We start from the raw sequence: 288,358 nt of genomic DNA on the forward strand, positions 1-288,358 counted from the left end.
ACTCTGCTGTCCCGAAAGAAATCTTAATCTGATTGTCAAGGTTCTGCAGTTTAATCCCATCTTCTTCCTCTGTCTTACTCTCCTCTCCTCCCTGGTGGAAATCATTCCAGTCCAGTCTGATTGAACGAAATGGTAGCCAGTGGAAGCCACTGACATTCATGAGAAGAATCTGGCCGTCTTGACCATCCTGCTTTCTAGGCTCATCTCCTTCACTCTTGACTCCCCTTCCCTAGAAAACAGTCTTCATTCCCCCACGCTTTCGTTTTTTCTTCTTATTTTTACCCCCACCTTCAACTCCACCCTAACACTTATTTACAGAATCTCTCAGCTACTGATTGTTGACAGAGTGAGCGGGGATTTTGTCCTGAAGGGGACAAGCATGTGTGAAAAAACCAGGTACAACCGAGTGGAGTTTTAAAATGAATGCTATGGATGGAGTTCCCATTGTGGCTCAGTGGTTAATGAAGCCGACTAGGAACCATGAGGTTGCAGGTTCAATCCCTGGCCTTGCTCAGTGGGTTAAGGATCTGGCATTGCTGTGAGCTGTGGTGTAGGTCTCAGACGTGGCTCGGATCCCGACTTGTGTGGCTCTGGCTAGGCCAGTGGCTACAACTCCGATTCGACCCCTAGCCTGGGAAGCTCCATATACCACAGGAGCGGACCAAGAAATGGCAAAAAGACAAAATAAATAAATAAATAAATAAAATGAATGCTATGGAGTTCCCATTGTGGCGCAGCAGAAACAAATCTGACTAGGAACCATGAAGTCTCAGGTTCAATCCCTGGCCTCACTCAGTGGATTAAGTATCCAGCATTGCTGTGAGCTGTGGTGTAGGTCGCAGATGTGGCTCGGGTCTGACATTGCTGTGGCTGTGGTGTAGACTGGCAGCTGTAGCTCCGATTAGACCTGTAGCGTGGGAACCTCCATATGCTTCAGGTGCGGCCCTGAAAAGCAATTAATAAAAATAAAATAAAATAAAATAAAATAAAATAAAATAAAATAAAATAAAATAAAGGCTAAAGGAGTTCCCGTTGTGGGTTAAGGCCCCAACGTTTTCTCTGTGAGGATGCAGTTTTGATCCCTGGCCTCGCTCAGTGGGTTGAAGATCCCAACAGCACTGTGGGATCCGAGCTACTTCTGTGACCTACACCGCAGCTCAGGGCAATGCTGGGTCCTTTAACCCACTGAGTGAGGCCATGGATAGAACCTGCATCCACATGGATACTAGTTGGATTCTTAACCCACTGAGCCACACGGGAACTCCACATCTTAACCATTTTTAAGTGTATAGCTCTGTGACATTAAATACAGTCATAATATTGTGCTACCATCACTACTATCTGTCTCTAGAACTGTTTTCATCCTTGCAACTGAAACTCCGTACTCATTAGGCAATAACTCCTCATTCCCTCAACCCCCAGCTCCTGGCAACCATTGTTCTACTTACTGTCTCTAGGATTTTGACCACTCTAGGTGCTGCATATACAGGGAATCAGACAGGATTTGTCCTCTTGTCATTGGCTGATTTCCCTTAGCATCATCTCCTTAGGGTTCAGGCCCATCACAGCATGCTTCAGAATTTTGTTTCGAGTTTAAGGCTGAATGTATAGACCTCATTTTGCGTATCCATTCATCTGCCATGGCCACTGGGTGACTTCCATCTTTTGGTTATTGCGAATTAGCTGCAACAAACATGGGAGAACAAATATATCTTTGACTACTTTCAATTTTGGGGGGTATACCCAGAAGGGGAAGGTCTGGATCATATGGAAACTCTATTTTAAGTTTGTTTTCCGTACTGCCTGCATCATTTTACATTCCAACTAACAATGTACAAGGGTTCCAATTTCTCCGCATATTCTCCGACACTTGCTGTTTTCTGGCGTGTGTGTGTCTGTATTTTTTTTTTTAAGCCACATTTTTTTCCCCCCCTGGCTTGTTCTCCCCTGGGCTTTCCCTTGCCTCTCTTGAGCTATGGGGATGGGCCATTTTCCCAGGCACAGTACCTCTGCCTGGGGAAACCGTGAGAACGGATGAATGTTTTTTGCAAGAGGCATTTGCTTTTGCAATGGAAGAAACTTGGTGGGTGAGGAGCGTGGGAAGATTTCCTCTGGCTGGCCAGGGAATGAAGCTGTCCTGTAAACAGGCTAATAGACCTGAGGAAAGGGACAGTCCTTCTGGCTGGTGGGGCCTCTCTGCTTCTGGCTGCAGAACCTTGAGGATGGAAATGTACCATGATAAGAGCTGTTGGGAACTAAGCAGCTGTGAGATTGAGGATTCCTTTTTTTCCTCATGGTCCAGTGATGGAGCTGGTGGAGAAATGCTGGCATTTGCCTCAACCAAGCATGCCTGCCCACCCCCCCACCAGAAAGTTTTGTCTTACATCAGAAGGTCAATATAAGAGTTTATTTCTCAACATTAACAATTTCCTTGTGTAATTTCGTGAACTTCCTTTCTCTTCTGAAGCCAGTGGTAGAAACTAGTTATGTTTCCAGGATGTTGCTGCTTAGGATAAATTTCTTTCTAAGAAATGTAAGAGATGTTGCTGTGACAAGCATGGGAGCCTTGGGATACAGACCAATGGAGACCTGTCCTGAGAGTCTTGTGGGGGACGCAGGTGGGGAGAGAATGGGGGGCACCAAAGGGATGGAGGGATGCAAACTGCCGCCAAAATAAATACCAAAGAAAGCTCCCAGCCTCCTTGCTGTGTAGAATTTCCTTTGAGCTCTGCAAGAAAGGCCCAGTGACAACCATCCATCCGTCTGTAACTCGTGGAAATGAATCATATAAAAAGCCCAGACAGGAGTTCCCACTGTGGCACAGGGGTTAAGAATCTGATTACAGTGGCTCAGGTCACTTCAGAGGTGCAGGTTTGATCCCTGGCCCAGCACAGAGGGTTAAAGGATCCAGCATTGCTGGCAGCTGTGGTGTAGGTCACAGCTACAGCTCGGATTCAATCCTTGGCCTGGGAACTTCCATGTGCCGTGGGTGTGGCCATTACAAAAAAAAAAAAAAAAAAAGCCTAGATAGATTTTTCTCTGAATTTAGAACTGGAATTAGAGTGTAGATTAAGAAATATTGCCCTTACCATGTAAATAGCTTTTGAGGGAATTGTGCCTCCACTGTGTGGAGATGCCGTGGCTCCTGACCATGGCAGTGGATGGTCTTACTTGCCCTTCTTGGTGGAGAAGAGATCAGAGGGGAGCATGGAGCCCTTGCCTGACGGCCCCCACCCCCCTGCATCCTCTCCTGCCATGTTCACCTCTCCCCAGGGCCACCCAGCAACCAGCATACTTTCTATCTCTATTTCACAAAGTCCTTGGCCCCTGACCCTTCTAATACAAAAGTGGAATTTGACAGACAATCATGTGCTGGCACAAAGCTTTGACATAGACTTGATTTAGACTTAAAGCACACTCTGGGGAGTTCCCATTATGGCTCAGTGGTTAACGAACCTGACTAGAAACCATGAGGACTCGGGTTCGATCCCTGGCCTCACTCAGTGGGTTAAGGATGCAGCACTGCTGTGAGCTGTGGTGTAGGTTGCAGACATGGCTCAGATCCCGCGTTGCTGTGGCTGTGGTGTAGGCCAGTGGCTGTAGCTCCAATTCTACACCTAGCCTGAGAACCTCCATGTGCGGCAGGTGCGGCCCTAAAAAGACAAAAAAAAAAAAAAAGGAAAAAAATTATTGTTTGCTGCAGACAATACACTCTTTATTTTTCTCTCTCTTCATCCCTTTCCTTTTTTTTCCCTTCTCTTTCTTCCTTCCTTCCTTTTTTTTATTGTGATAAGAACGTTTATCATGCTATATACTCTCTTGAAATTAAAAACAGCACTACCATATCATCTAGCAATCCCACTTTTGGGTACTTATCCAAAATAAGGAAAATCAGAATCTCAGAAAGATATCAACACTCCTCTGTATGCTGCACCATTATCCACAATAGCCAAACTGTAGAGATAAGCTAAATGTCCACTGACAAATGAAAGGATAAAGAAAATGTTGTCTGTACCTGCAATGGAATGTTATTCAGCTTTAAAAAGAAGGAAATCCTGTCATTTGGGACAAAGCAATGCAGAATTGTTTGAGGAGGAATGATTCTGTGCCTCACTGCAAATCAGGCACACTCTTTTATTTGAAACAAAGGGACAGCAGATATGGGGTCAGGCAACCAGGAGTTGCTGCCATGACCATAATTTAAGGATAATGTAAGTATTTGGTAGAACATTCCTGGATCTCCAGATGAGGTATGGAAATCTCTTGGTAGTGTCCCAGTAGCCCATAAACATAATAAAGCAATAAGATAGAGGAGCTGCTTCCCATAGCCCAGTCTCCCCCAGTGGAATAGGGGCCAGACAATGACAACAGCACTGTCATTCCAGGACGGGGTGATGGGAGACCCTCAGGGGCTCCTAGTCGAGAAATTCTGAAGACTTCTAGGCAGACAGAGTGAGACCTCTGCCCTGAGGGGCAGGGTCCCACCATCCCTGGGCTCATCTCTGGGGGGCCTCCCTGTCCATTGTTCTCTGGGGTCCATGGCTTGTGCCTGGAGGCACTTCTCTCCCATTACTCCTGGTGGGTTTATATCATATGGGTTGGAAACCTGCCTTTGGTGGCAGCTACACAATATTTCCAGGCAACTTCCTCTTGCGGACAGGTTAGAGTTCCGCAGTTGAATAGTAAATGCTCTTTTTTTGAAATTGAAGTGAAATCCACATAACACACAACTAGTCAAAAATAAATAATTCAGTGGCTTTTAGTACAATCACAGCATTGTGCCACCATCATTTCTAGTTCCAAAACATTGTCATCCCCCCAAAAGCAAATGCCCAATCCATCCAGGACCTGCTTCCTATGCTTGCCTCCTGCCAGCCCCCGGCAACCACTGAGCTACTTTCTATCTCTGTGGATCTTTCACATAAATGGAATCATATAGAATGTGATCTTTTATGTCTGGCTTCTTTCACTTAGCATCATGTCCTCAAGTTTCATCCATGGTGAGATATATATCAGTAATCAGTTCCTTTTTTATGGTTGAGCAATATTCCATCATATCAAATGACTTTTTTTTTTTTAATTTTACGGTCACACTTGTGGCATATGGAATTTCCCAGGCTAGGGATCAGCTAGGGATCAGCTGAAGCCGTAGCTGCACAGGATCCAATCTGCATCTATCACCTACGCCGGAACTTGCGGCAACATGGGATCCTTAACCCACTGAGCGAGGCCAGGGATTGAACCTCACGTCAGGTTCTTAACTTGCTGAGCCACAGTAAGAACTCCTCAAATGCCTTTTTTTTTTTTTTTTTAAAGTTCCTGGTTTCTTTGACAATTCAGTTTCAGACCAACAAACAGTAAACCCAAACACAGTCAACTTCAGATCTATTTGCTTCTAGTCAGTTCCACATGGCTACGATCATACCCTGAGTTCTTGCCATGACATTGGTCTCAGACCTGCTTTATTTCCTTCCTTTCTTGCCTCTTACTTCTCTCTCTTTTGACTGAAAGCTGGCTACCTTGAATCTTCCTGAAACACGGTGTGGGGAAAGCCATGCCTTTCTCTTCCTCTCTTTCTGAGCCACTTCCTGCCTTGGCCACTCAATGGCTACCCCTACCTCAGCTCTTGATATTTGGCATCTGTAAGCAAATGACTTTGTATGACTTTGCAAGGCCCTGAATCTCTAAACTCTCTCTATTCCTTTCCCAAGAATAATAATTCCATTGACTCTCAGACAACCTTGATTGTAAAACAGAGCATGATCTTATACACCACCAAGGGGGAGAATAATCCTCTGATCATTAAATCATGACATATCATGCAGTGTAAATGTTGCTACAAATTTCACACACACAAAGAAACACATCTCAGAGTCACTGCCTGCTGTAATAATAATAACATGAATGACCAATATCAACTGAGGTCTTACTAGGTGCTAGGCAGTGTGGATTTTCCCCGGGGAGAGGTTTCTTTTTTCTTTTTAGGGCTGCACCTTTGGCATATGGAGGTTCCCAGCTGGGGGGTCCAATCAGAGCTACAGCTGCCAGCCTATACCACAGCCACAGTCAGAGCCAAAGCCACAGTCGGAGCCACAGGCACAGGCACAGCAACGCCAGATCTGAGCCGCATCTGCAATCTACATCAGAGCTCATGGCAATGCCAGATCCTTAACCCACTGAGTGGGGCCAGGGATCAAACCTGCAACCTCATGGTTCCTAGTCCGATGTGCTTCTGCTGTGCCACGATGGAAACTCCTGAGGTTTCTTTATTATTATCTCTTTAATACATTGGAGCAATGGGAGCAGAGGGAGTCAAACTCAGCAGCCTACCTCCACAGCCCTCATCCTGTTGGAATATATTTTACCTTTGCCAAACCTGGTACACCGGCTGTTCCTTCGATCACCCAGTGACCAGCACTGTTGGTCACCTGCTGGAGGGTTTAAGTGGGTGGGAGGGGATTTTCCCTCTACGACCTTTTGATCTAGAGAGAGGGATAAAGGATTACAGTAAAACAGGGAAAGGAGAAGGGGGAGAGGATATGGGTTGGCTGCTTCATTCCAGTGCACGCTTCGTTCCTGCCCTGGCTCTCATTTCTCTCTGTGCTGAGTGTCACCCCTGTGTGGGGCTGTGCCCCTCCAGCCTGTGGTCCACAGGAATGGGGATCCCCTCTCTCTTACTGTCATAGACCAGATCCCACAGCAGGGGACTGATGGCTCAGCCTGGCCCCATGCCATGGCAGGTACTACTAGTTGACAACTGATATCCCTTCTCCCCTTCTCGCTGAATTAAAAAACACATTATACTCCAGGTGGCAATGTGTCCAGTGAAAAGCCTGGATTTCCAAGACTGGCTTGCAACTGGGAGAGGCCCCGTGATTTAGTTCTCTATGTGGAACTGTTGCTTAGAACTTTCAGTAAGACTCCACAATGAAAATGCTGGGGTAGGCATTAACAGTTTTTCTGTCCTTCCTCACTTCCCCCAACTGTTAATATGGAGAAGATGGATTTGCTGGCTGGAACTACAGCAGCTATCTTGGGCTATGATGTATTTTGAGGTTGAAAGCCATGCTCAAGGGTGGTATAACAGAAAGACAGGAGTCCAGGGTCCTAGTGATATTTAGGGGCTCCCACATCAGGCCCTGCTATCTATGCCAGGCTTCTGTTACATGAGTGGGAAATAAAAATCCTAATTTAAGCCCTTGTTTCTTTTTTTTTCTAGTAATATGCTGCCAGACTGAATACCTGCCCAGTGTCTGGTAGGTGGTTTAGGGTGGGAGGGACACTAGGATGATAGAACCGCCAGGACCATGTACAGTGGGTAGAGGAGGGTCCGCCAGGCAAGAGTGCTGTTAGACAAAATGACAGCCTACCCACTGCAAAGACCTGCCACTTGCTGATGCTGAGTAAGGGCTCAGCCCTCTGTCAGATGCTACACCTGCAGGATTATTTAATTCACCCTAAAATGCTGTGGCAAGACTATCCTATGACCAGGGTTATTCTCAGGGTACACATGAGGGAACCAAGACTCAGGATGGTTGCTTTACAAGGCCACTGAGTTGGGAGCCAGTTTCCCAAACTGGATCTGATTGATTCAGGGACAGATCCTTAAACCCTACACAGACCCCCAAAAGCTGTGTAGATGTGAAAGTAAGAGAGGCTTCATCAGATCTGTGGCTTTGTCTCATCCCAGAAGTGAAAGAAGCAGTTCAGAGAAGGGAGTGGTGCCCCGGTAACCGGGGAGGCAGGAAGGCACACAGGCGGAGGCTGCAATGCCTTGGGCTAAATGGAGACCCCTGAGGTTGGGCTGAGTGTGCCCCACCTCCACTCCTCCCACCCCTCCCCACCTACTCAACAGGAGTGCTGTCCCAAGTGACTCCTTCTCAAGCCCTTGGAGGGAGGGTTCATCCCTCATTAGATCTGATTTAACACATAAGTTTCCATTAAGAGATGCTATAGATGAATGTGTTATCTTAAGTTCGTGGTTTTTTAAAAAAATTGTATTGAAACGTAGTTGATGTTCAATGTTGTGTCAGAGTTTCAAGTGTAAAGTGATTCAGTTATACATACATTTACAAATATGTATTCTTTTTTTACATTCTCTTCCATTATAGGTTATTACAAGGTATTGAGTACAGTAAGGCCTTGTTGGTTATCTATTTTATATGTAGTAGTGTGTATATTTTAATCTGAATCTCCTAATTTATCCCTAAAAACCCATCACTGGACATCAGGAAGTGTGCTGATATTTTGCAATACAGTTAATTTTTTTTTTTTCTTTTTACGGCCGCACCTGTGGCCTATGGAAATTCCCAGGCTAAGGGTCAAATCAGAGCTGGAGCTGCGGGTCTACACCACAGCCACAGCAATGCTGGATCTGAGCTGCCTCTTGTGGCAATGCTGGATCCTCAACCCACTGAGGGAGGCCAGGGATGGAATAGGCATCCTCATGGATACTAGTTGGGTTCTTAGCCTGCTGAGCCACAATAGGAACTACAATACAGTTAAGTTTCTAATTATGAGTTTTCAAGGGGCAAACTCAGATTGCTTGGCGGGGGGGGGGGGGCTGTGTGTCCATGAAATGAAGTGAAAATCAAGAAGTCATGTCACTTGGTTCCAAATCAAGATGGTACATCAGAGATACAGGCTCCATTTGATCTCTTGGCAGTTTGCATCAGAGGACTATTTAGACATTAAGGGTTTTGTTTTACCAGTTATCAAGCTTAAGAAACTTCCAATTTACACCAAATCCTGTAAAGTGAAGAAAAGCATCGCTTGCTGCTATTTACAATGGAAAGAAACCATTCACAAGTTCTTCCTGTTTGCCAAGAATGGAGAATTTTCACTGTCTTGGCTCTTACTAATAGTTTTGCTTTATGTTTTTCTTGTTAACATTTCAAAAGCACAGTCCATCTTCAGCAGTTCAGAGACAGATGATACAAACAGAAACCGATAATAAAGTGTTTGCCAGGATTGCATGATATCATGGTATGTTGGATACTTACTTAGGAATTATATATAGTTCACTAGCATCCATGAGCCCACTGCTGTAATGCCTTCTCTATCCAAGTGCTGTTTGTCTTGGTTTTCCTCCAACCTCACTGGCCCAGGGTGCCAGCCTCCCTTCCTGTCTTTACACATCTTCTATCTCTGTCATCCAGACCAGATCTTTAATTCCATCTCTAGGACATTCACTTTCAAACCTGCTTCCAACGTTAAGCTTTCCTCAGAGTTCCAGATCTGCTAACATGACCTGCACATGGATGGCATGGGCATGTATAGATTAAGATGGCCAAAGCAGGAGTTCCTGTTGTGGTTCAGCAGGTTAAGAACTCAACTAGTACCCATGAGGATGCCAGTTCCATCCCTGGCCTTGCTCTGTGGGTTAAGGATCCGGTATTGCTGTGAGCTGTGGTGTAGGTCGAAGATGTAGCTCAGATCCTGCATTGCTGTGGCTGTGATACAGGCTGGCAGCTATAGCTTGGATTTGACCCCTAGCCTGGGAACTTCCATATGCCACTGGTGCAGTCCTAAAAAGCAAAGCAAAGCAAAACAAACAAACAAAAAAACAAGATATCCAAAGCAGAAACAAAATTTCTCCTGGCTCCACATAACTTTCTATCTCAACCTTCACATCTTAGCAAAGGGTACCGCTCAGTGGTTCAAGCCAAAATTCCAAGGGTTATGTTTGATGCATCTCTCTCCACACTGCCCCCGAATCCAGTCCATTCATCGACTTTCCCTCCAAAACATTAACTCCAGTAGGTCCTCATCCTCCATCAGACTCTCAATAGGATGCACTGGACATCCTATTTCCACTTGGTTCTATGTGGTGTTTTACCCTTAGCAGTAAGAGTTAGCCTCAGAAAATTCAAATCAGACCTTGTCATTCTTCTGTTTAAACCCTCCAGTGCCTCCTTGCTGCATAGCATAAAATCTGAACTGCTTCTTTGCCCTCTTCCTCTGCCCAGTTTTCTTTCCCTGTTGTTTACCAAGCATCAGCCTGGCCTTGCTCCATGGGTTAAGGGTCTGATGTTGCCACAAGATGTGGTGTAGGTCACAGATTCGGCTCAGATCTGGTGTTGCTGTGCTTGTGGTATAAGGCCGGCAGCTGCAGCTCCAATTCAACCCCTGGCCCAGGAACTTCCATATGCTGCAGGTGCAGTCTTGAAAGTAAGAAGAAGAAAAAAAACAAGAGTAGAGACTTTTGTGTCCTTGTCCCTGCCATGTCCTCAGGACTTGCATCAGTACTTGGCCTGTGGCAACCACTCATTGAATATTTGTTGGATGGTTGAGTTCCAGACTTCTTGTGTTTTGTTCCACATAGCCTTACATCTTCTTTATTAGAGTCTACTTGGTTAAGTAATGTTTTGTAGTCATGCAGCTCATTCATAGGTACTGAGTTTTCAAAGATGTTGCATATTTAGTATGTGATTCATTCATTAAAAATTCTAGACTTTTGACTGTATCCTGTGACTCAAACACTGTACTGATGGGAACACTTTCAAGTAATCAACCGTTTTATCAAGTCAATGGCACTTATGACTCATAGCCAGTACTTAGAGATAGTCCTTATTATTCCATGCACTTTACATATATTAACTTTTAACTGTCACATAACCTTATGAGGTTGGAACTATTACTATTTCCATTTTGCCAATAGGCTGAGTGTATTAGTTTTCTAGTCCTGTGTCACATATTACCACCTACTGAGTGGAATACCCTGGTGGCCTAGGATTTAATGAATCAGTGTTGCTGCTGTGGCTCAGGTTCGATCCCTGGCCAGGGAACTTTTACATGCTGCCGGTGTGGCCAAAACAACAACAACAACAACAACACAAAAAACAAGCAAACAAACAAGAAAACCAAAAAAACAACTCCCATTATTTATGAGTTCATGGTTCTATTGGTCAGAAGTTTGGGTGGAGTTTAAAGGTTCTCTGAGCAGGGTCTTAGCCACGGAGGTCAGGGTGTTGGCTGGGCTGGGCTCTTATCTGGAGCCTTTAGAGAAAATCTACTTCCAAGTTCATTTGGTTTGGTGGCTGAGTCCAGTCCACATGGCTGTAGATCCAAGGTCCCTGTTTCCTGGCAGGCTCTCAGCTCCTAAAGGCCAGCCTCCTTCCTGAGCACACAACCTCCTTGTGCTCTGATCTCTGACTTACTCTTCTGCTTGCAGCCAGGGGACACTCTCACCTACCAGGGCTGGTCCACACGCATATTCCCTTATATCATGGTCAGTGCACTTGGCTTTCATTACACCTGCCAAATACCTTCCCCAATGTACTTAGTTTAGTGTTTGATTGAATACCTACAAATGAGACTAACATTATTGTGCAAACAGTAGTTAGGCCCCAATTGTCAACCACACTCACAAATGATTTATATATATATATATATATATATATATATATATATATATATATATATATATATATGTATTTTTTAAATTTAGGGCCGTACCTGTGGCATATGCAAGTTCCTAGGCTAAGGGTCAAGTGGGAACTGTAGCTGCCAGCCCACACCACAGCCACAGCCACGCCACATCTGAGCCACATCTGTGACTTACACCACAGCTCATGGCAATGCCAGATCCTTAACCCACTGAGAGAAGCCAGGGATTGAACCTGCATCCTCATGGATACTAGTTGGGTTTGTTTCCACTGAGCCACAACGGGAACTCCTCACAATTGATTTTTATGAGAAAAACTTCTAGACAGTTACGCCGAGTATTTAGTTTTTCTTTTTCTTTTTCTTTTTACCACTTGACAGTGATGGGGACACAACAGCATGGAGGTTGTCAGTTTAAGCCCAGTGTGGTGTTTTGGGGGGTAAAAGATGGGGTGCCTGGATTGACCTGGAGCAGTTGTAAAACATGGCTCCGGGCTCTGCTCTCCCCCAGATGTGCTGGCAGGAGCTTGTCTTGTTCCAAGTGAATGAGTCAGAGAGATGGGAATGTGAGCTATTTGAGTGGGTGTTTCCAAGAGATGAGTGTTGGTGCCATTCTGAAGAGGACAGCTGCTTCTCTGTGCACTTTTGTCTTCTTGGAAAGTTCCTGTGTGCCTGTGCTCCGTGCGATAGAGATCAGACCAGCCACACCTCCTCACAACCTGGGCTCCTACCTGGCACTTAGGAACCACCCTGCCCTCACCCCAACCCGCTGCACTTGGGTGGCTCTTTCCTAAAGAGATGGCACTTGCAAGGGTGCTGGCCCTTGTCATCAACCACAGCATCCTCAGTCTTGAGGTTCCTTTGTGTTTGAATGCATAGGAGGGATAGATGTCAACTTGAGAATCCAGGTTCTTTTTGCACCTGTTACTCCCTCAATTGTCAGGGAAAAAAAAAAAAAAAACAAACCACAGACTGGAGCAAATATTTGCATATCCAATTTTAAAAGTTGCATCCAGAACATAAAAAGGAAGCTCAAACTGAACAGTAAGAAAATCATTCAATTAAAAAAGCATGCGGGAGTTCCCGTCATGGCACAGTGGAAATGAATCCGACTAGGAACCATGAAGTCGCGAGTTTGATCCCTGGCCTTGCTCGGTGGGTTGAGGATCCTGGCGTTGCTGTGGCTGTGGCATAGGCTGGCAGCTACAGCTCTGATTAGACCCACAGCCTGGGAATCTCCATATGCCGTGGGTACAGTCCTAAAAGGACAGAAAAGACAAAAAAAAAAAAAAGCATGCAAAAGATTTGAGCAGACATTTCATCAAAAAAGATACACAGATGACAAGAGAGCACATGAAACGTGATTCAACAGCATTAGTCATTATGGGAATGTAAATTAAAGTCACTAGGAGATACCATTACACACCCACTAGAACAACTAAAATGAAAAATAGTGACTATAGCAGCGCTGACAAGCATGCAGGACAACTGGTCCCTGATATACGAATTAATGGGGAAGCAAAATGCATGGCATGGGCACTCCAGAAGACAATATGGTAGGTTTTTTGTTTTTTGTTTTTTGTCCTTTTAGGGCCCGCACCCTCGGCATATGGAGGTTCCAAGGCTACGGGTGTAATTAGAGCTGTTGCTGTCGGGCTACACCACAGCCACAGCAACACCAGATCCAAGCCACGTCTGTGACCTACACCATGGCTCATGTCAATGCCAGATCCTCAACCCACTGAGCAAGGCCAGGGATAGAACCTGCAACCTCATGGTTCCTAGTTGGATTCATTTCCGCTGCACCAAGATGGGAACTCTGTGTATACACACACACACATGAAAAAAAAAAAAAAAATATATATATATATATATGTATATATGTATATATACATACATACATATATGAAATAGGTATCCCACTGTTGGGTATTTACTAGAGAGAAATGAAAACTCATGTCCCTGCAAAAACCTGTACATGAATGTTCACAGCAGCTTTCTTTGTCATAATGAATTATGGCCCTCAATGGGAGAAGGGATAAAGGACTTGTGGTATATCTATGTGTTGGAATAACACTTAGAAATAAAAAGGAATAAATATTGATAGACTGTTTTGGTTGCCGAGTAGTACTTCTGCATCCCCAGTCCTGTCCCAGCAGAGCCCAGGAAGTGCTTGCCCAGCCCTCCGCATGGCTGGCCTGCCCAGCAATTTGCAGATAGTGGATCATCCCCTGGAGTGCAGCCTCGCAGAAAGCGTGCTTCATCTCACTGGTATTTTCCCAGCAACTTTCCTTTTGGGGCACAGGGCTTGATCCACCATCCAACCATTGACATTTCTCTCTAGTCATTTCCTTCCCTTTCTTCTACATCCCCAAATCCTGCCTCTCCGTCCCTTGAAGGCATCACACTACCTTAGTGATAAATGTCACCTCCATATCAAAAGAGACATTAGTCTTGGCACTAATATTTATTTATTTTTTGGCCACAGGTGCAGGATGGCAGTATCCTGTTCCAGGGATTGAACCCACACCATAGCGCTAAACTGAACCCCAGCAGTGACAATGCCCGATCCTACCTGGGAAATCCTTGGCAGTACTATTTTAAGGTTTGTAATAGAAAAACTAGAATTGTGTAATACTTGTCACTGAATTTTAAAAATTGATGTCACTTTTCTTTTACGACAAATGATGAAACATTTGGGTGTGGAAGAGGCACATGTGGGCTCTCCCCTCTGCTGGTCAAGGTCATCTGCTGTCTATGCCAGGCCAAACCCTCCCCTTGAGGGGAAGATTTGGTCCTGCCTCCTACTCCAGTAAGTTCTTTTCCCTCTGGTTCTCTCCTGCATCATCAGTTTTTTCCCTTCTAGTAAATCATTTCTTTCAGTGAATATATAGATGAGCTATTATTTCTTTCATCTTAGCAGAAAAGGAAATTTATCTTGACCTTATTTCCCTTCCTTTTTTTTTTTTTTTTTGGCTATACCCATGGCTTGTGAAAGTTCTGGGGGTTGAAACCAAATATGGGCCAGGGATTAAACCCAAGTCACAGCAGTGACAATGCCAAGTCCTTCACCGCTAAGCCACCAGGGAACTCCCTCCCTTCCAGTTTTAGCTTCATCTCTGGAAAGCGGTGTCTCTTCTCACTGTCTTCTGCCTCTCTCACTATTTTCTCTGATTCCACCCAGACCTTCACCTCCTTCCTCCCCAAGAAGACCTCCCCTTGTGGAATCCATGATGCTTTCTGGCCCCCACCTGATGAGACCTCTCAGCAGTGATTCTACCAGTGATCATTCTCTCCTCCTACAGCCCCTTCTCCATTTGCCTTCCCTCCCACCTCGCTGGCCCGTACTCCCCTAAGGCCCCCTCCATCCCCACCACCCCTCCATCCCCTTTGCTGGCTCCTGTCACCCTGACCTCCTAAGTCTGCAGGGTCCCCAAGCTCAGCTTTTGCTTTCTTTGTCTACACTCTTTCCTCTTGGAATGCATCCAGCCTCCTGGTGTTATAGACTAAATTGCATCTAGCTGAAGATGCTCTCTGAGTGGGCCACTGAGCTCAAGTGCCATTGAGGAGGGAAAAACCACTGCCAATTAAACTCTAACCTCCCATTATTGTGACTGCAGATGTCGTTTTGTTCACAGAGTCCCTGAGCTGCTCTGGGGTGAGTGGTGCTGCTTCTCTGCCCCAAGCCCGCAATAGGGGGCAGGGTTCACATCCTTCTCTCTGTTCCTTCCTCCCAGCTCTCTTCATCACCCAGCCTGTGGGATCCTTAGGTGGTCGTAGTACTATGACCAGTCCTTTCACATGTGGCTGTGCAGTCATGACCTGCGAGAACTTACTCCCGGGGGTTGTGCAGTGTACAGCTTGAACAGCTGTATTGTTGCCTGGCTTCACTCACTCCTCCAAGTCTTCTTTCTCTATATATAATCCCCTGTCTTAGACTTTTGAAACTTAAAAAGCAAGAGTGAGATTCCTTAGTTCTGTGCATTCTTCCCTGTCATCCTTGAAGCAGTGGCCATGCCCCTGAGCCCATTGCTGTGGCTGGGAGGATCCATGTCTTAACTGACATGGGCCTGGAGGCCAGTCCTGGAAACAGTCACAAGGCATTTCCTTGTTTTTCATTGCTCAATCAAAATCCTCCTCTGGGTAAGGGGTGGAGACAATTCTAACGGAACGTCAAGGCCGCTACCAGGAGGAGAGGGATGGGATGAATGTGGGGATAACTACGGTGTCTTTTTCATGGAGTCAAAGGCAGGGGAGATGTTTTGCAATCGGAGGGGATGTGAGCCCATGTTTAGGCTCCTGGACAGGAATAGGTTAAGGGTGTTAGAGTGGGAAGGACTATGTTTGGTTGGAGCAAAATCCTAGCCAAGAAGAGAGGTGGGGAGAGGGGAGGGGCCAGATTTGAAATGAGGGACTGGATCTTCTCCCAGGAAGGAGGGTGGTGGTAAGACCTGTTAGTCAGGTGAAGGAAGGACCACTGAGGCTATTTTCTGACCCCTCGTGTCCTGTGCCTGAGGAGCACTGTGTTGGTGGGTGTGGCTTCATGGGACTCTTTGGGAAATGCCAGTAGGTAATTCTACCCCATGCTTGCCATTAATGAGGACCGCTGTCATCTTAAGGGGTGGGTCACTTCAAGGCTAGATTTTTATTTACTTCCCAAATGAATAGAAAGTACCTCTACCTCACACATATCTGCAGAAATGTGGAGAACACATCACCAGGTAAGCAGATGGGTGTGCAAAGATTTTTTTAAAAAGTCCTTTGTAGGAATCCAGGTGGCCTGGTGATTAGGGTGAGGCCTCTGACATCAGATGGCTTGGGCTCACATCTGGGCTCTGCAACCTTGGGCCATCTCCTGACCCTCTCTGTGCCTCAGTTTCCTTGTGAGAAAGTGGGGGTGATGTCACTCCTGTCCTCAATAGGGCTATTTTGAGAACCAGAGATCATAATACCTGTGTGTTTAGGCACGTATGAAATACTCTTAAATGTCAACCATCGGTATTGTTAGAATCCTGAGATAAGCTCGTATGCATTGTCTTCAGACTGTGCTCTGTCTTTAGGATTGAAACTTTTTTTCCGAATTCATGGAAACCTCCATTTTTCCAGTGCTATTGTCATTGGGAAAATAGCATGCAGGTGTTTAAAAAGGGTTTCCATGTAGCCACATTTAAAAGGTCACCATGGGCTCCTTTCTGGTGGACTATGCAGGTGTGAGCCACTTGAAAGAGGACCTATTCTAGAACATTCCACATTAACAATCAGGGGGTGGAGGCGTCGATGTCTTAGAGAATGCTTTATTTATGAATACACTGGGAATGGCCAGCCCCCTCACACGGGATTCCTGTCCCACTTCCTGGCCCAGATGGAAAGACCTTTGGAAGGAGGGTCAGTCTGGATTAAGACACAGAATTCCCGGGCTTATCCAACACCATGAGGAGGACACAGTTCCACCGTCCTTCCACGGTGGCTCAAATTGCTGTCTTGAGCAATTGAAGCAATTGGAGGAGGCCGTGCCGGGGAATACTCTAGAAGTCTCCTTGAAACCTTGTTGCTGAGGAAGAAACAGCTGCTAAAGGAATGAGGCCTCTGGCAGGCCACTTCCGGCAGGAGGGTGTGGCTACCACTTGGAACATACGTTTCCCAACTATTTCACATTTCTTTTATTTGTTCCTGGTGTTGTTTTTCATTTAATATTTTTTTCAGTTCCCCCAGGGATTAATGGGCTGACTTAACACAAGTCTTCATAAGTAAAAGCTGGCTTCCTACATACAGGACAAAAATAACACCTCACAACCCCTGCTTCAACAGCCCCCACAGCTCTTGGCATCAACAGGTGCTTCTCATGAGGCTGCTGGTCCCTCACGGCCTCAGATGTGTCCCTTAGGGACAGGTTGCTCCATCCCCCCTCCCCATTCTCCCCCTAAAGAACATACTGGGAGTTCCAGTCATGGCTCAGTGGGTCAAAAACCTGACTAGTGTCCGTGAGGATGAGGGTTCAATCCCTGGCCTTGCTCAGTGGATCTGGTGTTGCCGTAACTTGTGGTGTAGGTTGCAGATGTGACTCACATCTGGCATTGCTATGGCTGTGGCATAGACTCTCAGCCGCAGCTCTGATTCAACCCCTAGCCTGGGAACATTCACATGTCACCTCAGGTGCGGCCCTAAAAAGAAGGGGGGAAAAAAAAGAAAAAAAAAGGAAAGAAAGAAAGAAAATGCACTGCAATGAACTGCACGTCAAAGCTGTTCTGAAATTCCAGAAAAACCAACAGGCTTTCCACTCTCTTGGGGAAAAAACAAACAAACAAACAAAAAACAAACCCACAACAAAAAACTGTGAGAAATAAGAACATTTGGCCAATTGACTAATAAACTACAGCTTTCCTGGGGACCTGAAAGACTTGATGTTGTCTGACAGAAAATGCTCCTGTTGCCCTGTTGTTAGAACTGAGATCTAGAATAATGAACAGGTATTGTTTTTATCCCCCCTCATAGTATGAATCCAGCTGTAAATGGAGCTTGGTCTCCCGACCCTCCAAGGTGAAGACCCCTGCACCCAGATGCAGCCTGCCTGGGTCTTCCGTCCTCCTCCAGACTGTCATTACTTCATTTGCTCTCTACTTTCGGGCTCTCCCAGCATGGCCCGCACAGTGGCAGGTGCTAGGTCAGAAAAGGTGATGGCACCAGGGCTCATCACTGGTCTTGCGTGGGTCACCCTCCAGAATCCAGGATGGGTCTGATACAACCACAGCCACCCTTCTCAGCTGGCGCACAGGCAGCTCAAGATCACATGGCTTCTGCTCTTCCGTTGCTTCTCATAATTTAAAAACGTGGGAAGCTGCGGAAGGCTGCCCCCCCCACCCCCCCCGCCCTGGGATCATTCCAAAGAAAACTGGGAGGCAAAGGCTCCTCAGTTCTGGAACGGAAACATCCATCAACGGTTTTATTATTATTTTTTAATTTCCAGTGTTATACTTTCATTTCATTCCTTGAGACTTGAATGTTCCAATCTGGCCTACGCTTGAAGTCTGAAAGGTGGAGAGAAGAGATTTTGTAACTCACTCTATCCCAAAGGCAGGACACACACCTTCCAACAGCTTCAAAGAGGTCATGACTTTAGATTGTGCAATTTATTATTATATCAGAGGTAGAAGAAAAAGTGCACTGAAATAAGTATGACCAGGGCAAAGTCACTCCAACCTCCCCACCCTGAAATGCCCTGAAAAGAACCAGAGTTTCCTGCAGGGACTCTGCCATCGGTTACAAAATTTCAACGCACAGTTGGAGATTCAAATGCACATGAGATGCATGCATTTTCTTTCTCTGGCTATTCTCCGATCTCCTAAATAAAGCTTTTCCCGGGGGGGGGGGGCTGCATGAGAGCAGTGGCTGGGTCTGCTTGCTGGGGGTCAGAAAAGCTGTTCTTCCAGGAAAGGCTGCAGAGACCCTGGGAACAGGACCAGCCCAGCTCACAAGTATGAAGAGAATGTCGGGAGAGGAAGTGGTGGCTCTGAGTCAGCATGAGTCATCTCGTTCCAATGAGAATGAAGATTGAGGTGTGCGCCTTTCTCTCTCTCTCTCTCTCTCTCTCTTTTTTTTTTTTTTGAGTCTCAATCGTGTGGACATCACTGGGAATGGAGGGAAATAACTGACTGTATGATCGTTGCTTTTTAAGTTTCAAACTGACATTCCAGGCGGGCTGTGCCTGAGTGAGCATCTGTCTTCAGAATTTCACAGTGGGTTCCTGGGAAGGTGGAAGCCTCTCCCTGGTGAGTATATTTCTGTCAATTTCATGTTCATTTCTGCAGTTTGCCTCAGAGACTTAGCTCTTTGAAAGCTGTGGGGTCTTGGAGCAAACAAGGTGTTGGGCTCAGATTTGGAGGCTGATTTTAGCAAGGTGTCTCAGTCGGCCCCCACCCCCACTAGCTACTGTCTGTGAGCCTGATCGTCTGGAGAACTTTCTGAGTGGTTAATTGTTAAGAATGCTGCTGGTATAGTACGTTGTCTTGGAGGAGACAATGATGCTTGGCTGGTTTAAGCTGTTTGAGACTCCTCTCAGGAGCCAAAGGGAAGTTCAGAGATGGAGGTGGGTGATTTTGTGCTAACCCAGGGGTGCTGAGGTTGGGCTAGCTTCCGCTTCTCAGAGGTGGAGGAAGGACAGCTTCTGAGCAATTTCTAGCCGCGTGGTCTGAGCTGCCCACTTTTTAGTGCAAGAAATACAAGAGAGAGACAGATTTTTGGCTTCTCTCTCAAAGCATGTGAATGATTCCAGGAACTTAATTGATTTTTTTTTTTTTTGCCTTTCCTTAACACTGAAGGTCGAAAACTGTAGTAAAATCAGAAAGAAAATATGCTGGGGGAGGGGGTGGTTTTGGGGGTAGGGGCGAGGATGGGGTAGTTGAATCCCTAAGGCTTGACTTGACCTTGATGTGTTTCTCAAGCCATGACTATTCTGATGAAGCTTAGCTTTACTGTCAAGTAAAATACAGGAAACTTTTTTTTTTTAAATGTCATCTGGTTACTGTAAGTGAAACGGTTAAAATGTCATAAATACCTTATGATAAACATTTTTCAAATTTGCTTAAAAATCTGCACATCAGTAAGCAGGGTATGACAGAGGGCTTTTTCAGTACAGTCATTTGAGAGCGTGGGCTTCCTGGGTTAATAATGAGTCAGCACCTGATTTCTAAAATTGGAGCTGCTAAGAGAACATTCGATCTGCCCCCAATGCAGTGCAGTGGCTGCCAGGCCCCTCTAGGAGAATCTGGCTGTTGGGTGTTCAGTTAAAACCAACCTGTTCTGGGGAGCCCTCCAGCTTCTGTCTCAGCTCTGCTGTATGTGGCTGGGAGGCCCCTATGCTGAGGGGTCCCTCTGTGCCAGGCCCACCTTCTTTGGCTGATGTGGATGAATTTAGGTTGTGCCGTGATGGAATTGGTTGAGCCTATGGTTGTTGCAATGAGAAACCCAGAGTTTATAAAGGGTTAAGGGGACGCGGGGCTGAAGTTGGTGCGTCTAGTGTCCCGTGACGTTCCACTGGCTGAGGGACCCAGCAAGAGTGGTGGTCATGGTCACAGCAGGAGCTTTGAAGCCTGCATTCTGCAGGTGACCCATAGCATGGGAAAACAGTCAGCTTAAAAGCAGAGAGCAGGATTCCGAGGAAGCAATCTTCCCTCAAATGTGACTCTTCTCATGTAAAATGAGAAAAATATTAAGAAGATTTAAAAAAAAAAAGAAAAAAGAGAGAGAAGCTGGGGTTGCAGACTAACAGCTCAAGGGCCAAATGCGGACCTGTTTACCTGTTTGAATCCATCCTCCCACTAAATTCTGCTGGCCTGGGCTGCATTGCTTTTGTGTGTTCTGATGACTGTGAGTGGAGGGTCCCGTTTTCTTTGGCACGCAGATCCTGATGAACCCTTGTGTCCCAAGGCTCCAATAGCCTTGGGCTTCCGGACCCTGACACTGCCCACCTCAGAGGGCAGCTAGGAGGACTCAGGAGCCAGCACTTGCCAAGCATCCAAGTGTGTAGACCAGGCTGTGGACACCAAAGGGACCCCCTCAGTAGCTCTACTCGTTTCTCTTCTTACCTGCTCTCTGAAGGTCTCTGGACTGGCTTGTGGCCCCTGAATCAGTGCCTTGACTTTCTGAAGCAAGATCTTGTGATTCCAATGGGATCAGAGCAGTGTCCCAAGGCTGAGTCACAGCCGTATGCGTGTCGATTTGGGGCCTCAGCCGGGCAGACACCAGGGGTTGCCAGGGTGGGGGAGCTGCCCAGTCTATCTCTCTTAGGGAGTAGTCTTCATAAGTGCTCAGAGAAATTGCCATCTTCCCAGAATGAAGAGCCCCATAAGAGGAGAAATGCCTTAGGCGCTACCTCTGTGCTCTGTGTGCACCCGCCTCTTCTCCTGCATCTCTGAGAACATGCCAGGTACCTGACGTGTGTTTACAACCGGGTGCCGTGTCGTGAAATCCTCCTGGATAAGCACGGTTAGGGGAGTGGCTTTGAGGAGGCTGATTTTATCCCAGACACTGATTGTGTTCTTTCACGTAGGATTCAGTCAGGCAGTTGTGTGGCTGCTGAAGGTCCATTCAGCTCTTACCCGTGAGACATAAGCCTGGGGCGAACTGCCGTTTGGTAATCAGGAGAGTCATCTTAAGAGGTCAGAGATAAGGCCACTGAATACGTCTGAAAAGAGAGCATTTATTAATATGATTTGCTGCTTGGCCATATTTTTTTAACTACCCAGAGATGCTGATTCTAGGCATGGATGCAGGCAGGGAGTCACGAGGAGACATTCTATGGGAGACACTGAGCAGAGACGTTTGAAAAGGACATCTAGGGCCAAAAGAGAATGCTGACAGTTGGATGACATTTGAAAGCTGCCTGGTGCCCTATTGTCACAGCGCCCTCAGCCTGGGGACTGGCCCTTGGCTTGCTGGCCTTGTCCCCCACTCTCCACTCCTCATCAACAGCTGCACTTGGGCTGAGCGGTTTCCATGGGACCCGACAGGTGCCCCCACCTCTGCTTGCTGTTTGGCCATTTGGGCAAGTTTCTCCACTTCTTGGTGCCCTACCTCCTCTTCTGGAAATGGGAATATGAGAGCACAACTCCCTGGGTCCTTATAGAGATTGGTGATGATCAGCACACGGTTACAAGGAGACTCAGTAACTGTTAAGTACACATTCACTGATTCAATAGACCTAAACACCTTCCCATCTCTACCTGGGCCCTGAGCCCCGTGGGTGTCTATAACAAATTGGCTCTCATGCCCATGAAGTGAGATCCTGTCTGTGTCATCGGCTACATGTCATGTTCTGCATCTGCAGGACATTTATTGATTAGGTAAAAGGGAAGGCCTTCTTGGTTCTCTCCAGGAACACCTGGGTTTTTAGATGTCATTACCACCATTATCACCATCATCGTTGTCTTCCTTGTCCTTAATATCATCACAGCAAGAACAGCTCCCGATTCATTCACTCTCAACCACATGGTAGTAACTTTCTGTCCAATACCTTTAACCCCCTCCCCCCAACACACACACACACACATACATACATACATACATACATACATACATACATACCCACCCCGGAAAGTAGGAAGGATGACCGGTTACTCAGCTCCCCGGAGGAACAGGATTCCCAGGCAGGTGTATCAGGCAGAGCAGTTGCTTTAAGGAGTGCATCGGTGATGGGAGAGCTCTTTCCTCCCATCAAGAGGAGAGTCAGGAAGAGCAGGGGGCCAGGAGGTTTCCATGCATAAGCCAGCAACCTGAGGCCACAAGCCAGAAAATACAGGACCACTGAACACAGACCGGCCCCTAGGGTGGAAGCAGCTGGATTCTGTACCCATGCTTCCTGTCTAAAGCCAGCTACAGTCAACTTCTGGTTATTTGAAAATCATCATAATATATGGAGGTGACTCATATTGAAAATATTAAGTAAGATACACTTAAAACAAAAACCCCGGGGGAACATAACATGGCCTTTCCTGGTTGATTCCGGAGATATTTAAGATCATGCAGTGCCTCAAAAGCCAAACCTTCTGCAGGGGGTCCAAGAGAAGTACCCAGTGTGTCCCTTTGCTCTGCCTGCCTTCTCTAGCCCCGCCCCATCCAGGAAAGGCCCCCAGTGCTTTGTGCATCTCCTTTCTGAGTTTAGGCTTGCAGGCTAAGGGCTGGCTCCGTTGTGGCAGTCAGTCAGTCAAAATGGTGCCACTTTGTGGGGAAGTGTTTTCCTGCAGCTGCCTCTTGTACCCTAATCCAGAGGACCCTCTGTCCAGTACTGGGTGAGGCCCTGAGATGTTGGGTAGGGTTTGGGCTCCTACAGGGTGCAAGAGGGTTCTGTTTAGACCACAGAGCACAGGCAAGGAGAAACCATCAACAGATCAGAAGGAAGTTGAGGCTACAGGAAGGAGAGGTGGGTGGGGAGACTGGGCTGGTCTCAGAGGATTCCTCCGATTAAAAAAAAAAAGCACAGAAAACCTGGTTGTATTGCACTATGTATAATCCAAAAAGCTAATGGTGTTGACCATTCTCATCCATTATGGTTTTCTTGCCTGTCTTTTGCTTTCAGGATTGACTATCCTGCAAGCGAAGTCTTCTGCTGCTTGGGCTTTTCACCTTTCCATCTACCCCATCCTTTTGAAAACTGATCATATTTAAAATATTAGAATGTTTAATGATGGCAGAAAAAAATGTATCATTTTAGCTATTCTCACTGGACAAATCATTTACAGAGTAAGAGAGGGATTGAGGGGTTTCTAATAGTTTAGCCAGATATAAAGGGAAACTTTACAAAGTAGTAGTGCATCCAGCAAGTGTTAGATGTAGTTGCTCTCAGACAGAAAAAGACAGAGCAGGCTGTCCAGGACAAAGGGCAAAGGGCAGTCTGTTCATTCATGTGTCTTCTCTGCCATCCTTAACATTAGCTTCCTTCCTTGGGTCTTATGAAGGCTGCTGGAGATCCAGCCATCACTTCTGCATTCCACACATGAGGAAGGAGGGGAGTGGGGGGCAAAAGGCTAAGCGTCCTAGATGTCTGTCTCCTTTAAAGAGCCTTCCTAGCACCCCCAACTGACCCTTTCTGCCTATGTCTTGCCTTGGCCATGGTCTCTGAAGAGGATCCTGGGAAATGGTTTTTGACCAACAGGAAATGGGGTTGTTGACCAACAGGAGGTGGAGGAGAAAGGATATGAGATGGGCAACCAGCAGATGTGAGATAACCATGTTCCTCTCCCTGGAAGTATCAGGAGGGTTACATGGCTTCATGGGCTGGAAACAACTTGGAGGGGGGCACGCAAAGGGACAGAAAGCACTTGTTTGATTTTTTTTTTTATTATGTCTAAATAGAATCATGCAGCTATTTCTCATTTACCCAGTAACACAATGAGGACCCTTTGTTTATGGAGTGCTGACTTGTTGCCACGCAGGGCTCTGCATGATCTCACTTAGTGTTCAGAGAACTCTGTGCAGCAGATTCCGTCAATTATTGTGCCCTCCCTGCCCCCTCCCCATCCAGACGAGGAACTTGGGACACAGAGGGATTTAGGGAGATGCCTAAGTCCACACTGTTAGCGAGAAGAGGAGCTTGGCTTTGAACTCCATCGTCTGGTTTTGGACCCAGTGATGCGGGGTGAACTGGAAGACAAGGTCTCCCTTATTCGCAGCTTTCTGGTGAAATAGACATAAACCTGATAAGGTCAGACCATGGTGGATGCTCCAGGAGACTGGCCCAGGGAGGTGGGGCACTCACCTCCAGCAGCATCTCCTGCCTAGAGAAGACACACTGTAGAATGGGTCCAAGCTGAGCGCTCTTCCTCTGCCGGGACACACCAGGAATCTCAGCTATGTCTGAGCTCATGACTCACCCCTTTCCTCCAAGCCAGCTCTTCCAGAGAACTCAGTCGGTTGGGCTTCCGAGTCTGGACCACACCCTTCCTGTCCTGGCCGCAGCCAAGGAAACTGCCCAGACCTGGCTTCCGAGGCTGGGCGAGGAGGTTCCAGCAAAGAGCAGGATGGCTCAAAGCGAAGAGGTTGGGCTCCAAGGACCTGTAATTTATTCGCATCATTCAATCTGATCCCAGCCTGGAGAGGGTGAAACTACATTCTCCCCTTCACACAAATGCCTGTTATCTAGTGACACCATCAGGGCCAGGAGGATGTAGGAAGACAGGAGGGGTTTGGAGGAGGGGGAGTGTTTGCTATTACTCTACCTTTGACCTAAGTCCCCTCCTGTGCCTTCTTGCCCTGCACCATCTCAGGGCCTTCCTCCTCCAGCCTCCTGAACAAATAAGGTGGCCAGTGGAAGGCATAGTCAGTAACGGGTAATTGGGTACATTAGGAAAGTTCCTTAAAGGACCTTGATATCCAAGAGGCTTAACCATTATCCCCTACTTCCCTCCTTCCTCCTGTGTGGAATGCACAGGTGATGGCTGGAGATCCAGCAGCCTCCCTGAAGCCATAAGGCAACTTAGAGGAAGGAAGCCAGTGCTGAGGCTGGCAGAGCAGGCAGATCGAGCAGGTTTGGGAGGCCAGGAGCTTTGCCTGGGGATGTGACTATATTTGGAGTGAGTTTACCTGCATGATAGAGGGAGGTGGGAGAAATCACTGCTGAAATTCAATCTGTAGCTCAACTAGGAGGGTCTGTCAGGATGTCAGAGTCCCTTCTGCATGGAGCTGCCTTTTGTGTTTCAGGTTTAGCAGTCAGAGGCTCAGGGCTGCAGAGTAACTTCATGAACCTCATGTGCTCTGTTCTCATGGCCCCTTCCTGAGGACAAAAACCATTCCCCCCCAAAACATACAATGACTGTCTTGGTACAAAGATGCATGTTACCCAGACTGGGTTTATTAGTATATATTTATTTTCAATATACTCAGCTTCTTCTTTTAATTTGAAAATAAACTAAAACATTTTAAGAGTATTATGGGCCCCAGACCTTGTCTCTCATGTATACGATGCCCAAGTAGACCCTGGGAGGGCCTCGGCATGGTGACCTCCTGCCCTGGACTGTGGGTGATCCTCTGGTCTCTGGCTGATCCCCTGGACTGTGGCTGATCCCCTGGACTGTGGGTGACCCACAGCAGTGCCTCTGAGGATGGCAGGCAGGTCTGGCCTATTGTGTGTTGCTGGTGAGCCTCCAGTCAGGTTTGGAGATGATGGTGTAGGTTTTCAGAGAAGGACTCTCAGAGTGGATCCAGCTACTCTCCTCTCCTCCTCCTCCTGTAATGGCTCTACTTGCTCAGTTGATTTGTTCAGTGGGCATGGGTTTCGGTCTACAAAGCTAAGGTATCAAAACTAGAACACTCCTTTATTCCCTAAATCTCTAAATTATATAAAATCTGTTCCAGGCTCACCCTGTCTCTGCTTTGGCCCCTCAGCCCAGCAGCTGGGGAATTCAAGTTCAGTCATTATTAGGGATCCTTGTCGGTCCTGGTATCATCAAACAATCTCGGGGGTGACATGGTGCCAGAAAACCAGGGAGGCCACTGCCTCAGGTGGCTGCCACCACTGCTGCTTCAGCTCTGGAAACTTGGCAGAGGCAAGGCCCCAAAGCTCCTTAGGGCCCTGCTCCAGCCCATTGTCACCCACACGAACCAGGGGTCAGTCCCCTGACCACGGCTTCCTACTAGAGATGTGCCACTCTTCCTGCGGCCTTGGTGTGAGTGCCCAGCCTCTGCAGCTGCCCTCAGCAGTGTCCAGAGGGGCCCCTCTGTGCCCTGTCCTGCCTGCTGCCGGCTGCTGGGCCTCTTCTAACCTGCACTTCTGTCTGGGCCTGGGGGGCCAGAAAGAGCTGTGATACCAGAGGAAGCAGAACATGCCTGGGGGGCAGGAGGGACCTGTGGAAGTCACACAGTGTCTTCTGTGGCATCCTTAGCCCTCCAACTACATTGTCCAACAGGGAGCCACACCCACACATGGCTAGTGTGACTCAGGGTCCAAATTAAACAATTTTTTTTTTTCATTTCAGTGAATTTAAATGTAAGTGCACAAAGCCACATGTGGCTCGTGGTTACTCTGTTGGATGGCACAGACTTAGAGCTTGTTTTCCTAATCTGGGCGGTTTTGACAGTCAGGCCATCACCACGAAGAGGGATGTGGCTCTGGGGTGCAGGTGGTGGGTTGGACAGTGTGTGCCCTCTCAGCTGGTCCCCAGAGGGTGGGTGGCCCTATCAGGTGGAGAACCCCTTAGCCAGGGGCTGTGGGCTGGGCAGATGGGGGTCCCAGGCCTCTACTACTAGTGGCCACAAGCGCAAGCCTCAGTGTCCCCATCTCTGGGGGATAAAACCCCAAGTGACTCTCAGGGCCTCAAGGGTGCGGGGTGAGGGTCTTGACCGGGAGGATGGGTGCCTGACATCTGCAGCTTTTTGGAGGGGTGGGGCCTCAGCTGAGAAGCACACAGCCAATTCTATGCTTATGGAATCTGATGATGAACTTGGGGGTAGGCATCCTTAGTTTTGTTTGTGTAAAGCCATTTCAGGGACTAACCAGATTGGCCTAAGGAAACCTCAGGCGTGGCTCCTATCACTGTCCTTCTACAAATTCCCCAAGAGTGTTTTAACTTTTTTTTTTTTTTTTTCCCCTTAGGGCCCAACCTGCAGCATATGGAAGTTCCCAGACGAGGGGTTGAAATCAGAGCTGCAGCTGCAGGCCTACATCACAGCCACAGCCACAGCCACAGCCACACAGCCATGTCTGTGACCTACACCGCCACTTGCTGCAACGCTGGATGCTTATAACCCACTGATCAAGGCCAGGTCTCAAACCTGCATCCTCATAGGTATCAGTCAAGTTTTTAACCTGCTGAGCCACAATGGGAATGCCTGACCCTTTTGACTTTTTTGAGAGAAGCAGTCAATGGTGTCCAGCCATCACTGACAAGAAACATACAAGCAGTGGGGAGAGGAGCTGAGTGGGAGGAAGAGGCTAAGCCATGCCCTGGCCCTGCAGCTCTCAGCCAGGCACAAGCCCATTGGGGCACAGATGATGTCCTTGAGCACGTGTGGCCATAATTTAACACATTCATTAGCATCCACTGAGCCATTATTTGGTCCTCTAAACTGCTGAATTATGACATGAGCCCCAGCTTCTTTCATGCCAGAGCCCTTCCAACTGTATGGGTGTAACCACGTGGGTTCAAGCTCTTCCTTCTCTGCACAGTTCCTTAAAGATTCATCGTGAAGTGAGGGGTTCAGTGACATTGACCCTGTGCTGCCCTCTTTGGCACAGACTGCAATTTTCTTTTTTCTTTTTTTTTTAGGGTGGCATCCACGGCATATGGAGGTTCCCAGGCTAGGGGTCAAGTCAGAGCTACAGCTGCCAGCCTACAACATAGGCACAGCAACGCAGGATACGAGCCACGTCTGTGAGCTACACCACAGCTAACGGCAATGCTGGATTCTTAACCCACTGAACGAGGCCAGGGATCGAACCCTCATCCTCATGGATCCTAGTCAGGTTCCTTGTGGCTGAGCCACGACGGGAACTCTGGGACTGCAATTTTCTGATGTCCCTCTTCACTAGAGCACCACACCCTCCCTTCTAAGGGATGCTAGGCTGTTTTTGGCCAGCACACCCGTCTGTTGGACCCACAGTTGGCTGTCTCCCCTGCATCCATGTGGGGACATGTTTAAAGGCACAGCTCTGTCATTTTGACTTGCTAATTTATTTTTGATTTTTTTTTTAAACAGAAGTAAAATTATGCATTCTCTTTAGTTTGATCTTCTAGAGGTGGCCCATATATTAGCTAAATAAAATGTGAAGCTTGACATCATCTGCCAGTTGCAGAGATAGTCCCTTTATATCTCCCCTGGAAGACCTCTTGTATCAGTGTAGACCAAGAGCAGAGACCTGTGGCACTCCACTAGTGACTGACTTCAAAGTTGCCAGCACCTCACCAAATAGAAGCAGCTGACCTTGCTGCACAGGTTTCAATGATGTGGATGAAAGGATGATGAACATATAGTCAAATATGCAATGTGATCCCATAGACACGGAGGCAGGTAGTGATAATGTAGCTACTCAGACTTCTGATGGCTCTCCTTCTCTCCCTTTCTCTCTTTTCCTCATCCCCAGGCAGGGGGAACTTTTGGCAATGCAAGCTAACCCTTGGGTATCTGTGTAACAATTAGATACTAGGAGCAAGTTGCCTTAAACTTCTAGAACATTTGAATGCTCAGCTGTCAGTCATCGCTGTTTTAGTCGCTTCATACAGCGACATCCTCAGAGTTTGTGGGTTGGATGCATTCGATTTGCTTCAGATTTGCCTTTCAAGCTGGAGCCCCTGAGCCCAGCCTGACAGACGGGTGGCTGACTGTGCGCGGTCCCTTTGAAGTCCCCAGAAGTGCCTGCTCTGGGGTAAGCTCTGCGGAGGGAGAGGTGAGACTCAGAATGAGTGCAGACTGCCACCCAGCAGCACAGGAGGTGACTGCAAACCACGAGGTTCTGCAGGAGAAAGCGGGTCTCCCAGGTTCTAACTTCTGGTCCAAAGTGGGCATCACCTGCGTATGTGTTTACCAGCTGAGTCGATCACCGCAGGCACCTGAACAGAATAGAAATGGCCACTAAAGAGGGGGGATTCTTTTTCCAAAACCATATCCAGATGAAAGCCATTTAGGAGCATCCGAGTACATTATTTCTGAGGGGAGACAACTTTTTCTGTAACTTCTTTGCAAGTGGCTCTCTGATGGCTGCAGGGAGTCTCACCGGAAGCCCTCCTGTTGGTCAGCAATGGGGAGGATCCTCCCGCCATGGGCACCTCTCAGGTGGCACCTGGAAAGGGGCGCATGGGGGCACTGACCTTCAGCTGATGCTTCTCAGCATCTCTTGAGATGACCATACAGAATGTCTCTTTCGATCTGCACATGTAGTGACTACAGAATAGGGTTCCCAGCTTTAATTTGTTTGTAGAAGTCTCGAAAATAAAACTATGAAAAGATGTCCAGTGAAAAACACATTCCCACCAGTCTCCCCTCTGGTTCCTACTGGTCCCTCCACCCCCCATCATCCTATTCTTAGTTTCTTATGTATCCGTCCAGAGTTTCTATATGCAAATATAAGCACGTAGTTGAATGAGCCTTTTTCTTTTCTTTCCTATTTTCCGCAAAAACTGTCACAGTCATTTTTGAAACCACTTTTGTGTGTGGAGAGAATGGGCTTGCGGACTCCAAGCTCAGCGGCTCTTGTTTGGGGCTGCCAGGTCTCGGGGTTCAAGTGGGGCTTGCCGAATGTCCCCTTCTCCCATGTCCTGCGGGTGGGGCCCTGAGCTTGTCCAGGCGACAGGTGGGCAGACCCTCCCGTGCTGGGAAGTCATACATGTGTGGGCTGTGGTGCCCAGTGAAGCCTCAGGGGACCCCAGGGGGCAGTTGTCATCATTGGAGTCAGGCTGTTCTAAACCACGTTCCCTGGGGCTGCGTCTCCACTCCCGAGGTGCCGTCTGGGAACCGGGTGGGGGCTAGACAAAAAGAGTAGGAACTCCGATTCCCTGTCCTTCCTGAGGGTCCAGGACCCCCAGTCACCGTGACCCCCGACTGTATTTACAAAACAGACAGATGGGGAAATGGAGACTGAGGATTCAGAAGAATTCATCTCAGGATTCTTCTGAGAAAACCACCCCCAACCAGTGAAAGTCAGGGCTCCTGCGGTGGGAGAAGGGGCCACAAGCAGCCACGCTTGGCTTTTCATGAGCACTGACTTGGGGCCAGCGTCTCACATGCTGTAACTCACTGAACAACCCTAAATCATGGTCCCCATTTCTCTGAGAGGAAACAGTGCCTGAGTCACCCAGCTGACATGGGGGGGAGCCAGAGTCCAGGCCAGCCAGTTCCCCAAGGCCATGGCCACACCGGCTTCTCAATGGACAGTGTCTTCGCTGCAGCCCTGGACCTGGATTTTACCCATGGGGTTAGGGGATAGAAGGCAACAGGAGGTTCAGGGTGGCCGACAGCTTTGCCGAGGGACAATGGCCTGGCCCTTCTGTCCATCCCTGTCCCTTCCAGATGCCTGGCTGGCCAGCAGCCTTGCTCAGGACCGTTTTCACCAGCAGCAGAATTTTGAGTGGCCGGGATCCCACACTTTTAAGACCTTTCGTTTGACTCCTTCTCAGTGTAGACATTGACACCTGATGACGACGGAAGAGAAAGCAGACTGCAGGTGTTTATGAAGACGGGAACTTATTTTCAGGGGAATGAGTTTTGGGGGAGAGATGGGCAGAATACAGGGACAGGGAAAGTGAGTAGGAGTCCGACTTTGTGAGTCACCATGGAGGCCTCTGGGCGGGTTATGGGTTGAGCGGTGTCTCCCTCAAATTCACATGTTGATGTCCGACCCCCTCCCCCCACCCAGTAACCCAGAACGAGACCTTATTTGGAAAGCCTGTCATCGTAGGTGTAGTGAGTTAAGATGAGATCATCCTAGAGTGGCATGGGCCCCTCATCCATGATGGCTGGTGTCCTACAGGAGGGGGACATGTGAGGGGCACGCACACGGGGAAAAGACCATGTGAAGGTGGATGTGATGTTGCCACAAGCCAGGAAGTACCGGGAGCAAGGGGGGAAGGCTTGGAACCGATTCGTCCCTGCAGCTTTCAGAGGGAGCACGGCCTTGGAGCACCTTGATGGCATACTTCCAGCCTTTAGAACCATGAGGTGATATGTTTCTGTGGTTTGAGTCCCCGCGTACGGCAATTTGTGATGATGGCAGCTCTAGGAAATGAACACACGCACGTCCTTAAAGATGCTGAAAGCTGCTGCTCCAACCAGGTCCTCATCTGGGTCCAGCTCAGCACAGATCAACCTCAAGAAGCACCTGCTGACAGTGGATGAGTGGATGATGGATGCAGTAATCATGTCTTATTTAGCAAATAAGATGTTTGCACTTTGTTCTAACTTTTCCAGATCTGCCGAGACACAGAGACTGAAAAATGGAATTTGGTCTTTCTGTTTGCTTTGAAAAACTTTTTTTTTTTTTTTTTTTAGGGCCACACCCTCTGCATATGGAGGTTCCCAGGCTAGGAGTTGAATTGGAGCTACCGCTGCCAGTCTACACCACAGCCACAGCAGTGCTGGATCCAAGCACTTCTGTGACCTACACCACAGCTCATGGTAATGCCAGATCCCCAACCCACTGAGTGAGGCCAGGGATCAAACCCGCAACCTCATGGTTCCTAGTTGGATTTGCTTCCACTGCGCCATGAAGGGAACTCCTAAAATTTTTTTTGAAAAGGAAAGAAAATGAAAGACATGCTTCATCTTTATGTGTAATGGGATCAATGCTCTGTCCACTGAGGCAGCTATGGTGTGCGTCCCCCCTAGGGACAGCCCGAGACTGAGCCACGGTCTCCACGTGAGCAGAGAGCACCATCGAACCTCACACCCGAGAGCCTCCCCGACAGTAAAAACTTTCACCCACATTGTCCTTTTCTGTCGCCTTTCTCTTCCGCCAGCATTCGCATGCCATCACGCCACAGTCACAGGCCGAGGGCAGGGGCTCCTAGTGGCTGGGAAGTCACATTTTCTGTGGGGACTTTTTGCCACATTTCCTAGTTATTGAATAAGGGTGTCTGTGAGCCTCCCATAAACATGGGTTTGACAAGCAGTTCAGAAAAACAGGAACCATCAATTCATGAGAACTTCAAGAAAAAAATAGTTTAAAGAACTGAGAAGTTGCCACCTTATAGTGAAAGAATGTCAGGTTTGGGAAATGACAAAAGTGAGCAATTTTCACCTCGAAAACCCAGTGGAATCAGTTACACAAGTCGTAACCACACACAAACACAGGCATTTCTTATAATTTCAGAGCATTTACAGTCAAGAAGCTTCTTTCAGAGTATTTCATGGAAAGTTATTTTAGTAGCAAGGGGAGACTTCAGCCGTGATTATTCGTCAAAAGAGTGAAACCTTGACTTCAAAGTCAGGAGACAGAGGAGCCCAGACTCAGAACAGAAGGTGACCGGCAGGGTGGGTGCCCACGTGCCCAGCCCCAGCCTTGGGCATCCTGCCAGCCCCCAGGATGAATCTTTGTCTGGGCAGGGCCCCTTCCCTACTCCCAGGGCCCCCTGGCTGCCACAGTGTGTTATGAGTGCCAGCTTTCAAAGTTTTATTTTATTTAAATTAAAAAAATTACAGTTGATTTACAATCTTGTGCCAATTTCTGCTGTATAGCAAAGTGACTCAGTCATACAATGTATATACATACATTCTTTTTTAATATTCGTCTCCATCATGGTCTGTCCCGGGAGACTGGTTATAGCTCCCTGTCCCAATACGACCTCATTGCCTATCGATTCTAAATGCAATAGTTTATGTCTATGAACACCAAACTCTAAGTCCATCCCACTCCCTCCCCCCTCCTCCTCGGCAACCACAGGCTGTTCTGATTGTCTGTGAGTCTATTTTGTAGACAGGTTCATTTGTGCCACATTTCAGATTCCACATATAAGTGATGTCATATGGTATTTGTTTTTCTCTTCAGAGTTGTACATAATTCTTCCAATATAAAATTGAGGGCTTGATTTGAAGCAAAGCAAAAACTTTATGTCAACGATGTTATGTCTGTCGGATGTAAATAGCTTGTTACCTTAAGGTACTCTGAAGAAAATAGAACTGTACCAGGTAAAGGGGGCCTGAGGATAGATGTTCTGTGTGACTGTCCCAGGACAGAGAAGGAGCTCTACTTGGGGACCCTGTGGCAGCACCCACCTGCTGGCCCTGAAGCCAGGAACAGGCTTTAGAAGAAATGTTTAGGGAGAAAGTTATGCCCATCCATATCGTTACTGCTAGAGCTTTCTCTTGTTCCTGTTCAACCATATTTCCTTCCAGTCTTTCCCTCTGTATATATTTAATAATTGCATAAGTTATCTATAACAGAATTAATCTTCTTTAAAATATAGATTAGTGTAATTCACAGAGCACCCTGGCCCTCATTTTTTGTGATCAGCTTACCTTGCCATCATGTACAACTGGTCTCTCATCAGAGGGCTCCGCATTTAGGGATGTCTCTAAAATTTGCCCTCCCTTCTGGAGAATTTTATGGCATAAATCTGATAACATTGTAGCTATCTTTTGAAAAGGGAAAGGTTTAAACCAGCCTCCACAAATGTTGATTTTAAAAACAATGTATAAACTAGCCCTTCTAGGGAGAGTTGGTTTAAAAGAGAGGGCTATAGTTTACTAACTGTTCTTTTTAAAATTGCCTGCTCCTGTTCTTCTCTTTCATTTCCTTCTCTCTTTCTCTCCTGTATCCCTTCCTTTTCCTTCCTTTCTCCCTTCCTTCCTTCCTTTCTTTCATTCATTCTTTTTTTCTTTCTTTCCCTAGTTTCTTTTCCTTCCTTCCTTGCTCCTCCTCCCTGTTTTCCTTGTGGTTTTGTAAGAGCTCTGAGTTTGAAACCTTTCATGTATGACCTGCGAATATTTTCTCCCAGTCTGTGTTGCTTGACATTGCTTGAAGTATTCTGAGTTTGAAACCTTTTCTATATAACTTGTAAATATTTTCTCCCAGTCTACATTGCCTGACTTTGTTTCTTTTTGACGTTTTAAACTTTGTTTCTTGTGTCATATCTTTTACAGAAATACGTCATTTTTCTGTAGTCCAGTCAATCACCATTTTCTGGACCCCCCCCCCGCCCCGTTTTAGCCTGCTTAGAAAGTCTGCTCCCATCTCTAAATTACAAAAATATTCTTTCATATTTTTTCTTCTGGTATTTTGTAATGTCATATTTGAGGTTTGAAATATCAAGTCCATGGGGATTTATTTTTGGGTTTTGTTTTTCTGTTTTTTTTTTTTTTTTTTTTTTTTTTTTTTTGCTTTTTAGGGCGGCACTGCAACATATGGAGTTGCCAGGCTGGGGGTCAAATCGGAGCTGCAGTTGCCCGCCTATGCCACGGCCACAGCAACGCCAGATCTGAGCCAGATTCTTAACCCACTGAGCAAGGCCAGGGATCAAACCTGAATCCTCGTGGATATTAGTCAGGTTTGTAACTTGCTGAGCCACAATAGGAACTCCGATTTATTTTTGTTTTTGATCTAGGTAGGAGGAGGAGTCTAATTTGTCTCTAAATGGCCAGCAGTTTTTCCTAGCACCATTTATTAAGCAGTTCACTTTTTCCTGTTGAAAATACATTTTCAGTTTAATATGTTTTAGGCTGGGCAGCTGGAGGAGGTGACATAGGCGATTTTGGATGGAATATGGGATGCAGGATGCAGGGCATTGATACAATGCCTTTGCCTTTCAAACATCCTGTGACTTTAGAACTCAGGCACAGAGGGATGGGGAGCTTTTAGAGACTGTGAAATAGAGGGATCGGGGCAGCTAACTAGGGACAGATGGACAGTGAACACAGTGGAGGGATAGAAGAGCCTCAGCAGAGGAGAGAAGAAGTCAGTTCTAAAGAGAAAGTCAGTCTAAGGGGAAGTTCGGAATAAACGGGTCCAGCAGGCAGCCAGCTCACAGAAACACAGATGCTCGTGATAGACGCAGGCCTGGCTGTGCCGGTCTCTCCTGGGGGAGACACTTGGGCACTGGGAGAAGCAGGTTCTGACAGATATCTGTGTAGAGAAAATTTATTTTGTTTTGTTTTGTTTTTAGGGCCTCACCTGAGGCATATGGAGGTTCCCAGGCTAGGGGTCAAATAGGAGCTAGAGCTGCCAGCCCACGCCAGATCCAAGCCGCATCTTTGACCTGCACCATAGCTCACGGCAATGCCAGATCCTTAACCCACGGAGTGAGGCCAGGGATGGAACCCATAACCTCATGCTTCCGAGTCGAATTTGTTTCTGCTGCGCAACGTTGGGAACTCCCTATGTGTGGAGAAAATTTGACCTGAACTTGGGAAAGTAGATGTGGTCGCCAGGTAGGAAGGAAGCCTGATTTTTCTGGACCCAAAAAGAAACAGATCAATGAAAAATAACCTCAAGATCGGGGATGGATACGATATAGAAGAAAGAGCCCGACCCCACCAGCATGTGGAGGTTAAGTCAACCCAGATGATTAGAGGGGCCATCCAGGGCTGTAAGGGTTCTTTGAGTGGATGGAAATCTGGAGAGGTCACTCAGAGGGGCTGCCAGAGGGCCCCCTTTCAAGGAAGTCTTTCCAGGAGGCTGGGACAGCTGTCTTGTGACCATGAAGACTTAGGGTGAGACCATTAAGCCCCCAGGGTCCTTAGGAGAGATCAGCTGGACCAACCTGGCGGGCATAAGACCTGCGCAGTTGCACAGGGCCCTGTGCTCAGAAGGTCGATACCTGATTTAATGCGCTGCTGTCACCATCCTGGAATTCTTAAAAGTGTTGGAACCATGGGCCTTGCATGTTCTGAATAGGGGCCTGGACGCAGGTGACAGCTCTCAGCACCTGTGCTGGGAGCCCAGTGCCACCCTGCACACAGTGCTTGGCAAGAAGGAAGGTGGGGTCTATGACAGGTGAGACTCGTCCTTGACCACCTGGACTCTTCACTGCTGCCTTACGTAGCAGCAGGTCCTGAATGATAAAATGTGGCTTCACAGCAACTTATGGAAACAAAGGGGGATGAGGTGGGGAGAGATTTTTGTGGTGAAATTCTGCCTCCATTAAAGACTCTCCAGCCATAGGAGGTGCTGTACTTGGCCACATTCTCTGAGTAGGAAGGACCCACAGAGAAAGGAAGCGGGCAGCAGGAGGCCCAGGCATCCTTCTGAACAGATGGCTCGGCCATACATTTCCCCTAAATGGCTGTCCTTCTAGCACTCAGAGGTCCAGGGGCCAAGGACTATTGTAGGAGACCTCTGTCCCTATTGAGATTGAAGTCATACTCCAGGGGGTGGAGCTGTTGGACAACATTTCCAGTTGATCCCTGGGGTGCCCTCCAGACTGAGAGAATGATGTTTTCTGTTTAGGGTTCTCTCAGCACCTAACAGTGTTCTGCCACTGAGTGGCTGGTCCTCTGTGTGCAAGAGGCACCACCGTGGCCTCAGCATCCAGGACTGAGAGCATACCAGAGGGATGTTTCTGGACTCTACGTGGACCTTTGGCTCAGACACCCCTACTTGGGGGGAAAGTTGCTGTCAACTTCTCAAGAAAGCAACAAGGGGGCCTGATGCCAACCCACATCCCCACCCCAATTCTCCTAAACCAATGGCTCTCAGATGAGTTCTCCTCCCAGATTTCATGGCTGTGACCACTGAGCGCCCACTGAGTGCAGCCCTCTGCAGGGTCCTTGGAATCTGGTAGCTAAATCAGCACGGTGGCTTCTGAAATGAAACAGAACATCTGGCTGCATTTGTGCCTGGAGGAACAGAGGCTTAAAAAAACAAACAAAAAAAAACCCTCTGCTGTTTTCATGTTCAGGCCACCTGTGAGTCAGGTAGTTCTTACTGTGGCAGTGCAGGTCAGGGTGCAGACCACAAATAAATGGTATGCCCCAAAGAGCCTACAGTCAAAGAGAGAATGGGAAAATTCAGGTTGATCCTAGATAATTTTTTTTTTTTTACTGCAGGATTTCTCAGTGCCATTGGTGATGCTTTGTAAATACCCAAAATGGCATAAAGGAAGCAGTGTATATGAAATGTAGATGGTGGAATCCTCCCTTCTTTTATTTCTTGGAACCAGAGTTCCAAAGAATGCAATCTGGGCTAAAACATTTCAGTGTTATAGAAGATTGGAAGGAATATACTAGTGTGGAAGGAATATACTACTGAAAGATAGCTGATGTTGGATTGACATTGAGAAAATGGAGAGTTCTTGTTGTGGTGCAGCGGAAACAAATCTGACTAGTATCCATGAGGATGTGGGTTCGATCCCTGGCCTCACTTAGTGGGTGGGGGATCCAGCATTGCCTTGAGCTGTGATGTAGGTCACAGACGTGACTGTGATCCTGAGTTGCTGTAGCTGCGGTGTAGACCAGCAGCTGCAGCTCCAATTCAACCCCAGCCTGGGAACTTCCATTTGGTCTTGGTGTGGCCCTAAAAGGTGGAAACAAAAATTTGAAAAGATGGAGTTCCTGTCCTGGCGCAGTGGTTAATGAATCCGACTAGGAACCATGAGGTTGAGGGTTCATCCCTGGCCTTGCTCAGTGGGTTAAGGATCCCGTGTTGCCGTGAGCTGTGGTGTAGGTCACAGACGCAGCTCGGATCCAGCGCTGCTGTGGCTCTGGTGTAGACTGGTGGCTACACCTCTGATTAGACCCCTAGCCTGGGAACCTCCATATGCCGTGGGAGCGGCCCTAGAAAAGGCAAAAAAAGACCAAAAAAAAATTTTTTTTTTTTTTGAAAAGATGGGGAAAGATCCTCATTTGGGAGGAGTGGTGTGGTCAGAGCCAGGGTACAGTGCCAGGGGGCCTCCAGGGCTGACGGCCAGAGGAGGAACCTCTATTAAGGGCTAGACGGCCAGATCCCGAGGCAGGGCCTTTCACCTGCTGGCGGCGCATGCGTGTATGCACACCTCCGCATGCGTGGTGGTATTTAAAAGTTTCGCGTAGAAGCAGGGTGACCCGGACCATGGTGGGGAATAAGATGCACACACGAGAGCCGTGATCAAGGTGGAAGTGGCAGCAAGGGAGTTCCCTGGTGCCTCAGTGGGTTAAGGCTCCGGCGCGGTCGCTGCTGTGGCACAGGTTTGATCCCAGGCCTTGGAACTTCTGTATGCTGCAGGTGGCCAGTAAATGAATAAAAAGAGCAGCAGGAACAACTGGCTAAATGAATTATGAAACTCCAGGCTACCCATATCACCACTGACTTTGGAGAACTTAACAGATAGTACCACCAAGGCTCACCTGTATAGACTGTGACCATGTGAGGGTGGGGACTGGGGTAGTTTCTCTCACCCAAGCATTGGGATTATAGAGGGAGTCCATCTTTCCCTCATGTGCATTGGTGCTGAGCAGTACCAACCACAGATGGGAACATCTGGGTGCCAGGTGCCCATCGTAGCAGCTGCCCTGAGGGCCACTGCAGCATGGCCAGCTCCTTCGGCCAGTTGTCTGCGTGGAGACAGCATGGTGATGGGGAGAGGTGGGGAGGGACAGACAGGCGAAATCAGTGTGATGGACGGCTCAGCACTGCTGGTCAGTAACTGCAGAGCCAGGCTTGCACTTCACAAGGCTGATTCCAGTTGGATCCGGTTCTTTTAAACCAAAGGAATTTCTTGCTGTTTGGAACCAGCAAAATCTGCTGCTCCCTGAGCTGCCCGTCCTGGGATCTCACAAATTCACACTTTGACATTCTTAGTAAAGGACTAAGTAGATAGTTCAAACAAGCCCTGTGGTTTGGAAGTCACAGGGTCTGGGGCTTGATGCTTATGCAGGAGACAACATCTCTTAGACCCAGGCTTTATGTTGGGATCAAATGCAGCAGCTCGGAGTTCCTGTCGTGGCTCAGTGGTTAATGAATCCAACTAGGAACCTTGAGGTTGCAGGTTCGATCCCTGGTCTTACTCAGTGGGTTAAGGATCCAGTGTTGCCGTGAGCTGTGGTGTAGGTTGCAGATGTGGCTCGGATCCTGCGTTGCTGTGGCTCTGGTGTAGGCCGGCAGCTACAGCTCCAATTAGACCCCTAGCCTCGGAACCTCCATATGCCACAGGTTTGGCCTTAGAAAAGACAAAAAAAGACAAAAAAAGACGCACACACAAAAAAAGCAGCAGCTCCAGACAGGCTCCCAAAGAAATTCACACGAACTCTGTTCTCTGTCCTCTGTCCATTCCCATCTATTGCCCCGTCCCGGTGCACACATTTATATCTGGGAGCATTTCTGTCTGAATATGCTCTGATGTGCCCTTATGTGCAGATGTTGAGACCGTGACATCCTTTTTTTTTTCGGCTGCATCCATGGCATGTGGAAGTTCTCTGGCCAGGGATCACACCAGAGCCACAGTGGTGACCTAGACCTTGGCTGCTGTGGTGACGATGCTGGATCCTTAACTTGCCACACCGCATGGGAACTCTGAGACTGTGACATTTTAATCCCTTCTCAGTTAAGGCATATAACCAGGACAGACTTATGGAAGATTTTTAGTGCTTAGAAGGGCAGACGTGATCATCATTGTAGATTATAAAGAACATCAAAATACACTATGGGAAGTATTTTTACACGGCAACAAAGAAGTAATGGGATTTGAATGAGGTGAAAACCCACAGATATTTTATTAAGCACTCTAGGTTCTGATGAGGATGCAACAGTCAATCAGAAAAGAATTTTGGTGGAAATGACACCAGTGAAGGGGGATTTGAGCCACGGGAGCTGGAGGTCCATGGGGAGAGTGGCTTATGCTGGGACTGTAGTGCTTGTGACAGAGGTGGCGTCTGGACCAGACCTTGAGAGGCAGGTGGATTTGGACGTACAGTGGTGATGACGGAAGGCTGCCTGAGTGCAGAGGTCAGCAGGTGCATGGAGGTGGGCAAGTCCAGACTGTCCTTGAGAGGGGGTGTTGGGTGTCCTTTGGCTGGTGAAAGAGTAAGGTGGTGGAGGATTGGAACTCAGCAGGAAGGGTGAGTGTGTCCTGATCAAGCCTGCTGTGACATAGATATGCAAATAAATATGGCCCCCAAAGCCCTCAGGACATGCTTTCTGCCAAGGTTGATCTTGCTCAAAACTGGGCTAGAATTCCTTCTGGGGAACTCCTCAGAGCCATGGAGAAACAGGGTGGAAAGAGCCCTTATCACGCCAGCTATGACCCAGCCAGGCCCCCACTGGGCTCACTTCATCTGGCAGTGTCTAAACTCTCTCACATGAACTTTGTCACTTTATCAATCATCCAGAAAAAAACACGGTGGGCCCCCAAAGCTTTTCCCAAAGAAGAGCTTGAAAATCAGAGCTTAAGCAACCCAAACTGACTTCCAAACCCACAGGTTTGAATTATCTACTTAGCCTTTTATTAACAACACTCCATGTGCAAACTCATGAGATTCTAGGACAGGAAGTTCAGTGAGCAGTGGATTTGGCTGCTTCCAAATAGCAAGAATATGCCCACCTTCGAAAGAACCAGATCCATTTGGAATAGTCTTTATTAATCACATGGAGCAGGAATATGACTCCAAATTACATAGCTGGGGCCTTTCGTTGGGTGATGCTGGCCGCTTTTTCCCACCATTGGAGACTTGTCATTCATGCTCAAGGTGGATTCAGTTGCTTTTCTCCACATCTGTCCCCAGCTAACTCTGCGGCTGTGTGTGTACCTGTGGGCTTCTGTCCTCGATGTAGCAGTCTTGTTCTGCACCAGAGTCCTTAATTAGGATGCCACTGGGATGACATCACACAAGTTTTGTGAAATCCCAATCCACAAGTGGTCTGAGACCATGTGGGTGGAGGGAACTCTGAGCGCTTGTAGGCTGGCATGGCTTCAGTTGTGTCCGGTGGCCCAGGAGATATGAAACCTGGATGCCTTGCAAGTCTTTGTAAGCAAATAGAAAAGGCAAAGTGGTTTTGAAATGTATCCTCGTTTGCTTGAGATTTCCATGACAAAATACAACAGACTGGATAGGTGCAACAACAGGATTCATTTGTTCACGGTTCTGAAGTCCAGAAGTCCAAGATCAAGGTGTTGGCAGGTTTGGTTTCTTCTGAGGCCTCTGACTTTGGCTTGCAGATGGCCTTCTTCTCACTTGGTCCTCACATAGCACCTCCTCTGTCTCCGAGCACCCTGATGTCTCTGTGTGTCTTATTCCTCTCTTATCTTGGATTAGGGCCCACCCATAGGACCTCATTTTGCTTTAACCAACTTTTTAAAGGCCCTACCTCCAAACACAGTCTTATTCTGAGGTATTAGGTAGGGGTTAAAACATCAATATATAAATTTTAGACCCCTTTTTTTGTGTGTGTCTTTTTAGGCCTGCACTCGCGACACATGGAAGCTCCCCGGCTAGGGGTCGAATTGGAGCTGCAGCTGCTGGCCTACGCCATGGTCACAGCAGTGCGGGGTCTGAACCACGTCTGTAGCCTACACCACAGCTCACAGCAGTCACAAATCCTTAACCCACTGAGTGAGGCCAGGCATCAAAGCCAAGTCCTCACGGATACTAATTGGATTTGTTACCCTTGAGCCATGACAGGCACTCCAATTTTAGCCCACTTTTGGTGATACTTTTAAAAGACTCACATCCACGCCATTGGATGAATTATGCAGCCAGTGTCTGGGTGAAATGTTTGGCCAGTTGACATCATCATGCTGGATTATAAAGACAAATACTTTAGGAGTTCCCATGTGGCTCAGCGGGCTGAGAACCCAACTAGTATCCATGAAGATCCCTGGCCTCGCTCAGTGGGTTAAGGATCTGGCATTGCCATGAGCTGTGGTATAGATCACAGATGTGGCTCGAATCTGGTGTGGGTGTGGCTGTGGCTGCGATGTAGACTGCCAGCTGCAGCTCCAATTTGACCCCTAGCCCAGGAACTTCCATATGCCGCAGGTGCGGCTGTACAAAGACAAAAAAAAAAAAAAAAGATAAATACGTTCACCATTGCATTCTTCTTTCTGGTTTCCATGCTTTAAATAGCAAATTCAGAATTTTGCTGGCTGAAGTGTCAAATCTCTTTCTGGTTTCAAACAGTACACTTTCATCTCTACATATCTTGACCCATGGCTAACTGCAAATACATGGGATGTGATTCTCGTGCTGGGGAAGAACAGGACTCCTGGTTTGGGGAGAAGGACCCTTTATTCCTGTGATAAAGGGCAGCACCACCTGCCTGATGACCTATTTGGTCCCCCTGACAGAAGGCAGCTTTCAGGGTCAGCAGCTGCTGACCGGTTCAGCCCCTCCCACGAGACCTGGTGACTCCCTCTCACGGGCTTGGGTTTCCTGCTCCCAGACAGGTCTGTCCCTTCACAGGGAGGTTTCTATCTGGCCCATCCACCAGTTTTTTCCCACACATGTTTCAAGTTCAAATTGTATAGGCTCATCCTCTAAAGGGTTGTATCTTTGGTGGTGCTTTTCTGCCCTAGATTTATGGGTTTTCTTTCTTTTACTTAGTGATTTTGGATATGAATTTCTCCCATATGTTCTATTCTCATAGGAATTTGCTAAAATGAGGACCAGGGGGAGCCAAGGAATAGCTGAATGGATCATTTAAGCCTCTCTTTCAGACTTTTAATCTGCTTTATGCTCTTAAACACAATCCATGTCACCCTTCTTCCCTGGAGACCGCTGGTTCTTTTATCACTGGAGTCCCACAGGCCAGGTTTGGATTTCTAGCGCACCACTTACTAGCCATGTGTTTGGGTAATGTGGTTTGCATCCCTAAGTCTCAGTATCCTCATCTGGAAGATGGGGGTAAATGATAACCCCTATTTCAGAGGCTGCTGCCCATGTTAAATGTGAAATTCTCCATGCAGAGTTCAGTCTTGAGTAGGTGCTTGGAAAGTGTTAGAAACCCTTTGACCACGGTCTTTACCTCCACCATGGGCCTCAGGGGCTACATCATAATTTTTTGCTCTCGCTTTGCCCTTGCTGTGGCTTTTTGCAGAGCTGTTATTCCTTCTTTAGGTTCACTTGAAGCTTTAAGAGGACCCAGTGACCATCTCCTATAACCTCATCTATACCTCCCTGCTCTATACCATCTCCTCCAATGACCAGACGCCAGGCCATCTTCTTTTTTTTTTTTTTTTTTTTTTTTGCTTTTTGGGGCTGCACCTGTGGCATATGGAGGTTCCTGGGCTAGGAGTCAAATCAGAACTACAGCTGCCAGCCTACACCATAGCTGCAGCAACGCCAGATTGAGGCCATGTCTGTGACCTACACCACAGCTCAGGGCAACGCTGAATCCTTAACCCAGTGAGTGAGGCTAGAGAACAAACTCACGTCCTCATGGATCCTAGTCAGATTCATTTCCACTGAGCCACAACGGGAACTCCTGGACCATCTTCTAATGGCTGGAAAATTCGGGTTTTCATTGAGCAAGTCTGGTCATTGAAAATTTGCCAGCTTCTGATCCACATTCGGTCCCTGGTACAGAATGGATCAATCTGTCTGTCTTCACGTCCCTTTCATGTCCCTCCAAGGTATTTCCAGGCCCAGAGTTCCTTTGACTACTTTCTACCCAAGGAGCAAATCCGCTTGCTGTCTGGTCACTTTTCCCTGAATAGTCGCATGTGCTTCCATGCTTCTAAAACTGTGGACTTCAGAAAGAAACAAGAAGCTTCAGGTGTAGTCCAGTGGACCCAGAATGGAATGATCCACAACCACCCACCTTATAGGACCCTATTCGTTTGTTGCCTTGGAGCCTTTTGGTTCACTGATGGCCATGTTGCATTTTTGTTAGTATTGCACTTATTATTAATGAAATATTTAAGGGTTTTTTTCCTCTTTAATTTCTGCTACAAAAGACAAGTCTCCTATATTCTAAACTTATGGAATTAGGGTTTTTTTTTTTCTTTTTGCACCCAAAGTGCATGAACTAGTATTACCTTTATTAAAGCCTGTTTTGTAATCTCTAAGCCATTATCCTATGCTGCCAAAGTCTTCTGAGATTCTGTTTGAATTCCCTATCCCTCCAGGGGCTGGGGCATCAGTAGATCTAACAAACACTCAGACTGTACTGCTGTCAGTCACTGAAAAGGGGTGGACTGGACAGGGCGGAGGGTGGAGGTCTGGGGCATGAATGGAGGGAGTTGGCCCTCCAGGCATTGCCAGTTAGAATTCTGGGGTCAGTCACCCATATGTGAAATGACTAAACTTGTTGCTGAACATACTTCTGCATTTGGCATCTAGCATTTCTTTGCTGGGTGCCTTGCTGAAGGCTAGATAGATTTCTTTAAATATTTTCTTGATTTACCCAGCTTGAGCCCTTGCCACAAGAAAACGAGACCAGCTGGATGTGACCTTGTCATACTAGCCTGCTTGGTTCCTGGGACTCACTACTTCCTTTTCTAAGGTTTTCTAAAGCATTTAAAAAATATATATATATATATATATATATATTCACATCTTGTCAAGGGCAAGCATAAGGTTCAAGATTTATGCAATCATCTCCTTTCCTCTGGGCCACCAGAATTGCCCACATCTTCTGAAGATATGAGAAGCCCAGCATGGTGGCTTAAAGAACTCACCACCTGGCTGCTGGGCTGTAGGTCACTGAGGCAGGAGGGGGGCCCAGCGGTCATCATCCAAGTGCCCTTTGAGCACCTCTACCTCCTCTCTGGGTCTCAGTTGCCTCATATGCTCTATGTTGTCCTTGTGATGGTCAATTTTGTATGTCAACTTTCTAGGCCATAGTAATCTGATATTTGGCCAAATATCATTTTAGATATTTCTGTAAAGTTATTTTTTAGATGAGTCTAACATTTAAATCTACAGACATTGAATAAAGCAGATTGCCCTCCACAACCCAGGTGGGCCTCATCTAATCAGTTGAAGGCTTAAATAGGAAAAAAGTGAGGTTCCTCAATGAAGAGAGAATTCTGCCAACAGACTGTTTTAGACTCAGACTGCAACTCTTCTTTGCCAAGCCTCCACAATCACATAAATCAATTCCTTGCAATAAATCTCTGTCGCTCAATTCTATTTCTCTGGAGAACTCTATTACAGTCTTTGGCCTAGTAGTAACATATTTTGACAGAAGAGATCCATAAAATAGTGGGAGAGAAATTCTGCTTTCTCTTCCAACCCAAGCTCTTCTATATCTCTGTAGCCCATTAAAATTCATGCCTTCCTGAGAATGTTCTACCAGGGTTCTGTTGAGTTCCATTTAAAACTACAAAGTGAGCACCTACTGTGTGCTGGGCACTGGCTACCTTATAAACCATCTTTGCATATTGCATTTATGTCCTTTCCCCCAGAGCTCTACTGCCCTGCAGTTCTTTCTCATTGGGCTCCCATTCCATTGTAGAGGAGAATGAAATATTTGACAGCCTCCTAGCCCTCCTGAGTTATCCTTTCCCTAGAGACTCAAACTCCATGAACATACCTCTTTGGAGCCTGCCTTCCTGAAGTCTGACTTTGCAGAGCCTTCTACTTCTTCCCTCTGAAAGCAGCAAGCTGGTCTGCAGTTGGAGAGCCCTTGATCTTCACCTAAATTCTACCACTTGGTGGCAGTTTGACCTTGGGCAAATTTTTTAACCTTCCTGGGTTTGTTTCCTCATTTGTGAGGGGACTTCAACAGCGATCACCTCATAGTGTGGTTGTGAGGCTTAAATGAGAAGATGGATGCCAAACACTCTGCTATGTGCCAGGCTCAGGAAAATTACCTTCTAGTCTTTGTGCTGTTCTTTTCCTTTCTCCACTCCCCCTTTCCTGTGCCAGTCATAGTGTTGTTTGTAAATACAGTCATCCCTCAGGATCCATGGGGAATTTGTTCCAGGAGCCCCCTTGGACACCAAAGTCCATGGATTCTCAAGCCCCTTATTAAAACAGTACTTGCATATAAGCTATGCACATCCTCTCACATATACTTTATTTATTTTTATTTATTTATTTATCTATTTTTGGTCTTTTGTCTTTTTAGGGCTGTACCTGCAGCATATGGAGGTTCTCAGGCTACAGGTCTAATTGGAGCTGTTGCTGCCAGCCTACACCACAGCTAGAATAATGCCAGATCCAAGCCACATCTGTGACCTACACCACAGCTCATGGCAACGCTGAATCCTTAACCCATTGAGTGAGGCCACGGATCGAACCTGCAACCTCATGGTTCCTAGTCGGATTCATTTCTGCTGTGCCATGACAGGAACTCCCTCACACACATACTTTAAATCATCTCTGGTTTACTTATAATATCTAATACAAGGTAAACACTATGCAAATAGTTGTAAAAACAATGTACCTTTGACCCTTGAACAACATGGGTTTCAATTGCAAGGGTCCCCTTAAACATGGAATTTTTTCTATAAATACAGTACCATATGATTCACAATAGGTTGAATCCATGGATGTGACACCACAGATACTAAAGGCCAACTACAGGACTTGAGAATCTGGGGATTTTGGTATCTGTGGCAGGACCTGCAACTAATCCCCCCTCTGACACTAAGTGACAGGTGTATGTGGACTTTTGACTATGTCAGGGTGAGTACCCCAAACACTCCAAGGGTCAACTTTAAATGCTATGTAAATGGTTGCTGACATGTGGCAAATTCAGGTTCTGCATTTTGGAACTTTCTGGAATTTTTTTCCCAAATATTTTCCATCCATGGTTGGTTGAATCCACAGGTGCAGAACTGGTGGGTATGGAGGGCTGACTTTCTTCTCTTATCTTACATACATGTGGTATATTATAATTGCTCAGTATTTCTGAAATCATGTGCATGACAGTGAGACTTGCTTTGCCAAAAGAAATGAGTGTCATATGTTCAGTGTGAGAAAATTTTTTTTTTGTCTTTTTCTTTTTGCTATTTCTTTGGGCCGCTCCCACGGCATATGGAGGTTCCCAGGCTAGGGGTCGAATCAGAGCTGTAGCCACTGGCCTACTCCAGAGCCTCAGCAACGCGGGATCCGAGCCGCGTCTGCAACGTACACCACAGCTCACGGCAATGCCAGATCTTCAACCCACTGAGCAAGGGCAGGGACTGAACCCGCAACCTCATGGTTCCTAGTCGGATTCATCAACCACTGCACCGTGACGGGAACTCCCGAGAACAATTTTTACTTGGATAAGCTACTGAGGTACAGGTATAGGTATATGTTTGTTACCACAGAATAACCCAGCTTGTCCTGACTGATACACTCCTTAATCTTGACTATCTAAAATCATGTAGCTGATACCATCATTTTATTTGTAGTATTTATATATTCACCCTTCCTGGTGTGACTCTGAGTCTAGGACATCTGACAGTCCCATAACTTTGATCACCAGGATGTTATATTCCTTACAAGAGCATGTGAAGACCCACTGATGCTCCCAAGGGATGCAGGGACCCCTCTCCTTTCCCTGCCTCAGCCCACAGCTGTGGGGTGGCAACCACAGGGTTCCTCAGGAAATAAGGAAGGAAGGGAGATGACAAACGTCTCCCACAGAGTGGTGAAGAGACCCAGGTTCTCTGATTCTGCCTAGGGGTGAGGAAGAGACACAGGTTCCCTGCAGGCCAGGACCAAGGTCAACTTTCCCTCCTGATATCAGCTGTTTTTAGCAATAGGGCTGGTGGAGAAGATGGTTTTCCTATGTGGAAACAATGAGATCCCTAATTTCACATCCCAGACCTCACCAGATGTGTCCACACGGAGCAGAGAAAACAAAAGCCATTGTTGAGTAAACAGTGTTCAGAAGGTAGAATTTGTACCTCTGGTTACTTTGCTTCCCCGCCCCCGCCAAGATGTACTAGCTTGTATGTGGTGGGCAAAACCAAATGGCTTGAGTTCTAGCTTCTCTGGAACCTCGGGCAAGTCAGTCTCTTCAAAGTCTTGGTTTGCTAAAAGTGGCTGATGCCCTCTACCTGGAAGCAGAGCCCAACTCACGGCTCCTCATCTAATGCAGGGATGTGCTCAGGCCACTGGGCTGGACCGGGGTTGGGGGGGTGGGGGGGTGGCCTTTAGCTTTGCAGTTGCAGCTGTCCTCACCCTGGCTTTGTGCCCAGGACCTTCCCCAGAGGCAGAAACAGCCTCTGAGTTTCCTCAGAATCTGTTGCAAGGAAAGGTGGGCTCTGTCTTGCTGTACCTTTGGTGGGTCTCACCCTTGAGGTGGATCAGCTTTAAGAAGAGTGACAGGTCACTAGAGGATTTCTTTACTACTTGGGGCTTTCCGAGAAGCGTCTGTGCTTCGGTAGTTTTGGTGTTATAAAAGTTTCCCACCTGCAGTAGAGTTTATAATTACTTAAGAGCTTTTTATAAATGAACTCGATTTCCTTTGCACTCAGGATAATTTACAGAGTCATCAGTCACTTCACTGCAGCTGGGAGCTTCACACGAACCCTGCAAACACACTTTGAAAATGAAACCGAGTGTAAGTGGGAGCAAGGAAGCATGCCTTTGAGGGAAATAGAAATGACTGTCCAGCAAATGGTGCCTCCTGTGTATCTGCTGATAGATAGAAACCCTTGACAGTTTTTGGAAAAAGGAAAATCTTAAATCATTCACCAAGATTATGTGCATCTCATAAATGAACTGATAAAGATTCCAGCTGAAAAGGATCATTCCGGTCTAAACCTCATTAAAACACCCCTAGATGATTTATTTAACATAAAAGTACTGGAAGGCATGCCTTTCTGCCCTCCCATCGCCCCTCTTCCACCCCTTAACATGTTACCAACATTATTTCCGCTTGCGAATTTTTTGGTCGGCATGGATGGCACCTCAAATCACATAAGTTAAACTAAATTACATACAGGGCAAACAAAAACGACTGCACTTCCCAATTTCAAGGACGTGACTTGAACGTGAACTAGACATTTGTCTTCCTAAAACCCAGGAAACCTCAAGATTTTAGAAGGAATCCAAAGGTACCCCCCCCCCACCCCAGTGGTCTCCTTCCTTTGATGTAATCCCTGGCACGTGTCTCTGACCTCCATTTCTGTTAGAACTTTGCTCCTTAGCCTCAGGGCTCTCTACCTGCCTCAGCTCCAAGACTTTATATCCGTGATTGCCCTTGGGAAGGAGAATCTTCTTTCAAAATTGCTCCTGGGCATTTTAAAGTAAAAATGATGCAAATGCTTAAGTTGGCCGAGGAATTAACTTCGGAGTGAAGAATGACTAGGTAAGGCTGGGAGAGGGTGGGGGCTAGGAGGGGGTGGGCGGGGAATTCATTTGCATAATGGTGTTTGCCGCGGGGGTGAAACTGAAACCCGGGCTGTGTGGGTGGGACCTGGTTTCCTAACGTCAGCGCGGTCGCCCACGATCCGCCCCCACCGACACATGACGCCCAGTGGCAGAGGGATGGCCGGCGGGGCGCGGGGGGCGGGGCACCAAGTGCGAAACCAGAGTCAACACCTGGAGCCAGCTGGCTGTGAGGTCCCTGGTCTCAGCCCCGTGAAAAAGCACACATCATCCTTTTTTTCCTGACGCGTGCTTGAATCCGTCTCAGTGGGGTCTCTCATGTGTGACAGGGCAAATTGTGAAAAACGGGGGATAAGAGTTCCCCTTGTGGTTCAGCTGGTTACCAACCCGGCTACCAATCCATGAGGCTGGGGGTTCGATCCCTGGCCTTGCTCAGTGGGTTAAAGGACTTGGCCTTGCCACAAGCTGTGGTGTAAGGCGCAGATGGGGCTCAGATCTGGCCTTGCTGTGGCAGCTGCAGCTCCTATTTGATCCCTAGCCTGGGAACTTCCATATGTGGCAGGTGCTGCCCTTAAAAAAAAAGAAAAAAAAGAAAAATGGGGATAAATCATTTTTAACAAATTGCTACGTCTTTTGTTTTTCCTTCTCTGAGAGTCAATTTCTGGGTGGGCTTGAATGTTCCATAGCCTGATATTAGAGGCTCATGGTAGTCCATGGTCAGCTCTTTCCTAGAGAAACAGTTCAACCCTTAGGGTGTCAAAAAGGCAGCTCCTTGTGTTAGCATCCGTTACCTGATTGACCTACCTTGCAAGGCAGTTTGGGTTTGTAGAGGCTTGAAAACAATATGCTCTTATATTTCTGTTGTGTTTGACTAGCTAATGTCTCTTAGCATGGATGAATGTGGGGGGAGAACACTTAGACTGCTTTTCATACAGGACTGACTTGCTCTCAGTATTAGATTATCCACTGTAAAATATATACTCTTCTCGGGTTGTAAAACTAGAAACATTTTGCAGCCGAGTTTCTTTTTGCCCTGACTTCAGCCAGCAGCTGGCGGGTAACCTTGCTGGGGACATGTTCTTCCAGAGGACTGGTCCTGCCTGGGAGGCCTCAGGCCCTGGGATCTTCTCAGGGCCTCTGAAATCTACCTGCAAGTCAGCCGGTGTAAATAATTTGATAACTTATGGCTCTGGCATTTACGCATTCTATGACCTAGGAGCTTGCCTTATTTATTTATTTATTTATTTATTTTTTACGGCTCAACTTGGCAGCACATGGAAGTTCCTGGGCCAGGGGTCGAATCTGAGCTGCAGTTAAGGCCTATGCCCCAGCCATGGCAACATCAGATCTGAGCCACATCTGTGACTTACACCACAGCTTGCATCAACCCTAGATTCTTAACGCACTGATTGAGGCCAGGGATTGAAACCACATCCTTGTGGAGACTATGTAGGGGTCCTTAACCCATTGAGCCACAATGGAAACTCCACAAAGGGGCTCTTTTAATGTATATGATATGAATTCTTTTACATGCCTAGTTAAACTCATATCATTTTTTAAAAATTACCTGATAATAAAAAGGTAAATAGGGAGTTCCCGTTGTGGCTTAGTTGCAAACCCGACTAGTATCTATGAGGATGTGGGTTCAATCCCTGGCCTCGATCAGTGGGTGAAAGGATCCGTCATTGCTGTGAGCTGTGGTGTAGGCCTGCAGCTACAGCTCTGATTTGACCCCTAGCCTGGGAACTTCCATATGCTGCAAGTATGGCCCTAAGAAAAAGCCAAAAAAAAAAAAAAAAGATAATCAGTACCATAATGTGTGGGACGGGGTAGTGACTCCGGCTCAAGACATGGGATTTGGTGCTGGGCAGGACAGACCCAAGGAGATGGCAGTAGTATGCTGCCAAGAAAAGTGTTCTCCAGAAATTTCCACTTATTAACTTTGGTCACTGTTTGGCACTCCCAATGAACACTATGAAACTACTTTTCATTCTTCCATAATGGGTATAACTTCTCATCATCAACTTCTTCTTTTTTTTTTTGTCTTTTTGCCTTTTCTAGGGCTGCTCCGCGGCATATGGAGGTTCCCAGGCTAGGGGTCCAATCGGAGCTACAGCTGCCGGCCTACACCACAGCCACAGCAATGCCAGATCTGAGCCTTGTCTGTGACCTACACCACAGCTCAGGGCGACGTCGGATCTTTAACCCACTGAGCACAGCCAGGGATCGAACTTGAAACCTCATGGTTCCTATTCGGATTTGTTTCCACTGCTCCATGGTGGGAACTCCTCAACTTCTTATTTAAAAGTATTTATTTTATGGAACATTGAAAAGGAGGTAATTTACACATGTGTGATTTATTAGGCCTTTGTGGGATGTTCTAACTGAAAACCTATGAATGAGGCCAAAAGACAGGAGTCTTGGGAGGGGTGGGGGCTTTATTTAATTAACTTAAACATTTTAACTGGTCTGTGTTGCTTTTCTTGTTTCCTTTTAGAAGGAGAAAAAGTCAGTTTTAAAACTAGAGTTGGGTTATTACACGTATTTGTTTCTGCACATATTATCTAGATGATTATTTCGTCCTAGGCACCATGCCACCTGGAGAAATAGTGCTCTTATTCTTGGGAGGTTCACCTTTTGAAAGGGCAGACACTTGTGAAAGATGAGGCGATATCAAGAGTGTTATTTCCCAAGGGCCGAGGGTGTGCCAGATTCTGGACCAGGTCCATCCTGTGAATGATCTCATTTCCTCCTCACACAAGCCAAGGGAGAGGTCCTGTTGTGACCCTGATTTTACAGACGAGGCAGTTGAAGCACAGAGACTTTAAGTAACTTGTCCAGGCTTGCACAGCAGGTAGGTGGCAAGGCTTGCATCTGAAGCTGGGCAGTTGAATCCCAAAATGCATGTTCTCAACTGCCCCGTCACTAAACCACACTGTGAATGGAGCATAGAGAAGAACTGAGGCTTCTGTCTGCGAGCATCTAGGGCCTGTTCAAAGAGGAGTTGATATTTAGCTCAACTAGGAAGGATTGGGGGGCCCGTGTTGGATAAATACATGAGATGACTTCTTCTGTGAATGGCAGGAGAAGAAAAGTATCACAGGGTCTTTTATTTGCACCTAGAGATACATCGCATTTTAGAGGACCCTGGTTATTTTTCATCTTCTTGATGTCACTCCAGGGTCATGTGGTTAATGTTGGTGAGGATGGCTCACAGAGCAAGATGTTGCTTCTCATACGCATCATTCCAGGCCTAAAGTAAACATTTAACACTAAAAAGAATAAAAAATTTAACACCAAAAAGAATATTCAGTGAGTATCATGGTGCAGTGGAAACAAATCCAACTAGGAACTATGAGGTTGTGGGTTCGATCCCTGACCTCACTCAGAGGGTTAAGGATCTGGTGTTGCCGTGAGCTGTGGTGTTGGCTGGCAGCTGTAGCACTGATTAGACCCCTAGCCTGGGAACCTCCTTATGCTGCTGGTGCGGCGCTAAAAAGCAAAAAAAAAAAAAGAAAAAGAAAAAAGAAGAAAGAAAAAAAAAGAATATTTCATCCAGATACGCTGACTGGGGATTTCACTTGTTGGTACTGGAAAACCTCCCAGTATGTTGTTAAAAAAAAAGGATTTTGAAACATTCTAACGTAGGTTATACTCACCTGAAAGATACAGAGCCAGGCTGTGAAGAAGCCAGACACCCCTCCTGCGCCTCAGTGGCTTTAAGTTAGAAAGCTAAGTATTTGTTTGTGCCTATGATGTCCAGCCTTGCACTCAAACCTCTAAGGCAGCTCACTGGCCAGTGAGGGCAGAAGAGTGAGGGTGTGTTGGGAGGAGGGGCTCAGAGCCCAGACCAATGTGGGCAAAAAGGAAGCCCAGCATCTTCCTGGATGAGCCGTGCGAATGATCTGCCTGAGAGCAGTGACCACTTTCCATCCATCTTTGTCCCCTTCCCTCTCCTTTCCTCTTTTTCCCCTCCCCATCCTATGGTTTCTTCTTGGTGGGTGTTATGGGCTAAATTTGTCCCCACAAATTCAGATGTTTTGATCCCAACCCCCAGTACCCGAGAATGCGACTGTATTTGGAGATAGGTCTTTAAAAGAGGTAACTAAGGCAAAATGAGGACACTCCTATGGATGCTATATGACAGGTGTCCTTATAAGAAGAGATTAGGACAGATGTAAAGGGAAGACTACATGAGGTCCAGTGAGGAGGCAGCCATCTATAAGCCAAGGCGAGTCTTCAGAAGAACTCAACGTGCCAATGCTTTGATCTCAAAAACCTTTGGGTCTTGTGAGAAAAACATTTTGGTCGTTTATGTCCCAGCCCACCACTGTGATACATGCTTTGTTATGGCAGCCTAAGCAGACATGTGTCTGATCTGTTTTTGTTGAATAAAATCATAGAGGGATGGATGGGAAGAAGAAACTGGTGCATAGCTAGGCTAGAAGCAAACAATAGAGGTCTTTCTCCACATGGGCAGAGGATTTAAATTCAGTGTTGGAGGCAACGAGGAGCACAGAAGGTCCTTGGGCAGGGGAATTCCATGGCCAAGGTGAAGTCTGGGGAAGCGTGGGATGGTAAAGCTCTAGACCTCTGAGCCAGTGAGAGGAACCAGGCTTGGGAACCATAAGGCTTGACAAAGGGCTGGTTGATATCTGATGGGCAATAACAAAATGAAGGGGGCTCCTTCCTTCCCTTTTTGTCAGCATTGTCTCCTGGAGGGACAGATGAGAACCTCAGATGGACCAGGAGATTGGAATTCAACCTGGAGACAAGCTGACAGGCTCTGATTTGATTGGACAGAGACTAGCTCCTTCACCTGTAAAATGAGAGCCAAAAAGCTGGTCTCTAAGGCATTCAGAATCCACATCCATGGAGTTCCATAGGGCAGGTGAGATTTTTAGGGGGACCTGATGTGTTCCCAGTGCTTTTTCCCCCAGGGGGTACAGCACCCCAAGATACCTCCTTGGGAAGTGAAGGCTGAACTGGGGCCTCCATGATCAGAATCCATTCATGGACCAAAAAGGCCATGAAAGATGAAGCCCACTGGCAGCCTGACGGGCTCCCAGGCTGGCTTCAGTGCTACCACCTTTCTTTGGCATTTCAGCCACAGCCAGTTGGAGACTGGTTGGAGTTCCTTCCCTGATCCTTAGCTTAGATGGATCTTGGCTACACATTAAGCTCAGGTTCAACATCCTCCTCCTTTTTATTTGTGCTCAGGGCTGCACAATGATGAATGAAAGAAAGATGAGGGCAGATCAGATGTCAGATCTCAGTAGATGACCTTACGATTGGAGTTGTTTCAGCAAAGCAAATCAAAGCTTAGGGTATCAAGATTATTTTTAAAAAGTACACCTTTATCCAAGTTGAATTCATATTTATTATTATTTCTAAGTTTAGAATGTGTGAACACTTTTCAGAAGCCCTTATGATCCAGAACTATTCTCAAACCAGTAATGCAGAGAAACCTATAAGCATTATTTATTATAAAATGAAAATCGAGAGCCTATATATTTTAAAGTCATATTCTATCCTACTTGGTCAGATCCATAGCAAAGAATATTGGATCCGAAATAAAATAAAATTCCTGGGGTGGAAGAAATTGGAGTTTTATAAAATGGCTGGACGAGAAATAATGTTGAAAGTAGAAGGGAGTCTCATGGTTATATCATCCAGTCCTTTGTCACAACTTAGTCTTCTCAGTTTTCACAGTTTAACCTGGCTCTTTATTATATTCTGCACTTTAAATGTCCATTTTAACTTTCTTTACAATAGTACAATTCTTTTTTTTTTTTTTTTTTAACCACTGCCCTGTGGCATATGGAGGTTCCTGGGCCAGGAATTGAATCCGAGCTTCAGCTGCAAGCGGCAACCATGCCAGATCCTTTAACCCACTGTGCTGGGCTAAGGATGGAACCTGTGCCTCTGCAGTGACCTGAGTACCTTAACCCACTGTGCCACAGTGGAAACTCCCTAATTGTACAATTCTAAAGGAATCTCAGAGGGACCCACCTGGGAAGGAAAGGGTAATGGCTCTGGGAGTAGTGCTCAAGACGTGGAGGCTTTAAGAACTTTTCTATTTTGAATTTTATTGAAGCTTTTGCTGTACATTCATTTCTGTGTCTTTGGTTAAATGGGATGGATTGTTGAATAAATCAAGTACTTTAGGAGAAAAAAGGAGGAATCCATGTAGACATTTTCTTTTAGGAATGGATAGTATATAATTGCAGAAGCATTTTAGATTTAATTAAGGATCTTTCTGGGGTAAGAGTGACAGCAAGTCCAACTCAAACTGGCTTAAACAAATTCCACAACTTAATATGAATAAACAATCCTGAAATAGGATCAGCACAGATACCTCTCAAATGAAGTCAAGACATTTCAACTTCTTTGTCTCTTGACTCAGTTTCTAATATGCTGGTGCCCTTCTCAAACAGAGCCAACTCTCATGGTCTCAAGGTGGCAGCCACTTGTCCTCCTGGGGCCAAATCCAGCAGAAAAGAGCATTTGTCCCAGCATCCCTTGCAGAAGTGCTGGAATTCATCTGATTGGACCACCTGAGGTCATGTGCCTCTCGCTGAGCCGATCACAGTGGAGGACTGTGATGTACTCATTGATTGATGTCCCTATCCCTATTCCTCTCTCGGGAGGGAGTTAGGAAGATTGAGAATGGATCAGTGGGGAAGCAAACCATAGGTCTCCACTAGATTTTACTCCACGACAGAGGCGACTCATTAAATGTATATTTACTGGTGTGCAAAGGAGACATTGCTTGACTCCCAGGTAGTCACCTGTCACTTATTTGCCACACTAGCTATCCCATTTGTAGGCTGGCTGGATGAGGGATCTCAGTAGCTTACAAGGTCGTCTCTTAGAAATTGAGCATCATGTCCATTATTCCTAAACCTATTGAGTAACTGCTGGCAGGACACTCCCTCTTCACAGACTGTCTGTCCTTTCTTCCACCTCCCTCTCAGTAACCCCAGCCTCTGGTGCCAAGTAGCTCCTCCCTTATCCGTCCAAAGAGTTATCTTTTGTGTTTGAGGAGAATTTCTAATTTCATGCATCCACATCTTCTTTCTGTGAAACTTACACAAGGACCTTTGTCTTTATTGTTATGCATGTGATTGAGCTGGCGCTAATGATTTGCCTCAGGTGCTGATAAAACGTTTTTGTCTTCTCTTACACCCAAGGAACAAGTCCTTGTTGAGCAAAAAATATCACTTAAAAGTTCATGTAGAAGTTCTCATTGCAGCTCAGGTGGTTAAGAACACAGTTAGTATCCATGAGGATGCAGGTTTTATCCCTGGCCTCACTCAGTGGATTAAAGATCTAGCATTGCTGAAAGCTGCTGCGTAGGTCGCAGATGCAGCTGGCTCCGGTGTTTTTGTGGCTGTGGCATAGGCTGGCAGCTGCAGCTCTGATTCAGCTCCTAGCCTGGGAACTTCCATTCACTGCAGGTGCAGCTGTAAAAAAATAAATAAAAGTTCATCTGTATTTGCCAGTCTGATGCCACCAGGATGTTCTATCCAATAAAAATCCCTTTTCTCAGCTTTGCCCACAAAGAGGGCTGATCAAGGCTACTTAGCAAAAAAGCCTCACATTTCTTCATCTTCCAAGTCCAAGGAATAGCCAGCGAGATCTCACTGATTACAATCAGCAAGCAACGGGTGGCTGCTATATTATTTGGTGAACTTCATTGTTTATTGTGATTGTTCAGCTCACTTTTAGACCCTCACTGCATTTGCACTCATTTAGAAAGACACTTAATTTGTTCTGCCAGAGCATTCGCAGTCTGTTTCTGATTAGTTAAGATGGTTTTGACCAGGGCTGTGTTCACATTTCAGCTTTGATTTATTCCTTCTCTATCTGCAAATACATTCCTCGTTACCCCCAAACAATAGGACGCCTCTTTTTCTTTATTCCTTCTCGTTTTTTGATACCAGTTACCACAAGGTATCAAAAAATACCTAAGCAAGGCCAGGTATGCCAAGAGAAAAAGACATGGAGATCCTATATAAAATTCCCAATTACTGGGTCATAGAAAAACAACTTCAGCAATTTCCCGAGTTGATGATTCCAAATTTTTAGGAGTCCTTCTTAAGTAGAGAAGACAATGCTACTAGAACTGTCCAAGATATAGGAGGCTGAGTGGAGATGAGGATGAAAGATGAGAAAGGGAACAATTGTTCCATGGAACTGGGCTTAGGCCCTTGCTAAACACATGTCCACAAAGACAGACTATGCCCAGGCTATTTTGAGGAGAAAATATGGGTGCCAAGGCCAGTGCTTTAAGTTCTCTTGGCCACGTGTTGTCCATTCCCTCAACCTCACTGGCCCCGAGTCTTATGCTCAAGGTGGGTGGGGTAGGAGCTCAAAAAGCAGCAGGGCGGCCAGATAAGAAACAAAGACAGAGTTCACAGAAGTTGCTGATAATTCAGTGATGACTTCATGTTTTAGCTGGAATGACCCTCTCCGAGTCCCTCTTCCTCTGAGGAGAAACAGAGGTGTCTCAGCCTTTTCCCACCACGAAGCCTGGACACCACCATGGACCCCCTTCACCTTGATCACAGGCCCTCAGTCTTCCCTTCCACAGCCCAGCTTGACACCAGAGGTTATGGGTGATATTTGTATTTTCATGGTATTCATGGGTATGTCTGGCACAATGTGAAATCTTACTGGTGATGTGTAAACTCTTCCGGTGTAGAAAGGTATACTGTCACCCCGATAAACAGAAAACAAGCCTCCTTAAGACATTTTTTTAAATATAAATTTTTTTAAAAAGTATAGTAGATTTACCATGTTGTGTCAGTTTCTGCTGTACAGCAAAGTGACATATATATATATATATATATATATATATATATATACACATTCCTTTTCTCATATCCTCTTCCATCATGTTCTATCCCAAGAGATTGGATATAGTTTCCTGTGCTGTACAGTAGGACACTTAAAAAATATTTAATAACCTAGACATTTTATGAGATGATCCATTCCATTGACTTCATCTTAACCTCTGTCACCAGAGACATTGATGGCCTGTAGTGGCTTCCAATGAAAAACCTCAACATGAAATAGCCTTGGAAAAGATATTTTGTGTGTGTGTGTGTGTGTGTGTATTGTAAGATGTTAGAGTGAGGGCTTTTGTTTCTTTTCCCCCATTTATACAGACTTTTGTTCGGCTCTGAGATAAAATACTAATAAACAGGAAGTTGAAAAAAAATGTGGTGCAATTGTTCTGAATGTTGTTTTTCTGGTAAGGCTTTAGGGCCATACCACACCATCCTATTCAAAGCAGTCCCTGTAGGTGGTGGTGTTAAAAAAGAAATGAAGCAGCTGGGCTGCCTACCTCCCCCACCCCCAGGGAGGCCTCGTTCTTCAGGACCCGTGGGGCCTGCTCAGGCATTCCAGCAGTTTCCCCCTTATTTGCCCTGAACCAAGTTGTAGAAATTTAAGGATGTGAAAGTAAGGCCATTCCTATGGAAAACATAGTTTTCCTCTTTACTTCTCATCCTGAGTGCACGAGGCAATTTCATTTCCTCTGAATATTCGTTGTGTGTGTGTGTGTGTGTGTGTGTGTGTGTGTGTGTAAAAGAATGAGGAGCAAACAGTTTGATAGGAATGTGCAACCTTTGTTTAAGACAGTTTATTCACTCCAGCCCTGGCCTGTGGCCCTTGGAACAGGTTGTTAAGAAAATCTGAATCTTGTTCTCCTTTTCTTTCTTTCTTTTTTTTTTTGTCTTTTTGTCTTTTCTAGGGCCGCACACATGGCATATGGAGGTTCCCAGGCTAGGGGTCTAATCTGAGCTGCAGTCACCAGCCAACGCCAGAGCCACAGCAACACCAGATCCGAGCCGCATCTGCAACCTACACCACAGCTCACGGCAATGCCGGATCCTTAATCCACTGAGCAAGGCCAGGGATGGAACCCAGAACCTCATGGTTCCTAGTCAGATTCATTAACCACTTCGCCACGACAGGAACTCCTTGTTCTCCTTTTCTAAGAGAACTGTGATGCCATAATAGTCACAGCAGTAGTTAGGCTGCTGATCTGTGATGAGACGCTGGGCAAGAATGGATACTCCTGAAAGGAGCCCTTACCTCCCCAGGGGCCCCTGCCTCCAGCAAGTCCTGGCCAGTGTGAATGGGGGTCCGGGAGCTCTGGCCTCTGGGGCAACCAGAAGGTAGATGAGGAAGAGCTGGGAAGCATGGATTCCTGGGGAACAGCTGTCAATCCCAGTGTAATGCTCCCTTGGTTCTACCCCCGCATTTGTAGGGTTTCCATGCCTTCCATGTGGGCGGGCATGTAGAACCAGGCCTGGCGTTTTCGACCCTCCACCCTTTGCTTTTTGTCCCCACAATGCTGTCACTTCCTTGGGTGTTCCAGAGCTGGAGGTGCCAGACAGGACACAGGGCGAAGAATGGCAGAAAGAGAGAGCTAGGGAATGAGACCTGCTATGCAGGGGGCAGGCCAGGCTCTGTCCTGAGTGTGCCCAGGGTCCCCGATGGGGGGAGTGGGGACAGAGAGGGCCACCCCTCTCCAGAGACACACAGAGTGCCCTTCCACCATCACCTGGGGCTTTCCATACCCAGCCACCTGCGCCTCATCCAAGCCCCCAGTCCCTGCTCTGGTCAAGCCTGGGCTGATGGCTGCCGCCTACACCACCCCAGACAGCTGTCTGTCCTGGGCCTGTCCCTCTGTCTTGTTTGTTTTTGCTCTCAGTACTGAGTGAAACTCGTGTTCAAAACTAGAAGGAAAAGGTAGAGGAGGCATCACAGAAGCATGAGCCCGGGCAGGGGAAGGAGGGAGAAGTTCAAGTGCACAAATCCTGCCCTCGGATCCCACCTGCTGGAGCTCTGATACCACCTGGACAGGTCCTTGCTGCTGTGGATGTCCTTGAGTGAGAGGGCAAGTCAAGTTCTCTGTCACCTTGAACTTGGAGAAAAGCAACGCCCCGGGGGAATAGGAGTTCACTGGTTGGAAATCCCACGACGCCTTTTCTGGGCATAGCCTTCTTGAGGGCGGAACTAGGATGTAAGGGTGTGACACTCGCTCTGGGTTCTGGGGAAAGTTCCAGAAAGGCAAATGCCTCCATGTTATACTTGGTGTTTGAGGGACCTTTTAGGACAGAGCAGCCCGATTTTGACAGGATTAAGCCCATTTCTATTAGAGGGCAGTGGTCACGGCTTCTGGAGAGCGACCAGTGTCTTTCCCTAAGACACTGCACGTTTTAGGTTGAATCTGTAGATAGGTAGCACTCTCGTGACTATTTTGAACAGTGTATTTTCTGTTCAGAGTCAAGGACTGTATCCACTTCAGTCTGGCCCTGTCAATAAATAGAATGTCCTAGCAATGAAGCATCTAGATGCTTCCTGGACCAGATTCTATGACCCCAAACGATTTGGACTAAATCTGAAAGTCGGGTCAGGGGAAGATATTCTACAAGCAGAGTCTGGCTGCTTTTGTATGTGTGGGACCCTGAACTTACTGAGTCTTTTCTTAGATCACTGGGCTTGGAGGTTAGAGAGCAGTAATTTTTCTCTGTAACGCTGAGCATTTCACTGATTTCAGTCTTACTCATTAGAAAATAAGCTGCTCACCCACAGATGCCAGGGCTTCCAGAACAGAACCACTCTACCTCCTCTGTAGCTGCCTGCGTAGACCTCTTTCCCCACTGTGGCTTTCACAGGCAAATATGAGCTGATGGCTAGTCATTTGCGAGCAAGAGGTATTTTTGAAGCATGCCTGTCCCCACTTGGTCACAATATTTAGTGATGGTGGGGTGTGTGTGTGAAATAAAACATCCACCCCCGAGTCGCAGGAAGGCCACCCACCCTTGGGTTCTGCCACCTGGGCCTGAAAGTTTGGACATTATTATCAAAAGATGCACAGCAATATGTAAGGGCCCTGTTATGAAATTGCAGGAATTTCCATGACCAATGCTGTTGTAGTCATTTTAAAACACGGGTGCCCTGAGCCTGATCGGCCAGTTTTTTTTTGTTTTGTTTTGTTTTGTTTTTTGTCTGTTTGTTTTTGACGTTTTATCTTTTCGGAGGGATTCGAAAACTAATTTGATCTCTTTTAGTTTGCAGTTTCTCGAGGGTCATTTTACCAGCTTTAGACCAATGTTGATAATGCTTTCGTTTTAAACATAGTTCTTTTCTTTCTGTGAAGTGATCACTCTCTGCTTGGTGTGTGGTCTAGTGACTTGATTTCAAAACCCTACCAAGCGAGCAGGCTTGGTCTTGGAGCCTGGCCCTGGTGTGGCCAGGCTGCTTGCTTGGCCCATCAGTTAGCCTGACTTTATATCAAACAGCATACAACGAGGCACAGGGTCAAGATTTTGTCCAAAAGGAGGAAACAGTAGAGGACCTAGATGGTGTAATTTTAGAGCTTTAGTGTTTGATTATTTGTTTAGTGTAGTGTTGTTCTGGAAAGATACATTCTCTTCTTTAAGTATATATATTTACTTGAAGTATATATAAATATATATTCTCTGTAACTTCTCCCTCCAGATAATTCAGAGATCCTCCAATTAATTGTGCCAAATCAGGCATTTGCTTTTCTAAAAGAATTTTCACTTTTTCTTAGGAAGCCACTGAATAAATCTTCCTGGTGATTGTGATATTTCATCTGTATTTCTATTTTGTGTGTTTTATAGAGTTAAGGTATACAGACAAATGATGAGTCTTTTTGAAAGAGAAAAATAGTTATCAGTTGATTCACCTCCATTTCTTTTCAGTATGGAAAAGGACATTGTTACAATAACGCCAACAGGAAAGGGTTTAGAAATTGAAACAAGTTGACATTTGCTGAGTTCTGAATTAAAATAGAGCAGTTAGCTTTCTTTTTTATTTTATTTTTTTCTCTGTGAAGCCTTAATAGTTTTTACACGGTGTCAGGCTTTTTCAGACCTAAGGTAAATATGATTTAGAACTGTATTTCAAATTAGAACTGTCAAATGGTCACTCACACTTTTTGCTGTTGTTATGATACAGCAAACATGGTTCTTTAAGCAATAAGTCACACACTTATTGAGTGATTTTTATCTCCCTCTGCACCCACATTGCATGACATTACTATTTCCTATTTGCTTACCTATAAACTAATATTTTATGTAAGCTTATCTATGAAATTCACATTTTGTATTTGCTTGCCTAGGCAATTAAGATTTCTCTGATGCTTCAGCTCTTCTTGTTGTACACAGATCTAGAAAATTAGCAAGATGCATGTGTTTTTTTTTGTCCAAAACCAATGACACATGCTGGCCTTATCTATAGCTTTTGGTGTTAACAGAATAATTTTAAAAATAAAACTTGCCTCTTCTGTCCACAAGAGAAAAGCTTTTTTTTTTCCTTTTCTCTCCTCCTTCTTTTTTTTTTTTTTTTTGGTTGGTTCTCAATTTTTTAACCACAAAATCATCAACCTCGGCTTTCCCTTCCTCGGGGGAATTACTCATTGTATTTTCTATTCGCCTCCATGATGAATTTCCTATTGTTTCACCAAAGTTTACTCAGTGCTGAGAGTGAGCTCGCATCAGGGGATTCATGGGGGGTATGAGAGAGAAGCCTGGTTTATTTTATTTCTGAGATGACTTTAAAAACAGCAGTTTTTAAAGTGTGTCATTTCCTAAACCAACGCAGAGTGGCCCCTGGTATTTCTCACTGGATCCTTTCCCTGCAAATATGCTTTCTATGCAATTGGATGTTTGGACTCAAAAAATCTGTGAATGAATTGCTCATACCAGTAGCCCTAAAGAGGGCCACTCTGTTTTAATATAACTTACATGGAGCAGAACAGAAAAAGGACAGTATGTCAAATAAACTATAATCCTGTTTAATCCTGATGATGCTGAGGATGTGTGAATTTTAAAAATATTGTGTGATGGTACTCTTATAAGATACCTAGAGTGGTCAAAAACAAAGAGGAAGTATAGGAAAGGTTACAGAGAGCTGGGGACAAGGAGGAACGAAGAGTTACTGTTTAACAGGTACCAGATTTCGGTTTAGGACAACGCAAATTTCTGGAGGTGGAGAGTGTTGAGAGTTGTACGACGACATTGTGCCTGTGCTTCATGCCACTAAATTGTAAGCTTAAAAATAGTTAAAACGGAGTTCCCATTGTGGCTCAGCTGGTTAAGGACCTGACATGGTGTCTGTGAGGATGCAAGTTCGATCCCTCAGTGCGTTGAGGATCCGGCATTGCTGCAAGCTGTGGTATAGGTCCCAGATGTGGCTTGGATGTGGTGTTGCTGTGGCTGTGGTGTAGGCGGGCAGGCAGCTGCAGCTCGGATTTGACCCTAGCCCGGAAAATTCCATATGCCACGGGTGCAGCCATAAAAAGAAAAAAAAAAAAACAGTTAAAATGGTAAATTTTATTTTTTGTACATTTTGCCACTGTAAGAAAAAATACACATGCGTAGAATTAAGGCATCTGAATCCCTGTGTCTAATAAAGTCAGATGCTAGCTGTGATTTGCAAAGAATTACAGACGTGGGAGGGGGGAGAAGTGTCAAAGCCACCATGGAGTCCAGACCTCTGGTTTCTCAGGTCTGGGAGCTGAGGCCCCCAAGGCAGCATGGACCACCCCTGAGCGATGACAGGAGCCTGGTCTAGGGCTCTTAGGGAACACATGTCTGCCTCTCCCCAAATTGGCATTCCTTCTTATTTAAGGTAGATGTGCCATTGATTAGATTAGCTCGCGATAAAGCCCTGTGGCTAGGACCTCTTAATCCTGCAGCCTTTAATCTAGACAGTCCCTGAGTTAAACCCGTGGGTCTCTAGGCAAAGGATCCCAGACCTGAGGCTGGTTCCCCGGCCCTGTGACCTCAGGGTGCCATCAGACTGGGGGCTTTTATTTCATGGGAGAATTGTGTTTGAAACCAAACTAGCTCCTGGTGGCGGTTTGTGGCCCACAGGCTCTCCCAGAGTGCAAACACTGTCACTCCATGTGCCCTTTGAAATTGATGGGGTCTAACAACGCTTTCACAACCTTAGTTCATATTGTGTTCACATCTCTCTTTTCAAGTGTACCATCTTACTGAGGGGAGTGTATTCCAGAGAGTTATCCAGGCGGCATTGGTAATTGGTTTAAATCAGCTCGGGAGCTAAACCCTTATGAAAGCAAATTTCAGTCATTCCTCTGTGGCCTTGGAAAAGAATCTCCAAACCCATTTTTAATGATATGCCTTTATTTTTTTTTAACCCCAGTAGGTACCCCCTGTCGCCAAAGTTCTTGAGCCACATTTGATGGTAAAAATTCCACTTCATTGGAATCAACCCCAGTCATATTTCATTGGATGCAAGCTGTTGTCCTATGTGCAGACAACTTAGCTACTTTCTGAGCATGAGGGCTGCACCCGGGTTTTATTGTAACACATCTGTACTCAATGTCAGCATTAATAATTCTGGGTAGAGGCCGCAGTGAAATGGAGACATTGCCCAAGCAAGGGACCACAAATGCCTGATGTGTGAGACATAGTCCTCTCGGTGAAACGAGATTGTGACACACTTTTTCTTTCCAAATGAGGCAGCGCTACAACTAAAAAGCCCGCCTGCCTTTCGCTTTCTAAAATACATCTTGCTGGAGAAAACGATTGCTCTGTTCCATCCCTTGCTGGTGTAGACGCCATTCAGAAAAATATAGCTAAAAGACAGCCGTTCCGGTGGGTGTAAAAGTGGCCATCACGCAGGGTCCCCTCAGGGCTGTTCCAGGCTGTGATTAGTCTTGTCATTCAATGAACTGTGAATTTTAGGCAAAAGTATTTTTCTCCTGGGCAACAGAATTCCCACTGTGGCTCAGCGGTAATGAACCTTAACTAGCATCCAGGAGGATGCAGTTCCCATCCCTGGCCTCGCTCAGTGGGTTAAGCATCCAGTATTACCATGAGCTATGATGTAGTCACAGATGTGGCTCAGATCTGGGGTTGCTGTGGCTGTGGTGTAGGCATGTGGCTACAGCTCCAATTTGACCCCTAGCCTAGGAAGATCCATATGCCGTGGCTGTGGCACTTAAAAAAAAAAAAAAAAAAAAGGTATATTTCTCTTAATCCAATGAGTGTTTTCCTGGGTCTGAGCTCCTTCAGGAGTGGACCGCACACGTTCATCTGGGAACACCTGAGAGGAGGGAGGAGGAGAGTGGAGGGAGCTGGAGGAAAATCACTGAGCAGAGCCTGGTGGCTGAAGGTTCTGGAGAGTTAAATCTGTTGATCTTGCCTAAACAGAGCTGGGATAGGAAAAGTCACTGTGAAGGTGACTGATGCCCAGGAGATAAAAGAAATGTTTAGCACGGTAGGAAGGGTGACCAGAGTAATGGGGCGAAACCAAGAAAGGACATCCTGGAATTACATAATAGAAATTAACTTCCACACAGGGGTGTGTCTGTCAGAGTGTGAAATGGGCTTATCAGAAAAAAACAAACAAACAAAAAAAATCAAAAACCAACCCCAGGAGACCAACTCTGGGGACATTGCGAAGAAGGTTAGAAGGAAAAGCTTAAAAACAGGAGGAACTGGCAGATGAGAGCATCTTATGGGCTGATGGAGCATCCGGCTGGTGCCGGCCCAAGGGGCAGTGTGGCCTTGCACAGATCCCCGTCCAGCAGCAGGACACCCGTGGCTCTGCCCCTGGATCAAGAGCTGTTGGGGTAACCTCTCAGGATTTCTCTTCCTAATGCTGAGCTTTTGGTTACCTTAAGATCATGGTGTCCCAGACTCGGGCACTTTGGTTCCTCTGAGAGCCTCTTATTATTGGGAAGTCCTGTTATAAGGTCACAACCAGGAATTACATGGTTGGTTGTAATGGGTGCCACTTTTCTTTTTTAAAAAAATTGCGTCTTCTGACTTTTCCAGTGGGTTGCAGAATTGTCATCAGTATCGGAACATTTTCCATGAAAACAATCGCTTATTAAAAGTGCCCAGAAATGTCCCCACCGGGTCCCTGAGTCGTCTGGCTGGATGTGTGCTTGCCCTGCAGGCAAGGAGATTTATTCCCATAGCAGAGGTTTCCAATGTCATGTTTACCGTCTAAAGTTCATTCTTCCTGGCTTCATGTACTGACCTGCTTTTAACAGTCCTGTCACAATGCTTGGTAGGCAAAGGAATAGTTTTATCACAAGGGAAGAGGGCCTTTTTGCAATGTGAAAGGATCATGTCTCTTAGAATAGTGATTCTGTGACCAGCTTTTTTTTTTTTTAAATTCCATTTAATTTCTCTAATCACTTTTTAAAAATTGCATGGCATGAGGCTCTGAATCAAAGTGGAGACCCCGGCATCCTTTAGGTTCCCCTGGGAGGAGCCTCAGTGTCTGTGTGGATTTTCCCTCTCTCCCTCCTTCCTTTTGTCCCAAACTTCTCTTCTTCCTCCCCTTTGTTCTCTTGGGTTTTTTTTTTTCCTTCTCTTTTCTCAGCACTATTTTTTATTTATTTACTTATTTTTTTTTTCATTTTTTGAAGTTTTATAGTATAGTTGATAGTGTAGTTATAGTATAGTTGACGGTATAGTATAGTTGATAGTACAGTTTTATAGTATAGTTATAGTATAGTTGATAGTATAGTTTTATACTATAGTTATAGTATAGTTGATTTACAAGGTTGTGATAATTTCTGCTGTATAACAAAGTGATGCAATTATACATATACACAATTAATTCTTTTTCAGATTATTTTTCCATACAGATCATGACAAAATATTGGGTAGAGTTCTCTGTGCTATATAGTAGGTCCCTGTTGGCCAGTCACTCTATGGTATATGGAATGCCTTTATTTTTATTTATTTTTTTATAATGATTTTTATTTTTTCCATTATAGCTGGTTTTACAGTGTTCTTTCAATTTTCTACTGTATTGCAAGGTGACCCAGTCACACATACATGTGTACATTCTTTTTTCTCATGTTATCATGCTCCATCATAAGTGACTGGATATAGTTCCCAGTGGGCACTATTTTTTAAAACAATGCATTGCTTCATAATACAAGAAAAAGTTACTTTTGTATTTTTTTTCTTTAAAAAACAGACATGAATTGAACAGTGAAACCACCCCTAAATATGGTAGTCTATAGGAAGAGAAAAAGGCCAAGGGAAGCAGCAAATAACAGAAGCACAATTATTATTTTTCCAATTGTGGGCTGACTCAGAGAGGTCTGCTCTCCACCAAGTGGGCTGAACGTGGTCCATGTTAGGCGGCCCTGGAGACCGAGACGGGTCTGAGCGGCAACAAGTAGAAGGAACAAAACATCGTGATGCCAGGGGTTGTCCCAGAGGGAGTGCCACCTGGGGCTCACCGGCCTTCTTGGTGACCGTGGCCGTCTGCCCCCCAAAGGGGGATGGTGGCCCGAGTACAAGAGTCTGGTTAAGGAGAAGCAGTTCCAGGGCTCCTCTGGGAGAAATCTTCTAAGCTGCCAGCTCGTGGGACAGGCTTGTCCCCAAACATCAGCTCCCCTCCCCCAACCCCCACAACTTGCTCTGAAAAGAGGCCTGAAATCATGAGCACATGCGCCTCCTCCAGGTGTGTTGACCGCTGGTCTGGGAGGCTGAGCCCAGCGGCCAGATGAGCCCAGGTCCCCAGCCCTTCCTGGGCAGGGCAGGTGGTGGCAGAATATGGGCAAGGTGGTTTGCGGGGGGGCATCCGCATGGGACACTCCCGGACAAAGGACGTCTAAAGTGGGCTTGACCCAGCCTTGCCTTTCCCAGGGAAGGGAAAGAAAGCTCTGGGTGTCCTTTGCTCTTTCCTTCTAATCCTGTTACTCAGAGTATTCTGCCCTCAGCTCCCACAGTTGGGCTTGTTCAGCCAGCACTGGGACCCTGTGGGGAGTGAGCCCAGAAGCCTGATTTTGTGTGTGTGTGTGTGTGTGTGTGTGTGTGTTTAAATGTGTATTGTCATTACTCATGTGAATGAACTGGCTAATCCCTTCTGAGCCTTTATGATGATGGGCATTATTTTGGTGTATCTTTCAAATCCCTAGGGACACATGGTCTTGGGTCCTACTTAGCGTCCAGGCATGGTGAATTCAGTTCACACATGTAGCGTGCCTAGAACTTGCCCAGTCCAGTGCTAGCCCAGAGGCCTCTGCAGCGGACCAAACAGTGCCCTCAAGCTTAGTCAGACCCAATGCTAGGTGCCAGCTCCTTGGCCTCAAATCTAATGCTTCCCTGACTTCACCTCCAGCCCTTAGGCCTCTGTGTTTTGCAAGGCAAGCCCTTCCCCATAGCCCAAGCAACATCACTGAGTCAGCCCCAGGAGGCCCTAGGACACAGATGTGGGGCTCAGGAGGCCCGGCCCTGGGTCCTCTCCCTGTGATTTGTCTAATTAGCCACGTCCCCGGGCCTTTCCCTCTGTAAAGCCTTCATCTGTTAAATCAGCAACTCAACAAATGAATGGGGCTGAGTCCCTTTGCCAGCCTGCCTGCTCATTTTGAAGTTCAGTGAAAACTTATCTACAAAAGCCCCTGTGAATGAGGAGATACTTTGCAAACCCAAAGGGGAAATAAAAATGGTATAGGAATCATCAATCTAATAAGTTTCTAGTTTCTATGAAAACCACACTGGATTCCTTTACTGGCGTGCAATCCTTTGCTTCTCCACCACGTCCAGAGTCCGAGAGCATAAAGTGATGGCACCTCCAGACAGACCCAGCGTGACAGAGGTGGTGCCTCCTGATTTCCCAGCCACCTTCCATCAAGGGCGCCCCGAGAATCGGCAGAAGAACATGGTATTAGGTGTGCCAGGCCTGCTCTTGCCTTGGTTATGAAGATGCTGTTCCTGCACAAACCCCAAGATAAATGTTATTTATTTGGGTCAACAACCTTTGTGTAGTTTTTCTTTTCTGTTTTATTTCATGGTGCTGCCGACACGGTTGACAGGTTCGCAGTTTTGAAAAGATTTTTACTTGAGTCTGCATCCACGTAAAAGCCTTCGTCCTGGTGTGTTCTGGTCACATGGACAGACTGTGGAATGGGTGAACAAAGGCCTGAGTGAATCAATGCATACCTGGGATGATTCTGGAAGGGCGTGCCCTCCCCCCTCCCCTATAATGCTGAGTTCAAGGCATGGTTGGGGAATCTGGCAGAGGGAACCATCTGCTAGTCTGACAACTAGCATCACCCTCCCTCCCACACACCTCAAGCGAGCAAGTTTTCTTCATGACTTCATAATGAGTAAGTCCTGTCTTTTCCTCAGAGTGTCCTTTGTCCCCAACAGAGCAGGCTTGGTCCACCCCGGATTCTCCCTGCCGGGCAGGTGGGGCTCAGCCCCTCTGTAGGCAGCTCTGTTGAAAGGATGGCAACCAAGTCTCACCCAAGTGCATGATGGGAGTGAGGACCCTCCTCCAGGCCAGAGTGATGATCCTGTTCCTTGAATGTCTTCCTCCTAGCATAAGCTCAAACATTCAGTATCAAAGACAGTGTCCTCTTTGTTCTGGAAGGTTTGATGGGCCGGAGATGGCAACCCACTTCTTAAACAAGGAAGGTGCAGCCAGGATGTTTGGTGCAGGCCAGGCAGTGTCAGTTCCTTGGGGTCTGTCCTGGAGAACTCACAGTGCAGCCAGGCACACAGAGCTGTGGACCAACAACCTCTAGGGAAGGGGCTCCATGGAATGTGGGGTGGTGGCCACTGATGGAAAGGGCGGTGGAAGCAGCATGGCGAGAATGCAAGGATGTGGGCTGGGCCAACAGACACCTGCTGTCCTTCCTGAACCTTCACTTGCTGGCCTCTGAAGCTAGTTAACCTTCCACCCCATGGCTTCCTTCTCTCTAAATGAGGGTCGTATCAGTACCAGCCTCAGAAGTTTGGGCAAAGCCGATAACTCTCATGGTGTGCCTAGGACTGGACTCAGTGAACAGGAGCTGTTGGCCTTGGTTACCTCGTGATCCCAGCTGTGCAGACCCTGGAAATGTGGTGAGTCCCAAGCTTGCAAGTCACTCATGCTGCCTGACCAGCTGCATCCATCTGCCACTTGTAAGATTCTTACCTGGGATCAAATCTGGCCAAACCCCATGCTTGAAGGGGACACCATGTGAGCCTGATGGATCCCTTCTGGACACTGGTCCCCCGACTCCTCGAGGGAAGCCTGAAGCACGAGGCCTACATGTCACCCGGAGACAAGGTCCATCCTCCCAGGGAGAGGTAACAGGAGGTGCCTTTCAGACCACAAAGTGACCTTCAGGCTTCCATTTGGTGTGGGGTGGTAGCATCTAGAGAGATACACAGCTCACTGCATCTCCTCCAACTTCCGAGTCACAGCCACCAGCAGGGGCCAGGCTCTGCCTCCCCCACCCCCAAAGGCATGTGAGAAGGGGGGACGCCTTACCCACAGAACAGAGACCATGCTTTGCATCCCACTGGCAAAAAGCAAATCTAGATGCTTGGTACCACTGCAATGTTATGCTTCTAAATGAATCTGAATGAAAAATGACAGTGGTTTCCAAGTTACTTTTGGAAATCAATTGTGGGGAAATAGCGTCTACTTAAAGCCTGGAAACCCAGTTTCCTTTGGTTTGTGTTTTTAAATGCTTTGACAATGCGGTTTGCTTCTCTCCAAGAGAAAGGAAGAAAGGAAGAAAGGAAGAAAGAAAGAAAGAGAAAAGAAAGAAAGAAAGAGAAAAGAAAGAAAGAAAGAAAGAAAGAAAGAAAGAAAGAAAGAAAGAAAGAAAGAAAGAAAGAAGAAAGAGTGAATAAAGGCTGACTGCCGAGTGAGAGCCACAGCCAAGCTATTGTTATCGCCCACAGCACAAGTCACCTGGCGACAAAGACAGTCATTTAGAGGTCACATGATCCATCCCAAAGGCACTGAGCCCAGTGCTCACATAAGAAAACACACCTTTCAGAATGGAGTGAGTGTTGCCATCCTTCTGAGGGAAAATGTAAATGAGGATTTTTTTTTTTTAAGGATTGTTTCTACTTTGTCACCAAACAGGCGTTTGTGCTTGCTCATTGCCCAGTGAGTACAGCCACGGTTGTGGTTCCCTTGAAGCGGTTACGGCTCATTCCCTAGCAACAGGCAGCAGCAGAAAGAAAGCGTGGCACGAGTGTCGCCTAATAAACACAGTGGGAACCTCGTCAACGACGCAGGTGGCCCCTTGGGGAGGGACTTGGAGACAGAGCCCGTCACCTCTTGGCCTTCTTGTCTACGGCCAAAGCCACAAGGTGGGTGGGAAGGATGTCCTGCCGATGTGGGGCTCCCTCGGACGTGCTGAAATAGCAGGATGATTTGTCATTTGATTTTGCAGGCTGGTAACTGCCTTTCTGGAGTCATTCCATCAGAAGTCTTTTCGTGCTGTGTCAGAATGCTTTCCTTCTTTGTCTTTCTCAAAACCAATCCGTAAAGCAGGTTTGCTGCTTAGCTGTCCCTGGGGCCTCTGTGCCCTGGCTCAGACCTTCTGTTGGGCATTTGAAGGAACAGGCAGGGAGTTCCCCTCGTGGCTCAGCGGGTTAAGAACCCAACTAGTATCCATGAGGATGCGGGTTTGATTCCTGGCCCCGCTCAGTGGATTAAGGATCCGGCATTGCCGTGAAATGTAGTGGGGGTCGCAGATGAGGCTCGGATCCTGTGTGCCTGTGGCTGTGGTGTAGGCCAACATCTATAGCTCCGATTTGACCCCTAGCCCTGTAACTTCCATATGCCACAGGTGCGGCCCTAAAAAGCAAAAAACAAACGAACAAAAAGGAACAGACAGAACGGGGCCTCTCAGAATCTAGAAGCAGAGCTCCCCGTGGTCAGGGCAGAGTGGAACGCCTTTCTCTTGCCCCTCCTTAGAGGCCAGCTTTCGTGGTCCTTGGGCACTGGCTTTTGTAAATTCCCAAATGGATGCAACAGCACAGGCTCTTCATGAAGTACAGTTGCCTCTGAGTTTATAAAATACATCAAATTCTATTTGCCACTAATAAGACAGTTGCAAAGCAGGTAATAGGCTGTAACCATTATCCAACCCCTCCCTCCCCCGCCTGTTCCCTGGGCCCCTGTCTGCTTCCTTTTCTAGCTGTTGTGTCAGAAGCCCTGGTGGGGATTTCCTCTGGCCTGGCTCTCCTGGGGTTGAACAGCAACCTAGATGGACAGATCTTATGCTACATCTTTTACTTTATTTTATTTTATTTTTTTAAACACAGTGATTAACAAAGAAAGAGTGGGGTGTGGGGAGAGGCCCTTTTTACAACAAACTATGGCAAGTAAATGATGAGTATGCAGTCTTACGAACCATTTTTTTCTATAACACTTTAAAAACTATGTTGTTAGCAGAGACAAACTATGACATTTAGAGGATAAATGATGAGATCCTACTGTACAGCACAGGGAACTATACCAAATCTCTTGGGATGGAAATGATAGAAGATACTATGAGAATAAGAATGTGTATGTGTGTGAGTGTATGTGTGTATGTATACACATATGTATATGTTTATGCATTTAGGTGTATATGACTGGGTCACTTTTCTGCACAGCAGAAATTAGCACAACATTTTAAATCAACTATACTTTAATTTAAAAAAGCAGCTAACAGCTAAAACAGAAACGACTATGTTGCTAACTGCATGTAAACCCCAGTATTCATATCCTAGAGCTGGTACCTCTTGACCTCTGCAGTGTGAGTTAAGGTTGAAGGGTCCTAAGGAACAGTTCTTTTCTTTTTTTCTTTTTTTTTTTTTTTTTGGTCATATAACATCAACCATTTCCCTTTCTGTTTGAAAGATCTGTGTGGTCCCTTGCATGGGGTTCTGTGGTTCAGGGTGCTGTTGGTTGCAGTTTTCACTAGGGTCTGCGACGGCTTGTCTTCAGCTGAATTTGTCTTAGAGCTTCCATGCCATTTCCAACAAATGAGGAGAGAGGAAAAGTGACCTTGGAAAAGAGTGAATGAGTGACTAAGACATTCTTCAAACCTCTTTTGGGTGATAGTTAAATGGTGGTGATTCACTCACTCATATCTCAATAAACCAGAAAGCCTTCTTTCTTGGTTCCTAAACACACTGACAAAACCAGGTTCCTTTTGAAGCTGCCTGACGGCTGGCGTGTCCCCGGGATCTTTCAGGGCTCCTTTGATAGGACTTTTACTGGGACAGTTTTTATCATAGTAAAACTTTCGATGTCACTCTGGGTTTTCCTGGTCTTGGTCGATTTTAAGTGTTATGTGAAGGACAAACAAGCCCGTCCTTACCAGAATGTTCTTTCTGTGAAGCCGTGGGCCAGAGGGTTCGGATCTTTTGTGATTTCAGGAAACCCCTTGCTCATTGAGAATTCCCTCCCTCCATACTCGGTTCACTGTGGTTTGCTCGACTCTGTCACCATCCCTGTGACTCGGTGTGAAACAGGGCTTCCATTCCACCTTGTTCCCCCCACAGCCCGGCTTTCTTTTCAGTCAGTCTTAGGTAAGGCAGTGAGAGGACAGGGAAAGGATTTGTGTTCAGTAAATGAGAGTTAAAATCTTGGTAGATTAGGCTGGAAAGTGACAAAACAAGATCTGCTCCCAGGAGGGGTTACATCTAAACTAAGCATGGGCTGGAGATAAATCTGACATCTTTTAAATGTCAAATCCACCGCACAGCACAGATGACATCGTCCCTAATTATCGAACTCCCTTTAAAATATACTTCATGTAAATACATTTTTTTTTTTTTTTTTTTTGTGAAACCACAAGCTGTTTCTCTCAGTTTTGTTTTCGGCTGGCTTTGATAAAGAGATTGGTTGGCATCTTATAGCTAATTAAACAGTTTTCAAGCCAACATCAATGAAAGGGTTTAGACTCAACAATATACCATCCTTTTCATGGTCACAATGCTTCCTAATGATGCTAACAGACCCTGTCAGAGGAGAATGATTTAACTCAAACCAAAGTTTACAACCCAAATCATCCTGTTTCTGGTGCTGTAAATCCCAGGGTCTGATCTGTCAACTCACCAACACAGTGGGTTGAATTCGCACTAACAAGAAATGCAACTCCTGTTTCTGTGTTCCCTTAGCTCTATTAGTATTTAAGATATTACGCATCTCTTGTACCTGTTACCTATTTCATTTGGGGACTAGAGAACCATTTTTTTTTTTTTTTTGTGGAAAATAGAAAATGAAATGCGAGAGATCTGTGTTTCTAGAGCAAGGATTCTGAGTTTCTGAGCTTTTCTCACCCTTGTCTGTCTAGCTTTTTTATTTTCTTTTTTTTTTTCCAGTTACTGTTATTTCTAGATTCTGGAAAATTATTACTTGCTTTAAAGAAAAACAAAAATGCTTGTTTTTCTTATTTTAATGTTACAGTGTAACCTGTCCTAACCCTTAAAGCCAGATGGCTCTAACAAAATTGGTGTCATTTCATACATGATAGATTGGCTTCCAGTAAAAAGATGTTTTTAACAATCGCCCTTTAAAACCTTGGTGTATCACAGATGCATTTTGTGAAAAAGGCAGAATAAGTTAGCTACTTGCAGGTGGGGTAGTTGTGCTGAAAACATTAATTTTTAATGTGGAAAATTTTGATTTCTCTACTTGAAAAAGAAGTGGGATTTTTTTGTTTGTTTGTTTTAATGCTTTGAATATTTCTTCAGTGAAAGCTTTTGTCCTGAGCCACCCTGCTCATCAGAAATTCCCGGGTTACAGGTACAGTTGAGGGTGAATTTGAGTTTGTTCCGTGAGCATGGCCTTTTTGGTTGTGGTAAAACAGAGTTAAAATGACAACGGTTCTGAAGAAAGTGCTTTAAGACCTTGTCATGTTTCACTCTTTCCAGATGACTAAAATCACCATCATTTCCCAAGGCTTACGTCGGGGGAAGGGGATACATGTGGTTTAAGAGTGGCAAGCATTAGCTAAGGTCAGGGTTTTTCTGAATGTGAATATTTGATTATGCTGGTTAAGGCTGAGGACAGATATTCTAGGGTAAGATACTCAAACAGAAAATGTCTTAAAGTAACAAATTCAGGTGATTACCTTAGTCTTCTTATTCCTTGTCATTTTGAACTGTACGGTTCATTCAAGGTTTTTGGGTTTGTTCTTAAATGCTGCTGTGTCTGACGCAAAGTCAGGCTGCTTGCTTTAAAGTGTCAGAATAGTCCCCTGCTATTGAAAGAGCTGGGACATAAAAACATAAAGTGTAAATTATGAATCACTTGTTTTAGGTCTGATGTTAAACAGCCTAGCACATTCTGGTGAAAAGAAGATGTTATTATGTTGATATTGTCGCTGTTTCAAGTTTCCCAAAAGTCATGCCTACCTCTTCCTGAGAATGTTTTAAACTCACCCCAAATGTGGTCCCTGCTTCTTAAGGATTTAAAATCCCTCCTGTTAAGTTTTCAGCCCATCAGTACCTATTTGCAGTGTTCTTCCTGAGTTGTCTTATTTGTTTTTAGTTCTTTTCTCTGTGTATTTGCTGCCCTGTGTTTTGTGAAGCCATCTTTCAGAAGAAAGGATGACTTACCCTCTGTGGGTGTTTACTTTCTTTATGTGAATTTTCAAGTATGAATAGATTAGGAGAATATAGATTTGGGCAAAGGACATGAGGTGGGGGGAATTAACTAATTTTTAAATATTTTGAAATCAGGATGGTGCTGGGCTGACTCTCCAGGTGTTTTTTAAATTTTTCCTCAATTTAATTAGCCAAAGCACTGAGTAGTATTTCTTTCTGATACAGATTTTTAAAACAGCTTAGCTTTCTTTCCCCAGTGTAAATAGCAAGGACTAAGGCTCTAAGCATTGCCTGCAAAATCTAGAAATGTCTGCAGGCTGTTGTGAACAATTCTGGCTCTTTATGGAGAGTTGTTTGGGCTTTTTAGAAACTCATTCAATTGATTGTGAGCGCCTGAGTGTTATCAGGAAAAGGAGCTTTAGAAAATGGTTTCAGAATGTGTCATTTTCTCCTTGGTTTAATCTGAGATAGTGTGTGGGCATGCTGGTATTTTAAAAGGCTAAAAATGTACCTATTGCTGTGCCTTCAAATATGAGGTAGGATTGAACACAGAGAAGAATTTTTCTTGAGTCTCCTGCCTGCAATTCTGCTTTTCTTCCAAGTGGTAATTCTTGGATTTTTAGCAATTTTCTTTCATCCTTTTTTCATTTTCAACTGGTTGGAATGAAGCAAAAACAAATTTTGAAAAGCCACGTCAGCTTTCTATCATTTTGATCTCAATATTTAATGTTTCATAAAATAAAACCCTTGTGTTTTCATTTTACCTAGTTTCATTCCTTTTTTTAATGACACGATTTGTGGTATAAGACTGCTATTTGGTTTCAATATTAATATAAAAGATGAACTACGTGGGTGTCATTTATTTTCAGTAGTAAATAACTCCTTAACCGATTCTTTTACTTTAGCATAATTCAGGTGACTCCTTTAGAATTCTGCTTTGCATGTTCAAACAGTATTTGATGCTTGTGGATATAAAATAAAAATTACATGTTGTGTCATTAAAAGCACCTTTCGTGGGGTCCTGTGGTCAGAATCGGCAACGTCATGTAGTTGGTTTCAAAATCCAATCAGTAGGTTAATCGTTAATTATTCTTTTTTTTTTTTCCAGGAAATTCTGCTTAGGTTGTTTCAGAATTTGAATTTGCTAGAATTCTTTTTAAAAAATCTTTTGTGTGTGTGCGTGCGTGTGTGTCATTTTAATCTTAAAAAGGGGTTAATTTAGCAAGAATAGGTACCTTTTCTGTTTGTATTGTGGCTTCTTCAATTTCTCATAAACTATTTGGTAGCTAAAATGTTGAAAGCAGTTTGGGAACAAAATGTCTGCTTCAACCATGACAAAATTGGCCACAATTTGCCGATTGGGCTGATAACAAAAGCCAGCAACACAAAATAGGTAGAAAAACAGTTTGTTCGGCGATGTGAGACCACTGAAGGTCTTTTTGCATGTTATTTTTTTCATTCTGATGTTTATGTTGTGCTGGCAGAACTTGGAGAGAGGGTTTTTTGGCTCACCCCTAGATTTTGATTAACCGTTTCATCTCATGGATTTCTTTTAAAACTTCAGAAAACCAGCTGCTCACCTGGCAGCTCAGACACACTGGAGTTAAAATCCAGCTTTGCACCTAAACCCCACAGTTCATCCAGGCTCCACCTGGCTGTACGTCTCAAAGCTCAGAATTTGATCTTTCCGGACAGCCCTTAAATCCCCCCCCCCACCTTTTTTCAAGACTTCAACATGGAATATATATGCCTGTGACTGCATTTCTGCCAATGTAAAACAAAAATTACAGTTTGCAGTTTAAAAAAAGTTCTTCCCCCCCGAGCACCCCGTCGACAACAGTTTGAACAATTAAAAGGACACGTTGCCTCTGGTGTGGTCGTCACAGACTGTAAACAAATATTAATGTTTTACAAGAGACAATACATTTTTTTTTCAAGTGATTGAACGAGATAATGGCATCCTCTCTCCCCTCTGTTGTTTTGAGTTCTCCTGCCTTAAATGTGCTGTCTGATGGTCTTTGTGTGTGTGTGTCTTAAAAATCAGATACTCCAGGGCAATAATTAGGATGAGGTTTATGTTTCTACTTATCTAATCTTTGTTTTCACAAATAAATACAAATAACTCAAACTGAAACTTGATGGCTTTGGTGATAATAAAATAGCAGCCACGGGGAAATTTTCTTCATTTTAATGTTCTTTCACAACCCACATTCAGTTTCGGTAGGAAAATTATTAACCTTTTCAACAGCATGCTAAAATATAGGTTCACGATAGACGCCTGAGTATGATTTGCAGGTTTTGGTTCTATTTTGAGATTTTTTTTTTTTTTTGGTGTGCAGAGTTTTTTCTTTTTCTTTCTGTCTTTCTTTCTTTCTTTGTAAAAGACCAATGGCTTTCTTTGACAGCGACAGTCACGACTTGGAGTGCTTTCGTTGGTGGCTTTTCAGCGCGTGCATCTTGCAGAGTGCTTGCCTTGATTTTTTTTATTACGAGGAGGGAAGATTCCTATTTCCTATTCTCCAGTTTCATGCTGTGAAACAGGAAATGTTCTTTCGTCTCAGTTTTTCCTCATTTGAATTCTTGGGTGGACGCTGTGAGTCCCATGGCTCCATTTTTACAAAATCCACGTGAGCCCCCTTTCAGAGAAGGCAGATGTCTCCGGGTGAGGCATCTGACCGACTCCCGGGTGCCTCGGGGAGCCTCATTAAGTGTCCATCAAACCGAAGCGAGTCGGGGCAGTTTGGGCTCTTTGGGAAGGTCTGCAGGGCCAGCAGCTTTTGAATGGGAGGCCAGGGACGCTGGCTTTCCCTAGCTGATGGCTGTTGCCCTTCTGGAAGGAGTAGGGGCGGGTGGGGGGGTGGGGGAGGGCGACGATCAAGTTCTGGTAACTCCTGTCTCGACCTGAAACACACAAGGGGCTGCTCGCCGAGCGGGAGAGGCGGGTGCGTGGGAAGCTCTCAGGGGTCAGTTTCCATCTTAGGTGTCGCCTTCCCCAGGTCTGGCTGGGACAGCCGCACCTGCAGAGAGGGCCCTGGACCGGACCCCTAGCTACCACACACCCTGCCCTGAGTCTGGTAAAGCTGTGCCTCGTGACTCTCAGTGCCCTTTTGGCCCCATCCCCACTGTTTGCAAGCCCCCACCTTCACCCGGGCCCCTACCCTGCCCGCTCCCACCGCCCCCTGCAAAGTGGGACGTGGAAACCGAGGAGCCCTCATTTGATCTGTAACCAACGTGCTGCCACTTTTAGTGTCGAGCCTGGGCTTGTGTTTTTCTTCTTCTTCTTCTCAGACTTCCTGTATGAGGTTAGTTTTTTTTTTTTTGTTAATGATAAACAAACTATTTTTTTAACTTTTTTTTTTTTTTTTTGTCCTGGCCTCGTGTTGCTTCCTACTTGTCCAGCTGTGAGCCTTTGGCCGGCGCTTCCCACCTGGGCATCCTTGGGTGTCAGAGTGAACAGGGCCCAGAGGCAGGGTGGGTTCTGCACCACCCCTCCCTTCCAGGGTAGCAGTGAGGAGGGTCGAGCTGGTGAAGACATTTTCTGTCCTCTTTGAGAGAGATGCCAATAGACACTGATGGCTCAAGAATTCTCCCCAGGCAGAGAGAGTGGGAGAGAGGCGGGCTCCAGTGTGGGAGGTGAGGCTTGGTGAGGATGACGAGGGGGAAATCCCTAGGGCAGGTGGGGTACCCCACGGTGCTCAGTCCCACGCTATACTGATGAGCAGCATCTGGAAAAGGGGATCAAGGGAGGAACTGTGCTGACCTTTCTCCCCAGGTCACCCTGAGAACTTGTGGAAAGTCTCAGATGGCTCCCTGGTGACTTGCTCTTTCCTCCCATTGTGGGGATCTCGGGAGAGCCATCCAGGGACAAGCTTGGGTTGACCAAACTGAGACCATCAGAAAGCGGCCACCCTGCAGTCACCATTGTCCCTGGGACTGAGCCCTCTGCCCAAGTCTCACTCAGTACCAGTGATGATTGGGTGTGCATCTGAATCACCTGGGGGCTTGTGCAAACAGACGTTCCTCCATCCCATCACCAGAGTTTCCAATTTAGAAGGTCAGGGCCTGAACATTTGCATTTCTAAAAATTCTCGGGTGATGCTGCTGGTCCAGGGATCCATGTTGAGAACCACTGGTTAGGGCCATGGGTGGTGGGAAAACCTAAAAGTCTGTAGGTTGCCTCCATTTTCCCTCAAAGGCTGAGATTCCCTTCATGTGTTCTAGCCCAGCTCTAGAGAGGTAAAACCAGCCCTTCTGAGGTCCTTTGCATCTCTCAGTGATGGTATAGATGGGTTACCCGTAATTTTGACCTTTTACAACATTACCCAGACTGTAGATCTGCTAAAGTGTTTTTGAGGTTCAGTTCTTTGAAAAGTGGGCTTTATCTTATCGGTAGAGAAAGTGGCCAGGGTGAGGGGGATGGGATGACTGGCCCAGGAAGTACTCCAGTGAAGCCCAGCACTTGGGTTGCCCAGCCTTATCTCCATTTCCACCTTTTGGCTAAACTGGGTGCCTCTCAGTACCAAAAGGTGAACAAACTGCAGAGAGCCTCAGGAGTTCAGGGTGTGACCTCCTGTTCATCCCAGAAAGAGGCAGAAGGTCAGGATCAGGATGCTGGACTGGGGGCTGGGCACCACGAGGTACCAGCTGATTGTCGAAGGTCCCCTGCCTCCCAGGTGAGAGAGGTGCTCCTTATAGCAGCAGCCTGAGAGGGTGGATGCTAAAGGGAGGATGATAAAGGGAGAGCACACTTTGGAAGCGGTATTCGGCAGATGGGATGAGGTCAACAAAGGGTGGCTGAGAGGACCTGGCTGTGTTCAGGGGACCCTGGGGCAGGCTTGTACTCTGCTCATCGGGTGTTGGAGTACAAGCCTTTCTGAACCATGGGTAGGTTTGTAATGATGTGTGGAACACTTGGCAAAAACTGCTTCTCAGGGGAGGTCCCCCCGGGAAAGGTGCTAAGTCTGCTCAGGGTTATGTGGCTTTATTTCTAAAAGAGGGAGCTCCCCCTCAGACACAAGAGAAGGAGGCCCCTCAAGTGTGGCTCCCCTCTCTCCTGCTCTGACATCTTTAACAACACAAAAGCCTAATCATTTACACTTGGGATCCATATCACTTACTTTAAAATGAGTCTGTGATAAGCAGTGGATGTTTTTGAGTGTGTCCTCTAGGTTTTAACTTTCTGAGAAGTAAAAGCAGTGGACCTCTGAGAGTGAGCCCCTTGGCTTACTGAGTGCACCCTACCCTCCTGGCAGCTGTTTCAGAAGCTCAAAAAGTTGGCTTCCAACCCTGTCTGAATCCAACATGAGTCAACATGAACAGGATGTGAGCGCCTGGTCCATCTTTTTCCCAAGCATGGATAGAGCCCTTGGTGTATTTTGCACGTGGGTGGCTGGGGACTTTGGTTTGGCCTTTCAGCACTGAGGTGTTGGCAGTGCTGTGGATGTTATAGCAGGTTGAACTTTGTGCTTCTTGCTTCCCTTTCTGCCTTGGTACTTACTGCCAGGGAACTAGAGGCTTGGATGGAACTGAGAAGAAATACCCTGACCAGTGACCCATCCGGTCCACGGATGGGTGTCTGAGCTACTGTTCACTCCCCTCTTCAGTTTCCCATGCTAAGAAATGGCTTGGGGAGCATCCAGAAGATTGCCCAGGCTACAATTCTGGCCCCTGAGGAGGACTCATATTCACAGTGTGATATATGTGACTCGGAGACCATCCTTCAGATCCAAAGGAGAGCAAAGCTGGGTATGCACAGTGGGGAGATATAATGGGGGACCCCTGAATTCTAGAAACCTTCAAGACCAGCATAGATCAGCCAAGCTGGGAGTAAGAATTAGGGAGTGACATGTGACCAGAAGCTTCTCTAAGAATATCCCAACAGGGGAGAGGCACAAATGGTCTCTACCCCCTCCTAATGTCCCTGAGGATATGGAATGCCACATGTGTGATCAGCTCTGAATTAGGGGCAAGTCATTTCAAGTTCCTGGCTGCACCATTTTGAGTTTCTTCAATGATAACTAGACAGCCAGTTCAGCACGGAGTCACTTGGGATTGACTTTTGCATGCAAAACTCCCACACAAGCTAGCTCAGGTGTTACAGTGGAAAGCTGGATTTCAGAATCTAGGGATGCAGGCAGGAGAGACCCAGGCCTTGGCCCCACCAGTGGCTTTCCCAGTGCAATTTTAGATTGCTGACTTCCTCACTCTGTGGGTCTGTAAAATGAAGGTTGACCAGATGACCCTACTGGCCCTGCCACGTCTCACTCTGTGATTTTGGTCCAAGTCCACATGGTGGGTGGTGGGTCTGTACCAAGTCCTGGCTGGGCTCTTGCACTTCGGTTTTTCCTCCCACTCAGAAGGAGTGTATAGGTTCCTAAGCTGCCTCTCTATTTCAAATGAAAGGAACCAGGTTTCCCTCGCCACCCATGTCAGCCACTGATGCATTTCTTAGTTCCTCTTTCTCTTTGCCCACCCAGGAAGGTACTGAGTATAAAATCTTGGGCCCAGATTTGGATATTAAGTCACATTAGAAAATGCTAGCTCATAGGACACAAATCGGGAAGCTGGTTTTCCCAGTAGGTCCCCAGAATGTTAGCAACCCCACCCCTGGGTTTGTTGCTGCCACTAGTCTATGAGGCCTTTGAAGAAAAAATAAAGGCTGTGGGAATTTGTGTAAGCTAACTCTTATGTGCAAGGCATTAGGGGAAAGAGATTGAAGAAAAACAATACAGAGTTTCAAGAAATATATACAGACTCTGTGAGTGTTGCAAGGTCTCAGTCTAAGAGAAGCTGTGCTCTCTGCTGCCCAGTGGAACCCCACTGGCAAAGGCTCCTGTACAAGAGGGGTTCTGCTCTAGACATGTTTGGAAAGCACACAAGAAATTAATTTAAATGGCTATCTTCATTTCTTAATTCCTCAGAACCTTCTGCCTGCTCGTAGTTCCTTGGGAACTAATCTCTCGGGGAGGGAAGGAGCTCTTGCAAAATCATGCAGCCCTCCCCCTGCATCCCAACGTTTTTGCAAAAAATTTTGTGCCATTAACAAGTCAGGAAAGGGGGAGGGGCCAGGGCAGCTGGCTTTCCTCATGAACACAGAATGGCATCTGGGGCAGGTGGCATGTGGAGGGCATGGTGGTGACTGTAAGGAAGCTCTGAGCAGTCATGGGCAGTGCCCATCCCTTCTGTGCCCTCAGTAGTGGCTAGTCAGAGAACATGGCTGGGGATAGGGCAGGTATGGCTTTGAACTTGTTCCCATGGCAGTAGTCTTTCCATCCTCTCTTCCTCCTCCAAGTATCTGAACAGCAGATCTCAGTGCAGAGCTGGCATGGAGGTCTCTTTGGGGGAGATGGCGCCATTCATATTTCTGAACCATCCTTACCCTCTGTCTGTCTCTGGAAACTTCCCTTTGCTTGTTTGGGAGAACTAAGAATGAGTTTCCGCAAGCGACGGGCTGCTTGGGAGCCAAACCATACGGGTGATTTAATAGAACCACAGTCATGGGAGCTGTTCTCAGCCCTGTGCTATGCTCAGGATCTTTGCTTGCTCAAGTCCCCACCCCACCCCCATCCCCTTCCCGACTTTCCTTCCCCTCACCTCCCTGAGGCTGCCCCGCACAAGCTTATCTGCTCAGGATGCTTTGATATCCCTGAGAGGCCAACTCTCTTGGATGGAATGAGGAGAGGGGACCAGAGGTTCAGCCACCATCCTCTGCATCCATGCTCTTATTAGGGTACAATTCTTTGGTCACCTCTTTTAAGTCTCTTTGGACCCTTGAGGAGGGGTGCCCAGGGCATCACCTGGGCAAACACAGGGGTTGTCCTCAAAGTCGTGTGTGCATCTTTGGCTCGACCAACAGGAGCATGTGGGGGGCGGGGTGGGCCTCCGTGTGCCCCCAGCTTAGATTTGGACCCAGAGGGTCACAATTGACTTCATCTTTTCAGTAAACAGACAGTGGGCTTCTGGGAACACCTGCCTTTACCGTCTCTTCTGAATTATTTTTAAACAGATGCCCCGTTCCCCGCCCTACCCCCACGCCCTGCCATCACCACCGAAATTTTTGTTGATTATCTCTATTTGAATCGATGCTGATAAATTCAATCCTCTGGCTTACTGTGGCATTTATGATCTGTCTTTCCCTTTTCGGTTTCCATGTACTGGAGTGACTGTGTCTCAATGCGGTTGGCAGTGACCTGTGTTTTTCATGCATGTTTTTGTTTCAGAATAACTGGGAGATGAAACAGGAAGCCCTATGACACACTTGCTCGAAAATGACACAGGCACAGAAAAATCAGGACTCAGCCCCTCCAGCACCTCCACCTGCTGCCCACAGCTGGAGTGCAGGGGACAAGTTGGGCCTGGGACCTGATTCCGACGGCCAGGGACTCCAAGGGCCTCTGAGTTTGCTGATGATGTGTCTGCGACATTGTGGTTGGGGTCTAGTCTGGGCAGTTTTCTACTGATCTGGCCAGTCTCTGTGTCCTAATCCCCTTCTCTTCATTAAAAGCATAACTAAAGAAACATGGATTGTTTGCTTATTAGTAATATTTAAACATTAATTTAAAGGATGCCAAATAACATTGGAGATGAATTTCTATAGGACCACAAGGAAACCCTGCCATAACCACAGAGATCATTGTGAGAGCTTGAGATGCGTGATGAACTCGAAGCTCTTATTACTCAGCCTTGTTTGCTCTGCCTTTCTTCTCTCTCTAGAAGCCCTCTCTAGAGTCAGTATGGGCAGGTTGACTTTTGAGAAAAACACTGGGAGATATTTGGAAGGCTCTTCCCACACCCTCTCTGATCATGACCTACAAATGGTGCCCTCCAGTCATCACCAACCTTGAACTTGAACCTTGGGCATTGCTGGGTTTTCGCTCCCCAAGGGAAGGGGGTGCTGGGCAGTTCATCACGGTCAGACAGCACAGTCACATTCCTTGGATGCTCTGACTTCTTCAACCCACCCTTCACATTTGAGCCCCTGGAACTGGCAACTAAACAGTTATTTTATGTTTATTTTTAATTAAAAAAAAATCAGCTGCACCTGCAGCATGGGGAACATCTTGAGTCATGGATGGAACTCTCACCACAGCAGTGATGACATCAGATCCTTAACCTGCTCAGCCACCAGGGAACTCCTAAATGTTCCTTAAACTCGTAAACATCAGCCTTTTTTCTTCAGTGTCCCACTCTCTCCTCCAACCCTTAGAAGGACAGCTCTATCCTTCTGGGGACCAGGCCAAAGAGGCCATGAGGAGTTCCCTTTCAGAAATGCCAGTCTGTCTTCACATTGAAGCTTGGCAGACATGCAAGAATAATTTAAAATGACCATGTTGTGCTGTTTCACACATCTCAGAATTCATTCGTCAATAGACTGTAAAGATCCTCTCAAAACATCCTATGGCCCAGCGCATGGGATGCATATCCGGGTCTCAGTGCAAATGTCCCCAACTCAGGGGGGGCCTCTCTGACCACCTCTTCTGAGAGTCCTCCTCCCCCTACAATTATCCTACTTTCATTTATTAACTAGCTGTTGCCTTTCAGATTTCATCTCTATAAAGGCAGGTTCCGTCTGTCCCCAGCACCTGGTACTCTGCTCCGTAATTTTGTGTTGACTGGATCCATTATCTTATTGCTTCTCAGAGTGATGCTGTTCAGTGGAGCAGTCTGGCTTCCTAACCACCGTTTGGTGAATGAGGAAATTGTGAATCCATTTATTCTGATGCACTAAAGAGGTAAATGGAATAGTCCTGGAGAGGACCAGCCTTTCTGCCAGGACACGGCCCACCAGGAAAACTTGATCATGAGCACTCTGCTCTCTGGATAATCAGATTCTCATGGGAAACCAAGCTGTGCATTGCTAATAAACATGCCTCAATTGAATTGTGTTTGCTGATTCTGGAAGATTGTAGGTGACTGTATAGTGGAGAGAGGTGTCCTCTCTGAGGGGTCTCATCCTTGCTCTGCCAGCCCTTGCCTCTGGTGAGTCGCCAAACTGCTCTGGATGCTAATTTCCTTAGCAGAACCCTAGGAAAACTGATGAAGCTGTCGCCAAGATTGCGCCCTGCGTGGAGGTTCTTTTTTTCCTCCTCAGCTGGTTCCATTTCTTGGGTTCTAGGAGAGGAGGAGGCAGTGCAGAGGAGTATCATGGGGCAGTGGAGACAAAGCCCTGAGAGTGCCAGGAATCCAGCCCAGTCCTGGGTTTGTGGACGCGCCCCGGGGACTGGGGGTTGGAGGCAGTGCTCACGCAGACCTCGGTGGTCAGAGCAATGGTTCTGAACCCAGGCCAGATCTTAGAATTATCCAGGAGTTTCAAAGAGCCCAAATGCCCAGGCTCTAGAGGACTAATCACACTAGAATTTGGAATGGGGGTGGTGGTGGAAGGAAGACATCACTATTTTTAAAAACTCTCCAGATAGATCCCCATGCAGCCAATGTTGAGAACTGTTGATTTGGGGCTATATTGTCCAAGAGGGTAGCCACTAGCCATGAGTGCCTACTGAAAACTTAAAATGTGGCTGGTGTGACTGTGGACCTAGCCTTTTAAGTCCTTTTGATTTTAATTAATTGGAATGTCAAGAGCCACTTGTGCCTTATGGCCACCATCTTGGACAGCACAGGTAATAGAACACCTGTATTGTCCCAAAAAGTTCTACCAGTCAGCATAGGAGACTCTGATGCTGGTAACTGCCAAGTGAAATCACACTGAAGCCAAAAGATGTTTAAGGTAATTATCCCTGTCTGTTGCCTTTACTAAGGCCTGCTCTCCTGTCTTGGGCTTGCAGTGTATTTTTTGCCTACCTTTTGAGTGTATTTTTTGCCTACCTTTTGTGCAGCAACAAGAATGGTAGAATTGAAAGGAATTTAAAATAACTTGCCAAAGGCTAAGCACCCAACCAAGGTCATGTGACATCCACTCTGGCTGTTTACTCCGTCGGTGGCATCTTTGAAGACCCAGGCCCTGGCAAAGGTTGTTTCTGGTTGATTATTCAATTACTATGCTCCCGGAATGTAGGACAGTGGGCCTTCCAGGAAGGAGTTCTGGAAAAGCAGATTGCCAGAGGAGGCATCTGGAGTGTTGGAGGCATTTGGGATTTTGAGATGAGCTCCGCGAGCTCTACATGTGTGGGGTTAGAGCTGAAGAAGCAGAAGCCAGCGCTGAATCACTTTCTGCTTATCGCTCGCAGACTGTCAGATTTTTTTTTTCTTTTTTTGGAGGGAAAGCACCTTACAACAAATAATAATACTATTTTGAATTTCAGAGCTTTCCCTTTTTCGAAGCACTTTACCACCTCTGACTGATTTTGTCCTCACAACAAGGCCATCCCATAAGCAGGGAAGGGATTTTTCGGGCTTGTCTCACCCCCACCCCCCAAAAAAAGAGCTTCATATGATGGAGAGTGGAAGAGTCAAGGGGAAGGCTCAGAGGTGTGGTTTTGTCATCTCTGGCCGTGCTCAAGTACGTAGCAGATGGAGCAGAGTCAAGTGTACCCAGATCCTACGGCAGACTGGGGTTTTAAAGACTAAGAGGACTTTACATATGTTCTGTCTTGTTTTAGCCCTGCTTTGCACCTCCTGTGAGTTGATGCTTTGAGGCCATTTATTCCGCGGAGGTTTGTGTGATTTGTAAAGTTGATAGATATGCCTTCAGTGTTTCCCTGCATGTTATTTCTTAAGTGGTGAGGGGAAAGGACATAGAACAGGACCCTATCTCCATGGAAACGGTCCTGTTTCCCTCCAAAGGATGTAACTGGTGCAAAACCAGCCACAGACCGACCCGGTCCCCTTTGAGTCTCTGAGCCTCTCTGTGCAGAGAGCTGCAGAGAACCATTTCAGCCCACACTTGCCAGAGGGGAGGGAGCACTGACTAGTCTGTCCAACTGAGACCTCACAGGTGGCCAGCCTGGCTGTCTCCTGGGGCCAAAGTGGGAATAGAGGTCACAGGACTGACACAGGACCTCGTTGGGATGCTCATTCTACCAACTGTGACTTCTGGTCACACCATCACCTGGCCCATCTTTTGTCTGTTACGTACACAGGATCCTATGAGAAGTTTTCAGATGCTTTACTGAAAGCAAGACACACTTTCTGGGGCATTCCCCTAATTGACTGTTCTGGTGAAGCTCGTCAAAACAGGAAATGAGGTTAGCATGGAATGACTTTCTCTTAGAGAACTCGAGTTGCCTCTTCAGAGACCACCACTTTCTTCCCAAATGCCTGCGAGTCTTGCCTCAAGCCTCTTCTGGGTTTGCCCGGAAGCTGGAGTGAGTCTGCTCTTCTGTGGTTTTCAGAACCTATTCTTTTGGAAAATGGTGGTGCTATTTGCTTATTTCCCCATTTTCCAGACCCTCTCCCTTTCACGCTAGTAGTCTCCCTAAGGTTTTTGCAAGTTGCTCTGAAAGAAGATCTGCATGTAACTTCAGTCACAGCCAAAACGTGGGTGAGCCAGGGGCTCCGAGCACTTGACCAGGCTGGAGGTGCTTACACCTGGCTCCCCACCTGGGCTCCAGGTAGCTTCATTCCCAGGCTGGTTGATCCATACCTTCCCTTTGCATCATAGGTGCCAGTAAGAGAAAACTAATCCAGTTGACGTGGCAACTTCATGGGGACCATCCACGCACCTCCCGTGCTCCCCACCTGAGCGTCAGGTTCAGAAATGCCCTGTAATTGAAATAGCTGGGTCTAGCTTCCCTTGTGTGAATCCACACATCGAGTTCTGACTCCGTTTCAAGAGCCATGTGGGTTGCCTAGTTTAGGTGAGCTGCAACACGCTTACGTGGGCTGAAGCTTTCTGACAAATGGCTCTACTTGAAATTTCTAGATTTCAGTGTCTTTTTGTTTGTTACGACTGAAGTACTTTTGAGTCACGTTTGCTTTGATCCAGTGGAAGGGAGTCAACCTGGGGAAAGTCTAGCAGTGACTCAGGTATCTGGAGTGTAGTGATGGCTCCAGGTGTGAGGCTTATGCTCTCTCTTGGAGGTCTCCCTGTGCACGATGCTCTCACTCTTGTCATCCCAGGTCTGTTTCTCCTTTTCCGGCACTTATTCAAACCTCAGAAGCCATCTTCGTCCCCGTGGCTAGGTTGGGGTACAACCAGTCCACACCCCCTCCTTCAGCCAAGTGTCTCTGTCTCACTCTCCCCAGGTTTATGGGTTCTGAGTTTTCAGTGATGATTGTCTAAGTAAAGGGATTAATAAAGATGGAACTTTAGGAGTTTCTGTTGGCTCAGAAGGTTAAGAATCCATCTAGTGTCCATGAGGATGTGGGATTGATCCCTGGCCTCAATTAGTGGGTTAAGGATCCGGTGTTGCCGTGAGCTGTGGTGTAGGTCACAGATGCGGCTCGGATCTGGCACTGCTGTGGCTATGGTATAGGCCAGCAGCTGCAGCCTCAATTCAACCCCTAGCCTGGGAACTTCATGTGCTGTGGGTGAGGCCCTAAAAAGAAGAAAAAAAAAATAGTCACCTTTAGAATACTCCCAGCACACTCAGTGGTTCACAACATTATTTCAAGTCCTCATAACAGGCCTCAGAGGTGGGATTATTATCCTTTTGCTTCTGTTAAGAAAATTGAGTATCGGAGTTCCCATTGTGGCTCAGTGGGTTAAGGACTTGATGTAGCCTCCACGAGGATTCAGGTTCCATCCTTGGCCTCGCTCAGTGGGTTAAGGATCCGGCATTGCCGCAAGCTACAGTATAGGTCACAGATACGGCTCGGATCTGGCATTGCTGTGGTCATGGTGTAGACCTCAGCTCCAGCTCTGACTTGACCCCTAGCCCAGGAACCTCCATATGCTGCGGTGTGGGCTTAAAAAGAAAAGAAAGTACTAATTTGCTCCAAATCACAAAATGTGATGGTGCGTCCTGGGTTTACATCCGGAGTGGTCTGGCCCCACCCATCTCTCTGTCAGGCTGCCTCCTCGTATTTGATAACTATGTAAAAGCAAATGCTGTTTTTCCTTACAGAGGACTGTGATCAGTAAGATCCAGTTGGAAGGAAGATACCAGAGCATCACTGAAAACAGGGTGATTGGGAGTCACGTGATCTGTGCTGAGTCCTGTCCTGTCTTGAGGCAGCAGCCCTGTGGGCAGGTGGCAGTCACTGAGCCTCTTCTGGGGTGACTCAGTGGCCGTGTTGGTCCTGCCTCCCCCAACAGAAGGGCTGGGGTGCAGACAGACGTGTTCTCTGAAAACTGCCTCATTCTCAAAGTGGGGGGGTGGGGGAGGGTGGGTCAAAAAGGCAGTGGCCCCACCCTGGCTTCTTGGCACCAGAATCTGCTTTTCTACACAAGATCCCAGGAGACTGAGGAGCACAGCTGTTCGCTCTGCTCTCTGGGCCCCTTGAGGTCAGCACTCTGTGGTAACACCTTTCACCTCCAAAGCCCAACATATGCCTGCCTGACGTAGGTGGTGAGTAAACGCTGGTAAAGTGAATTTGGTCTTTATTCTTCTGAGGAGCTTGTGGGGTGGGGGGGTGGAGTCATTGACCAAGGCTCCTGGGGCCCCAGGGCAGCCCTCCACCCCTCAGCTCACAGCAGGGCCATTCTCTGAGGCAGGAGTTCAATGGTAATGACCCCAACTGGTATCCATGAGGATATGGGTTTCAATCCCTGGCCTTGCTCAGTGGGTTAAGGATCTGGTGTTGCTCTGAGCTGTGGTGTACCTCACAGACATGGCTTGGGGATCCCGCATTGCCATGGCTGTGGCGCAGGCCGGCAGCTACAGCTCTGATTTGACCCCTAGCCTGGGAACTTTTTTTCCATGGGTTGAAAAAATAAGGAGCTGACTTTCATGGGATGGTTGAAGGAAAAAAGAAATAAAGAATCAAAGAGGCAGAGAAGGGGGTGGGGCTATGGAACCAGGAGGAGAGTTCCACCAGTGGAAGTGGTCGTTGCTGCTGTTTGTGGAGGAAAAGCCAAAGTGAGGGGAATACATGACCCCAAACTGTTAATGTTCTGTCCCCAGCTCCTACCCATTTTTATTCTGTTATTTTTTATCTTTGGAGCCTCTAGAGGGAGCAGAAGACAGCTCTGGTCTGTCTGGAATGACTGTCCCTGATCCCTTTAGGGGAGGAAACCAAGTGCCCAGTGGGCCAGGAGGATCCCATCCTGGACGTCAGTTAGTGCCTGGCAGTTCCTTTGGCCTCAGCCTTCCACTCTCAAACATGTCCTGGTTTGGACAAGAAAATCTGTGTTCACTCCATCTGTAGGTCACATTTTATCCGCTTTTTAATTTTCCCAAGAAGTTGTTATACACACACTAGCTCCTGTACACACCTGCCATGTTTTCCAGAATGCAGGGGTGGGGGGGCTTGGCAGCTCAGCCACGGTTCTGGTGGGGACCCTCTGCCCTCGAGTAGGCAGAGTCAACAACGGGAGTAAGAATGAGTGTGTGTGCGTGTGTATGTGTGTGTGAGTATTGTGGGGTGCAAGTGGTACCTGTAAGGTACATGTGTGAGTGGTGTGTATATGTGGTGTACGTGTCTGGGCATGTGTGTGTGGGTGTGTGTGTGTGGTGGATGTGATGTGATGTGGGGAGGGATTGTGGTAGATGTGAGCTGGGCACCTCGGGCACATGTGAGTGGTGTGGGCATGTGTGCAGGTATGGTGCCTGGATGGACGGGTAAGGGTGTTTGTTTCCGTGTGTGGTGCACATGGTGTACAATGTGCCTGTGACTGGATGTGAAGATGGGCCATGTGTGGGGTGGGTAGAGGTGTCTCTGGCTTATGTGTTTGAGTTCTGTGTGTACGTGTGGTCTGTGTGCTTTTGAGTGTGGGTGTCTTTGGCACATGAGCAAAGATATGTGGGGTGCAAGCCTTTGGGTGCCTGTGGTGTGTGTGTGGTGTGGTGCATGTGTGTGTGCATTTGTGGAGCTTGTGGCTCATGTGTGGGTATCTATGGTGTGTGTGAGAAGGTGTGTTTGTGTGTGGAATGGGTATGAGAGGTGTGTTTCTTGAGCCCTCGAGGGTCGTCCAAAGATTCCCTTCAGACATGCAAGAGTTCTGTGTGACCCACCGAAGGGGAGGCCTCTGGTCCCTGGGGAGGGGAGGCCCATTGGGGACCTCAGGGGAGCCACTCTGAGAGGTGACACAGACAGGAGGGAGGGGGACACATTCCAGGACTCTGGAGAGCATGCCCTGGGCCACTTGCATCTGAGGCCCTTGAGGGCAGGCCTGAGCCGCATTGTTCACACACAGCTTGTGACGGGCACAAAGTAGGGCTGCAAGAAGGATGTGCTGAGGGCAGCTTCACCCAGATGGCAGCCCCTTCTCTCTGTACCACTCGCTGACACAGGGCACAGGAGAAGTGCTTCCGGCTCTGCATTGCACACCCAGTGTCTGTGTGAGAGGAGAGGTGAGCTCCCTCCTCCAGCCCTTGGTCCCCGGCGGGCCCCCAACACCACCTTCTTCTGAACACACTGCAGAACCCCCACTCTAGGTCATGGTCTGGTTTCTGCAATGGTCAGTGCGGCGGCAAGATGCTGACCATGGGGGAGGATGGCCGGCCCAACCCATTGCCTGGCTGTCGCCTCCTGCCCCAGCTGGGAGAGTGTTGCTCACATTAGGTAAGGGCCACCTGACTTGCCCTGACCTTTCTCTTCCCGAGGAAGGACAACCCAGGAAGGAACTTTTGAGCACATGGTCAGGGCTAGCGCCCTTCCTCTGGAGCCGAAGAAATGGAGATTCCACCAGTTCTGGAACTCGATCACTTGGGTCCCGGTTCTGGTTTTGGTCTGTGTGGTCTCTGCATGTTTGATCACTTTGAGCCACAGTTTCCACATCCATCAACTCTGGAGAATAACCCTTCTGATGCTGGCACAGAATATTTGCCACAATGTAGGAAAGCACTTAGCCTAACACCAGGAACAGAGTACAGACTCAGCAAATAATGACAACCATGGTTATTATTTCAATCCTTAAACAGAATTAAAAAAGTAATAGATGTATCAGAAAGTGGTAGAAATACACCATCAGGAGTTCCCCTCGTGGTGCAGCGGAAACAAATCCAACTGGGAACCATGAGGGTGCGGATTCGATCCCTGGCCTCATTTAGTGGATTAAGGATCCAGCGTTTCCGTGAGCTTTGGTGTAGGTTGCAGATGCAGCTCGGATCTGGTGTTGCTGTGGCTCTGGCGTAGGCCGGCAGCTATAGCTCCGATTAGACCCCTAGCCTGGGAACCTCCACATGCCATGGGTGTGGCCCTAAAAGGACAAAAGACAAAAAGAAAAAAAAAAGAAAAAGAAAGAAATACACCATCAGCAAAAAATGCTCGGATGGGGTCCTAACGACCTAAGCCATAAAATCCTACCAAAAGGAAGAAAAGAGCTATAGAAAGCAGGGGAAGCAGAGACAGCAGTCTCAGAAAATAATAACAGTAATAATAAAAAAAAAATAGTGGCTAAGGGTACAAAGGAGCCGTGCGGGGCCAGCCAGCCAGAGCACAGCTTCCTCTCCTCTGCTGGCGACAGCGTGACATGGGGGCCGATCCTGAATCTGCAGAGCCTGACGCAGTAGACTGGGGACGCTGATTTGCTTTAATGTAAATATTTTGATGTCTTTCTTTTCCCTGAACTTTTAACCTTGCTGGTAAACAGGGTACATACAGTAAATGAATTGTATTTCTGAGAACTGCCTTTTGAGGAAATAGGAAGAAAAAAAGGATTTTTATTAGCTAATTGTCAGTCTCGTGCATGATTGAAAGAAAGCCTCATTATTCTGCTTCTTCACCCTGCTTCAGGAGACGCTTGGTCACCAAAAATTAAAAACCAAACTTTAAAGTGTATAAGCCCACCAATTCAAAAAATAGCAAACATCAGACATTAAAAGGAGAAAAGTCATTCTGTGGAATGTTTCTGAGACAAGAAAAACAACCAATCCAAGCTCCAGTTTGTTGTTTATAATTAGAAACTCCATTTCCCTTCAGGCGTAGGCGCTGGCTCGCCACCCCACCCCACTTCCAGCCCTTGTAACTTCTGAGATGTTGATGGTTGTGGAGAGACAGTCCCAAGTCCTGGCAGCAAAGATTGAGCTTTAAGACACCCGTATAATAGCCTCTTTTTCTCCAGGCAGGTGGCTGACAGCAGTCTTTGTTTACTAACATTGTCCCGTGGTGGATTGTGCAAGAGTATTTTGTGATAAAGGAGAAGCAGGACAGGGAAGCAACCAGACCAAGGAGGACCTGGGTTGGAGCACGAGCTTTTCACTTGAAACTGTCATTTAACCTCTACCCTGTAATCTGCTTAACTGTTAAGTGAAGAGAGTTCCTTTGGGCTTTCAAGCCTCAGGGAGATGTGGTCAGAACAGCAGACCTGTAACTTGCTTTGAAATAGCTGGAGGAAAGGAGACACCCTCTCCCTGTCAAGTTGTGATGGGGTCACATTGACCTCCGAGCTGAGGATGGCAAGTCCTTGAAGGTTCCTAAGACCTAATAGTGACCTCAGCCTCAGAACAACTCTGCCTCTCCTGGCTACATATATATATATATATATATATATTTTATTTTATTTTTAAGGCCGCACCTGCAGTGTATGGAGGTTCCCAGGCTAGGGGTTGAATTGGAGCTGCAGTTGCCGGCCTACACCACAGCTACAGTAACGCCAGATCTGAGCCAAATCTTCCATCTACACTACAGCTCATGGCATCGCTGGCTCCTTAGCCCACTGAGCAACACCAGGGATGGAACTTGCATCCTCATGGATACTGGCTGGGTTCTTAACCCAGTGAGCCACATGGGAACTCCCCGATTTAAAAAAAAAAAATTTTTTTTAATTTATGCCTGCACCTGTGGCATATGGAAGTTTCCAGGCTGGGGACTGAATCTGAGCTGCAGCTGGGACTGGAGCTGCTGCAGTAAGATTCTTAACTCACTGTGCCACAGTGGGAACTCCTCTCCTGACTTTTGTATCTCCAACTCTTCTGTCTGTGCCGTTGCCAGCTGGTAGAGTCTGTCTTTCAAAATGTGTTCCCATTGGAAGGGAAGCTGAGGACATTGAGAATAAATATTTCAAGTCTCCTAAGATACAGGGCAGGACTCTTTTTTTTTTTTTTTGTCTTTTGTCTTTTGAGGGCTGCACCCGTGGCATATAGAGGTTCCCAGGCTAGGGGTCTAATCGGAGCTGTAGCCTCTGGCGTGCACCACAGCCACAGCAACGCCAGATCCAAGCCACGTCTGTGACCTACACTATAGCTCACGGCAACACTGGAATCTCAACCCACTGATCGAGGCCAGGGATTGAACCTGCAACCTCATGGTTCCTAGTTGGATTCTTTTCCCCTGCGCCACGATGGGAACTCCAATATAGGACTGCTAAGAAAGTTTCTTCCTGCCTTCTTAAAAGAAGGAGGAAGAAGCAGAGAAGGAGGTAGAGAAGATGAAACAAATTACCAAAACTTAAAGAAAATCTGTTTATGTATTTTATCTGTTGAGGTATCATTGATGTACAATATTATATAAATTTTAGGTGTTCAACATAGTGAGTCACTGCTTTTAAGGGTTATTTTCCACTTATAGTTATTGTAAAATATTGGCTATATTCCCTCTCTTGTGCAATATATCCTCATAGCTTATTTACTTTAAATCTTGCGGTTTGTACCTCTTAATCAACACCTATCCTGCTCCCCTGCCCCCGCTGGTAACCACCGGTTTGTTCTTTATATCTGCGAGTCTGCTTCTTTTTTATTATATTCACTAGTTTTTTTAAATTATTATTTATTTATTTATTTGTATTTTTGCCATTTCTTGGGCCGTTCCCTCGGCATATGGAGGTTCCCAGGCTAGGGGTCGAATCAGAGCTGTAGCCACCGGCCTACACCACAGCCACAGCAACACAGGATCTGGGCGTCGTCTGCAGCTTACACCACAGCTCACGGCAACATTGGATCCTTCACCCACTGAGCAAGGCCAGGGATTGAACCTGAAACCTCATGGTTCCTAGTCAGATTTGTTAACCACTGAACCACGACGGGAACTCCATAGTTTGTTTTATTTTTTAGATTCCACATATAAGTGATACCACACAGTATTTGTCTTTCTCTGCCTGACTTATTTCACTTAACATAATACCCTCTAGGTTCATCTGTGCTGTTGCCAATGGCAGAATTTCATTAGTTTTCATGGCTGAGTAGTACCCAACTCTGTGTGTGTGTGTGTGTGTGTGTGTGTGTGTGTGTGTAAAACACATCTTCTTGATCCATTCATCTGGTGGAAGGACATGTAAGTTGCTTCCATGTCTTGGCTATTGTAAATAATGCTGCTACAAACAATGGGTTGCATGTATCTTTCAGAATTCGTGTTTTCATTTTTTTCCGGGTATATACCCAGGAGTGGAATTGCTGGATCCTATGGAAATTCTATTTCTAGTTTTTCGAAGGCCCTCCATCCTGTTTTTCCATGCTGGCTGCACCCATTTACATTCCCACCAATTTTAAAGATGGGCTTGAAACAAACCAGAAAGTATATTAAGAGAGGCAGCTCATGAGAAGTCAATTCCTAAGGCTCTGGGTTTCTATCATTCTCCCGTCCTTCTCTTTCAGTATAAAGAATGGGCTAAAATCCAGAATGGGATAGAAATGAGATTATTTTTATCTGATGGACAACCTTATCCTCCGAATCAGATCTTCTCTGTGCTTGTAAAGCGCCCTGTCTCTAGGCACCTCACGTCTGTAAATGTTATGAACATACATACGTAGGGATACTGCTCGGCAGAAAAGCCTACGGAAGTCTGCAGTCCCCTGCAGTTTATGGGGAGTTAGTTCTGGGAGGCCCTGAGCTGGCTGGCCTTACCAGCAAACTGCTCCCCCCACTGCAATAGCTCTGCAGACCACCACTCTCCCAAAGCAAACAAGAGGAGACACTGGTAAATACTACAGAATGGAACCTTCCTCCATTTCCCAACCTTTCTAGTGGACCAAAGTATCAGTCAGTGTAATGTTTGCTGGGACCAGTAAGTCTGAAGATTCATTTGTAAGGCTGGGGAAATAAAACATTTTTGAGAAATTCAATTGCCTGTGGTTAGTACTGTACCCCCCCACATTCATTTCAAACTATTTATTTTCTTTAAAAAAGTGTTTATTAAACACTAGCTGTTTATGATACTGTGTTCGTTTCAGGTGTACAGCTTTAGAGTCTTTTCCATTATAGATTGTTACGAGATATTGAATAGAGTGCCCTGTGTTCTCCAGTAAACTCGTTGTTTATGTATTTTAAATATAATAGTGTGTATCTATTAATCCCATACTCCTAATTTATCCCTTCCCCTCCCCATCCCACTCTGGGAACCGTATGTTTGTTTTCTAGGTCTTTGAGTCTATTTTGATTTTGTACATAGGTTGAATGGCATTCTTTTCATTTCCAACTATCGAAATTGGAAAAACTGTCTGCTGTTTTAGGGTGCACTTATTATCTTGAAAATAAATCATTTCATTGTGGTGGTGCTTGTTGTTCCTGCTCCAGTCAGTAGGTTGGTTCTTGTATCCATAGGGTTCTTCTGTCCTGGGCTCCTAGTCACAGCTAGGCTGATGGTTCTCCAGCCAGATGATGAAATAGGAGTTTTTAAGGCAAAGACTGCATGGGCGGTGTTACTAAATATAGCGCCTGTGTATGTGCACATGTGTGTGTCTCTCTCAAAAGTGCTTTGTAAAAATTACATAAATACTGGTTTGGAAGTTGCGGTGTGCCCTGAGAAAGGTCGATTTGAAAGTATTCATTCCATTGGTAAATGCATCTTCCCCGAAAATTCATCACTACAACTGCCGGTCCCAATGAAATCTCCTTAGGCTCTCCTTTCCTAAACGCTTATTGGGAAAAGGACCCTCCCCCCTCGTGTGGCAAGTTGGGGGCTGTTGCTTTGAGTCTAACTCCCTATTTCTTTCATAGTTCAAACAGGGAAATTCTAGTGTTTACTGGGCCAGGGGTGGGGGTGGGGGGAGAGGAGTACCTACTTTCTATCTGTTGCACCACCCTGGCTTAAGTGACAAAACAAAGGCAAGTCCTGGAAAGCCAGGACTCTTAAAGAAAAGGTGAAATTATGGTCTTAATTTTAGGCAAAACCTTCAAATCCTTTGAGTAACATGTTGGGGTGTCATTTAGATCCTCCCACACACACTGCTGGGAAAAATAGAAAGATCTGTAGCCTGACTTATGCCTGTGATTGTAACTTCAGCTTAAAATACAGTCTCCTCTGATTCCTCCCTGAACTCAAGGAGATATACATCTTTCCACCAAATTGAGACAAGAATCTAATATTTATTGAAAACTTTTGAGCACATTTGTTCAAAAAAGTGCTTCCAATCACTCATCAGAGGCCCAATGAAGCTACGAATAGCTTCCTCCCCATTTTAAGTATTTTTTGTTTTCTGGTTGCATACTCAGTGTATGGAAATTCCCAGTCCAGGGACTGAATCTGAGCCACAGCCGTGACCTACACCACAGCTGCAGCAACGTTGGATCCTTTAACCCATTGTTCGGGGACTAGGGACCCAACATATGGCTCTGCAGAGACTTTATTGCAACACAGCAGGAACCCCAGCTTCCTCCCCTTTTTTTTGCTTTTTGCTTTTTTAGGTTCAGCGTGTGGAAGTTCCCAGGCTAGGGGTCAAGTTGGAGCTGCAGCTGCCGGCCTATACCACAGCCACAGCAACACCAGATCTGAGCCTTATCTGTGATCTGCACCATAGCTCATGGCAACGCCAGATCATTAACCCACTGAGCAAGGCCAGGGATTGAACCCCCATCCTCATGGATACCGGTCAGTTTCATTTCTGCTGAGCCACAGTGGGAACTCCCCTCCTCATTTTTAGTGGAGAAATGAGTCAGAGAAGGCAAGTGACTTGCCCCAAATGACCCAGTTAGGAAGTGGCAAAGCTGGTACTCAGAGTGGGTTTATCTAACCAAACAGTTTTAAAAAGTGAACTTAGTTTGTGAAACAAACTTGTGGGTTGGTATTATCGTCTCCAATTTCACCAATCACTAGGCCCAAGGCCAAGTCATACACAAGTCATACAAGAAAGATCAGCATGATGCAGAACAGAGAAGACGATAAAGGTTCCTGGGAGCTTCCTCCACGCTGTGTGTCCAAGTGCATCATGGATGCTGCTCCCGCCACCTCATAAAGGAATCCCCTTCTGGAACGGGCTCCTCTTTGAGGGATGGTGCCTTTGCCTTGCTCTGTGGGCTCAGAAGGCTCGTTGGGCGTGCACTGGTGCAGAAACATATGGCGCCTCCTTCTCTGCGTCTTATCACTCAAAGGAGGTATGAAAACTTGGTGACTGGAGGCCTTCTTTTCTGGAGTCACCAGAGTTCAGTTCCAAGGACCTGAAAGAAAATGCTCGGCATGGAGCTTGGAGGCTTCCATCAGGGATTCTTTGAGTCCCTCTTGGTGGCACAGCAGCCAGATGCACCCATTCAACACTGGGCCTATGTGAGTGGCACTGAGCATAATGTCTTGGGCAAAGCAATGCAGTCCCTCCGCCCTGCAATAACCACCTGTCCTGGTGACAGCTTCTTCCAGCCAGTTCTTCAGTTGAGCGCAGAATGGTGAGGGTCAAATACAGGATCTGTTCTTCTTGCCCGTGAAGACTATTTTTTTGCCCTGTGCCCATGGCATGCAGAAGTTCTGGAGCCAGGGATCGAACTTGTGCCATAGCAGTGGCAGCAGTGACAACGTTGGATCCTTAACCTGCTGAACCAGCAGGGAATCCATGAGGTAAGGTCCTAGGAGCTCCCTGGTGGCCTAGCAGGTTGAGGGCCAGGCCTTGTGCTGCTGCTGCTCGGATAATGCTGTGGTTCTGGCCCTGGAACTTTGGACATGCTGCAGGGCTTAGCCAATAAGTAAATAAATAAAGTGTTATCTTAAAAAAAAAAAAAAGCTCTGCACACTCACCCCAAATTGGGACCTTGATCATTGTGGGCCGACAATTGTGGAGAGAGGGAGGGAAAACCCTCCTTTCCCTGAAAGTTCCCATCCATCCTTGAATAAACATCATCCATCTATGGCAGCCACTGGCTGCCCATCCTCCAATTAGCTCCTGCTACAGTTTTAGCTTCAAATCTTAATGCCCCAAACATGTAGCACAGGTCTGATTAATGAGACGACTGTGCCAAACTCAGGATCAGAGAGCGGCTCCCGGTCTCTTCCTTTACACCCTGTGGCTTAGCAACCACTTCGGCAAATTTCCCCGTGAAATAGACAAGGCGACTGAGTGCAATAAAAACTAAAGGCTGTGGCAGATAAATATCAGCGTCTCTCCAGGCCATCCTCGCCATGTGACAGGGGTCCTCTGGAATCCTAAATGCCCTGTCGTGAATGCCAGGGTCAAAGGCACCCATGCTTTGCTTTGCCCAGCAGTCCTCTTCAGTCTGTAAGATCACTTACAGGACCAGCTCCTTTCTGGGAGGTAGAGTGATTTATATGTGGAGTAGCCAGATGTGTCCTAGTTCCGTGTGACATGATTGATGCCCACACATGACATTTGAGAATGGGGCTGAAGGTCACACTCAGGAGGTGACCTGAATTAATACTGAACATCCAAACAGGAGAGAAAGGGGCTTTTGTCTTGCTCAGACATTGTCAGGCCCCCTAATATGATTCTGGGCCCCTTGCATTTTTCCCAGATGGAAACCATATTTACTGAGCTCTTTCCTGCATGCTGGGCCCACTTAACAAGCAATGCTGAAGCTTCTGAGAGGTGCTTTAGGCCTCTGCACACATCATCTTATGCATCCTCCACAACAACTCTGTCCAGGGGATGAATTATCTCCAGGATTCTCACACATGATTAAGCTGAGGCTTAGGTGGTGACATAACTTGCCCAATAATGGAGCTGGATTTGAGCCCCATTCTGACTCCAAGTTCAATTTTCTTAATAAAACTTCCTCCCTCTCCATCCCTGTTTCTACTCTCATCCTCTTCATTCACACACACACACACACACACACACACACACACACAAACTCTCTTCTTCGCACTTGAACCCTTGTGTGAGCCAGTATTATCAACAGTCTACCACAGTATAACTTCATTGGTCCAAACCGTAGGGACTTAGAGTCTAAATTTTCCATGATATTGAGGCTTTATGGAGTCAATGTTTCAGGTGCGTTTAGATTTTTCTCTTAAACAAAGGTTCAGCAAATGTTTTCTCTAAAAGGCCAGACAGTAAAGATTTGGGCCTTTGTGGGTCTCGTGGGTCTCTGTCATGACTCTTCAACCCAACCACTGTAGCACAAAAGCAATCATAGGCAATGTGGAAAGGAATAAGCGTGGCTGCTTCAACAAAACTTTATTTACAAAGACAGGCAATGAACCAGATCTGGCCCAGGGGCCACAGTTTGGGACCCTATAGTCTGAAACTCAAGTCATTGTTAAAAGACCTTAGGGCTTTAGACACTGGGTCTGTCTACCCTATCAGAAGCGAAGCAGGGTGCAGGGCCCTTGCAGTCAGGCAGCAGAAGTTAGCAACTTTTTAAAGAAGCAATGTGATCAACATTGCTTCTATCCTCAGACAGCCAGACCAGCAGGTCTCAACATGTTTTCTGCAGGAAGACAGCGACAGGCATTTTGCCATAAAAGAGTTCTCTGAATTAAGAGGTTTAGGAAAACTCGGATTAGGGAGTTGAACTGTTTCCATTATTGCAGGACTTCTCAAGGCATTTAATGTGCTAACGAGCACTATCAAATAATGTCTAGGGGAGTTCCCGTGGTGGCTCAGTGGTTAACGAATCTGACTAGGAACCATGAGGTTGCAGGTTTGATCCCTGGCCTTGCTCAGTGGGTTGGGGATCCGGTGTTGCCGTGAGCTGTGGTGTAGGTTGCAGATGCGGCTTGGATCCTGGGTTGCTGTGGCTCTGGCGTAGGCCGGCAGCTGCAGCTCCAATTCGACCCTTAGCCTGGGAACCTCCATGTGCTGCTGGAGCGGCCCTAGAAAAGACAAAAAGACAAAATCATCATCATCATCATCTCTAGGAAGGGAGAGCAGTTCAGGTCTCCCATGCTGGCCTGATCTTGTGCACAGACCTTTGTGTGCAGAGTACATCTGTGCTGTATTCTCTGAGAAAACTGTTGTAGACTCCAGGTCCTCACGTTTTTCATACTGTGTTACTTTTCTACCGCTTGTCCCAGTTGTTCCCACTTGAGGGTACCCACACAGCTGCTACCGCCCACACAACAGTCTACTTCATCTTCAGAGCAACACTGCAGTCCAGTTGGGAATTTGGATGCTGTACCTCCTCATGATCATGTGGATGAGATCAGCCTGGAGGGTATGAGAAGAACAGGGTTGGGGTGGAGGCTGGTGCATTTCTTTCCTCCGGTTCTACAAGCTTGTAGGTCTGGACCTTCTAGAAGGTTCCAGAAACTCATCTCCAATGCCTCTGGTTTGAGAGACTAGATGGAAAATCTCCATAAGAACACAGGCTCAGCGCTTCATGAAGCCTGACACAGGAGCGGTTTACTTCAATCAGGAACCTTAGGGACTCTGATGGGAGTATGGTTGGGGACATTCATGCCTGGAGGTGATCACCTCCTGAGATCTCAGTGAGAAGGCAGGACTTGGGGTGGGGAGTCACTGCTGGAGTGGAGAAAACATCTAGGGAGAGTGGTTTTAGCTCTAAGGAGATTTTGGTGTAGCATCTTGAAGACAGAAATGCCGATGCTGACCAGCCCTGGCTCAGAGCATGGGGGTACTGGGGAGGTGTGTGAAAGAGCTTCACATAAAAAAGGCTGAGGTATTGTTTGAACGAAGAGTCTGGGGGCAATTCAGACCTTTCTGTCCCCTTCTGAGGAGGGAGGTGTTTTGGCAAAGTCTAGGATCTGGCTTACAGGACACCACTATTCTTTAAGCCTATGCTTTAGTCACCAGCACAGAGCCCATTCTCACAAACTAAGTAGTAAATGAGAAGTCAAAAAAGCTCTATCCAGGCCACAGAGACCTCCAGCAAACGGAGCGCCATGGTTGACGGGAGAGGTCCCGTCCATCTCCATCGGGCAGTGGTCAAGGGGTTCCTGAGTCTTATTCACAGTGTGTAGCATTTTACAATGAGGTTGTGTGCTATTTCTATAATTGAAAGTAACTTAAAAAAAAAAAGACAAAGGGAATCAGGAAACAAGATGTGACTTTAGGCTCAGCCTCATTTCCATCTCAAAAAGATGGGGGAGTCCCGTGAGTGAGTGAAAATGTCCTTAAGATTTGTTGATGTGTTGTTATCACCCAGTTTTGTTGTTCTTTTTTTTTTCCTTTCATATGTGTGACCGCCTGACTTTCCTAGTGGTGATCGCTAAGAAAATTCCTAAACTGAATCAAAACAACAAGGACAATAGCAAAAACAAAGAACCATGTCACCATCAGCACAGCTCAGACCTTCTTGGCCAGCCTGGGTTTTCCACAGGCGGTCTTTGTGTTTCAAATGCACCTGCTTCCTTTTCTCTCTCTGATTTCCCAAGTACCTCTGAGAATCCCTCCTTCTTTCCCAGGGACCCAAAAGGAACCCCATGTGGTGGGACCCCCATGGGCTTTGGGGTGCTGCAGTCCCAGCAGAGCCAAGCCCCACCCCCCTCACCCCTGGATGAAGGGTTTTTCCAACTGTGGCTCCCCCTCCACCCAGGCCGGGTGCCTGGTCCTGAAGCCAGGTTTTAGGGAGAGCCTTTTGTGGCCCTCTATCTCATCCATAGAACCTTGGTCTTTTGGATGAGACACTTAGTGGACAAAGTGATGCCCTTTCTTATGAGAAATCAGTCCACTGAGAGGCACTATCCCATCAGTGGGACCCTTGTATTTCCTGCCTGGAGAGTAAGCCCCCTGTTTCCTCCTGGGATGTGAGAAATGGGTTCTAATCCCTCCATTTCCACAACCTCACCTCCTCAGCATCTCCTTTTCACAAATGGGCCCAGAGAGAGCTTCCGGGCCTCAATCTCACCCTGGCGGGGAAGATGAACGTGGCCTCCCTTCCCTGCCGCAGTGAGTCAGGTGAAAGAACACACAGGGAAGAGCCAGACAGTCATGTGTTCAAACCCCAGCCCTGACCCTGACAGCTGTGTGACCGAAGGCCACTCATGGCAACCTCTCTGATCCTCAGTTTCCTTATCTGTAAAATGGGGACCTGACCAGACCCCGCCCCGTGGGGTGGTTATCAGGGAGAAGTGAAGCAGTTCGGAGCTGGCACGGTGCCAAGTCTAGGGATTTCCGAGCGGGACACGACAGCTCACCAGGAAAGACTGTGGCCCGTCCATCCCGGGGAGGCTGTGCCAGATCAGAGGGAAGCTCAACAAGCCACTTGAAAGGGACCTTGACTCATTTTGTGGTAACTGAATGTGCAGTTCAGGAAGTGCTTCGCAAGAGCGAACTGGGCTCCAGCCGCCCCCTCGTCCCCCTGCCCTCTGCTCTGAATCCTCAGGGCCATGACGCTGTTCCCAGCAGCGCTCCCCGTCTGGCATCCGCTGGTGCGCACGCGCATGGGCCACAGGACTTGCGCCTGCGCGCTGCAAGCCCACTGAAGGCTGACCGGGATGCGGTTGCGCGGTTCAAGGACACAGTCCGACCACCTCAAGCCACCATTGAGGCCAGGTGCTCAGCTCTCTGCACCTCTTGTAGCTGATGCTCCTGCAGGTCAGGCCAGCACCACGGAGCACTTGACATTTAATCGTCACAAGCAGCTCTCCTGGAAAGTAGTGAGCAGAAGTTCACTGTTTAAGGCTGGGGAAACTGAGGCATCCCAAGGTTATGAAATGCCCAGGCATGGAGGGTGAGTCCAGTGCTGGGATGGAACCCGGGGAGTTGGACTGCAGAGGCTGCCTCCTAACTGCGGGCATCTAGAATCAGGCACACGGTAGGTCTCCGTGGTTCTAAATAGGCGTGAAAGTGCGGCCCACGTGGTGTTGGGAGTGTGGAGCGAAAGAGGGGTGTGGAGCGGCTTCAGCCCCTGCTGCTGCTTCCCTGGAGGGCGAGGGAGGGGCACTGAGTGCCAAGACACCTCGGGGAGTGTGGCAGGGCCCCCTCTGGTTTCGGGTAGGATGCGCCTCAAGCCTGGGCTACAGCTGCCCTGGGAGTAAGCATAGCCACTCCAGCTGCACCCACGTGGACCCTCCAGCCACCCCGCCCCCCAACTCCCACTGAACACCCCCAGGACATGGACAGCAAGAGCCTGGGGTACTGTGTACTGAGGCCAGTAGAGAACTGTGAGGTGACCTGCTGGGGGCTGATGCCTTTGTGGACCAGAGCCTGGATAGGGTGGGGACCTCTGAGAGGATGAGGCTGCCTGACCATTATCCCCCATCTCTCCCACTCCTGTCTGCCCATGTCTGGCTAGCGGGTTTCCAGGGAAAGGGAAGTGGGAGAGGGAAGTGACATGGGAAAGTGAGTGGCACAGAACTGCAGAGTTAGCTCCCAAGTCCTGAGAAAAGCAGATCCTCCTCTGTCCCTGGCCTCACTGGCCTGGGGGAGAGAGAACAGTGGCTTCACTGGCCTCAGGGAGAGAGAACTGTCAGTTGAGCTGGACCCCTGCTGGGAAGTCAGGGCCTGTCCTAGTTCCTCATTCAAGGCACCCGCCCCAATCCCCAAGGCAGTTAAAAGCCCCGAATTGCCCAACTCAGTCAAGGGAAGCCTGGCCCATGGTCCCGCACACCCTCGGAGCCTGGGCCTGGCTGCCAGGCCTGGTCTGTCTGGCCCCCGAGGCCGGACAGTGACCCACTCTGTGTTCCGGAGCCCACGTGTCGAGGAGGAAACTGCCATTCTGACAGTCCAGAAACATCTGTTCCCCATTCGTCATTGTCAAGCTCTGATGTCTTTTGGGACTAAGTTTGAAGGACAGTTTTTAACTGTCGTTACCAAAAAAGTAAAAGGAAATAAACAATTACAGGCCTTCTTTATTTCAGAACTTTTTTGCTGTGTGGGTAGAAAGCTCTTCCAGTAAATAGGAGCTTGGACTAAATTACCCTCCCAGACAATGAGTTGCTAGAGGGTCTCCCTTCCCCCCTGCTTCACACCCCATTGTGCTGAGAAATGTTGAGATAAATACATTCTGGCTGAGGCTGGAACAAACGAGCAGCAGAAAACATTTCCTTTTCACCTGGGCTTGTCTGTGCATCTTTCAGAAGACACCTGTGACCTGGTCCAGTGCCCCTGATGCTCTGTGATCAAAATGCCTTGAGTGACAGCGGCTGCGCTCAGGACCAGTATCATCATTTACCTTCCTAGCCTGTAACAGCTCCTGCTCTGATCTGGATGTTTCCAAGATGTGCTTGTTTGTACAATGGATGCATCAGTTTAGACTCATGGGAACTGTAGAGGCATCCAGATAAGCCCTGAGAGTTCTTACAGCCTGCCCACTCCATGCCCTGACACACTCGCGTGTCACTGGATTCATAAAGTACCCTGTCTGTCAGAGGCCAAGGGCGGGTGAGTGGTCCGCTTGGAGCCAGTGAAGGACCTTGGCTTTTTGCAGGGCTCCGCTGCACCTGGAGGACTCTCCCACTTAGGCAGGTGCTCTGGGACCTCAGGGACAATGGGAGGATGCTTCTAGCAGGAGTCAGGGTCTAGGTTCCTGGGATGTGACAAGTGAGCCATTGGTCCCTCTCTACCTTCCTGCTTGTCATGTTGGGTGTTTTGGTTTGCTGTGGCTGATGTAACATCCTTGGTGGCTTAAAACAACACAAGTGTATTCTCTGACAGTTCTGGAAGCCAGATGCCCGAAATTAGTCTCACTGGGCTGAAGGCAAAGTATTGTTCTTTTCAGGAGGCTTTTTCGGAGGGGAGATTTGGCTTCCTTGACTGTTCAGCTTCCAGAGGCTGCCTGCACCCCTGAGTAGTTATTGCAGAAGCCTCATTACAAAGATGCAATCAAACCTTGTTGGGAGAACTGTAGTATATTTGGGGCCACCCATCTCTGCTGCAACCAGTTTCCTTGGGGGCAGTGTCCCTTCCTTCCACTGTGTGATATCTAGGGGAGGGGGTGGCACCAGATGCCACACAGGAGCGAGATGCCAGTTCCTCTTAGCCTCTCTTAGTGCAGCCCGGGCCTGAGCGAGGGAATTCAGGGAGGGGACATACCACCAAGCTCCATTGTTGGGATGCTGTTATCTAAGACTTGGGAGCTTACCTTGTTCAGCTCAGCAGTGACCCCCCCTCCCCCAAAAGCACATCCCTCCTGCTTTGTGCCCATTTTGGCCATGCCTGTTCTCTGGCCCTGCCCATTCCTAAACTGGACAACCCAGCCCTGCCCATGATTCAAGGAACTGCCATTCTCTTAGCATATAGTCCCTTGTGATGTTCCCAGATACAGATTCTGTTGCTCCCGCATTCAAGACCTGTAATACAAGGACTGTCTACTGTGTTGAATAAGTGGAGGACTTGAGGATTCATTTCCGTGCCGTTTTACAGTGGGGTTGATACGCCTCGAAAGCCTGGTTCTGACATCAAGGCCCTGACTGCTGTCAGTGAGAGGTGTGCCAGGGGTCCCTTGGGGGAGGGGTGGTGAGGGACGATGCAGCTGGTTTCACTCATTTCTGCTCCTGGTTATGTCTTGTACAACAGGCTCTTGGATTATATAAGATGGCATCGTTATTGCCAGAGCCCATGTTGGGTTCAGCATATGCTACCCCCAAATAGGGCACTGGGGTGCTTTGAGGACTTGAGCAAACAGCGGCTGGAAGTTTGCTCCGTTCTCCTTCCCCAGTTGCCCTTCTTCCCTGAAACAGGTCATAAAGCCCTCCTGTGAGAGGTGGCCTCCCTTTACTTGGAGGAAAGGAGCATCCTTATCTCTGAGGACAAAGAGGTGCCAAGAAGAATCCTAACAAACAGGCCTTGCTGGGCACCCCCCCAACCCGTTTCTTCCACTCACACCCCCCCCCCCCCCGCCGCATATTCCTGCACGCCTGCTCACTCTTCATGAAACCCAGCACAGAATGCTCAGGCCCAACTGTCTCTTTAGGTCCTCATTTCCTTAGGAAGGCTTCCAGGTTATGTAGAATGGATATGAAATAAGTGTCTATGCTTTTCTCCTATTAATCTTTGTCCGTTTAATTTTCAGGCCCAGACAGGGACCTCACGATGGTCAAGGAAAGACTTTTTCCTTTCCTAGGGCCCTGTATTTGCTCCCTAACCTCCCGCTTACTCCCCTTGGTGCAGGACACAGAGGACACAGAAGTGGGCCTGAGGGTCAGTCACGGCAGGCAGGAGCCTTAGTGAATGCCTGGCAGGGGGTTTTGTTTAGGTGCATCTCTGAAGCACTTGGACACAAAGTGAATATTTGCTGAATGAGTGAATGAATGAATGAAGGAAGGAAGGCTGCAGTCCAAACCAGCCCCCCTGCTAGACATGCCCATCGAGAGCGGCAGGCTGCTTCAGCAGCGAACCCCTGGAGCCAGCTGAGGAGTAGTGAACACTGCCCATTTTCTTTTGTCTCTTTTTTTTTTTGTTGTTGTTGTTGTTGCTATTTCTTGGGCCGCTCCTGCAGCATATGGAGGTTCCCAGGCTAGGAGTTGAATGGGAGCTGTAGCCACCGGCCTACGCCAGAGCCACAGCAACGCGGGATCCGAGCCTCGTCTGCAACCTACACCACAGCTCACGGCAACGCCGGATTGTTAACCCACTGATCAAGGGCAGGGACCGAACCCGCAACCTCATGGTTCCTAGTCGGATTCCTTAACCACTGCGCCACGACGGGAACTCCCCGTTTTCTTTTTGTTCTGTTTCTGTTATGCCTCCAGGATTCCTATGGACCAGAAACAAAACATAAACTTCAGTCTCCAAATTGGGCTTTTATTTAAGAGAGCTCAGAAGAGGGCAGTGAATGTTGGTGCCAAAATTTTTTTTTTAATTTTATTTGAATATAGTTGACTTACAAAGTTGAGTTAATTTCAGACATACAGCAAAGTAAATCATTTATACATCCACATGCATACATTCCTTTTCGGATTCTTTTCCCATAGAGGTTATTACACAGTATCAAGTAAATTTCCCCATGCTATACAGTAGGTCCTTGTTACCTGTCTATTTTATACATAATAGTGTGTATGCATAGTTTTAAAGCATTTTGGAATGATGTGGATATAAAGAACACAAGTAAAAATGTTCTTTTAAAATATTTTTATTACAGTTGAGTTACAATGTTCTGTCAATTTCTGCTGTACAGCAAAGTGACCCAGTCACTTCTTCTCATATTATCTTCCATCATGTTCTATCACAAGTGATTGGATAGAGTTCCCTGTGCTATAGAGCAGGACCTCGTTGCTTATCCATTCTAAATGGAATAGTTTGCATCTACTAACCCTAAATTCCCAGTCCATCTCACTCCCTCCCCCTCCCCCTTGGCAACCATAAGTCTGTTCTCCATGTCTCTAAGTCTGTGTTTGTTCTATAAATAAGTTCATTTGTGCCATATTTTAGATTCCACATAAAGTGATACCATACGGTATTCTTTGTCTTTCTCTTTCTGACTTATTTCACTTAGTATGAGAATCTCTGGTTTCATCCATGTTGCTGCAGGTGGCATTATTTTGTTCATTTTTTTGTCTGGGTAGTATTCTATTGTGTATATGTACCGCATCTTCTTAATCCATTCATCCCTTGATGGACATTAGGTTGTTTCCATGTCTTGGCTACTGTGAATAGTGCTGCTGTGGACATAGGGATGTGTGTGAAAGATGTACTTTATCATCATTGTGGATATCTGCGTAAGTTTACAGATGGCTCTTCATTGATAATAACACTTTATAAACTACAGGTTCTTTGGGGAATTAGCCCGGAGGTACCAAGAAGGGCTAAGACTGATTGTAGCTGAGATCCAGGGGAGCCTGGGGTAAGGTACGGGTGAGACCAAACTCAAAGCACCAGGAGAACAGGCTGAAGGCAGGCAGGGTGCAGGTAGAGGAAGCCTTTCAAACAGAAGGCTCTAGGACAGGAGTCAGCCCTCCTCGGAGAGGGACAACCTCTGACTGACTCCAGCATAGTTTGCAAGGAACTGAGACGTTTCCTGAGATATGAGGCTTTTGGTGCTAAAACGGGGACAGTCCCAGGCCAACTGGGATGGCTGGTCATTCAAGTTTCAACCTGTCTCTGGAAGTTTCTAGTGATGAAAGAACCTCAGTCCCTTGGGGATGACCGAGATTTCTTTGTCATCCTCTGGTTAGGTGGGGTTGGGGTGTGAAGGCGGGGGAAGGGTCACCCTACCATCACCCCTTGGAACAGAAGCAAGAGCCTTTCTGAGATTTTGGGCTCTGGAGTGGAAGGTGAATGCTTAAAAACTTTGCGGATTTCATGGGAATAATAAGATTTAATTTTTAACAATAAATGTTAATATTCAACAACATGCAGATGTGTTTCTCAGAGTTGGTACTGAGTCCGTGTAGAAACTATCCTTTCTCCAAAGGTGAAACGGCACTGGAGTTCATTTGAGTTTCAGAGGGAGAGCAGCTTACTTTGTGCCAGCAGAGCTCAATGAAGCTTACTGTGGCAGGTCATATCACCAGGGTACCACTATGCAGAGGTACCCCAGAATCTTGACTTGGAGGCTTTGAGGTCTCCAGCCTCTCTTCCCAGAGGCTTCTCCTCTCATGGTCCATCTCTCATATTTAGATCCTCTAGAAATGTATATATAACTCAGCTGCAAGTCAGAAATGCAAAAAATATATAACTTTCGTCTTTTTAAAAAATATCTGGAGTTCCCGATGTGGCTCAGCCGGTTATGAACCCGATTAGTGTCCATGAGGATGTGGGTTTGATTCCTGGTCTCACTCAGTGGTTTAAGGATCCAGCATTGCCACAAGCTGCAGCATAGGTCTCAGATGCAGCTGAGATCTGGAGTTGCTCTAGCTGTGGTGTAGGCCAGCAGCTGCAGCTCCAATTCGACCCCTAGCCCGGACATTTCCATATGCCACAGGTGTGGCTCTAAAAAAAAAAAGAAGAGAAAAAAACCCACTAAGCTCAGAGATCCCACTGTGGTGCAGTAGGTTAAGAATCTGAGTACAGTGGGTTGGGTCACTGTGGAGGCTTAGGTTAGATCCCTGGCCCATGAACTTCCATATGCTGTGGGTGCAGACATTAAAAACAAAAACAAAAAACCCGAAAAAACCCACCTCCTCTCATCTTGCACGCAAGGCCTCTTTCCTGTGGGTAGCAACAAAATATTTCATTTTACTAACTGAAGAGATCTCCATTTCTACTGCTTTAAAACTTAGACTCCGAGAGAGCTAAGTTTCTGATGTCACCCAAGGTTTCTTCTCCCCTTTTGCTTTTCCAAGACACAGTCCAGGTGCCAAAAGTGGGTCTGTGTGCCCTGTCACTTTCAGAAAGGAGGAGCTGGCCTCCCAGAGAAGAAAGTTCCTCCCTCTTGGTCTTCAGGCACCAACCTCTGACCTTACTGTGTCCTCCAATCTTGGCATCTAGGTCTGGGGTTACTTGTGGGGTGTTCAGACCGTGGGCACAGTGCAAATTCTGCTGTGCCCTGCGTCTGTCCTAAGGCTGGCTGAGAGGTAATCAATAGCAGGATTATACCACAGTTTGTTGATCTGTTCCCCTGTTGATGGTCATTGGGGCTATTTCCAATTTTGGAGTACAGTGAAAGCTGTGAAGAACAGGTGCCAAGTCTTTCTTTCTTCCTTCCTCCCTCCCTCCCTCTCTTCCTTCCTTCCTTTCTTTATCTTTTTATGGCTACATCCGAGGCCTATGGAGGTTTCCCAGGCTAGGGGTCGAATCGGAGCTACAGCTGCAGGCCTACACCACAGCCACAGCAACTCGGGATCTGAGCCGCATCTGCAACCTTCACCACAGCTCACAGCAACACTGGATCCTTAACCCACTGAGTGGGGTCAGGGATCAAACCCAAGTCCTCATGGATACTAGTCAGGTTCATTACCTCTGAGCCATGATGGGAACTCCTAGTGGATGATTTTTTTTTTTTTTTCTCTTGGGAAAATACCTAGGAGAAATACCTAGGTCACATTCTATGTTGAATTTCTAAGTAAAACTACTGTATGTTCCCACCAGAAAATACAAGAGTTCCAGTTGTTCTATGTCTTAACCAATATTTGGAGGGGTCAGTCTTTATAAAATTTTAGGCATTCTAGTACATGAAAAATGATATCTTGTGGTTTTAATTTGCATTTCTCTAATTATTAATTATGTTCAACAACTTTGCATGAGCCTGTTGGCCATTTGTAAAGTGTCTGTGCTTGTTCTTTGGCTATTTTTAATATTGGACTGGATATCTTTCATTTTGGATTTATAGGCATTCTTTATTCTGGATGCAAGTACTTTGCCTGCTAAATGTATTGAGAATATTTTCTCAGTCTATGACTTGTCTCTTTTTTCATTTTCTTTGTTTCTAACAAGAATTTGATGAAGGGCAATTTATCATTTAAAACATTTTTATGATTAGTTTTTTTGCATGTCCTAAGAAATCTTTGCCTGCCCCAAGATTGCAAAGATCTTCTGTGTTTTCTTCTACAGGTTTCATAGGTTTAGGATTTTATAATCAATAAGCCTAAATATGTACTGCTCAATTTTAATTTGAAGATTTTCTAGATACTTCGTCGTTGATTTCTAATTCCTGTGTGGTCTGAGATACATGCTGAACTATATCATGTAACTATATACATGCATAACTATATCTACCATGTAGATCACAGGCAAAAACAAGTGCTGGTTATCTCTGAAAGAAATTACAGAAGGACTAAAAGGGTGATCTTTTATTTTGACCACACATTTACCATTTTTGGTATCTTCTTCCCATATTGAAGACCCAGGGTTCCTTCTCGTGTCATTTCTCTTCAAATGCAATAACTTCCTTTCACATTTCCTGATGAAGAATTTGCTCAACTTCGTTTAACTAAACAAGTCTGTGACCTTAATTTTTGTAAAGATATATTTTACTGGATGTAGAGCTTTACCATGAATCATTTCATTATCTTATCATCCCATGATCTCTGGCTTCATTGCTTCTGATAAAAAGTCAGGTGTGATTCATATCCTTGGTCCGTTGTATGTGTGTCATTTTCTTTGGCTGCCCAAGACTTTGCTCTTTATTTTTCAGCAGTTTAACTATGATATGCAGCTCTGGGTGTGTGTGTTTATCTTCCTTGGAGTTTGCTGAGATTCTTGGGTTCATAAGTTAATGTTTTCCAACAAGTTTAGGAAATTTTCAGCCATATTCTTTCAAATACTTTTCCTGCCCATTTTCCCTCTCTTCCCTTCTGTGATCCCAATTACACATGTATTAGACAGCTTGATATTGTACTAAATGTCACTGAAGCACTTTCATTAAAAAAAATTTGTTTTTGCTCTGTGTTTTTAAGATTGGATAGTTTATATTGGCCTGTCTTCTAGTTCATTTACCCTTTTTTCTCTTGCCTCCAACCTAATATTAGGTCTATCCACTGATTTTTTTTCAGTTTTTAGTCTTGTTGGTTCTAGAACTTCATTTGGTTCTTTCTTTCTTCCCTTCTTCCTCCTTTTCTTTTCTTCTTCCTTCCTTTCTTCCTTCCTTCCTTCCTTCTTCTTTCTTTTCCTTCCTTCCTCGCTCCTTCCCTCCCTCCCTCCCTCCTTTCTTTCTTCCTCCCTCCCTCCTTTCTTTCTTTCTTTCTTTCTTTCTTTCTTTCTTTCTTTCTTTCTTTCTTTCTTTCTTTCTTTCTTTCTTTCTTTCTTTCTTTCTTTCTTTCTTTCTTTCTTTTTCTCTCTCTCTCTCTCATCTTTTTAGAGCCATATCCCCATTGTATGGAGGTTCCCAGGCTACAGGTTGAATTGGAGCAGCAGCTACCAGTCTACACCACAGCCACAGCAACTTGGGATCCAAGCCACGTCTGCAGCCTACACCACAGCTTACAGCAAGGCTGGATCCTTAACCCACTGAGCAGGGCCAGAGAGCAAACCTGCGTCCTCATGGATACTAGTCAGATTCGTTTCTGCTGAGCCACAACAGACTCCAGAACTTCATTTGGTTCTTTACTAAAAATTGTTTCTTTTGCTCTGCTGAGACTACACCTCTTCACTCATTATGGTAATTTTTTCCTTTAGTTCCTCAAACATGTAATAGCTACTGTAAATTTCTGGTCTGCTAATTCTAACATCTGCGTTATTTTGGAGTTCTTTCTGTTGATGGATTTTTTTTTTTAAGTATGGGCTGAATTTTTCTTTTTCTTTGCATGTCTAGTTATTTTTTTATTGTCTCCTGGTTTTTGTGGAAAATAGATTTAGAGATTCTGTATCTTTTGCCTCTCTTTGATGATAGCAGGCAGTTAATTATGGCATAGGAAATTGATGTTGCGAAAGCTTGGTTTTTACCCTTTAAAGTGTGTCTATCTCGATGTTTTTCTTAGTCTGAGGGGGAAATTTTAATTCTAGGACATAGTTTTTGCTTGCTTCCACTCCTCCTTCCCTGGATAGCAATAGAATGCCCAATGTGTCTATGAAATCTCTCCCGGAAAAACTGTCAGGATTCAAACTCCAAACTCTGTCTCTCATGAAATGGGCAGCAGTTAAAATCTGTGCTCAGCTCTTTAAAAATTTAGCTTTTTTTTAAGATTTATCTTCTCAATTTCCAGCCTCTCTGGCAGACCTGAACTCTGTCCTCTGATGCCTCAAGCAATAAGATCACAACTTTCTGCCTGGCAGACTGAGGTGAGCCCTCTCTATCTAAATATAGAAATCTCATCCAGTGTGGTTCCTCCTTTCAAAGGTCACAGTCCGCCTGATTTCTGCTTGCTTCAGGTTGCTCTCTAATGCTTGCAAGTAGTTCATTTCTAAAATATTTTGTTTGGAGTGTATACTTGTTATCTGCAGGAGCACTGGCCCAATAGAAGCTACTCTACTGTCATCAGAACCAGAACTTCTTCTGACCCATTTTAAGGTTTTTAAAATATTTTGCAGAATTGACCCTCACAAATATTGTACCAAATTACATTCTTCCTGGTAGTAGATGGAGTCTTTGCTATCCTACCCCCTTGGCAGCCAGAATATCTTCAGCTAAATACCATGAAATGCTGGAACCTTAAAGATCACCAGTTGCACTAATTCCCAGTTCAAGGTCCCTGGATCCCAACAGGATTCATGAAAGTAGTACAGGGGTTAGGAGAATTTTGCTAAGTTATAAACACTATCTCCAAATATGAAAGATATAGTTATCCATAACTAAAACTTCAAATGTCATTACTTTGGGTTAGAATGACATCAGATTTTTCATGGAGTCATTGACTTCTTTTGCTAGTCAGGACTTCCTTTTGATAGTTAGTTACATTCTCAGCCAACCCAAACTGGCAAAATGCATTATTATTGATAAGTGAAGTGTGGCTTTGAGGGCATAGAAACCTTGGGGACAAAGTGAGTCAGAGGAGTTGGTGGTGGCCCCAGACCCTTTGAGCAGTGATAGGCATGTTCTGCAGATGAATTTAGACTTCATCATTGTCTTTCTTTGTCTGGATCACTTTTTTGGCTACAGCTGTAGCGCCTTTGTTTACTGAGGCCGAAGAGATGAAAGAGCATGCCTGGAGTCACACAGACTTACACCCACTGTGGATGCAGAGATCAAAACCTGAGATTAGACTTTGTTCTGAACACAGAGGCACATTTCAACTGTGCAGAAGCAATTCTGCCATCTCTTGTGGTTCAGAGAGGAAAATGGAAGAGGGTCAGCTCGGAGAAGAGGATCTTAGAGAGCCATCCTAGGAACCTTTGAAGATCGGGTGGGCAGCCGCGTTCTTTGAAGTACCTGTGATTCCATGTGATTTGCTTTCTGAGGCAAGAACAAGCTGGTGGAATCCAGGTGAAGAGATTTTCCTCAAGCACGGACCCATTTCATCTTGCCAGGTTTTCCTTTATTCACCACAATGTTCATTTCTTATTTTTTGACCCTGGGCTTGAATATGTGTGTGTGGACTCCTGTCAGTCCTGTTTCCTAGATATTTAGAAGGAAACACTTCCCATCTTTCGTAATCACCAGAAATGACGGAAATAATGCAAACACACAGGTTGGTTTTCCTTTTACAACTCCTCCAACATTCAGACAAATGCTCCATATTTCTTAGTATGTATTTTCTGTAGCCACACTTATTTCATGACGTTTTTCCCCGGGGAAATCAAAGTTCCCATATGAGGCAGCTATCATGAAGCCATGGAGGCTTTTGTCAAATACTGATTGCTTCAAAAGCGCTTAGATCAACCTTTCACTGCCTCCACTGTGAGTGTATGACTTAGCCACGCCCCTCAGCCACTTCTTTCTTTTTCTTTCCTTCCTTCTTTCTTTGTTTTTTTTTGTTTGTTTGTTTGTTTGTTTTTGTTTTTTGTCTTTTTAGGGTCATATCTGCGTTATATGGAGGTTCCCAGGCTAGGGGTTGAATTGGAGCTGTAGCCACTGGCCTACACCACAGCCACAGCAATGTGGGATCCATGCTGTGTCTGCAGCCTACACCACAGCTCATGGGAACACTGGATCCTTAACCCACCGAGGGAGGCCAGGGATCAAACTCCCGACCTCCTGGATACTAGTCAGGTTTGTTACCACTGAGCCATGGTGGGAACACCTGCTATTTTATTTCTAACTGTGTTCTCAGAAGTCCAGCTGACCAAGCTGGGTCAGGTGTGGCCAGGACACTCCTGCCTGGTGTCTGGTGGAGCTCTCTCAGGAGCCCAGGACCCCGTTCACATGCCTCAATCCCATCTCAGAGGTCTGGGGTTTGGACGACCAGATCCTCTGGGTGGCAAGGAAGCAGCTGCATGGGAAGGAGTGCGGAGTTGGGTGGAGAGGCCTCAAACCTCCAGGACAGTCATAGGCTCTTACCCCTTTCACAACAGAAGCGACACTTGTCCCACTTGTTTTTCTATCGAGCCAGGCCCACGTTGTCACAAGGAGGGAAGTGCCAAGGGCCCCACATCCTAACACTGGAGCCAGCACTGACTTCAAGAAGACACCTGGAGAGGTGCTGGGACAGGATGCAGTGAGGGGGATATGGCTCCCACAGAGACTGACTGCAAATGGAGGGGGCAGGAAAGGCTTCTCAGAGAAAGGGGCTGGAGGAGGTGGGCGTTCTGCTATCTTCGATGGAAGGTCCAGGGCACTGGCAGCAGGAGACCGCGAAAGCTGTCGCCTCTCCACCTTGAACCTGGTGAACTAAGTCAAATCCTAACTTTCTCAGTCCAGGACCTGGCTCTTCTATCCAGAGACTGAGGCTGGAGGCAGACTGGGCCAGCGGCCCCTCCAGTGGTGCAGGGCTGATCCTGCGGGTAAGGCCAGTGGAGTTAATTGTTTGTTGCAGATAAGATGTGAAAAGTGTCTCTTCCTGTTTCTGGCCCTGCAGCTCTCCAGGCAGGAGGTATGATTCCAGCCAGGGTTTCAGAGCCCATGGTGACATCCCTTTCTTTTTCTTGCCCTCCTCTATTCTCCTGGAGCTTGAACTGAGAGAGCCTCGCTTTCTGCCTTGGCTTTGTCCTTGTCACCAATTATGACAATGGAAGGAATTATGTGTGTGGTGAGAACAGGACCAGGGACACCTTAGACTTCAGACCAGTCCATTTGGATCTGTAAATTGGATTTTTTCTACTTGCATTTGAGTTCTTCAGACGAAAGGCTTTTTTTTTTTAGGGTCGCACCTGCAGCACATGGAAGTTCCCAGGCTAAGGGTCGAATAGGAGCTGTTGCTGCTGGCCTATGCTACAGCCACAGCAATGCAGGATCCAAGCCACATCTGCGATCTGTACCACAGCTCACGGCAACTCTGGCTCCTTAACCCACTGAGTGAGGCCAGGAATTGAACCTGCATCCTCATGGATACTAGTTGGGTTCATAACCCGCTGAGCCATAATGGGAACTCCAGATAAAAGGATTTGAGCAGCCAAATGCTTGAGACTGTTGACAAAAATAATCAATAAACAATCTATAATAGGAATAGACAAGAGTTTTATTTGAGCCAAACTGAGGACTAGAGCCTGGAAGGCAGCCTCAAATGACTCTGAGAAACTGCTCTGAAGATGTGTGGTTTTCAGCATATTTTATATATTAGAGGAACAAAGGACATCAAACAAGTTAGGGATATGTTCCTTCAAGGTTTCAGAAACACTAGGTCACCACGTGCACAGCAAGTCAGTATGACCTTGGCACTTGGGAAAGGAGTCTTATCATCAGAGGGTACCAGCGTTGACATCCCAGAAAGGGGGGCATTTAATCTTTTTTAACATGGATGTTCTTTACTTCTGGTCAGTGTGCGCTTTTCTCTAATAATTAAAGAAGATATACAGTGTTGTTTGATAGGCCACAGACAGACTGTTTTAGTTTGCGTGAAATTCAGCTTAACTCATATATAAGCCAGAATGACATCTCCAGACCTCAATGTGTGAAAATTCCTTTTATCAGGATACATATTGTAAGTGAAAAAAAGAATGTATATGAATGTAAAAAAAAAAAAGTGTATGTGAACTCTAAGGCAAACTGTCTGGTTTAATCCCAGCTCCAGCCTCTACTGGCTGTGTAACCTTGAGCAAGTTACTTAACTTCCCTGGGCCTCAGTTTCCTCATTTGTAGACAGTGATGGTACCTATCTCATTATTATTAGGATTGTATTAGCTGTTGGTTTGAAATTCTTAAACAGTTCCTGGCATGTAGAAAGTATGCCACTATGTTAAGGGTGAGCCACCATCGTTTTTGCAGTTATTACTTTGCTGCTTTTCTCTTTATTTATTGCACATTTCTAATTTCCAAAATTTCCCCAATTTTCTTATTACTACGGTGAAAGGAAAAACCTAACCTACCTCCTGTCTCACCCTTGTTTTTCTTGCTGGAACCAAAGACACAATTCTTGTCCCTGTGCCCAGGTAGCAGTGTTGAGACACAGAGCAAATGTACCTCTTAGACTGTGGTTTGGATCCCTGTACCGTCTTTCAACTTATAAAGTGTCTGTAATTTTTTAATCTTTATTAACAGTGATTTTCTTTTGTCATTATTACTTTTTTGAAAATTTATATATGCACATTGTAAAAACCTTCAAGTAGAAAAAAACCCCTAACTCTTGTCTGAAGGCAGATGTCCTTACTTGAGATAATCACTGTTACCAGTTTCCTGCATATCTTTCCAGGCTAGTTCTAGAACAGCAGTCATTTTTTATAAATTTTTATTTTTATTTTAAATAAAGTGTAGTTGATTTACAATGTTGTGCCAATTTCTGCTATACAGCAAAGTGACACAGTCATACGTATATATAGATGCTTTTTCCGTATTATCTTCCATCGTGTTCTATCCCAAGAGATTGGATATAGTTCCCTGTGCTATACAGTAAGACTTCATTGCTTACCAATTCTAAATGGAATAGTTTTTTGCATCTACTAATCCAAAACTCCCAGTCCATCCCACTCCCTCCCCCTCCCCTTTGGCAATCACAAGTCTGTTCTCTATGGCTATGAGTCTATTTCTGTTTTGCAGATAGGTTCATTTGTGCCATGTTTTAGATTCCACATATAAGTGATATCATATGGTATTTGTCTTTTTTTGACTACCTCACTTAGTATGGGAATCTCTGGTTGCATCCGTGTTGCTTCAGATGGCATTATTTCGTTCTTTTTTCTTATGGCTGAGTAGTATTCCACTGTGTACCACGTCTTCTTAATCCATTCATCTGTCAGTGGACATTTAGGTTGGTTCTGTGTCTTGGCTATTGTGAGTAGTGCTGCTATGAACACAGGGGTGCATGTATCTTTTTTAATTGTAGTTTTGTCCAGATATATGCCCAGGAGTGGGATTTCTGGATCATATGGTAATTCTCTATTTAGTTTTCTGAGGAACCTTCCATAGTGGTTGTACTAGTTTACATTCCCACCAACAGTGGAGAAGGGTTCCCTTTTCTCCACACCCTCGCCAGCATTTGTTATTTGCAGATTTATTAATGATGGCCATTCTTACCAATGTGAGGTGGTACTTCATTTTAGTTTTGATTTGCATTTCTCTAATAATTTGTGATCTTGAACATTTTTTCATGTGCCTACTGGCCATCTGTATGTCATCTTTGAAGAAATGTCTATTTATGTCTTCGACTGGGTTGTTTATTTTTTGTTGTTTTTGAGTTATATGAGTTGTTTGTATATTTTGGAGATTAAGCCCTTGTCAGTTGCATCATTTGCAACTATTTTTTTCCCATTACATAGTTGTCTTTTCATTTTTCTCATGGTTTCCTTTGCTGTGCCAAAGCCTGTAAGTTTGATTAGGTCTCATTGGTTTATTTTTGTTTTTATTTCTGTTGCCTTGGGAGACTGACCTAAGAAAACTTTTGTATGGAGTTCCCTTCATGGCTCAGTGGTTAATGAATCCGACTAGGAACCATGAGGTTTCGGGTTCAATCCCTGGCTTCGCTCAGTGGGTTAAGGATCCGGCATTGCTGTGAGCTGTGGTATAGGTCACAGATGTGGCTCGGATCCTGAGTTGCTTTGGCTGTGGTGCAGGCCAGCAGCTGTAGCTCTGATTGGACCCGTAGCCTGGGAACCTCCATATGCCATGGGAGTGGCCCCAGAAAAGGCAAAGAGACAAAAAAAAGAAAAAAAGAAAGAAAGAAAGAAAACTTTTGTATGATTTATGTCAGAGAATGTTTTACCTAGGTTCTCTTCTAGGAGTTTTATTGGGTCTTGTTTTATGTTTAACTCCTTAAGCCATTTTGCTTTTATTTTTGTGCATGGCGTGAGAGTGTGTTCTAGTTTCATTGATTTACATGCAACTGTCCAGTTTTCTCAGCACCACTTGCTGGAGACTGCCTTTTTTCCATTTTATATTCTTGCTTCCTTTGTTGAAGATTAATTTACCATAGGTGTCTGGGTTTATTTTTGGGTTCTCTATTCTGTTCCATTGGTCTGTATGTCTGTTTTTGTACCAGTACCACACTGTCTTGATTACTGTAGCTTTGTAATATTGTCTGAAGTCTGGGAGAGTTATGCCTCCTACCTTTTTCCCCCCTCAGGATTGCTTTGGCAAGTCTTGGTGTTTTATGGTTCTATATAAATTTTTGGATTATTTGTTCTAGTTCTGTGGAATGTCATTGGTAATTTGATAAGGATAGCATTAAATCTGTAGATTGCTTTGGGTGGTATGGCCATTTTAACAATATCAATTCTTGCAATTCAGGAGCATGGGATATCTTTCCATTCATCTGCACCCTCTTTAACTTTTTAAATTAATGTTTTATAATTTTCAGCATATAAGTCTTTCACCTCTTTGGTCAGGTTTATTCCTAGGTATTTAATTTTGGGGAGGTGTGATTTTAAAAGGTATTGCTTTTTTATATTCCTTTTCCAGTATTTCATTGTTAGTATACAGAAATGCAACTGATTTCTGAATGTTAATCTTATATCCTGCTACTTTGCTGAAGTTGTTGATCAATTCAGTAGTTTTTGTGTGGAGCCTTTAAGGTTTTCTATATACAGTATCATGTTATATGCATATAGTGAAAATCTTACCTCTTCTCTTCCAATTTGGATACCTTTTATTTCTTTTGTTTGTCTGCTATGACTAGGACTTCCAATACTATGTTGAATAAAAGTGGTGAGAGTAAGTATCCTTGTCTTATTCAGGATTTTAGTGGGAAGGCTTTTAGCTTTCCTCCATTGAGTATTATATTGGCTGTGGATTTGTCATAAATGGCTTTATGATGTTGAGATATGTTCCCTCTTACCTCTTTGGTAAGACTTTTTATCATGAATGGGTGTTGGATTTTGTCAAATGCTTTTTCTGCATCTATTAAGATGATCATGTGGCTTTTGATGTTTCTTTTACAAGATTAATTTTTTAACATCTTCTTTGCTTACCAGTGGAGACCTTTGATGCAGGTGTGTGAATGAGTGTGGGTGTACAGGCCTGGGTGAGGAGGACCTTTGGGCTAACTTGCTCACCTCCCTGCAGCCAGGGCCATCTACATGTACCTGCAGGTCACCAAGGTTACAAACTTCAGGGCTGGGCCTTTCTTAGCCCAGAGGAGTTCAAGAGCTAGTTCAGTGGGTTGAGTGTCAGAGCACCAGCTCACTGGCTGACCTTGGAGCCCAGTTCTAAAATCCACCCTCAACCTTTGGTCTGAATACCCCAGTCTGGTTTCTGAACCTCTCAGCCTCTTTTCTTGAGCCTGGCTTTCCGAGCTTTCCTGTCCTCTCCAGCTCTGCCAAGGTTGGGGCTGCCTAGAAACCCACCCAGAAGACCAAGGCTGACCCAAGGCAGCCCCAGCCCACCCTTTGTGTCTGGTCCCCCCACCTCTCTAGGTCCCTGGGCTCTCCCTGTCAGGACGCTTGCTGGAACCCACTGACACTGTCCCTGTCCTGCTCTGCCTCTGATTCTGTGGGTTCCACAGTCTCCTGGGAAAGACTCCCTCTCCCTGGCTGCAGCTTGTTCTAGCCCTGAGCACCTTATGGGTTCAAGACCTAGCCGTGTGACTCTGGGAGATTCACTTAACCTCTATGAGCCTCAGTTTCCTCATCTATAAAATGGGCACAATACCCCCTGCATCTGTCACAGACTTGGTAAGAGTCTAGTATTTAATCATAGCCACATAGATAGAAGTCCCTTTGGCTTCCTTCCATCCACCTTGAATTTCCAGGGCCCATCAGCTCCTGCTCCAACTGGCCCTCACTGCTCGCCAAACCTCAGGCTCCCATTTTGACTGAAGTCTTGAAACCAGTCAATTTCAGGTTAGTTAGTTTTGATTCCTCCCAGATTGTTTGGCCATCCCAACAGTTCCAGGAGAAGATTGTCTCTACGTTTTTTGTTGGGGGGGGGGGTGGTAGCTAACAATGGCCTAATAATGCCAGTGATGGTCAGTATTCATTGAGCTGTATGCCAGGTATTCTGCCAGGGGTGACCGCATGAATCCTTATGACAAGCTGTGGAGGCAGCTACTGCCTTTGACCCATGTTTGAGATGCCCAGACAGAGGCTTCGTGATGGAAAGTGATCTGTTAAGGTGGCACAACTAACAAATGGGAGCTTGGCATTGAACCTGGGGAAACACTTGAGGACCAATCACTTATTCAGAGCTTGCTAGAGGAGGGGTTGGCCACCATCACTTGCATTTGGCAGAGACTCAAAGGCAGGCAGAGGAGGGGAAAGTTTTGTCATGGAGCACGGGAGGGAAGGCTTGGGTGTGCCCTGGTTGGAGGCCGTGGGCATGGGAGATCTGGAGGCAAGCCATACAGGGCAGGCTATGGGCTGGGTTAGGGATGCACACCCCACTTTCTCTTGTTGGTCCTGCATTGGAGGTGGGGATAGCAATTAGGGAAACTGTCAGTGATTCATCAAGGCCTGGCCATTTTGGCTGATTGTTACAGAAGTTACTGTTTAGCTTCCTGGATTGTCATAGAGACAGCAGTCTGGGTTCCTGTGAGTCTGACTTAGAGCAGGCTGGCCTCCTGGGCCATTTGCCATGGATAAGACCTTGCTTTCCTGGTCAGGCAGCTGCAGGTTGTGGGCAGAGTTCTGTTTTCAATGCCTGACCATTGTCCATCTCTATTTTCAATCTCTCACACCCAAGGAGGTCTAACTCCATAGTCTTTTTTTTTTTTTTTTTGTCTTTTTAGGGCCATACCTGCAGCACATGGAAGTTCCTGGGCTAGGGGTTGAAATAGAGATACAGCCGCTGGCATATGCTACAGCCACAGCAACTAGGCCTCCAAGCCACATCTGTGACCTATGCCACCGAACACAGCCAGGGATCGAACCTGCATCCTCATGAATACTAGTTGGGTTCTTAACCTGCTGGGCCATGGCAGGAACTCCTAACCCCATGTTCTTGGAATCTGAAAAATTCCATGAAGGCCAATTCAAGAGCATCTCAGAAGAGAACCCCAGGTCCTGAAACTACAGAGGATTAATCAGTTCCATGAGCTCCCAACTTCTCTGGCTTCCATGTGGGTAGGGCTCCCGGGCTTCAGAGACTGATACTCCACTGGCTTCCAACAGCATTCCTCGGGGGTTCAAGCCCCTCTCCATCTACAGCCCATGTGCATAGCCTCTCCCTGAGCAGGGACCCCGAGCGCCTGCCCCTTGGGTCTGTAGGGACCAGCACCCCAGACTGGCCAGCTCGCCTCACCTAAGACAGCCAGGCCTGTTTCTCTTGGGCATGTTTTCCATGTGGTGTGTTTTTCTTTCTTTGGTAGTTCATAAAAATTGCCCTGGGCCTCTCGGTCTTTCATCTTCAACCTCTCCTGGAGCTGTCCCTATTTCTTTTTAATTATGCCTCTTTTTTTTTTTTTTTTTTAATGGAAGTTTCCTATTGACTTTTTATGACAATACAGAGACGTGGATAGACTCCAACAAAAATGAAATCTTTATGGAATAGTCATCTCTTTGCTGGAGCCTCCTGACAAATGTTCGTGCCTGGATATCTAGACATATGTACATATTGGTGCGGAGCGGGGAGTCGCTCTGGTCTTGGCTGGAGCCCAGCCGGCTGAGTGGCAGCGGCAGACCTGGGTCTTCCTGCAGCCTTCTGACCGCGGAGGGAGGCGGGGGAGCGAGTGGGGGCGACGTGGGATATGGGAGAAGAGACATAAATCATCCCGGGTCCCAACCCCTTTGCCTTGGTGGCGGCTGAATTGGCACGGCTCCCTCATCCCGAGCAGTCTGGCGACGTGACTGCACAAGCGTGGGGGGGGGACACGCTCTGTGACCCCTTATTCCACCTCTCCTGCTCCAGGCCTCCCAGCCAGGCTTGAGAAGCCTTTGCCCTGGGGCTTAACACCAGCCGCGACTGTCTGGGGTCCCCGGCGTGTTTTCCTTGGAAGAGCTTCCCAGAGTGTGACCTGGGGACAGCCTGGGATCCACAGATGGCGTTGCAGGGCTTGGGGGCCTCCGTGGGGCCCGAGTGCCTGTGCCAGGAGGGGAGGGAACCATCATCCACTTGCCCGTAGGGATTAGGAACTACCCACACCACGTGCCCAGCCCAGATCTGGGCACCAGCGACTTCAAAGTCATGATCCCCTGTCCCATGGAGCTGACGTTCTTTAAGGAGGAAACAGACAAAAATAACAGGCAAAAAAGTCAAGCAAACATGTAAGTGAAGATGATTTCAGATTGTGGGGAGTGCCTGGAACAAATAGCAAAGAGAGGATTGCTGGGCGGTTGGGGGGTGGGCAGGCGTGGAGGAAGGGCCACTGCTTTAGACACCAGTCAAGTCAGGGATGGTGGCCTGCTGAGCTTGGAGACAAGGCAGGGCTCAGATCAGGGGAGGGGGCATCCAGGCAGAGGGACCAGCAAGTGCAAAGGCCCTGAGGCACCTGTGGAACTGAGAAACAGGAGGTGAGGGTGGCTGGGGTGGCGTGAGCCCACAGGGGCGTAGAGGGAGGCGAGGCTGGATTAGGTCAGGTCCTGGGGGGCTTAGTAAACAAGACTTCCTGAGTCACAGCTCTTATTTCAAGTGTGTGAGCCACTGAGTGAATTTAAAGAGCAGAAGCCTGACAAAAACTGATTTTCTTTAAATGCCGTCTGACTGCTGACTGCCTAGAGAATGGACTGTAGAATCATATTAAACCAAGATGCCTGGTTTTCGGAGCCTCGAGAAGGCAGCATGAGGCTCCTCCTCTCAGGAGAGGACAGAACCCTGTAGACCTCACACGCGAATTGTGTGTCACAACTGTCTACCCGGTAAGAGGAAGGCCATCAACATGCTAATAAGGGAGGAAATGAACATATTTTAGCAGCCATCATGGCAGTCTCTATGCATGTGTTAGGTCCTATGACTGCTACCACTGCTCCAAAAGGTATTCTTAAATAAGAGATGTGGAACCAGAGAAGTTAAGTAACTTGCCCGAGATCACACAGTACTAAAGGCAGAACTGGCCTTTGACTCAAGGCTGCCTGATTCCAGTGCCCTTGCTTCTGTCATTCACAACCATGGCCTTGGATAGCACCCACACGGTCAGGGCTCAGTGGTCCCCTTCCCATAAATACCATCTTGGTTCCTTGGGAAGAATGGGGATCATAGCTGGGTGAGGCTTGGGCACTCTTGGGCACTCTTGTGCATTCTGGCCATGGCCCAAGAGCACAGAGCCTGCCTGAGGGCTGCAAGCTTCCAAAAAACCACACTTGACACTTGAACAAAAAATTCGGTCTGAAGTGTAAGAATAAAGCTGCAAAACCACAACTATGAATTTAGGTCAATAGAGAATAAGAAAAATGAAAGACGTTATTTCACCTTCATTTCTTCCTTCTTCCAGACTCATCTCTGCCTTGTGCAGCCCCCGGTTTCTGACTTGTAGCACTTTCCTTCTGCCTGGACAACTTCTAATTTCCCTGCAGGGTGGATGCCCTCTGCTTTTGTTTGTCTGAGAAAATCTTTCTTTCTCCTTCGCTTTTGTCCAATTAAATTTTAATTTTGAGGTAATTGGAAATCCACGTGTTGGAAGACATAAGTCAGAGAAATCCTGTGTGCCTTTTGCTTAGCTTTCCCCACAGTAACACCTTGCAGAATTATAGTCTGATACCATAACCAGGGTATTGGCGTCAGCGCACTGTTACATATCCTTATTCATGTATGTGTGTGTGCACGTGTACCTGCGCACACATTTAGTGCCAGGCAGTTTCATCCCATGAGTGGGCTTATGTATCCATCACCACAGTCAGGATGTGTTTTATTTCCATCACCACAAGGATCTCTCATGTTCCTTCTTTATAACCCAACCTCCCTCCTTCCTGCTCTCCCCACTTTCTTAATCCTGGCCGCCGGTGGTCAATGCTGATTTTATGATTTTGTCATTTCAAGACTATCATATAAATGGAATCATGTTACGTATACCTCTTCTGCTCAGTGCAGCTCTCTGGGGATTCATCCACACTGTTGGCTGTATTGGTACCCAGCCTTGCCCGTGATCATTGGGTGCTATTCCATGGTGTAGGGGAACTGTGGTTGGTGGGCTTGTCCTCTCATCACCATAGGACCTCTGTGCTCTTTCTGGGTTTTGGCAGGGAGATCAGGGAGAAAGTGGTCCACGAGAGGATGGAGAAGGAGCTTCCACCAAACAAAACCAAAAAGAGAGAGAGAGAGAACAAACCAGCCTGTGCAGAGAGTGAAGATGGAGAGAATGACTGGGGTGGGGGGTGGGAGGGGTAGAGGTGGCTACTCCAGGAGGGGCCATCAGGGATGGAGGGGGAACTACAGAGGGTGGAAGGTCATAAGGTCACGCCCCTGAAGATTCCTTATTTGCGGTAAAACCTATGATTTCAAACAGGTATTGGTTTTTTAGGCTGCACCTGTGGCATATGGAATTTCCTGGGCCAGGGATTGAATCCAAGCTGTGCCTTTTGCTTAGCTTCCCCCAAAGTAACACCTTGCAGAATTTGCACCCAGCTCGGGATCAAACCTGAGCCTCCACAGCAACCCTTGCGGGCAACTCCAAACAGAAACTTTTCTTCTTTTTTTTAAAATTATTGTTGATTTACAGTGTTCTGGCCATTTCTGCTGTACAGCAAAGTGACCCAGTTACACCTATAAATGCATTCTTTTTCTCATATTATCTTCCATCATATTCTGTCACAAATGATTGGATATAATTCCCTGTGCTGTACAGCAGGACCTCATAGCTTGTCCTTTCTAAATGGAATAGTTTGCATCTACTAACCCCAGTGCAGCCCACTCCCTCCCCCACCTCCTTGGCAACCACAAGTCTGCTTTCCATGTCTCTGAGTCTGTTTCTCAAACAGAAACTTTCTTGATGGACTCCTCTTCATTTGGGAAGAGGCAGCCCACGTCCATGCAGATCACCTTCAGTGCTGACACATTCATGCAACACGCTCCCTCCTTTGCTCATGCACACACACTTTTGCACACATGCACACTAGGCCAGCCCCATTGCAGCAGTGTTGTGAGGGGCCTGGGTCCTCCTCTTCTAATGCAGATGTTCTTGTAAACATCTGGGAGTGGTTTTGCCCCGTGTAAGTGTAATTTTTTTTTTTTTTTGGTCTTTTTAGGGCCACTCCTGCAGCATATGGAGATTCTCAGGCTAGGGGTCAAATTGGAGCTGCACCTGCCAGCCTGCACCACAGCCACAGCAACATTGGAATCTGAGCCGCGTCTGTGACCTACACCACAGCTCACGGCAACACCAGATCTCTGAACCACTGAGCAAGGCCCAGGACTGAACCCGCAACTTCATGGATACTAGTCGGATTCGTTTCCGCTGTGCCACAATGGGAACTCCAGGTGTAATAGTAATAACTCCTTGTCACTGGCCCCCTTGCCCACTGATGCTTCTTGGGGTTGGGGGGCAAGAAGGAACCCCCACCCCCTCAGTCTCTCTGTCCTCACTCTCTAGGCAGGCTTGTATGTTCTCTCTCTTGGCGTCCTGGTTAGAACTTGAACTGGAACTAATGCCGGAGCACGGAGTTTTAGAATTAAGTCTTTTGGGCCATGTCATAGGACTCCAGTCACCCCAAAACATTGTTTCCGGGGGGAAATGCTGCTTAAGTTCCATCTTGCAGATGAACTTTTATGGATTTGAGTCTTCCACAAACTCTTCATAATATCGTAGGATGTTTATTGTCAGAAATTTTGAGGATAAAGAAGAAAGCAAACACAACCCATAGGTTTTTACTGCATACATTTTTTTTCTTACAAAAATGATATCATATCGCACATGCTGTATCATCTTCGGCTTTATTTGGTAATTGTGTAAAGCAGAATTTTAAATATGGCTCACCTCCAGAACCTTGAATATGAGGAACTCTCATGCCCATGAAAATGTTGCCTTATATGCACCAAAGAACTTGGTAGATTTAATTAAGGTTACTGGTTGATGCTAATGTAGGAAAGTGATCCTGGCTGATGTGGCTGGACCCAAAGGAATCCCACGGGACCTTAAAAGCAGAGGGAGGGGTAAGAGAGACTCAAAGCATAAGAGGGACTTGATGTCCTGCTGCTGTGTTTGAAGATGGGGCCACAGGACAAGGAAACGTGGGAACTGAGAATGATTTCTGGCTGACAGCTGGCAGGGAGAGGGGGAACCTTGGCCCCAGAATCACAGAGAACTGAATTCTGCAGACACCTTTAAAGAACCTAAAAGCAGATCCTTCCCCACTCCAGATAAGGGCCTAGGTAGCCAGCACCTTGATTCCAGCTCAGGAGACCCCAAGCAGACCCCCAGGTGAGGCACCCAGACTCCTGACCTACAGAGCTATGAGATAATAAGTGGGTGTTGTCTTAAGGTGCCAAAGTTTGTGAGATACTGTTTATGCAGCATCAGAAAACAAATCCTGTACTAGACCGCCAGCATGTTCCATGCCAGTGAACGTATATGACATGTTTTGGTGGCTACAGAGTAGTCTGTTACATGGGTGTCGCAGACTTTGTGAGGGTCCTTTAAAGACGGACACTGAATCTGCAGTCCCATCTGCAGATGGGACTCCTAAGCCAAGCCCTCACATGTCTCACTCTTATTTACAGAGGGTTCTAAGAATCGCCCTCCCCATCTGTGGGCCCAGCCAGAGCCGACAAGACTCATTCTTTCCGATGTTTGCTGGGTCTTGCTGACACTGTACCCTGACTTAAAACAACAACTCTGCCAGGCCCTCGCTCACCTTAGTAGAAACACCTTTTAAAAGAAGATCCTCCAGACTTCTTCTTATGGTCAAATGGGGGAGCAGGGACCAGATGTATCCTCTCATGTGAAACAAGAAATGGCCAAACTGTATAAACATACACAAAGTTACTAGAACTAAACACTGGAGTTCAGAAAAGGTGCAAGAGATAAGATCAATAGAAAATCACTTGCCTTGTTATGTACTAAGAATGGACAATCAGAAAATGAAATATCATTTATAGTAACCTAAAAAATAAGAAATGCTTAAGGATAAATCTGACAATGGATGCGGAGGTCCTCTTTGCTAGAAATGATAAGATATTGCTAAAAAGAATTAAATAAAAGAGTTCCCATTGTGGCTCAGCAGTAATGAGCCTGACTAGTATCCATGAGGATTGCGGGTTTGATCCCTGGCCTCACTCAGTGAGTTAAAGGATCCAGTGTTCCCGTGAGCTGTGTTGTGGGTCGCAGACGTGGCTCTGATCTGGCGTTGCTGTGGCTGTGGTGTAGGCTGGCAGCTGCAGCTCTGATTTGATTCCTAGCCTGGGAACTTCCATATGCTGCAGGTGCAGCCCTTAAAAGGATAAAAAAAAAGGGGGTTAAATAAAGCCTAAATAAATAGAAAGATATACCATGTTCTGGGTCAGAACACTGTTTTTAAGATGGTGACTTTCTCCAAGTTGATGTATTGATTCAATGCAATCCTAGTCAAAGATCCTTGAAGACTTTTTTGGTAGAAATTGATAAACTGAGCCCCAAACTTAAATGAAAATGTGACAGACCTGAGAGAGCCAAAAAGTTTTGGAAAAAGAACAAATTTGGAGAACTAACACCACCTGATTTTAGATCTCATTATCAAGTTCAAGAATTAAATAGGGTGGACAGGTGGCTCAACAGAACAGAGTGTATATTTCAGAAGCAGACCTACATGTATATGGACAACTGATTTTCAACCAAGATGCAAAGACAGCTCAGTAGAAAAAAAGATCCTCTTTCAACAAGTGATGCTGGAGCAATTGAATAGTCAACTTTTCTTCCAGGAAGAGTCGAACTGTGATGAATGCCTCGCATCGTACACAAACATTAACTCATTGTCACAGGCCTAATTTTAAAACCTGTAACTGTATAAGTTCTACACAAAAATATAGAAGAACATTCTGGGCAGGCAGGGGAGATCAGAGAGACTCTGAAACTGAAACTCTGGGTTAGGCAAAGACATGACAACCAAAGCGTGACATAAAAAAATTTGACAAATTACACCTCGTAAAATGTAAGGCCTTCTGCTCCGTGAGAGGCGCTGTTAAGAGGATGAAAAGAAAAGCCATAGACTAGATAGAACGTATTTGCAGATTGCATTTCTGACAATGGACTTGAATCAAGAATATTAAAAAAAAAAAAACCTCTCGAAATCAATAAGAAAACACACTGCTTAGTTTGATAAATAGGAAGAAGAATTGAACATATATTTCATCAGAGAAGATATATGAATGCCAAATAAGCATAAGATCATTAGTCATTAGGGAAAGGCAAATTTAAGCAACGAGATACCACTACGCACCTATCAGAATGCCTGAAATTTAAAATATCAATCGTCCTGAAATGTGGAGGAACTGGAAACTTAAACACTGTCAGTGGGAACATAAATTGCACATCCATTGTGGGAAACAGATGGGCAGTTTCTTCGAAAATTATACATGCCCTCACTCTATAAGCCAGCCAGTCTACTCCTCAGGCTCTCCCCAAGAGAAGTGAAAGCACATGTCTGCTTACTTGAATGATAATAGCAGCTTGATTTTTAATGGCTCGAAACTAGAAACAATCCAAAAGTATAGCAACAAATAAATAGCGGCACGTTCATCTAATGGAATACCGCTGAGCAATAAGGAGGGATAAACTATTGATAACTGCAACACCATGAATGAATCTGAAACTAATCTAAGTTGCATCGGGAATCACTGGAGACTGTGAGACCAAAAGCAGAAGGAATTGTACATATCACTCTATTCTGGTTGAGAACGTTGTTTCCCACGGGGGGACTGGGAAATGAAGCCACTGCTTATGAATTCTAGAACCAAAAAGTTACACAAATGGACCAGATTGTCAAAGCCACGTTTCTTATCATGGTGCTTCCAGCCAAGCTGGGGAAGAAGGCTGGAATGATCCATAGGGTAATGGATCTCCTGTCTCCTCCCCTGCTTTAAGAATAACAGCATCACACAGAGCCCAGAACCTTGTCACCTTCTGCATCATCGTCCTGCATCATGCCGCAGGAGCTTCCCCACGACCCTGTGTGTGTTGCAGGCAGGCAGATAGGGCCAGGCAGGTGAGGTGACCCATCGGGGTAGCAGAGGGTGAGCAGTGTTCCCAGGACTCACACTGGGCTCTCTGAGCCCCAACCCCCACCATGCCACGCCCCTTCGCACATGTCCCTCTGAGCACACACCATTGGAAGCGGGACACTTAGACTCCAACTTGATGTGCCTTGATCTGACCCCACAGGTTGGAGGTACCGTCTTGCTGTTTCTACCCCCTGGAAACAGTCATCTCAAAAAGAAGACAGCCAGGAGCTGGCACTGGTGCTGGGTTGCCTTCTTGTCCACGGAACTGCTCCTCATCTCTCTGTGCAAGTGCTTTCCCTAGGCAATGATGTCACTTGGTCGACCCCAGAGATATCATGGGAGGGAAGTTGTTACTAACCCCGATTTGCAGACGAGAATACTGAAGGTATAAAGCGACTATAGCTGGTTGTGAACCCTTTTCCTTTTTCCCGGTCACCTGTCTTCCCTGACGCTGGCTCTGGCCAGCACCCACTTGCCCAGAGTCCCAGGTGGAAGTGGCTCATTCCCCCCCCAGTGTGAGTTCATGACATCCACCGCAACCCATGACACGGCATGGACTCCCTAACAGCTTAACTCCTGGTGTCTGCACGTGAGCCTGCCTTCGGGAGCTTATCCAACCCCAAGGGGAAATTGCAACCTCTGGAGAAACATCTGCAGGGAGGCATCCTTCACGTTTCCTCCCTCTGCCCTCTTGGATCCCAGCTGTGTCCCCATGCATGCACTCGGCACCTGAGAGTGTGGGCAGGAGCACTTCTGCTGAGTGGAGTGAAACCTTGCAAGTGCTCTGAGGCTTGGAACTTTGAAGAGGTGGAGCCCTTTGAGAGCTGAAGAACCTTTGAGTCTCCCTTCGGCTCCCCCTCCCCCAACCACAGCCCCTCTCTTGATGTGAAACACGTGCTCAGACTGGAAACAACGTGGCATGTGTCTAGGCCGACAGGACTGTTTTGCTTTGTGCTTCCTCCGTGGTTGGAAACAGACCTGGACCACACGGTGCCTGGCGGTGGGATCCAGGCATTTGCACGATAGTTTGGGCATGGCATCTCTCGGCTGGGAGCAGGGTTTGTGCGACCACGTATTAAGGTTACCCTGAAATGCCCAGGAAGCAGTAGAGGGAACCTCCCAGAACAGTGTCTGACGTGACCCCCTCACCCACGGCTGCCATACACGTGATTCCCTATCTTCATGACATAGAGCCTCCCTTCCCGCCAGCACACCTGGCTTCCACCCTCTCTTCTGCCACTGAGCCAGCCGGGCGACTCTGCATGAGTCATCCTGGCCTCTTATCAAAGAAGTGGACTGCCTAGAATCTGCCTGCTCTGAAAGCCTAGAGTTCTTTTGTCTCTGAATTAGTAGGACACCAGCTCCATTTACCATTCCTCTGTACTTGGTCAAAGTCAGCAGACATTAACATCGAGGTGAGCTGACCAAATCCTGAAGTGGGAAGGATTTGGGGACCGAAAAGAAGAAGAGTGAATGAACAGAAGAAAGTCGGGTTGAATCAACCTTCCACAAACCATTATTGAGTAACTTCTACATGAAAGTCACCAGATTGTGGGAGGGAGAAAAAATAAAAGCATGATTCTTTTCCTAAAAATCCTACATTCTAAGTGATGCATTAAGTAATGCTCAATGGGGGAAAAATAACCCAGAACATGAACAAACAATAAGACACAGTGGGGGAACAGGAAGGCTCAAAGAGAGGCAGGTGATGGGGGATGTGGAGCAGGAGGTTGATGTCAGGGGTAGAGCAGCAGAAGAAAGAGAGGAAGGCTGGCCTTCAAGCACCAAGTTCAGTAATACAACCTTATTTGTGGTCGACCCTAGGGCTCTGGATTTTAGCCCTAGGCACCACCAGACCCCAAACTCCATCACTAGGTGGGGCTGCCAGGATCCTGGGGGCAGCGGCGTGTTCCAACAGGATGTTGAGTTGTTGGGCTGTGAGGATGCTAGAGAGAGAGGAATGAGCTTCACATCCTTAGGGGGAGGGAGGCTGCTGCAAAGCCAGAGCTGCTGGTGTCAGTGCACTGGGAGGAAATCCTGCCAAGTGGGGGATGCTTTACATTAAGGACGCCACATCGGTCAGGATATAAGGCACAGTGGGACCCAATTCCTCACCTGGGCCAGCTAACACTTGAAGCTCCTGACCACCCTTCCTGATTTCTGTCATGTGAATGAGTTTTCAGGTCTCCTCCAGGACATGTTGGGATAACTGGGAAGTTAACCAGAGGCTGGTCTCTAAGGGGATTGATGTCCTGCCCTCCCCACCTACAATCAGGAGAAACCCAAATAGGAAAACAGGCTGGAATGGCTTTAAGAAGACCCCACACCTGGCAACACAGGGCGTATCGTGACTGTGGATGCTGGGCGCAGCCCTGGCCAGTGGCGCTAGCCCACTGTTTCTCTCCTACCTCAGGGTGTCTTGAGTGAGCACCTGCCAGCGGGGCCGCTGTCTGATGACTCACAGGTACCTGGCCTTCTCCCGAGCCCCGCATCACGTACAGCAGATGCTCAGTCAATCCACCTTGGCAGCCTGCCTGCTGCTAAAGCAGAGGCTGAAACCCACCCGGCTTGCATTTCAGAAGCCCTGGCTTGTTCTCTGGGCTGAGCCAAGAGGGGAGCGGCCCTTGGGGCTGGGCTCTGGCCAGGTGAGCTCGCTGCACCTGTGGCTCCGATTTCTCCCTTGGGGTCTCCCTCTCTCTCCACTGGCTTTTTCCAGAGTGCCACCATCCCACCAGATTGACAGCTGACTCCGGGATGGGAGCAGAGTGTAGGAAGTGCTCTTTTCAAAGGTCCCCTTGCAGCCCCAGCTGCCAAAAGCTCCTCTGCCGCCACGTTGCCTTATTTACCCTGGCCACCAGGCCTCTCCAGGCTGCCCTAAGAAAACAGATTACCGTCCCGAGCAAGGTCCTCGCGGGTTTCCTCTCTGGAGGTGGCTCAAGTTTGAAAAGAAAGCTTTCCTGCAGACTGCAACAGTGTTTTGGTTTGTTTTATCTGTCTCCACCTGCAGGGCGGGGATTTAACCTGCTGCCCAGGGGCCGGGCCAGCAAACACTGTAAGGCGAGCACAGCTCAGGAGCGTGGGTCTGACAACACACCCAGGCCTGTTCTCCTCTGTTGAGCATTGTGCACAGGAGGCCCGGGCCCAGCTCTGAACAGGACTCTGAGTAACTTGATATGTTTTCTTTCCTTGCTGGAGTTGCTGTGTGTGCGCCAGATTTAACTCTGCCCCATCTGTGTCTGTATAGGTTGGGTTTGGGGGAGAGGGAGGGAGGGGGAAGAGGGAGAGGAGTATATCCATGTGATGTTTTCTTTTTCTTTCTTTTTTTTTTTTTTTTTCATTTTTAAAAGTCATTGGAGTTCCCATTGTGGCTCAGTGTAAACAAACCTGACTAGTATCCATGAAGACGTGGGATCGATCCCTGGCCTCAATTAGTGGGTTAAGGATCCGATGTTGCCGTGAGCTGTGGTGTAGGTTGCAGACATAGCTCAGATCCGGCATTGCTGTGTCTGTGGTGTAGGCCGCAGCTGCAACTCCGATTGGATCCCTAACCTGGGAACCTCCATATGCGGTGGGTGTGGCCCTAAAAACACAAAAACAAACAAACAAAAAAAAGCTTCATTGAAGTATAGTTGATTTACAATGTGCTGATAATTTCTGCTGTACAACATAGTGACTCAGTTTTACATATACACACCTCATTCTTTTTCAGATTCTTTTCCCTTAGAGATTATCACAGAATATTGGATACAGTTCCCTATGCTATACAGCAGGTCCCTGTTGGCCAGTCATTCCATATGTCACTCCCAGAGGTAACCGGCCCAAGGAGGGTAGAAAGAGTCACTCATTGTGCCCTAAGGTGACCAGTGGATGACCTTTCCTGGGTGAATAGAAGCCTTGCTTCACTTTGCTGGAGGGATCGACAGGCTGGCACAATATTTTGGTATCTATTAAAAGGTGGCAGCCAGCGTGGGCTCCTCACCCAGGGCGGGCTCAGCCCTGAAGGAGGCAGATATTATTCCTTAGGACCCAGGGCCCCATGGGAGCAGGGGATGGAGCGTAGAGCCTTGTCTCACTGTTTATTTCTTCCAGCCATCACGGAAATACTGAAAAACCCAGAACCTTGGGTCTCCTTTCAAGGGAAAGACATCTTGGGTCATCTTAGGCTATATTTAGAATGGAAAATGTGTTCGCTCAGAGAAAAGTGGCCACGTGCCCCTTTAGGGTGCACCCGGAGTGGGAACCCTGCTCCCTCGCCCGCCTCCCCATCCTTGACACCCCTGGCCTCCTCCAGGAAGCCCTCCCAGCCTGTAGGAAGACACCCAGGGTAAGGCTCAGTTTCCCTTGTTAAACTTCACAAGTGTCCCCCTCTTGTAAGGACCCTGATGATCTGTGGGTGGCACTGGGTGGGAGCCCCACAGTGAGCTCGGAGCTCAAAAGGGCATGCTTGACCTGAAAGTGAGAATTCTGCTTTCCCCCCCACCCCACCCCACTCCTGCTTCTCCAGGTGTTGGAAGGGGGGCAAGGCAGGGAGTGGACACAGGGATTCAGGCCCAAAGGATAGTCTTAGGTCCAATGCCACGGGTGCACTCTAGGAAGTAATGTCACACTAGGCACAGTGAGCTTCCCAGTGGCAAAGACTCAACTGGTCCACATCAGCACTCTGTTTACTTTCTTCTCGTAATCATCAAAATGTTTTTTGTTTTTTGTGGGTTTTGTGTATGTGTGTGTGTGTGTGTGTGTTTATCTTTTTAGGGCTGCACCTGAAGTATATGGAGGTTCCCAGGCTAGGGGTCTAATCAGAGCTGTAGCCACTGGCCTACACCGCAGCCACAGTAACACCAGATCCGAGCTGCATCTGCAACCTACACCACAGCTCACAGCAATGCCGGATCCTTAACCTGCTGAGTGAGACCAGGGATCAAACCCACAACCTCATGGTTCCTAGTCAGATTTGTTTCCACTGCACCACAATGGGAACTCCAGTTTTTTTTGTGGGGTTTTGGGGTTTTTTTTGTATTTTTAGGGCCGCACTTGTGGCATATCTGGGTAGGGGTCAAATCAGAGCTGGAGCCACCGTCCCACACCACAGCCACAGCAACTCGGGATCCGAGCCGTGTCTGTGACCTACACCACAGCTCATGGCAATGCCAGATTCTTAACCCACCGAGCGAGGCCAGGGATTGAACCTGCGTCCTCATAGATGCTAGTCAGATTCATTTCTGCTGAGCCACGACGGGAACTCCCCAAAATGTTTTGAAGAACCTGGAAGGTCATTGCATCACTGTTTTGCTAGTGGAGCTGCACATGATTTCTCAGAAAGAATAATCTAAACCCCTGCCCTGTCACCCAGGCTGACACAGGCGTTACTTCCCACTTTACTGGGGACAGGGGTCAGAAGTGGCCCTGCTGAAGCAGGCGTCTGCTCCCCGTGCTCGTGGGGACACGGAGGCCTTGGGTAAACAGTAGTACTCTCACTTCCTGGGCTCCTGTTGTGACCAGGGGCGCTGAGCACCATTTCTGATCCTCACAACTGTGGTTCTGAGAGCTGGGAATCATTGAGGACCTTTTCCCATTGAGGAAACCGGGGCTTGGAGGCCTGTCCGCCACCCCTGCCCCATGCCTGGCCCAGCTCCTCAGCAAGTCTTGCTACCTCTACCTATGAAATGCAGCCCCTGGTCTTTCACAATATCACCTCCCACTTGGCCCTCAGCCCAGACTCTCACCCTGCCAGACTCATCCTCCCCACAGACCAGCATGATCTTTGGGAAAGGCACACTGAGCCCCGCCCTTCTTCTCCTTGGAACCTGGCAGTGGCTTCCTGTTGCTCTTAGAACAGAAGGCAGGCCTCTCCCTGTGCACAGCCAGAACCTCCCCTCTGGCCTAGCTATGGCTCACCCCCCTCTGCAGGCCGGTCAAGCCTCAGGGCCTTTGCACATGCCGTTCTGTGCCCCTGGTTTGGGCCCTGGATTCTGAATACATTCTGGTCTCTTCCTGGTGTTTGAGGCAACATTCGAGCTTGTGGCTACCTCTGCAGCCCACTCTCACACATCTGTTCTCTCCCAAAGGAAGCAGGCGCTCAAGCTCCTGCACCTGTGAGGCTGGTACCTCCATCCCTGGGCCCCGGGCCCCACCCAGCATCCTGTGGTGCTCCCTTCTCCCAGTGAGAGCTGGGCCCCCAGTGTTCTTGGGGGGCTGTCTGGGGAGAACACTGAACCCTAACCACTTGGCGTAGATCCCCAGAACTTTGTCCCTTTGGAGAAAGAATCAGGCAAAGAGACTGAGGGTAGTGAGGCAAATAAGTGCTTATTTAAAGAGAGATGAGAGAGAAGACAGGTGTGGAGAAAGCACAGGTGGGGGCAGGGCAGCTGTAGCAAGGAGAGAGAAAGACACATAGCAAGAGAGGAAGACGGCAACATGTGCTTTGGAGGTTTGCTTATTTATTTATTTAGGGCCACACCCGGAGCATATGGAAGTTCCTGGATTAGAGGTTGAATCAGAGCTACTATTGCTGGTTTGTGCCACAGCCACAGTGATACCAGATCCGAGCCATGTCTGTGACCCACACCATAGCTCATGGCAATGCCGGATCCTTAACCCACTGAGAGAGGCCAGGGACTGAACCCAAGTCCTTGTGGATGCTAGTTGGGTTCCTTTTCACTAAGGCACAACGGGAACTCCTGGAGGTCCTTTAAATCACTATGGGGGCAGTCCTTCTCGGCTTCCTCTGGCGGGTCATCTTGCTTCGTCTGGCATCGGGCTGCCTCAGGGCCCTCCCCTGGGTGTGCAGCATCTTTTATCAGTATAGATTCTAGCAAAAGGCTCTCTGGGAAGTTGGCAGGATGTGCTGTGATCTGGTGCCCCTCCCTTCCCTGACCCTTGAGCAACCTTTCTGGGAGCGTGTCATTCCGGAGGTATCCTTGACCTCAAGAATGAGAAATAGGTGGTCTCTGTTTTATTCAACCAGAATGCAGCTTTTATCTGGAAGTTACCTGTGCACAGGGAGCACATTGCATTTGCTCAGCCTGAGACTCATCTTTTTCCTGCTTTACCAGGACATGTGGCGGCTGCTGTGGATGAGGTTCTGGCACTTTGGGACCCTTGGCCAGAACTCAGGGCTTTGTGATGGAGGTGAAATGATGCCTCCCTCCTGGGACTTCAGGACCTGAACTGATGCATCATGTCCTAAAGGCCCATCCACAGGGGGAGCAGCCCACTTTTGCCTGTTTTAGATGGACTTTCTTAAACCCAGGGCATTTCTGCATTTGGAGTTTCCTATTCAATTATTGCATCATCTCAGAAGAAAACTCTCTTCTAATTAGTGAAGCTTGGGCTGGGTGGATCACCCAGCACCTGCCGCACACACCGCAGTGCTTTGGAAGAATTCACTCCCAGGTATCCGGCTACTAAGATGAAGCAGCACCTGGAAGCAGCCCTCCATTTGTTGCTCAGAAAAACTGGCCCTTTCAGAGGGGATCTCTAGGTTGGCCCAGGACAGTAGCCACTTGGACGGGACCTGTTAAGATAACAGCTGATCCTTTGCACTGAATGATATTTGAGGCCCTAGGGGGCAAAGACATTTCCCCTCCTTGTACCCTCTGCTAGTTTCACTATCCTCCCTGTCTGAAGTCTAGGCAGCTTGGAGTATGTGCCTTCTAGCTCAAAACTGAAAATTTCAACTTGAAAAAAAAAAAGAGAGAGTGAGAAAAAAAACAAATATGAGATAACACTGACTAGACCATTGAGGCAGTCTGTTAACCGTCTTTTGCCTCCATGATTTCTCTTATAGCCGGAATGTCACACCTTCCTTGTCATCAATTTAACATGTTAACATTTTTTAATTAAAATTCAGTATCGTTGAACGGGTCGTAGAGTATGAGCAATGTTCTCTTTGTTCTAAAAATCCACATGTAATGAAGCTGCTATTCACACGGGGCTGCTTATTTAAAAAAATGATTTTCAACGAACAAAAATATGTGCATTTTCCCAGTGTGGGGTCCATCTGAGATGGGAAATCATAGCCCAGCCCCCGGGGGGTGTGGGGGCTGGGGGGGTGGTATTGTCAGATGTCAATTTGGGCTGATTGTTCCTGAGGCCATGTGACTGCTCTTCTTGGGTCCTGTGGTGCATGTTATAGACTGATGTCACTTTTTAGAGATCAATTATGAGATGGCTGTTGATAGATGAATGCACGTTGAGGTGAGGAGCCCAGCAAAGTTGCAGGAAAAGGCTTTAGAAGAGAGACGGTGGTGAGGGCGCCGAGCTGTGGTCCCCGTTGCCAGTGATGAAGGCCTCCTGCTCCAGAGACAACAAGCCTGAGAGGTCCCATTGGGAGCTCGAGCAAAGCCAATGCAGCTCTGGCAAAGGCCCACCGTGGGGATCACAAACCACTACAGGCTCTGGGTTTGGGGGTCGTTTTCAAAACCTGAGCCAACATGTAAAAATCTAGTGGCTTCTGGCTCTCTTTACAAAAAAAGAAAAAAAAAAGCAGAGGTTCTGGGCCCACAGTGTCTGAACCTCCCCATATCAACTCAGTACCACTGCTTATTTGCTGCCCACAAGTGGCCCTCACTCCTGCTGTTTTCTGCTGGGTCATGTGGGTCTCTGAGTTGTGGCCTCGCCCCTCGGGACAGGCAGGAGGAATATCTTTCTCCCTTTGGAGCACCTCATTCCCTACTGCCGGCCGTTCCTTGGTCACATCATCCTAGAGCCTCAGTTTTCCTGTCTCTGTAATGGGATCACAGTGTGACCTCTGGGGGTGGGGGAGGTGGTCAGTAAAAGCTCCCTCCCCTTGGCCCACACATCCTCAGGAGCCACTGGCATGTTTTCGGGAAGGAGGACCCCTGGACCCTCCATGTGCCTGCAGTCCACATGCCATCTTCCTCCTGAAAAGCCTGTTGGAGGAGCGAAGACAGAATTATTCAGAAACAAGGCATTTCCCAGCTGTGGGCTCCTCTCTGATGACAAAAGATTCACTTGGCCCAGATCGGAGGCGAGGCAAGAATTATGTGCTGCAGAAAGGCTGCTGGGAGCATCTTGGGTTTGTTTGTAACTAATCTCCAATAATTTAGATCTTTTTAACTCGTGGCAAATCCGCTTTCCTCGACAACGTCTGTGGTGAGCTGTCAGCAGTGTGTGTGGAGACCGGGGTGGGAGGTGGGGAGCTTTTTGTTTTCTCACCACCAAATCCATACTTACCCTCCAAGTTGAAATCTTATCATATTTAACTGGTTCCACATAAACAGATCTGTGTATATTTTCAGTAGTTTCAGCTGAAACCTGTTAAGAACAGATGTGCAGATGGTTGCCCGGCACTGATCCGTTGAAATGTATTTTTCCACGAGCAGCGTGTTCCTTCGGCCCTTCCTTAAGTGGTGAGAAGGAGGGGAAAGTGGGACCTTTAAGATGGATATTACATGCTTCTGAGGATTTGCACCCAGTGTTTGTCATGGGTTTTCCAACAGCAGTTTGGCACACGAGGCTGTGAGCACAGGGTGTGCAGAGCATATGGGGGTGGTGTTTGCCCGTGTGGCCAGGAGGATGGGCCGGTGGCTGCCGCCCACATGAGGGCCAGCCTTGCTCGGCTGCTGGGGAATCAGGCAGCACCTATGCAAAGGCCAGAGTAAGTTACCCATCTTTTTGACTCTTTAGTTTGTTTAAGCAGAAAAATAAAAGTGTGGGGGGGGGGGGTATAAAAAACTCTTACAACTCAACACCAAAGCCAAATAATCTGATTTAGAGGCAAAGATAGAGTTCTCCTTGTGGCTCACAGGCTTAAGGACCCGACATTGTCTCTGAGGATGCAGGTTCGATCCTTGGCCTTGCTCAGTGGGTTAAGGATCCAGTGTCCTAAGCCAGTTGCAAAAAGACAAATCCTGTATGATTCCACTTACCTGAGGTGCACAGAGTAGGCAAATTCGTAGAAACAGAAAGTAGCATGGTGGCTATCAGGTCTGGGGGAGGGGCAGGTGAGGAGTCACTGTTTAATAGGTATAGAGTTTCAGTTTTGCCAGATGAAAAAGCTCTGGAGATTGGTTGCATAACAATATTCATCTACTGAACACAGCTGGACTGTGAAAATAAAAACTGGGGCGTTCCCATTGTGGCTGATCAGGTTAAGAACCCAACTAGTATCCATGAGGATGTGGGTTCAATCCCTGGCCTTGCTCAGCGGGTTAAAGGATCTAGCATTGCCCTGAGCTTCGGTGTAGGTTACAGATGCAGCTCAGATCCCAAGTTGCTGCACCTGTGGCGCAGGCTGTCAGCCATGGCTCCAATTCCACCCCTAGCCTGGGGACTTCCATATGCCACTGGTGTGGCCCTAAAAAGACCAAAAAAAAAAAAAAAAAATCGCGGGAGAGAGAGCCTAATGACGATCCGGTGGATGGGGGAGAGGATTCTGTGAGCTAATGTACTCTGAGCAGAACTTGGTTTGAATTTCTGTTGTCAAGACTGCCCCTCTCTCGTCCCTCCAGCATCCCAGGTCCCTGTCACAGTCTCAAGGACTGTCCTCGTGGGCATCGTGCGCCTCTTAGCCTAGGCCTCTGGGGCACGGAGTCCTGCCCCACTGCCCTGCTTCTCCCATGGCTGGTAGATGAAGCCCCTGCTTCCTCATCTGCAGGCTTTCATCCCAGGAATTTGCCCTGCCTTGGAGGAGGGGGAGGGAGGACTTGGGTAGAGGGACATGATGGCAGATGAGTTTCAGGGGTTCACTGCCAGCTGCTTCCAGCTCCAGTTCCACTACCTACCTGGCCACGAGGCCCCAGTGAGCCATAGGTTAAAAAAAAAGGCGGGGGGGTGAGGCAGGGTTAGGCTTCTCAAGCTCTAAAGATTCCAGATCTTTGGGATGGGGTGGGGTGAGGCTCTAAGTTCTGTCCAGCCTGGTCCCCTCCACAAGGCACAGTGTCCGGCTGACTTTACAAACCTGAGTTTACTTGGAACCTAACAGGACATCCTGGGATATGAACACAAGTACTTCTGTGTTTTCACAAGAGCTGGGCCCCAAGGACGGTGCCCTCAGGGCTCTGAGAGCAGCTAGAGGCTCAGAGGCAGGAGACAAAGCCCTGGCAGAGCCGTCTTTAGCAAGGTGGGCATTTCTGCCACCTGATAGGCGGGGACCCTCCTGGAAGGACCTGGGCTCATCTGAGCAGAAAGGTGAGCAACTGGCTTGGGAGGTAGAACCAGATTTCCAAGGCCAGGTGGTACCACATTTTAATGAGGAGGTAAAAATAAAATCAGAGCCTTTGTTAACACTTCACAGAGGTGAAAAGAGCCCATTTGGTTCCCAGTTACTGCCCCTCCTGGCCCCAGGCAGAGAATCCCCTTATCCTAACTCAGGACAAGATGCCAAGGGCATCTTGGGCTGGCTGAGAGTGGCAGGAAGCTCCCTGCTAGGGGGCGGGAAGGGTGCTGCTTTCAGGATCCCCACCTCTGATCTGTTTAGGAGATGGTTCTAGGGATTCCTGCTTGTTGGTGACCATCTTGATCTCCAAGCTTTTCACAGCCCTTCTGCATTTCTTTCCCCTGATGATTTTCTTGCTAGCTATTTTTGTTCAGAACGCTCAAAAGCCTTGATTTCTAGGACTAATTCTGGACTTGACAGGAGCAAAAATCAATAGCTCCAAACTTAGTTCCAGTGTTCATTGGACTCAAGCTGGTTTGGGGCTACACCACGGAGCTCCAGCCAGAAACGGGCTGAAATCTCTGAAATCTCGCCACACACCCAGGAGACATGAGTGCACTTAGCCAGGGAGCAAGATGCCGCTGTCCCCTCCCCCCCATTCAGTTTCAGTCCCTCGCTGCCCCTCCAGAATAGAGACCCCAAGTGAGCTGGTCACGCTCTTCCCCTCTGCCTCCATCTATTCCAGACTGCTTCTGGATTCTCCTTCTTTGCTCATGTAGCTCCTAACCCCACATCCACCAGGTTTTCAGAATCTGCGCTTAATACTCGCACATCACTCGGGTTTCCAAATATTGTCTTTATCAATACAGTGGTGTTTCCCTAAAATGACTGACAGCTCCGTGACCTCTCTTTTCAGCCACAAATGAAAGAGGACTTAAAAGATGTGTGTGTGCGCGTGTGCATGCACTTGAGTGCACGCCTAATGCACGTGCTCCTATGGAACCTAGGATAAATTACAGAGAATGGCAATGTCATAGTTGCAAAAAGGTATCCAGGGCATCGCCCGTTAGGAGCTACATTGTGTTCAAAGCTGAGATACTCAAGCAGAATAACAGGCCTTTGTGCTGGAAAGCAGTCAGCTGTAGCAATGACTAATAATATAGTTGAGGATCTGTTCACATTTTTCCCCTTTTGTGCCTATTTTCATAAGTTAATAACTCAAGCATGAAATTGTTTCAGGCTGAAAACTGGTGGTGAGAGCAAGGCAAACAGTGTGGGAAACAACTTTGTGTTGTTGTTCTTACTTAATTTAGTTTGGCTGTTTTGAAGTTAGGGGAGCAGAAATGTCCAGGCGAGTTTTCTCCAGCGAGGAGTACTTGTGAAGCCCAAAGAAGTTTTTGGGATCATGTTCTATAAAGCACATCTTTTCATGACCCCAAGCAGAAGTTTCTCTTCATACATATGTGTGCTTCTGTTTGGTACAGGTCGGGATTGTTGGGGCGGGGTGGTGGTTTGGCTGAAATTGCATCAGAATGTTATAAATGACCATCCTGGACTCATCTGCCTTCAACTAGAAAATGACTATCCCAAGTCAGAGCCTGGTGAGCCAGCACACAGCTGCCATAGACAGTACAGCAGTAGTAAAACTGGCTTCTTTCTGGGTCTTAGTGAATTCTGGAGGAATGAAAGGAACAAAAACAAGATGAGCAATGGGCATACCTCTCATTCCTCCAGGAGCCAGATTAACTGAGATTTACCGTCCATAGAATCAGAAAGTCCAACTGGAGGACACCAGATTTCCCACAAGTCTTTAAAATCATTTTCTTTTCTTGGGTCAGGAGACTGAACATTACAGAAAAGTATAGAAAGCCGCTTAACTACCCACATTCCAGAATTAACAAAGGTTAGCATTTTGTAATGATTCAAATAATTCTAATAAAGTTGTTCCCTTTCCTTTATTTCATAGATGGGTGAAGTGAGGAGCAGGAGGGGACCGACACGACAGAGGTGTGCAGCCTCCAGCATCTCCTCCTTTGTGAACTGGATCCCCCCAAGGAGACTACGAGGTGGGTAAGACCAGCGTCACTGTCCCGCTTCCTAGATGAAGGACTTGGGGCCCCCAGTGGATGTGGATGAGAGTGTCTCTGGTCTGAGCTCTGTGCTGGGCTCAGGGGACAGAAGACAAAGCCCAAAGCAGCCCTGATCCCTGCCCGAGGGAGGGGTGCAGAGAGTGCCTGCGTGGAGGGGAAGCGATTCCTTGATGCCAGAGTCAGCTTCACCAGGCTCCTAATCCAAAGGCAAGCCAGCTAATACTTAGGGAGACACTGCAGAGACCTCTGGGCCCCTCATAGGGTATTTTTATTTTTTATTTTATTTTTTTTGTCTTTTTTGTTGTTGTTGTTGCTATTTCTTGGGCCGCTCCCGCGGCATATGGAGGTTCCCAGGCTAGGGGTTGAATCGGAGCTGTAGCCACCGGCCTACGCCAGAGCCACAGCAACGCGGGACCCGAGCCGGGTCTGCAACCTACACCACAGCTCACGGCAACGCCTGATCGTTAACCCACTGAGCAAGGGCAGGGACCGAACCCGCAACCTCATGGTTCCCAGTCGGATTCGTTAACCACTGTGCCACCACGGGAACTCCCTCATAGGGTATTTTTAAATCAAGGACTCAATTATGGATCACTGCCAAAGAAAAACAAAATATCCTGCCACCCTGGGAGATGAAGTGATGGTTTTTATTTTTACTAGTAGATTGTTCCATTTATAAATCTTTGATAAATCCTTTTGCCCAGCCACACAGCATCTGAAGCTCTCCAGAATTTACAAAAAATAAAAACGTGAAATCTGACAAAGGAATGAGAGCTGGCCTTCCGTGCATCCCAGAGCTTCAGAGCTTCTCAGGCTACAGCTCTGTGCGTTGCATCTGTTAAGCCCCTGCTGGGTTGCATCATATTTTGCAAAGCCACACGTGCTCTCTGAGGGCGACAGGAGCTAGCTCCCGTCCACCAGCTGGAATCTCAGAGAGCGCAGTCTCTAAAAATACCCAACTCTGCAGACTCACGTGGGGCCCAGGGGGCTTCTAGATTGACAGGTCCCTTTAAGCAAAAACGTGGGTTTAAAAACAAAAATCAGCAAGTCTTTTCCGCATTGATTGATTTTAGCTCCGGAGAGTTTTCGCTGGTCATTTTCGGAGTAATGGAAACTCCCCGGAATTATTTTAGGAAAAGTTAAAACGGGGCAAAGTGGAGCCAGCAGCCAGGCTTTGTCAGGGTCTGGGGCATCTCCAGCGAGCGAGACGGAAGCCCAGCTTCACCGTGGCCAAGGTCACGGAGGGCGAGGCTGCGCCAGAACCTCTGCGCTGTGGGGCACCGACGGGAACGCGCTCGGCCGGCAGGTCAGAGGAGCTGCGCGCCTGCCCCTTCCATCCTAGCGCGGAGGCTTCCTCCCCCCGGGCATCCCCGGAGGGCAGGGGCCTGGTATGGAACTTTATGGTTGCTACATGTAAGGGAGAAAACCGTGTCCAGATCCCCCGAAATGCACACAGCCGTGGGTGCGCAAGGTGGCACAACCGGATGTGTGTGAATTGTTTCCCCAGCGATATACAGAATGAGGTTTTTTTGGGGAAATACCTCCTCCTAGTCTCATCGCTTCCAAAGACAGAAAAACCACAGGGTTCCTGGTAGAAGGGCGTTGGCTTTATCAGCTCAGATCAGGTCCTTCCTGGCCTCAGCCCCGCAGTAGAGACACAGTCAGACAGAAACGCACAGCTCAGGTGCTGACACACATCCAGAGCTGTGTTCAATCCTCAAAACGCCGTTCGGAAGAGGTTGGTGAGTCGCGGTGGCTTCTGCTTCTCTTTCGTTTAGTTGGGCACTGTGCCGAATTTGAAGTCATCTGAATCCAAGGACAAGCCAAAAAAAAAAACCCACAACCGGGTCGGTCCTGAACACATCATACTAACTTCATAATCTGGTGCCTCCAAGAAAACTCCATCAGAGAGATTGTTTCTAAGGTAGATCCACTCCAGATTGCTTGGCACAAGAAGCTCACTACTGCTGGAGGTGGCCTTATGTGACACTGGAAAGCTAGCTTTACCATGGCCCTGTGGAGTGGCAGTTGGGCAGGGAAGAAATTCAGACAGTTCCTCCAATGGATTCTTTGGACAGGATTTGAAAAGATCTGGTCAATGATTGATCATCCCATCATTTCTGTAAAACCCAGGAGCCATGTGTGAGAATTCCAGTTGCTCCCCATCCTGGCCAGAACTTACTGCCATCAGTCTTTTCTGTCCTAGTCATTCTAATGGGTGCATAGTAAGATCTTTAAAATTGTTGCCCATTTTTAACTGGGTTGTTTGTTTTCTTATTATTGAATTTTAGGATTTCTTTATATATTATGGACATAAGCCTCTTAGTAGACCTATGTTTTGCAAATGTTTTCCCTCAGACTATGTCTTTTCCTTTTCTTAACAGTGGCTTTTTGTTTTCAATCTTGAAGAAGCCCAATTTATCATTTTCTTCTTTTACAAATTATGCTTTTGGCATTGCATCTAAGAAATCTTTGCCTAGCCCAAGGTCATGAAGCTTTTCTTCTAGAAGCTATAGATATTTCATTCTGTGATGATTCATTTTTAGTTAATTTTTGTAAATGATACAAGGTACAGAGCTAATGTCACTTTTTTGGCCTGTGAATATCCCAGTGTCCCCTCAGCATTTGTTGAAAAGATGATCACTTCTCCACTGCATTGCTTTGCACCTTTGTTAAAACGAAGTTTTCCGTGTATGAGTGAGTCGATATTTGGATTTACTTTTGATTCTGAAGTTCCATTGGTGTTTGTGCTTATCTTTATTCCACTGTCCTGATAATTGTAGCTTTGTAATAAGTTATGAAATCATGTGATGGAAATTCTTCAACTTTTGCTTTTACAAAGTTGTTTTGATGACTCTAAGTCCTCTGCATTTCCGTAGGAATTTCAGAATCAGCTTGTCCATTTCTACCAAAAACCCTGCTGAAATTTTGATCAGAATTACATTGAATCTATAGATCAATTTTGTGAGAATTTATACCTTAAAAATATTGAGCCTTCTGGAGTTTCCATCATGGCTCAGTGGAAACGAATCTGAGTAGCATCCATGAAGATGCAGGTTCGATCCCTGGCCTTGCTTGGTGGGTTAAGGATTTGGTGTTGCCGTGAGCTGTGGTGTAGGTCATAGACGTGGCTTGGATCCTGTGTTCCTGTGACTGTGGTGTAGGCTGGCACCTGCAGCTCCAGTTTGACCCCTATCCTGGGAACTTCCCACGAGTGTGGCTCTAAAAAGACAAAGTATATATATATTGAGCCTTCTAACCCATGAACACAGCATCTGATTTATTTAGGTTCTCTTTAATTTCTCTCAGCAACATTGTAAAATTTTTGATGCATAGATACTGTCCATCTTTCGTCAGATTTATCCTAAATATTTTATACGTTTTGATAGTATTGTATTAAAATTTCAATTTTCCTGTTGTACGTTGCAAGCATACAAAAATACAATTGACTTCTTTTGTACATTAATCTTTTATCCTGTGTCTTTACTAAAGTCACTTTTTACATTCTAGTAGCTTTTTGTTGCTATAGGATTTTCTACATAGATTTTCATGTCATCTGAAAATAAGGAACGACAGCTTTACTTTTGTACCATTCTGGATTTTTAAATTTCTTATTTCTTGCCATATTGCAGCGGATTAAATCTTCAGTACAATGTAGAATAGACTCTGTGAGAGTTTCTGATTTTAGGAGGAAAGTATTCAGTCTCTCTTTCATCGTTATTAGTCTATTTCATCAACATTAAAGATGTTAGCTGTTAGTTTTTAGTAGATTCCCCTTAACAGATCGAGAAAGTGCCCATCTCTCCTTAGTTTGCTGAAATTTTCTAGCAGGAATATTTGTCGTATTTTATTAAATGGCTTTTTGTAAACTTATGTAGTTTCCAAGTGTCTCATTTCTAAGTTTGTCACGTACAGAACACATCTCTTTTTACATTCCTTTACTTTACCTGATTATAACGTAATTGTCTTCAAGATTTTTCTTCTACATACATTTAGAATCACTTTAGCCGTGTTATAGTTTTTGCCTCAACCATCAACATATTTTGGAGAAATTCAGAGGAAAAGGAAAATCCATTGTATTTACCAATATTACCAATATTGGGTATTGTGTTGTTTAATGTGTTGTTTCTTGTGCTTATTGTGTTGTTTCTTCCGTAAGGAGGTTCCCGTAGCCTTTCTTTCATTGTTTCTTTTCTGTTTAGGAAACTTCTTATAGCCATTCTTATTGGTATATCTGCTAGTAACAAATATTCTTAGATTTCTTTTTCTGAAAGTATCTTCATCTGCCATTCATTTCTGAAGAATCCTTTGCTGGAAAGGTCCGTTCAGCTGAATATAGGATTCTGAGTCAGCCGTTCTTCTCTTTCAGCACTTAAAAGTACTCTGGCCTCCATGGATTCTAATGCAAATTTGCTGTCATTCAAAAATATTTCCCCATAGGTTGTGTCATTTCTCTCTATTTTAGATACATGTACATATTCTTTTTGTTTTTCTAGAGTTTGACTATGCTGTGCCTTGATATAGATTTCTTTAGGTTTATTCTGTTTGAAGTTTACTCAGCTTCTTATATCTGTGTGTTTATGGTTTTGTTTTTGCAAAATGTTGAGTGCTTTAAGCCCATATTTGAGTAATTTCTCAGTTCTGCCCTCTTTTCCTTTCCTTCCAGAATGCCCATGTTACAGAAGTTGGATCTTTTGTTATAGCCCCTGAGGCTCTGTTCCTTTTTTTTTTTTTTCCCCTCACAACCCATTTTCTTCTCTCTGTTGTCCAGGTTGGATATTAAATGCTGTCCTAGCCTCCCATTCACTGTGTTCTTCTATTTTGCTAGGGGGTGCCTCCCTTCAGGTCAGTTTTTTTGGTTGCTGTTGTTATGAGTGTATTTTCCAGTTATAAAATTGCCATTTAGTGCTTTATATTTTCTCTCTCTTGCCTGGGACTTCCTACTTTTTATTTCCAGAGTATTTGTCATTGTTCTTTGAAGCATTTTAATGGTGGTTGCTTTAAAATATTTCTCAGATAATTCTAGCATCTGTCATCTTGCTGTTAACATCTGTTAATGGGCTCCCTTCATTCAGTTTGAGATTGTCCTGGTTCTTGGCATGATGAGCAAAATTCTACTGAAACCTTCACATTTAGGATATTATGTTATCAGACCTCATATCTTATTTGAATCTGTTTTCACTATCTTCCTCTGACACTGTAGAGGAAAGTGGGGGGCAGCAAGGAGTTGCCTCATTACTGCCAGGGGTGGGGTGGTAGAAGTCTGGATCCCGCCCCCCCACACCACCCCCGCTTGGCCTCTGTTGACACTGGAGGATGGCGGGTGGTCTCCATCCTACTGCTGGGTGGGGGGTAGAAGTTCTGGCTTCCCAACAGGCCTCCACTGGTAGCTCCCCCATGTGGCGGTGTCTGAGTGCCTCACCTGGCCTTGTCACCACCACCAAGAGGTAAAGCTAGTCCTGGTTCTCTACTGGACCTCCTGATACCACCCTTGCTGGTGGGGAAGGAGCTCTTCTGGTGCCATGTGGGAAGCCATGTGGGGATGGGAGTCCAGGTCCCCCCATGAGGTCTCTGCTGACACAGGAGACGTTCATTATCCCTTTTGGGTAAGGATGAAAATTTCAGCTCCCTAGCTCAGCCTTCTCAAACATCACCCCAGGTGGGAGGCCGTAGGGTCGGTGGGGCACCTAGTTACAGCCTAATGAGGGTGAACTTCAGGATTTTGCTTTGGGAGGTGGGCCCGCAGTATTTTCCATGGTGCCTGGCTCACATGGACCAGCTGTTGCCTAAAACCTTTCTTTCTTGCGGGGCTGCTTGCTCCAGACCCTGGGCTATAGAGAGCAGGCTTCATGGGGTTTCTTCTTCATCTGCTCTCTTTTGGCATTTCTGAGTTCCTGGCTTCTTCTGGGCCTCGTCTGGGATACAGGCGACAAAAAGAAACCAGAGTTCTCACTACTTTGTTCTACGAGTTCCAAGGTCCCTGTCGGTCCGTCTTCTGTCCACCTTCCAGAATCGTCTTATGTTTGTTCTGTATAGAATGTCCAGGGTTTTGTTTGTTTTGGTTTTTGGTTTTTGGTTTTAGGGGGAGGAAGCAGGAGGAAGGGATAAGTCTGTCTGTTCTGACTTCCTCGGAGTGAAAGTTCTCATCTCACTTTGGGGATGCATTTCAAAGTAAGTTGCAAATAGTCACCCTTTAATACCTCAGCCTGAATTACAGTTCAGTATTTATAGACATCTTTCTTTTTTAATGTAAAAACCATGCATTCATTCCAATGCACGCATCATCAGTGGACCATTTGATGAGTGTAACCCGCCCTCTATCAAGATACAGAGCTGGCCCATCACCTGAGAAGCTCCCTCATCCTTTTCCCCAGTCAATCCCTGTATTCCCCTAGAGGCAAACATTGTTTTTGTTAACATCCTGGATTAGTTTTCTTTGTTCCAGAATGTCACATGAAAGGAAGCATGCATCAGACACTCCTGATGCTTTCTTCTCTCTACATAATGTTTTGAGATCTATCTGTATTTTGTCTTCCATTCCTTCTTCCCGTGGAGCTGGATTCCATTGCACAAATATATGGATGGGTGTTGACCCATCCTCCTATTGATGGAGACCCAGACCTCTTTCCAGGCTTTGACAGATCCAAGTAAAACAAAGGAGAGCCCTTTTAATTGGGAGCATTTCTGAAATGATCTGAACAAACCTGCCCTGGGATGAGCAGGGATGACTCAGACCTCTGCCCAGCGTAGCTGGCATTCTGCTAGGGACAGGGAGACACAACGAACTAAATAAGAAGTAGCCAAATGACATAGGCTAGCAGTGCATGCTAGGAAGGAAGGATAAAGCTAGGTCCATGGGTGGGGCTGACAGGTGGCCCAAGGGTAGGTAGGGTGTCATTTGAGCTCTGAAGGCAAAGGGAGGACTTAGGGGAAGGCAGGGAGGATTCTTGGAGAAGGTGAGGTTGGAAGACCCAAGGACCTTTTTAAAAGTCTGTGTCTTTAAAGCTCCTTCATGCCTGGCAATTTATGCACTTCAGAAGTGTCTTCCTGAAGCTCCTGCCATGGCACAGTGGGATTGGTGGCATCTTGGGAGGGGATGGCATCACTGGGGTGAGGGTTTGACCCAGCACAGAGGTTAAGGATCCAATGTTGCCACAGCTGTGGCTTAGGTCTCGACTGTGGTTTGGTTCTGATTCTTGGCCAGGGGAACTTCTATATGCCATGGGGCAACCAAAAAAAAAAAAAAAGAAAGAAAGAAAGAAATGTCTTCCCTGTCATTCTAAAGGGTGGGGAGACCTAAGCCTCTGAGATGGGCCAGCTGGCCAAGATGCCACAGGAACTCCTCAGCGTCCAGATTAGGGGTCTGTGCCCACCTCCCAAGTGTGGGTGGACCAGCCTTCTCCTTGGCTTCCTGAGGGGGAGGCCTCACCCCCACAACCCCCCTGCCCGCCCCCTCCGCACTCCTGCAGGTGCTTCCCCAGGAAATGCTAATGTGGAGACAGAAGCCACTGCTGAGCTGTGGGGTCCGGGGCTTCCTGGTTCGTGTGTCCTTGAGCAAGCCGGGTGGGGGGAGACTCAAAGTCAGGACAGAGTGAACCTGGTGGTGGGACAGCCACCCACACACACTCCTCCCTTGTCACTTTTGTCACCAGCACACCCTCAGCAGAGCTGCCGCTGGCCCTTTTTCTGTTTTATCTTGTTTAACTCTCACACCCGCCCTTGTGGGTAGATGCTCTCTTCTTGCTGATGGGAACCTGAAGACAGGCTTTTGTGGGGGCTAAAGCATAATTCTAAGCTGGATCTGTCCCATCCTAACTGGGTGCTTTTAGCCACTCTGTTTTATTGTTTACTGAATTCTGAACAGAAGGAACAGGTGCCCTTTGGGGATGTGAGTTTACAGAGATCGGAGGGAGGGAGGTGGAAAAAGGCTAAAGGCTCTTTCCTGGGGATGAGGGGGGTGGGCTGGACCTGCCAGGGTCTGAGAGAAGCCTCGTGGGGATGTCTGTGTGGAGGCGGGAGAACCGGGAGTTTGATGGGAAGAAGCTGGGATACAAGCCCAAACTCCACACTGATCCCACCCATGGTGGCGGGATTTAGGGCAAATTCTTTAAACCCTCCAGGCTTCCACTTCCACATCTGTGAAATGGGGGCCTACTAGCATCTCCCTGGGATGTCGCTGGGTGGATCCAGTGAGGCCATGCATGTAAAGTGCTTATATGGTGCCAGAATCACAGTAGATGCCAAGAAACTCTGGCTGGTTTGCTATTCTCTGCAGAGTGGCTGCACTGCCCATGTGGAAGCTTTAGATGAAGGGATGGACAACAGTGGGGTGCAGGGGTGGGGGCACATCTTAGTCAGGAGTCTGAGGCTGGCAGAACCTGTGCTTCCTGCGTCCATCAGAGGGGCAAGTGACCTCTGGGATGTCTTCCAACCTGGAGACCTCATTTCCTGTCCTTGTCGCGGTATCAGTGGTGGCTCCCGCATGGGAGGGAGCAGCAGCTTCTGTTGGTTCCTGGATGCCCCATCTGTGGTCTTTGGGGATGTGTTTATCCCCCTCAGAAGGAAGTGGACAGGTGAGGAGGTGGACTGGGCTTTCCAAACACTGGCCTGTGTGCCTGCTGCGGGGTTAGGGCATGCTGTGTGCTCACTGCTCCAAGGAGATGTATTTTGCAAACTTGTTATAAACAGATTACATTTCTTACCCTAATGTAGCTGTTGGCTACTTGCCCATGAATTTTAGCGTCCAGGAGAAAAACAACTGCTTGAGCCGAGTGCTGGGTACTTTTACTTTCCATGCGGTACTCAGGGCTTCTTGGAGTCCCCTTCACCCCAACACACACACACATGCACACATGTGTGCATACACATGCACATGCATCATGCTCGTACACATGTGCACAGGCATGCACGTGCATACATACTGGCCTTTGTGTAGACAGGTGATCCTATGGGCCATTGATCCCCTTCTCCTGCTCAGATGCTCCTCCATCCATAGTGTGTATCTGGGGATTCAGGGCCTGCTAACCGGACTGTGGCTATATTTTGACTTTTTAGGAAAAGCCTCTCCCCATACATCTTCATGTTTAACAAGCTCACTTTAGTTTCCAAACTCCTCTTCCCCCTCTTATAAATACTTTAATAGTCCATGCGGATTACTGTCCAACCTGCCTTTTACAAGGGGAGGCTGTGGCCCAGAGAAGGGAGGTCATTTCCCCAAGGTCCCCAGCAGGGCAGCGTCCCCCAGGACCCCACCCCTACCCCGCGCGCGCTCACGCGCGCGCACACACACACAAACCACAACGCCATCACCGTGAGGAAACCCTTCCAGCCACCTGGCCCATCTCCAGAGCCCAGAGCTGATCAGAAATGATGGCTGGGTATCTGAGACCAGCCAGCCAGACACAGAGGTGTCCTGGACAGCCTGGGCTCCTTCCTGTCAACCTTCATGTGAGTGATTTTGAGAGAGAAACTCAGGTGCGGGTTCGCACCAAGCTCTCGCGTTGCCCTCTCCAATGGCCACAGGCCCCCTTCCCCTCCTGTCCACGAAGGAGGTCCCTCCTTCTCCCCCACTCCTTCTCTCTCCATCTCTCCCAATCCTTCCTTTCTGCCTCCCTCCTCTTGTCTTTAAGCAGAGATGCTGGCAGCTGTGCTTCCTGCCCAGCATCCTTTCCCTACAAGATCTTTTGAGTCAGAAATGTGGGCACAGAACAAACACCCAGACTGGGCCCCTCAGGGGCCCAAAATCAAAGGTGCAGGAAACAACTCTGTTTCCTTGTCCTCTGACAGGTTGGCCAATGTCTCGCCAGGCTGAGCCTCTGCCTGAGGAAACAGCCCTGTTGGCCATGCCAGGCACCCAGATGTTCTGATCTTGCATGGCAGGTGGCCAGTTTCTCTAGGCCTTTCCTTGTGTAAGATGTCTGCTGACGGGGCAGGGGGTGCTAGTCAGACCACGAAGCGGACGTGTGCAGCTGCCAGGGGATGCCCGCACCTGCCTGGCATCCACAGAGACACGGTGCACACGAGCACAATAACACGTGCCATCAATGACACATGTGCATGCATTCACACACATGCACAGGTGCACAGGTGCACACCCACAGCTGCGTGCGCGCACGCGCACACACACACACAGGCTCATCCACAGAGGGGGAGCTCCAGACCTCTTACTCAGCACTTCCTTAACTTGTCTAAGAACAGTCAGACAAATATATGATATCACTTATATGTAGAATCTTAAAAAAAAAGAGACACAATTATACTTATTTCCAAAACAAGAAACAGACTCACAGGCATAGAAAAAAAACATGATTTCTAAAGAGTAAAGTGGATGGGAGGAGAGAAAAATTAAGAGGTTGGGATTAACAGACACTACTATATATAAAATAGGTAACCAGCAAGGACCTACTGTATAGCACAGGGAACTCCACTCAGTACTTTATAACAACCTATAAAGGAAAAGAGTCTGAAAAGTGTGTGTGTGTGTGTGTGTGTATGTGCATGTAACTGAATCACTGAGCTGTACACCTGAAACTAACACAACATTATAAATCAACCATACTCCAATTTTTAAAATGATATAAGCAAAAAAACTTGCCCAGCCAAAAATAAATAAATGTAAAAAAATGAAAGTCTCTGTCTGATGGTTTGTAAGAGTGACCAGTCTCTCCAAGGTTCTCCCCTGGACTCACCTGACAGCAACCTCGCGTTTTGTGGGGCCTAGGAAGCCTGGAGCAGATGCAAACCCTTCCTGGGGGGTCAAGACAGCCTTCGATACCTGAGCATATCCTTGGGCAGTCAGGCAGGCCTTCGAGGACCAAGAAGACACTGGTCCTTCCCCGGGTGACAGCTAGGGGATCAATCTCCTGTCAGCCCCTCTGTGGAATGAGTCTGTTCTGCACTCTGGGCCCTGGTGCCAGGAGCCCAGGGGCCAAGTGTCAAGCTGGGCCCACCAGAAGCCTGGCACCAGGTCGTCACCCACAGCTGCTGGGATTTAGAAAACAGACTCTGAGCCAGAACTGAGTGTGGTGACAACGTGACAGAGCCAAGAGCCACAGGGCATGCCCTGCCCCTGGCATAAGCTGGGGAGCCTGTGATGGGCTCACCCTTGCTCAGGGTCCAGCATCTGTGAGCCTTTGTAATTGGGGTGGAGTGAAAAGAACAAATTGTCGAGTTTTATTTGAAACTTGCCCTGAGGAGAGGTCAGATCAGGGGGCCTGGAGCTGTTGCTGGTGCCCTGGTCATGGACTTGATCACCATCCATGAGCTCCCCTCCCCCAGGGGTACCTAAGCAACTGTGACATTTTAATTATTAACTTCAGATTTAAAACATGTTCTCTGCCTGCCTCCAAAAGGATTTTTGAGAGGCTACAGGATTCGGCACTAATGCGAACTAATTAATTCACAATTAGATGAAAACTTCTGAGCCCGGGAGCGAGTGGCCAGCAGGTTGCAGACGTCAGGTGATGGCCACCAGCCATCATGGAACACGCCCCCACAAGACACACAGCAGAGGTGCCACCTGGACCTCCCACCCTGTCATCTCAATGCCTTGGACCCCTGGCCAGGAGACGTGGGGATGGCACCCACCTGGGCACCCAGCTACTCATTTGCTGTCTCACCAATGAGGAGAAAGAAGAACACAGGTATCTTACTTTTTAAATGTTAAACTTTGCTGTAGAGGAAAAATTGAGACCACATTGTAAATCAGCTACCCTCTATTAGAAAATTAAAAAGAATTTTCTAGTAGCCAAAAAGGTAAAATTAATGTAATTATATATTTTATTTAATCCAATATATTATAGTAGTATCGTTTTGATATGTAATCAATCACAAATTACTAATGGGATTTTTAAAAAGTATCTTTAATCAATAACCCTTGCACATGGTACAAGATGTCACAGATTCAAATTCTGTGGAAAAGAGTCTCCTCCATCTCAGCCTGACCCCTGGTACCCCCAGAGGCAGCCATCACTGTCAGCTTCCTAGGGATCCTATGCAGTTTATCTTTGCACAAACTATAGCTTTATTTTGTAGGGATAGCATATGTTCTACTGTTTATGTCACTAGTTGCAGAATGTTAGACATTCGGGTTGTATCACGTCTTTTTTTTTTTTTTTTTTTTTTCTTTTTAGGGCTGCACCCATGGCATATGGAAGTTCCCAGGTTAGGGGTCTAATCAGTGCTGTAGCTGCTGGCCTACACCATAGCCACAGCAACATGGAATCCAAGCAGAGTCTGTGACCTATACCACAGCTCAAGGCAACGCCAGATCCTTAACCCACTGAACGAGGCCAGGGATTGAACCTTCGTCCTCATGGGTACTAGTCAGGTTGGTTAATCACTGAGCCACAACGGGAACTCCTGTGTCCTGTCTTTGGCAAATACAAGCGAGGCTTCTTAAATATCCCTCTATGTGCAGATATAAGAATATCTGTACATGAACTCTTAGAAGCAGGGGTCCCAGCCAGATAAAGAGATAAGTGCATTTATAGTTTTGTTAGATGTTGCAAAATTGATCTCCATCTAAACTGTACTCTACAAACACTAGGAGAACTAGAAGTGCCTGTTTCCAAACATCTTTTTGAACATGGCATTGTGATCATGCTGGACCATCTGAGGGAGTTCCCATTGTGTTCAGTGGGTTAAGAACCTGACTAGTATTCACGAGGATGTTGTTCGATCCCTGGCCTGGCTCAGTGGGTTGCCTCAAACTACAGTGTAGGTCACAGATTCGACTGGAATCCTGCATTGCTGTGGCTGTGGCACAGGCTGGCAGCTGCAGCTCTGATTCGACCTCTAGCCTGGGAACTTCCATATGCCATGGGTGCAGCCCTAAAAGAGAACCAAAAAATAAGAAGAAGAAAAATTTGAACCATCTGAAAGATGAAAAATTGTATCTTGGGGGAAATGTGAATTGAGTTTTTCTTTCTGTGAATGATGTTGAGTGTTTCTGCAAATGTTTTAGGGCCGTATGTATTCCCACTCCTGTGTTTTATCTGTTCACATCCTTTGCCCTTTTTCTTCTATTTAACTTTTGGTCTTTTATTGATTTAGAAGACTCTATATATGAGGGCTGTTTGTGCTGTCTGTGATATTACTTAAAATAGTTTTTTGCAGTTTGACATGTGCATTTTGAGTTTGTCTGTGGTAGCTATGGCCATGCAGAAAAAACTTGATTTTTATTTATGTAGTTATTTTCATCAAATGTTTCCCCTTTTTGGTTTTGCATTTGGGGCTTATGCTAACAAAGTATTCCTCCCTCCGGAATGAAGAAATTATTATTATTTTCTTTTAGTACTTTTATGATTTCTTTTTTTACATTTAAATATTCGATCTGTGTAGATTTTGGTTGGCTGCACAGTTGAGGTATAGATGCATCTTCTCCAATGGCTGCCCTGTGGTTCCAGTACTATTTCCTGAATCACGCATCTTTCCCCCGGCCCTCCTTGCTCTTGGTCCTCTATATGCTTCCTACTCTGAGGAACAGAGATGATTTTTTAAGTGAGCATCCTTAAAAACATCCTTCTGAGCATGCAGGCTCAGAAGCCCAGACTAGCAAACACCCCCAAAGACCTTCCTTTTTAACCTATGGTTTAAAATACAGAGAAAGCACTCTTCACTTCAGAAAATACAGCCTTTTTGGTTTGCCTGCCTTCCCATTCTGTCCCATTTGAAACCTTCCTCCATCACCTCACCTTCACCCTGCAGGCTGGCGCCCCATGGTTTGAAGGTGAGCATTACACTGCTGGCCCTGTATGAAAAGTCCAAAGTTGGCCAGACTCAGTGATGTCAGCAGGACTGGGATCTTTGTCACCTTATCTGTTTGGCCCCCTCTACTGGCCCCCCGCCCCCAGAGGTGGCTGTGAGTTGGCTGCCAGTGGCTCAGCTCACAGCCTGTCCTCTTAGATGCCAGAAATGTCAATGACTGGACCAGCTGCCCACCCTGGACTGGTTACTGGAGCTGGAACATGGGGTGTGCTGGTAGTGGTTCTGGGTTACTTGTCCACTTCTGGATCAGGAGCCCACCTAAATAATGTGGGATTTCTGAGAAGGTAAATTAAAAAGAGCTGACTCAGTTGTGGAGATATTCCCTTCCTACTTCTTTGGGACTTAGGTGTGAAAGCAGGATCTCCTGCAGCTATCTTGTGACTTTGAGGGTAGGAGCCAGTAGTAGGATAGTGGAGCAAAAAGAAAAGAAGAAACAAGTTCTTCTATGGGTACATATATTCGGGGACCTAAACTTTGGGTAGGGAAAGGATATTGAATGCCATATTTGCTTGCCTCCAATATTTATCTCAACAGTACAGTGATTCAGTTGTGACCAGTGATGTGTGATGATTAATTGGCTCCCATTTGGAACCTACCACACAGCCCCCACTCCTGGGGACAGGTCTGATCTGTATCATTGGGTTACCTCTTTATTATTATTATTATTGTTATTATTATTAGGCCTGCACCTGCAGCATATGGAAGTTCCCTGGTTAGGGGTCAAATCAGAGCTACAGCTGCAGGCCTGCGCCATAGCCACAGCAACACGGGATCCAAGCCATGTCTGCAAACTACACCACAGCTCCTGACAAAGCTGGATCTGTAACCCACCGGGCAGAGCCAGGGATCGAACCTGCATCCTCATGGATACTAGTTGAGTTCATTACTGCTGCGCCATAACAGGAACTTCCAGGTTACCTCCTTTTTAACCCAGCTTTTACAGAGCTAGTCCACTGAGAAATTATTTAAATTTTACTGAACTGTGATGAAGCCACTTCTGGGCTAGTTTTCTCTCTGCTTAAGACCGGCACAGAGCAGCAGGGTGGAAGGTCTTAGAAATAAATCCAGTGTTCATTTATCTATATAAGGTAAAATATTCCCAAGGAAGATGTTAACCCCCCCCATACCCTTAGTCTGTTTATGGTGACACTGAACCTCCGCTTTGCCCCATGGTTGATCGTTTTATAAGTTTTCATCTCCAAGAGAAAAAAGAAAGAAGGTATCCAGTCCAAGCCCCCAGCAGCAGTGGGTCCATGTCTGCTGTCGTGGGCCAAGGTGCCCATCAGTAACGGAGAGAATCCCTGAGAGCCTGAGTGTGGCTTCAAGTCCTCAGAACTTGGAGTCCTAATCTTCCCTGGATGGCACAGTCATTGAGAAGCAGGTGATATCCTGTTCCAGAGGCCAAAATCGGGACACACCCTGATGTGACACCCATCAAATATGTGCAGACAGATGTGACAACTCCCACACAATCTTATCTTTTCCGGGCTACACATATCTTCTCCGACTGCTTCACATAATTCAAGAGCTCCAGCAGTCAAAACCTGCCAGTTGACACTGTCAAGGCACAGTATCCGATATCTGACTTCATCTGGACTTCGTTTTGTTTCAATACCTTTGTTGTCCCTATAGCTTTTATTTCTTCTTTAAAAAAAGCACCTGTAAGCCCATCATCTAGAAATAACCACTAGAAAGAAGAAGTAAGTTTTGGCTATTTTTTTTCCTGTGTATAAAGAAGCATGGGAGTTCCCTTTGGCTCAGTGGGTTAAGGATCTGGTGTTATCACTACTGCGGCTCAGATTACTGCGCAGGTTTGACTGCTGACCCAGGAACTTCCACAAGCTGAGAGGGTGGCCAAAAAGAAAAAAAAAAAATTATGTGTGTATTTTACTTTATAATACTGGGATCATAATATCTCTAGCAGTTTTCATTAGGAAATAGTCTTTTATGATATAAATGATGTTTGTGCAATACTTATTACCTTATAAATGTATCATGATTTATTTAGGCTCACCCTGCTTGCCTGCCTCTAATTAAAAAAAATTACTTGAAGTGTCACCACTGGGTTAGCATAATCTCAGCCAATTCTCCTGACATCCCTGTCAGGCAGGAATTATGATTATCTTCAGTTTATGGTTGGAAAGGTTAAGTAAACTACTCAACGACTCACAGCCAGCAGAAAGAATCTAATTAGCACCCCTGTCTACACTGCCACCCCATCCCTGGACCCTTGTATATGTTGTCATCTGTTTTTGCCATCTTGAAAGAGAAACGTTAGCTTACTGCTTTTATTTGCATTTACTTGGTTGTTGGCGAGTTTGAGCATCTTTTAATTTCTCAGAGACCATTTGCATTTATTTTCCTTCGGAATACTTGCTTGTGTTTTCTGCCTATTTTTCTGTTAGTCTTGTGTTATACACACATTCAGTCAACCCACTATCTGTTATATGTGTTCCCAGTTATTTTCTTGTCTTTTAATTCTGTTTTGTTTAAACATACTTTGTTTTGTTTTGTTTTTATTTTATTTTTAGTTGCACCCACAGCATGTTGAAGTTCCCAGGCCAGGGATCGAAACCAAGGCACAGCAGTGACAAGGCTAAATCCTTAACCTGCTGCACCATCAGGGAACCCCTAGTTTTGCTATAGTGATTTAGGACTGAGAAGTTTAAAATTTTTTATATCTACCAATATTTTCCTCTTTGATTATTCTGATTAATTTTATCTTTAGGGATGTTTTCATCCCTCCCAGATGTAGATACGTGTTTATTCCTATTTTCTTTCAGTTGTGCAATGAGTTCATTTCCATATTTAATTCCTCCGTCTATCTACAGGGGTTTTTTAAAAAAAATTTAAATTAAAGTATAGTTGATTTATAATGTTCTGTCAATTTCTGCTGTACAGCAAAGTAACCCAGTTTTATATATATGTATGTATTTATATATATACGTATATTCTTTTTCTCCATCATATTCTATCACAAGAGATTGGATATAGTTCCCTGGGCTATACAGTGGGACCACATTGCTTATCCATGCTAAATGTAAGAGCTTGCATCTACTACCCCCAAACTCCCAGTCCATCCCACTCCCTCCCCCTCCCTCTTGGCAACCACAAGTATGCTCTTCATGTTCATGAGTCTGTTTCTATTCTGTAGATAGGTTCATTTGTGCCATATTTTAGATTCCATATATAAGTGATATCTTATGGCATTTGTCCTTCTCTTTCTGACTTACTTCATTTAGTATGAGAATCTCTAGTTGCATCCATGTTGCTGCAAATGGCATTGTTTTGTTCTTTCTTTTTTTTTTTTTGTCTTTTTGCCATTTTTTGGGCTGCTCCTGCAGCATATGGAGGTTCCCAGGCTAAGGGTCTAATCGGAGCTGTAGCCGCCAGCCTATGCCAGAGCCACAGCAACGCAGGATCCGAGCCACATCTGCAACCTACACCACAGCTCACGGCAACGCCGGATCGTTAACCCACTGAGCAAGGGCAGGGATCAAACCCGCAACCTCATGGTTCCTAGTTGGATTCGTTAACCACTGCGCCACAATGGGAACTCCTGTTTTGTTCTTTTTTATGGCCGAGTAGTGTTCCATCGAGTCTAGGTACCACATCTTTTTAATCCATTCATCTGTTGAAGGACATGTAGGTTGTTTCCATGTCTCAGATATTGTGAGTAGTGCTGCTGTGAACATAGGGATGCACACATCTTTTTGAATTGTAGTTTTGTCCAGATATATGCCCAGGAGTGGGATTTCTGGATCCTATGGTAATTCTCTATTTAGTTTTCTAAGGATCCTCCATACTGTTTTCCATAGTGGTTATAAATTCACTTCCACTGACAGTGTAGGAGGGTTCCCTTTTCTCCGTAGCCTCTTATCTGGAGGTTATTATTAATTTTCTTCTCAAAAAGGCAGTGCAGAAGGACTGGAATTAGTTTTTATGGGATGGCCACACCCATTACCTGTTCCATCACACCTGTTACCTGGATGAGCTCTTAGGACATTGCCATATCTGGTACCAGGACCAGCCCCTGGGGGCAGCACATGCAGTAGGGACATTGTACTTCCACTGATGCTGACTTTTAGCACTCCCTTCCACAAACCCCATGCCCAGGGAAACTGCCAGACTTTTTTTTGTTCTGGGGATGGACGAGGGTACCACTTTTGGAGAAACGTTTCCTCCAATTGCTGTAAATTTGCACCTGACATTTCTGCATAACTGTGTCCATCAGGTTATGGGCTTTGGCTTTTCAACTTGTAGCCTAATTTCCATTTCTATTCCCAGGTGTCAGGCTCTTCTGACCCACACCTACTTCTCAGCTTCAGACCTGTACACAGCTTCCAGGAAACTTTGTTTCCAGCTCTCTTTCACATGCTTCCTTTGGACGTATGCGTTATTCCTTAAATCTGTTTTCACATGGGCGGCTGACAAAATAGCCGTGCCCCTACCCTGCATGTTCTTCTGTGTTCCACTTTTGGTTCTCCGTGTTTTATTTGACATGTATGCTGACTCGGTTTTTATTGGTCTTGTTGGTTTGGCCTCTTATTCCATCCAGTAGAAATGAGTTTGCATCATTCGTGATTTCGTTATTTATTGCATTCTTGTCCCTCTCAGCTTCTAGTTGCCCACACATTTGACACATGTGCCTTTGACATCTTTGTTCAAGGCTTTGAAAACCATGTCTGTCAATGAGGAAACCAGAGCTCGGAGTGGTGGGGTGACGTGACCAAAGTCACAAGACTCTATAACCTGGAGCTGAGGTAGGAGCCAGGTCCTGTGCCTCCAAGGTTGGGAAGCTGGGGCAATGCAGAGACAGCCAGCAGTAGGGTGACAGCCTAATGATGACAAAGCACAAACCATCATGGCGGGGGGGCTGCCCTATGTGCTTCACACACCCCAGCTCAGCCCTGCCAATGACATCGTGTGGGTGGGGCCCATTGTGCAGGCAAAGAAAGAAACTGCAGCTCCAAGAAAGGGAGTGAGTTGCCCAGGATGTGCAGGGGGCAGCTGATGGGTCAGAACTTGCTTCGGAATCCAGACTGAGACCCTTGACCATGGCGCGGCTGCGGTTCCTGTACCATCAGTGGCATCAAAGGACATTCCAGGAGTTTCTGTCATGGCTCAGTGGTTAACAAACCCGACTAGTATACATAAGGATGCAGGTTCGATCCCTGGCCTCACTCTGTGGGTTAAGGATCCTGAGTTACTGTGACTGTGGTGTATGTAGGTCGGCAGCTACAACTCTGATTTGACCCCTAGCCTGGGAACCTGCATATGCTGTGAGTGCTGCCCTAAAAAGACAAAAGACCAAAAAAAAAAAAAAAAAAGGATATTTCAGGGACACCACTACGGTGGGCTGGTAGAGGGACATAGCCATTGCAGTGACAAGACCAGATCCTTCACCCTCTGCACTACAAGAGAACTTCCCGCACTGATTTTTTTTTTCTAGGTATTTTCTCTCTTTTTGTCCCTCACTGGGATTAGTCACTGTTATATAAGCAGAATTGAGGGGTTTTCCCCAATATCCTTCCTCACTCAGAATCTGTGTACATTCAGACACTCAAACCCCTGGTTCTTTGGGTTAAGATTGTGCAGCACTAGGAAATTTTGCCCATCTTTCCAGGCCTCAGTTTCTTCATGTCAAATTGGATGCGATAATAGCTTTAACCTCCTGGAGCAGTTATAAAGCAAATAGTGCATCGTCGTGATCAATAATAGTATTACCACGTACCTGTTATTGAAACCCTTTGTAGTTAGAAGCAATAGAAACCCAACTCAAACTGGCATAAACACAATAAGAGAATCTCTTGCCTCAGGGACCTTTCCCCAAAGGTTTGCCATCAAGCAAAGTCCAAAGGTTGCTGGCTTCAGGCATAGCCAGATCCAGCGCTCTGTCAAGGTCCCCACGACTCAGGTCTCTCTGTCTGCCTGGTCCTGCTTCTGCTTCACATGGAGGAAGATGGTGGCAGCACCAGCCCCACCCCCACCTCCTCCCCTACCAGGGCCCCAGCCTGGCAGAGCCTCCGTGAGGATCAGGACCAGAGAGCTTGGCTCCTACCCGGGAACTGGTGCCATGGCCAGAAAAGGGGGAACTGGGCTCTGAATTTGGGAGCTTTGCTTCCGAAAAAGCAGAGCTCAGAAGCCTGCCTGACAGTGAGTGATTTTGGGAACACTCCCGAGCTCCTCCTCCACTCTGCAGCTGAGGGCAGCTAGGCCTTTAAATGCAGCTCTTCCAGCAAGACAGAAGCCACCAGAGTGCAGAAAGATGACCTTGCCCCCTGCCCAAGGGTCCCTGCTTCTTACTCCCTCCTCCACCAACCTTGTCCCTGGCCTTGACTCTTGGCTCTGACACCTGCTAGACTCCTCCTATGCATGCCTAGGCTTGGTGCTGATGGCTGGTAATTAATTGGCTCTTTCTTTGTCCTTTAACCCCACCCTTGCCTTTCCAGATGGGCTTTCCACTGACACTGTAATCACCCTCAACTTTGCCCTACAGGCTGTTGGACTAGACTTTATGTTTGTTTGTTACGTCTCTGAAATGCACCCTTGGGCTGTCGTAATACAGGTCTGGTGACTCACTGTGGTTATGGTGTGACATTCTGTCACATATGGTGCCAGGAACCTTTTTTTTTTTTTGTAGCCGAGAATTCCTCTTGCCCTCCTTTTGCAACGTTATTATCCTTTGTGGCATGATCTTGACCACTGTGCAATCTTGGTGGAATTGGGGGCGGGGGCAGGTGCTCTACCCCCGTACAGAAGTAGAAAGGTGTCCATGATATTGTTTGCAGAGCCCCCTCCCCTGCCCCAGAGCAGCCCCAAGCCAAGCTGAGTGGAGCAGCCTCTGAATGAGCGAGGACACTCCATTCATTCCCCAGGGAGGCACCTGTCAGTGGAAGAGTTTCTGTCCTGGGCTGAATGAGTTCTCAGCACAGAATCCAACTTTTCTGTTGGCTTCATGAGCTTCTCTGAAGCTTCTTATAAGTTTCCCTTTTTTGCTTGAGTCAGCAGGAGCCGTTTCCTTGGCTTTTAAGAACCCTAGCTGATATTCTAGGGCCGTGCTTCATCTTTTCTGGTTTTATAGATTTACTGGGGCTTTTTAAAAATGCCTCCCTCTGAAGTTTCTGTTTAAACTCTTTCTGGTCACACTGGCAAGTCTCCTGCAGCGTGTTCTTCTCAGAGTTGGGTTCGTACATCTTGCTTCCTGCCAGGACCCTGCTGTTCTGGGGTGGACCTGGGCTTCGGGCCAGGACACACAATTCTCCACTCTGACACCATCTACATGCCCAGATGTTCCCTCCGTATACTTCCTCTCTCCTCCTTTCACTTCCAAAGTCACGAACTTCAAGTAAAAGAAGGAATGAAAACACCACCTGTAACACCAATTCCTTCAATTTCCTCCCCAGAACTTCAAAGTCAATAGAAATATATTGGATTTAGGCTCATAGGCTCATAGACCATCACACTTGGACAAAAATTTAGAAACCACCACAGATCTTTACTCAAGTGCCATCTGTGATCGATTAGTTGTGGCTGACTGGGTTTCACATCTGGGTGCAGAAAGGTGCTGAGAGGGATTTGCAATGCCTGCATGGGTGTGGTTGGGGCAGAAACAGCCCATCTATGGATGATTTGAACCCCTCCAACTACCGGCTCTGGCTCTGCATTTTACAAATGAGGAAACTGAGTCACACACATATCCAGTTGTCTGTAGCTATATAGGAAGCAAGGGCAGATTTTGGAATCAAATCTAGGTTGTCAGAGCTTTCCTATCCATGACAGTGACTTCTCTTTCAGGCTGGAGTTCAATCTCCTGTGAGGTCATCATAGGCCACATGCTGATTGTATGTTGTGTATTCTATGCTCAGCCACTTCTGTACATTACAGCAGGATCCTGTTGGTGCCTGTGGGACTAGGGGTAATATTCCTAGAGAACTTTCAGAATCCCAGTTCTGATGCCCTAGGACAAGAGAGAGGGTGAAAGGCAGTAGAGGCTGTCAGTGGGGACCTGTCAGTGGGGACGTTTTATCAGACAACAATTGGAAAACTTCTGAAACTGCTGTCCCAGAGGGAACCTACTCCAGTTCATTCCAAGTGGGGAGAAAACAGTAGCCAGGGGACCTTCCCCAAAATGCTAAAGCTCATCACACTTGAGAAGGGAGGTTGGGACCAAATACAAGCCTGGCATGACTCATGAGAGCTTGCCATGGGAAGAAGGGACAAGAGGTCTTTCATCATCCTGTGAAAGTCAGCTTCTTGTTTTTTAACCCATGGAAGTTCCCAGACAAGGGGTCAAATTGGAGCTGCAGCTGCCAGCCTAAGCCACGACCACAGCAACCCCAGGATCTGAGCCAAGTCTTCACCCTACACCACAGCTCACTGTAACACCAGATCCTTAACCCACTGAGTGAGACTAGGGATCAAACCCACATCCTCATAGATACTAGTCTCTTAACCGGCTGAGCCGCAGTGAGAACTCCAGCCCATTCTATTTGATTGTCAAGGTCAGAGCCTTCATAAAAACTGAAATGCACTTCTAGAATTATCAGGGGAACACTCTCATACATGGTAAGGACCCTGCAGAAGCAGGCAGCTCCAGAATCTGCAAACATTCACTCTGCAAGCCCCTGGGAGAGCGGCCTTTCTCGTGGGCCAGCAGCCCCAGAGCAGAGTTTCTAGATCAGAAGGACAGGACTGCTGCTTGGGGGGAGGGAGTTCTGGACAGGGGCCCATTCTCAGGACGGCCGTCAGCAGCCTTAGTAATGGGACAGCATCCTGTTTTATTAAAAGCCTGTTGCTGGCCGGGAAAGCTGTCTGCCTGCTGTGTGGGCAGGGGCCCAATAGCCCTGCGGGCAATTCCAAGCCAGTCCTTCAAGCTGACATCAAACCAGGCAAGAACAGGACTGTTTTTTAGCTGATGAAGCACTGCTTTTTCTTTCCTTCTTTCTTTTTTCTTTTTAACACTTCTCTCACGGGGTTCCGCCAGGTACGTTCTGTGTGTGCGAGCATGCCAGTGACATTGTCCACTGGCCACAGCTGGAGTTCACCCCAGTCCACCTCCAGTCGAGGTCCCCTTCCCCCCTCCCCACTGCCCCACCCCTCAACTGGCCTTCCCAGCCCCCAGCCCCCAGCCCCCAGCCCCCCAGCAGACTCTGGGGAGCTGAGGGAGGCCCAGACTGTGGCCTGAGGCTGTTTACCGGATGGGGGTGGGGAGGGAAGAGAAATTGACTGCTTTGTTTATCTTCTGAGTCTGGAAACTGCAGAATTCATCCATTTCCCAGGAAGCCTTCATTTGCAGGTTTCGGAAAATAAAAAATAAAAAGAGACCCACTTCAAAGGGAACCAGAGGAAAAGCTGTTTGCTTTGTGAACTGATTTGTTTGTTATTATTATTTTATTCTTAAACATCAGATACCTTGACGATAGGCAAAAACAGTCACTTTCTTTTCATATTTTTATTACATTTTTGCCTTTGTCTTTTTTTGTTGTTTTTATCAGGGTAGGGGCAAATCATATTTGAAGAGACTGATATAAAATGCTCATTTCACATGTCAATAGAAAATTGAGGTTTTTGTCTAAACGTTATATTCGCATTTTCTGCTGGTTCTGGGAATCTGCCTTTCTTGCTGTGGATTAAAATCCCTCAAATCAGAGTTCCCATCGTGGCTCATCGGTTAGAGAACCCACCTAGGATCTATGAGGATGCAGGTTCCATACTTGGCCTCCCTCAGTGGGTTAAGGATCCAGCGCTGCTGTGAGCTGTGGTGTAGGCCTGCGACTGCAGCTCCAATTCAACCCCTAGCCTGGGAACCTCCATATGCCTTGGGTGTGGCCCTAAAAGACAGAAAGACCAAAAAAAGAAAAAAAAAAATCCCTCAAATCGCCCTGCTTTTTACAAATTAAAAATAAATAAATAAATATACTTCAACACAGATTTTAAAAATAATTAAAAAAAATTCTAAAATCAGTGTTACTATGCTGGTTAGCTGTCTGGACATGATTTCTCTGGGTCTTTTGAAAATTCCATGTGAACACTCCCCTTATCAAGCACAGCATGTTAATTTATTTAATTTATTGACTTCAGTGGAAATAAGGAGAATTCAGAAAAAATACTATGAAATGCACTTGAAAATGTTACTTCACCTGAGAATATTTCATTGCCTGATACATTCAAATTTTAAAGCTTCTTTTATTTACCACATTACTGAATACTATACTGATATAAGCTGAAAATCACGTAAACTCACACGTGTTGCTACATATTTTAATATTTTATGCATTCGATTGATAGTTGTTTTCAGAATCTTGGAAAGAGGCCATATATGGCACACATAAAAAATAGTGACATAAATTGTATTAAATCCAGTGTACTTTTTCCTAAAGTGTATCTTTAAGGTAAAAAATAGTCAACAAATTGGATTTTTTTCCCTCTACTTCTCAGTTACTTAAGAGAAAACACAGGGTTATCTTTATGGTGAAGAAACAGGTATAGAAAGCAGTATTTTTACTTTTACTCTTTTTCTTTCTTTGTGGGGGGAAGGGCTCTATCAGCTGGCAGTTGGCATGGTGTTCTGCTTACTGTGTCTTTGCAGTAAATTTAAAACATTAACTCTGGGTTTTAATACTGCACTTTCCCGCAGGTCACTGGGCCAAAAGCCCATCCAATATTGTCAGGCAAAGACCCAAGCGGAGAAACAAGTAAAACACAGATATGTGGTCTTTCCTTGTGCAGCTAAACCTTTGTAATTAAGAAAACTCCAGCAGTTCCCTGGTAATCTATTTCTAGATAAATGTGGTCGATGCCTCCGGGTCCAAAGGAAAACCTCCTCATTCAAGACACTGGTTGAGGAATGGGCAAAGCTCAAAGAAAACCTGTTTTCTGTGTTACAGACGAGTATTTACATTACCAATCAACTTTCGATCCAGGAAAGAAGTGATAGCCTGTTCAGATTTTCAAAGAGAATTCAACATCCTATGAGCTAAATACAGAGCAGGCTCAGAGACTTTTGAATGATGCAGTTGATCCCTTCCAAGAGCGCTGAGGGTGGAGTTCTGATCCTGCTTTCTGGAAAATCAACCAGGAAATAAAATATGTCTGAAACATAAATAAACACATAAACAAACAAACAAACAGTAGACTGTCTTGGCCTCTGGTTCTGGGACAAGATGGTGTTGATTCACTTTCCCTGCTCTGTTTCTCTAAATACAACAGAAAACCTTGGAAACTGGTCAACAGACAATGACAAAAGAACTCTGAAAGCTGGAAAAGAAGAAGGCAGACTGGCAAGAATCCTCAAGACCTGAGAAACAACAACTTTTTGAATTTCCTGAGCTTTTTTTATCTTCCGTATACCCTGGGGCACAGGAGAAGCTTGTAGCCGGGACCCACCAATAGGCTCAGACAAAACAAACAAACAAAAAACCCCCAAGAATATCCTGCTCTCTCTGGCCAAAGTCCAGGAAAAGGGAAACACGACAGAGATGCAATAAAAAGTTCCAGCCTCCACTTTACAGCCCAGGATCCTTGCAAATAATCCAATCCACTGGCAGCAGCAAAGCCCTGGACTCTTGGCTCCTGGGCCAAACTGAGATACCATCAGATGGTCTGACTCACCCACAGATGCAGCAGCAGTGAAGCCCTAGGTCTCCTTGGCCTCTACTTGGTGGCATAAGGAGACTCAGGCCCACCAGCTTCTTCCCCATTCCCAGCAACAGAGTCTCCAAAACAAAATAATCATGAAGAAAACAATACAAAGCAATATACTGAAGACATAATGAAATCAAAACGGAACTCTAAAAATGTTCAAGTAACCCAGAGGAAGTCAATAAAAAAGAAACAGAATGAGAAACAGAAGGAACAAACAGCAAACAAGTAATAAAATGTCCTGCAGTTCTAATAGATCAATAATTACCTTAAATGTAAATGGTCTAAGTACACCAGTTAAGAGGTAGAGACTGGCAGAACGGATTAAAAAGCATGACCTGAATATATATTATTTACAAGAAACTCACTTCAAATTCAGTGACATAGGGTAGACTGAAAGCAAAAGAAAGGAAAACCATACACCATGCAAGCATTAATCAAAGGGAAGTAGCTACGTTAATACCAAAAGTAGACAGTAGAGCAAAGAAAGTTACCATGGGCAAAGAGGGAAATGACATAATGATGTATAGGATTAATCCACTATGAAGATATAGCTGTTTTGTGAACCAAACAACAGAGTTTCAGAATATGTGAAGCAAAAACTAAGACAGCTGGAAAATAATTAGATAAATCCACTGTTGTGGTTGGGAACTTAAGTTCCTCACCCCTCCCACTCAGAACTTCTAGGACTACTAAAGAGAATATTAGCAAGAACATAGAAAAGAAAAAAATACGCAAGAATTCAGGAATATCATTGAAAGGATCTAATTGAAATGTATAGAATCTCTGTCCAGCAAGAGCAGAATAACCATGATTTTAAAGGGCCCATGGAACATTTGCCAAGATAGATCATATCCAAACTTTAACAAATTTGAAAGAACTGAAATCCTGTAGAGTAACTTGTCTGACCATAATGAAATTAAACCAGAAATCAAAACCAGGAAAATCTCCAAAGTCCTGAAAAACTCAATAATTAAGTTCTAAATAATTCATGGGTCAAAGAGGTGATCTCAAAGGAAATTTTAAAAATATGTAGAACTAAAGAAAATGAAAATAAACATTAAAATTTGCAAGATGCAACTAAGGCAATGCTGAAAGGAAAATTTATGGCACTAAGTGCTTATATTGGGAAAGAGTTATCTCAAATAGCTGATCTAAGAGCCTACTTCAAAAAATTAAAAAAAGAACAAAACAAAAGAAAGCAAACAAAAGGAAGGGAATACTAAAGCATGAAATAAAATTTAAAGCCCCAAAATAATAGAAAAACATAATTAGAACAGAAAGATAGTCTTTAGAAAAAAAATCGGTAAAAATTAATAACCTCTAGCAAGGTTGCCAAAGGTAAAAAAGAGAGAGGATACAAGTCACCAGTATCAGAAATGAAATGAAATTCTGTAGCCATTAAAAAGATAATAGGAAAAATACAAGTCACCAGTATCAGAAATGAAATGAAATTCTGTAGCCATTAAAAAGATAATAGGAAAATACTACATACAACTTTATGTCCATAAATTTAACAATTTAGAAGAAGTGGGACAATTCCTCAAAAACCACAAACTGCCAAAACTCAGCCAAGATTAAACAAATAATCTATTCAGTTCTATAACTGTTAAGGAAAATGAATTTGTAATTGAAATACTCCCCCCTACCCCTGAAAGAATCTTCAGGCCCAGATGTTTTCACTGGAAATTTTTACCAAACATTTAAAGACCAATTAATGCCAGTGGTATACAATATCTTCCAGAAAATAAGAGAGGAGAGTTTTTTATGTGGCCATCATTTCTGGTACCAAAACCAACCAAAGTTAGTTAAAAAAAAAAAAAAAGCTAAAGACTAACATCTCTAAAGCACTTAGGTGCAAAAGTTATCAGCTACATTTAACCAATCAAGTACAACAATTTATAAAAGAATAAGACACTGTAACCAAGAAGGAGTAATGTCAGGTATGCAAGATGGATTCAATATTTGAAAATCAGTTAATATGGCTGGTTAACAGTATCAACAAGTCAAAGAAGAAAAATCATACAATTGTATCGATGATGCAAAAAAAATCATTTGATGAAAGTAAATAACCATTAATGATGAAAAATAAACAAACAAACACCTCAGTATATTAGGAATAAGGGGGACTTCTTCAACTTCATAAACCCTACATCAAACTTTGTATTTAATGGTGAAAAACAGTGCTTTCACTAAATTCTGGAACAAAGCGTGGATATTTGCTCTCACCAGTCTTACCCAACACATTGGAGATTCTAGCCACTGCAATAACGCAGTAAAAAGAAATAAAAGTCATACAAATTGGAAAAGAATTAAAACTATTTTTTGTTGCAGGCGGCATGATTGTCCACATGGAAAAATAAGTTTTCCTCCTCTCACTGGCCATCTGGAGCAGGCAAGTGCTTCCACTTGTTCTGAGCGGGCTGCTGCAACAGCCAGCAGCACAGAGGTTGACAGCATAGCTTGGGCATGGTAGACCAGGTGGACACCCCAGCTCCACCATCCCCAGCTGTATACCCCTGGGCACCTTCCTTGATTTCTCTGAACTTTGGTCCTCTCCTCTGAAATGAAGTTTATGATACAATCCAGAACCTATGGTTGTTGTGAGTATTAATTGAAAGCAATGTATAGACACCTGAGCAATGTAGTTGCTACAGATACTGCTGCTGTTGCTCTTGTTATATGTGACAGTGCACTATGGGCTATTCTGCCCCCAGGACTGTCACTGGAGCCAAGAGACCTCAATTCTGCTCAGTGGTGCTGCGACTTGTCAACTCATGCAACTATTCTGAGCTTCACTGCTTTTTTTTTTTTTTTTTTTTTGAGATTTTAGAGCTGCACATGCGACATATGGAAGTTCCCAGGCTAGGGGTCTAATCAGAACTGTAGCCTCTGGCCTATGCCACAGCCACAGCCACCCGGGATCCGAGCCGTGTCTGCGACCTACACCACAGCTCAAGGCAACTCCAGATCCTTAACCGATTGAGCAAGGCCAGGGGTTGAATCTGCATCCTATGGATACCAGTCAGATTCGTTTCCACTGAGCCATGAGGGGAACTCCTGAACTTCACTGCTTTTATTTACCGTATGGGGACAGTAACCTATCTCTGTTTAGATTCTTATCAGATCAAATGAAAAAAACACATAAAAGTACTTGGAGCACTTCTACCACTACTACTACTACTAACTAGAATTTATTGAGCCCTCTCTGCTGCCAGCACCATGGGTTGTCTTTTACCTACATTCTTCTACTGAACCTTGTAATCTTAAATTACTAGCCTTATTTATGTAGATGGGGAAATGAGTCCCCAAGAAGTGATCTGCCCAAAGACACAGCTTGTAAGCAATAGAATCCAGGATCCAGACTCCCAGGATCTAGCTGTGTTCTTATGCTTCCCAGAGAAGGCAAGCCAGTGAGGAAAGGAACAGCTTAGCATGGGGGCTCACTGCCACTGGCAAGGTGGATATAATCTGGTACGGGGGGCTCAGAGTGCAGTCTGTGACCAGCGGTGGGGGAACCAAGAGTCATCCTTGGCAGTGACAACTGGTTCCATACTAACAAACTGAAAAAGAGGGTTCCCTTTGATAGGACACCGAGTGGGATGTTAGTCAAAGAGTCATCCTTCCGTTTCCTTGAAGGATCCTGAGATTAAGCTGAGGCAGATCATGTGCCCAGGTCAACAAATAACTCCACCCCAGGCAGATCATGTGCCCAGGTCTAAAAATAACTCCAACCCATAGGGACCCAGTCTGGACTGAAGTCATTCTTTCAGGTGCAGAAAAGGAATGCTTGACTGTACGTCATAAACTTAAAATAGGAGTAGGGCCAGAGGGCCAGCTGGGGCTCATCAATGCCAAGTGGGCAGTTTCTCAGCCAGTATTTCTTCTATTTCCTGCTTTAGACAACAGGTTTCTGCCTCCTTTTTTTTGCATTGAGAAGGGGTGAAAAATGTATGTTTAAAGAAGTCACTTGCTTTGCCTTCTTCTCCACATGTGCCGTTTTCATCCACAGGCCACACCCATCTTTCCTGGCTCTTCATACAATGTCCTAAAATACGCTAGTTACAAAAATTAAAATAAACGACTTTGCTTCTTTCTCCCTAGCTCTATATGATGGATCTGTGAAATGTTCCATGAATATCTCTGCCCAGAGTGCAACAATGAGGCCACTAATTGAATAATTCCAACAACCCTGTGGCATCATGTAAGTAGGCTGTCCATGTGTAGGGGTGGGTGGCTCTGTGGAAAAGCTTCCTTTGTGAAGGAGGGTGGATTGGGCTTAAGATTCTACCAATTCTAAGAGTCTGTGATTTGCTTCTTTTTTTACAGCCTGGCTATATTTAGATCAATAAATTATATTCAAGATGGACTCACCAATTATTTCTTCAATGAGTTATTTCATTCAAAAGTTATTGAGAGAGGAGTTCCCATTGTGGCTCAGTGAATTAAGGACCCAACATTGTCTCTGTGAGGGATTGATCCATGGCCTTGCTCAGTGGGTTAAGGACCTGGTGTTGCTGCAAGCTGTGGTGCAGGCATACAGCTGCAGCTGTATTTCAACCCCTATCCCAGAAACTTCCATATGAGGCAGGTACAGGCATAAAAAGAAAAAAAAAATTCAAATAAGACCCAGAGTCTCCCAACCTAAAAGGAAAGACACCTATATACAATTAAAATATACTACACATCATACTAAGAATCAAGAAAATAGCGTAAATGAGAAGATAATTAGCTGATACCAACATCTGTCAAAGCATCTGTCAAAGACTGTAAAGCAACCACTGTAAAAATGCTTCAGAAAACAATCACAAATTCTCTTGAAATGAAATGGAAAAAACAGAAAAATGTCAGCAAAGAAATAAAAGTTATTTAAAAATGGAAAGTATTGAACTGATGAATACAATAAAAGAAATTAAAAACTCCATGGATGAGCTAAATTGTAGAATGGTTATGACCAAAGATAGAATCAGTGAAACTGAGAAATAAACAAAAAATATCACATGGTCTGAAGAACAGGGAAAATAGACTGAAAATACTCTCTACTGCGAATGATGACTTTAATGCACAAATCGGTAGCATCAACCACAATGCAGAGGGGTTGTTAAATCAACTTAAGAGAACTCATTGTTTTAAATAATGACAAATGAAAAATAAAAAATTTAAGTGCTACAATTTACAATAGCACCAAAAATACAGAGAATAGAGAGTTCTCTTGTGGGGTAGCAGGTTAAGGGATCCGGTGTTGTCACTGTGGCAGCCCACTGCTGCGGTGAACGGGTGAATCCCTGGCCCAAAACTTCCACATGTTGTGGATGCAGCCAAAAAAATTTTTAAACATATAAAAAAATTTTTTTTTTAAATTAGAGCTCAAAAATATGGAGACTAGATGGGGCCCAGAGGATTTTTAGGGCAGTGAAAATATTCTACATGCTACTATTAATGGCAGATACATGTCCTTATACATTTGTCCAAATCCATAGAATGTACAACACCCATGAATGATGTACCGTGAACCATGAATGTAACCATGTTGGTAGCATGAATCATGATGTAAACCATGAGCGTTGGGTGGTAATGACGTGCCGATCTAGGCTCATGAATTGTAACATCTCTGTCACTCTGGCAGGGTGGTGGTTGATCATGGTGAGGCTGAGCCTGTGTGGGGATAGAAGCCTGTAGGAAATCTCTGTACCATCTTCTCAATTTTGCTGTGAACCTAAAACTGCTCCCCCAAAAAGTTTTCTAAAAAATACAGAGAAATAAATCTCATGCAATATAACTGAAAACTTTAAAGTTGTTATTGAGAAAAATTAAAAGGGTCCTAAAAAAATGTTTATGGAATATAGACAATACTTTTAAATTAAGCGTCATTTCTCTCCAAATTGATCTAGAGAGCCAGTGCAACTTCAGCACAAATTCCAGTAGAATTTTGTTTATTTTATTTTCAGAATGAATGTTATTCTCTAATTTATTTGGAAAATTAAAGCACCAAAACAATCTTGAATAAGAACATTTGTCAAGACTTTTTCTGAAGGTTTAGTAAACAAGACACTGTAAGATTTATATAAGCGTAAACAAACAGACCAATGGGACAGAAAAGGGAGCTTTAGAAAACAGACCACACATATGCAGTCACTTGATTTGTGACAAAAAGGACACTACTGAGCAGTGAGGACAAGATGGGTGGCCTTTTCATAAACTCTGCTGGGTCAATTATATGTTCATATTTTAAAAAATGAATTTTGACCCCCCCCCACACACACCAGCCACAAAAATTAAATCAGTCTGATTGTAGACCTAAATGCAGAAAGTTAAAACAAGAAAACTTCTAAAGGTAGCATAAAAGCATACTTTCATGATCTCGCACGTGAACAAATTTTCTCAAATATAGTACAAAAAGCACTAAAGACCAAGGTTAAGATTGGTCTTAACCAAGCAACTTAAAAGAGATACCATTAAGAAAGTGAAAAAGCAAGCTAAAAGAGTGGGAGAAGGTATTTACAAATCATAAACCTGATAAGAGACTTGTATCCAGAATACATGAAAAAAGGTTCCATAAAACATTAATGACCCAATAGAAGAAATAAGCCAAAGATTTGGACAGGCACTTCACAAAAGGGATTATATGAGTGGCCAGTGAATATGAGCTGCACAGTATAAACTGAAACCCCCAGGAGACACCACTACACACCCACCAGAGTGGCTAAAATGAACAGGCTAACAGTACTGAGTGCAGGAGAGCACGTAGATCACCTGCAACTGCCATCCACAGGCTAGTAGGGGTGCGAATTGTACTGTCACTTTGGAAGGCTGTTTGGCAGTGTTAAGCGCTGAGCATTGCATATCCTATGGTCCAGCATTTCTGGACCCCTCCGCACACACTCAACTGAAACACATACTCTCTTTTTTTTCCAGCCACACCTGCAGCATGTGGAAGTTCCCGGGCCAGGGATTGAACCCCCTCCACAGCACCAACCCAATCCACAGCAGTGAAACGCTAGATCCTGCTAAGCCACCAGGGCACTCCAGAAACACATACTCATGTGCACTGAGGTCATAGACAAAACTGCTCAGACCTATCCAGTGATAGCAGCCAAAGGCTGGAAACAACCCACACTTCCACCAGCGGTGGAATGGATAAATATATTGTGGTGTACTTAGCAATGAAATCAAACAATCACTTGCAACACACAGTGACACAGAACTGAAATCCTCACACTCAGATGGCTGAATGGTTCTACGAATACCAAGTTCAGAAACAGACAAAAGTGGAGTTCTTGTTGTGGCTCAGCAGGTTAAGAACCTGACTAGTATCCATGAGGATTCAGGCTTGATCCCTAGCCTCACTCAGTGGGTTAAGGATCCCCAGTTGCTGTGGCTGTGGCATAGACCTGCACCTGTAGCTCCAATTCGACCCCTAGCTTGGGAACTTCCATACGCCCGCTGCAGGTGCAGCCTTAAAAAGACCAAAAAAAAAAAAAAAAAAAGAAAAGAAAAGAAAAAAAAATAGGTGGGTTCACAAATGACTGGCTTGTAAACAGTCTGCACCCAGCATCCTGCTATCTTCCATTCTTTGATCAGAGTGGCCGGCTCCGCTGCCAGCCCACATGCTTCACTGAATCCACGGAATCTGGTTATCCCCAATTCCAGACTCTCAGTCCTTGTGGTGGTCCACCCAGCTGCTCACCAGGACACCATGAGGTAAGTTGGCCACAGTCAGCCCTTCCTTCTCACTGTACCGCTCACTGGTCACCCATTGGCCTCACCCCATATTGATGCCGCTGACATAATGAATTGGGGACACAATTCTTCGGGAATTTCTTCCCCCTGAAAACATCTAGGGAGCTTTTGCTGAGATCCTCAGGATAGGAAGGTGCCTTTCCTGAGACAGGTGGCTAAAATCATCCAGGCATCTTATGAGAAAAGAGGCTCTAATTTGGAAGGTGTATTTGCTGAAAGACAGGGCCCTAGAGAAAAGGGCCACTTTATTTCATCGTGGGATCTTTTTTTAAATTTAATGACGTACGGTAGATTTACAGTGTTGTGTTAATTTCTGCTCTACAGCAAAGTGACTCAGTTATACAGACATACATTCCCTTTCATAGTCTTTTCCATTATGGTTTGTCACAGGATGTTGAACATAGTTCCCTGTGCTCTATAGCAGGACCTTGTTTATCCATCCTATATATAATAAATGACCTCTCCTAATCCCAAACTCCCAGTCCATCCCTCTCTAACCACCCCTCTCTCGGCAACAAGTCTATTCTCCATGTCTATGAGTCTGTTTTTGGTTCATAGATGTGTTGATTTGTGCCATATTTTAGATTCCACATATAAGTGATGTCATGGTATTTATCTTTCTCTGGCTGACTTATTTAGTATGATAATCTCTAGGTCCATCCAAGTGGCTGCAAATGGCATTATTCATTCTTTTTTATGGAATATATATATATACACACAAACACATATACCACATCTTCTTTATCTATTCATCTGTCGATGGACATTTAGGTTGCTTCCATGTCTTGGCTATCGTAAATAGTGCTGCTAAGGACATAGGTGTGCATATATCTTTTCACATTATCATTTTGTCTGGGTATACCATCATGAAAGCTTAGGGCCTTCAATACTTTACTCCTCTCAACCAACAGGGTGAGAGGCGCTGGTATAACCAACTGGACATTTTTTACAAGCCATCTTTGTGTGACCTGGCATCTCCCCGCCCCAAAAGGTTGCTGAAGTTTCCTCAGTGTGGATGGACCCTTGCGAACACCCAGCATAGCCCCCTGGTTTGCAGAGGATGCTGAGGCCAGGGAGGGAGAGGGGGCTTCAAGGTGAGCAGGAAGGATGCAGGTTTCCAGACAAGGTGAGCACTAAGGACACCTAGCAGCGACCCCACACTAGGGAGCTGGGGACAAAGCAAGGTCTTGTTGCTCCCAAAGTAGCTGATGAAAGAACGGGGCAGTTCCTCCTGTCACACCCCACCCTGACCCTGTGGCACTGTCAGAGAGGCACACACTGAGTCCAGCCACTTAATCCTGCTAACATAGAGTAAATGCTGTCTTTTATAGCAGGCCATGGGGCCCCTTCTATAAAGGCTCTGGTTGAACCCGGGAAGTGTTTGAAAAGATGTAGCAAATAGACTCATTCCTGTGGATGAAAAGCTGTCTTAGGGATGGCGTTTGGCAGCATGTTAATGAAAGTGACATTGCAGGCATCTGATAGGCCTTTGTCCGCTACACTTGTGCTTTTGGTTCTGAGATTTAAGAGACTAAAGGAAGGAAAAACAGTTTCTATAAAACGAGTACCTACGGCCATGGCTGCTGTCTAAATACCACCTGCAGCCTGCGGTGCACCCCCCCAACACCTGACTTGTGATCTCGCCTGGTCCTACCACAGTCTGCGTAGACAGGGGGAAACTAGGGCTGCAACCAGCTGGTGTTCCACCCTCACCATCCCATTTACTTTCCAGTTCCTGGGGCTGCTCAGAGTGGACAGACTCACCCAGGACATCCCTGGACGTCCCTTTGGCATTTGTCTTGGTCACCTCACTTTGCTTTTTCTAACCTATGAGGGCCATCCTGCAAAGTGGGGACAGTGGGGCATCCCGCTCTTAGAAAACCGGCCTTGCTCTGAAGCATCTTGGGAATTTCCCAGCCTGCATCAGTCCAGGGCTGGCTTAGTATGCCCGGCAAATCAACGCAAGAGAGGCCTGGCCCTCTAGCTCCCATCTCCCCACTCTGTCACGGCCCCTCCCCAGTAACACCTGTGGTGGCTCACTGCCACCTCGTCCGTGGGGGCTGCCTGCTGGAGGGTTTTCACGAGAAGTCTGGGATCATGTGCTAAAGGATCAGTGCCTGACGCTCAGTCACCCGCAGGCTTCTCTAACTATTTTTCTGTTCCTGATTCAATTCCTAGTCCTGCTTATGCCCCTCTGGGTCACTTGCTGTGCCACCATCTAAAGTGGTCAGCTCCCTCCTAGGAGTAAAGATACAGGGAGGGGGGAATCCTGTGAGCTGGCTGCTGCCCCAGGCCAAACACAACTATAATTCCCTGCAGAGGGTTCAGTAGGCAGTGGCCCGAGGGCATCAGGCCTCCCAGGAGCCCACTTGGCAGAAGAGGAATATTCCAGGCTCATTTCAGCAGCGTGAGGACAGAGCTCCCCAGAGAAATGCTAGAAGGAGAACTGGGTTCTTCCCCTGTCCGGCCAGGAGATTTATTCCCTGGGTGGCCATGGGGGAAATCCTCCCCGTGGAAGCTGCCAGGGAGGGAATGGCCAACAAGCTCCAACCTCAAGCTCACAGGAGACTTATTTTCTCCTCGAGGACAGTGATCAGAACATCGAGCTTCTCACCGGTCTTCTTCTCCTAACTTGTTACCTGTCCCAAGGCAGCAAGTCACTGAGCCTCTCTGAGCCTCTTCCTGCAGAAGGAAGATAAAAGGCTGGACTCGACTCTAGGGCACGACACTCAAGTCTGCCCTTCAGATCACCCCGGGAGCATCTCTGGCAACCAGACTGAGCTCCAGGCCAATCACAGTCAGCCCTTGGTGACACAGGGGATTTTCCCCAGAAAACCCTTGCCAACACCCCCCACCCCCTGTGTGTACAAAAATGCAGGGGTGCTCAAGTTCCTTATATAAAATGCTGTTGTTTGGTAGGCCCTCGGTTTCCACGAATTCCACATCCATGAGTATGGAGGGTTGGCTGACTACGTGAGAATCTAGGGGAGTGGCCCAGGGGCTCCCGAGCACCTGGAAAAGATGGGAATTCTGGAGTGGGTGACTCCTCCCTCCTCTCCAGCCTTGACCTCTGTAAAGGCCCAAGCCCCACCCCACCCCCCCAGCTCCTCCAAGCCCACCTTGTTCTTTGCCACAAATTCTTTTCCTGACTCAAGGCGGAGTGTGTTTAAGCCCCAAGCCCCTGCGAAAGGAAACTGTCAGCTCAGTTTCTCATCCTGCCTCGGTGGGTGTCTGGACAGTGGGCTTCTGCAGGGACAGGCCCTGTGGGCCCAGATTGCTGGGGGCTGACTTGGGGGCTGTGGGCTTTCAGGAGAGTGGGGGGCAGGGCCTGAGGACATCTGAAGGCCTCATGGGAGACGATGACAGCAGAACTCGGGAGGTAAGGGTTTTCCGAATGGAGCGTTCCTGCCTGTCAGAAACTCTCCTTCTCTGATGCTCTGATTTTCTGCTGCTCTGTGTGCTCTGTATTTGCACACAGAGATGAAAAAAGGGCCCCTCTACTTCTTGGCTGACTGAGAAGCAGGACGTCTGCCTGATCCAGGGACGCCCTCGGTGGGAATGGAGAACATCAACTTTCTTCTAGTTTTTTCAGTCCTGTCTCTGGCCTTGTTGCTTTTCTCCTTCTTTCTTTTCTTATCCTTTCTTTGGCCTTTTCATCTCCTCTCTCATCCTCCTCTTCACTCTTCACACCATAATGTTGACTTAATTTTTGAATAGTCTCTTCTGGTCAGGAGTTGCCTCGGTCCAGACAAAGCAGAAATAAACATGATGAGTTCTGTGCTGAGAGAGATGACAATAAAGATTGATGCCAGATACTGTTGTGATGATGAAACTGGGGGCAGAGGGTACCAGGAAGGGACAGACCGGTGCACAGGAGGGTGTCATTCACTCTCACCGGCACGTGTAGCGCAGATGAGACAGAGACGTGATAGGCCAGCAGCTTCTGCGAGTGTGGTCCCTGGACCAGCAGCGTCAGCATCCCCTGAGAACTTGTTAGAAAGGCAGATTCTCGAATCCACCCCGACCTCCTGAATCAGAAACTCCTGGGGGCAAGGCCTGGGAGTCTGTTTCAACAAGCTCTAGGGGATTCTGATGCATCTTGGAATTTGAAAACCATCACTTCCAGTGCATGGAAAGCTTGATTGCTTTCAGTAAGTGAATCTGATGATTTGGAGATGGCCCTGGGGGAACAATGTCTGAGGCAGGATCAGTAGGAGGCAGGGGGAGGCCCAGGAGGAGGGAGAGGTGGTGGGGGCTTCACAGCAGGGGACACTGCAGGGTTCTAGTAAGGATGTGCCTGGGTTACAGGGCAGCCTGAGTGGTTAGAGGGAGGGAGAATCCCAGAGTTAGGAGACTGGGAGAGTTAATTCAAAGGAGAATTCTTGTTCCCAAGTATGATTTTTGTACTATCTAAACAAAATAAATAATTACGCTCTCTTTTCTATAACAAAGGCTAAGTGAAGTACCCACTTGGTTCTTAAGTGATTTCTGATAAATTGAGAAAATTCTCACTCCCCCAAATTATGGAACTTTTGGGACTTCCTGCTGTGGCACAGTGGGTTAAAGATCCGGCGTTGTCTCTGCAGTGGCTTGGGTTGCTGCTGAGGCACGGGTTTGGTCCCCAGCCCGGTGTAGTGGGTTGAGGATCTGACATTGCCGCAACTGTGGTGTGCTGCAGCTCTGATTCGATCCCTGGCCTCGGAACTTCCATAACCCCCCAGAACTGTGGAACTTTCAAATATACCACAAACTCCAGAGAGTAATAGTAAAAATATGCTTAATAGTGACAACATTTAACACACAGTAAATGATAACATTTTATAATATTGGCTTCAGATCTTTTTGAAAAAGATGCAATTCCCCCTCCTCCTAGGCACCCCCATTGTTTTCTGGGGTTTATGTATTAGCATAAAAGGAGAGATTCTGCAGTCCTCTTTCTTCTCTCCCTGTTGCTGAGTCCCACCTTTGTTGCTATCCATGGACGTGGTTCATTCCCATTGCCAGGGTGGGTACCTGGTCATATGGACCCTTCTCCCATCCTGATGGGCATGTGATTGGAGCCCCTGTTCAGTGTTTCCATGTGGGAGAGTTAACACTGGAAGTGGGAAATTACCCTCAAATATATTAAAAAGAGGTTTGTGGAGTTCCTATTGTGGCTCAGCAGTAACAAACCCGACTGGTAACCGTGAGGATTCGGGTTCAATCCCTGGCCGCGCTCAGTGCATTAAGGATCTGGCGTTGTCATGAGCTGTGGTGTAGGTCACAGACATGGCTCAGATCTGGCATGGCTGTGGCTGTGGTGTAGGCCGGCAGCTGTAGTTCCAATACAACCCCTAGCCCGAGAACTTCTGTATGCCGCAGGGTGCGGCCCTAGAAAGCAAAAATAAGTAAATAAATAAAAAGAGGATTGTGGGTTTTTCTGTTTTCAATTTACATATAAAGGTCTGATGCACAGTTGTGGCTGCATTATCAGTTTCCCAAGAAAGAATTCCTTTGTCCGTAAACCCATTCTTCCTTCAATCATTTAGGCAACTGTTACTGAGCAACTACCCTGGGTCAGATGCTTGCTGGTGCTGGGAAGCAGGGCATCCGAATCCTAGAGGTCTGTAGAGCCTATAGAATCTGAATCCCTGGAGGTCCTGTCTTTGTGTCAGTGGCAGAACATCCATCCAGTTGCCTAGGCCACTCCATCCTGGAAAATGAAATGAATGAGCCCATCACATTCTGTCCCCCTGTTTATGGTTTTCCTAAAATCCAAGCTGGTCACAGAAACAGACCCTACTCCACTCCAAGTGTCCCAAGTGTCAGAACCAACCACCTCCCTGGATTTGGAGGGTCCATACTCCCCAGGGTGCTGGACTCTTCCTGCCAGGTGCTCCAAAGCGATGTTGATTCTGTCTGGTTGGAGGCTCATATTCAGTAAAGAGGTTTTTTCATGCATTCCTTTTTTTTTTCTTTTTTCCTTTTTAGGATCTCATCTGCAACATATGGAGGTTCCCAGGCTAGGGGTAGAATTGAAGCTGCAGCTGCCAGCCTACACCACAGCCACAGCCATGCCAGATCCGAGCTTCATCTTCGACCTGTCCTACAGCTCACAGCAACTCTGGATTCTTAACCCACTGAGCAAGTCCAGGAATTGAACCTGGTCCTTATGGATGCTTGTTGGGTTCATTACCACTGAGCCACGATGGGTACTGCTCATGCATTACTTTTGAGAGTCTGCTATTGCTGGACCCTATGAGGGGAGCAAGATAGAGTTGTATCCATGACTCAGACTGACTTGGTGCTGCCCAGGGAAAATCCCTGGGGAAAACCTTACTGCAGGGAGGGGCTGTGGGAGCACTGAGGAGGCCCTGACCTAGTCCTGGGGGGACAGGAGAAGCCCCGCAGGCTGGGATGGGATGAAGGAAAGGGGAGATAGGCTGTGGCATTGAATTGCACACATCGGCTTGACTGAGCTGTAAGGGATCCCCAGATGGCAGACAAAACATCTCTGGGGGTGTCTGTCAGGGTGTTTCCGGAAGAAACCTAGCATTTGAGTCAGTAGATGAAGAAAAGCAGAGGCCCTCCCCAGTGTGAGTGGGCAGTGCCCCCGCCCCAGGGCATCCCTGAAAACAGAGCCAGAGGAAGGGTGGATTTACTCTCTCTCCACTTGAGCTGAGGCACCGGGCTTCCTCCCTCAGACATCACTCTTGGCTCTGGGCCTTTCAAACTCAGATCAGGACTGACGCTACCCTCAGCCCCCAATTCCTATACCTCTGGACTTGAGCTGAATTATGCCACCCACTCTCCTGCCGCTTCAGCTTGTGGACCATAGATCCTGGGACTTTTCCACCTCTGTAACCACGTGAGCCAATTCCTGTACTGAATCTCCTCTTAGACTTAGCGCTTTTGTCCTCTTGGTTCTGTTTCTTGAGAGACCTCTGACCAAGGGGGAGAGAGTGACTCCCAGCGGGAGCAAGGGCCAGAGCCTGGCCTCTGCAGGGTCTAAAGGAACCCAGGGTGGGGGCCGAAGGAGTCAGGGGGCAGGGCAATGTCAGAGGAGAAGGCCTCTTCCCAGCGGGGGGCAGAAGTGGCCCCGGAAAGGGAGATAGACAAAGACAGACCATGCCCTGTGCTTGGAGTTCTTGCTGGGGTGGGGTGATGGCCAGGGCACTCCTGCTAGCCTTCCTCTTGTACCTTTCAAATCTCTCCAGCCATTGATGGGGTGGGGGAACTGGGGGCGGGGGTGGGGGAGGGTACACATTCACCTGCCAGTGGAGAGATGCTGTGCTCAGCAAATGTGCACAGCAGGGACCTCACCCCCCGTGTTTATTTATTTATAAGGCTGTTTCAGACGCTGGCCCATTTGGTGACCAGACACCAGGCCCATCCTTCTGCGTAGCTGACAGCCAGCCGATTGGCAGATGCTGCGGTCGAGGCTCAGGGCTGCAGACAATGGAGGCTTTAATCCCATGAGCAGATTCCAAGCCAAGTCTGGATTTAAAAGATGACTCTTTACCCAACTCACACTCTTACCCAACAAATGAGTGGGACTGCGTGCCATCCGGAGGCCTCCAGTATGTCTGTCCTTTTCAGATTTGATGGAGTTGGTGGAGGCCATGGGCTCAGGTTGTACAGTTTATTTGTTTGTTTGTTTCTTTCTTTCTTTCTTTCTTTCTTTTCTATTATTTAGGGCCACACCTGTGGCATAGGGAAGTTCCCAGGGCTAGGAGTCAAATTGGAGCTGCAGCTGCAGGACTGCAAGGTTCTGTACTATTTATTGTTCTGTTTAGAAGTCTGGGAGGACAGAAGGAAGTTGCAGAAATACCTGCATTGGTTCTGACAGTGGATCTGTCAGAGTTGGTCTGACAGCTGCTGACATCTGTCCTGGCCAAGATCCTCTCCCTCCCCCACCTGTAAGACCAGAATTCCCTCCTTACCTGCTTCTCCCTGGTGCTGCCCCAGATGGGCAAAGTGGCAGCTGACAGAGGAGGGGAGAAGCTTGGTCCACTGGCCGGGAGCCTCTTCAGGCTTCATAGCATCAATATCCAGGCTTTATGTCTTCCCTTTCTTTGGAAAGTTTCCATTTCACGGGCTGGAGGCCAAGGGTGGCCTTAGATGATGGTGTGACCCCAAGGTCAGAGTCTGAGGGAGTGCAGGACCCCAAATCCAATACAGAGAGGGGACTTGGTGCTAGATGTGAACGCTGGGAGGGCCTCCAGGACCCGGCGAGGGGCAAGGATGGGGCAGGGTATCAGGACCGCAGGGGGACTGGTTGGTCTCCCCACCGACCCCTGCTTGCCCTTGATTCACGGGGAGCACATGGGGACCCAGGCCCCAAGATAAACTAGACAAATGGTGGCATGAAGGGAAGGTTCGAGGGGCTGAGGATGGCAACCATGGTCCACACTAGCGTGCTCTGAACTTCCTGATAAGGAAAGGGAACCAGAGGAGTCCCCATTGTGGAAACGAATCCAACTAGGAACCATGAGGTTGTGGGTTCCATCCGTGGCCTCACTCAGTGGGTTAAGGATTTGGCATTGCAGTGGCTGTGGCTGGCAGCTGTAGCTCTGATTAGACCCCTAGCCTGGGAACCTTCATATACCTCAGGCGTGGCCCTAAAAAGCAAAAAAAAAAAAAAAAAAAAAAGGAATGAGAGAGGAAAACAGAATGGTATGTGGCCCTTATTGTCTCATAAAAGAAAACAACACACCAATTCTTCAGGGAACTTTTTTGCCCTGGCAACAAATTCTTGGAAGAACTGATGTGACAGAACACCCCCAGGGGAACATCCTTATGTTGGGAAGGAGGTCACCTAGTCTGAGGGCCTTTGGAAATTCCAGTCGTGTGCAGATGGGGAGGGGAGGCCAGGCCCCCACGGGGGTCCTCGGGTTCAGGGAGGGAGGTGCCATGGGGGTGATTGGGGGTGTCCCTCGGAGTGAGGGAAGGAGCTGGGAGCACCCCTCCCCCAGGGCCTGGAGGCAGAGGCCAGGGGCTACAACAAAGCCCATGTACCTCTGTTATATCCTGCCTCAAGGAGGGGGCCATGACTGACCTTAGGGACAGCCCTGAAGGGGGATCCAGGAAGGAGGGAGCTGGCTCCCTGGCCTGGGCTGGTGGGAGCAGGCCATGCGCCAAGGTTGGCAAAAGTGGCCAGCCATTCCCCAAAGCCAGGAAAGCAGCCCAGGGCCCCTGGGAGGAAGAAAAGAGCCCCAGATGCTCATGAGGTGTCAGGGCTAAAGCTCTCAGGCCTCTGTGGACTCTGAGTCCCAGGGCAGGTCAAGGCTAAGGTGATGGATGAAGGAAAGAAGAAGGAGGGAGGGGGGGAGGGGAGGGAAAGGTGGAAAGAAACGGGAAGCTGGGAAGATGGAGAGCGGGACAGAGGGCACAGGAAACCAGTCAGGGTGGGCGTCAAGGCCAAGGCCAGGGGGCTGTGACAGGCCTCTGTGGCTTCTGCCCACTGGCTTCCTGTGATCGCAGAGGGGCCTCAGGGAATAAAGGCTAATGACCAAGGGGTGGGGGGCTGTAGAAAGTTGTCCGTGTGGGAGGCCTCCGGAGCCGGCTTCCAGGCAGGTTCCAGGTTCAGACCCACTGTGGGCCAAGCATAGGTGGCCAGGCAGTGGTTGAGGTTTGGCATAGAGGGATCTGGGGGGGGGGGGTCTGGGGAGGGCTTTCCTGGACCAGAGACCTGGGCAGAAGGAGACTTGAAGAGGCTGTGGGTGATTCGGGGCCATGTTCCCTTCACCCCTAAACAGTCCCTCCCCCCACATATAATAGAGTAGCAGCCATTCGCAGGGAAGAGGGAAGAGAAATATCAGCAGACCCAGGGGTTAAATAAGCACCGGGAGACAGGCTGTGAGGATTTATGTCTGAAGAATGAGAGAGGAGGAGGTCACAGCCCAGGCCTTGCCCGGGGCCTGTGGTGAGGCACCCACCCAGCTGGGAAGTTTGAGTTCAGACAGAGATGGGAGACGGCAGCCAGCTTCTCTGCAGCCCAGCTTTGCTACCCACTGGTGCAGCCAAGCTCCCCGAGGGCTCCCCCAGGAGGGGCCGGCTCTGGGGCTCTTGGTCCCCAGGGAGACTCCTCCTGCCTGGGCATCGGGTGGGTGTGGAGAGAGCATGGTCTGCACAGCCTGTGCTGAGCCCACCTTCTGCCCCAGCTCCTGTTTACGGAGCCCCCTGCCCCCGGGGCAGTGCTGCCGAGCTCCACTCAAGATGCCCCCACACCACCGTGATGGTACAACCCAGCTGCCCAGGACTCAGCATGGCCGAGGACACCTCCCCCTTCCCCACCAAGAAGAAGCAAAGATGCTTCGGGGGGCAGAAAAGCATCTCAAGAGATGCTCAATTTGTCTCCTTCAAGATTTGAGGAAGGAGTCAAAAACCATACAACCCATTTACCAAACTGGTCCTTGTCGACAGGAAAAGACGAGATACCCTGATGACATGTTGAGTGAGCTGTGAGGTCTCTTATCTGGGTCCTTCCTGTTCTCCTGGAACCCACCCCTCCCTTCTGTACCGAATTTAGAGTGAACTATAATTTGGAAGTAGATTTATATGTTTAAATAAATGAGGAATTCCTTTTGTGGCTCAGCGGTAACAAACCCAACTAGTAGCCATGAGGATGCGAGTTTAATCCCTGGCCTCGCTCAGTGGGTTAAGGATCTGGAGTTTCCATAAACTGTGGTGTAGGTGGCAGATGTGGCTCAGATCCTGTGTTGCTGTGGCTGTGGTGTAGGCCAGCAGCTGCAGCTCCGATTTAACCCCCAGCCTGGGAACTTCTGGGTGCAGCCCTAAAAATACAAAAAAAAAAAAAAAAAAGCTTAAATATATGAACCCCTGTTTGTTACTTTAGCGTGAGTGAAAAATCAATTTTTCTACATGTAAAATTTTTATAGAAAATGAGATGTTCTCATCAGAAAAAAAAAAAAAAAAAGATATGGTTCTACTAGAAACCACATTTTAGAGAAACTTCCGGATTTTGCCCAGACAAAAGGCCCCAGGTTTGGGCTTTGCCGTTGGTGTCAGCAGCTGAGCCTTGTCCTTGAAGCAGTCATGACTCAGCCAGTTCAAAAGAAACTTGAGTGTGAATTCTGCCCTCCGAAGATTCAGGGCTCAACCTTGGCACACACCCTGTGTCCACTGCGTCACCTCCGTCACATCTGCTCAGGGATGTCGCAATCCTCCCTGACTCACGGGGGAAGCACAGGCTGCAAATGGCCAAGGAGCTCCCACCCACAGGGTGGGCTGCCGGTCACCTGCCGGGTGAGTCAGTGTCCAACAGATGCCTCCATGGAGGAGCAGAGAAAATAAGAGAGTGGCTGGGCCCTGAGCAAACACGATGGCATGTTTGTTTTGTGATTTTGATGGAATGCTGCAGGGTCAAGAGTGACTTGTCATATTCTTCAACCAAGTTGGTCAGAATGGAAACAGTTTTTTCTTGGGGCTGGAAGAGGCAGGAGGGGCTGCGTACCCTTGAGCCCTGGGCCGCTGGGGCCTCTTGTGCCCCTCACATGGGTGCTGGGGGGCAGTGGGCTTGGTTCTGCTGCCACCCTGCAGTTCCTCCTGCCACATTCACAGGTCCCTTGTGACTGCAAAAAGGGAAGTCTGAGCCAGGAAACAAACCCAGTGCTTCGTGCCCACTGTCAGGGCTTCCTATGACCCTGCTCTGCTGACCGCCCTGCCACCTGCTTTGGAAACAGCACATGGGGTCAGTGAGCAGGGCCTCCCCCATCCCAGGCCCGTTCCAGAGCGCAACTGAGAGCAGCAGGGCTCTGAGCTTTTTGCGTCTGGAAGATCAAGGGGATCCCCTTTCTAGAGAGCTTGCTCTATGTGTCGTCATGGCCAAAGTTAGGGGAGGACATTTGACACCGCTTTGCTTGCATTCTCCCTCCCTTCCTCCCTTCCTTCCTTGTCTTTTTAGGGCCACACCCGCAGCATATGGAAGTTCCCAGGCTAGGGGTTGAATCTGAGCTACAGCTGCCAGCCACAGCCAAGCCACAGCAACGCCAGATCCGAGCCACACCTGCGACCTACACCACAGCTCACGGCAATGCCAGATTGTTAACCCACTGAGCAAGGCCAGGGATTGAACCCACATCCTCATGGATTCTAGTCAAGTTTGTTATAGCCGAACCACGATGGGCACTCCCATAACTTAGCTTTCTAATATGCACACAGAGGAGGGTGTCAGTGTGATAGCCTGTGGGATTCATGTGACAGCCTTGTCCTCCAGAGTCATCTTCTGAGAACGAGAGGGTCCTTGGTCTTTGGGGGCCCTAGGGAGCCAGGTGCCATCACTCAGAGCATTGGTTTTAGGTCAGCTCCCTCGGGCCTCTCTGGGTCCGAAGCTGCTCTGGGGAGTCATTGGTCTGAAGGGAGAACTCAGGAAGGGCAAGGCTGGTCCTCTTGGGCACTTCTGGAAGAGGCACCAGGGCTCCAGGGTGGGTGATTATCATCAAGGCTGGGGTTCAAGCAAGGCCCATCAGAAGGAAGCTTTGCCCTGAGCTTTGAAAGCTGATTCCAAAAGCGCCCTGATTTGAATTCCTTTTCTTCTGTCTTTCTCTCAAATTCTGGGTTTCTCCACCTGGTTCTTTCGCACCCCAGGGCCCCAGCGCATGGTTCTCTGATACCTAAAGCCTCCTGCTCCCTGGCCTGCCAGGCCTGCCCTCCCATCACCAACTCCACTTCTCACTCTGCAGTCACATCTTGGATCTCCTCGCCCGGAGAATCTGCTTTCCCAGAGCCCGAAGTGCTTAGCTCTTAGGTCATGACCTTTGACCATTTCCCCCCAAATGCACACAAATAAAAACATAAATACAAAGTTTTAGGAAGTTCAAGGCACCTTGAATCTAGGTTAGGCACCCCTGGATGCTTTAACCCCTGGCCCATATGCATAACTCCCCACTTCCACACTGAACTTTCCAGTAGCCAGTGTGTAAGGAGCCCTCCTTAAGAAGGGTCTTTCTTGAGCCTAACCTACTTTTTTGAGAATCTAATGAAAACTGTGGATTTTTCCTTATCTAATGCACTTATCCTAATACATCAAAAGTTTAGCCTTCATTTTCAGAAGTTTCACACTCTTCCTTAGCTTATTCATAGCATTCTGCTCTGCTCTCTTATGACATTCCATTAATTCTGGGTCTAAGCACCTTCCCCATGCTCCAGTCAGGCTGGTTCCTCTTCCACGGGGTCTCCCCAAACCCCTGCTGGAAATCCTCCCCCTTTCCTGGGTGTCCACACCCATTTTGCGGCTCTTTACCCTGTGACACCCCAGAGGTCAAGGTTATGGTTTCCCAGGACCTCTTGCCCTGGCATCTGGATATATAGTCAACATTTCATTTCTGATTTCATTCCATTTTGAATGGGGCTCCTAGATTGAAGGTTGAGGCTCTCTTCCTCAAGACCCTAGACACTTGGGTCTCTCTCACCCAAATTAAAGCAGGTTGAGCAGAATGCAACTTGGTTGGATTTATGTTTGCTTATTGGGTCGGAAACAGAATAGAACTAGAAGAGCAACTTAAAAAACTTAGTGTGAGGAGACGCCAGAAAGAGGGAAAGATGTTAATCTATGAAGGCATCTTATGGAATATCAAGGACAACAAGAAGGCCATCCATAGCACATACGGGGATTTGCTTACCAAAATTGAAAATTCTGAAATTAAAGGGGTCTGCAAAAGCGGAAAGAGACAGCCCCTTCTATTGGCTTTAACATGATTGTGTAATGGGGAAGGGAAACATATGGCTGTCATTATCCTGAGAGGTTATGTAAGTCAGACACAGAGAGGTTCAAGAAGGGTTTAGAGATTGCCGAAAGAAATTCGAGAAGACCTAAATGAATGGAAAGACATTCTGTATTTATGGGTAGAAAGACTTAATATTGTCAAGATGTCAATACTACTCAAAGCAATGTACAGATCCAGGGCAATCCTCATCAACGTTTCAACAGCCTTTTTCACAGAAATGAAAAAGCCTATTCTCAAATTAATGTGGAATCTCAAGGGGCCTGAACATCCCAGAAAGTCCTGAAAAAGAAAAACATAGAGAATTTATGCTTTCTCATTTCCACACTTATTACAAAACTGCAGGAATCCAAACAGTGTGGTATGGTATAAGAAAAGACATAGAGGTCAATGGAATAGAATCAAGAATCCAGAAATAGGGAGTTCCCATCGCAGCGCAGCAGAAACAAATCTGAGTAGCATCCATGAGGATGCAGGTTTGATCCCTGGCCTAGCTCAGGAGGTTAAGGATCTGACATTGGTAAGAGCTGTGGTGTAGGTTGCAGATGTGGCTCAGATCCTGTGTTGCTGTAGCTGTAATGTAGGCTGGCAGCTACAGCTCTGATTCAACCCCTAGCCTGGGAATCTCCATATGCTGTGGGTGCAGCCCTAAAAAGCAAAAAAAAGAGAGAGAGAGAGAGAAGGAAGAAAGAAAGAAAGAAAGAAAGAAAGAAAGAAAGAAAGAAAGAAAGAAAGAAAGAAAGAAAGAAAGAAAGAAAGAAAGAAAGAAAAAGCAAGCAAGAAAGCAAGCCCATACATCCATACATCTTTGGTCAGTTGAATTTTTTTTTTGTCTTTTTTGTTGTTGTTGTTGTTGTTGTTGCTATTTCTCGGGCCGCTCCCGCGGCATATGGAGGTTCCCAGGCTAGGGGTTGAATTGGAGCTGTAGCCACCGGCCTACGCCAGAGCCACAGCAGCGCTGGATCCGAGCCGTGTCTGCGACCTACACCACAGCTCACGGCAACGCCGCCGGATCGTTAACCCACTGAGCAAGGGCAGGGACCAAACCCGCAACCTCATGGTTCCTAGTCGGATTCGTTAACCACTGCCCCACGACGGGAACTCCTGGTCAGTTGAATTTTTGGCAAGAGTGGCAAGTCCACTCAGTGAGAAAGAGTCTCATCAACGAATGGCCCTGGGACAACTGGGCTTCCACATGCAAAAGGAGGAAGTTGAACCTTTACCTCATACAATATGCAAAAATTAAGGCAGAATGAATCAATGACCTTAATATAAAAGCTAAAGCCATAAAACTCTAAAAGAGAACAAGAGTAAATCTTCCCGATGCCATATTTGGCAATGGGTTCTTAGATTTAACACCAAATGCAGAAGCAACAAAAGAACAAAACAGTTCAATCAGACTTCTTTAACATTAAAAACTTTTGTGCATCAAAAGACATTATCAAGGAAGTCAAAAGAATTTATAGAATGGGAGAAAATATTTGAAAATCATATGTCTGCTAAAGACTTGATATCCAGAATACATAAACTACTCCTACAGCTCCACAACAAACACCTGAATTAAAAATATGCAAAGGGCTTGAATAGACATTTCTCCGAGGAAGATATACAATTGACCCATAAGCACATGAAAAGATGCTCAACATCATTCATTATTAGGCAAATGCAAATCAAAAGCACAATGACATACTACTTCATACCAACAGAGATGGCAATAACCATAAAAATAATAATAATAAAAGGAGACAATGTGGTGAAATGAAACTTCTTATGCGTTGCCGATGGGATTCTAAAATGATGCAGCTGCTCCGGAAAACAGTTTGATAGTTCCTCAGAAATCTAAAGATAGAGTTACCTATGACTCAGCAATTCCACTCTAACCCAAAGAATTGAAAACAGGGGCTTACCCAGATACCTGCATGCCAGTGTTCATTGCAGTGTGTTCACAAGAGCTAAAAGGTGGAAACAAGCCAAGTGTTCACCAACAAGAGACTAATATGTGGTGGATACTTAACGATGAAATACAATTCAGCCTTAAAAAAGGATGGCTTGCTGATCCGTATTGAAACCTGAATGACCCTTAAAAACTGGGCTCATTAAAGTGAGCCAGACACCAAAGGATGGATATTATAGGATGCCACATAGACGAGGTACCTGGAATAGGAAAATTCATAGAGAGAGAAAGTAGAATAATGGTTCTCAGGGGTTGGAGGAAGGGAAACTGGGAGGTATGGATTAAGGGCACAGAGTTTCTGTTTGAATTGATGAAAAAGTTTGGGAAATAGTAGTGATGGCTGCATAACACTGAATGCTAGTGAGTGGTACACTGGTTTAAAAAGCCAGGTCACAGATGTGGCTCGGATCCCACATTGCTGTGGCTGTGGCTGGCAGCTGTAGCTTCAATTCAACCCCTAGCCTGGGAACTTCCATATGCTGCAGTGTGGCCCTTAAAAAAAAAAAAAAAAAAAAAAAAGCAAGATATTTTCATAAATAGCCATGTTTGGAGAAATGTGTTTCTCATCATCAGTCTTCAAGAAGCTGGAGGGAAGAACCACCAGCCTTTGCAGTGGCCTTTGTCCTGGTTCATCCCTCTTGTCTCAGCTATGAGGGCCCCCTTGGGGTCCACATGACTAGGTTGAGGGTGAGCTTTGGGCTCTGTAGGGACATGTCCTGGGAGGGCCAACAGATGGACTGATTGCAGACATCCCGGAGGCCAAAGGGAATGGCTTGTGCATTTCTGACAAATCCAGGGCTGCTGGCCACTGGGGTGTTTTGGAGCATCAGATGTTTCCCAGGTAGGAAAAGTCCTCTGGGCATAAAATGTCCCCTCTTTGAGAGGAAGAACAACCACAAAGGAAACTATATTTTATTAATTTACTAATGAGAAAGAAACACACACACCCCCAGGCTCTTCCCAAAGGCAGATCTCAGTTTCAGACAGGAACAAAGATTACCCTCTCCTGAGCTTCTTATCTGGTTCCCCTGAGGACATGGACATCCAGGTTACTGTCATGAACCTTGTGGAGTCTTAAGGCAGCTCACCGCAAGCTGGGCAGTGTCCCCAGCAGGATCAGTGAGGATCCCATCACTGCTAGACAGAGACTCCAGCCAGCTCAGATGAGAGAACACAAGGGCCGGTGATGAGGAACTCGGAATTTGGGAAGGGGACCCGGGCTGCTCTAGAGGGCTGGGAAAGCAAGAGGCACAAGCCTTGCCTCATGGAAGAGACTGTCCCGGGTCCCTGTTGGACTGCTGACACTGTGTCCCTGCTCCACTCTGGCAGAGGCCACACACTTTGTGAGGACCCAGTTAGGTCACACACTCCTCTGAGTGGCCAAGGGCGGGGAGAGAAAGGAATTTGCTTCTGAGACTCCTGTGGTGGAGGGTGATACCTATTATATTCTGTCATGGGCACCAAACACAATCAGAGGCAGTGGTCACATCCCCGAAAGGAGATGGTTGGGGGGCAACAGGAAACAGGACTGGACTGGAACAGCCCCAAATGCAATATGTATATTAAATCCCCAATTCCCTCTGAACTGGGGATCGAGGATCGGGACCCACTCGAGGCTCTAAATGTTTCCTCCCTAGGATCCTCAATGTATCCTTGTGCATCTGGAGTAGCCAGTGTCTGCTGGAACATTCGTGGGTTTTTCACTTTGGCAGAGCAGTCTAAGCTCCCTCTGCTTTCCCAGAAAAAAAAATGCCTGGCTCTCGAAATCTCGGCACCACAGGCCCCAGCTCCTCCCTGCCAAGGGCAAGGCTAAGGCTGAGCCAGGTCAGTGCTTCCCCAGGGCAGAGGCATGGACGGGAGGGACCCCTGGGCAGAGACTGTGAAAGTCTGGTGATGTCACCCCCTTCTCCTGGTGTAGCTGACCACTGGGACATAAAAATGACTCTCCTGAAGTGAGTGACAGGTGTGACTTGTTCCTGGTCTCAGCAACCTGTGCTGGGCTGGTGCCAGGTCAAAGGCGGGGCAGGAGGCCAGGGGAGGGGTCAGCGCCCGTGGCAGAAAGGGGCACTTGGTGCCCTGGGGGGTGGGGTCTTGGGCCATATTTGCCCACAGTAGGGTGAGGTCAGTCACACAGAAAGAGCTCCAGAGAAGGGGTTGGATCAGGAGAAGAAAAGGAAATAGGCTGACCCCATGCCAGGTTTGTCACCCAGGAAACGTGCCAAGCCTCTGATGGTCCCTGATGGGCCAATAAGAATGGGGCAAAGCACTGCCCTCCTCCAGGGCAGGGCACTTGGCAGGTGAGCAATAGATCCAGGGTTCAAGCCCCAGCCCCTCTTGGTCAGACAGAACAGCAACCGGGATAGGTGGGGGTGTATGGACAGTGTTGGGACTTGAGAGGAAGATGAATTTTCTCAGAGGAGGGACAGGCCTTCCTGGGAACCAGGAATTGAGGGGGGCTACTGTCACCCCAGGGGAAGATGGCCTCAGCTTCCCAAGTCTCTGTCTCTCCCATTTTGGTCCCCTCCTGCAGTGATTGACTGTCATAGCTTCGAAGTGACATTTGAACTTTGACCGCATGACACAGCCAGGTTTCACCTCCGCGACCCTTGCAAAACTAACCAGAATTCAATGCTGGTTCAAACCTTGGTGTGCATACGTCAGGCAGAAGCATGGCCCTCAGTGTTATCACATGGGAAGGAGATTTTGTGCACATGGGGAGGTGTGGGCCTCAGGGATGGGTTTCTTAAAGGGCCCTGAGTGCTTGAGTCAGGATGCCACCCCTTCCCCTCCAGACTTCCGAGGCACAGTCCCCTGTCCCCCAGCTCTGGTCCATGGAGGCTGGCAGGGAACATTGGCCAGAGGGGCCGAGGAAGGGGGCCTGCTGCCTCCCTGCCATCACCCGAGTCTGGATCAGACCATCCTGGGCTGGTCCCCTGCAGAGGCACTCGCTACAATTCATGGAATGTTTTATCATGGTTTCCAACCTGTGCCATGTTCATGTTTTCTCTCTTGCCCTGGTCCTCTCTTTCCTCACTAATATTTGAAATCCTGCAAAGATGAAGTCAGGTTAGATTAAAGTTCAGTTCGTATTTCCTCTCTTGCCTTCTCAATTCACTGTCTGAAGGAAGAACTGGTTTAGAATGAAAGCACTGCTATGGTAGCTCCTCAAAAGAATTTTGTACATATCCTGTCCTAGGGACCCTGCCACGTTCTTTCTGAGAATCACATCAGGGCAAAAAAAAGTTCAGGGACCAGACCCATTAGTAGATGAGGAAATGGAGGCTCAGAAAGATGAGGTGTGCAAGCTAGGGCCACACAGCTGAAAACAGCAACGTGGGGAAGTGAACCTGCAGTGTTGGACCCCCAACCCATGCCCTTTGTCCCTTAGATGTAATGTCACCATCTCCCTCCAACCCCCACCCTCGACCCTGGTGGGCTCTCTCATTAGGAAATATTTTTCAAGTGAGAAATCTCAGTCTTACTGGGGAGATACTTAACTGTCCCCCTCCACTCCTGCCCACAGTAACTTAATTATATCCTGTTAGTGGCGAATCTCCCAGCATTATAACCCAGCGCTCTGCTGGCATCAGATAAATGCATCGCCTTTAGGACAATCCTCCAAAGAGGATTAGGGTTAGTTTACCTGGTTCTCAGCTGGCTAATCATTAAAAAGTGTGAACCCCAGATATTTATTTGCTGTGTTTCTGTTGAGGAGTGCTCTTTGGAGCAGGATGGGGAGAAGGAGAAACATCTAGAAAGTTAACCCCTAAACCCAGGACTGCATTGTAAATTTCAGGATGAAGTAACAAGGGGAAAATCATTTCTGATGTCTGCCAAGGTTAGGAATGGAGCGGTATCCAGTTTTGACTCTCTTTAACATCGGGAGAGTGTTGGCCTGTCCTCAGGATTTAGGGCGCAGCCTCGCTGTGGCCAGTTTGGGGTTTTAATCACTACTAAAGCTCCAGCTTGTTCAGAATGAGCTGCTTTACTGACCAAAGGAGGCTTCTGGTGAAAGGGGCCATTCCTTCTTTGCACCCAGCCAGCAGCCATGCTCCACTTGGGTGCTGAGTTCTTCCAGACTAGCCCAGGCACTCACCCTACCCAAACCAGGTCAAAATTGGGAATTGAAGTTTCCACTTCCTCATGCTACCGACAAAGTTAAATAAAGATAACAATGAAACTATAATGATGATGATGATGATGATGATAATAATACTGATGATAATAAGAACATAAAACAACCCACCAGCATCGAAAGTTCTAGGTGGGAACAGTGCTTAAGAGAAACAGGCCTTTCTAACTGGAGAAGAGGGGGGTGAGGTAATGCATTGAGCACCACGTCTCAGAGGACAGACCCCAGCTCTATCCAGTCCATTGTCGTGTTTTGAGATCCAGGCCCCCAGGAGCTTCTCCTCGTGGGGCTCAAAGGACTCGGGGACCCAGGAGCACTTTGGGTTTCCCTGGGGTGGGGATGAGTACTCGTTCCAAACTCCTGCTCTGCTGAGGACAGCCCAGAGCAGCCTGCAGGGAGGCTGGCGGTGGCAGAGGGAAGCAGGGCAGGTGCCAGCCCAGCATGAACCACTTCCATACTGGCACTGATGGGGAAGAGAAGACTTGCTCGAGGGGTCCCACATCCTTCCCGTTGCACCCCAAACCTGACTGCTGCTCCTCTCAGCTGCTTATAGGAGACAGTGACAACCTATAATCCCGGGGACCTTGGAAAGACCTTTAGTCCCCTTCCTTTGACCTTGTGAAGGTGGGTGCTGCCTCCCCTACCCCCAGTCCCAAGTACCCTCTATCCCCCAAGCCCCAGTGGCTGCTCCATGGCCTTCAGCCCACACCATCTCGGGGACCTGAAGTAGAAAACTCACTTTCTTTTTTTCCCTGTCTGGGTGCCGCTCAGATAATTTTTAATACCTTCCTTTTTGCTCTTCATCAGCTTCAGATGTATCAAGATGTCCGGAGGGGAGAACGGATTTAACTCTCTGATTAGAAGAAATACTCTTGGCTTAAGCCTCACTCATTTTGAAATCCTGACATTTCGTGAAGAAAATCACTCAAGCTCTCTTGTTACTTCCTGTGCTTAATTAAGTGGCTCTGCAGGTGACTCAAGCCTTTTATTTTTCAGAATGACATCAGACTTATTTTCCATTTTAATAGCCTGGTTACTTCATTGATTTTTTTTAAAATCCAATTTCACTTTCTAGTGCAATTTTTTTTATCTGTTAGGTTCCCACCCCCCTCCATCCCAGGAAATACTAACTCCCTTAGTGGCTAAACTCCAGTTGTTACAAATGCCTCCAGTTTTGTTTTGTTTCGTTTTGTTTTTGGAGCCCGGGGTCCAACATCAGAATTTGAAGAAGAAATTAGAGGTATAATTTGAGGAAGGGCTTACAGGTGTAATTTTTATTTGCTAACTACCTAATTTCACAAAGTGTTGGGGCTATGAATGTAATTCACTCTCTGCAGCTATCCCTAAGAGGGGACTCTTAGTCTTGGAGCTGGCATCTGAGTCCTTGCAAGAAGCCACATCTGGGGAGTCCCACTGTGGTTCAACGGTAAAGAACCCAACAAGTACCCATGAAGATGCGGGTTTGATCCCCAGCCTCACTCAGTGGGTTAAGGATCTAGAATTGCTCTGAGCTGTGGTGTAGATCGCAGATGCGGCTTGGATCTGGTGTGGCTGTGGCTGTGGTGTAGGCTGGTGGCTACAGCTCTGATTCACCCCTAGCTTGGGAACCTCCATATGCCTCAGGTGCAGCCCTAAAAAGACCAAAAAAAAAAAAAAAGCAGCAGCCACATCTGGCTCTCAGAGCCCTTTGTGCCCACAGGACCCTCTCCACTCTTGTCACTTGCCCTTCTCTGTTGGAAGAAGAGGATTTCAAACTCAGACACTTGACTCCAGCTTCTTTAATATTTATCAGGCGGCCATGTGATATTTACGAATCCGGAGGTGAAGTGTCATTGCTGTTGGGCAAACTCTGTAGTTTGATGGAGACATGAGAATTACACAGAATTATAACACAGTTTGGACTGAGGGCCTTATAAAAAGCAGGTACCCAAGGTTTTTCAGGGCACAGGGCATTCATTGTTTAACTTCTCTTTGGGGTTTTGCTTGTTTGATGCTTGGGTGAGCTGGGGGGGATTTCATTTTCTGCCTGTGCTGAGGGGTTTTCCTCATCTGAATCTTCACGCCCTGCTTCAGTTTCCCAAAAGGAGCCATTCTGGGGAGAGCAGGGAGTGGTTGCTCCTGGCCCTGCTCATTTGTCAGTGGTTGTGTGAGGGACAGATGCAGAGACCGGCTCATTGCTTCCTCCCAATAGGAAGAGATCTGGATGCAAGAAGGTGAATTTTGTACTGCCGGAAGCTCTTCCTCCCCAAGACTCAGTCACAGCTACAGAACGTCCCAGGCAGGGCTCAGCTCCCTGCAGGATTTGTCTTCTTCTTCTTCTTTTTTTTTTCTTTTCTTTTTGTTTTTTTCTCTAAGAAGAAATTTAGTGTATCAACACTACGGAGATTTTAGATAATGTCAAAGAGATGTACAGATTTTATTTTTAAGAACTGGGACAAGAAGTTAAGAATAAAACTAATGTCATCTCGCTCTTTGTCAAGTCCTTCCTGAATGTTTTGACCTCATGCATTAATGAGTACCAGTCCATATTTATGACAAAGTGTACAAAAAGAATTCTTAACTCTACAGACTTTGCTTTAAGAATATAAAATATGTGAATTTCTCCATCATGTTTGTCTCTTAAGAGCAAGAATATTTGTTTGTTTATTAGTTTTTAGGACTGCACCTGCGGCATATGGAAGTTCCTAGACTAGGGGTCGAATCAGAGCTGCAGCTGCTGCTGCTGGCCGACATCACAGCCACAGCAATGCGGGATCTGAGCCTTGTCTGTGACCTACATCACAGCTCACAGCAATGCCAGATCCTTAAACCACTGAGCAAGGCCAGGGATTGAACCTGCATCCCCATAGATACTAGTTGGGCTCCTTACCACTGAGTCATGACGGTAACTCCAAAGAGTATTAACAGAAGTTCGCTATGCTAGTGGTTCCTCTGGTACTTGTGCAGGTCTCTGGGGCTGCAAGTGCATCCTCCAGCACATGTTGCCAAACTCAACATGTCGGGATGTGAATGACACATTTTTTTTTTCAATCCAGGAGGAGTCAAAGATATAATGCATGCAGTAGGCACTCACTCAATATGAGTTTTCTTCCTTTTTAAAAATTTGCAGGAGTTCCTGTTATTGCTCAGTGGAAACAAATCCGATGTGTATCCCTGAGGATGTGGGTTCATCGATCTCCAGCCTCGCTCAGTGGGTTAAGGATCCGGCCTTGCCATGAGCTGTGGTGTAGGTTGCAGATGAGGCTCGGATCCTCTGTTGCTGTGGCTGTGGCGCAGGCTGGCAACTACCCCTCTGATTTGACCCCTAGCCTGGGAACCCCCATATGCTGCAGGTGCAACCCTAGAAAACAAAAAAGTAAAACTAAAAATTTGCATAATGATAATTGGAGGAAATTGATTGGCCACACAAATGAAAGACTACATCCTCTAACGTGTCTTTTCCCCCTGAAAAGACATGCTTGCTGTCTACCTTCTTGCTCTTAGAATGTCCTGCTTCCTCCAAAGGACCGAGATTTACTAATATCCCCGTTTGAAGTAAAGCAGCAGCATGATGAAATAGATCATGGCTGTCCCTTCAAAATGTTCTTTCCAACCTACTGACTATCATCCAAACTTGTCCTAGGCACAGGGTGGGGACAGACACTGATGGATGCGGTGGGTGAATGAGAGATGAGTCCAGACTTTAGGGTGTGGGTGAGATAAGATCTCCCCAAATTGCTGTGGGCTCTCACAGCTTCCCACAACCTGGCTCCACGCTTCCACTGGGTTAGTTCCATGTGTGATGGTCCCCCAGATTTCTCAGGTCCTTGAATCCAGAGACAAGCCCCAGCTGATATGCCACAGAATGTCAGTCTTAACATTTGTGGATAGAACAGACTTTATTGAGTGGAGGGGTGGGTGCCAGCTCACAGAAAATATTCAATAAATATTTAGAGGAGGGAGTCATCACTCCCAGTTAAACATTAGTGTAGACATGTTTGTCCTTCAGAGCCTTCAGTCCCCCACCCCTAAGTATCTTACTCTTCACCCTGCATTACAGCCCTCCCACCCCTGCTAATAACCAGGGCAACCTGGTTTACTTACTCCTCATCCTCTCCATTACCCCCTCCCCTCTCCTAGTCCCGCCCACCAGGACTGGTGCGCTCAACCATGCCTTTGCTCCACCCCAGATCCTCTGGGGAGGTGGTAGTTCTGCCCCATATCCTTGTCCCCAGGAGATGGGGAGGATGGAGGAGAGGCAGGAGGGGAGGAGAGGGGGTTTTCTCAGGACACGAGCTGCCTCACCCTGTCCCCTTGGGCCTCATGCCCAGGTTTCCCTGCCAGAGTTGATGTTTTGGCAGAACGGGCTGCCTCTTGGCCCAGTTCCCGGGACACTAGGTAAACAGGTTGTTATCAGGGATATTGAGGCTGGCCTCTGATGCAGACGCTCTGCCTCATCTGACCTTCTGCTAGGGCTTCTGCCTCCTGGGGCCTCATGGCCCTTTCTTCACACGGCTGGGCTTGTGCTGGCTCCTCACTTTCTCAGAACTGAACATGTTGTTTAGAGACCATACGTAAGTTGTACAACTTAGAAAGAAAAGCAAGAAAGGCTGACATAGAAGGCAGGAGGGTCATTACCTCCGGTGGTGGGAAGGAGGAAGAAGCTGTGTGGGGGACCACAGGACTCCTCTGTAAGATGCTGTCATTTCTTTTCTTTTTCTAAACCATTTTCAAAAATTGAAGGATAGGGTCATTTACAATGTTGTGTTTCAGGAGTCCAGCAAAGCGATTCAATTCTATGTATACTTATGTCCATTCTTTTTCAGATTCTTTTCCATTATAGTTCATTATAAGATACTGAATATAGTTCCCTGGGCTATAGGTCCTTGTTGTTTATCTCACTTATATATAGTAGTGGGTATCTGCTAACCCTAAACTCCCAGTTTATCCCCACTCCTACCCCCTTTCCCCTTTGGTAACCATAGGTTTGTTTTCTGTGCCTGTGAGTCTATTTCTCTTTTGTAAATAAGTTCATTTATGTCTTTTTTTTTTTGTGCCACATCTGTGCCTTATGCCACAGCTGCAGCTGCTGTCCATAGCCACAGCCACAGCAACTCAGGATCCAAGCTGAGTCTGCAACCTACACCACAGCTCATGGCAATGCTGGATTGTTAACCCACTGAGTGAGGCCAGGGATCAAACCCGCATCCTCATGGATACTAGTCAATTTCGTTACCTCTGAGCCACAGTGGGGATTCCTCATTTATATCAATTTTTAAGATTTCACATGTGAGTAATAGCATATGGTATTTGCCTTTCTCTGTCTGACTTAACTTCACTTAGTATGATAAGCTCTAGGCCCATCCATGTTGCTGCAGATGGCATGATTTCATTCTTTTTTGTGGCTGACTAGTATTCCAGTGTGTGTCCGTGTGTGTGTGTGTGTGTGTGTCTCTGTATGTATAAATATATGAGACACATTTTCTTTCCCATTCCTCTGTTGATGGACACTTAGGTTGCTTTCGTGTCTTGGGTATTTTAAATCGTGCTTCTATGAACGCTGGGGTGAAAATGCTGTAGTTTTTTTTTTATCCTTGAGTATAGATCCTCAAGGCTTTATTTTATGATGATGCTTTAAATGGCTCACATGTGTTTTATGCGCTCTTCTGTTTGTGAGATACATTTCACAACACATCCGCGTGATACATTTCACAATAAACATGGCTTTTAAGGAGCACTCCTGCCACAACTACCTCCCCTGCCATCTCTCCAAGGCCAGACAGGACCCACATCTGCCACTGTCGTCACCCTCCCTGCCTTCCACACTGACCCTAGCCACATCCTGTCCTGGCCACTGTCACATGGCAACTTTCTAGTCACCCCACTGTCTTCTCCCCTCCCCACCAGTTCAGCACAATACGGAAATTATAAAAAAGGAGGTGTCGGTCGCAGCGACCTCCACTTCCCATTGGAATTCACCTCCATCCCAGTTCCCTCCCAGGCTGGTGAGTCTGTTGAGGAAGGCGTCGACACTGACACCTTCTAGAGCCCGCAGGGGGCTAGAGAGACCCATCCAGGAAGAACCTGAAGTTTGGAGTCAGGCAGCTCCACCCCTAGTGGGCGGCACACAGCACACATGACTCTAATTCCTCCCCCCCACCTCCCCCAGGCATCTTAAAGCTCCGCCAGGACACAGACCCCTGCTGTTCTTGCACCTGACCTTCCAAGTCACCCACTGCACACCATTCCCTGCTCAGGAGCTCCCTGGCCTTGCCTTTGCCCTGCCTGTGAACTCCGTGACCTTTCCTTGACAGTCGTGGAGTCCTTCTGCAAACTGATCAATGCTAAGGGAAAATCTTAGTGAATGATAACCCAAACCACCACCTCCAGCTTCTCGGGACCGGGGCCAAGACCCTCTCATGGCCCTTTGGACCCTAAAGCTGCTATTGATCCCACTGACCAGACAAGCACTTCCCCTTTGAAGTGTGTGTCTACCAGGTGGACGTATTGAACCAAAACCAACGTGTGGATGAGTGTGATGGGGACACTGGTATTTGTTGGTTGCCGCCAATGCTTAGCTTGGCAAAGGTGGGAGGACCTTTGAACTGGAAAAACTCGCCTATGTGTCTGCAGATCCTTAAGGAGGATCCATATGCAGTTAGGATGGGGTAGGAGCCAGGCTCAGACTTGCTCTCCCAAACCATCCCGTTCCATCCATGGGATACAGCCCAGAGTGGATGCCTCAGATGGGCTACATACACACCCTCCTTGCCTTGGTCCCTGACCCTGTGTACTCTTGGGCAAGTTGAGTAGCCTGTTTGAGCCTTCATTTCTTCAAGCATCAGACCATCTCTGCTTCACAAGATTGATGAGGCTTAAACAAGACTGTTGAGGTCACCCACCAACCCAGGTCGTGGCACTTCGCTGGTTGCCAGGCTGTGCCAGTCTCTTCCTCTCCTCCTCCCTCTTTCTTTCCTCTGTGCTCCAGGGGGCACTTACCTCTCTGTGTGAAGGAATATTAGGTTACTTTGAGGCAGCCAGGATTGGCCAGCATCTCCCCTGTCCCCAGAAGCCAGTAGTCCCTGGCACAAAGCCCATTCTAGTCCCCAGTCAGGGGACTCCCCTGTCCTCAGAAGCCCTACCCCAGGAAAACATGCTACTCACCATCCTGGCCTCATGCAAAGAGCCCCAACTGAGGTCTGAAACCACAGCAGCCAGGAGAGCCAGGGGGCCACCCACCCTGAACCTTCATTGTGCAGAGGCAGAAAGAGACCAGAAAGGGCAGCAGATCTGCCCAGGGTTGCCCAGCTTGTCAGCGTCAGGACCCAGGATGGAATCCACAGAGCTTGATCTTTTTGCCTCTGCCCTGTGCTTTCCTTCCAAATATCCTTACAGTTGGTTTTTGCTTCCTTCCCTTGGGAATTTATTTCCCTACGGAAGCAGTGAACATCTTCATAGGAATCTCTGAAGATAAGCCAGGTAAATTTTATTTTATTTAATTAATTAATTTATTTATTTATTTATTTTTAGCCTTTCATGGCATTGACAATTATTGTTAATCCATATTCTCTTACAGATAAATGTAATCATCCTTATTATGCAGATATGAAGTGTACAGACCCACACATTCAGAAATGGCTTCCTTCACAACACAACGTTAAGAATGTACACTCAGGAGTTCCCGTCTTGGCGCAGTGGAAACAAATCCGACTAGGAACAATAAGGTTGCGGGCTCGATCCCTGGCCTCGCTCAGTGGGCCAAGGATCCGGTGCTGCCACAAGCTGTAGTGTAGGTCGAAGATGAGGCTCAGATCTGGCGTTGCTGTGGCTCTGGTGCAGGCCCATAGCCGCAGCTCCGATTAGACCCCTAGCCCAGGAACCTCCATATGCCGCATGTGTAGCCCTAAAAGGAAAAAAATAAAGGATGCCATCCCAGTGCTGGGGGTTGGGAGAGGGGCAGCCCTGCCATGCCCAGGGGAAACGTGGGCCTCTGTGCACCCACCTTCCCTTCCCGCTGAGAAAAGTCTCACAGGTTCCATTATTTGGTCACGGGTTTGTACAAAGTTTGAGAGGACAGAGGAAGCGTGGTAAGAGGTGAAATGAGGACCTTAGGGGCCATGTCATCAAGGGCCCAGGACGGGTGGGGATTTGGGTTTTCTGTGATGTGTATCAGGACACCCCTGAAGGGTCTGAGGATGAGGTCACAGGGCCCGACTGGCATTTTGTAAAGGGCACCCCGGCTACTGTGCCAATGGGAGGGAGAAGAGGGGCCATTGATGGAAGGAGAGGAGACGCTTATAGAGGCTGCTGACAGGTGGTGCCTGTGGCTCACCAGAGATGTGGCTGTGACAAGCAACAGGCTCCTCCAGCCTCGGTTTCCTCTATGTGACAGGGGACACTTGGGGCTCCCAGGACTGTTGTGGGGATTGTAGCATCACAAGGGGCCTAGCACCTTGCTTGGGACCGGCGACCCTGCCCTTCTTGCCATGAGCCCTCTCTCTTGCTTTAACTAGGAATTCCTCAGGACCCAGGAAACTCAGCCTTTAGGCATTGGTTTTCTTTTCTTTTCTTTTCTTTTTTTCCTTCTTTTTAGGGCCGTACCCTATGGAAGAATCAGAGCTGCAGCTGCCTGCCTATGCCACAGCCACAGAAACATCAGATCCAAGCCACATCTGTGACCTACACCACAGCTCATAGTAACGCCAGATCTTTAACCCAGTGAGTGAGGCCAGGGATCAAACCTGCAACCTCATGGATATTAGTCAGGTTCTTAAGCCGCTTTTCTGTTTTAAGGTGGAGAGACGTTCTTAATTTTAACATGGTTTGCGCCTTTTGTGTCGTGCTCCTAAGTCCGTTTTTCTCCACCATGAGATCAGGAATATGTTCCTCTTATGGTTGGAAAGTGTTATTTTTACACTCAGGCCTTTAATCCATCTGGGATTTGGGTCTGACTGTGTGAAGACCAGCTCCCCACTGCCTGGCAGTGTGACTTTGAGCATCTCAGGACCCCCTTGTCCCACCTGACAGATGAGAGGTCAGGTCGGGTCATCCCTGAAGCTTCTTCCTAACCTGCCGTTGTGAGGCCTCGGTCCCCCTCACATCACCCTGTGACCAGAGTGATGCTCCAGCCAGCATGAGAGTAAAATCATTGCACTGATTTCCATGTGCCCTGCAAAGACACAGCCGTGTTTGCACGGGATTGGCTGCCCTCCCGCTTCTCTGTCTTTTTCTCCTTCACAAACAAAACAGAGCACTTCAAGGCAGGTTTCCCAAGGCCTCCTTCCTGGCCAGAACTTGGCTTTAAATCATTCCTCTTTAACATTTTACTTTTAATGAGACTGCACATACCCGGCCAAGGATAGGAGGAGAAACCTTCGTCACTAGAATTGTTATTAAAACCAGATATCCCACTATATGGGCATTTCTGGAAACTCCAATTTGCAGGACTTCTAGGATTCTGTTAAAAATCTTCCCAACTTGCCCTGAAGGAGGCTCTGAGAGATGCCACTGCTTTGCTAGTGACTCATTACCTTGGTGGAAACACGTCTCTGATAGTGAGTGGCTGGTGATAAAAAACATACACACAAGTAATAACCCAGTTTCCAGGAGTTCCCACTGTGGCCCAGTGGGTTAAGAATCCAACTAGTATCCATGAGGATGTGGGTTCCATCCCTGGCCTCGCTCAGTGGGTTAAGAATCTGACATTACCGCAAGCTGTGGCATAGGTTGAGGATGTGGCTTGGATCTGGCGTTGCTGTGGCTAAGGTGTAGGCCGGCAGCTGCAGCTTCAATTCAACCCCTAGTCTGGGAACTCCCATATGCCATGGGTACTGTCCTAAAAAGACCAAAACAAAGAAATAAACAAACCCAGTTTCCAGTTTTCACCCCGATTGCTGCAACAAAACGGAGGGTGCAAGACTGTGTCAGACCAGTTTGCTGGGGATGATGCAGCCCTGTGGTGACCACTCATGGGAGGGATCCCTGAAGACCCGACAGAGGAGGGAGGACCTTATGGGAAGAAGCTGATGCTCTCAGGGGCCCCAGGGATGGTGCAGGTAAGGAAACTCAGCCCGAGCTCATGCAAGGAAAAAGGTATGCACGTGATCATGATGCAGAAGCAGGGCGGGGAAGGTCTTAAGGGACTCAAGGGTTGAGAAGGAGACTGGGAGGGAGTCTGGAAAGAAAGCCTTCTACCTATTGGGCCCCAGGTTCTTCCAAGGCAGAGACCAGCAGATCTCCCTTCCGAGTGGGAAATTCCTCTGGAGAAGGAATCTGATAATCTGATTGTCTTAAGGTCTGGGATGGTAAAATATTTTGTCAATTGGACTGGGCTGTGGGGTACCCAGATGTTTGGTCAAACACTATTCTAAATCAGGTGTTTCTCAGAGGGTGTTTTGAAAGAGTTCAGTGTTTAAATCAATAGACTGAGGAAAGCAGATTGCTCTCCCTTGTGTGGGTGGGCGCCATCCAATCAAGGCCTACTTAGCACACAAAGGCTGATGCTCCCACAAGTAGGAGGGCACTCCTCCTGCTTGACTGTCCCCTTGGACTTTGGTCTTTTCCTGTCTTCAGACTAGAGCTGAAGCATAAGTCTGCCTGAGGCCTGCTGGCTTTCACACTGGGACAGACACTGTAAACACTCCGGTGGTCAGGATTTCAGACTTGGATCGGGGCTACAGTTGTGGATCTCCTGGGTCCCTGGTTGACTGATTGCAGTTCTTGAGACTTGTCAGCTTCCACAATTACGTGAGTCAGTTCCTTGTAGTAAATCACTGTGTTTGTGTGTGTGTGTGTGTCCTCTTGGTTCTGTTTTTTTGGAGAACATGACAAAGGCAAGGTCTCCTGCTACCTGAGGCCCACCTCTGTGATGAGGAGGTGGTTCCTAGATAAGGGGACATTGTGAGTTGGGCAGACACCCAATGGGGTATACAGTGGCCATTTCACACCAGGAGCAGCGGGAGGCCCCCTCCTCTGCTGTTCCAGGAGCGTGTTGCCCATACAGCCACATAACCGTATGTGTGTGAGTGTATCCAGTCTCTGCCTCCACAGGACCAGCTTGGGCACAGCCCTTAAGCTTTTATATACATAGAACTCATTCAAGGCTGAATGATGCTCAAGGGTGGCTTCTGAATGAATGGGGACTGAGGTGGCCATCAGCACACAGAGCAGGAGGACCCCAAGCCACCCTGAATAGTGGTGATGGAAAGGGCCTGCAGGCAGATACTCCTGTCCCCAGGACACACATGGAGGCCACACCATCTGCCTTTGCTTTAAGTTAAAGCACCGAGGTGTCCCCAGAACCTCCAGGCAGGTTCTGCAGGGTCAGGAAAGAGCTACCCAATGAGACGGTGCAAGACTCCAGGGCAGGCTTCCTCCAAGCCCAGCATTTGGGCTTTGTGTTGCTATTTTCAACTGTTTTTGAGACTTGTAGAAACCAAAAGGGCCTCACTAAGGCTGTGATGTTCTCTTTCACGCAAGACTGACCTGCAGGATGAGTGACACCAGCCCAACCCCAGGGCCGCCTCTGGCAGCCATGGGCATGGCCCAGCGGGCCGTGGCTTACCTGGCACGGCTCCAGATGGCAGCCTCACCTCTGCTCCCTTATGTCCAGAACTCCTTCTTCAGAGCCCAGAACCATCCAAACCACAGTGGAAGGAGGTGTTGGCAGGAAACAAGCAGACACTGGCCACTTGCCCTGCCTGTCCCCCCAAAGGCAGTACCAGTAGGCCCTGCCCCAGGCCCTGGTGAGCCACTTCCACCCCCCGGCCCGGTGCCCACTTCCTTTGGGCCTCTCCTGCATTCTGTTTCTTCTTAATGGGAGTCCTTCTCCTTCTCCCATCAGTGTGTGTCCATCTTCATTGAATCGCTTCATGATATCGGCTGTGGTGTGGACCCTGGCGGCACTGGGTCCTGCTTTTTCATCTCTGATCTCATGGTTCTGGATGTCCTCGGACGCCAGTGTTGCATAGAAACAGAACTTTGAAGCCTGGAGGCCATCTGGTGATCTCTGTGTGCCTCCCTTGACAAAGGTGGAAAGCTCTAGAGGAATCCAGCAGTGAGAGGGCCAGACACTTGGGGGACCGGCACCTCCTCTCCAGGGTCCTCTCCCACGTTAACTGCCTCTCACTAAGCAGCACCTCGGTCCTACTCCCAGCACTGCCTTGATCACAAGATCATGCACATGATCACACCATCTGCACAGGGGTGAACAGTGTCCCTTTAAATCCATGTTTACCCGGAGTCTCAGAATGTGACCTGGTTTAGTAATAGGGTCTTTGCAGATGTAACTAGCTAAGGGGAAGTCATACTGAGTGGGGGTGCCCTTGCGCAATGATTGATGTCTTCATGAGAAGAGGAAACAGACCCAGGGACACACACACACACACATGCACACAGCCACGTGAAGACAGAAGCAGAGGTTGGATGCAGCCACAAGCCAAGCACTACTGACCACCACCAGAAGCTAGAAGAGGCAGAGCAGGAGGCTCCCCTGGGAGCTTCAGAGAGGGCATGGCCTTGCCAACACCTTGTTTCAGCTCCCAGAAATAAGCTGAAAGTAAATTTCTATTGTATTACTCAGTTTTTGGTTACTTGTGCAGCAGCGTTAGGAAACAATTCATATATTCACGTGCTGCCAGCTTGTTTCATGGATGCTTCTTCCTTACTGGTCTCCTTTCTTTTTATAGCCACACCCACAGCATATGGAGGTTCCCAGGAGAATTGGAGCCAGAGCTACAGCAATGCAGGATCCAAGCTGCCTCTGCGACCTACACCGCAGTTCATGGCAACGCCAGATCCTTAACCTTCCGAGTGAGGCCAGGGATCAAATCCACATCTTCACCAACGCTATGTCAGGTTCTTAACTTGCTGAGCCACAGCAGGAACTCCTACTTTTCTCCTTTAAATCTCCTTCTAAACCTCTCCCAGCTGCCCGGAGTGGACATCATTGGCCAGAAGACTCTCAGAATCTCCCCTAGTGACCAAGCTGAAGTCCATTTACTGATAGCTGAAGATGAGTGTCAAATCCATGTCTGTTCTGCATATGAAATTCTTCTCTTAGTCATGTCCCAACTGGGTGTTTCTTGGACCCTGCTGGATATGGTAATTGGCACAATGGGGGCAGGTGGTGTATGCTTGAGTTTATTTTGAAAGTCATAGATTAATTTTAATGAGATTTGAAAAAAAGTGAAAGTAGCACATTAGATCCACCATTTCATAGACAGTGTTGTTTAGGACAAAGCTGACTAAAAAAAGACTTAAAGTTGATCCGAAGAAAATTATTACATAAATGTGGCATGTGATTTGCCAAGTGTGAGCAGTTCCAGGGTGGAAAGAATAGTGTGCTTTTGCAGTCTGACAGTTTCAAGTTCAAATTCTTTTTCCTACCAGTACTGGGACTCAGTGACAATTGATGAATCTCTGAACCTCAGCTTTCTCTTCTGTGTAATGGGAACACAAGGCCTAAATTGGAGGCTTTGCTCTGAAAGACTAGGACAAAGGATGGCTGAGAATGTGCTTGGCACATGGGATGCTCAGAAAATGAGATGGTTCTCTACAAGCTCTGCCGTGAGCCCCCCGTGAGGCCCCCTGCAGGGTCCCCAAGGCTCCGACCTATGGTCCATGTCACTCCCATCCTTTCCCATCCCCACCAGAATCCTGTGTGCATCTTGAGAAGCAGCAGGCTTGTCCTGGTGAGAAGCAGAGGCCTTGCCATGTTGCCTGGGCAACCAGAGGAAGGTGCACAGGCACCTGGTGATGAAAGATAGCTCCCTTTACTCCTAACTCCTGGGCCACCTTCAGACCTGGAGCCATCACTCTGAAACCATCCTGTCACTGTGGGGGGCTCTGGGATGAAGGCATCTCGGGTCACCCTGGGGGTGAGCAGGACAGAGAGATGCCTGTTGCACTATGAGAGCTTGCTGGAGCATGCTTTCTGGAGAAGTCTGGAAAGAAGGCAGGTAGGCCTCTTGCCTAGACAATGTTGGAAATATCCTCCTGTGGACATCAGCCCATGAGGAAGGGCTCATCCAGAGGCCCCAGTGTAGTGTCTGCAGGGCCACCAACTTGTCCCTATTGCAGTATATCAGAGTTTCTCCCTCCCAGAGCTGTAGGGAGCCCGGCCTTGTCGGCATCTTGCCCCAACACTTTCCAGATCCCCAGACCCACCAGGGTCTAAGTCCAAGATCTCTTCCAAATGTAAATACTGTGCCCTAGACACTCGGCTTGGGGAGTACCCGTTCAAATAATACTATCATTAACATTATGGGTTTCATTTGATGTATTTGTGAACTTTGTGTCAGGCAAATATCTGATATTAATTTGATATTAATCAAGATTTATTTTGGAGTTCCAGTTGTGGTTCAGCAGCTTAAGAACCTGACATAGTGTTTGTGAGGATACCAGTTCAATCCCTGGCCTCACTCTGTGGGTTAAGGACCTGGCATTACCATGTGCTGTGGTACAGGTCGCAGACGTAGCTCAGATCTGGTGTTGCTGTGGCTGTGCCGTAGGCCAGCAGCTGCAGGTCTGATTCAACCCCTAGGCTGGGAATTTCCATAGGCCACACCTGTGGCCCTAGAAAGAAAAAAAGATTTATTTTATTGTGGTAAAATGTACACAAAATAAAATTTACGATTTTAACCTGTTTTAAGGGTATAGTTCATACTATGATTTCTGGGCCTTCCCTTCGTGGCTGCTCAGTGGTTAACAAACCCGACTAGGATCCATGAGGATGTGAGTTTGATCCCTGGCCTTGCTCAGTGGGTTAAGGATCCAGCGTTGCTATGAGCTGTGGCATAGGTCACAGACACGGCTCAGATCCTGTGTTGTTATGGCTGTGGCGTAGGCCAGTGGCTACAGCTCTAATTTGACCCTTAGCCTGGGAACCTCCACATGCTGCATGTGCAACCTTTAAAAAAAAAAAAAAAAGAAAAAAAAAAGGCCTATGATTTCTAACTGACTTTATTCTGCTGACACTGAGTGAGGCTTGGGTAGGTTGGCAAACTTCACCTCTGCTCACAGGGCTATGGAGTAGTTAGATGTGGACTCGAACCCAGGCTGCCTGATCTCAGAGCTGCACTTATATGGACAATGGGAACCAGAGGAAGAAGAAAAAGAAGAACAATGAATATTTATGGAGCCTTTCTAGGTGCCAGGTATTGTTCTAAGTACTTTAAATATCATGCGCATGTATAACCTCATAGACCCTCATATACACACAAATAAATCTCATTATTATAAATAAATCTCATGTATATACCTCTGCCCTCATATATAATTTATTTATATTATATATAATTCTGTGTATATACGCATGGGTGTGCATATAGCTATGTCTGTGTACATACAGAAAAACTCATTTAATCCTTAGATCAACTCTGTGAAGTGGGTCCTATTTTACACATGAGGAAACAGGTCCGATGAGCTGAGCTGCCCAAGGTCACATGTCGGGTCAGAGGAGCTGGGACTCTAGCCCAGACTCTTTGGCCCAGGGCTGGTGTCACAGCCCCGCCCAGGCCATGCTCTGCCACGGGCTGAGGTGGGTGGGTTGAAAGCCTCCCCTGAGTGCCTGCCACGGCACCCCCTCCAAAGAGGGAGGCGGAGAGCCTGCCTCCGTCCCTCCCACCTCTTGGGAAGTGTGGGCAAACCATTCCTGGCCTGGGCTGGGCCTGGGACTGGGCCAGGGCACAGGGGGTTGGCGGGGGGGGGGGGGGGGTGGGGGGGGGGGAGGCACCGGGCAGGGTGTGTCCTGGCTCCTGGAGGCCTGGAAAGGCAGCCTGTGGCTGTGAGTCTTGCAGAGGGAACAGCCCTTGAGGCCTGACCCTGTGACCCTCAGCTCACCCCCCAGGTGTCTCCTCAGAGCGGGGCCCTCATGTACATCAGGAACCAGCTAGGGGAGTTCCTATTGTGGCTCAGTGATTAACAAACCCAACTAGCATCCATGAGGACTCAGGTTTGATCCCTGGCCTCGCTCAGTGGGTTAAGGAGCTGGTGTTGCTATGAGCTTCGGTGTAGGTCACAGAGTGGCTCGGATCTCATGTTGCTGTGGCTGTAGTGTAGGCTGGCAGCTGCAGCTCTGATTCGACCCCTAGCCTGGGAACCTCCGTATGCTGTGGGTGCAGCCCTAAAAAGACAAAAAAAAAAAGAAAGAAAGAAAGGAACCAGCTAAACCCTTGAAGACAGAGTGGGTAGCCCGGGCTGGGAAGCGGGGTGGGGGATCCTCCATAGTCCTCAGGTGCTTCGAGAAGATTCTCGATCCCACAGCCCCTGGACTGAGGAAGCAGGAGGTGAGCAGGGCCTGGCCTGGCATGGGTCTCCCTGCAGCACCCTCCTGGAGCAGTGCTGTCTCTGCAAGCTGGCGGCTGCCTGTGGCTGTGCATCTGGGGGCGGGGGCAGGGGCGGGGGCAGGGCAGGTTTCTGGAGAGGCTGCTTCTCTGAAAGGCCCATAGCTGTAACCTTTCAGCTGCATCAGCACACGAGGTTTCTGGCTTTGTGTATTTATTTTCTGGCTCTGGCTCTTGGCCTGCATCTCTGTTCACCAGAAGAGCTGGAGCCCTGGGCTCCCAGCAATGTGTATCCAACAGCGCTCAGGAAAATGAAATTACAGCCCAGGAGCTGCACACTTGCACTGGCAGCTTGCTCCGGTGGGACGAACAGCTAACATGAGGGGACCCTCTTGTGTATTGATCACCTGCCTCTCCCCGCCCCGAATACAATGTGGCAATCATTTAGGGGGTTTTACGCTGCTTTTACAAAAATCGTTTGTCTTAATTGGGCCCTCTGAGAGGACTGTACTTAGGTGACACTCTTCTTTGTTCCCTTCAATATACAGCAAGGTGCAGGAGGCACGGAGGTTCTGCCTTTTCTTCTCTGGTACTCGAGACACCCCTGGTTCATACCCTGCAAAGCCGTTGGCCTTGAAGATGGCCCTCCTTGCTCTGCAGCTGAGAGGGAAGAGATGGGCATGAACACAGAGCTGGGTGAGGCCCGCCTCTGCTCCCCCATAGCCAGGCTCCAGGCCTAGAGCAGAGAGAGGGGCTGGAAGACCCTAACCTTGGCCTTGTCAGCCATGCGGGGCTGGCTGTTCTCCAGGGCCATGAGAAAGCAAAGGGGGCTCCACGCCCCCCGTTGACAAAGGATGAGTGACCTTGGCCAGGAAACTGGACACCTTTGCTGCAGAACCATCCATCGGATGTTTGCAGGCTGGTAGGGCAGGCATAAGGCAAGCACAGGCCCCAAGCCCTGCTCAGAGCCCGAGGGGCTGCCCACAGGGGGAACCTGGTTCCAGGTCTCTGGGTCCCGGCTCTCTCAGAAAGGTGTGCACTATGGGCAGGGGTGGCCATGGTCAAGCTCAGAACATCTGCTCACTTGGGCCTGCTGGCCTCCTGTGATGTCAGTGGAGAAGCAGGCTGGCCTCCAGCTAATGGTCAGGGAGTGAGGGCTCCCTGATCAGCCACAAGCCCGAGGCTTCCAGAACTGACCCAGAGAGAGGAGCCTGGCTCCACATACCTATCACCACTGCTGCACTGACACACTCTCAGGTCCTGGCTCTTCAGTAAATTTAACTGTGTGACCTTGGGCAGGTCACCCAACCGCTCTGTGCTGCAGTCCCCCTATCTTGTAAAATGGGAGTGATACCTGCCTAACAGGGTTGTTGTGGGTCTTAATTAGACATAACATCTGCAAAGCATCTAAGCTTCTTGACATTTATGTGTGCACACAGGCGTGCACATTCACACACATTCTCATGTGTGCACACATCCTCTATACACATGTGGGCACACACATTTACACACATATTCACACACAGACACATACACACACTTGCACATTCACACATACAGACACCCCCATTCACATAGACCTTCACACATGTTCACACACATGCAGTCACACACACACCTAAGAAACTCACTCATGTACACACTCATACATGCAGACACACAGTCACACGTAAACATACATACACATATAGATAGACTTATACACACAAGTACAGGTGCACACAGACACTCGCACTCATGTACTCACACAGACACACAGACACACACTCATCAACAGGGCCTGGCTGATACACAGGGTTGGCCTTACTTAAAAAAAAAAAAAGAAAGAAACAGACCTTTGTCCATCATCCTCTCTGTTCCCCTCAGGCACCAAGGGGTGTGACTCTGCTGTAGAGCGGCAGAGTCCTCAGGCAGGGGATTTCTGGGTAGGGCTCAGCGATGCCGAGCTGCCCAGTTGTATTTGGTGGCATCAGACCCCTGGTGTCCTCTGACCATGCGCATCCCTCTGCGTGAGGTGGACCCTGCGGCCTGCAGAACAGAACAGTGAGATATTGGATCCAACAGTGCCAGCCTGGAACCATGTCTTGAGCCCCCAGCCTCAGGACCCAGCAGTGGGAGCCGTGGACCACTGCTCTGGAGTCTGCAGCAGGTGGGGTGACCCGTGCCCACCCCTGGGCCCCCAGGCTGCTGTGCAAGGGAGGTTCCTGCTGAACCTCCTGGGCACAGGTGCTCTGTTCCCCCCTCTCATGCTAAGTCCTAATGAGGCACCAGGATGGCCCAGCCTCAGCCAGGATCTTCCTTGTGGCTAGAGGTGCCAGCGGGGGGGTCACCAGAAGAGGCATAAGCAAAAGCAGTAACCTCCACTCCATCCCTGGTCATCCTTTCCCGGGGGTCAGCCTCCAGCTGTGCTGGGGACCTCCTCCTTCCCTCATTCCCTCCCCCTCTTCCCACCCCCAGTGTTCAATTCTGATCCTTTTCCACACAGAGCAGAAGATCTTCATTCCCAGGTCCCTCTGGGCTCCAGACCTGGCTCTTCATGCCCCCAAAGGCATTAAGATGCCTGGCTGAACAAAAGGACCCTAGTCTCCCACCTTAGCTCTTAAAAATAATAAAAATACAGATGCTTATAATCAAATGGCTTTTCTTATTGTTTTGCTTCATTTTCACTTAACAGATCAAACTCTGAGGCAAGACTCCTGTCCTTGACCAGACAAGAATCCCAAGGTGATTCTTCAACATTGAAATGAGGGGAAAATAGAGGTTCATGAGAATATTAAAAAGACAGGTGACAGAATGAAAGCCTCGGTCGCCAGACTGTTGGCTGAGCTCAAATGAAGTGGGTCGGTCTCTTGGGCGTTACAGAATCAAATTGTGATTCTTAGTTTCCTGGCTGCTGCTTCTTAAGGAGTAGTTCTGGTTTGGTCTTTAAGGATCTTGCAGCTGAGTTGCCTGGAGGAAAATGTCTGTATGTGTTAAAACCTTTTCTGTTCCTGATGAAAGAGGGGGCGCCATAGCCCTCTAATCAATAGGGGATGGGGAACACTGCTGGGTCCAGGCCCACCTTCCCAGTTCAGCCCTGGGCTCCTCTGAGGGGTTAGAAAGGCATCCAAGAGGAAGGGAGATCTATGAGACCAAGGCCACGGCCACCTAGCCAGGTCTTTGGAGGGAGTGGGGTGGATGGGGAGTTTGGGGTTAACAGATGCAAACTGTTACCTTTAGAATGGATGGACAATGAGGTCCTGCTGCAGAGCACAGTCCAATCCCTTGTGATGGAACATGATGAAAGATACTATGAGAAAGAAAGTGTATATAGATGCAGGACTGGGTCACTTTGCTGTGCAGGAGAAATTAACATAAGAATGTAAATCAACCATAATAAAAAAATTAAAAAAAAAAACAAGGCCACCTGCACCCACATATGAAGTGATGACTCTCGATTTGGGGGGCCCTTTGAATGTAAGGTCGTGTATATGAGAGATGAGAGACTGGCTCCTATCACTCCGGCCCTGGTTAGGAGCTGAACCAAAGAGAAACACAATAAAACAAAGGTCTCTGAGACCAGGAGAGGTAGGCTCATCCAGTGTGGGAGCCTCCTAGCCCATCCTCCTGTCAAAGTTGTGTGACAATGGCCTTCAGTGGCCCAGATGTTCGGCCTGGCTCTCTCTTCTCGGTGTGGCTCCATCCCAGCCTCCCTCCTGTGGCTTTTATTAAATAGCAGTTTGCCTTTAATCTGAGAAAGGTGGTCTATGAGAGTCATTACCTACTGAGGGACAGAGAGCAGCAACGCAATTCGACATATTGCCAGGCATGAACACACGTGCACACACATGTGTTCGTATGTGGTGAGGGGGGCAGTTCCTGCCAACGAAGGAAATGAAATACACTCGTTGGAGAGAAAACTGGCATATGCCACTCCTGTCCCAGAGGAGACCAAGCCTGAGCTTTGTGCCTCCTTATAGGTCTGCAGATGAATCACAGAATTGGTCTGATTTTAGCCCTAACCCATCTTGCAGGGCCCCTGGTGCCAGCGCCCTAGCTTCCTCCAAGACTCTACAGAACACAAGAGAGAATAAAGCAAGCTTTCTTCAACTCGGGACCACCACGTGGAAAAAGCCTAACCCGGCTGGAAACGGGCAGGGGGCAGGGCCTGGAGCCAAGGAAATCTCTTCAAGGAAAAAAAGAAAAAAACAACCCTCTTTACTCTCTCCCCATAGTGACAAATTTAACTTGTCAGATGCAAGTTCAACTTATGGACGACCGGCTCATGACTGATAATCTCCATAGTAACTGCTGTGTCACGTGATGACACAGCCCCGGCAGAGCTGGGAGAGCAGCTCTCCAGACTTCTGGCAGATGCCACCAAGTCAGCCTAATTAACAGGCGTGGAATGGAGACTCGAGTTTAAGTCATCAACATACATTCTAAAAGAAGAACGAAGATATTCTAGCACCTTCTCTTCCCATTCAGACGGCCCTGTGCCTGGATCAAGGCGGAGGGTGGGGAGTGGGGTGAGGGGGGTGGGGGAGGGGCTGCAACCTGGTACCCCCGCCCCCTCCCTCCAATTCCTCTTTTTATTAAGGCTATGCATTTCTACTTTAGTTTGCTTCTCCCTGCAAAATACAGGTATGATGTATTTAAAGCTCTCTCTCTGTGACGTTTTGTTCCGAGATGAGAAAATGCTTTGTCCTTCCCAAGATGCTCCTTCAGTCGGCTTGAAGGTCAGTCTGGTGCCTTGATGAGGGTGGAAAGTTGGGTCCTTTTCTGAGGCTAAAAAACCTTTGGGACTTGGTCCAGTGAGGAGGTGACAGGGCTGCCTGTGTCCATGGCCCAGCCCGTTCACAGCCATGGCCGCTCTTGCCAATGCTGGCATGGACCTTCAGAAATCCATGCCTAGGCCATTAGGGCAGCTCTGCTTGTCCCAGACTTGAGCATTTCCCTTTGTTCACCCAGGGACAATTGTCCCATTGTCTCCAGGTTAATAAAGTTTCCGGTCAAAACACAATGATTTCAAACATCTCTTGGGCTCCTTTGCCCTTCATCTGGGACTGGTTGGAACATCAATTTCCTTGGAACTGCCTCCTCCAAGTGGGCTCTGCAGTTCGTGCGAGACTGCAGGCACATCTTCATCAACCTGGAGCGACCCGCACAGCCGACCGAACTGTGTGTATGTGAGTGCGTGTGAGCCCTGGACATGAACCACCTAAACAAGAAAGCAAAGGCTGTTTGGTGGGAGCTGGCCCCAGCCAGGGAGTCAGCCACCATCACGGTCACTTGCTTTTGGCATCACCAAGGCAGACAGGGCTGGGGTGGGGAGGAGAAGCAAGATTTCTGGAGGAAAAGAAAAGGGGCTCCAGGTGTGCTCTGCTGGGAGCCCATCAGTGGGGAAAGCTGGAGGCAGCAACTAGCTGTCATAGTCGCAGCATCCTATGGGGTGGGTTAGCAATGCATAGCTGGCTTTCTCTTCTGGTCCCAAGTTGGAAGTGGGGACAACATTTAGGGAAACTAATTGGTTTTAACTACCTCCTGGCAGTTTGGGACCAACTGCTATGAAGTCGTTTGGCTTCCTTAGCTGGTTGTTGCATACTCTGGGTCCAAGTTCTTTCTCTGTTTTTAGGGCCGCACATGTGGCTCATGGAAGTTCCCAGGCTAGGGGTTAAATCGGAGCTGTAGCTGCTGGCCTACGACACAGCCACAGCAACAGCAACGCCAGATCTGAGCCGCATCTGCAACCTACACTGCAGCTAAGGCAATGCCAGATCCTTTAACCCACTGAGGGAAGCCAGAAATTGAATCCTCATCCTCATGGATACTAGTTGGGTTCTTAACCTGCTGAGTCACAACGGGAAGTCCCGGAGCTCTTTCTAATACATGGTCTGGCCATGATCCATAGGTATGTTCAGTCTCAAAGTGTATACAAGACTGTCGTCTTCCAGAACCTGCTTAGCATTCATAAGAAGTTGAACAGGCATTCCTGTTGTGTCCTAGCAGGTTAAGAACCTGACTAGTAGCCATGAGGATGCAGGTTCGATCCCTGGCCCGACTCAGTGGGTTAAGGATTCAGCATTGCCACAGCTTAGGTCACCAATGTGGCTCAGATCCAGTGTTGCTGTGGGCGGTGCGCGAAGGAAAGTCATCTTTTTTTTTGCAAATAGCCACAGGTGGAAATTCAGGGTGATTTTGAGAGAACTGAGTTCAAGGGCTTCCCTATCAACTGCTGCTTGGACCCACCTGAAGGTCACCTGCTGGGAACAGTGGATCGTAAGTTGGAGGCCAGCTCTGGGTCCTGGGGGGTCAGAATGCAAACCATGAAGTGCACCAAGGTAGCCTGTAGATACACCCAACTCAGGAATCCCGGTCTTCACCAAACCCTCCGAAGGCTGAACTTCACTGCCTTATCTTCAGACTTACTGCTTTTACCAAGAACAGAGTTACTGAGAAGGCAGTCAAGGCCGATCTATTTTTAACCAGGCGACCAAGCCCGAAGACAAGAACGCTGTCCCTGGTGATGGAATGTCACATCCCTTGCAGCAGGTGGTGGCTTCTGACAGGCCGTGGTCCAGATGGCAGCCAACTCCACCCACCCGTCAGGCAGGCGACAGTGTTTCCAGACGTACTCCTTGTTTAGACAAGGCATTTCTGCCTGCAGTAACATGCCTTCAAGCAGCAAAAGGATTCTAGATCTTTCCAGAGGTCACAGACTGGAGGCTCAGAGGCCACATTCAGTCTGGAGAGTGTGTTTTGCTTGGCACACATGTGTTTACGTTTTTAAACTACTTGTCAAGATTTAAAAATCAGGAGCTTGGCTTTCACATTTAAAAAAAAAAAAAACCTGTATTTTTCCAACTTCTCTTAGAAAATGGGATGATCTGGTCACACTGGGCCATCTTCCCACCCGAGGATGCTCAGAAGAAGAGCAGCTGCCTATTCTCTTCTCCACCATAGTCCCCGTTTGGCCTTCAGTTTTTCTCTGTTTGTCATTGTTATGGACCAGATGTCCCCCCCTCAAATTCATATGTTGAAATCCTAACCCCCCCACCCGACGTGATGGTGTCAGGAACTGGGACTTCCGGGAAGTAATTTGGTTATAAGGACAGAACTCTCATGAATGGGCTTAGTGCCCTAATGGGAGAAGCCCCATCTCTGGCCCTCTTTCTGCCGTGTGAGGACACAATAAGAATATAGCTTGGAGTTCCCGTTGTGGCTCAGCGGAAACAAATCTGACTAGTATCCATGAGGACTCAGGCTTGATTCCTGGCCTCACTCAGTGGGTTAAGGATCCGGCAATGCCATGAGCTGTGGTGTAGGTTGAAGAAGCAGCTCAGATATGGTGTTGCTGCGGCTGTGGCGCAGGCCAGCCGTTACAGCTATGATTTGACTCTGGGCCTGGGAACTTCCATATGCCATGGGTACTGCCCTAAAAAGACAAAAAAAAAAAAAAAAAGGGACTATAGCAGTCTGGGAGTTCCCTGGTGGTCTAGTGGTTAGGATTTGGCACCTTCACCACTGTAGCCTGGGTTCAATCCATGGTCTGAGAACTGAGATCCCACATCAAGCCCCTGCAGCCTGTGGCAACAAAACAAAAGAAAAGAATATAGCAGTCTACTGCCCAGAAGAAGGTCTTCACCAGAACCTGACCATACTGGCATCCAGAATGGAGACCCCTCACCCAGGGTGCTGTGCCTGGTGGCGCTGGGGACACTCTTTGATAAAAAGGAAATGGGAAAATAATTTTGAAAATGCTCTCACAGATGGCAGAGAAATGCTGTGTCGTTGTGGAGTCCTTATTCTGTCCTAGGCCCTGCTCTCAGCACCTGCTGGCCTTTCCTTCATTTAATCTCCACTATAACCTATCAGGTAGCAACTATTATGATTTCTGCTTTGCAGATACAGATTATTCTTTTCCTTTTTTTTTTTTCTTTTTAGGACCACACCCACAGCATATGGAAGTTTCCAGGCTTGGGGTCGAATCAGAGTTCCAGCTGCTGGCCTATATCACAGCCACAGCAACCTGGGATCTGAGCTGAATCTGTGACCTACACCACAGCTCCCGGCAATGCCGGATCCTCAATGCACTAAGCGAGGCCAGGGGTGGAACCTGCATCCTCATGGATACTCCTCAGGGTCTTAACCTGCTGAGCTACTATGGGAACTCCAGATACAGATTATTCTTAGCTCGGAGTGGTCTGGATGTTGTAAAACACCCTCAAGGACCGCATGGCCTCCAAAATAGCACCACTTTGGGCTGCATATGTGATGGGACAGAGGCACCATCTCTCCCCACACACACCCCCTGCTTTCCAGGGGTCTCCTAATCTGTGCAGGCCTGATGTGAGGGCTGGACAGGATTCAGCAAAGAAGCATGCCTCTGTTTGTCCCCTCTCCCTGCATAAAGTCATTGCAAAAGGTTAAAACTGCACAGAGCTCATCATGGCAAAGCTTAGATTCAAACCACACAGACCAAGCTTTTAGCCTTTTAGCTGTGCGGCCTCCTATTATAATGCGATTATAGATAGTATAACCTAAATTTGAAAGACCACCCACTGCTTTCTTTATTGGATCCTTCCAATAAACTAGTCATGCTGGTAGCATAATTCCCTAAGGAAACAGAAAATGACTGGTCTAAAATAAATCTGGAGGACACACCCAGCCACAAAGTGGGAGGCGTTTTTATACAAACACAACCAGGGCTTTTCTCTCCAGCCAGTCTGTGCTCACGGCTAAGAATCCAGAACTCAGCCGCCAGGGCAGGGAGCTAGAGGCCGAGAGAGAGGCAAGAGATGCCAGCCTGCAGCAAGGGGCAAACAGGGCAAAGAAAGAAAAAGGGTTTAAAAAAGCAGATGGAAGAATTCTGAATGCAGCTGGGCTTGGGCCCTGGTGGGCGGAGCTTGAGGCCACGCCAGGCGGGCGGGGATCATTTGCATAACACTTAACAGCAGGTAGAGGGGGGTCAGTGGCTAGACTCTTAACTGGACCTGGGTCCTGAACAAAACGCTTACCCCCGATCCTTGGACACTGTATAGGCCAGAAATGTGTCGTTTAAAAATACAGTCCCAGAAAAATGTCAGATGAATAACATTCATTATTTAAGTACTTCACGGTCTCTCTGGATGCTTGACTTACCCGGAAGTTGGCCTCCTGGAAGCATCTTGACTTATTCTCAAGGATAAACACGTCATCACCGGCAGGGACAGGGAAGGGGGGGAAGGTTATTTTAACACTTTATTTACAATCCCTCAGATTCATTTGGAAAGCACCTTGGGAAAGATTTTAAACCCGAGTGTTCTTACTTAGCGTGACTAACATAGTCCATGAGACTTAACGGCTTTATTAACCCTTTCCAGGTGGGGTGTCTGAGGGAGACAAACTTCCCACCCTTGCAGAGGGGAAGGGCCCCCCCGGGAAGGCCCCCCCCCCAGGACCTGGGTCTCCTGGGCTCGCTGCAGCCGCCATTGGGGGTTGACCTCCATTTTGGAGGCATTTCTTGGATTAGCAAAGCTGTGGTGTGGGGTTTGGGGGAGAGGAAAAGAAGGCAGTGTCCTGAAAAGAGGAAATGGAAAATGCAAGAGGGGAAACTGAGTGAGAGGAAGTTGGGGTGGAAAATGAAGGAAGTCCCTGCCAAGGCACCGAGGTTGAGGAGGAGCAGGGCCCAGACAGGAGAGGGGAGACCTGATGGGGGGCTCTGTCAGGACCGAAACTCTTGTTAACACTGGCTTAGCAAAAGAAACCTGCACCGTCCCGGTCGGTTTCCAGAAGCTTCCTCCCAACAGACAGCTGGGCACAGAACCGCGACTGCCCCCTCCAGGCCCCCCTCCTGACTCTCTGCTTGACATGACTCTCCTGTCCTCAGCTCCTCTGTGTTTCAGGTCTTGCTTGGCCCTAGAACCTGTAAATGAACCCAGCAGTCACACAGGGTTCTAGAAATTACTTCTTTCCAGTTACCTGTGTTGGTTTCCCAAATCACCTCGGAAGGACTTTTAACCATGAAGCTCTGGGAGTTCCTGCCATGGCACAGCAGGTTAAGAATCTGACAGTAGCGGCTCAGGTCAATGTGGAAGCACAGGTTTGATCCCTGGCCTGGAGCCTTGGCTTAAAGCATCAGGCATTGCTGCAGCTGCAGTTCGGATTCAACTCCTGACCCAGGAACTTCCGTAAGCTGTGGGTGTGGCCATAAAATTAAAAAAAAAAAAAAAAAGAGATTCTGGACTTGGAGGGCGTTACACTAAGAGAAATAAGTCAGACAGAGAAAGACAAATACAGTCTGTGAATACAGTCATATACACTTATACGTGGAATCTAAAAAAGACCACAAACTAGTGAATACAACCAAAAAGAAGCAGGCTCACAGATATAGAGACCAAACTAGTGGTTACCAGTGGGGGGAGGGGCAAAGTGGGGGTGGGGAGGCACAGACTATTGGTGTAAGATAGGCTCCAGGATGTATCGCACAACACGGGGAACAGAGCCAATATTTTGTAATAACTGTAAATAGAAAGTCCCTTTTGAAAATTGTTTAAAATTTTAAAGAAAAAAAAAATGTGGCTCCACCCATTCAAGTGATCTGATCACCACAAGCTCCACAACAAGTGGGTGCAGAGAGCAAATCCGTGCAGGTGGGGGCTTTCACAGGACAAGTTAGTGGCTTCTAATTCTGCTCTTCCCTCAGCCCTGCCTTTGGAACCTCTGGGCTACCTCTGAGGCAAAACATTTCCCAGACTCAGTTTTAGAAAATTGTAAACCCCGAAAGACTTTTCTACCTGCCATCTGCAAGTTGGGTTTAACCTTAGAAAATTTATAAGACTTTTTTTTTCTCCTTTTTTTTCCCTTCCAGTTTTATTGAGACGTAACTGACACACAGTGCGGTGTGAGTGTCAGGCGAACAGCAGCATGATTTGACCAACATGTTACTGAACCAGTGAGTGAACAGCCACTATCTCATGTTACAAAAGAAAAAAAGGAAAAAAAAAATTTGTTTTCCTTGTGAGAAGAACTCAGGATTTACTCTCTTAACTTTTTTTTGTGTGTGTCTTTTTTTTTTTTTTTTAGGGCCGCACCTGTGACATATGGAGGTTCCCAAGCTAGGGGTCAAATTGGAGCTGTAGCCACCAGCCTACACCACAGCCACAGCCACACCAGATCCAAGCCGCGTCTGTGACCTACACCACAGCTCACAGCAACACCGGATCCTTAACACACTGAGCGAGGCCAGGGGTTGAACCTGCGTCCTCATGGATGCTAGTCAGATTCGTTTCCACTGAGCCACAATGGCAACTCCTCTCTTTCTTATAAAATAGGCAACAGTGTTCATTATGTAATCACGTTGTACGTGACATCCCTCATATTTATTTGTCTTCAAACTGGAAGTGTGTACCTTTTGACCACCTTCATCCAACTTATAAAATTTTATAATTGGGAAGCCTCAAACATTTTACTTTAAAAAGGAAAAATTAAGAGTTCCCATTGTGGCTCATCGGAAATGAACCTGATTAGTATCCATGAGGATGCTGTTTTGACCCCTGGCCTCACTCAGTGGGTTAAGGATCCGGCATTGCCATGAGCTGCAGCACAGGCCACAGAGGAGGCTCAGATCCTGCATTGCTGTGTGGCTGTGGCATAGGCCGGCAGCTGCAGCCCCAATTCAACCCCTAGCCTGGGAAGTTCCATATGGTGCCAGTGAGGCCTTAAAAAGAAAGAAAAAGCAAAAAATTGGTCCATATTACACCATATGAGGAAGATCTTTAAGACCAGAAGATGTGAGGGGAAAAAAAGGAGTTCCCTTTGTGGCTCAGGGTGTTAAGAACCCGACATAGAGTCTGGGAGGATGCAGGTTTGATCTCTGGCCTCACTCAGTGGGTTAAGGATCCAGCATTGCCATGAGCTGCAGTGTAGGTCCCACATGGCTCAGATCCCACGTTGCTGTGGCTGTGGCGTAGACCGGCAGCTGCAGCCCCAATTCAACCCCTAGCCTGGGAAGTTCCCTAGGCCATGGGTGTGGCTGTAAAAAGAAAAAAGAAAAGATGTGACACAGGTCATAAAACTTCCTCTTCCATTAGTGTTTATTTCACCTTGAGTATGAAGCTCAGCCCCCCCACCTCCAGAAATGACCTTGTGTCCCTACACTTCTTCCTCGTGGAAACATTCCAGGAGGACTCTCGTTCCCTGAAGGCAGGATGTGGCAAAAATGACATCAGCAGGTGGGATGGGGGCCGGAGTGGGGCTCCCTGCTCTACCCCTTACTTTTGCGGCCCTTTGAGCAAGTCCCTGGCCTCTCCAGGCTACAGTTTTCTCCTCCATATAACACAGAGGATCCCGTCTAAAACATCCCTCTGTCTAGAAAATTGCCCAAAGTCAGGTAAGAAACTCTGCCAACAAAAAGATATGGAATCCTAGTTTGACAGCAGGCGCCACCCCCACCCCAGGGCCTTCGCTTCACCTTCATCGTCACAGCCTCTCTGGCTCCCTCATATAAGTCCCTTTTCCTGCTGCTGCCGTTTCTCTCTGGGGAGCCTGGCCCATGAAAATCGTGCAGAAGACCGTCAGAACTGCCAGAAAAGCAGGGCAGACAAATGCCCTCGTTTACCAAGGAGCAGACTGTGTAAACCACAAGGGGGGGACTTGTGATGTTAATCTTTGGCAGAACTCTCAAGGGAGTTAGCAAATAGCAACTGGAGATAAAGCAGAGCTTGGCACAAAGGTCAACATCTGGGCTGACTCAGGTCACCCTCTGCTCTCCACCTGGGTGGGGAGGGGCAGACCCCAGAGCCAGCAGCAAACAGTACACTTTTTTCAGGAATTTGAGAAGTTCTTGACATCCTGCAGCAAAAACATCCTCAACATTTCCCTGAAGAGAAACCCATGGGATCTGGGGCCAGGGTGGCTTTTCTCATCCCTGGGAAATGTGCCGGGGCAATGGGCTACTCCTGGAGGAAAGGCTAAAGTAGGAAAAGAAAAGATAGGGTATGTTTATGACCTTGGGCTTGGAGTGGGCACGACCGCAAGCAAACACAGATCACAAAGGCAAACAGAGAAAGAGTGATGTCAGCCTTTATCAAAATGTGAAACTTCTGATTCAAAGTCACACATCATCAGACTCTGAGATAAAAGACAAGCAACAGAGTGGAAGAAGATATTTGCAATATCTATAGCTGTGTGTGTGCATGCGTACCTGTGCAGATGTGCACGCTTATACATACAAAGATAGAGCTACATATACGCAGAAAGGTAAACACATACACATAAATTTTGGATTATTATCCATACTCTATCACGAACTCTCAACCTGTAAGAAAAAAGACGAACGCCAACAACCCAATAGAAAAATGGGTAAAGGAGATGCCAGCCAGTTCACAAAGTGGGAAAGTCCAGGGGGATTCTTGCTTTATCTTTCGGGTGCAAATTATTTCCCATGAGAGCTTATTCTTCTGTGAATTTTATAAGGAAAAATAAAGAAGAGGAGTTTCGGTTGTGGCTCAGTAGTAAGGAACCCAACTAGTATCCATGAGGATACGGGTTCCATCCCTGGCCTTGCTCAGTGGGTTAAGGATCCAGCATTGCCATGAGCTGTGGTGTGGGTTGCAGACGCTGCTCGGATCTGCGTTACTGTGGCTGTGGTGTAGGCCGGCAGCTGTAGCTCCAATTCAACGCCAAGCCTGGGAACTTCCATATGCCTTGGGTGTGGCCCTAAAAATAATTCAAAATAAAGAAGAAAATTACCGGAAAATGAAACCTAAACAATATGCCCTATTAGTTTGCCAACACTTAGGAAGGGAACACAATCTATAAAGCATGAGCTCTTTGGTGTACAGCTGGGCAGCTACAGGTCAGCAAGGGTCAGAGGATGACCTGGACAGGGGATGGGGGTGGGGTGTGGATGGGAAGGGAGGCCCAGCTCCCTGTGGCTCAGTGCCTGGCAGCCCAAGTGGCCCTCAGCTGCTCCTAGGGTGGTGTAAAGTATGGACTCCAAACTTAAGACCCTCTGGAGTTCCCTGATGGCTCAGTGGGTTAAGGATCTGGTGTTGTTACTGCTGTGGCACGGGTTTGATCCCTGGCCTGGAAACTTCCACGTGCCATGTGTGTGTCTCCCCCAGTTTAAGATTCTCTGACCAAAATTCTATCATCAATGCTCCAATACACATATGCAAGTTTTAAAAGGACTGAAGAGAATTTCCGCCCACTTCCAATGTACAGTTTAGAAAACTACATTTGAATTATTGATGTTGAAATTGCATTTAGAGAGAGGCTAGAATGAGCCTAGTGACCTCAATTTTCAGACTAAAAACAAAGCATCATTATGACGGAGCATGATAATGTTTGAAAATAGAATGTGTACATGTATGTGTAACTGGGTCACCATGCTGTACAGTAGAAAAAAAATTGTATTGGGGAAATAACTATAAAAAATAATAATTTACCATAAAAAATAAATTCAGTACCAGTCCTGTATTTTGAAAGACAAAAACATTGAAAGACAAAAACAAACAAAAACAAAGTATCAGCTGTTATTTCTGTTTTACCCTTTCTCTTTCTCTCTCCCTCTGTGTTTTTTTTTCTTCTTTTTCCATTCACCCATTTCTTCTGTCCTTTAGCAAAGGGTTGTTTATGGACCTTCCAAGTGCCAAGTGTTGAGCTGGCTTCCGCAAAGCCATAGCCACCCTGTCCTGACTTCAGGGCTCTGCAGAGGAGAGTGAGTGTCCCAGCTAGGGATGTGAGGGACTTGGGAAAATGACATTGGTGGACACAGGGGTCTTCCTGGAGAGGGTGCTAGGTGCCCTAGAGGCCCCAGAGCAGCCTTCAGGATCCATAGCATGCAGGCCTAGGGATTCTAGCAAAAGTGTGCTGTCTTTACTGGCATCAAGACAGCCATGTTACATGTTGGTGGCCATGTGGAGTCTGTTGCCGGGATGGGTTAGGGAACGGTGAGTAAGCAGATTTAGTCACTGAGTGGGAATAGTCATTCTTTTTTCTTCTGAAATGCTGCTCTGCTTCTCAGAAGAGTGTGTGTCTTCACCCCACAAGTAGGGTAAGTGTTAAGATTCCTCTGAATATCTTAAGCCCTCAGCTTAAACGCTGCGCTCCATCATGTTGGCCCGGAAGGCTTCAGGAGGAAGGAGACCAGTGATTCTATCTGGCTCCCCTCTTTCTCCAGTTGCCTCCTCCTTGACAGCCTCTGGCCCCCTGTCTCTCGAGAGCTTGATTGGAGAGACACGTTTTATGCCTTATAAGTATCTACTACTAGGAGGTCTTTTATAAAGGAGCCCCCATGAGAAAACCTTCTTGTCAACCCGCAGTGCTTGGCAACAAGCCAGATGGAAACATCCAGCCATGTACAGCAAGTGCAGTGAAGCTGCAGGGATTTCTTCCATGGGGTTGGGGGGGTACCTTTGCCTTGGGGTCTGACCATTACTAGGAGTAGGCTCACTGACCACTCCAAAAAAAAAAAAAAAGAAAAATGAACATTTCATTCAAAATCCAACTTGGGCCTTTTTCTTTTCTCTTTTTTTAGCCACCTTTCTTTTTTCTTTTTTCTCCCCCTTTTTTGGAGTTCCTGGGCCAGGGATCAGATAGGAGCTGCTGTTGCCACTGTGGCAATGCCCAATCCTTAACCCACTGTGTCCCAGTGCTTCGAGACACCACCTATCCCATTGCACCACAGTAGGAACTCCTCTTTTTGGCTGCACCTGCAGCATATGGAGATTCCCAGGTTAGGGGTCGAATCAGAGCTACAGCTGCTGGCCTATGCCGGAACCACAGCAATGCCAGATCCGAGCCTCATCTGTGACCTACACCACAGCTCACGGCAATGCCAGATCCTTAACCCACTGACCAAGGCCAGGGATCGAACCTATGTCCTCATGGATACTAGTCAGGTTTGTTATCACTGAGCCACAATGGGAACTCCCAGAAACTCCTCTTCCTATTTTTTTAAATATAGGAGTGTGTGGCTCTTAGCCTCTCCTTCCTTTTTTTAAAGTAGGAGGCTGGGCTCCAGGGCACTGACTTGTCAGCTGTGCCCAGGACCTATGCACCATTGCCTCACCTGTCCTTGGGAGGAGGGGCCCTGGACAGAGTTTGGGTTGATTGTCTTGTCTGCATCCTGCCCTTCAACGCCCTGCCACAGACGGTGTCACTTTAGTTCCCTACCTTCTCCTGAGGTCTCTCTCTTTAGCCTCTGATGTCAAGCCAGGTTCTGAGCTGCCTCACACTCTGCAGTCTCTCCACCAGATCCTGGGACCACCATCTCTTTGGTTCTCACGCATCCAGGAACCCCACTCTGCTGGTAGCACTAACACCATTATGAATCCATCCCCCTCCTCATCCACCTCAAGCAGATCCTGCCTGGTTCCTTCCAACCCACCGTCTTCCCCGAGGGCATCCTCAGACGCACAGCAAGGCGCGAGCTCTCTCGACTGTTTTGTGTCCAAGGAAGGCTCCAAAGGCTGGGTTGGGGGAGAGAGTTTGAGGGGCCCAAGGAAGGCTTCTCAGAGGAACTTCGGGACCCTGGGACCTGACGGAAGCAGAAATATAGACAAGCAAAAAGCCTAAGGGATGTTCTTCAGAGGGAGACAGAGGGCCAGCCCTGTGGAAGATGGCACAAGATGCTTAAAGTGGGTACAGGCTCTGGGCAGGGCAGCAGCAAGAAAAAGCATGAGAAGAGGGGGAGTTCCCTGGTAGTCTAGTGGTTAGGACTTGGCTTTCACTGCTGCCGCCAAAGTTCAGTCCCTGGCCCGGGGAACTGCGATCCCACATCAAGCTGCTGCACAGAGGCAAAAAACAAAAACAAAACCAAAAATAACAGGAGGAGTTGCTGCAGGGGGCCTCACAAGCTGAGCTGGGTGTGGTGGGTGGTGGGTGCCTCGGAGGGCCTCCGGCAGGAATCCCTTTCATCGTGATTTGTGATTAGCTTTTCTTCCATCTTTGGGAATAAAAATTGCACAGTCTGGACTTCCTGTTGTGGCTCAGTGGGTTAAGAACCCAACTAGTATCTCTGTGGACCTGGGTTCGAGCCCTGGCCTTGCTCAGTGGGTTAAGGATTCAGTGTTGCAGTGAGCTGTGGTGTAGGTCGGAGATGAGGCTCAGATCACACATTGCTGTGGTTATAGCTCTGATTCGACCCCTAGCCTTGGAACTTCCATGTGCCACGGGTGTGGCCCTAAAAAGAAAAAAAAAATTGCACAGTCAACTCTTCCTCACAAAAAAATTCGTCATCTTCTTGCAGCATCTGTACCATCCTCTTTTCCCTGGCCTTGATTAGCCTCTGGCCTTTCTGTGAAAGCTCAGTTTTTCAACCCACCCCGCCCCAGTGTTGGCAGTGGCCTCTCTTGGCATCCAGGCCACCCAGTTCTGTTCCAGCCAAAGCTGGGGTGGGGTTGGCGAATGTCTCCTTTGTGTGCATTTTACATAGCCGAGCTCGGGGCTTTCATGCATCTTCTAGCTCAGGAGGGCAAAAGTGGTGCCTGAGCCCAGAGGTCAGGGATCCAGGACCAGGAGAGTTTTTGCCTTCCCCCTGTTGGTTCCCAATGCCCCACTACACTATTTGCTAAACATTTTAGAACAAACTGTAGTAACATGTTAACTTTTTATTTCAAACACAGCTTGAATTTTATCCCGTTTTCAGATCACCCAAGGGGATAAATTCCCCTCATCTTAAACCTAATGGTCCGCATTGAGAAATCGCCCCACCTCTGAACACAGGAACTTTTATTTTGTAGCTACTGTCTCTGCTGCTCAAAGTCTGGCTTTCTGTTTGGGAGTCTCCCAGGGTGATGGTGCCGCCAGATAAAAGTTGTAATGGGAGAGGGAGGGCGGGCTCCTGGGAAAAAGGTGGGGCAGAGAGTAAACAGACCTCCAATCCGACAGTCTAGACAGCACCCAGTAGGTCTGCAGAGTGACTCCAACCTCCTATGAATGCCCTCTATTCAGTAGTCCTGGCTTTTGTTTAAGGCTGGGCTCCCTTCTGAAGAGGGGAGAACTGGCTGAACTGGTCTGGCCACTCAGCCACTGTGAAGACGTCCCCCCCAGGGCCAGGACTCAGGTGAATGAAGTCATCAATATTTTCAAGGCAGTTCTAATCTGTGATTAACTTTTATCTCTGCTGTGAAATACCAGCCTCCTTTTCAGCCTGCTAACAATAAGGTTAAAACTGGTTGCCCGGAGGGGGCTGTTTCCTGCTAGGCTCAGACCTAAACAGAGGCAGCCTTGAGAAAGCTGACTGGGGTGGGGGCTGGAGGTTGGGGGCACCCCAGGGGACACCCCCGAAGGAGGAAGGGACAGGCATTCTCCCTTGTTATTCCAACATACCCAGCCGTCCTGACCTGATTTCAAACTCAGCTCACCCAAAGCCAGACAGACCACTTTCTCCTGCCCTGTCCCCTTGTTTAAGTGGGAAGGGAAGCCTTGATAGAACCATCTGGTAATTTTTGAGCCCTGTCATCCAACCCTGCTTGGAATCCCTCAGTGAACACAGCTACACCTTGCAAGTCCTTCCATCCATCCTCCCCTCCTGCACTCTCACCTTTGCAGGAGACTTTAAATTTCTCAGCCCACATCAGGGCTCAGAAAAAAGGTAGCCAGAGTTGTTTTTCTAAAAGACACATCTGTTCCTCTGACTAAAGTTCCTACTAGAGAGACTCTGGAACTGGACACTCAGGGCCCTGGATGGCCCTGCTGAGAACTTCAGGTTCTCATACTCATAGGGAATGTTGTAGGTGAACCAGAAAGGTGAAACCCAGGGCTCTTTTGGTCTATATCTTGTTTACTCAATTTTGATGAAGACAGCATACTAGAAATAGTTTACTTTCCTCTTCATTCTAGTGGTAGAACAAGAGCAGAGCAAGCGAGATGTGATCATTTACACATGGCCTCACTGCTGGGGAGACAGTAGGAAGTGGTGGGACTAGTGCTAAGACTGGGACAAGGCCAGTAAGCTGCCTAATGAACAAATTTTAAGGAGGTGCTCACTCTCAGGGCCTTGCAAATATAGGGTCAGCACCTGAAAGTGAGTGCCTCCTTAAATTTTGCTCCTTGAGCCTCACTTGCCCCACCCTAGTCTGGCCCTGGTGGTGAAAGGGAAAGTGGATCCACCCAAAGGGATGGCTGCTTTAGCGAGTTGTTGCCAAAAGGCAACATAGTGGTCCTGCTGCTGCCAACAGGTGCTGATAGCTGCCTGGTGATGTCAAGTGACAAAATAGACTTTAGAAATAGAATTTTGGAGCCAGGGTGAGTTTTAAATTAGCATCATTCTTTGTGTGTGTGTGTGTGTGTGTGTGTGTGTGTGTGTGTGTGTGTGTTTAGGGCTGCACTTGTGGCATATGGAGATTCCCAGGCTAGGGGTCCAATTAGAGCTACAGCTGCTGGCCTATGCCACAGCCACAGCAATGCCAGATCTAAGCGGCATCGGTGAACTACACCACAGGTCGTGGCAACTCTGGATCCTTAACCCACTCAGCGAGGCCAGGGATTGAACCTGGATCCATCATCCTCATGGATACTAGTCGGGTTCATTAACCGTTGAGCCACGATGGGAACTCCTAGCATCATTCTTTATTCAAGGACTAATGCTTAAGAGACAGCAGCTTAGCTGCTTTCAGTCCAGGGTGCGCTGGCTGCTTTCAGAGGCAGTAGGTTAGCCTTCTATCCAGGTATAGATCCCTCATGATTTCAGGACCCCAACAAACTTTCATGGAGCTTCACTCTAGTACTCATTAGTGTACTAGGAAGGCAGGAAAGAAGAAAAAAAGAAAATGTTTAAAGGCACACAGAACACATAGCAGCAAAGCAATAATACATTGAAATATATCAGTAATTGCAGCAGCTATAAATAGGCTTAAACTCATCTATTCCAAGAGAGAAATTATCAGATTGGATTTCTCTAAAAAGTCTAGTTATATCCTGCTTCCAAGAGACCATCTAAGGCAAAACCACATAGAAAGGCTATTTAAAATAGAGGGACAGAAAAATATATACTAGGTCAATGCTAGCAATAACAGACAAATTATAAGAAGAGAAACCACATAATAATCAAGACATCAGCCCATGCCGAAGCCATCATAGTTCTAAATGTATACACACCTAGTGCATACTCACCTCAAAGTATAGTGAGAAAATTGACAGAATTATTTGTCCAAGCTTTCAACTCATCTAGCTTTGTTAGAAATTAATAAAGCAATCAACTGAAAAAAATTAGAAATAAAGTATTTAGAAAATAAAAGTAACAGGCTTTACTAGTTACTAGTTTATCATGTGTGTGTGTGTGTGTGTGTGTGTGTGCGCGCACGCGCGCACGTGCATGTGTTCAAATATAAAAGTCTGCAACAAAAGAAAAATCGTCATCATTTTCTTTGAGGATACAAAAATCATTGAAAAATTTGACCACACAACTAGTTCACAAAGAAAGACTCAACAACTATCTAGAATCCACCAAACTCACACAGATTCTTTTCTCTAAGCCTAACCCAATTAACTTAGAAATCAATACTAGAACAGGAGTTCCCGTCGTGGCGCAGTGGAAATGAATCTCACTAGGAACCATGAGGTTTTGGGTTCAATCTCTGGCCTTGCTCAGTGGGTTAAGGATCCAGCGTTGCCGTGAGCTGTGGTGTAGTGTGCAGATGTGGTTCAGATCTGGCATGGCTGTAGCTATAGCATAGGCTGGCACCTACAGCTCCAATTAGACCCGTAGCCTGGGAATCTCCATATGCTGCGGGTGTGGCCCTAAAAAGACAAAAACACACACAAAAAAAGAAAAAAGAAATCAATGCTAGAACAGTCTGAAACTCATCTATTTTGGAACTCAAAACAATCAGGCTAAAGAGGAAATAACAAACGAAATTTCTCCGGGATAGACTGACAATAAAAGTATTGTGTATAAAAATCCAAGAGTTTGGCAACTGAAAGTATATTTAGAAGTAAGTATATACATGAACGAATTTATTTGTAAGTCACGAGAGACTTACAAATAGGAATGACAGGGAACTACCTTAATATAATCAATGATGTCTACAAAAAATGCACAGTAAACATTTCAATTATTGACCATTCAATGAAACTTTGGAACATTAGTAACAACATAAATATATCCATTATCAGTATCCCAGAAGCCATACTGAGGACAATAAAACACACCAAATAAATAAGAACAAGAATTGACCAGAAAAGAGGCAAAAAATTCTTATTTGCAGAAAACACAATAATCTCCATAGAAAATTCAAGAGGGTTTTCAAGTAAACTAGTCACATGGAAAGAGAATCCAGAAAATCTGCTAGAGGTAATATTTACACACAGTCATTAGTATAATTTTTATGTATTAGTTAAACTGATTAGAAAATGTAACAGGAAAAAATTTCATTTATAGTAGTAACTAAAGCTGTAAGATACCTCTGCATACATTTAACAAAAGTGGTGCAAGTTGTTTTGGTCTTGATTTTGGTTTGGAGAGGGTTGGGTTTTTTATGGGGTTTTGTTGGAGAAAACTTCGAAATACTGCTAAAGAAGATAAAAAATATAAATAAGTGGAATGATTTAACCATGTCCCTGAATGGGAAACTAGACTTTATTTAATAAAGATGTCAATCATCACCTAATTATTCTCTAAGTTCAATACAATTTCATCCAAAATCTCAAAGGGTATGTTTTGTAAAATTCAACATGCTGATAACCATCAAGACTAATTATAAAATTATAATAATTCAGATGATGAAATATTGGTACAACAATAAACATATCAATAGAAAAATATGGAACTAAGAAAATGATCTACACATATGGAAATTTGATATATACGAGAAGGATTATTACAAATTAGTACGAAAAAAAGGTGGTGGACTTATTCAATAGGAGTGGGAATAATAATATCCTTAGAAGAAAAAATTAGATACTTACATCACAACACATGCAAAAATAAATCCAATATTTATTAAATACCTAAGTGTAAAAATCAACAACTTTATTGTTTTGTTTTTGTTTTTTTACCTCTTCAGGCCTTACCCGCGGCATATGGAGGTTTCCCAGACTAGGGGTCTAATCAGAGCTACGGCTGCTGGCCTACACCACAGTCATAGTAATGCCAGATCTAAGCCGAGTCTGCAACATACACCACAGTTCCCAGGAACACTGGATCCTTAATCCACTGAGTGAGGCCAGGGATCAAACCTGCAGCCTCATGGTTCCTAGTCGGATTAGTTTCTACTGTGCCACGACAGGAACTCCAAAATCAACTACTTTAAACAATTTAAAAGAAAATCTAGAAGACTTGATTTAGGAACTCAGAGTAAGAATTTATTTTCTCAAACTAGATACAAAAAGACAAACCTTAATGCAAAAAATAATAGACTACTTGGTAGAATAAATAGAACTATATTAATTTTTTAAAAAACTTTGCTCGTAAAAATGGTCAAATCAGACACTGATCTTGCAAGGCAGTCACATAATTGACAAAAGGTCAGTATCCAGACTATATGAACAGACTATATGAATCATTGAAGGGAGAAGAAATGGCTTAATAAAAACAATCAGCCAAGTCATGGACAAGCCCTGGATGAAGCATTCCCAGTATCAAACGAATATTTGATTAGATGATCAATGTCATTAGTAAACAGAGAAATGCAAACTCAAACCACAAAGAGATACCATCTCTGTACTAAAACAGAGCCAATAGGAGGTACATATATATGGAAAGAGATTTAGGACTTTGTCCCTGTGATAATAGAGGCTGGAAAGTCTAAGATCTGTGGAGTGGACAAGCCGGCTGGAGACCCAGGGAGGAGTCTGAAGGGCAGATGGCTGGGAAATTACTTCTTGCTTAGGGAAGTCAATCCTTTGGTCTATTCAGACCTTCAACTATTGGATGAAGCCACCCACATTATGGAACACAACCTGCTTCACTCAAAGTCCACCATTTAAAATGTGTCTCATCAAAAAACACCCTGCCAGAAACATCTAGAATAGGCCCAGCTAAGCTGACACATAAAATTAACCATCACAGCCTCTTAGGCATCAGATTGGCACAACCCCTAGTCTGGGTACTGACCAAGTGTTGACATGAAGAGGGAGCCCTGGGAATTTATACGGTGCTGATGGTGTAGAGTGGGGCCATCTCTTTGGAGGGGGGATCCACACTGGAAAACTCACACATGTGCGTAGCTATTCACTGCAGCTCTGTCTGTGGCTGTGAAAAGTTGAAAAGGAACTGGGAAATTGTCAGCAGGAAACAGATACATTCAGACAGTACTTTCATACAATAGGATATTACACAGCAGTTAAAATAAATGAGAGCAACTCATACCTGCATGGGTACATCTCAAGACAACAGTAAATAACAAAGCCTAGTTTCACAAGTATATATATAGTAGGGTATATTTCCATAAAATTTAAAAATATGTAAAGCAATGCTATGTATTATGTATGAACAAACCCCACAGGGAAATCTAAAAACCATGCTTGAGATTAATACACACTAAATTCAATGTAGTGCTGCCTCTGAGAAGTAAGGATGGGCCATGAGATCAAGGAAGCCTTCAGCTGTGTCTGTAATGTTTATGGATGAATTTTTTTTAAGCCTTGAAACAGATGTGGCAAAATATTAAGATGTAATGAAGCCCTGGGAGTGTACGGATGTTTGCTAGAGTCTCTCCACTTGTGTTTGAAATATTTCCCCAAAAGAAGTATATAGAGAGTTCCTGTTGTGGGTTATGAACCTGACTAATATCCATGAGGATCTGAGTTTGATCCCTGGCCTCTCTCAGTGGGTTAAGGACCCGGCATTGCTGCAAACTGCAGTGTAGGTTGCAGCTGTGGCTCCGATCTGGTGTGGCTGTGGCTGTGGTGTAGGCTGGCAGCTGAAGCTCCCCTAGTCTGGGAACTTCCATATGCTGCAGGTGCAGCCCTAAAAAGCAAAAAGAAAAAAAAAAAGAGGAAGAAGTATATAGAGAGTTCTGTGTGTCTGGTGGGATGGGATATTGGAAGAGTTAATGCCCCGAACAGCAGGGTGTGACCCTGGGTTTTTCCTATATGCTGGTGGCAATCCTCACAGACCAGCAGCATTGCAGGAGCCCAAGGAAGGCAAAGATGAGCAAAACACAGAGATGACAGATGCAATAACCGCCTGTTCATTGAGTCTGGGCATGAATTTCAGTGGAAACAAAGAGGCTGGTGACCCACAGAGATAAAAGTGCAACGGAGAGGCTCTGTGCAGCTTGATACGGCCAGTGCAGGGGACTGGTCATGAAGCTTTGGGGGCTGTGGTGACTAATTACTATACAGCTTGGTGGTACTTCTCTCCAGAGTGGGGCAGACCCACGTCTGTCCCAGTGTGTTCATGTTCCCCTCCGAGACATCTATCAACAGGAAAAGAATTGAGTCACTCATGTGGGTTGACCCTTATGACGTCAGCCTTGAAAACTCTCAAGTTTTCAACATGTTTCCTAAATGGGGCTGAGAAATGAGAAAAGGACCCTGGGGGTATAGCAGGAAATAAGACTGAGATTTTCCACTGGGGCTACAGGTCCCTGGAACTATTCTTAGGACCCAAGGGCTCTGGCAGATGGCACCACAGGGGTTTCATGTAGTTGAGTCACTTGGAGGGAACAAAATCAGTGGCTATGCTCATCGCCAACCTCTGCAGGTGGAGGAGGAGACGCTTAAAAATATTCACATGCGTTTTCTTTAAAGAGGTTGTTTTCTCTCCATTGTGATATGAAGCCAGCTGTTTCTCCATTGAGGTTGAGGCTGGGATGGGCTGGAGAAATATCTGCTGACCCAAAGTGAGTCTAAGCATATCCAGCAGTGACTTGTTAACATTTTGCATTGTAAGGCATGGGAGAGCTGTGAATTGTGTCTGTTTTGTGAGCAGCATGTCTCCTGGATGAAGCTGGCATCACATTCAGATCAGACCTGGGGGAAGGATGGGCAGCACAGGGAAAGGGCACCTTCAGATGAGCCCAGACGCTTGGCCCCAAGCCGTCCCCCATCATGGCCGCGTCATTTCTGAGTAAAAGGTGGACATCAGGGATTTCCTGTTGTGGTGCAGTGGAAATGAACCTGACTGGTATTCATGAGGATGCGGGTTTGATCCCTGGCCTTGTTCAGTGGGTCAGGGATCCGGCGTTGCCATGACCTTTGGTGTATGTCATAGATACGGCTCAGATCCTGTGTAGATGTGGCTGTGATATAGACTGGCAGCTATAGCTTCTATTTTAACCCCCAGCCTGGGAACTTCTATATGCCTTGGGTGTGGCCCTTAAAAGCAGAGCAAAACAAACAAACAAAAAATGGACATCAAATAAGCAAGAGGGACAGCCCAGCCAGTGTGTCTTGACCATAAGGCTCTGTGTTCTGCCCTCGCCGCCATCAATGACAGTTTGGGGAAGTTTGACCAATACCAGAACCCAGAGGTATGACGCTGGTAGCTGGTACCTGAGAGGTATGACTCAGTGGAAATCAAAGGAATATGCGGAGGATAAACTAGATGATTTTTTTTTTGTCTTTTGTCTTTTTAGGGCTGCACCTGTGGCATGTGGAGGTTCCCAGGCTAGGGGGTCGAATCAGAGCTGTAGCTGCCGGCCTCTACGCCACAGTCACAGCAACGCCAGATCCAAGCCACATCTGCAAACTACACCACAGCTCACGGCAATGCCGGATCCTTAACCCAAGGATCAAGGCCAGGGATGGGAGCCACAACCTCATGGTTCCTAGTGGGATTCGTTTCCATTGAGTCACGACGAGAACTAAACTAGGTGGTCTTAATAAATTGCTTTGAGTCTGGAAGCAAAGACCCTGGCTGTAATAAAGGAAAATGGGGTCTCTCTAGATTCTTCCCCCAAGTGGGGAGGTCCAGAGAAGGAAGAGAAAGCCAGCTAATGTGACTTAGCTGCCAGAGGCATGTGATTGATGCCAGGCTTAAGTGGAAGAGTGTGGAGCAGCAAAGATGGATCAGGTACATATCTGGGGAAGCCACCCGGTGGCCTCTTGGAATGTACCAGCCAAGGCCTTGATGGGAATTCTGGAAGCTTCCTCTAGCCTGGGATTCTGGGGCCTCCAACTAAAGTGGGAGTGGATGGGGGGGCAGCACCTCTCACCCCACCAACACACCCTCTTCTGGCTTTGGAGACTGCTAATCCCTGGGGACAGCTGGCACCTTCCATATTAGTACATCATTACTTCATGTGTCTTTTATTCCAATCTATAGGGTGAAATTTATTGTACGGATAAGATCTCAAGCATATTTTAATCCCTAAACCATGGTAACAACTATGCCTGCTCTGGATCAAATGCCTCTCCAGACAGGGCACTGGGCTGGGGCTCCTGTATATGTTATCTCATGGAAAGGCCTCTGGCCTTGGTGTTAAAATCCCCATTCTTACAGATAGGGAAACTGAGGCTCAGAGAGGTAAGGTTTTTAAACTCTACTCACACAGCAAATTCAATGAAAATACTAGATGTAAAGCTAAATTTTACTCCCAAATCATTCTTTTCATGTCTCTGCCTAGAAGAACAAGTAAATACCCACTTTAAGGTGAGAATATAAAGATTAAATAACTATTCTCACAGAATCATACATTTGCATGAAAATAGAGATTTTGTGGTAGAAAGGCCCATTTATAGGTCTTGAAAGTGACTGGTTGGAAAATAAGCAAAAACAGAAATGAACAGAGAGGCTGAGAGGGTGCTATTTGGGTTCTGATGAGAGGTTTTTTTTTGTTCGTTTTGGTTTTTTTTTTTTTTTTTGGTCTTTTTAGGGCAGCACCCACAGGATGTGGAGGTTCCCAGGCTAGGTGTCCAATTGGAGCTATAGCTGCCGGTCTATTATACCACAGCCGCAGCAACACCAGATCCTTAACCCACTGAGGGATTGAACCCACGTCCTCATGGATGATAGATTTGTTCCCACTGACCCATGACGAGAATTCCCTCTGATGCAAGTTTTAAGAGAAGGGGGACCTTGTCTTCTGCTTGCACAAGGCTGAGCCTGAAGCCAGAGTCTTGCTGTATTTTTTTTGTTGTTTGTTTGTTTTGTTTTGTTTTGTTTGACACCAACAACAGTTCTCCAGCTCTCCCAAGCCAGCTAGTTGTCCTGCAATTCAATTCCCGGGCTGAAACCTCCTCTGGTTGGGCTTCTACACAGCAATGTTCTGGGTCCTCTGTCTGAACCCGTGGGCTTAAAAATGCACTAAGGATGAATTTCATGAAAAACACAGCTTGAATGCCTCCTGAGTACCAGGATCCACGCTTGTCTGGCACTGGGGGTGTTGGGCTCCATGGAGAAGCCTGTGTGATGGGTGAGAGGTGAGCAAAGGGTCAGCTGGTAAAGCCCCCAACCCCCCCAGGGCTACCACGGGGTGAAGGATTTGGAGAGAATCACTTGACCTTCAGGAGCTTCAATTTTCAAAGGTTCTTAACTGAGAGATTATGTCTGGGGCACCCCCAAAGCCGCACTGGAGTTGGGGTGATCCACCCAGGCCTCTGTTAGCAGTGGGTACACCTGACACTGTGGTGGCCATTACCCTACAGCAGCGGGTCTCAGCTGGGCCGCCCCCAGACTGCTCTCAGTGGGTTGGTGGTGGTTTGAGCAAACATGCAGCCTCCTCCACAGGAGGCAATCAGATGAGCCGCTTCAGGGCGTGATGGCCCCTGGGTGAGTGTGCAGGTGCAGGTGCGGCTGCATTGGGGTGGGGCGCATAGGTTCAGGGCTGGGTGCCTCTCTGGCCAGTCTTCCCGGATCTAGAGAAGGAGAGTCATCCACATAGAGGGGCCAGTTTTCAACCCTTGACACCTCCTTGTGCCTTCTTGCTTAACTCCTGCCTCCTGGAACACTTGTCAGGCACAAGTCCCCTGGCCACTTCCTCCTGGCTGGAGAAACCTTTTAAGAAGTTGCTAATTCTCATGAGTTCCCATTGTGGCTCAGAGCTAATGAACCTGACTAATATCCATGAGGGTGGATCCCTGGTCTCGTTCAGTGGGTTAAGGATCCGGCATGGTGTAGTTGCAGATATGGCTTGGATCTGGCTTTGCTGTGCCTGTGGTGTAGGCCGGCAGCTGCAGCTCCGATTTGACTCCTAGCCTGGGAACTTCCATATGCAGCCCCCCACCCCACCCCAACCCCTGACAAAAAAAAAAAAAAAAAGAAGTTGCTGATTCTAGGTGGGTCCAGAGTTAACTTCTGCCATGGAAGTCTCTTTAGTTTTCCACTCTCTACCCCTCCCCCCACATCCTGGACCTCAGGCTTCACCACTGGGTCCCGTTTACCCAGTGATGGCATGCTCTGGTGTCTGCAGGACAATTGGCTTGCCGGTCAGCCATGGGAGGCTGCTGAGTCCCAGAATGTGGGGCTCCCAGGAGAGATGGGAGGAGCAGGTCAGGGCCGAGTGGGCGTCAAGGGCATGTCATCCTGAAAGTCAAGGCTATGTGGGGAAAGCACACGGCTCCACTCCCCTGCCCTCTTCACAGCCCCAATACTCTCTTGGGTAATTCCTTTAGATTATTTTTGATACTGTTCCCATTTATGAATCAGAAAGATATGGAGAATCTGACAAAATAATAAACACGGAAGAACTCAGAAAATGGTGTAATTCAACGACGATAAACACTGAGCATCTGCTGTGTGTCAGGCTAGGTTCTGAACACGAAGCCAAAACAGAGATCACAGTCTAATAGAGAGACAAATAGAAAACAAACACGTGCACAGAGCGCCCTGCAGAATAGCAAAGCACAACCGAGGAGGCAGAGGAGGAGACACGGTTCACAGAAAGAGGTTCCAGAAGGAAGCTGGCTCAGACCTGGATGAGATGAGCGCTGAGCCATACACCTACCTGGGAGAACATTCCAGAAGAAGGAATAGCCAGGTTCCTGAAATGGAGGGTGTGTGTGTCAGTGACAATAGTCCCTGACCAAAGGATCGTGATCCATGAAACAGGGTGACTGGGGCACTGCGGACACCTGCAGCGGCTGTGGCAGCATTTTACAGTGTCTTTGGCCAATTTGTTGAAAGTAAAGAATAGGAATCAGTCATCAAGAAGGTGATACAGAGTGGATAAGCAAGGAGATCCTGCTGTAGAGGAACTATATCTAGTCACTTGTGATTGAACATTATGGAGGAGAATGTGACTGGGTCACTTTGCTGTATAGCAGAAATTGACAGAACATTGCAAATCAACTATGGCAGAAAAAATTAAAATCTTAAAATAAAAAAGGTGATGCAGATCAACAGGACCAAGTCAACATCTGAACTCCCTTCCTGGCCTAGCCCAGCTCCAATCCCCTGCATCTCACACCACGCATCCTCCAGTCCACATGTCCTAGCAGCAAACTGCCCACTGGTCCACAGCTCGCCTCTATCCCCGGTTCTTCTGTCTAAAATCTCCAGCCCCGCTGCTGGAACCAAAGTCAAACATCACTGCCTCCATGAAGGCCCCTGCCCTCCCAGGGTGCCCCCAAGTGACTAGCGACCCTACCCAGGGCTTCTTCTGCCGTTGGACATTCCTCCGTCATGAGCCTTATTGCTCAAAGTCACCAGGAGGTACCTGAGGACCTGCCCTCCAACCCCCCATTAGTAGTGTTTGTGAGAACCAAGGAGAAAAGGCAGGGGTCGCCTTCCCTGGATGGAGCAGAGGAGTGTCACTCTAGGCAGTGAACCCATTGGAGGGTCCTCCTCGGTTTAGAATTACTCCAAAATACTCATAAGAAATGTCTGTTTTTATTTCACCTTTGTCATTAGTGATTTTGAAGTCATTGAAGCAATAAGAGTGATGCTCCTTTGCACAGTCTACGGAGCTGTCTTCCTACACACTTGGATAGTCCTGCTACATTTCTGGGCGTTACGCAGGCACATGCCACTGACTTCCTGCTGCGATGCTCTAGGCAGGGCATCGCCCCCCACAGGATCTGATGGTCCAGTGCTGGCGGGTAAAGACCGGCATGTTTTACGCCACCCTTCTCTCAGCACAGAGCCTGGCCGTGTGGAGGGTCAGTGACCATTTCTTGAGATCAAACACCTGCCCGGCACCCAGTCTCCTGCTTTCTCCCTTGGAGCCCACATCCCAGCTTCCTCGGGAGCGATGAAAAAGGAAACCAACACTGACCTGTAGAAATAGTCGATTTCCTCAATTCCAAGGAACACAATTGTTTGGATTATAATTATTCTGGATTCAGGATACGTCTTACAATTAGTTGGTACATTACATCGGGTGTTTCTTTTTTTCTTTCACCCTCCCACCAAAAAAAAAAAAAAAGAAAAAATGCTGTTCCTAAAACAATGGTGTGTCTTACAATTGATGACATCTTAGAATCGAAGAAAATAGGAGTTAAAATCACAGGGTAGCAGCTGAAGGTCCACCCATGTCAGACTCCTGGGAGCCGCTGTGAATATCTTGCTTTTGTTCTACTGTAAATGTCTGCTGGTGTGAGCACAGGGGGAACAGATTCCTAGAGCCCCCGGGGTCCCCTGGCCAGGCCAGGAGCAAGGGGCAGTCAAAGACGAGCAGAGCATGGGTCCCGCCCACATGTGGTCAGCCATGCCAGGCTGGCCACGGTCTTTTGTACTTTTCATTCTGGAATCCATAGCGATGGCTGCCAACAACGAGAGGTAATCTCAGGACACACAGTCCTATGTTAGGCCTTAGAATTCTGGAAGTTGGTGGCCAGAGTTCTATGGAGCCAGACAGGACACATATGGGAATACAATTACAGGGAAGCCAGCATGGCTGCAGTGGGGAAGCGGGCCCAGTCGCATGAGAAACCAGCATGGTGAGCAGGCCTAGGTCCGGCGTTGGCGCAGGTTCTGCAGAATCGCCTTTTCCAGGGGAGATGCCTTGCTGTGCACTCCCTCAAGATGGTCCTTGAACAAATGCATCGCACAGTCCCTAAAAGCTTAGAAGTGTTGTGGGAACTGTCATCCTCTTGGAGAGTCACACACAGCAAAGGCACTGAGAAGTCCTGCAGAAACATGATAAACTTGTATTGAATGTTCTTCAAACATGTTTGATCACAGAACCCTTTTCTTTGCATCTTATACAATCTGAAGAAAGGAATTTTCTGCAGAAAGGCCCCTGGGCAACAGTCTTGTCTGAGCAGAACCACTGAGAATTGAGAATCCCTTTCGTCCTTCTCCAGCTGATGGTGAAAGGAGAAAACAGAGTGGAGAAGTGAGGGTTAAGACCACGGGAGAGATACTTTCTGGGATCCCGGTGCTTGGTCCCACTTGCCTGCTGGCTGCCTCTTCCAGGAAGTTGGCTTTGGCTGTCACAGTATCCCCTCAGGGCAGTGCACTGCCAGCACTGGTCTGACAGGTATGCCGGCCAGGTGGGTGTGCTCAGCATGGTCCTGGCACAGGAGTTGCTTTTGCAAGGAACTGCCCCAATGGGAACTCGTGTGCACATACACAAAAACAGTTGCAAAACACAGGGCCACACTCACCCACAAGGGCAGTTGCTGTGGTTCCTTTTGCAAACCCAAAAAATCCCTTACAGAAAAGAAGTACTGCAGGGCACAAAAGAGATGTGGAACTGGATAGAGAGGACTGTCACTCTCTGAATTAGGGAAACACAGATGCTGCTTGCATATCTCTGGAGATGTGAAAGGAATACTGGTGGAAAATCCTGGTGGAGAAGCAAGGTGCAAGTTTCCTACTTTCTCCATAAGCCCTTAGTGACCACCTCCTGGGTGCAGGGCAAACAGAACCCCCAGTACTTTAGGTGGCAAAGGGGTCTGTGGTGCCTGACGACCACCAGTGGGGAAAAGGATGCAGCCCTGGAGAGGGAAGGACAGCAAGGACAAGAAATTGCTGGTGTCCAACCCTTGAGACAGCGGGCTTCAGGGAAGAGCATCTAGATCTTTCCAGAAGCATTGACACCCAGGCTAAGTTTTGAAGGGTTGGTCCTGGAGAGGAGGGAGTCACAGACAGGGAACACAGCCACAGTCAAGGCAAGGAAGCAGAATGGTCAGGATTTGCACCTGGAGGGGCGAGCTGGTGTGCAGGGTCCTGGGACACCAGGTGAGAAATGGGTCACAGACAGCAGTGCAGGAGGTTGGACTTATTCACGGTGACATCTCTTAGGTACCATGTACCATTCCAGGCAGGGTATCTTGGTTTCAAGAAGTGGGCAGTCAGGAGGGAGCCATTGATTTTTTATTTTATTTTATTTTTTGTCTTTTTAGGCCCGCCCCTGCGGCATATGGAGGTTCCCAGGCTAGGGGTCGAATCAGAGCTGTAGCTGCCGGCCTACACCACAGCCACAGCCATGGCAATGCAGGATATGAGCCGAATCTGTGATCTACACCACAGCTCATGGCAGCACAGGATCCTTAACCCACTGAGCGAGGCCAGGGATTGAACCTGTGTCCTCATGGATACTAGTCGGGTTCGTTACCACTGAGCCACCATGGGAACTCCAGGAGGGAGCCATTGAGTGTTGGGTTGGGATTGAGGTTCTCTGGGCCAAGGGTGTGACAGATGCTTATTAGTGGATGGGCATAGTGGTAGAAGGGGAGCCCCTATGCAGAGAGAGAGCTGGAGTGGGGAGCAGTCAGGCTGGGAGCTTGGGCCAGAAGCCACAGGAAGCACAGGGGAGAGACATGTCCCCATCCCCATATGCCAAGGTTACAATTATGAGTGAGGCTGCATGGCGCAGGCACAAGATTCCACGGCAGAGATGTGTTTTTTGGATCCGCACAGAGATTATCAAAAGCTAGGAAAACTTCATGTAAGTAGATTCATGGCTTCTCTTGGACAAATCAGAGCCCATTGATTAGACCCGGAGTGCTGGCCAGTGTTGGTCACACAGCACCTGGGACTTGTGGACTGGGCCCTCCCCTCTCCATGGTCTCCATTCTGCTGACTGCCTTACACTCGGCCAGCTTCTTTCCTGTCCCTTTACAGCCCTCCCTGGCCCCAGACCTGCAGGTTCACAGCCAGGATGCAGGTCAGGGCACCTGGGGCTCCCATTTAGGGCGGGGAACCAGGGGATGAAATCCAGCTCACACCCATATCCCTATTCCCTGGCGTGTCACACCAGGGAAGGGGCTCTTTTTTCTAGTCACACCAAGACATAGAGATTAGAGCTGGCCCTGCCCCCAAACTCTCCCATTCATCATTCCTCTGAGTCCCCACTGGCCCTAGTGGACATATAGCCCATGAGAAGGAGAACAAGCAGTGGGGTGGGGGCGGGGGGGGGAGGACCTAAACTGAGAGGGGATGAGTTCTCAGACACGACAGTCTTGACCCTTTTCAAAGTGTGCAGAGATCGGGAAACCAATGCTCAGAGACACCCAGCTTTGGGAAAAGGTCCATCAGTGTCTAGTGGAGCCGTTTAAAGCGCAGAGGTGGTCTGAGTTGTTGCTACTGCAAGTATGTTCACTACCTGCCTGCTTGGCCTTTCCTTCCCACCCGCCCAGCCGCAGGCAGAGGGGTTATTTTTATTTCCCTGTTTGGCTGCTGAGGAAATGGAAGCTCACAGAGGTCAAGTGACTGGCCCCAGGCCACTGCCTTTCACGCTCATAGTAAAGTTAACAGACCTTGGCCCCGCCTGGGCTGGGCTGAGCCCTTAGCACACACAGGCTCGTTTAGTTCTCAGCCCAGGAGAGAGCCAGGGAGACTAAGGCCTGGAAGGAAGGGTCTGTGTGAGTTCTGAGCCACCTCCATTGCCCAGACCAAGGCTCACACCTAAGGGCTAATTGGGAAGCACGAACGCGGGGTTAAAACCCAGGTGTTCAGCGTAGAATCTGTACAACGTGGTTCCCCCATTAGTCCTGCTCCATTTTTTAAAATTACTTAATGAATTTTATTACATTTATAGGTGTACAATAATCTTCACAACCAAATTTTTACAGAATTTCCATCCCAAACCCTCAGGGAGTCCCCCTACCCCCCAACCTGTCTCATTTGGAAACCATAGGTTTTTCAAAGTCTGTGAGTCAGCATCTGTTTTGCAAAGAAGTTCATTGAGTCCTTTTTTTAGATTCCACATGTAGGTGATAGCATTTGATGTTGGTATCTCACGGTCTGGGTGACTTCACTTAGCATGATAATTTCTAAGTCCATCCATGTTGCTACAAATGCTGCTATTTCTTTCCTTTTAATGGCTGAGTAATATTCCATTGTGTATATGTACCACATCTTCTGGATCCACTCCTCTGTCGATGGACATTTAGGTTGTTTCCATGTCTTGGCCATTGTATACAGTGCTGCAATGAACTTTGGAGTACATGTGTCTTTCAAAAAGTCCTGCTCCATTTTTTACGTTAACATCCTAGTACCCTGTGCTGAGACCGATCGTGCAGGTGACATGGTTATATGGTTAGGAAACTCCAAAATCTGAGCATCAACCAGAGGGCTTCTAATGACCGAGTATCTGTGCCTTTTCTATGAGACAGACCACCTGTGTGTGATGCTGGGTGGTGTAGGGGTTAAGCTCAGGCCTGAGTCAACAAGACCTGGGTTCCAGGCCACAACTCTCTGGCTGTGTGACTGTGGCCAGCCACTTATCTCTCTAGGCCTCATCTGCCCCACCTGGGACTTGAGCACCCGTATCCTTGGCCCCTGTATCCTGTGCTGCGGGGCCTGGTGAGGTGACACATGGGTGGGGCTCAGAGCTGGTGCTTGGTGATCCGTGGACTGTGAGGATGGGGAGAAAGGCTGGGTTTCTCATGGCCAGTAGAGAGGTGAGCGGGGTCTGCCAGCATGGCAGGTAAGCCTTTTCAGCCATTTCGGAGCAAGGCTGGTGATGGGCCCTGGAGCACAATCAAGTTACAGGGACAGGACAAAGAAGCAGCCACGCACGCGCGCGCACACACACACACACAGAGTACAGAGTGGGGAGAGAGCATCTGGCTGCTTGCTGCAGAGAAGCACTGCTCTTGAGAAGGGTCCAGCTACTGGGAAAAGACCTGGCCCATAACACCCTCCCACCTACCCTGCCCCTTAGACACCTGGCCCTTGACCACTCAGACCCCAGGTCTCAGGATGGTCCCAGGAAAGCAGGTGGTCCGTGACCAGCCTCCCATGGCTTCCTAACAATGTCAGGCATTGAGCCATTCTGCTCTTCCAGAAGCTTCCGTGTCCCAGGCCAGGTGGCCCACTTAGTTATTTTCACTCTGTTCCTGGGGTGGCCACTGGGCTTATGACAAAATCCTCCCGCTGAGGACCTGGGGAGAATAGGAGCCCTGTGCCCACCTCCCAGGTGCCATTTACAGCACAGGCCTCCAGGTCTGGGGGCTTAGCTCTCCCCCCAGGGGAGAGCCCACGTGGAAGGGACCATTGGTTCTCCAGCTACTGAATCTTGCTCCAGCATCCTTGAAGATACTAAAAATCTGCTTAAAAGAGAAGAAAGAGAGAATGCCACTTCGTGGTTCTGTATCAGCTCCTAACTAGCATCAGGTCAGATGAGCCGGGATGGGGCCCCAGCAGCAGCAGCCAGAAGGTCTTTGCATTTGTCGATTGTTTGTCCGAGTATATCCTGTGAGTACGCGAGGCTTTCCGTCCGTGGCCAGTTCCCATCCATCATGCAGTCAAACACTTGAAGGCAGTTACAGGACTTGGGGCTGTCGGCCTGGGCTGTTTTCTCCTGACCAGAAAGTGTCCAGGCGCCAGCACCCCCAGGCAGAGGGGGAAAGGACACCTTGAGGAGTCAGGTCAGTACACCATCGAGCGGGGGATCCTGAGGAGCTGGACCCGGATGGGGAGAGGGCTCTGGGAGGCTCTTCTGTAAGGGGTAGAAGGGAAAGAAGCTTTCCCTCCCTTTTGGGAGCGGAAGAGAGAGAGGCAGGCGGAGACAGTAAAAAAGGGAAAAAAAAAAAAAAAAAAAAAAGAACAGGACAGACCTGGGGGGAGTGTGTGTGGGGGGATCTGGGGGCAGGGGAAAGAGAGGACAACAACACCCCAGGTCCCTGCTGGCAAAGTCTGATTGATAGAAGAGTGTGAAGATCCGGGAGGAAGGATGGGTCTCAAACTCCACAGTTTGGCTGAGATTTTCAAGTGCAAATGCGCTCTCATTAAAGCAGCCTCAGCAGAGAAGCTGCCACCAACTTTTCTGTCTGAGAAATGGGCCAAGGAAGCCTCAGGAGGGAAGACACATACACACACACATACACATGTCTATGGTCCTAGGGAACACTTGTTTGTAAGCTCCCTTTTCCATTTACCATTTTATTATTATTATTATTATTATTATATGCTTTTTAGGGCTGTACCCGTGGCATATGGAGGTTCTCAGGCTAGGGGTCAAATCGGAGTTACAGCTGCTGGCCTACACCACAGACACAGCAACATCAGATCCGGCCTTTTCTGTGACCTACACCACAGCTCACGGCAATGCTGGATCCTTAACCCACTGAGCAAGGCCAGGGATCGAACGCACAACCTCATGGTTCCTAGTCAGTATCCATGAGGATGCAGGTTCAATCCCTGGCCTTGCTCATTGGGTTAAGGTCCCAGCATTGCAGTGAGCTATGGTTTAGGTTGCAGACATGGCTCGGATGCCAAGTTCCTGTGGCTCTGGTATAGGCTGGCAGCTGTAGCTCTGATTCAACCCCTAGCCTAGGAACTTCCATATGCTGCGGGTGCGGCCCTAAAAAGACAAAAGATCAAAAAAAGGAAAAACATAATGAGCATATTGAAGCCCCACTGTCTAGAAATCTGCATGGGTCTAGCCCATGAACCTGGTTCTGGGGTGCACACCTTGGCGGGATGCTGTGATTGGGAGCATCTGGCACCTTGTGGCCATTGAGCAGTTTCTATTCCCTCTCCCTCTCTTCTTTCCCTGCTCCTTGAAGGGACATTAAACTGAACACTCCTAAGAACAGAGACCTCATTTCTCTGCTACCCCTAAGAAGACTCTGCACACACTGGCTCCACCATAAACACGGTGGCCCTTGTAGGACGAAGGAAGAACGATGATGTCAGAAAAGACCCTTGCCTGGGACTTACTTCAGTGGTCTGAGATTTCAAGTGGGCTGAGAGTAAAGAGACCTTGGAATTCAGCCACAATCCCCGGCAGACATTGGGTGGGCCACATGGAAGGGCAGGGCCTGGGAAGGTCGTTCTCAAAGACAAGGAGGAGAGACCATCAAAGACATGACAGAGACTCAAGGTCAAGAGCTGTAGGACCTGGGATGGAGAAAAGTCTCACTTCTAAAGCAGCCTCAAGGAGCCCACATTTCAGTGCTTTCCAGAGGGAGATCCCACTGTCGCTCAGTAGGTTACAAACCCGGCTGGATGCGGGTTCAATCCATGGCCTCACTCAGTGGGTTAAGGATCTGGCATTGTCATGATCTGTAGTGTAGGTCACAGATGTGGCTCAGATCTGGCATTGCAGGGGCTATATTGTAGGTTGGCAGCCTGCAGCTCCAGTTAGACCCCTAGCCTGGGAACCTCCATATGCTGCAGGTGCAGCCCTATAAAGCAAAAAATAAATAAATAAAAATGTAAAAAAAAATTTAAAAAAAGCTTTCCAGAAAAACTTTAGGACAGAACAGGCTGAGGAAGGTCTGGCCTAGGATATGAGCCTTTAGCAAGAAACCACATCTCTGGTCTCCTCCTGCCTCGGGCTGTGTTCATGACTCAGTGTTTGCCCTTCGCCGTCTCCCTCCATACCTTGGAGATCACAGAAGTGCTCTCACCTCTTCAGAGCCAAGCCTGTGCAGGCATTGCCACTGCAGCAGTGGAGGGGCCAGGGGAAGGAAAAAAAAGGAAGAGGTGGCCTAGAATGGAGGTGAGGCCTGTTTGGAACATTTTGCTCATTACCATCATTTGCTCATGGCTGGACAAGCTGGCACTTGTATCTGGCCAAGAACTGAAAGGGCAGTTCCCCTGACCTCACCACCCAGGAAAGGTCAAATGGAAGGAGTGGGAAACGGGGTGGGGCGTTTGCCCTTGGACTTCAGTGCAAAGCTAGGAAGCAGGATTGATCGAAGTCCCTTCCCCGAAGATCAAAGAGCCAAAGGGTCCAAAGGATCAACCAGCAAAATTGGAAGGGCTGGCAAAGAAGAATCCTGTAGAAATCACCAAGGTCATGGTGATTTATAATCACCATGGGAGAAAATTTACTCATTAGAAAATTTTGTAGTAGAAAGACAGGTGGACTTGTCCCACTAGACCTGACTTACACATCACTTTACTCAGCCCAGGGGTTGGCCCTGGCTACTCACTGGATGCCTCACAGACTGCCTGCCCTGATGACCCCACTGCAACCTGACTACCTCGCTAAAGACCTTGTCTCCAAGTGAGGTCATTTCCTGAGGTTCTGGGAGTGAGGGCTTCAACATGTGAATGTTGAGGTGGACACAATTTGACTCATGACAGAGATTAGCAGACAGCATGGTTACTGCAGAATATTAATATTCTCAGGATAAATACCTATGGAAGGATGGTAAGGAAGCGAGAACAGGTGGGAAGAGACTAGAACAGTGACGGAGGGCTAATAGCCTCAGCTGGCCCCACAGGGAAATCTGGGGCTCGAAGGATCCTTCAGAATTGTCCCGAGTTGGGTCAAGATGGGTTTTCTTTGGCGTTCTCTGTGGCACAGCATGTTAAGGATCCAGTGTTGTCACTGCAGTGGCTTGGGTTGCTGCTGAGGCACAGGTTCGATCACTGGCCTGGGGAACTTCCATAGGCCATGAGCACAGCCAAAAAAAAAAGAGCATTGGCTTTTCCACTCCCACGGTGATGAGCTGCCACCCAGGAAGGGCTTGGATGTTGCTCGGCTCTATGCTGCTGAGGCAGTCCTTGAAGAGGCCACAGCGGGAAGCGGCCGGCAGCACTGCTTCCTTGTGGGGTAGACATCTCAACCTTGAGCATGGATGACAGTTCCGCATCACAGGGACAGTCCTAGCCCAGGTGCTGTGACAGTTGGGGGTCATGGTTCCTCCCCACATTGTGGGAGATCAGGAAAGACTTTAATCAGTGGGCATCATTCAGCCCAGAAACAGCAGAATGGAAGCCCTCATGAGAAGCAGGGGCTCCGGGACCATGGGGACTTCCCAGATGGGGATCAGGGGAGAGAGGAACGTGGCATCATGTTTCTTGTTGTATCACAATATCCCAGTGTCTGAGGACTCAGCCCTGGTCCCAGAGCAGGGAAAGAATGTGGAAGATCACTCCATCCAGAAGCTTTTTCTGCAGCTCAGCTGGAGCTGTGCCTAATCACCTAGTGGGGCACTTATGGGCAACTAGACCTTTGTGATGGGCAGAGCAGAGAGTTTATGGAGAGGAATGAAGGCTGGAAAGGAAGGTAGGTCTCTGCTGCCCACCACCCAGCACAGAGGTCAGATCTCAGATCGGCAGGTGATGGGAGCCACCACCATTTCTAAACAGGGCAGTGACATGGTCAGACTCAGCCTCAAGGAGATTACCAGGGCAGCACTGTAGAAAGTGAGCGTTTGGCAAGAGGAGAACTCCTGAGTTCCCGGAGTGTCAGGGGAGGAGGGGAAGCCTATCTGGAGTGGGGGTGGGCCAGTGAGAATGGCAGGAGAGCGGCTGAGAACAATGCCGACCCTGTGCCATAAGGCAGCAAGGGAGGAAGGAAATGAAGAATTGACTGAGGGCATGGGAGTTTTCCATGCAGTCAACTCGGGAGAGGTGGACATTTGAAAGAGAAGACAATTTCTGTGATCATCCTCTGTGGGAAGCTGAACTGTGGGATGAGAACATGAGAAGTGCTCTGGGCTGCGATGGATTGGGAGCCCAGCCACAACATGAGTCCCTGAAAGACAGGAGGGACTTCCATTGGGAAGACAAGACCAAAGCGCAGAGCCAACAGTGGGGAGGTGCATGGCAGCAGAAGGCCAGTTTGGGTGGGGGTTGGGGAAGAGGGACTTGGATGGGATCTAGAGGGAGGAACAGAATCTGCTCAGAAACAGGGGAAGATGTGGAGTAATTTGGGGGAGGACCCCAAAGACCTAACTGAGCCCTAAGGGACAGAGAGAAACAGTTGGAGCCAATCAGCCATTGGGAGGGTGGAGCCCTAGGTCTTAGAGCAGCAGGACTGTAAGGGTTGGAGGTGGTGCTGAGGACTGAACCACAAATGAGAGGGAAAACTATTCTTCTACCTACAGTACTTCTTCACACCAAGAAATTCTCCAATTCTCTGCAGGTACCACCTGGAGGTCCTACGAGTGAGTCCAGTTCTGACATTAACTACTGGGAGTTAGCACAGACCCCTGCAGGTTAAGGGCTCAATTCCATAAAACTACCCCCCTGCTTCAGATGCCAATCACAAGTAGTGGGTCCCCAGGTTCTCCACATTTCCGTCTGCTTTGGCTACACATTGAGGGTGTTCATGACCCCCTCCTCGGGTGTGATAATTTGCTCTAACAGTTCATAGAACCCAGCGAAACACTTTTGCTTACTATTACTGGTTTATTATAAAGGATATTATAAGGGGTACAATCGAACTGCTAGATGAAGAGGTCTGGGAGGGTCCTCACCACAGGAGCTTGGTCCCCACGGAGCCTGCAGTGCACCACCCTCCTGGCACGTGGATGCAATTCACCAACTGGAAGCTCTCCAAACCTCTTTGTTCAGGGCTTTATGGAGCTTCCATTACTGAGGCTAATGGATTAAATTGTTGGCCCTTGGTGAGTCATTCAGTCCCCAGCATCTCTCCCCTCTGTGGAGGTTGGGGGTGGGCTGAAAGTGCCACCCCTCTAGTCACATGATTAGTTTCCCTGGCAACCAGCCCCATCTGAAGCTATCTAGAAGCCCCACTAAGGGTTACCTCATTAGCATAAATTCAGGTCCGGTTAAAAGACTTATTATGAATCACAAAAGATGCTCCTTCCACCCCCATCACTCAGGAAATTCCAAGGAATTTGGAGCTCTCATGCTACCAATGGGGGATGAAGACCAAATGTATGTTTCTTGCTGTATCACAATATCCCAGAGCAGGGAAAGAATGTAAAAGGTTCACTCCATCCAGAAGCTTCTTTCTGCAGCTCAGCTGGGGCTGTGCCTAATCAGCCCCTCCGCCCTGGCCTCCCAAGCAGCCCGTCTGCTCCTTCGATAGTCTTTCATCCCCTCTCCTCCACCCACGCCCACATCCGAGAGAGGACAGGTCCTCACTTTTCATCCTCGTGGACCAACTCCCTACCACCTGCCAGGCATTCCAGGACCAACAGAATCTTTACACTTCCTTTGGCTGCTTGAGACCAGACTTAGATGTCTGGGCTGTCCTAGTGGGTACCCAGTGGGCATCTCGGTGATTCCATTGATGCTAACCCTCTACAGATGGGCACAATGGTGGTGGCAGCCATGGAGGGGGTGCCCTCAAGGAGAGCCCCCTGTGCAGGCCTTGCTTTAAGGACCCCAATTGCTTTCTGTGCCTGCAGAACAGAAAAGGAAACAGAAAAGGAAAGAGCCAGCCGGTCCCTCCTTGTCATAAATGCATCGCTGCATGTGAAGTCAGCAGTTCAGTCATTCTTGAGCTTTCTCAGCTCCAAACTAAACAAGCTTGGCCCCTGTCACCTTTCTTGGAAAATTTTAAGTCCCATATGCGGAGGGAAAGCAAAACAAAACCATCCTATCTCTGACCCAGATTCTGCATTTTGAACTGGGGTCTGCACATGGGCTTTAATTACACGTAAATCCAGTAGCTTCCAGCATCTGAGAAGGGGAGGCCCAGGTTCTGTTTGTCAAGCTCCCCATCACCTCCACGCTGTGGGTTTGGCACCAGGCTCCTGTGAGTGCCTGGCTGATGTGTGTGTCTCTTCTGTGTCCAGATGCTTTAGCTGGGGGACAGGGAGATAAAAAGGTACATCATGGGGGAGGGATCCAGGAGCCCTGGCTGCTGAAACTTCCTCATCCTTCAGGGGTGGGATGGGCCCCAGGACTTTCTAGAGAGCCTGCTGGGAAGGCCGGCCTCTGACCCCAGAGCAGCCGGCCAGACCGGTTTCCCAGGTACCCTCAATGGAGCTGGTAACCTTACCTCCAGCCAGCTCTCTCCCTGGAGACTTCCTGCTGCTTCTAACCTGAAGAGAGGCTGCCTGGTCTGCATGTCCTGAGCAGGGGCCTTAGATCCCATTCAAATTCCTTCCCCAGTGGTGGGTTTCCAGGAGCAACTTTCCCAGGAATTCACTGGGTGTCTAAGGAACCCCCAGGTTAGTGTGTTCTGCCCTCTGCTTTTGCCAGCTGTGGACCAATTGTCCTTTTGGTCCCCAGCGCCTCCATCTTCCTCCAAAGCCCAGCGTTTGTAGTTCAGGCTGAGCCTCTAGGACAGGGGAGTCACATTACAAGCTCATACCATCACCTAAGCAAATTCAACACGATTTTCTAAAGAAATAAAGAGTCATGTGTCCAGTGCCAATGCTTGGTGTGTCATTCTCATTCCACCCAGGGAACTCAGATGAGAGATATCTTCCTGCATCCTTTGCCTTTCTGCGCTGTCCTGCCTGCTCGCTGCTCGGGCTGTGGGCCCTTGGCTTTGCAGCATGGCCTCTAAGGGGAAGTCTTCACTGGGGTTCAACCAGAAAAAGCCTCTTTTCCAGTGCTGGAGGAAAACACTGGGCCCTGTGGACTTTTCAACTATAAGGGAGTCAGTCTCAAAGGTGGTACCCAGAAGTTTTCAGGCCACATGAAAAATGTGCCTTGACTTTAGAACTTTCCTCCCTGGTAGAGGCATCTCCACTGTAAGGCTCCTGGGGCTGGAGGTGGGGGTGGGGTCTCAGCCACTGGAACTTAATTTCAGGCAGCGCCACCTCACTCCTATATCCCCAGCCCAGGACTCTGCCTGGCACTTGCAGGCCCTTAACAGGGATTTCTTGACTTGCTTGAATGGTCGAATTAACTCATCGGAGCTGCAAAGTTGGAATGCCTACTGCGCATGTTACACTATGGCTGGTAGGAGACAGGGATTCAAAGGGACAAAAATCACACTTTCTTGGAGTTCCTCGGTGGCTCAGCAGGTTAAGGATCCGGCATTGTCATTGCTGTGGCTGGGGTTTGACCCCGGCCTGGGAAATTCCATATGCCCTGAGCATGGCCAAAGCAAAAAGTCACACTTTCTTTCCTCCAAATGTTTATAAAGCCACCAGGAAGACAAGTCAAATATAAATAAAGACATCAAATATAAATAAAACAGAAAATGGCGTACCCTAACCGTGCCAAGGTTGCATTCACAGAAGCAAAGATCCTTTTGCCAAACTCCTGTTTTCTAAAACACTTTTTCCTAAAGTATATTCTTCAGGATGTCAGTTTCTTAGGGTGTTAATGCCAGAAAAAATGTGATGGTTAGAAGAATTCAATTTAGGCATATTTCTTTTTTTTTTTTTTTTTGTGGTTGTTGTTGTTGTTGCTATTTCTTGGGCCACTCCCGCGGCATATGGAGGTTCCCAGGCTAGGGGTTGAATTGGAGCTGTAGCCACCGGCCTACGCCAGAGCCACAGCAACGTGGGATCCGAGCCGCGTCTGCAACCTACACCACAGCTGACGGCAACGCCGGATCGTTAGCCCACTGAGCAAGGGCAGGGACCGAACCCGCAACCTCATGGTTCCTAGTCGGATTCATTAACCACTGCGCCACGACAGGAACTCCAGGCATATTTCTTTAGCATACGATTTCTTGAAAACTTCATTGAACATTGCAACAGAACAATGGGAGGAAAAATTATGTATACACGTATGTGTAACTTGGTCCCCATGCTGTACAGTGGAAAAATAAATAAATAAATAAATGAAATAAAAATAAATAGAAAAATAAAAAAACTTTATTGAGATAGAGTGATATATAATAAAATTTACCCACTTTAAATGTCCAATTCAATAGCTTTTAAAAAATTATTTTAGGGAGTTCCCGTCATGGCTCAGTGGAAATGAATCTGACTAGTAATCATGAGGACACAGGTTAAATCCCTGGCCTCTCTCAGTGGGTTAAGGACCAGGAGTTGCCATGAGTTGTGGGGTAGGTCACAGACCAGGCTCAGAACTGACCTTTCTGTGGCTGTGGTGTAGGCTGGCGGCTACAGCTCTGACTTGACCCCTAGCCCGGGAATTTCCATATGCCGTGGGTATGGCCCTAAAAAGACAAAAAAAAAAAAAAATTTCTTTAATTGAAGTATAGTTAATTTACAATGTTGTATTTATTTCTGCTGTTCAGCAAGATGATTCAGATATATATATATAATATTCTTTTTCATATTCTTTTCCTTTATGATTGATCACAGGATATTGAATATAGTTCCCTGTGCTCCACAGTAGGACCTTGTTGTTTATCCATTCCCTATATAATCGTTTGCATCGGCAATAGCTTTTAGTATCTTCACAGTTGTGCAGCTATCACCATGGTAACTGGAGGACATGCTCTTCATCCCAAAGTGAAACATTGTGACATTTGCAATCACTCACCCCACCCCCTGCCTAGACACCCACTAATCTACTTCTTCTCCCTATAGACTGTCCTATTCCTGCCCTTTCACATAGATGGAATCACACCACATGTGGCCTTTTGTGACTGGCTTCCACGTCATGTTTGCAAGTTTCATCCAAGCTCATCAGGACTTCATACCTTTTTATTGAGAAATGATATTATGTCACCTGGATATGTTATGGGTGTTTTTTTTTTTCTTTTGGCCATGCCCATGCCCATGCCATGCAAAAGCTCCCGAGACAGGGATTGAACCCCCACCACAGCAGTGACAATGCCATCTCGTTCACTGCTGGACCACCAGGGAACTCCCCCGATATGTTACATTTTGTTTATCCCTTCATCAGTTGTTTGACATTTCCTGAGCACGTTTGCTTGAACAGGTTTTCAATTCTCTTACGTATGTACCTTGAGGTAGAATTACTGCGTCGTTTGGTAATTCTATATTTCATTTTGAGGAGTCACCCAATTGTTTTCCAAAGTAGCTATGCATACTACATTTCCCCTGCCCCCCAGCCATGTGTGAGAGTTTCAATTTACCCACATTTTCACCAATGCATGTTATGATCCACTGTTCTCACTCTAGCCATCCTAGTGGGTGTGAAGTGCATTTGAGTGTATTTCCCTCAGAACTAAAGATGTGGAACATCCTTTCCTGGGCTTTGAATCACTGACCTGTCGATCTCTTTGTGACTCTTCCAAGGGGACCCATGGGCAGCGGTCCCTCAAGCACTGGACCACAGATCCTCTTGCACAGGGCAGCTTCTGGAATGCGAGCCCATACCTCAAAGCTGGGACACACCGGCCCAAAGCTGTCTGTGCCCGGCGATGGGAGTTTGGGCACCTTTAGGGCATTGCTTTTACAAATATTTCTCAAAGTAAACAAATCTTAGCTCTCCGCTGTTTTATGTGGAACTTTATCAGGGATAATTCTGGTTACAACAAAAGGAGGAAAGAAGATGAAGCTCTATCTCCTTGAGAAATTGATGGGGAGAGTTGAGGAAGTTGGACCCCATGTGTCCCTTCTTATGGCCAGCAGTGGCCAGTCCTTTAGGACAGTCCTGATGCTTTTGTCGCTGAAATGGTCCAGGCACAGCTGGAGACATAGTGCTGGGTGTCTTGGCCATGATGAGTTGACTGGGGACTCCAGGTCTCACAGAGGCGGTAGACAGGGCGGGCACTCCATTCCCAACTCATGGAGTGATGTGGTCCTGGCTGAACTGGGCTTAATAAGCCAAACAGACCAGAGGCCAGAATTTCCCAAGTGGTGGAGAAGGAGTGTCCTCTGCTAGTCCATCCATTGTCCTGTGTCTTCTCAGGAGAACCCTCCTTCTGTAAATTTTTTCCAACAGGAGGGTGGGCCTGTCCTCCCAAGAGCTAGCCATGCCCTCAGCCCAGCCCCCTAACAACATCCGGTTCTCTGATGGCCAGGGGTGTCTCTGCACATCCTATGATTATGGCCTCTGAGTCTCCTCTAGGCCTTTCTTGAAGCCCAGCATGGCCTCCAGACTCACCACCTCTCCTTTCCCCGCCGTCTACCCACCTCCCAGGCCAGTCATGGCCTCTCACCTGAGACCCATGAGAAGTCCTTTGCCAGAGGCTAAAGTTTTCTCCTCAATAGAATGTTTTAAAAATTAAAGTTACAGTGATACATCAATTTCTGCTGCACAGTAGAGTGACCCAGTCATACATAAATGAAGATGGTATGAGAAAAAAGGATATATATATATCCTCATACTATCTTCATATAAATTTTCCCTTCCTTCATGTAAATGTTTCCCTTCCTTCTGCTGCACAGACACACACACACACACACACACACACACACACACACATATATATATATATATATATCCTTTTTTCTCATACTATCTTCATTTAAATGTGCCCCTTCCTTCAACATCTGAAACCAGGATAAGGGATTATTATTATTTTTCTTTGTAGAGAGACAGGGAGGGTCTCCCAAATTTTATAGCCACACTCTTGGCTGAACCCTAAGCTGCTGAGTGGCTGTTCTCCTTGTCTTCTTTGTGTGGAGGCAATGGCACCTGTCTCCTTGGTGCTGCCCATCAGTCACTTCATCACATCTGATCTCTCCCTCTAACGAATGGGCATAATTGGTTATGCTGGGCCGCCCAGGCCATTATCCTGGAATCATTCTCCTGAGTCACATCCTCCCCGCCACTTCTCATCTGTCCCAGGGCAGGGGAGGACCTCAAAGTTTCCCACACTCCAGCCTCACTGTCTAAAGGGGCACTGGTCCCTCTAGGATATGGGGACAGGCAGGAGGGGGCAGTCTAGGAAACTCTCGAGCCCTGCCTTCTTTCATAAATCTTATTAGGGGAGTTCCCATTGTGGTGCAGGGGAAATGAATCCAACTAGGAACCATGAGGTTGTGCGTTCTATCCCTGGCCTTGCTCAGTGGTTTAAGGGTCCGGCATTGCCGTGAGCGGTGGTGTGGGTTGCAGATGTGGCTCGGATCCCGCATTGCTATGGCTGTGGTGTAGGCTGGCAGCTACAGCTCTGATTAGACCCCTAGCCTGGGAACCTCCATATGCTATGGGTGCAGCCCTAAAAAGCAAAAACAAAACAAAAAAAACAACAAAAACAAACAAACAAACAAAAACCCCAAACAAACAAAAAAAACTTATTAGGAAGCTTTGACTTGATGACTGCTATAGCCTATTATAGAGGGGCAGTAATCAGTGGGATTGGTGTCAAGACATACACATAGACCAGAGGAACAGAATTAGGAATACAGAAGCAGTCTCACCCTTACATGGGCGATATTTTTCTGACAAAGGCACCAAGGACATTCATTGTAGAAACTATAATCTTCAGCAAATTGTACTGAAAAAATTGGGCAATGATATAAAAAAAAAGAAAGAAATGAAAAGACACTTAATCCTTACTTCACATTACATAAAGAATTAACTCAAAATAGATTGTAGACCTAAATATGAGCCAGGACCATAAAATTCCTAGAAGAAAACACATGAGAAAAATCTTGGTGATCTTGACTTTGGCACCAATTTGTTTAATTCAGTGAATAAAGTATACATCATAAAAGAAATAATCTACTGAGAGCTCTTACCAAAATAGAAAAATCTGAAATGAAAGAATTCACATCCTTAAATAAATAAAATATAATAAAAATAAAGTCTTGCTCTTCAAAAGACATTTAAGAAAATAAAAAGGAAAGTCACAGACTAAGAAACAATATTTGCAAAATATATACATTACAGAAGACTTATACTAGAGTTTATAAATAAGTTATTTACAAGAAGACAAACAATGTATTTTTTTTTTAATGGGCAAAAGAGCTGAAAAAAAACTTCATGGAAGAATGTATAGAGCAGGAAAATAAGCATGTGAAAAGAGGCTCAACATCATTAGTCATTAGGGAAATGCAAATCACAACCACAATGAGATACCACTAACCCACTTGAGTGGATAAAATGAAAAGGACTGACCATACCAAATGTTTGCAAGGGGTGTGAGGCAATTGGAACAGTCATTCACTGCTGATGGGAATGGAAAATAGTCTGACCACTTTGAAGAGCATTTTGTCAGTTTTTTTTAAAAAGTTAAAAATGTATCTACCATATGATTCAGCTATTCCGCCCCTGGTTATTTACACTCCATAAAAAAATAAAGAAAGAAAGAAAGAAAGAGAGAGAGAGAGAGAGAGAGAGAGAAAGAAAGAAAGAAAGAAAGAAAGAAAGAAAGAAAGAAAGAAAGAAAGAAAGAAAGAAAGAAAGAAAGAAAGAAAGAAAGAAAGGAAAATGAAAAAGAAAGCATATATTCACACACAGATTTGTACCCCAATGTTCATGATGACTTTATTTGAAATGATCAAAAATGGAAAGCAGTGCAAAAGAAACCCAGTAAGTGAACAGATGAACAAATTGTGACAAATCCATTCAAGAGAATGACACTCCACAATCAAAAGAAGGAATGGTGGATGTACATAAAAAGCATGACTGAATCTCAAACTAATTATGCTAAATAAGAGAAAAAAGGCAGAAAAAGTACAACTATGATTCTAGTTATATAAAATTGTAGAAAACACAACTAATCTATAGTAACAGAAAGCAGATTTACTGCTGTAGAGCACAGGGAACTCTTATCTAGTCACTTGTGATGGAACATGATGGAGGATAATGTGAGAAAAAGAATGTGTATGTGTGTGTGACTGGGTCACTTTGCTGTACAGTAGAAAACTGTAAACCAACTAAAATGGAAAAAATAAAAATCATTAAAAAAAAAAAGCAGATCTGTGGTTGCCTCTTGGGGGAAGGGTGTTGGAAAGTGGGAGGAACTATAAAGTGGCAGAAGGAAAGTTTTGGGGGGTGATGTATATACTCATTATCTTAACTATGATGACAGTTTCAGAGGTGTACACATATGCCCAAACTACTCAAATACACACTTTAATCATATACAGTTTGTTAAGTGATGATTATACTTTGATAGAGCTGTCACAAAAACACAAACACAAACAACACGAAAAGAACTCTTATCTTCTGAAGATAGACACTGAATGTTTTATAAACACAGTTATCTAAGTACTGAAATTTGCTTCAAGATAATATAAGAATGGGGTGTGAAGTAGGTGGTGACAGAGATACAAGGGTGATATAGAAGAAGGGCCACCAATGGAAAGATGAGACTAAAGTTGTTAGCATGTTTGTTTGAAATACTATATTCTAAAAAAAAAAAAAAAGAAAGAAAGAAAAAAGAAAAAAAGAAAAGAAAACATTCCTATTAGAAAATGTGACTTTAACCCTAAGAATGTGGCATGGTTTATTGCCACATTTATTTCCTTGGCTTATTTTCTTTCTTTTCTTAGAAACCTCATTAGCTTTTATTTAGTTTAATAAACACATGTATGGGTGACACAGTCCAAATGCATTGTTTAAAACTGTTGTGAAACAATAATCAACGCAGGTCTATGGTCAGGCTGAATTTGGTCAAGGAAGGGACACATGGTAGGGGTTGGGGAGGGGATCTTTAACTGGGAGGGCTTGAGATTGCTGCAACGTAGCCCTTATGTAAAAGTTTATAGATTGATACAGGGCATGTGCATCGAAGTAGTGAAATTATTGAGAAATTTGTGCAAGGAGTTAGAACACTTAGGGCTTCCTTGGTACCCATCTCCATGAGAGGAGCATCATTATCCCTGTCCCCACGGCCCTGCAGCATCAGCACTGCAGGCCACAGTGGATGGAAAATTCCAAGCCTGCTGACAATTAGGGAGAGCGCCCCTCTGATGAAAAGGTCTGTCCATGAAATTTTCTTGAATGCCGGGTGAACTCTCCTACATTAAATCCTCAAAGGATTTTGCTATCTGTGAGGGTTTGAGAACTTAGAGCTGAGTAGAGGCACCTTGCAGGGCTTTGTGCTGTGGTGGGTATCCAGAGGGGTAGTGGAGACACAGGAACACTATGACAGAGGTATCAGAGTCTGTGAAAGCAGGTGAAAAATGTGGGTCAGAAAAGGTGTATGGGTTGCTTGACTCTATTTAAACCCACAGAAGTTTGTCTATATGGACCAGGCATATTGTTAAGGTGTTTTGTCTTTTTTTATATTGGCCATTATAATCTTAAATTTAATTTTTTATACCATGTTTTGAAAAGACGTCAGAAAAAATTGTGGAGTAAGGACCTTTAAAAAGTCTATCCTCTTTAAAACAAACAAAACAGATAAAAATAGGGTCAACTTTTTCAGAACTTTGGAAATTAACCAAATGCATCCAGCCATCCAAGAACTGTTTACACAAGCAACATAGTTAAATTTCACTAAGAACTGTGAGTGTTGTGGAATTTTAACTTGTCCCTTCACACATCCACCGTAGCCTTGAAAGCTAACAGCTTCCATCATGGAAAAAAAACAAAAAACAAACAAAAAACTACTCTGGAAGACCTCATTTGCAACTCTGTCCTTATTTAATATGATTTGGAGTTTGCACAGTGAGAAAAGCTATTTCCTCTAGCACATTTGTTAAAAACATTTAGAGGTAATTGTTCAAGCTTATGGTTGCTTGAGGCAGTAGATAACAAGTGGGGCAAATAATAGGCTAATCAAAATGCTTAAAGTAAAAACTAGGGAATAGGAGTAAGATGAAAAGCTCTGATATATTCTGAAAAATCTAGAAGGCCAGCAGACCTTTAAGGAAATCTCTGTCCTATCATTAGCTGACCATTAAATTAACCAAGCAGAGACTTCAGTAGCTATGCAGGAGAAAGAATGCAGACTTCCCAGATTTATATCAGAAAAGTCACTAAACAAACACCAATAATAAACAGCAACAACAACAAAGCCAGAGGAGTAGAGGAAAGAATTTGATTTCTAGAGTGGCCACATTATGTTATTTAAAATATCCAGGTTTTACAAAAAATTACAAGACATTTAATGAAATAAGAATATATGGTCTATAAAAAGGAAAATGTAATCAACAGACACTGTGCTTGAGGAAGCCCAAACATAGCACTCCCTAGGCTTTTTTTTTTTTTTTTTTGGCTTTTAGGGTAACACCCGTGGCCCATATGGAAGTTCCCAGGTTAGTGGTCGCCACAGGCACAGCAACGCCAAATCTGAGCCATGTCCGTGAACTACACTGAGCTCACAGCACTGCCAGATTCTTACCCCACTGAGTGAGGCTAGAGGTCAAACCTGAATTCTCATAGATACTAGTCAGATTCATTACAGCTGAGCCACGATGGGAACTCCCCTAGGCATTCTTAAATTTAGCTCAGCGAACTAAAGGAAGCCATGTCTAAAGAAGTAAAGGGAAGTAGGAGATTAGTGTCTCACTGAATAGAAAATATCAATAAAGAGAAAGAAATCATTTAAAAAAAGAACAAAATGGAAATTATGGAGTTGAAAAGCACAATAACTGAGTCCCAGTTGTGGCTTAGTAGGTTAAGAACCTGACTAGTATCCATGAAGCCTTGTAATTCCCATCTGCCACAGGTGCAATCCTAAAAAGAAAAAAGAGAAAAGGAAAAGAGAAAGTGAAATGAAAAATAGTTGAAGAAATAATGTCTGTGAGTCTCTCAAATTTTATGAAAAACATTAAATTACATATTCAAAAAGCTCAATGGATTCCAAGTAGGACACACCAAAAAAAATATCCACACCTAGATACATCATTATCAAAATCTGAAAAGTTAGAGACAAAGATGGAATCTTGACAGAAGCGAGAGAGAAGTGATTTAGCACACATGGGGCATCCTCAATAAGATTAAGAGCTGATTTCTCTTCAGAAATCATGGACACCAGGAGGTGGTGAAATGGTGTATGAAAAGCACTTCAAGCAACAGACGATCAACCAAGAATTCTATACCCAGCAAGATAGTCATTGAAAAAAATGAAGAAAGGCATGCTCAGATAAAAACTGAGAGAATTTGTCACTGACAGGACTATTCTACAGGAAATATTGAAGGGTCCTTCAGGCTGAAATAAAAGAACATCAGACAGCAGCTGGAATCCACACAAATAAATAAAAGATATCAAAGATAACTACATAGACAATGTAAAAGACAGTACAAATGTACTTTTTGTTTAAAATCTTTTTTTTTTTCTTTTTTGGCTGCCCCACAATATATGGCGTTCCCAGACCAGGGGTCAGATCTAAGACACAGTTGTAGCCTAAGCCACAACTGTGACTTAGCCTGGATCCTTTAACCCACTGTGCTGGGCCAGGGATGGAACCTGTGCCTGGTGCTGCAGAGATGCCACCAATCCCTTTGTGCCACAGTAGGAACTTCTGTAATTCTTTTTTCCTTTTCTGTTCACCTTGAGACAACTGCATAAAGCCCACAATTATAAATTTTTATTAATGGTTATACACAATGTAAAGCTGTATGACAATACAGCACAAAAGAAAGGGAAGGGGAATGAAGTGATATAGGAGTAAAATTTTGCATATTATTGAATCATTTAGTATAAATGGTCTTAATATCAACTAGATTGTCATAAGTTAAGGTGGTAATTTTAAGCCCAAGGGAGCCATAGAAAAATAATAACAACTAACATTACACTCTGTGATGAAAGACTAAAAGCTTTCTTTTAGGAATAAGACAAAAGATATTCACTGTCACTATTTCTATTCAATTTGGTACTGAAGTTTCTAGCAGGAGCATTTAGGCAAGAAAAAGAAATAGACATATCTACATTGGAAACAAATAAATAAAACTACCTCTGATCTTGTATATAGAAAATTCCAAGGAACCCACTAATAAATTATTAGAATTAACAAAGGAGTTTAGCAAGACTGCCAGATTTTTTTAAAAAAAATCAGTATTAAAAAAAATCAGCTGAATTTCTATACACTCATAAGCAACAATCCAAAAATTGAATTAAGAAAATAATTCCTGGAGTTCCCGTCATGGCGCAGTGGTTAACGAATCCGACTAGGAACCATGAGGTTGCGAGTTCGGTCCCTGCCCTTGCTCAGTGGGTTAACGATCCGGCATCGTTGCCGTGAGCTGTGGTGTAGGTTGCAGACGCGGCTCGGATCCCGCGTTGCTGTGGCTCTGGCGTAGGCCGGTGGCCACAGCTCTGATTCAACCCCTAGCTTGGGAACCTCCATATGCCGCGGGAGCAGCCCGAGAAATAGCAACAACAACAACAACAACAACAACAACAACAACAAAAAGAAAATAATTCCTTGAGAACTATGTCTAGATACTCATGTTGCAACAGAACAAAGGGTGGGGGAAAAAAATGTAATGTATACATGTAAGGATAACTTGATCCCCTTGCTGTACAGTGGGAAAATAAAATAAAATAAGAAAATAATTCCATTTATAACAGTATCACAAAGAATAAAAAAGCTTATGCATGAATTTAATAGATGAAGTACAAAACTTTATATTCTTTAAACTGCAAAACTTTGTCAAAAAAAAATTAAAGAAGACCTAAATAAATGGAAAGATATCTCTTGTTTATGGATTGTAAAACAATATTGTTAAGATGGTCATATTCTCCAAATTAATCTACAGATCTGACAAAATGCCTACCAAAATTCAACCTTCTTTTAGGAGGAATCAATAAACCAATCCTAAAATTCATATGGAAATATAAGGGACCCAGAATAACTAAATAATCTTTAAAAGAAGAACAAAGGTAAATGATTCACAGTTGCTGATTTGAAAACTTACTACAAATCTACAGTAATGAAGCCTGCAAGGCATGGCACAACGATAGATCAGTGGAATAGAATTGATAGTCTAGAAATAAATCCACATATTTATGGTCAGTTGATACCCAAGAAGAGTTCCAAGACAATTCAAACAGGAAAAGAATAATCTTTTCAACAGATGGAGCTAAAGAATAATCTTTTCAACAGAGGGAGCTAAGACCACTGGATATCCACATTCAGAAGAATGTAATTAGACTTCATCTTTACACCACACAAAAATTAACTTCAAGTAAAGCAAAGACCTAACGTAACAGCCCAAACCATAAAACTGTAGAAAAAACTGACCTTTGATTAGGCAATGATATGCTATCTTTGCTATGATATTGGAAGCACAAGAAAGTAAAAAGCCAACTCACAGAATGGGAAAAACACTTGCAAAGCATGTATCTGACAAAAGTCTAGTATCTAGAATACATAAAAAATTATTACAACTCAACAGTAAAAAGATAAATACCCCATTAAAAAAATGAGTGCAGGATCTGAATAGAGATTTCTTTAAAGAAGATATACAAAGAGCTGATAAACAAATGAAAAGATGCCCTACATCATTAGTCATTAGATAAATGCAAAACCACAGTGAAATGCCACCTCGCACCCACTAGGATGATTAAAATAAAAAAGACAGATAAACCCAAGTGTTGAGGATGTGAAGACATTTGATCTCTCAACGCACTTGCTAGCAGGAATGTAAAATTAGTACAGCCACCGTGGAAGAGTTTGGCAGTTCCTCAAAACGTTAAGCATAGATTTACCATGTGACCTAGTAATTCTACTCTTAACATATATAAGAGAACTGGAGATATGTCCACACAAATGCTTATACGTGGATGTTCATAGCAGCATTGTTTATGATAATGTCCATCAACTGATAAATGAACAAACACAATAATGGAGCTTTATTTAGCTATTGAAAGGAATGAAGTATTAATGCATGCTAAAATATGGATGAACCTTGAAAACATCATGCCATGTGAAAGAAACCAGTCTCAAAAGTCCACACAATTTATGTTTCCACTTAAATGAAATGCCTAGATAGGCAAATTCACACAGAGAGAAGTAGATGAATGATTGTGAGGCGCTGAAGGAGAAGGGGGATAGGGAATAACTGCTAATGGTTACTGAGTTTCTTTTAGGGGTTATGCAAATGTTCCAGAATTAGTGGTGATGGTTGTACAACCTTATGAATATACTACAAGCCACTGAATTGTGCACTTTAAAGGGGTGAATTTTATGATATATAAATTACATCCATTTTCTAAAAAAAATGTAATGCCATCTCATAGATCAAAATTCAAATACACAAGAGTCAGCCACGACAAGTCTTTCTTCTTCTGAGACCTGCTACCCATCGCCTCGACAGCCTTTGGGAGGCATATTTATCAAGGAATCAATTTTTTTATTGTTCAAGATGTTGTCTTATGCACATATTTTCCCCCTTTTACACTAGACACACTGTTTGCATTTTGGTTTTTCCTTAGGCATTCATCCTTGGCTGCAATCGAAGAGTCCCCTTCTATTAGACATTCTGGGACAACTCAATGCAGATGACTATGTCCTGCAGATGACCATGAGAGAGCCAGCTATGGTCAATACGTAGTGGTGACATTTGATTCTACTGTACCACGATCATCAGTAAAGTTTTGATCAAGCCCAATCTCCATCAAGGAGCTTGAATTACATTTGGGCTCATCTGGACTCAGGGAATCTGAATCTTGGCCAAGACACCCCAGGGTATACCTGAGATTTTGTTTTTAGCAGAGTTGGAGGTTATAGGATTTTTGGTGAAAATGTGCATGCAAATGAGTCTTTACTCTTCTGAACATTTTTGTTCCTGGCGACTTAGGAGTGAATGGCTGAACTGAAATTAGTAAAGAGACACATCTGCCTTGGGTCATTGTGATCAAAGACCAAACACGCAACCAAGAACCACATTCAGCAGCCCTCTCCTGGGGTATGTTGTTATCTGGCCTTGTAAATGTGCCCACGGACCTCTCAGCTTAGGAGAGTTAGAGTGGCAGGGACCAGCACAAAGTTCCCTGCTGTTCTCCATGGGATCAGATTGTCAATACTGTGCCAAATTCCTTAATTTCTCTAAGAACTGGTCTGGCAGCCTATTTTATCCACTTATTCATTTGTTTTTTGAGACAGTAGAAATTTTATATATATAAAAAGCACTAACCAGGGAGCTTTGGTGGGTTCAGCTGTCCTCTCTGCAGTCTTGCTTCTGTTTGTCCTGTAGGTGCTTCTACACAAAGAGTCCTCAAATGTCTCCTCTTTGGGCAATGTAGTTAGTAGGACATGCACTTGAGTAATTCTCTCATTGGGTTTCCTAGTCATTCCCCCGGGGACAGTCCCACTGTGCCCTGATGCCACCTGTGCCAGGAGCAAGCACGGGTGTGGGTTGCTCTTCCAAGGAGAGTTGATTAAGCCCTGCAGGAGAGGGATGCAGGAGTTCCTCCCAGGCCTGGACAAGAGGCTGTGGAAGAGGTCAGGTCAAAGATGCTATGGGGTTTAAAGCTGGGGAGGATGAATCCAGGAAGGAGGCACTCACTACTAGTAGAACCCACTCCCCAGCTTTGGGGAGAAGACTAATTGCAATAATGCAGCCATATATCCAATGTGCTTAGAACAGTTGCTGCTTAAGAAATGTTGGCCTCAGCAAGGAGAGGGTGGAGCAAGACAGCTGTTTGCAAAAGAGGAGGCCCATTGAGGAAACTGTTTTGCAGAAAACACAAAGGCCATCTAGCACTGGATTAATGGCTTGATGAGAGCCTGGAGCAGCTACTATGGGGATCCATTGAGGAATCCACTGGGGAGAAACCAACGACAGCAGCTGCAAGAATGGTCCACTTCAGGTCAGAGAGTCACAGTGGCATGAACACAGATTATTGGCAAGTGATTTCAGAATTCTAGATTCTGAGAATTTCTGTTCTTACCCATTAAGTGGGCGTAATTGTATTACCTAACTCATAAGATCATTGCAATAATGTGTGTAAAGGCCGAATCCTTTGCATGATACAAATTGAGCACCAATAAATAGCAATGGGGGTGGAGGTGATGTTTCAAGGAAGATTTTATGAAATGCCTTGTAGGGCAGACCTAAGTCTTTTGGGCGGGTGTTTTGAGGAGCTCACTTGAGTTAAAAAGCCAGGCCTGAGATGCAAACAGTTACATTTAGAAAGGATAAGCAATGAGGTCCTATGTACAGCACAGGAAACTGTATCCAGTCTCTTGGGATAGACCAGGATGGAAGATAACATAAGAAAGGGAATGTGTATATATATACACATATATATATATGCATGACTGGGTCAGTTTGCTGTATAGCAGAAATTGGCACAACATTGTAAATCAACTATACTTAAAAAATAAAAAAAGTTAGGGCTGGGCATGGAGGCTTCAACGGAGCAAAGAAGCTGCACTATATAAGAGAGAAGGGACTCAGTTTTCCTGGGTGAAGATGGGGATTTTGGAAGGAGGAAGGTCAAGGATGAGGTCTCAAAAGAGAAAGAACTTTGAGAAAGAAGAAATGTATTCAACAGGGAGTTTTTTGGGCTTTGAAGTTTGTGAGGTTAACCTCTTCCTTGGGCTTCTCCCCCTCATCTGTCAAGACTATGCTTCTCACCGAGAGTTTTGGGAAAGTGGACTCTTCGGTTATCTCAAAGAGAGTTTGTGTTTTGTGTTGAGTTAGACAAGTAATGAAAAACAAGCTGAGCCTGTGGATGCAGGATCCAGAAGTTGGGAACTGCTGATATCTGGGATATACAGTTACTGCTGTGATCAGAGTGAATCTAGAAGAGGGATCAGTGGTTGGGGATAGATGCAGATGTGGGCTAAGAGCCTGGTTAAGGAGGTGAGGGAGAGAAAGAACCCAGTGACTGGTTCCTTGAACAAACCCCCAAAGGAATCATCAGGAAGAAGAAAGATTGCTTAAACCTCAGGGAAACTAGAGGATCACAGAGGCCCACGTCAAGCCAGTGCAGAGGGTCTTGGGCCAAACAGCAGCAGACAGCCCTCCTCTTGCAGGGGAGGTGGTATAGCTGAGAGCCATGGTCTTGGGGTGTAACTGAGCAGGACCCACTGGGGTCTTCCTGGGATAGACCTCTCCCCTGTGTCCTCTGCTTCAGCTCCTCTCTGAAGGACCTAGATAACAGTACCTCAGCCATATTTCCTGAGTTGTTTTACAGATGCTAAATCCCCCACCAAATGGCAGACGTTAACTGCTTGATCATAAGCACATAGCCCCCAGACCCATTGGCTGGAGCCTAAGGATGGATAATGTTAACCCCGTGACACCATCCTGCTTCCCTGCCATCAGCCAGACAGAGAATCACGCACAAGTTGATCACATACCGTGCACCACCCCTCCCTCACCTGGCCTTTAAAAAGGCTTTGCTGAAACCCAACCCACCTCAAAAAGTTAAGGCTTTTCCAGCACTGGCTGTCTGAACTCCCTGCCTTAAATTGGCGCCCTCCGTAAATTGGCGCCCTGCCATAAGCTGCTGGTTCCTTCACCCAACCCGGTGTCAATAGATTGGCTTTGATGTTCTTGGGTGAGCAGGCCCAAGTTTGGTTCCGTAACAGGGTCATAAGTGGACAACCTTAGATTTGGGTCAGGAGTCACCACACATAAGCAGTTGCCCTTTTTCTTGTGATGGTCCTGGAAAGGGGTCAAATTTCTTAAGCCCTACCGACTGACGTATTCCTTGTGTTCTAATGATGGATGGTAAGATGACTCTCATGTCTGAAGAACCAACTAGAAGAACACAGTTTAGGAAAGTGATCACAGGGGTAAGAACAGCTGGTGAGGCCTGATTATTCAGGCCTACTGTCCGGGACAAGAAGTCTTTCGTGAGCACCTACTGTGTGCTGAGCACGATCCCCTTGTTTCCATGTTGGAAAGGTAGGACTCCTTTCATCCAATCAAAAAACATGTTCTAAGTGCCTACTGCATACGGTTTTAGGTTCCACACATGGAAAATAGCCTAGAATGCCTGGATCTGACTTTTCTCCCTCTTTTTTACTTCCTTTCAACAGCCTTAGATAGTGAGTCCTATTTATAATTCCCTCAACATTAATTTTACCAAAGAGGCATTTGGTTGAGCCAAAAACAACATTAAACTGCATAACTGCATATACTTTTGTCAGTCTGAGAGTGGAAAATCAAAATGTGACCTTCTGTTAAGATTTATTATATCTCCCATCCCGGACCCTCTGGCCCATGAAGAAGAGAATCTGGCTGGTAGCTATTTTTTCTCAAAGGTTCTATGACCACAGTCTGTACAACATCCAATCAATCATGTTGATAGGATGATTTTAAATTATTTCATCTTTCCCTTTGTTTTATCACAGAAGCTATGCAATCTCTGACCCTTGTCTTGTCTTTTCATTTGAAATGAGAAGGTTGTGCTGCTTTGTAAAAGACCTTAAATTAAGATTGGAATCAAGAATGCTATTTTCACATGTAAGCTTATTGAAACTGGCTGGGCTTTTGTACCTGCCGCTGACTGCAGAGTATCTTTATGCTTTTTAAAGAGTAAGTTGAGGAGTTCCCTGGTGGCCTAGCGGTTAAGGATCCAGCATTGTCACTGTGGCTTAGGTCATAGCTGTGGCCTGGGTTTGATCCCTGGCCTGGGAACTTCCACATGCCAAGGGTTTGGCCAAATAAACAACAACAAAAAGAGCTAAGTTGAGAAAGGAAACTACAAGGGTTTTTACTACTTTTTTTTTAAGATGAATGTTGGAGAGCAGAGTGGTGCAGTGGAAGCATGCTGGGCCCATAAAAAGATGAATGCTGTTAAAAAATAAAAGATGATTGTTGCATTTATATGCATTAATGTGTTATATTTAGGGATACAAATGCTTCCAGGGTTACAAAACTGGCTGCAATGATTAATTTTTTTTTTCTTTTCTTTTTAGGGCTGTACCTGTGGCATATGGAAGTTCCCAGGTTAGGGGTTGAACCAGGAACTACAGCCGCTGGCCTAGGCCACAGCCACAGCAGCTCAGGATCCGAGTGACCTACACTGCAGCTCTCAGGAACACAGGATCCCCGATCCACTGAGTGAGGCCAGGGGTTGAACACACATCCTCATGGATACTAGTTGGATTCGTTTCCTCTGAACCACAATGGGAACTCCTGCGATGGTTAATTTTATGTGTCACGTTGACTGGCCTCAGAGATGCCAAGATTGTCCCGTAAAGCAATACCTCTGGGCCTGGCTGGTCTGTGAAGGTGTCTCTGGGAGAGATTAGCGTTTGAAAGGGGAGACTGAGGGATGCTAAGTGCCCTCACTGAAGCCCCAGGCACCTTTCTATCTGTTGAGGGCTTGAATGGAATAAAAACACTGAGGAAGGACGAATTCACTCTCTGCTTGAGCTGAGACATCCATCTTCTCCTGCTTGAGAGCATCACTGCTTCCAGTTTTCCCAACTCAGACCAGGACTTAGACCATCACCCCAGCCTCCCCGTTCTCAGGCCTTTGGACTCAGACTGAGTTACACCACCTGCTTTCCAGTTCTCCAGCTTGCAGATGGCAGACAGGGAGCTTCTCTGTCTCCATAACCACGTGACCCATTCCTATCATCATCTGTTATATGTATATCTCTCTACACAAACCCTATTGGTTCTGTTTCTCTGGAGAAGCCTGACTAAAACAGTGGATCCTTCAGAAAGAACAGTTGAAGCCTAGCTTTCCATCAGGGCCTTTTCCTGCTCTCAGGGGAGGTTTACCTTTCACCCATTACACTTCCCAGAGGGTGACACTGTTAACTCTTCAGACTTCAATTCTCTAATTATAAAAAAAAATTTTTTTTGAGAGAGTTCCTGTTGTGGCTCTTCGGTAATGAACCCGACTATTCATGAGGACAATTGTTTGATCCTTGGCCTCAATCTCTGGGTTAAGGATCTTGTGTTGCCGTTAGCTGTGGCATAGGTCTCAGATGTGGTTCAGATCCTGTGTTGCTGTGGCTGTGGTGTAGGCTGGCAGCTGTAGCTCTGATTGGACCCCTGGTCTGGGAACTGCTATATGCTGAGGGTGCGGCCCTTAAAAAGCACTCACAGACACACAAATGCACATTTTATTTTTTTTAATTAACTTGGTGAAATTGACAGCTAGTCAATTTTTTATAACTTTTTTTTTTTCTCTCCTAAATTTAAATTTCCTCCACTTCTGCTTTTGTTTTCTCTCTCTCTTTCTCTTTTTTTAAGGGCTGCACCTGTGGCATATGGAAGTTCCTGAGCTAGGGGTCAAATAGGAGCTGCAGATGCCAGCCTACGCCATAGCCACATCTGTGACCTACACCACAGCTTATGGCAACTCCAGAGCCTTAATCCACCGAACGAGGCCAGGGATCAAACCCACATCCTTACGATGACTAGTTGGGTTCTTAACCTGTTGAGCCACAACAGGAACTCCTTTTGTATTCTCTTTTCCATGTTTTGTCATCCTCAAAACATTTATTGAGTTGCATTTACAGAGTTTTCTTTTTCTAATGTGAAAGTTACATACACCAAAGCCTGAACATCTTCAGTGTACCTTAGGTGACCTCTGATTAATATCAAGCTAAAGGATGTTGCCATCAACTCAGAAAATCCTCCCATGATACTTTGCAGTCAATCCTCCCACTCCAAGGAGCAGCCAGGGTTCTGATTTCTTCCACTGTAGGAGAATTTTGACAGTTCTAGAATTTCGTGTGAACACATGGAGTGTGTACTTGTGGTCTTCTTTTGCTCAGTGTAATGTTTTGATATCCAGCTGTGTATATCTAGAGTCTCTTCCTTTTCATTCCTGTGTAGTATTCCATTTTATTAAGATATCCCCATTTGCTTTTCCATTCTCCTACCCAGGAACAGCTGGGTTCTTTCTCTCCCTCACTTTCCTAATCAGGCGCAACAACTGCTAGGTCCCCAATTTTTCCACCCCAGTGAATAGAGCTGCTGTGAACATTCCTAGACATACCTTTCAGTGAATATATGTTTCCATTTCTCTTGGGAAAAATGTTTCTTAGGCATGGAATTGCTGGGTCACAGGGTAGATGTTTATATACTTTTATAAGAAGTTGTCACATCCTCACTAACATTTGATGATGTCAGTCTTTTTCGTTTTAGGTAGGTCTGTGGTAGTGTCTCTTTGTGGTTTAATATTCATTTCCCTGATGAGTAATGATTGTGAAAAAATGTCACTGTTGACCATTCATAGACCGTCTTTTGTGAGGTGTCCGTTCAACTCTTTTGTCCATTTTAATTGCATTGTCTTTTCATCGTGTTGAAGAGTTCTTTATATATCCAGGATATCAGTTCTTTTTCAGATGTTTTGCAAATATTTTCTCCCAATATACACTTGTGTCTATTTTCTTAATGGAAATTTCTATCAGCTGAGGTTTTAATTTTGATAGAGAATAATTTATTGATTTTTCTTTTATTTATTTTTTGCTATTTATCAGACATTTGCTGTCCCAGGCTATGAAGAAATTCTCATATGTTTTTCTTTAAAAGCTTTATGGCTCTACATTTAGGTCTGGGATTCATTTAAAATTAGTCTTTGTATATAGTGTGAGAAAGCAGTTGAGGTTTTGTTTGTTTCCCTGTGAACATCCAGTTAATAGACTTTTCTTTCCCCAATTGCATTGCTTTGGCACCTGTAACAAAAACCAAATGACTCTAAGTGAGGACATGTTTCTAGGCTCTTTATTCAGACTTATTTATCTATTTGTCACTCCTTTGGCCACTACCACACTGTCTTGTAATATGGTTTTCTAATGTTTTCAGGGCAGAGCTTTAGTACTCCAAATTTGTTCTTTTATTTCAAGAAGGTCTTAGGTATTCTATGCGTGTCTATATAAAATTTAGAGTCAGTTGGTAAATTGGTTAGGAGTGCAGTAATGCTATAGATCAATTGGCCAAGAATTGAATCTTCACAACTTTATTCTTCCAAATCTAAGAACATAGATCTATCTCTCCATTTATTTGGGTGTTCCTTAATATCTCTCAATAATGTTCTATAGTTCTCAATACAGAGATCTTGCTCATCTTTTATTAAATTTATCCCAGAGTCTTTTATACTTTTGGGTGACATTAATGGAATTGTTTTTCAAGGTTTTCTTTTCCCAAATATTTGCTGATAGTATATAAAAATGCAATTGATATTTTAATATTAACCTTGCATCTCACAACCTTGTTCAATTGATTTATTAATTCTAATAATTGTTCTGCAGATTTTCTTAGGATTTTCTACATAAACCATCATGTCATATGTAGGGTTAGTTATAATTCTTTTCCGGCCCTAATGCCTTTATTTCTTGGGCTTCCATTACTGCAATGGTTAAGACTTCCAGTTCAATGTTGAATGGAATTAGTGGGAGTAGATTTCCTTGTCTTATTCCTGATATTGAGGGAAAGAACCTAATATTTCACCACTAAGTATGACATTAGCTATAGGTTTTTCATAAGTGCATTTTATCAGATTGAGGAAGTTCTCTTCTATTCCTTATTTTCTAAGAGATTTTATTGTGAATAAGTGTTAAATGCTCTTTCTGTATTTATTGAAGTAATTATATAATTTTTCTTAGTCATTCTATTTATTAGTTCATTACATTGGTCATTTTTTTTCTAATAGTAGCTCAACCTTGCACTGCTGGTATTTAAGTATGATATATTAAATATGATATATTATCCTTTTGATATATGGCTAGGTCAGTTTGCTAATATTTTATTTAAAATTTTTGCACCTGTGTCTCTCTTTTTTCTTTTTTTTTAAATTACTTAATGAATTTTCGTACATTTATAAGTGTACAACAATCATCACAACCAAATTTCACAGCATTTCCATCCCAAACCCTCAGCCCATCCCCCCACCCCAAACTGTTTCATTTGGAAACCATAAGTTTTTCAGTCTGTGAGTCAGTATCTGTTCTGCAAATAAGTTCATTGTGTCCTTTTTTTAGATTCCACATGTAAGTGATAGCGTTTGATGTTGGTGTCTCACTGTCTGACTTCACTTAGCATGATAATTTCTAGGTCCGTCCATGTTGCTGCAAATGCCATTATTTCTTTCCTTTTAATGGCTGAGTAATATTCCATTGTGTATGTGTACCACATCTTCTTTATCCACTCCTCTCTTTTATTTTTTTTTCTAATATCAGGTTTTATATACTAGAATTACGCTGAGTTCATAAAATAAGTTGGGAATTATTCTTGCATCCTTTGTTTTCTGAAACAGTTGTAAAAGATTTACATTATTTCTCTCTTAAATGTTAGAGTTACTGAAACTATCTTGAGGACAGTTTTCTTTGTGGAACATTTTTTATAATAAATTCAATTTTCTAAATAGATGTAGAGTTATTTAGATTTCTATTTTATCATAGGCAAGTTATACTAAGTTGCAGTTTTCACAGAATTTGTCCATTTCATCTAAGTTGTCAAATTTGTTAGCATGAAGTTATTTATTTATTTATTTATTTATTTTTATTTGTTTTTTGGGGGGCTGCACCCATGGCATATGGAGGTTCCCAGGTTAGGGGTCGAATCAGAGCTGCAGTTGCCAGCCTATGCCACAGCCACGACGCCATGAGATCTGAGCCACATCTGCAACCTACACCACAGCTCATGGCAATGCCAGATCCCTGACCCACTGAGTGAGGCCAGGGATTGAACCTGCATCCTCATGTATACTAGTCAGGTTTGTTACCACTGAGCCACAATGGGAACTTCCAAGAAAATATTATTAAAAACCTTCATGGAGTTGCCATTGTGACTCAGCAGAAGTGAACCTGACTAGTATCCATGAGGATGTGGGTTCAATCCCTGGCCTCACTCAATGGGTTAAAAGATTCGGTGTTGCTGTGAGCTGTGGTATAGACATGGTTTGGATCCCACATTGCTGTGGTTGTGGTGTAGGCCAGCAACTACAGCTCCAATTCGACCCCTAGCCTGGGAACTTCCATATGCCACAGACACAGCCCTAAAAAGACCAAAAAAAAAAAAATTATTATCACTCTTTCAATACCTGTAGCATTTTCAGAGTTGATCCTTCTTTTATTCTAATATTGATATTTTGTGTTCTCTTTCCTTTTCTTGATTAGTCTAGCTGGAGTTGGTCTTTTCACAGAACCAACTTTTGGCTTTGTCAATTTTCTCTATCTCTATTCTTTGTTTTTATGTCATCTATTTCTGTTTCTATATTTTTATTTCTTTACTCTTAATTTGGGTTTTCTTTTTTCTTCTTTCTTTACTCATTTTTTCAGACTCTTAAATAGAACCTAAGTCATTGATTTTAGACCATTGCTCTTTTCAAATGTAAGCATGTAAAACTATAAATTTCCCTCTAAACACTGCTTTAACCATGGCTCATGAATATTATGATGTTGTATTTTCATTACCATTCTGTTCAAGAGTTTTTCTAATTTTCTTGGTGATTTCCTCTTTGGGCCTTGGGTTATTTAGAAGTCTGTCATTTGATTCCCAAATATCTGGCATCATCCTATATTTCTTATTGTTACTAATCTCTAATTTAATTCCATTGTGGACAGAGAAAATATACTGTAGGATTTCAACTCTTTTCAACTTATTGAGACTTATCCTATGGCCTAACATATGGTTTATCTTGACAGAAGCTCCAAGTAAATCTAATAAGAATGTATATTCTTCAGCTGTTTGGGGAAGTGTTCTATAGAATTAATAGGCCAAGGTGGTGACAGTTTTGTACAGACCATCTCTCTCTCTGCTGATTTTAGGCTCAGTTCTTCTATCAGTGACTGAGGAGAGATGTTAACATTTCCAACTAAGATTGCAGTATTGTCTACTTCTGCTTTTAACAGTTCCATTTTTCTTCATGTATTTTGAAGCTCTATTATTAGGCTCATGTACCTTTATCATTGTAATATCTTCTTGCTGAATTGATGTCTATCATTAGGACATATCCCCCGGGTAGCACTCTTTATTTTAAAGTTAATTTCATCTGACATTGCTATAGCCACCTCAGCATTCGTATGCTTGCTATTCTTATGTTGCTTCATTCTTCCATTCACTCTCAGCATATCTGTTTCTTTCTGATTAAGGTGTGTCTCTTTTTGAAAGTGTTTTGATCCATTCTGACAAGCTCCATTTTTCATTGGAGTTTTTAGTCCATTAGCATTCAGTGTAACTATTGATATATGTGGAGATAGGCCTTCCATTTTACTATTTGTTTTCTGTTTGCAGCCTCTAATTTCTGTTCTTAATTTCCTATTTCCTTTTAAAATTATTTTAAGAGATTTTAGAGTTACTTTTTAATTTATCTATTGACTTTTTAGCTAGTCTTTGTATTTTTATCAATTGCCTATAGATTACAATGTATTTCCTTTTCTTTTAAACCCATGGGAGCTAAGATTGCACCACTTTACATAAACTGTAGAAACCCTATAATTATATAGATCCATTTACCTCTAATCATTCTTTATACTATAGTTTTCATATGCATTATATCTACACAATTATAAACTCCACAAGACAGCATTGTAAATTTTTTTATAAATAGTCATAGGTAGTTTAAATAAATTAAAGAGAAAATTTGGTCTTTCATACTTATCCTGAAATTCACCCTTTCCAATGGAATCATTTCTTCTCAGTCTGAAGAACTTTTGTTTTTGTTATTGTGCAGGTATCTTGGTGATGAATTCCCTCAGTTATCTGAATTGTCTTTATTTTATCTTTATTCTTGAAGGATATTTTCACCCTGTGTAGAATTTGGGGTTGACAATTTACTTCTTATAGCACTTCGAGGATGTTGTTTCACTGTTTTCTGGCCTCTGTTGTTTCTGATAAGAAATCAGCAGGAAGTGTAGAAGGCTGGCTCTGTTGTCCACAGGAGACTGTATTTGCATACATACATGCCTTCGCACCCCAGGGAAGAACCTATAATCCTTGCTCACAATGATGTGCAAGTGTTTAAAATCTCTGTAATCAGACTCAGAGCTTGAAAAATTTAGAGCCAACATTACTTTAGCCCAGTAAGGATTTTAGTTGGAAATTATGTTTGATAGCTTAGGAGCTATTTTCCAAAGATCTTAAAGGCTTATCAGCAATGACAATGTTAACAGTAATGGTGGGAGTTTCACTGTGGCTCATCGGGTTAAGAATCTGACTAGTACCCATGAGGATGCGAGGTTGATCCCTGGCCTCGCTCAGTGGGTTAAGGATCTGGCATTGCTGCAAGCTGTGGCATAGGTCACAGGTGAGGCTCAGATCCTGCATTGCTGTGGCTGTGGCATAGGCCTGCAGCTGCAGCTCTGATTCAACCCCTAGCCAGGGAAATTCCATAGGTGTGGCCATGAAGAAAAAAAAAACAATGATGATCACAATGATACCATGTCACTAGTAACTACAATTTATTAATTCCATAATCTGTGATCATATGTTATCTCCATCCTCTCAACAACCCATTTTACTTTCTGTAAGTAAACTGACTCAGTGAGTGTATGATCTCTGTTCATGACTAATGGAGCCAGGATTCAGTCTGTGTGGTCCTAGAGCCCCACAACACTGTCCTAGGCTGGAATGCCACCTCAGACCACAACTGCATGGTGACAGCTATTTCCTCCAATGGGCTGGAGGATACTTTTTTTTTTCTTTGTCTCTCCACCTCAGAAGGGGCTTGTTTTGTGACTCAGAGATCCTGTGTTGTAGTTCCAGGGGAAGGTCTGAAAGAAAAGGGTTTCTACTGGAAGGTGTCCTGGGCAGCTCCTTTCTCTCCAGTCCCCAGCTCTCAGCAGCTGGGTGGAAACTCCATTCTGAGACCACACCCACAGCACTGGGGAAAAGGGGAGAAAACACCAGGGGCCACACTCCAAGGTTTGGATGTGAGAAGTGGTTAGTCTACGTGGCTGGAGTATGGTAGCAAGACACATGGGCCCTCCAGGCTCATCAGAAACCCTGACTGTGCTGGAAGCTCTGACCTTCAGGCCCTCCCAGATGTGACTGAGACAGGAGATTTGGTAAACACAGTCACTGAAGAACTTGCTCATTTCTTGGAATAGGGATTTCCAGAGTTCTCAGAGGACATAAATAGCCAGGCCATGAAGACAAAGGTAACCATTCAAGGAATGGAGAAGTATATTCTCAAAAATTACACTCTAAGCCAGAGTTGTGGTTCAGAAAGGGGGTTTTATGTTTTTGTTGTTGTCGTTTCAGTTTTGGCCTCAGAAAGGATGCGCTGGCTTGCTGCAAACAGTCTCTCAGCGTGGGAAGGGGTGTGCCGCAGAGTGGGTACCAACACCTAGACCCCGACACAGAGAGAAAGACATGCAGGACCCACCCCAGCCAGTCCTGGGGTGCGTGCAAAGAGTTCTGATTTGAGAAAGGAGTATTTCTTTTTAGAAGCAAGCATCTGGGAGATGTTTCCGGAGAACTTGTCATGACTCGTAATGCAGTTTCCCCTGTCTTCTGCAGCTGGGACTGCCATGCATCTCTGATGGACCAAGAATCTAAGTTTTTTTTTTTTAATTTTATTTTTTTAAACTAGAGTGTATTTGATTTACAATGCTGTGCCAATTTCTGCTGTATAACAAAGTGACCCATACATACATACATTGTACATATACATGTAATTCCTTGTGCTATACAGCAGACCCTCATTGCTTATCCATTCTAAATGTGATAGTTTGCATCTACTAACCCCAAACTCCCAGTCCATCTCACTCCTTCCCCCTCCCCCTTGGCAACCACAAGTCTGTTCTCTGTGGCAGTGAGTCTGCTTCTGTTTGGTTGGATAGGTTCCTCTGTGTCATATTTTGGAGAAATCTAAGTCTTAAGCTGGACTCTGTCAACTCTGAGCATGTTACACCCAAAGCCATGAGGATGCTCCAGAAGCACATGGGGAGAAAACCTCAGACCTATCAGGCACATCTCTATGGCCTTGTTGGGCTCCTGGGTTAATTTCTGCATCCTCATGGGTCTACTCTCAGCTACCTTCCCCTAAGAGCCATGCTCCTGGCCGTGCCCTGTTGACAGCCTGCTTATTTCTGCTAATTACCAGTGGGAGCCAACCTCAGAGGGCAAAGACTCAGAAAACTACCTTGGAGTGCATCACAGTAGAACGTCACCTATTCTCAGGCTCCTTTCCAGATGGCCAGTGCCAGTCTCTGAGAAGGCTGACCTCAGAAGACAGAGAGATGTGATTTGAGATGACCGTCTGTTTTTTTTTGGGCAGCCGCTGAACCAGAAAACGTGCCTGCAGGGAAAGCCTCATTTGGGGAAGTGAAGAGGGTAAAGTTCTTTATTTTGAAAATAGAGAACAATCCTCCTCACAGTCCTGTCCCACCTTCCTCTATTCCAACCAGAATATCCACCACCAGCTCCCAATGTGAAGACTGAGTCAAATCTGAGGGACAAATGGGTGGGGATGAAGAAATGGCTGGAGGGCAAACTCTATGACATGCAGATTTCTTTTTACTTTTTCGTTTCCTTTTCTTTTTTTCCTTTTTAGGGCTGCACCTGTGGCATATGGATGTTCCCAGGCTAGGGGTCGAATTGGAGCTGTAGTGCCAGGAAAGGCCACAGCCACAGCAACACGGGATCTGAGCCACGTCTGTGACCTACACCACAGCTCAGAGCAACGCCAGACCCCCAACCCACTGAGCAAGTCCAGGGATTGAACCTACATCCTCATGGATACTAGTTGGGCTCATTACCACTGAGCCACAACAGGAACTTCCTGAGCTTTGGGTTTCTGAATGTTGGCATGGGTGGTTGCCTAAGACAGAGACCATGGCTTCTCAGCCATTGAATATCCTCAGTGCATGAGGGCCTGCAGCTCTGGATGGATGGAAGTAGCTGGTGAGGAAGGAGAACCAGTCTTTGCCTTCCTTCCACCACCTCCAACCACACACACACACACACACACACACACCATGCACTCTAGCCCCATGGCCCCTGTTGGGAATCTTTGTGAAAGCCCACCTTGCATCCAAGCGATCCTGAACCAGATACCAAGTCATCTGGATATTCCACACAGTAAGAAGCACAAGAACTTTAGGGGTGTGATTATAAGACCACTTCAGGGAAGCTGGTGACAGGGCAGAGGTCTACACTGAAGTCTGGGACATCGAAGTCTGGGCCAAGGGATGGGCTGGGCTCCACTGACCTTGTGTGTGGTGATCTTCCTGGGTAGCAGCTCATTCAGGGGATTTACAGCTTAGTTCTCATTAGATTGCTCATTCTTATTCTTCTAGATTAGAAGGACAGCATATGCTGATTTTAAGATTAACTCTGTGTATGACTTTCTTAATCAGAAATTTTGTAAGCAATGTTTTGATCAACAACTAAGAAGGTAGAGAGGATCTTCTTAACTGGTCATATTTAAAATGATACATATGGGTGTGGATATGTTGCTTTTTTTTTTTTTCTCTCCATCATCACGTTTTCCCCAGCACCAGTATCTCTGTCATTACCAGCTTTCTTTTTGATTATATCATGCTATGTTCACAAATACTGCATCATTTCAATGCAGTGACCCAGCATCTAGGGGATGCATCCTGAGAAGACATAGTCACACAGCCAATGATGGAACATGAAGATTGAGTTTTGCCTGCATCCCTCAGGTTTGTGTGGTTGTTTGCACTGTGACACCTCAGAGTGGCTTTTAAAAGGATCCTCCAAAGGCTGGATCACTACAGTCAACCCTTGGCATTGCCAGCCTGGGTGTACATCGCTTGGTTTGCTCCTAAGGACCCCATCAGCATCGAAAACTAACCTTCTTTGAAGGATGTTGGAGCCCATGGTTCTTTCCCAGATATGACTTTGTGCTTCATAATAAACTGTTCAAAAATCATTAAGCCCGCCAACACCCTCTAATATGGGAAGTTTTATGAGGATTTGACTCTAAAGCGACTTCCTCTCTTCTGCAGACAGAGTTTAGAAACTAAGGCAAATCTTGCCGTAGGTGTGAGTATATCTCAGAAGTGATGGGGTGTGGCTCAGTGTGTGCTGACAAGGCCACTGTGCAGACAACCAGGGAGCAGACCTTAGCAAGTCTGGACCTGAGGGCTGGACTTCTTTTTGTTTTGTTTTGTTTTTCCATTTTAGGGCCACACCAGTGGCCTACAAAGATTCCCAGGCTAGGGGTCGAATCAGAGCGGCGGCTGCTGGCCTACATTACAGCCATAGCAAGGCGAGATCTGAGCCGCATCAGCGACCTACACCACAGCTCATGGCCAACACCAAATCCTTAACCCACTGAGTGAGCCAGGGATCAAACCTACATCCTCTCAGACACTATATTGCTTTCTTTACCCGCTGAGCCACAATGGGAACTCCAGGGCTCGACTTAAGCCCAGAAGGGCCGACAAGGTGGGCTGGCCCAGTTGCCACCTGCAGGCAAAGATTCTGCAGGCCTGGAGACAGAGGGCTGCCTGAGACTAGAGAACAGAGAGAGGACCACTAGGCCAAGGCTCAACCCAGATCTCTTGACGCAAGGCTTCTTCCCAGGGCTTGCCCTTCCCCCTAAATATATGTGCCCCAAATTGTCACCAGATCTCAAGAAAGTGCTGGCTTTGTCTGGAATAAACACTAAGCCCACAGCACACCCAGTCATTATCAGATGGGCAGTTCTCATCTCGGGCTTGTGGCTTTCTTGGGGTTTTCTCGGGTGTCTCTCTCCCAAATCTCTCCTTCTTTCTTCGATGATATTCACATAAACACTCAGCATTGGAGCCTAATGCACTCACAAACATAACTCAGTTTACCCATCTGTATTTCCCCAAGCAGTGCCTTGCACGCCCCCTTTGCAGCTGCCTGTCAACTGCTGTCCAGGGTCCGAGCCCAGCCGCCCCAGCCTGTCCAGTGGCTCCACCTTCTCCCCTTCTAATTCCCCTACTCCTCTCCTGGGAAGATCTAGCTGAGGATCCTGAGGGAGGAGACCTGAGGTTCTTCCCTGGGGCAAACGGGGCTGGATGGATGACATCATCCCCTGAAGTCTTACAAAAACAACCTTGTGGCTCTTGGCTCTCTTGGGCTCTCATTTTGGTTGCCTCAAGGCACCAGGCAGAAGGCCAGGGAGCCCAACCCCAGCTTAGAGACTTGTTGAGCTCCAGGGAGCACCAGCCATGGGCGGTCTGCTGCTGCCCAATCCTCCTGGCCAAGGACTCAGGCCAACTGAAAGTTATGGCTCCAAGACAGGCCCTGAGACACCCCCTCATGCCTCCCAAAGTCTCCAATTGCTTGATCACACGCTGCTAAGTACGAACTTCCGCTTCCCCTCCTGTGTGTTTTGACTGATAACTTGACTTCAGATAACTTGATGTCAGAAAGTGGGTCAGCTGCTGCTCTGGCCTCAGGAAAGGGCAGGTTCCGGGAAAAGCTGGATGCCTGTTGTTGTGGATCACTTTAACCAGAAGTGGGATGTCTTGAAGAAAAATGAAGATGAAATACTGAAGGGTGCCACACTGAAAGCATTTAAAGGGAAGAAGCCCAAATGTCCTTTGGGAGTGGAATGGATCAACACATCATGACATACACACACATGAAGTATTACCTACCAACAAAAATGAATGATCTACAGATAGACACAAAAACAGGGATGATTCTAGCAGACTAAAGAGCATATGCTACATGGTTCTGTTTATATAAAGTTCTAGAACAGGCTAAGCAACTCATGCTGATGGAAGTCAGAGTAGGGATTACTAAGTGGGGGAGGGTGACGGATTGACAGGTAAGGAATATGAAAGTATCCTCTATCTCATTTGGGATGGTGGTCACAAATGCATATGTATGTAAAATTCATCAAGCTCTACCTTTAGGAGTTACACACTTTACTGTATGCATGTTATACCTCAATAAGAACTTTTAAAAACAGAAAGAGAAAAGGAATGAGGAATCAGTGGAGGAAAAGAGAACAGAAGGCTGAGAGGAGTGTAAGAGGCCAAAGAAATCCAGGAAGGGCCCTTCAATCAAAGGGCAACAGGGTTGACTAAAGTAGAGAAACTCTTGGATATGGTGGCTGAGAAATTATTCATCCTGAGAAAAAAATCTATCGGTTCGCATCAGCTTGAAAAAAAGACCGGGGTTAAAGAAATTCACAGACGATGATCTCGTTGTTAGGTTTTGAAGGTGACCAAGGAATACATAAGCGGAAGGAAAGCAACCAGTGGAAGAGAATAAGGAGAGAAGGAGAGAGAGATGAACAAAGTTTGGAGCAAGATCCTAGAGAAAGCAACAAGATTCTAGAAGGATTTCGTTGGGAAGAAGAGGATCATTTGGAGACAGGAAGGGAAGAAAAGGCAACGGTGATGTGTAGAACAGAGATCCAGAACTCAGAACCGTCTGGAGACCCAGGAAACTGCATTCTGACCATTGGCCAGCTAGGATTGGGAATCCAAGTGTGGATGCAGAAAAGGCGAGTGTATGGGAGCTACTCAGCTTGGAGATGATCAACGCAGACTTGGCCCCCAGATGAGAATGCAAGGAAACCAAAGGTAACTCTCAGAAGGAAGAGCCATTATGGCAGAAAATGATGGCTTAATATTTGTCATATTGCAGCATATGGAGGTTCCCAGGCTAGGGGGCAACTTGGAGCTATAGCCACTGGCCTACGCCACAGCCACAGCAATGCCAGATCTGAGCAGTGTCTGTGACCTACACCACAGCTCACAGCAACACCAGATCCTTAACCCAGTGAACAAGGCCAGAGATCAAACTTGCATACCCATGGATGCTAGTCAGATTCATTTCCACTGAGTCACGACGGGAACTCCCTGCTCCTTTCTATAACTGAGTAGTAGTCTACAGTATGGATGTACCAGTTCGTTTAATCATTCCTCTGCTGTAGGAGGTTTAGGTTGCTCATAGGTTTGGGTTATTACATGTAAAGCTGCTATAAAGAATCATGTAAAAGATTTTGTGTGCACAAAAGCTTATATTTTTCTGGAATATAAAAATCCAGTGTGTAATGGTGATATTGGACGAAAAATGTATGCTTAGTTTGCTAAGGAACTTTTCAACTCTTTTCGAGGGTGGCTGTACCATTTTATATTCTCACCAAAAATGTAGGAGATCTGGTTTCTTAGCATCTAGGTCAGGATTTGACATTGTCACTATTTAAAATTTCATTTTAGCTGTTCTGATAAGTGTGTAGCGATACACACTTATCTGCTTTTCCCCAATGGCTAGTGATGTTGAACTTGCTTATTTGTTGCACTTTCTTATTTGCCATCCATGTGTCCTTTTTGATGAAATATCTCTTTAATTCTTGGACCCAATTTCTAATAGGATTGTTTATTTTTATTGTTGAGATTTGATAGTTCTTTATTAATTCTAGCTATAGTCTTTTATTTGCTATCAAACATTTGAATTATTTGAAATATTTTCTTCTAAATACAGCTTGTATTTTCATCTTTTTAACAGGATATTTCACCAACAACTTTTTTGTCTTTTTAGGGCTGCACCTGAGGCATGTGGAAATTCCCAGGCTAGGGGTCGAATCAGAGCTACAGCTGCCGGCCTGCACCACAGCCATAGCAATGCCAGATCCGAGCTGCGTCTGCGACCTACACCACAGTTCACGGCAACGCTGGATCCCAGATCCACTGAAGAAGGCCAGGGATTGAACTCACAACCTCATGGTTCCTAGTCGGATTCGTTTCTGCTGCACCACAACAGGAATTCCTCTCCTAATTTTTTTTTCTAAAAGTTTTATAGTTTTACATTTACTTTTAAGTCTGTGATTCAT

At 46.6% G+C, this 288,358-nt stretch overlaps 1 long non-coding RNA gene across 2 annotated transcripts; it reads left to right on the top strand.

The window, feature by feature from the left end:
- Positions 1-18,961: 18,961 nt before the first annotated feature.
- LOC125127725 (uncharacterized) lies at positions 18,962-174,915 on the top strand. 2 transcript variants are annotated; one of them, XR_007135041.1, is made up of 6 exons: positions 18,962-19,151; positions 114,376-114,451; positions 144,776-144,875; positions 156,308-156,541; positions 174,414-174,513; positions 174,639-174,915. It is a non-coding gene; the product is annotated as an uncharacterized LOC125127725 (long non-coding RNA). The 2 variants fall into 2 exon arrangements; XR_007135040.1 differs by lacking the exon at positions 114,376-114,451 and having other exon boundaries at positions 18,966-19,151; positions 174,414-174,915.
- Positions 174,916-288,358: the final 113,443 nt, after the last annotated feature.

This window comes from Phacochoerus africanus, chromosome 5 (assembly GCF_016906955.1).
Source record: "Phacochoerus africanus isolate WHEZ1 chromosome 5, ROS_Pafr_v1, whole genome shotgun sequence".
Classification (NCBI taxonomy): Eukaryota; Metazoa; Chordata; class Mammalia; order Artiodactyla; family Suidae; genus Phacochoerus; species Phacochoerus africanus.